The 239,197-nt window shown below is 38.8% G+C and overlaps 8 protein-coding genes across 13 annotated transcripts; 4 read left to right on the top strand and 4 right to left on the bottom strand.

The window, feature by feature from the left end:
• Nucleotides 1-2,152: 2,152 nt before the first annotated feature.
• On the bottom strand, nucleotides 2,153-39,411 carry srek1 (splicing regulatory glutamine/lysine-rich protein 1). Of its 5 annotated transcripts, none has more exons than XM_079870777.1 (12): nucleotides 39,140-39,411; nucleotides 34,368-34,501; nucleotides 27,639-27,754; nucleotides 26,933-27,097; nucleotides 26,058-26,236; nucleotides 25,803-25,933; nucleotides 25,602-25,707; nucleotides 23,217-23,327; nucleotides 22,987-23,118; nucleotides 6,342-6,410; nucleotides 6,141-6,255; nucleotides 2,153-4,190 (listed from the first exon to the last, which is right to left on the bottom strand). In XM_079870777.1, exons 1-12 carry the CDS (start codon nucleotides 39,265-39,267, stop codon nucleotides 4,035-4,037), a joined length of 1,542 nt encoding a protein of 513 aa, XP_079726903.1. In that variant the 5' UTR covers nucleotides 39,268-39,411; the 3' UTR covers nucleotides 2,153-4,034. The 5 variants fall into 5 exon arrangements, with proteins under 5 accessions (XP_079726903.1, XP_079726904.1, XP_079726906.1 ...); XM_079870778.1 differs by having other exon boundaries at nucleotides 6,363-6,410; nucleotides 39,140-39,400; XM_079870780.1 differs by lacking the exons at nucleotides 34,368-34,501; nucleotides 39,140-39,411 and adding exons at nucleotides 28,087-28,217; nucleotides 31,001-31,298.
• A 9,508-nt stretch (nucleotides 39,412-48,919) lies between these two features.
• Nucleotides 48,920-68,197, top strand: tmc2a (transmembrane channel-like 2a). Its single transcript, XM_079870688.1, has 20 exons — nucleotides 48,920-48,979; nucleotides 49,146-49,184; nucleotides 49,495-49,855; nucleotides 53,976-54,125; nucleotides 55,407-55,497; nucleotides 56,058-56,139; nucleotides 56,317-56,423; nucleotides 56,601-56,699; nucleotides 57,202-57,344; nucleotides 59,607-59,754; nucleotides 60,005-60,193; nucleotides 62,416-62,595; nucleotides 62,686-62,844; nucleotides 62,996-63,124; nucleotides 63,208-63,275; nucleotides 64,091-64,330; nucleotides 64,804-64,929; nucleotides 65,006-65,084; nucleotides 65,221-65,335; nucleotides 66,439-68,197. The coding sequence occupies exons 1-20, from the start codon at nucleotides 48,940-48,942 to the stop codon at nucleotides 66,645-66,647; spliced, it is 2,754 nt and encodes a 917-aa protein (XP_079726814.1). The 5' UTR covers nucleotides 48,920-48,939; the 3' UTR covers nucleotides 66,648-68,197.
• An 889-nt stretch (nucleotides 68,198-69,086) lies between these two features.
• LOC307158261 (annexin A1-like) lies at nucleotides 69,087-82,857 on the top strand. Its single transcript, XM_079870687.1, has 13 exons — nucleotides 69,087-69,195; nucleotides 69,337-69,418; nucleotides 69,558-69,663; nucleotides 73,586-73,680; nucleotides 74,301-74,414; nucleotides 74,565-74,655; nucleotides 74,732-74,811; nucleotides 74,903-74,959; nucleotides 80,840-80,933; nucleotides 81,039-81,134; nucleotides 81,497-81,555; nucleotides 82,403-82,525; nucleotides 82,784-82,857. Exons 2-13 carry the CDS (start codon nucleotides 69,365-69,367, stop codon nucleotides 82,838-82,840), a joined length of 1,026 nt encoding a protein of 341 aa, XP_079726813.1. The 5' UTR covers nucleotides 69,087-69,195; nucleotides 69,337-69,364; the 3' UTR covers nucleotides 82,841-82,857.
• A 442-nt stretch (nucleotides 82,858-83,299) lies between these two features.
• On the top strand, nucleotides 83,300-90,022 carry LOC307158260 (annexin A1-like). Its single transcript, XM_079870686.1, has 13 exons — nucleotides 83,300-84,239; nucleotides 84,454-84,517; nucleotides 84,621-84,735; nucleotides 85,158-85,252; nucleotides 85,497-85,610; nucleotides 85,836-85,926; nucleotides 86,000-86,079; nucleotides 87,946-88,002; nucleotides 88,141-88,234; nucleotides 88,346-88,441; nucleotides 88,720-88,778; nucleotides 89,394-89,516; nucleotides 89,645-90,022. Exons 1-13 carry the CDS (start codon nucleotides 84,070-84,072, stop codon nucleotides 89,699-89,701), a joined length of 1,215 nt encoding a protein of 404 aa, XP_079726812.1. The 5' UTR covers nucleotides 83,300-84,069; the 3' UTR covers nucleotides 89,702-90,022.
• Nucleotides 90,023-91,842: 1,820 nt separating this feature from the next.
• Nucleotides 91,843-131,318, top strand: pcsk5a (proprotein convertase subtilisin/kexin type 5a). The gene is made up of 37 exons (XM_079872658.1): nucleotides 91,843-92,192; nucleotides 94,516-94,620; nucleotides 94,874-94,987; nucleotides 97,352-97,486; nucleotides 98,326-98,402; nucleotides 98,523-98,611; nucleotides 98,744-98,916; nucleotides 100,357-100,569; nucleotides 100,654-100,754; nucleotides 101,332-101,435; nucleotides 102,695-102,812; nucleotides 103,621-103,809; nucleotides 104,814-104,950; nucleotides 105,074-105,193; nucleotides 106,675-106,777; nucleotides 106,858-107,048; nucleotides 108,043-108,130; nucleotides 108,240-108,343; nucleotides 109,402-109,540; nucleotides 109,719-109,834; nucleotides 109,946-110,048; nucleotides 110,809-110,945; nucleotides 113,593-113,793; nucleotides 114,744-114,812; nucleotides 115,957-115,999; nucleotides 116,134-116,276; nucleotides 116,396-116,596; nucleotides 119,792-119,875; nucleotides 119,983-120,181; nucleotides 121,288-121,499; nucleotides 123,331-123,573; nucleotides 124,963-125,196; nucleotides 127,706-127,880; nucleotides 128,201-128,418; nucleotides 129,400-129,500; nucleotides 129,593-129,788; nucleotides 130,664-131,318. The coding sequence occupies exons 1-37, from the start codon at nucleotides 92,031-92,033 to the stop codon at nucleotides 131,134-131,136; spliced, it is 5,610 nt and encodes a 1,869-aa protein (XP_079728784.1). The 5' UTR covers nucleotides 91,843-92,030; the 3' UTR covers nucleotides 131,137-131,318.
• A 3,225-nt stretch (nucleotides 131,319-134,543) lies between these two features.
• Nucleotides 134,544-151,923, bottom strand: prune2 (prune homolog 2 with BCH domain). 2 transcript variants are annotated; one of them, XM_079871310.1, is made up of 11 exons: nucleotides 151,797-151,923; nucleotides 150,530-150,606; nucleotides 149,631-149,831; nucleotides 149,383-149,559; nucleotides 146,778-146,880; nucleotides 144,990-145,121; nucleotides 144,766-144,852; nucleotides 141,152-141,250; nucleotides 140,594-140,632; nucleotides 140,450-140,494; nucleotides 134,544-136,348 (listed from the first exon to the last, which is right to left on the bottom strand). In XM_079871310.1, the coding sequence occupies exons 2-11, from the start codon at nucleotides 150,582-150,584 to the stop codon at nucleotides 136,321-136,323; spliced, it is 966 nt and encodes a 321-aa protein (XP_079727436.1). In that variant the 5' UTR covers nucleotides 150,585-150,606; nucleotides 151,797-151,923; the 3' UTR covers nucleotides 134,544-136,320. The 2 variants fall into 2 exon arrangements, with proteins under 2 accessions (XP_079727436.1, XP_079727437.1); XM_079871311.1 differs by lacking the exon at nucleotides 134,544-136,348 and adding an exon at nucleotides 139,405-139,435.
• A 39,588-nt stretch (nucleotides 151,924-191,511) lies between these two features.
• gna14 (guanine nucleotide binding protein (G protein), alpha 14) lies at nucleotides 191,512-198,748 on the bottom strand. Its single transcript, XM_079871147.1, has 7 exons — nucleotides 198,456-198,748; nucleotides 195,877-196,061; nucleotides 195,584-195,738; nucleotides 194,587-194,715; nucleotides 194,381-194,510; nucleotides 194,082-194,235; nucleotides 191,512-193,180 (listed from the first exon to the last, which is right to left on the bottom strand). Exons 1-7 carry the CDS (start codon nucleotides 198,622-198,624, stop codon nucleotides 192,990-192,992), a joined length of 1,113 nt encoding a protein of 370 aa, XP_079727273.1. The 5' UTR covers nucleotides 198,625-198,748; the 3' UTR covers nucleotides 191,512-192,989.
• Nucleotides 198,749-227,843: 29,095 nt separating this feature from the next.
• gnaq (guanine nucleotide binding protein (G protein), q polypeptide) lies at nucleotides 227,844-238,617 on the bottom strand. Its single transcript, XM_079871146.1, has 7 exons — nucleotides 237,875-238,617; nucleotides 235,427-235,611; nucleotides 233,781-233,935; nucleotides 232,451-232,579; nucleotides 232,167-232,296; nucleotides 230,441-230,594; nucleotides 227,844-228,938 (listed from the first exon to the last, which is right to left on the bottom strand). The coding sequence occupies exons 1-7, from the start codon at nucleotides 238,008-238,010 to the stop codon at nucleotides 228,748-228,750; spliced, it is 1,080 nt and encodes a 359-aa protein (XP_079727272.1). The 5' UTR covers nucleotides 238,011-238,617; the 3' UTR covers nucleotides 227,844-228,747.
• Nucleotides 238,618-239,197: the final 580 nt, after the last annotated feature.

Raw genomic sequence — 239,197 nt, 5'->3', positions numbered from 1 at the left:
CCACCCCATCTCCTCACACTTGCCTGGTTATCTTCCTAACCAAGAGATACGGGGGGAGTACTCTGGGTTCGGGCCCAATTTCCGAGCTCGGAGCCCTCCCCCCGAACAGCACGCCAAATACGCATAACTATTTATTCTCTGATCATTTGTAAGTGTAAACTCGTAAAATCAATTCTGTGGTTCCTGACACAGTAGACCCTCTTCAGTTTGCCTACCGCTCGAACAGGTCAGTGGATGAAGCAGTGGCACTGGCACTTCATTATATTTTGCAGCACCTGGACACTCACAACACATATGTACGGCTATTGTTTCGATCCGGCCAATGAAGCTGACTGGTAAGCTGATAGAACTGGGAGTACCAACGACCACTTGTAATTGGATAACAGATTTCCTCACAGATAGGCCACAGGTGGTGAGGATGGGAAAGAAGGTCTCATCTGAGCTTACAGTGAGCACAGGAGCCCCACAGGGCTGCTGTCTCAGCCCTATACTTTTTTCACTGTATACATGACTGTGTCACCAACTCGGACAATAATATCATCATTAAGTACGCAGATCCTTGGCCTCATCAGAGTGGGTAATGAGTCATCATACAGGGACATGGTTCACAAGGTCACTGTCCATGGGGAGGACAATGATCTTGTTCTTAACATTGGCAAAACAAAGGAACTCATTCTGGACTTTAGGAGGAGAGCTCCCATTCTACAGCCTCTTACCATCAATGGGATTGAGGTGGAGCGGACTGACAGCTATAAGTTTTTAGGACTTCACATCTCAGAAAATCTCAGCTGGGCTAAAAACACTGTGGCAACAGTGAAAAGAGCTCAGCAGAGACTGTATTTCATAAGAGTATTGAAGAAGGCCGGACTTCAACGTCAACCCCTAACCCATGTCTACAGAGGCCTTGTTGAGAGTATCCTCACTAGTGGTATCACAGTGTGGTATGGCAACATCACCCTGGCCGAGAGGAAATCACTGCAACGGGTCATAAAAACTGCAGAGAGGGTTATTGGCTCTAACCTCCCCTCCATGGATACTATATACACCCAGCGCTGTAGAAGGAAAGCACAGAGCATCCTTAAGGACAAACACCACCCAGCTCATGCTTTGTTTAAGTGGGTGGACACAGGCTATAACCTGAGACACCGCAGGCCTGTGAGCATTTGTACCCACAAGGCCCGTATGTTTAACAGCTTCTTTCCAGCCACTGTTAGGCTAGTGGCACAGGACATTAAGGAGGGCAAAAAGTACCCTACTCCATGGTTTTAATCATTGATTGATGATAGAGTATTTTATTCTATTTAGAATTTTCTTGTATGTGCAATATTATTATTATTTATTATAATGTGTATTTATTTAAACTAGAAAGGTTATTTATACAGTTTTTGCACTCTTTGCACTTTTAAAATGTTTTGTTGCTCTCTGCTCTACCTTAGGATATGTATTTGTATATATGTGTATGTGTATATGTATATGTGTGTGTGTAGTATATGTATATATGTATGTGTATATGTGTATGTATGTATGTATGTATATGTATGTATGTGTGTGTGTGTGTGTATATATATATATATATATATATATATATGTATATGTATGTATGTATATATATGTGTATGTATGTGTGGGTGTGTATGTATGTATGTGTATATGTATATGTATGTATATGTGTATATATATGAATATATTCTTTTTAATTTAGAACCTGACTCTGAGACACGCACAAGAATTCCAGTGTACCTGTACTGAAACGTACCTGTGCAAATGGCAATAAACTTTAAACTTTAAGCTAAAAAGGCAGTCCGTAATGGAAAAATCTGAGTTAATTTTGAACAACTACATTGGAGAATGGATATAATTATAAAACACTTTCTATTTATATTTTATTAAATAGAGCTTACTGAGTAAAACCATTGCCTGATTAAATTAAAAATCAACAAAATATGGTTAGGAAAATGGAGGTGATGTACGGAGATGGGCGTGGATTAATGGAAAAGGCTGAATGTGTAGGAGTTATGATTGTATGTGTTATTCTGATAAATTTGTTATTCATGGATGAGTACGTACAGAGACTGGTAAAAACTGGAATGTCTGTTCAATTGGTGAAAATGACAGTCTGCAAGCTAAACAAAAAGGAAATTTAGCATACAAGTCGTATGGACCACTTTTATTCTCATTTACTTTCTCTGTATGTATATGTTTATTTCCTGTTCATGTATAATAATCATATTTTTACAATATATCATTCTCTGCATTAGAGTTTTTCATGTTTTATATTTTAAAATCATAAGGACTGTTACACATTAAAACTAGGAACTTGGCATGTCACTCATCCTGTGCCCCCAAAATGCACTTAACTCCAATAACATGCACACGCACCACTCACATTTTGTTCACACAATGTAAAGAGCTGCGCATTCAGAAAAATATTTGTCAGTAATATAGATAAACTGGAAGTATAACCTCTTTAATGTCAATTTCATGTTAGGGAAAATCATTTATACATGTATATCTAAAAAGATGCAGAGAATCACACCGCTCACAAATCAATATAATTGAGAAGTCCCTTCATTCTTATTAGTTCTGCTGCTAACGAGTACTGTATATAATTCTATATACCCACTTACAAAATTAGACTGAACAAAAAATACTTAATATAAAAAATAAATAATATTCAGAAGCTTTAAATTGTAGTAAATGAGATTGTTAATAATTTTACGGTACTCATCAATCAGTAAAGGCTTCTTAGAAAACCCATTAAAACATCTGAATATATGCCACACAATACTTGTATGAAGAGATTAATGTAGGTCTCTGTATAGGCTACACTGGTTCAAACTAAATACTGTTAAAAAATAAAGATAAAACTATGCATTTTACACAAGCTTTGTTATAATGCTAAATAAATAACCCCTTTTGACTTGATTTACAGTTGTTGAATATTCTGTTGCCACGCAGTCTCTGTCTAGGCACTTTCAACACACACTGTGCTGAGAAACAGTTCACTGGGAGTGTTATTCTACACATGTACTAACTGCATTTTTGTTTTTGACTTTAGTAAATAGAACTGATGGAAAAGTCCAAGTAGAAAGGGTGAATCTTCAGGTACCCCAAAATCAACTGCTGCCATTATTTTCATGCCAATTAATGACAAATGCCTTTCCTCTTACATACATACATACAGTACTGGTCGAAAGTTTGGAAACATTACTATTTTTAATGTTTTTGAAAGATGACACTTATGCGTTACTGTTTCCAACACTGATAATAAATCAGCATATTACAATGATTTCTGAAGGATCATGTGACACTGAAGACTGGAGTAATGATGCTGAATATTCAGCTTTGCATCACAGAAATAAATTATATTTTAATATTTCACAATATTACAGTTTTTTCTGTATTTTTGATCAAATAAATGCAGCCTTGATTAGTGTAAGAGACTTCTTTTAAAAATATGTTTCCAAACTTTTGATCAGTACTGTATATATATATATATATACATTTATCACAATGAGAATTGTGGGGAAATTGTGCTTAAATGTCATGAAAATAATCACAAACAAACATCCTAAAGATAGGCTTCATTGTCTTTATGCAAAATATATTATTTTGATATTATTATGACTTTTTTGAGATGCACACTAATAATAATGACTTTGTTTTAGTAAGATGGACCAAAAAAAAAGATAGAAATAAGCATAAAATGTTATCTTTCCACAAGAGTGTAAACACAAAGAGACATGCAAAAGAAAAAAAATCCAAAACGGATTAAAAAAAGTGACCTGAATACAAGCACCTTCGTTCAATATACCGCATCTCTCTGCACATGTAGATCTATGCACAACTTTACATTTTCATCCATATGAATATCATATGACAGGTAGCATATTCACAGCAGTAGAAATGTTTTCAAAAGCCTACAATCACACAGCAATGGACGCAAGAGAAAGCACTTTAAAAACTGAGACAGTTGTTACAGTATGATACATTATGCTGTGCTCTCCAGACTTGGCATTATGGGTATATGTGGATCACTCAGCTGCAGAGAGATCATCCTCCTCAGCGTAAGTGCTCATGTAGCTGCCGTTGAGATGAGCTCGAGGAGATCTGTCATCGCTTCCCAAAGAGCCCGACCCGTCCATGTCACTGTCATACTCCTGGTCCACCTGCTCGTAGCTCCTTTCCATCTGCAAAATCAAACCATGACTCAGAGGAGGGCAAACAACACTTTCCATTCAGTAAATCTAACTGAAACCAGAATAAAGTCAGCATGCCACTGGCTGCAAGCTTCATCTAAATAACCGTTCAAGAATTATAATCTCGTGGGTATTCATAGCCTTATCTTTAATTCCCACATGTAACATTCACAAGTAGTAAAAAGGCACTAAAAATATTTATGATGTTACAAAAGATTTTCGTTTCAATAAATGCTGTTCTTTTGAACTTTCTATTTATCTAAACAATGGATCATGGTTTCTACAAAAATATGAAGCAGCACAAGAAATGAGAAATGTTTCTGAACACCAAATCAGCACATCAGAATGATTTCTTAAAGATCACATGACCTTGAAGGCTAGATTAATGGCTGCTGAAAAATTTTAATTACATTTTCAAAAATATTAGAATAGAAAACTGTTATTTTACATTGCGATAATATTTCACAATATTACTGTATTTATATAAAATATAATATATATTTTGTACTATTCATATTTTACTGTATTTTTAAATAAACTATTAGCCAACACAAATGATTCATGGTTTAAGTCATATTTATAAAAGTCACATAATTCATATAAATCAATGCATCAATAAATGATTATTGAAACACCACACCCGTAGGTATCACAAAACTATTTTTTTTTGGACGAATTGCTCTTTTTGTTTATTACTTTAATAAATAGAAATGATGGAAAAGACCAGGTAGAGAGAGTGAATCTTCGGGTACCCCAAAATCAACTTCTGCCATTATTTTATTATATTATAGCAATGAGAATTGTGAGGAAATTGTACTTAAATGTCATGAAACTAATCACAAATAAACATCCTAAATACAGGCTTCATTGTATTTGAGGTAAAAACATGACTTTTTTAAGATGCACACTAAAAATAATGACTTTGTTTTAGTAAGGTGGACCAGAAAAGATAAGTCACATAATGCATATAAATAAACGCATTAAGAAATGATTATTGAAACACTACAACCCTAAGCATAAAACAATATTTTTTGATGAAAAATGTATGATTTTTGTATTCTGTAATTGATGCATTGAACATTCATTGTCAGACGCTCAGATGCTTTGATGTACCAAGTAATCGCGTCAGAAGTGTTTTCATCACGTCAAAAATGTCAAAAAGATCAATCCTGTGAGAACGGTTCACACTTTATCAAAAAGACGTCACATTTAGAGGAAATATCAAAGCTTTACGATAAAAACAGTCATATTGATAGTTATCAGATGCAGACAGGCGTAAAAAAAAAGGTGTTAAAAAAGTCAATCTTTGAAAGGATCAGCTGTGATCCTATGTTTCTTATCTATTAAAACTAGAGCAGCACGCTGCGTTACAGCTGAGCTACATGCAAATAATTGAATCTGAATGTGCACAGCGAGCTCTTTGAGGTGTGCGGGGAGCAATGAGTCCTTCATTATGAGCTTTAGGTTTAGAGTTTTCAAACATCACTAATATAATTGCAAAAGCATCAATGCAAACCGGTTATTGATCCAGTAAGTTGAATACAGAAGAAATTGACAAACTGGTGTAAAGAAGACATATTAACATTAGGTATTCTCCCACGACCAAACCCACAACTATCTGAATACCACCACACTGTTTCACCGTTAGTTCATATGCCTCCAGAGATTAGTTGTACCTGGTAATGATGTAGTTTCACAATATGAATAAAGAGACTGTCCTTCCATGGTGCTATTAACAATATGTGTCACAAAGACTTTCTAGGAACAGCTGTGTAAAATGTGTTGGTGTTAATTTAACGTTAATACTAAGGGTGTTACTTAACCTCAGACCAAAATTTCGGCATCAATCCACCAATACAAATTTATTCTGTTTGCGTTACATGAATGAAGGTCAATGTGGGTGTAAATGAGCTACGTGTTTAAAATAAAAATCAGACACACCAGTGAGGGTTTAGATTTATGGTCAGAATCCCTGCTTTTCCTCCTGGACGTTGAGCTCTCCATCCTTTCTCTGCTATTGTCCCATCCTTTATCTCTCTTTTTATCTTTCTTGCCTCTGAAAATGGACAGGAGAAATTAAGATTTTAATAATGAACATGCCAATACTATAGTGTCAGACCAAAATTGTCACACGCAGTAAACCTTTTGGATTGTGATGGTGACCTGGCTCTCCGCTTGGGTGACCTGGATCTGCTTCTTTTCTTATGTCCTCTGTGAGATGAAGAAGGAAAAAACAATCTAAACACAAGTCAATCTAAATACACACAAAACAAATATTGTTAAAAAACTTTGTCTTATTTTCCAGTGAAAATATCTAAACATCTTTCCTAAAAATGTATACATTGACTCAAAATTGTATTAAAGTTGCACAGAAGGTTAATAGTGGGAAAGACAACTTGAGGTTTATGACAATTGTTTGTGATAAGTTCAGAAAAATATTTGCATTTTGCGGCCTTTGCAGCTTTCTGAAACAAGTAAATGCAGATGGCACAGCGGTTACACTGGTAACTCATAAACAAAGCAGCTGCACTACTTTCTGTTTCTGAACAGTATTTAAATGTTTTAAACAGCCATTCAGGTTTTTGTATTTGCAATGATGTTCATCACAGAACCAAATTGTTACGTACGCTATGCTACTTAAGTTTGTTTTTGCATATGTTGTCGCACATGTGTGTGTGTTTGTGTGTACCCTGTCTGTTTAAGGTGTGAAATTAGATTGGAGGATCCGCCTGTCAGTCTGCTGACGTCTGTGAACGCGCCACCAATCGCCTGTCACCATGCAGTTTATGAATGGCGCTAACCTTAATGGCGTCAGCCTCCGGGTTGAGAGAGGGCACGCTCTGTGCGGACGGTTCTCTCTAGTCTGAGAGACTGATCGATGTATGGGGGCTTTATTGCTTTACTATCTGGCAGTCGTATTAGTTCTCATTGTTTGTTTGTGCTGGTGTTTATTCTGTGTGCGCTTAATACATGCTTGATGTGAAACGTTAAATGTTTGTGGTTGCTGCTCTTGTGTAACGAATGGACTTAATCCAAAATGCTCTCGGCATCATAAAACCTTCCCCCTCTCCCCTGTTGTCATCGGCCCTCAAGCCAGTTCTCTTCAAAGACCGTTATCACCTCTGCTCTCCTGAACGATCTCAGCAAGAGACTGTCTGCCACCCTCAAAGACAGCACGAGAGTCCAGACGGCACTAGCCATTTGGTTAAAGACAATAGAGATAAACTTCCAATACACAAGGATACTTACTCCCTTCTTACCCACAAACTTTCCCAAATGTTTATAGTATTTCTCCTGTGTTTTATGCAAGTCCCTATGTTTTATTAGTTATGATTCTTTATTTATGTGAGAATAACTTCAAATGTTGATATCCAAAGATGATGTATCACTGCTTTAATGTCTTCAAATCCCCTTTCTTGGTATCAAAAGAATCCTCTTTTGATTTAATAATCAATGGTGTGCAACATGTTATGATAAATTGCATCATAAATATTTGTACCATACTTTTGTGTAAAGACTGCACAAATTCTCCATGCCAGCATGAACATGTAAATGGAGATAAGATGAACAAAGGCTTTCTCCCGGTCATCTTTGATTGGTCACCTCACCAAATGGGAGTGAACTGAGAGGATCTTTAACAGTGTCTGATTAGTTCAGGTCTTTGCTCAATCTCTTTGAGACAACATTTTTAATGTCTCCTTCCAGCAACTTCATCTTCAAGTTAACCCCCTGAGGTCGGCAATCACGCCGGCGTGATCTACTCGTTTTTTTTTTTTTATCAGTGCAAAATACTCTGTTGATTTTGATTTTACATACTTGTGTTGTACATCATTCAAAGCTGTTAAATGTCTTCTTTTATTTGTGTACACTCATAATAAAAACAAAATGTTGTGTTTTCCGTAAAACAAAGAAAATAAACATGATGCGCGTTCTGCCGTCTCTCTCAATGTGAAACTCATTCTGAAACGCGACAGAAAATGACCTGTAACTCAGCGAATGTTTGTCACACAGACTTGAAACGCATGTCTATACAACGCTTGGAATCTCTATTTTTAAAGTATGTAAATAATATAAAAAACAAATATTCTATTTTTAAGTAATCCATACGAAAGCAGCGGCATGTACAGTTTCTCAAACACGTCCTCATTAAATTTAATTTGAACACGCCTACGAGCGCACGAGCGATTGACATGCAAATGATCCATGCGGAGAAACGCAGACCTGTAAACGCCCTCATCACCTCAAAACAAAGAAGCAGAGACTTCGTAACTTACTCCTTACTGTGTTTGAAAGACGCGCCAGAGCTTACATTGGATTTAGGCTACCTCAGAAGAAGAAGAACGCGATTTGAAGACAATAAAGATTTAAGGTAAGACATTTTTACATATTAGTTTGTTATTGTTGCATAAATGTCACATTGCAGTTGAACTGTTGCTAGATATATGGGGAATATTATATTATTTAGACCCGTGTTTACTGTTAAGCCTACTGTGTTTGTGGATATCTGGTCAAACGTAGATATGTATGGTAACCATAATGTTTTATATTTGAGCGCGATCGCGTTTGAATGTATCAGATTTTGCAGCGCGATCGCGTTTGAATTTATCATTTGAACATTTGAAAAGCAAAACGCACCAAACGGCTTCATGTTTTTACTATTATCTCATTTCATATCATCATAACGAATGGAAACATTTGAAGTAACATGATAATCAATATATTTTTCTCTAGCTTGGTTGTTACTGAAATATTTTGGAAGATTTATACTGCTATCTATTGTTATTATTATTTTACCCAGCACTGCGCATAGCTTATGCCTACAAGGCACAACAAACCTTGTGTTCATTATATTATATATTGTTGGAAACATTTGTGTGTGTGTGTGTATGTGTATTTTGTGAACTTTAAAAAGCAATTTTAACCAGAAAAATCTAATATTTATTTCCAAAATCGTGCAGGCCTTTCTCTTGATATCAGTATGTTCACTTTTTTTTCAGGGCCCAGATGCCACTGAGTCCTGCCGACTTCAACATTCACATGAGTCTCTGGAACATGAACATGGTAAAGTGAAAATCAAACACCTTGGAAATTAAAGGTATGTACAATGTTTTTAGGAATGGCACAAAGATCTCTGTCTTTGAAGTGTTTTTTTTGGCATTTGTTGTGTATCTTTGGGTTATGTTGTGTTGTAAATAAATCCAAACAATTTAAAAGCCATTCTTTTTTAAATCTCCTCATTTACAGTATTGTGCAAGGTTGCTCAGAATGACAGGGCTATTAGGAGCTATATTAGGATAGCTCCTAATAGGGCCGTTGGGGAGGTTCTTTGTCTTTCTCAGGTGAGAAAAGCTTACATATTAATGAGCTGCCGCATAAGGCTTTCTAACACAAAACACGTCGTAAAATTTTTAAATCAATATATTGTCTTCTCTGAATGAGCAGTCAGGGTGATTTTCACATTGTTTTGGAGCAAATATTCTAGGCTACGTGATACAATTTTCAAAAGTCTTGTGAAGAAATAATCAGTATGGGTTTCATGGCCTTATTTCAGTGAGAATTTTTTTTTGTATTTTCACAAACCACGCATAAATGTCATTATCTCAAAACTACAAACTTTTACATACATGCTGCAGATATATTGTTGTAGCAGAGTTTGTGCTGAATACAGTGTAATTAGACTTTAGCCATGAAAATGTCACAAGTAACAGAAATAACCAGAAATGTCAGAGCATGTCAGAACACCTCCAGGGCCCAGAAAACAGCTCAGACCTCAGAGGGTTAACTTCTTTGGATTCAACGTGGACCGCACCAAGAACCCAAACGAACGCTTCAGTGCACTCCAGGCGAAATCATCAAGAATCTCCTGCATCTGGACTTGTTATTGTGCCCCTTTAAGGTGACCCTGATTCTCTGATGTTTCTCGTAGGTTGTGGTTAACTGATTGTAATCTTGCCATTATCTTTTCTTCTCTCTCTCTTTCTTCACTTTCTTGATTCTGTATACAATCTTTGCTTAGTTTAGTTGTGTGTGTAGCCTACCCTAGTTTTATTTATTAAACCATTATATCGACGCTTTATTGTCTCTTTGTTTGCCACATATCGAAGTCACTTAAACATCTTGATCTAGCGATACCTATGCTATTACCCTGCTAGTACTTGATTTACTTTAGTTGGAAAAGGTTATTCTTTCTTGGCCAGGAAGATAATATATTTCCTAGAATTGATAACTGATTATGCTTTCTGTTCATTGGATGAACTGATTAAATAATTGTACAATTAATCTGCTCCTCAATTACAAGTGAACACTGTGTAAACTGGCTGGAGAGGTTGTGAGTCAGGTAAGCAGGTCGTGACCTACATTTACAGCACGCAGGTTTCATTATTGTATCAGATGCACTAGGCTTAGGAGGTGGTGCTAATTAGGGCCCAAGCCCTGAAAGGGCGAAGGCCCTATTGTTTTCGTAAGGATTATTTTTTTTTTTATTTTTAGGGCCCAAGCCCTGAAAGGGCGAAGGCCCTATTGTTTCCGTAAGGATTATTTTTTTTTTTTTTCTTCATTATTTTTTTTTTTGCCTTTTTGACACTTTTGGGGCCCTTAACATGCTCAAAAACTCTTGAAATTTTGCACACACGTCAGAACCCGCGGCCATCAGGGCCGGGCTGAAGCTGGTACCGTGGCGTGGCAGGGGGGCTCGACGGCGCCCCCTGGAATGGGGTCCGAAAACTTGGTCCATAAATCAAACACGCTTGCATGTAATAATATGAAACTCAGTACACATATAGATCTCATCGGGCCGAACAACTTTCGTGCTCTAAGTTTTACAAAAGCCCAACAGGAAGTCGGTTATTATACGTTGTTTGGAAAACGCATACAATGGAATGTGAAATACTCCTCCTAGGGATTTCATCCGATCGCCACCAAACTCGGTGAGAATAAAGTCAAGACATTGAGGATGAATTCTTGCGAACAGATTTTTGATATCTCGAACGGTTTGGCCGTGGCGAGGAAACTAATTTATGGCGAATAATGGGACACAGGAAGTGTGTTATAACTTCTGCATACATTGACTGATCTTGATGAAACTTCAGCAGTGTATTCGTTGTAAGAGGCCGATCACATGGATGTGACTATTGTGAGTCAAAGTTATAGCGCCACCAACTGGCAGCAGGAAGTGTGTCACTTTCAAAATGCTTTGAAGTCACCCTCTTACTTTTACCCGATTTGCTTCAAACTTTATGTGTATAATGTAAACACACGGCAGATGTAGACCTGTGAAAGGATTATTGATATCTTAGATACTGTTGCCGTGGCAACGCATCAAATTTTAATATTCTTTTCGGATGCGTTTGAAACTCTTAGCATGCTTGAAATTGGATGAAACTCGACAGACACATAACACTTATTAGCCAGTAGACATGTGAAAAGTTTCAGAAACGGGCGTGGCAGGGGGGCTCAACAGCGCCCTCTTGAACAGGGTCTGAAAACTTGGTCCATATATCAAACACGCTTGCATGAATTAATATGAAACTCGGTACACATATAGATTTCATCGGGCTGAACAACTTTCCCTCTGTCAAGTTTCACGCCAGCCCAACAGGAAGTCGGCTATTATGGGTTGTTTGGAAAACGCTTGCTGTGGAATGTGATGTACTCCTCCTAGAGAATTCATTCAATCACCTCCAAACTCAGTCAGCATGAAGTCAAGACATTGAGAATGCTAAATTGCGGACGGATTTTTGATATCTCGAACGGTTTGGCCGTGGCGAGGAAACAAATTTATGGCGAGAAAAGAGAGGAGACGAAGTGTTATAACTTCTGCATACATTAACTGATCTTGATGAAACTTTAGCAGTGTGTTCGTGGTAAGAGGCAGATCAGATGGATGTAACTATCGTGAGTCAAAGTTATAGCGCCACCAACTGGCAGCAGGAAGTGTGTCACTTTCAACATGCGTTTGACAAAAGTGGGTGGGTTAGTTTTACCAACAGTTACAAAAATCAGTACATATATTGGTCTCACCGAGCCGGACAACTTTCTAATTTACAGTTATTAGCTCAGAGCAAAAGGAAGTCAGATATTTTGGTTTGAATGTGGATTTTTTGGATATTTCAGACTCTGAGTTTTTAGCTACTCTTCCTAACTGGTTTATTTTATTCACACCAAACTTTTTCAAAATGATAAAGATACATTAAAGATGCTAAATTGTGAACGGATATTAAACATCTCAAACGGTTTTGCTATAGTGAGGGACTAAAGTAAAGTAACACTTAAAGCCTCATCTTCTAAAAATGTAATTAAACACCATTTATTTCTATATAAAAGTATAAAAATATCACAACTAAACCCGTTTTATTCTTTTTTTTTCAATTTAATAAATATTTATAAGTTTAAAAATAGTAATTGTACTATTTAGTCCCATAAAAGTCAAGTCATACATAGGGCTATACTGCCCTCTTGTGTTAAAAATCAGGTAGGCCTATTGTATCTACTTAAAAATATACTAGGTATGTGACGGTGAGAATATTTTACCACCGGTTAATCGACGTGTGACACCGCTGGGGGCTTTTGAATCGCCAACTTAAAAACGAAAGTAAAATATGTTCGTCCACACTGACATTGATAGTGGTTGAGCGAGCGTTTCAAATTAATTCCTATGGAAGTAGGAATTAACTGAAAAAGTTCACTCTGTTCTGCTCGTTCCTCGCCGTGGATGTGCACCGTTATGAATGCCCGTGCAGCCATGAGCATTTTAGTTTAATTTTAAAATTAGAGCCTTTCGGGGGTTGATTGCTTGAAATTATTTTACAAAAGCACAATGTTGTGTTTTATTGCGACTGTACACAAATATAAGTTAACACTTTGCAGTTTGAATGTCGTCCTGTATAATGACGGAGTATGTTTTTATGTGTCCACTGTTCAAACGCGCCCACGCCACACACACACACCCACCCACACACACACGGTTTACTATCTTTTTGGGGACTCTCCATAGATTTAATGATTTTTATACTGTACAAACTGTATATTTTATATCCTTACACTAACCCTACCCCTAAACCTACCCATCACTGAAAACTTTCTGCATTTTTACATTTCCAAAAAAACTCATTCTGTATGAAGCTTGTTTACCCATGGGGACCTCTATTTAGGTCCCCACTGTGATACGAGTCCCCATGAGTCTGTGTGCATTCAGGTTAAAGTCCCCACCGGGACAGAAAAACATGAACACACACACACACACACACACACACACACACACACACACACACACACACACACACACACACACACACACACTAGCATTGCAATCTTGACATTGCAGCCTGTTCATTATAGACTTAATAAAATATAATAATAAAATGGTCAACCTAACATATAAAGATTACACTGCTCTAAATAGTCAGTAGTACAATTCGTACAATCACAGTAAGCACCGCTCCACTGTGAATTTTCCAAGGACATTTTTGCGCATGTGAAGAGGATCATTTTTCCCTTCGATATTGGAACGTGAGTGAAGTACAAAGCATATAATAAACAATAGTTTAGCATCCAAAAAAAGGTCATTATATATATATATATTTTTTTTTTTTTTTTTTTTTAAGTGACAAGACAAAGAATATTACTTGTCTGATATATATATATATATATATATATATATATATATATATATATATATATATATATATATATAAATATAGCTGCGAGCAGCGATGGAGGGCCCAAGCCGGTGACACCGCCACCCCGGTGCCTTTAGTGTAACTAAAGGCACCAGGTTGGCGGTGCCACCGGCTTGGGCCCGCAATCGCTGCTCGCAGCTATATTTTTTTTTTTTATTCATTATTTTTTTTTTTGACTTTTTGCCACTTTTGGGGCCCTTAACATGCTCAAAAACTCTTGAAACTTTGCACACAGGTCAGAACCTGCGGCCATCAGGGCCGGACTGAAGCTGGTACCCGGGCGTGGCAGGGGGGCTCGACAGCGCCCCCTGGAATGGGGTCCGAAATCTTGGTCCATATATCAAACACGCTTGCATGTAATAATATGAAACTCAGTACACATATAGATCTCATCGGACCGAACAACTTTCATGCTCTAAGTTTTACACCAGCCCAACAGGAAGCCGTTTATTATACGTTGTTTGGAAAACGCATACAATGGAATGTGAAATACTCCTCCTAGGGAATTCATCCGATCACCACCAAACTCGGTGTGAATGAAGTCAAGACATTGAGGATGAATTCTTGCGAACAGATTTTTGATATCTCGAACGGTTTGGCCGTGGCGAGGAAACGAATTTATGGCGAATAATGGGACACAGGAAGTGTGTTATAACTTCTGCATACATTATCTGATCTTGCTGAAACTTCAGCAGTGTGTTCGTTGTAAGAGGCCGATCACATGGATGTGACCTTTGTGAGTCAAAGTTATAGCGCCACCAACTGGCAACAGGAAGTGTGTCACTTTCAAAATGCTTTGAAATCACTTTCTTATTTTTACCCGATTTGCTTAAAACTTTATGTGTATAATGTAGACACACGGCAGATGTAGACCTGTGAAAGGATTATTGATATCTTAGATACTGTTGCCGTGGCAACGCATCAAACTTTAATATTCTTTTCGGATGCTTTTGAGACTCTTCACATGCTTGAAAATGCATGAAACTCGACAGACACATCACATTTATTATACAGTAGACATGTGCAAAGTTTCAGAAACGGGCGTGGTGGAATGGCTCAGTAGCGCCACCTTTAGTCAAAAATGGGGGCTTAGTTTTTCCTAGAATCACAAAACTTGGTAGGTGTATTGTTCTCATCAAGCAGGACACCTTTCTAATTTACAGTCATAACCTCAGACCCACAGGAAGTCAGATATTTTGGTTTGAATGTGGATTTTCTGGAGAATTTTCTCTCTCTCTCTGTGTCTGTGTGTGTGTGTGTGGGGGGGGGGGGGGTGGGGGGGGGATTTGTCCACTCCATTTAATCTTTGTTTTTCAAGGTTTCAGGGGCTTTTGGGGCCCTTAACGTGCTCAAAAACTCTTGAAACTTTCCACACAGGTCAGAGCCCAGGGTCATCAGAGCCGGGCTGAAGCTGGTACCCGGACGTGGCAGGGGGGCTCAACAGCGCCCCCTTGGACACGGTCTGAAAACTTGGTCCATATATCAAACACGCTTGCATGAATTAATATGAAACTCGGTACACATATAGATCTCATCGGGCTGAACAACTTCCGCACTCTAAGTTATTAGCTCCGCCCAACAGGAAGTCGGCTATTATGGGTTGTTTGAAAAACGCATGCTGTGGAATTTAATGTACTCATCCTAGAGAATTCATCCAATCGCCTCCAAACTCGGTCAGCATGAAGTCAAGACATTGAGGATGATAAATTCCGGACGGATTTTTGATATCTCGAACGGTTTGGCCGTGGCGAGGAAACAATCGCGAGAAAAGAGAAACACGAAGTAATATAACTTCTGCATACGTTAACTGATCTTGATGAAACTTCAGCAGTGTGTTCGTGGTAAGAGGCCGATCAGATGGATGTAACTATTGTGAGTCAAAGTTATAGCGCCACCAACTGGCATATATATATATATATATATATATATATATATATATATTTATGTATGTTTTTTTTAGTTCATTTTTTTTTTTTATTACTTCTTTTTTTAGTTAGTTTATGTTAGGTTAAACCTAGAAGGGTTTTTGTTTGATTCAGTTTTTGATTTAACCACCTCTTTTGCTCCTTCCTCTCCTCCAGATTGTTTGTTGATTTTGCTCCTTTTTGATAAGTTGTACATATTGTAAATATTCACTATTTCATTACTTTATTACTTTATAACTTCACTTTATTGTTTTTAAAGAAAATTAAACCTTGCGACTAAATTGTTAGTTTGTCTTCTCCTTTTCTTTCGCAATCCCCTTACTATCGTGACACACGCATGCAAAATATTTTGTGTCAAATAAAATTCCTACACAAATAGCATCTTATTAACGAGGTACGAACAAATACTTAAAGCTGCAGTTCATAACTTTTTTTTTGTCCTCAAAATGTACAAAATTTATATAATAAGCGAGTACATCATGAATCCATTTTCCAAACCAGGGTTTTGTCTTATCCTGAATCACTACGGTACACCTATAATAAGTGTTTGACTATTTTAGACTGGTACGGGTCGTAACACTGCAGAGTAGCCCAGTACCTGCATGACTCGTCATAGACATAAACACAGAGAAATAGCTAAGGCTACAATGTTCTTCAGCAAGACACATGCAGTTCTGTTTATTAACCGCTAGAGCGGCAAAAGTTACGGACTGTAGCTTTAAATACTTAGACTTAATAGGCTATTTATTTTCAAACTTAAAATTTTTTTCATTTTAATCTGGAGTCTGCACTACAACACAACCTAGATATTGACTGAAAATGTTCAGGGCTGCGTTCTCCGAAACTACCTTAACGCTACGTCGTTCTTAAGTTGTACCTTAAGAAGTACCTTATCGTTAATACGTGGTTTCCGAAACCTTCTTAGTTAAGTATACCTTCTGTAAGTCATACGTTCGTAAGGTTGGTCTGGAGCGCTCTTAGCTATACCTTATCGCTGCTGACGGTTCATACCGCTAGTGGCCACCACTACGCAAAAAGCTTTTTTACATCGCAGTTTAATTACACATAGACAATTTTATATGAACATTTAATATAAAATCTGATTTAGTATTAAAGCTGTAGTCTACGATGTTGAAAATCGGTCGAGAAAGCCTGAGACAGTTGTGAAGTTTTAAAAAACTCATCCCGCCCCTCCACACACACCCCCCTCCCTTCTGTGCTACCTGATCCCTCCCACCGGGAAACGACCTAAACAACGTCACTCAGTCAAGCTGTGATCACCGGTAGTAAACATTGGCGCATCTTGTTCAAATTCCGATCGGCTCGAACAGAAACTGAATATATACTGAAATATATTCAAGCACTTCAAGAAATATAATCACTTTGACCCGTGATAGGCGATGCTAAACGGCTAACATTCCAATGCCGACCGGCAGCATAAGCATGTTGTCAGACTGATAAAAAGCTATTATGTAACACCTCACACCATAAAAGTAAAAAATAAATGCTTACCTGCTCAACAAAAAGTCAGCCGTGTCAGCGTCGTTTTTTTTTGGTTTGTTTTTTCTCCATTGCTGAGCTGATGCTACTTTGCTAGCTACCATAGACTGTCAGCTGCTTGCCCGCGAAATTTCATGACGCAGGAGGGGGGCGGGGTGGGGTGCGGTGGGGTGGAGACGCGAGCGTCAAGAGGAGCGGGGGATTGGATGAGAGCAGTTGACCAATGTAAGCTGTCCGGCCGGACAGCTTACATTGGTCAACTTCTCTGCAGCTGTACACCCAATAGAGTGAATGGATTTTTTTCATTCTTTTTTCTCTTCATATTGTTAGGACTGTACTGTAGAACCATAACCAGCATCTAAACGAGGTTATTAATAATGAACAATCTTTGAAATCGTAGACCATAGCTTTAAAATTACATTTTTACTTTACTTTAAAATTTTACACATAAAATACTTAAGTTGTTATAGCCTACACCCAGTGTATGGAAGTGTTTTCATTAATAAAGTTTCCATACACTAATGGTTGTTAGCTTTTTTAATTACTATCCTAAGGCACATCAGCTGGCGAACCATTTGACAGAAAAGGCTTAGGAGTCTATATAAAGAAAGATGAGTTTACACAAACTTTATAGCTATGGCAGCAAGACAGCGAGTACTTGTTTTAAATCAAAGACGGCGCCGTCCGCGGAGCCAGTTAGTGTATGTCAACTACATGGCTGGTGGATAATCAGCATACGTTGTGGAGAACATTAACACACTTATGGCCGTAAGGGTTTGGGATTGCACACTTGCTAAATTATAAACACATACTCATATTTATTTCTGCATGTACATATTTCAATGAGCCCCGATAAATGCAGTTTGTACTATTTCTAAAACGCTTCTTTATAAAGAACATTGTTTTCTCAATACTTTACCTATACCGCTGTGAAGGAAAGAGCGCACAATCGATCATCGAGGCATCGATATCAACCTATTCAGCGCCTCCACCATGGACAGCGCCTGCTAAGGTCGAACTTAAGAAGGTTTACCTTAAGCAACATCCTAAGGTATAGTTCGGAGAACACACGTAGGAAAGGTATACCTGTAGTTAAGGTGTACCTTTTAAGTCTTCATAGTGCGCTAAGAGACAACGTTATCGGAGAACGCAGCCCAGTTTCTTTAATTGTTTGGTAACATTTTACAATAAGGCTCCATTAGTTAACATTAATTAATTCACTAGTTAACAAACTGACAATGAAAAATACTTCTAAAGCATTTATTAATCTTAGTAAATGTTAGTTTCAACATTTCATAAAACATTAAAATCAAAACATTAACTAATGAGACCTTATTGTAAAGTGTTGCTTATAGTTCTTTGTTTAGTTTATATATATATTTTTGTGTATTGTTTTATTGTATTTTTTAATGTCCAGTTCTTTTTGCTTTAAGAAAAAAGTTATTAATCCTTTTAAACCAAAAATTCAGTTTCGTGATAATACCATATACCGTGATAAAAGAGATAGAGTTTTTTATTAAAATCTACACATTAAAGAGATAATTCACCCAAAAATGAAAATTCGGTCATTAATTACTCAACCATTCCATTCCAAACCCGTAAGACTTTTGTTTATCTTCGGAACACAAATTAAGATCTTTTTGATAAAGTCTGAGAGCTTTTGGCCCTCTCCATTGACAGCTACGTCGCTACCATTTTGACGCTTCAAAAAGTCCATAAAGAGATCGTAAACCTAATCCATATAAATTGAGAGGTTTAGTCCAAATTTTCTGAAGAGACTTGGTAGTTTTATATGAACTGATTTAATTTCGGCTTTTATTCATATTTAAACATTGATTAGCGGAAATAAACAGAAGCTCAACTGCTTGTTCTCCTGCTTGAAGCACGAGAACAAATATCTTGTGGAAGTTAAAATGTTAAAACTGCAATTTCCCAAAGACAGTCTCAAAAACGCGGTTTGTAAATCGCTGATGTTCCTTACGTCACAAACTGCCCTGTAACCAATCACGTCAATGTGCCGGCGGGCTTTAGCATATCAGCATATCATTAACTATGCTCTGAAGCCAGGTTATCCCAGAATAGTGTTCTGTTGATATGAAAAATCAGGTACATTTAGAAATATAACGGGTGAATTATGTATATGCTGTATATGGCAATGCTATGATGAACTATCTGCCTTTCTCCACTGACGTTCAATGACATTCAAAGCGTTTCTTAGGGTACACTGATGTTTAAAAGGCAGACTGAGATGGTGAACGGGAACATAGTTTGTGTAACATTAGCAACACATTATTAGCCGATAACGTGGTCAAGCAAAAGGATATTCATAACAATACCGTTATGTGTCCGACGTTGTAAAGAGCGATACCATTGTGCAGCGTTTACTACAGCAAAGTTGGCGAGTGGATCTCTGGGCTGGTGTAAGTGAGTGGAGGCGGGGCTAATTTGCATATTCATGGTTCCACATATACTAAACACAGCAAGGGTGTAGAGTTACAATAAAGCTATTGAAGTTTTTTTTCACAGGAAAAAACATTTAAAAAGTTGGCCAGCAAGGCCATCAGAATCACTGATATTAATATATTATTAAATGTATTAAATTATTCCCAATAGTGCATTCTCTTAATTCCATATCTTTTCACTTGGTTGCGCTGCTTCCAGTAGTGTATATTTATTTTAGAGCTTTTATCCAATCATATTTCAGCCATCATGTGTTGCCAGGGTCAAAGAAATCTGCCTTGAGGTCTTCAGAATCGATAGTGCGGGTGCCTGTAGCTTAAAATAAATGGCAATGCAACTGTTGCTTTAACCAATCAGATAATCAGTCAGATTTAATCAGCCAATCAGATTTCCATTTGACTGCACCGAGGCCATCTAGCAGGCGTATAATAACGTCGGCATTTTCATGTCCTTTGATTGAATGGTCAGAGCGTGTACTAGTAGTCAGAGTTAGCAAACCGCATCTATAGCGAACTGCATAAACTAAAATATATTCCTGTAGATTTCGTAGTTTTTCAGCCCACAAATTAATATTCCTCTCCCTCCTCGACCCCCAGCAGTTTCAAACCTACCGGAAAAAAGAATCCCTTATTCAGCCTCATCCAGCTTAACGCAGAGTCACGGAACTCTATTCGAACTGTCCCGGGTAAAAACAGAACTGACTATAATGTATGCCATGTCTGATTTTGAAGGCAAAAGTCCCGCTGATCTCATTGATTTCCTTCAAAAATCTGTGTGAGAGCATGGGGCAGCTGTACACGTCCTGTGTCCACTGCTTCTGTCGAGCGGACATTCCCGGCCCTTAAGCGAATTAAAACTTGACAGAAATACGACGGGACAAACTCGACTTATTAGCCTCGATAGAAAAGACTTATTGTAGGAACTGAAACGCACAGATGACCTGTACAACAGAGTAATTTAAGTCTTCTTGAGGAAAGAAATTAGTAGAAAATAATCAATAGTTTTGGTGAGTATAATGCTTATTTTTGTCCCCATTTTTTCCGTGCTGAATATGATTTTCTTCTTAATTTTTCATGTAAATTTATGATCAAAACTTTTTTTCCCCCAAACATTCATACTATTGTAACGTCTGAAGAGCGACAGACAAGGAAGGCTCCGTTTCTGAACTTCTTAATTGGAACGTAAAATAACTGTACACAAACGCACCAGCCTAACTCACTCGCTCATTTCTCTCAGTTTCTCTCTACCCGGCCTTTTCCGAAGTCACCGCATTAACCCTATAACTGCCGGTGCAAAATAAAACTACCCTGGAAATCCAGAGTTCTCGCGAGAGCACAATTTGAATTTGCTCAGCGAGTTATTGGACTGGGTGATTTTCATTACTCGATGCCAGACCCTTAATCTTTCAGATTTGGGTCTGGATTTCCAGGCTAAAATAAAACAGCAATTTCACAACAATTATAAAGAGTCTATGAGCTACATTATTAAAAGCGTATTAAGAGGTGGATTAATTCAGGTAGGACACCACTCAAGGCCTAGGTGTGAAATGCACTGCCCGCTATATATACAGTGAGGAAAATAAGTATTTGAACACCCTGCTATTTTGCCAGTTCTCCCACTTGGAAATCATGGAGGGGTCTGAAATTGTCATCGTAGGTGCATGTCCACTGTGAGAGACATAATCTAAAAAAAAAAATCCAGAAATCACAATATATGATTTTTTAACTATTTATTTGTATGATACAGCTGCAAATAAGTATTTGAACACCTGTCTATCAGCTAGAATTCTGACCCTCAAAGAACCGTTAGTCTGCCTTTAAAATGTCCACCTCCACTCCATTTATTATCCAAAATTAGATGCACCTGTTTGAGGTCGTTAGCTGCATAAAGACACCTGTCCACCCCATACAATCAGTAAGAATCCAACTACTAACATGGCCAAGACCAAAGAGCTGTCCAAAGACACTAGAGACAAAATTGTACACCTCCACAAGGCTGGAAAGGGCTACGGGGAAATTGCCAAGCAGCTTGGTGAAAAAAGGTCCACTGTTGGAGCAATCATTAGAAAATGGAAGAAGCTAAACATGACTGTCAATCTCCCTCGGACTGGGGCTCCATGCAAGATCTCACCTCGTGGGGTCTCAATGATCCTAAGAAAGGTGAGAAATCAGCCCAGAACTACACGGGAGGAGCTGGTCAATGACCTGAAAAGAACTTTCCAAGGTTACTGTTGGTAATACACTAAGACGTCATGGTTTGAAATCATGCATGGCACGGAAGGTTCCCCTGCTTAAACCAGTACATGTCAAGGCCCGTCTTAAGTTTGCCAATGACCATTTGGATGATCCAGAGGAGTCATGGGAGAAAGTCATGTGGTCAGATGAGACCAAAATAGAACTTTTTGGTCATAATTCCACTAAACGTGTTTGGAGGAAGAAGAATGATGAGTACCATCCCAAGAACACCATCCCTACTGTGAAGCATGGGGGTGGTAGCATCATGCTTTGGGGGTGTTTTTCTGCACATGGGACAGGGCGACTGCACTGTATTAAGGAGAGGATGACCGGGGCCATGTATTGCGAGATTTTGGGGAACAACCTCCTTCCCTCAGTTAGAGCATTGAAGACGGGTCGAGGCTGGGTCTTCCAACATGACAATGACCCGAAGCACACAGCCAGGATAACCAAGGAGTGGCTCTGTAACAAGCATATCAAGGTTCTGGCGTGGCCTAGCCAGTCTCCAGACCTAAACCCAATAGAGAATCTTTGGAGGGAGCTCAAACTCCGTGTTTCTCAGCGACAGCCCAGAAACCTGACTGATCTAGAGAAGATCTGTGTGGAGGAGTGGGCCAAAATCCCTCCTGCAGTGTGTGCAAACCTGGTGAAAAACTACAGGAAACGTTTGACCTCTGTAATTGCAAACAAAGGCTACTGTACCAAATATTAACATAGATTTTCTCAGGTGTTCAAATACTTATTTGCAGCTGTATCATACAAATAAATAGTTAAAAAATCATACATAGTGATTTCTGGATTTTTTTTTTAGATTATGTCTCTCACAGTGGACATGCACCTACGATGACAATTTTAGACCCCTCCATGATTTCTAAGTGGGAGAACTGGCAAAATAGCAGGGTGTTCAAATACTTATTTTCCTCACTGTATATATATCTCATTTCATAACAGATTTTTTTTTTTTGCAGGTTTATCAACACTTTCTTCTGACCTGCTTATACTGCGGGAACGCCTGGAGCCAACGTAGCCTTTGGAAGGCATCCTTCCCTTTTTGTCCCGCAGCCTCTTTTCATCCCAGCCATCGCCCTTCCTAACTTTACCGTCCTTGTCCTTCCTTCGGTCCCTGTGTTTAGGAGACAACATCGGTTTGAAATTTTCTCTTTTTTGGGGGACAAAACAAAATCTGAGAATTAAGTGGCCAGTGTGGTGGTGCAGGTTAACCTGGAATGAGATCTACTCCGGCTGTGTTTCCTTTCTCTGGAACGTGAGCGTCTCTTATGGGACCCACGTGAGGCGTTCAACTTCTGCCGTGATCTCTGGGACGGGCGTCCCCTTTAAATCCCATTGATAAAACAAGTTATTTTCCCATTGCTACAACAATACATAAATTATTAACAATAAACAAGTGAAAATGATGTCCAATTATACAAATATAACAGGTAGCCTAAAGCTCAGGTTATTTAATGCAGGGTATCTGCAGTTTTTAAAATCAAATTTAAGGCATTTTTTAAGACCTGAACGAATACAATTAATACTGAATGTCCATACAGAAGAAAGCCATAGAGTCTTAAAACAAATCTATACATATATACATGCACTTAATACATATTGGTAGCAATATATCAGAGATCGATATTAGATTATTGCTTATATGATAAAAATGTGTAAAGAACGACAATAAACAGATTATTGTGCTGATAAGGATAAAATCTAGATAATGAATGAGTTTAATAATGTTCTTAATCTTTCCTTTCTGTGACAGGGCGGCCCAGAGAAAAGCTACAAGAGTGTTCTTCAAATTAAATGCCAGATACCATTACCAATAATAACAGGAAAGACTACATAATGCAGGACTTTTAATAATAAACCAGCTAAAAATACTCTGCGACTCTTTATTTTGAAATTGCTTTGCTTTTCTACGTCCAGCTGCTCATTCATAAAGCTGAGGGAAATAAAATATGCTTACAACATATTACAATATAAAATCATAAAGTAAACAGTCATAATTCATCAACATTAGATCATAAGCAATCGCTTGTCATAAATGTGCAGTATGCTGTGTGTGCCATGTTTTTCTAAGAAAAGTAGAATGCTTACATCTATTTATTTAAATGATTGCGTTTGGAAGTTAAATACTCAAATCAGGCCTCATCATGATTCTTGTTTTTCTGGCTCTAAAATTTAAGAACTCTTAAGACATTTGGTATTCTATGTAAGATATTTAAGCCATTTATGACAGTTAATTTTCATTTTAACTCAATAACATATTTTAAGGCTTTTTAAGGACCTGCTGGGTTCCTGTAATCAAGAATAACATTCAAATGATGATTAACAGTTTTTCGGATTCAATTTGACGAGTTTGTTAGTTTGACTAAGGCTGCATTTACATTGCAAGTCTTCATGCACAGATCGGATCTTTTGATCATATCTGACTTGTCCCGCCTGTTTATATTCACTTTAGAAATGACTGGTATCCGATATCTGTGTTTACATTAATCCCCGCCCAAAATTATTCTGTTGGTGATCGCGATACTAAAATTACTTTAGAATTCACATCGGTTGGCCATGATTATTTGTCACCATGGATAAGTTAAAAGATGTCATGGATGTTTCCAGCACAAAATCTGACTGAATTGATATAGACCGGAAAATAACAGCAATTATAACAAAATAACCCGTTTCTATGCTCCTGAATGTTTCTGTATGCGCAAGTTTTAGTTTGAGTGCATACAGCCACGTCTGCTTCAAAATACGACATTAAAAAGCTATCTTTTGGCCAAATGTGTTAACCCTCGCCTTGTGGTGTCTTGGAATTACAAGGGGAATCAGTTTCAAAGCAGCTTTACACAAAATGCATGTGTCTACATTACAATTTAGAGTGATCTTTTATCAGAGATGACTGTGTCCAAGTTATGCATTTCAGAAGTGTACATATACAAATCATACAGTTAGATAATAAAGGATTAATTTAAGGGAGAAACAATGATCTCATTGAAGTAATGATTACATGTTTGTTAACAAATGGTTAGGATTTATAAAAAAATGTAGCATTGGAACATGTTGATATGTATCAGATTTAAAACCTCATTTGGAAGTGACAAATTCCGATCTGTGTCAGATGTGAGGGAAAAAAAATCAGATATTTTTGTGCCAGTGTAAACTCAGCCTAATAATTTTAAAATAACCCATCAAAAAGACTAATTTAATGATTTACTAATTATCTCAACAGTGTTTGAACAATGTTATTTCATTTTATATATATATATATATATATATATATATATATATATATATATATATATATATATATATATATTTGATGACACTGATAATTACTGCTTTTAAATTATTTTAACTAACTGTTATTTTTAAAATAAATTATATATTATCTAATAGATGTACAATTACAAACAATATTACCCTTACATAGATATATTCCCCATTAAAAAAAAAGTTACATTGTTAGTAACATGTTAGTGTGGCTTATTACTTTTTCAATAGGATTGATTGATCGTACTTTATACTGTGAGTAGCTTGTAGCTTAGCATGCTACTAAGCTTTCATTAGTTAACAAGGCAAGTACGTTTAAAAATGTGTGTAATCTACCTGTGCCTCGACCTGGATCGCTTTTTCCGTGAGTGTGACGGGGAGCGAGAGCGAGTTCTTGACCTTCTGGAATGTCTGGATCTACTGCATGAGCGATTTTTGTCGTCTGAAAGTAACAAATCAAACCCCTCATCAATTAAAAAGAAAAACACTTTGAGAAAGTATTACTGTGTGTGAGAGTCTAGGTTTGAGAGGGCAGACCTGGCTCAATGGCAGCAGCAATGGTTGACTGAGCCTCTCGAACTCTCTTCATGACGTCCTCCAGCTCTTTGGCCGCAGCTTGTGGCGTGAGCTCTGGAGGCTTCACTATGGCATTATTGGAGTGGTTAATTCTGAAAAAGATGACGTTATGTTGATTACTATTTAAATGCATATCACATGGATGAAATGGGATGCAATAAATTTACTGAATTAAACAACGCTGGCGAGTTGTCTTTCTCAATGGAGAACACTCACTTGAGTGGCCTATCCCCAAACATGACTCCATTGAATGTAAGTGCTCGTGACACTGAATCCTGATCAGAAAACTCCACAAAAGCAAAACGTGTAGGTTGTGTTTCATCTCCAGCCATTCTAACAAACTTCACATCCCCCACCTGCTTGAAGAACTCGAGGAGCTGCTCTGCTGTGGTGCTCTACAGGAGAAGGACAAAACAAGTACAGCATGAGCTTGAAAGACAAAAGAGAATATTGTGTTAGTTTCGATATCCAGTTTAAATACATTGGCATATTAGTGAATACAATATAAGCAAATATTCAACAAGTGGAAATAAAGAGCCTAACGAGAGTATCTTATAATGTGAATAAAGTGTTTAACAAGTATTTAACAGGCCAATAATTGCAATTGGATGTGGTGTTCTCGCGTTGATCGGATTGGCTGGCACACCAATTTAGACGCGTGCAGCTCATATTGTTACCATGTAACCATGGCTCCTTTCCTGGATCTTGAAACACACCTTTACTGATCAGCAGGTTGAATATGATTAGGGTTAAGAAACAAGTAAGGACCCAATAATGCAGCATCCATTATAAAAAAATTATTTTGTCAACACTGGATGCAGCGTGACACGAATCCCAAACAGTAAACTAATGTCCTATTCTACTTCTGATGAACTCCAAGCACTTTTGCAATTTCTGACACAGGGAACAAATAGATATGCAACAATTGCTTTATCGCATCCAGTGTAGACAGCCTCTATCTGTTGCGGCTTAGACACTATGCAAGTATAAATAGCATCTAACACTATTTACACTACTTTCTTTTTTGCTATTTGCACTTGGGGTAAAGAGATATTTGCCTCTGCCATAAATTCTAATTCATTATCACATACCTGTGAATTCAAATTGCCGACATACACCGTCCTCCTGATCTCGTCAATTTTAGAGGGATCAACATTACCCATGAGCGGAGGTTGCGAAGCGATTGCACTCAGAGCCGCCACAGACGTGTCCAAACTAGACTTCAGGACCCCCAGATTAGCTAAAGGAAGACCTCGCTGCCCCCAAATACGACACACATTAGTGTCTTGACAATTGAATATTTGGGATTTAAATAGTAAATCTGTGGCATGCAGTTGATGAGAATGTAGGTGACATTTTTTCATCATTCAGTAAAGGCCGGAATACACTTCACGGTTTTTAAAATCTGAACGGATTTTAAAACACTAGGCATCATACACTTGTTGACTTTGTAAATGGTTACAGAGAAAAACTGGGCTTCATACACTAAACGACTTTCAAAGTCATTCCAAAAACAACAAACTCATGCAGAAACATGCGTCTCGTTGGTAGGAGACGCATGACAAATTAAAACTATATGTCTCCTAAAATCAGCTCAAAATATCAAACATGTTTGAAATCCTCCGACTGGATGGAATCACAGTTGGAAGGAAAAAAAAGAAGTCAAATCTATCAACTCCAACTGCCCAAAATATGGAGACTAAGCAAACTAGTGTCAACTCCTCCAAAAATGCAAATCAGACATAAAAAAAGTTGTGTAGTGTATTCCAGCCTTAGTTTGTGAGAGTGTGTTTTTACGTTCTGTAGCGCAGTGGGGCTGGGAATGGGCAGAAGTCCTCCTCCACTCATCAGGCTGGCTACGGGTGCTGCGGGGGCCAAAAGCGAGAGAGCCTTTGCCTCTTCAGGGATTTTTCCTGAAGAACAAGAACACTGGCATTAGGGGGGCCAATGGAGACGTCTCCAGCTGCTTCTTCTACGACCCAAGATTCAGAGGAGAGTCCTCCAACAAGCCTAGTGCTCTAACACCCACCCTGAGCATCTCCAACCCCGACCATGAACAATCAAACAAACTGAACTAGCATAGCTACTCTCCTTTTACTATCAACACAAGACATACTGTAAACAGGATGACTGTTGCACAAAAAAACAGAGAAAAGAACATTGTGATTTGTCCTTTTCTCTCTTTTAAAAAAAGATCAGAACAGAACATGTAGAGAATGAGTTAACACTTTATGGTATGGGTCACCTGTACTGGAAACATATTGGTCATGAACCATACGATATCAAGCATGGGCGCTTTTCTCCCTGGGGCGATCGTGTCGCAGTGTTGGAAAGGGTGTGCAACACAAGACAACCGTTCATGTTGGCTGCATCACACTAATAGCACATAGAACATCAGATACAGAAAAGAAGAACATTTTAAGTGTCTTAGAGAAATCCCCCCTCAAACTGTCACCACTGAAAAGTGTTGCCTTCACAATAAAGTTAACAACAAATGTAATTTTTCCAAATACGTGCCAGTGTTGGTAAAATATACGCATGCTCTGTGCTCACAGTGATTATAGTACTCATGGGTAAACTGACTATTTGTATATCTGTGCTTTTAAATGAGTGAAGAGCTAAATTAAAACCTCAAATATGACGTTCAGCTACTTCAGAATTACTCTAAAGACAATGTTCCCCAAAACCATGCTAAAGGTAAAGGGTTAGTTCACCCAAAAATGAAAATTCTGTCATTAATTACTCACCCTCATGTCGTTCCAAACCCGTAAGACCTTCGTTCATCTTCGGAAAACAAATAAAGATATTTTTTGATGAAATCCGAGAGCTTTCTGATCCCCCATAGACAGAAACGCAATTACAACTTTTTGAAGGCACAGAAAGGTAGTAAAGACATCCTTAAAATAGTGCATGAGACTACAGTGATTCAACCTTAATTTAATGAAGCGACGAAAATAATTTGTGCGCAAAAAAAAGACAAGCAAATCTAACAATTTAAAGGCCTGTTCACACCGGGACGAATTTTGCGTGCGATATTCGCCGACGTTTAACGCCTCGGAACTAAATAAAGGGCGCCAATGTGAGTGTGCACACCAACGCGGAAAACACCACACGTAAAAGCGTAATTTTTAAAAAAACGCCTCGGGTTCGTTTTTTTGGTTTGACGCGCCGCATCAAAAACTATCCGACCAATGAGATTGCCGCTTTTGCTCACGTGTCTGGAGCTTCTGAAGTTACAGTAAAACACAACTTGGGGGCGCTCAAACACAAAACGGTTTTGCTGAGCACACATACGTAACGGCGAAGAAGATATACGGCAAGTAGCGTCTATACACTGCCGGGAAGAAATAAGACGAGGAAGATGCAAGGCAAGATGAATGTAGAGCTGCTGGTCTCGTTGCTGTCGGAACATAAAGAACTATATGACAAACGCGACAGCGACTACAAAAATCTTGATAAAAGAGAACTGTTATGGAGTGGTATTAATCGCCATCTAATGTCAGGGAATGAATTTGCATGTTCACTCGGCTCATCGTCAGCGAAAATCGCTTGGGTGTGAACACAAAAAACGCGTTGAAAAACGCTGGCGAATAATGCGTGCCGATATTCGTCCCGGTGTGTACGGCCCTTAATTCAACAATTTCTTCTCTTCCGTGTCAGTCTCCGACACTGTTCACGTGAGCACCACGACGCATGCCCCAGAAGCCCTGCGCTGTGTTGACTACGTCAACAGCATAGGAGTCTGACACAGACGAGAAGAAATTGTTGTATAAAGTTGTTAGTTTTGCTTCTTTTCTTCTTTTTTTTTTGCACACAAAAAGTATTCTCGTCGCTTCATAAATTAGGATTGAACCACTGTAGTCTCATGCACTATTTTAAGGATGTCTTCACTACCTTTCTGGGCCTTGAAAGTGGTAATTGCGTTTCCGTCTATAGGGGACCAGAATGCTCTCGGATTTTATCAAAAATATCTTAATTTGTGTTCCGAAGATGAACAAAGTTCTTACAGCTTTGGAACGATATGAGGGTGAGTAATTAATGACAGAATTTTCATTTTTGGTTGAACTAACCCTTTAAACATGTACAATGGTATGAGCTTTTTACTAAAGAAAATTCTATTCCTTGTCATTACAGTGAACTGAAAAACAGTGCCTTGCAAAAATAAGGAATTCTAAACACTCTCTAGCAGCAGTTCCGTCACTTTACTGAATTACAGACTCTTAAGAAAATACTAGGGCTCCACAATATTGGAAAAAAAAAACGGACATTGCGATATTTAGTTTTTTTTTATATGTATTATGAAATTAAGATTATGAAAAATACAGAAATTGATGACTTGAATATCTCAATTTAAAAATAATATAATAATTTACATAAGTTTAAAAAAAATTCTCGAGTTTTCACAGGCCATATTCCTGCTTTTATTGATCCATTAAATTTGACTATAATATAAAACATATTAATTATTGAATTTAGTGATGATTAAAAATATGAAGCAAAGTAAGAAACATATTGCAATAATGCTATTATACTGTCAAATAAAAAATCGAGTAATTTTCATAAAAATTAAAGTACATCTGTAAAATTACAATACAAATTTTTAAGTCTTGATTTCATTTTCAAATGTTAAGCCATCAGGCTTCGATGTAAAATCGACGAACCATTGTGTAAATAAACACAATCTGTCAAGCTTTACTCTGAAACCTATAGGCCTAGAACATTATCTGATTTTATTCAATCGCAAACCTTTGTTATTTGATATTCGCACTAAGCCATATCGTGATGTCAATTTTATTTCAATATATCATGCAGCCCTAGAAAATATGCATTGAAAACTTGCTTTTCTTTTGGCAGGACAGCAATGCCAAAAACGAGGTCAAATTAGCATTTTAGTGGCTGAAGAACAGTTAAAGTCCTGATCTCAATAAAACATTGAAAATTTGACGGAATTTAATGGTGTTTTATATTGCTGTCTAATGCTGAAAAATTTGTATTTCAGTACCTATAATTCAGTAAAAACAGAAAATTGATGTCTGAATACTTTTGTGAAGATTATTTTCCAAAGTAGAACCCTGAGCAGATCAGTGGAGAGGAGCGAGAGAAAGAGAGAGAGGAGGAGATCTGAATGCATTAGAAATCAGTAACAGCTGCCCTTGTACCGTTCAAACTTCCCTCCAATACTGGGCGTCAAGTCAACCTGGACAGCTTTCAAAGACAGGCAAAGGGGTGCAACTGTGGGATTGGGGACGAGGGACAAGGGGACAGGGGGAAAAAAAAAAAGAAAAAAAAAAAAGAAAAACAACACAATGAATATGCAACTCTTCTAAGAGGCAAAAAGAGACAACATGAGAGAGAAATAAAAAAAAGAAATTAAAATAAAAAAATATATAAAAAAAAAAGAGACAAGGTGTCCATCTCGGAAGGTTCAGCGGCTATGCTCCTGGTCACATTCCCCCCTTGAAGGCAGCGTGGGCCCCGGCGGGTATAGTGTCTTGGAAAACAAAGCCTTGAGTCAGGCTAGTGTAGTAGTGTAGCCTGGGTCACTCTAGTCATCTGATATGCACACATAATCAACACAGAAAAAACATACAGAAACCAAATTAATCAACGTTGTAAGCCATCCAGAACCAAGTCACGAGGACAAGCATTTCAGGCAAGAGGGAAGCTCTCTTAGATACCATGTTTTTCATGAATACGGATGTTTACAGTGAAAGTGGTTAGCCAGTGGTTGCACATTAGACTTGAGAAGACCTCACCCTTTCACCTCTGTAGCCTACTCTGCTTATGAACGCTTGTTTCATAGTCTACACTTTGCATGAAAAGGGAACAAAAATGGAACTTGAAACCACTTAAAATGAAGTGATTGAAACTAGGCACTTAACCTTCAGAAAACGGTCTACTTCCGGAGGGGAAACTAAATGTTTATTTTCTATATTTATACACAGTTGTGGCACATGTCTGAATACAGTTTAAAACTTTGATTAGTGTTATTTTATGTTTGCCAATGAACATTAGCCAAACAAATGAAGCAAATAAAATGTATCCACTTTATTCCTGATGACCTTACTGCGTTTTGAATTATGGGTGCCACTTCCGGTTTAGGAAACTTCCATTCAAAAAGGCTGAAACTAATCATTTCAAATCATAAGGTTGCCCTACAAATAAAGCTGACCTGTCAGTTTGACTGGATGAGCTTTCAATTTTCCTTCAAGATTTATTTTCAGACATCATGAGAATAACGTTATACTTGGTATTTTCACATGACTTGTTATAACAAGAATATCAATGGCAAGAGCTCTTTTCAGTCACTGCATTTTTTTCCTCGTGATTATTTTCTTTTTTCCCTTTGCAATCCGCTGTAAAAATATGAAAAAGGACAACATATACTGCACATTTGTGGTCTGTTCTCCGGGATTTAATTTACGATATATTCCATTAAGAATTTACTGGAATGCACGAAGAATCTCTCGCTATTCTCCTCAAATCCTCACGTCTCTTTCCAGGTTTGTTTTCACAGGTAAATGCAATTTATTATCAGTCAAAATGAAGGAAATCACTTTGAAATAGTATCACGTAATGCTGAAGTTAATGAACATTTTTGATTAAGGCAACATAAGTTACATAATACAGATATATATTACTACAGTGATATTTAACCAAAGACTCAAGCTTTTGGGGTTATTTGATCTGTTAAAAGTACCTTGTTGATGCTTTTACACTTTTAAATTTCCTTTTAAATGTTTGATGGTTCAAGGGTGAGTAGAATAATGTCATCTCATTGTGACACTTTTTTAACGTATTGCGTTCATAGAGCGAGCATTTCACTGATTGTTTACAGCTTAACGGAAGTTACACCCATAATGTGCGCAAAGCGTCATGGGGCGCAGGAATAAGGTGGATACAATCTTTAAAAAAAACTGAATAAGCCAGAATAAGTCACTCAGTTGTGGCCAGCTAGTTTTGATTTGTAGTTATAATATAAATTAATATTATTAATATAAATACATATATAACATACTTCCCATAAATTAAATGTGTTTTATTGTTTTTATTACATTAACATTAGTAACAAGACTGAGCTTAACTAATGAGGGCATCAATTTAAATAAAAACCTGTGTACAGACATTTGATGTGCTGAACACTATCTACATTTTATGCCAATTTTTATGTGAGATAACATCCCAATATATCTCACTCAACAGAATAAATGATTTGTGCCATTATAGTGATAAACAATTCAAGGGACACTAATCTGTACCCTATTAACTAAACGTGACATAGTTCCTGTGAGGTTAATCACAACCCAGAATGCTTTAAATGTCTTCAACACACTAAGATGCTGAATCTGAATCAGGTTTTAATTAGAGAGACATCTAAAACATTCTGGTAGGTGGGTCACTAGTACTGGAGTTAAGAAACATTGAGCTAAAGCATCAGTTTTAGCAAACAAAACCTCTCACAATTCACATAATATAGCAAGCAACTCAAATTAAAAATGTAAAGCTATATTCACCAGGCAAGCAAGTCTGGACAATTAATAATATTAGAATCACAGGATTACACAGTTACCTACCATTATATTTCTGAACGCATACTGCTAAACCAAGGGCCACTAAAAGGATGTGGTGTAACAATTCACTCTTAACAGAACCTGAAATCTTTAAGTTGATCATTGTTTTGTTTTTTTTATAAATATAACAAACAAAATCATGGCAATCAAAAAATCTTTGTCAAAAAGTTCTGCTAGAATGCAATGAATTATTGGTCACATGCAAAAAATAAGAGTGTTACTTATATAAATAATTAAATATGTTAATTTAAAATGTAAATATATATTTTTTTATCTGCTAAATAAATACACATATTTTAAACAGTTTGTTCTTTTAATCATGGTGTGTCTTAATTTCAATTGATTGGATTTATAAGTTGATATATTGTAGCATTTTACATTCAAATGTTTGTGGTCTGTAAGGGGTTTTTTTTCATCCGAAAGAAAATATTTTATTCATCAAAAATGCATTAAATTTATCAAAAGTAACAGTCAAGATTTTACACAGTGTGTGTATATATATATGTATATATATATATTCTCTTGAACTTTCTAATCCAAAAAAAAAAGTATCTCTGCGTATTTAATTTTCTAGCGATGCATTTCCTTCGCAATGAAAAAAAAAAGTTTTAGCAAAACAGAAGCGTGTTCACAAAGTCCTGACGCTGTTACATAAAGTATGATCTTAATCACCTCCATCATTTCCACATCCTTCAGCTCAACTGATAAACAAGAGAGCTGGTGTCACTCCACCCACCTCCACTCAACTCACAAAATAAAAACAGAGCAGATAACAGTGATACCTCAGCACACAGAACTCATGGTTATCATACACATCTGGGACACAAAAACACACAAAATAATGCCAGGAAGCCAATTATAGTTTGTTCTTCTCAAAGGTTTGATTTACAGTCAGATACCCAGTGTCATTCTATAATCAGGCACACGAATGTAACACGCATGCAAACATACTAACCTTCAGCGCAGGGCACAACAATCAAAGCTCTGTCAATAAAAACTGTGTTGGTTAAATGTTGTGCCACGCCAACACTGGAAGGGTCTCGATACTTTATGTAACAAACTTTGGATGAAAAGGAAAGAGGTGCATTGCTGAAAGAGAAGAAAAACAAGTGATTTAATTGCCTTTTGTGTTGTTGAATAATTTGTTGCATGTGATTGTTGTTTTTTTCTGGTCAGTTATGAAAAGGAAGATACAGCTAATCAGTGTGTGCTATGTTCAGGGGGGAAAGGACCACTGTCAAAAAAAGAAAAAAGAAAATAAGAACAAATAATCTAACTACAAGCAACAGCACAAATAAATACAACAGAGCAAAGATGCAAATAAAATAAACATTGCTTTTCAGGTTTTTCCAGGTAGGTCTTTTCAGGTACAGAAATCGAATAAAGTAATCAAATGTAAAATAACATTGCATATTTGACTGTGTAAATTAAATATTAATCCTTATTGAAGTTACAAAAGCTATCCAATCAAGAGCAGTGAGTGATGTCCATGTCTTTTGTTTGATTAACATTAAAAACACAGACAGCAGGAATATTAGGCTGCTGTCACTTTAAGACAATGCAAGGACACAAAATACTGATACTGTTACATCTTTCTCGACTGTATAACTTGCTCTTGAATGTTTAAATTGGCAAGGCTCAAATGAGTTTAGTTTTAACACAGATAGCAACATGTGCTGTCTCGACTGTGCTTGGACGCTATCAACACCTGGGTGATGGCGGCGGCGTAAATGACGGTCAAGTTCGAGCATGCGGCAATATATGAATAAAATAAAATAAAATATCCTAAATATTTTATATTCTGTGAAGAGCCAAAACTTCTTCATTCAGAGGGTAGTATTACTTTTGGTTTGCGCAGTGTAATTCACAGAATTCCTAAAAAATATGTTGCCACCTATAGGCATATGTTTTATAAAACAAAGATTTTTTTTGTCACGTCCATACCATTAACGCCATTACCATTACCATTTACCATATAAAACGCGTGTGTAGACTGATATTTTTCGAATGTCTGCACTCCTTTATTAAAGGTGCTCTAAGCGATGTTGGGTGACGTCACTTGTTGACGTTCGAAGTATTGTCAAACAAAACGGAGGTTAGCTCCTCATCCCGTCCCCTCCCCCTCCCTTCTGTGCTTCCTGAAACAGTCATGAACCATTTAGAAAAAACGAACTGGATTTACCCACCTGTCCAAAACAGAGCCACCTGAATGTCGGATTGGAATCTCTTCTGCCGGCGGAGTTCTCGCCACCTTTTGAACGCTTTTCCGATGTAAATTCGGGACTTTGCGTTCCTTCTCCTTTTCCCTATTCTTTGTTATTTGTTCATCAGAACGTCGTCTCTTTGGCCGTGTGTCGGTGTCGGCCATATCAACATTCTCAAGAATATACAATTTTAACGTAACTCGTTGTTAGGACATCTCTCCTCTAGCTAACTTCCCTCCTCATGCTTCTCTCTCCTCCACTCCCCACTAGAGGTCTTCACGGGTCCAAAAATTCATGCCCGAACCCTAAAGAGGCCCGTAATGTGCTACAACGGACCGACCCGGACCCGTCTATTATTTCAAAAGCTGGACCCGGACCCGTGCAGATCCGAGAAATGCCTAACCGGACCCGACCTGGACCCGTCTATTATTTGAAAGCTGGAGCCGAAACCGCCGGGAAGACACAGACCCGACCTGGACCCGATTGTCACATATTCCACCTTAAACTGCTATTACTGTCAATAAACCTGTTGCGAAAAATACAACTTTTTGTCTTACCTAATTTAAAGGGATACTTCACCTCTGGGAAGATGAATGTGTATTTAAAATAGGTCATTTAAGTAGAAGAAATGTGAAGAAATTTTTTGAATTTGGAGCTTTCTAGACTGAGAAAAGCCAGAAAATGTATTTTTGGCTTATGTGGATGAAAGACAACAACTCCCAGAATGCACTTGCTTCGCTGCCTTAGGAGGCAGAGTGCGTAGGCTAGCAACAACAATAGCTAGCCTACGTGATGAGTTTGCGAGGGATTAGAGATCGTCCAAAATGTCCGGGATTCGGCTTTTGCGTTCTACAGTCGCCATTCATTCATGTTTACAGTGGCGAGCAGGACGAGGCTGACGGCCGCGGGAGAACGGCGCGAGGCCGGTGCAATGATTTCTGAGACGCGCCGGGTCTCGCATCTCTCACGGAGGAGCGGGAATTTTTCTTAACAATGGTAAAACGCACATCAACCGATCACTTGTTTAGCGTTCATGTAAACACTACATTCAAATTCACCAATCGGAATGAATTCAGTTAGATTGAAAGGTGTGCATGTAACGTTAAACAATGAATGGCGACCGCAGAAAGCAAAAGCTGAATCCCGTACATTTTGAACGATCTCGCCCGCCGGACAAGTCCGGGGAAAGGAGGATGGTTACTTACTCAGCTTTCTCCTACTATTCAGCTTTCTCCACAGAACAAGAGCCTGCTAGCTTAGCTTCCAAAGAAAGACGGCTGACACTGTGTACATTCTGTGAGTGAGATCCCACCCTGTATGGGCGGGCTGAAAACATGCGGAACAACGCCATCTACTGGCTGTAGTCTTTAGCCTCTGTCCAGAAAATCCTCCGATGACGCAAAATGACGATATTTGCGTCATCGGAGGATTTTTTCCAGACAAAAAATACATAAATCTCTTGTCTAAGGGGGATATGAGGATGGAAAGCATGGTAATTCGAAAATACTACAGGTTTTCTACTAATACAAAGCTTAATGCTAAATCCTGAAGTAACCCTTTAAGGAGCCGTAGTAGCGTAGTAGTCTCCTCTCCCTTCCTTGTAACGTTACCTGACTGGCTGTGATCATGCATTACAATCCTCCGACAAGAAAGTTATCCATGTCATTCCTCTCGTTATTCCAAGTCCAAGATTAACCCACTCATTATTTCAGCTTCAAAAGTCCACTTGATGTCACGGTGACGGATGACAAATGCAACTTTGCACATGTAACTTACATTCTGACTCGAGTTAACTCGCATAATAACTTTGACTGTTTGCCCTTTTTAACTATAATAACGATTGCTCGTTCAGTGCCATGGCCGCTGACGTTACTTATTTGCTATCATTTCCGTGCTCTCTGCTCTGCATCGAGTCTGAATCTGACCACTAAAACTTTAAGATTAAACAAGACGGTTAATTTATATTGTAAAATCTAAAGCGCGGTTTGGCGGTCCCTCACTGAAGCTCTGGTAACTGGTTGCCATAGAAACATGACACACGCTTGAGACTGCACATGCACGCTAGCTGGATCAACCTAAAATATGCTTTTTAACGCAATTTATTTTGAGTGTCCTAATTTTACAAGTTGCAAGTTACAAAAAAACACAAGCAGTGTCTAATCACGGCCGGGTTTTCTCCGAGTCTGATCTGATGACTCCGATCGCACGGGTATTATACACAATGTTAAACAGACCCGGGACCCGAAGTAATAGATTCGGACCAGACCCCGACGATCATTTAAAATATAGACCCGAACCCGTACGGGTCACGGGCCGGGTCTCGGGTTCACTGTGAAGACCTCTACTCCCCACACCCCCCCCCCCCCCCCCCCCCACACCCCCCCCACACCCCACCCCCCCCTAGATTGCTAGATGTGACAAAAAAAAATTGGCCTAAAAAACGCGTGACATCGCTTAGAGCACCTTTAAGGGATATAAATAGACATTTCAATATATTTGTACTAAATGTATTTTCTGAGAATTTATATTTCAAGTTTTGACTGCAAATGTCACGTTCATAACGCTGGAATTGCCCTAAATGGCAATTGATGCTGAACATGATTTACAAAATTAAGGATCTATAGCACTTTCAAAGCATGGATCCTCATGGAACCTTATAAAATGGGTTCTGCAATTGTTACAAGCAGGGGAACCCTAATCTGGCACTGTAACCATTTTACTTAAGAGTGTAGATTTTCACCATGATTTCCACTGTTGAACACGATTATTAAAAAAAAAAACTTAGTTGAAATAATGTGGGCTGATGGCTTCAACAAAACCATACACCATATACCAAGTTAACATTCAAAATCAATTCCCCTATTTATGGAGAAAATTAATGGGATTTTTACTTTCGGAAACAGACTGTTGAACTCTATTATTATAAAGATAAAAATAATGAAATCACTATGTCTCTGTGTCACAAAATTGTGCGTCTGCAAATATTTAAATCGATCGATGTATGCAAGCGTAAGTGTAACTTAGTTGAGTAAGAGAGCAATGTGTATAATGGTTTATGGTAGTGCACATAACACACAGTCATTGTTATTGCCATGTGAGTTGTTGGTATTTGTGACGTTTGTATGATGTCATAATTGTCTTTTCGATAGTGTGAGGATGCATGGTCTTTGATGTGCATGTACACAGTGTGTGTGTGTGTTATTGGCTGTGTAGGCCTATGTATAAAGTGTTTATGGTAATGATACTGGTTGTGCAGGTGATTTTAAAATGTATGATGTCGTGTGAACGAATGTGATGTGATGTGATATTATATGTATGTATGCAGTATGTGTTTAATGTGTGCGTGTGTTATTATCATCACTATGAAGTGATCTGATATGTTCATGATAAGCTCGGGATGTGTAACTTATGTCAGAAATGTATGACGAGTAACGTTACGTCTGCCTATTACGTGTTGTTTTGACTCTGTCAGGCGTGTGTGTGTCTGTCTGTGTGTGTGTGTGTTGTTGTTGTTGTGACTCACTCAGGCGGGTAGAGTCGCAGCTCCTCGATGTCCCCCAGGAAGCCGAACAGAGTTCTCATCTGATCACTGCTCACCGCCGACGACAGATTAGTGATTTGAATCACGTTCGTTCCAGGCATCCCGTTCATTTCGCAATAGATTGAGGTTCAATACTCTGAAATTCAATGATGCATCAGAGTGGTCAGCTCTCGAATAGGCGCTGACCTGCGGGGAAACTCGTTAGCAGGGAGCGCTGCTGCGTACAGCAGCCAGGGAATGAACTCTGCTTACACAACAGCGCCGCCCGCTGGTCTGGAGGATCAGACGACATGACAAAATACAGTAGGCTCAGAGCAGGCTAATGTAACCAGTGAACAAGTAAAAGGGATAACTGGAATAAACAATCTCGTTTACTTAACAGTTCCGATAAAGATGTCAAAATTATGACATAATTTCGTTGATAACATTTTTTAAAACAATTATTGCAAAGTATGTAGGCTAATAGGCCTAACCTTTATTTTTAGCTACAGTATATTTAGAGGAACAACAATAGGGGAGAGCAGGGCACAAAGTAACGCTTTTTGACTTTCTCAGTTTGTGTAAATCTACTTATGGTTCAGAGTATTTATTTTTTTCCCACATTAATTTCACACGTCTATTACAATTATGTGATTTTGTTTTATTAATACAGTATATACTTTTTTCTTGATATACCCCAAAAGAATGGAAGTAAAATGTGACAACATGCCCCATAGGTTACATTGTAACATGTGAGGGGTACATTGTAACATGACCATATGACAGCTTAAAATGTTATCTGATCTCATAAAAAAATATATACAAGACAAACTAAAATATTTTCTCAATAAAATACAATTATTAACTTTTTCATATAAAATAATGGCATTTTTTAATAATTAAATATAAACTCATTTTTGAATTTTGACTACGAACACAGGAAAACACAGCTATACAACATAGTTCAAAACAAATGAATAATTAGTAATTTCTGAACATTGACTTTCAGTCTGTATTCACCTTTTTCTCATGTTTTCTCAATAGAATTAATAAAAGTATAGAACATAATAGCATATTTCTAACAGGGGCATATTGTAACGCAGTGTGACAACATGCCCCGCCTGCACAACTGGGATTTAAACCCGGCTAGTGTCTTCTGCTAGTTAGCGAAGCATTAAAGAACTATCTCAACTGTTAAATAACATATTGGAGATTCAAATAATATCAGATTTGTCTAATTTTAAATAAACACAAAAAAATAGAGATGAAAAATTAACTTAAGTAAGAAACTTACTTTTGCTATGTTTTAATAAATGTCTATGTATATCTTCCAAAAAAAATAATTTTGGCGCAATTTTTTCTCTATATAGTGTTGATATGGCAACTAGTATATACACTAAGTTTCATCATGCTAGCATGTGTGGAAGTATTTAAAACAAGTGTGTTACAACTAGCCCCGTGTTACGTTGTGCCCCGCGCTCCCCTACTTAACATATTTAATAGATTGATTGATTCATTTATTTTTATACAATACTACGACGAAACTCATAATGTATGAAACATTATGAGTTTCGTGTCTCATAATGTCATAAACTCATTATTCTTTCTAGCCTACTAGTTCACCCAAAAGTGAAAATTCTGTCATTAACCGGAAAGTTTTCTTAAGCTCTATGTTCAGTAAATGTTTCTTTAAATTATTGCAACCAATTAGAATGTTTGAAAAAGTATGTGTGTGTGTGTGTGTGTGTGTGTGTGTGTGTGTGTGTGTGTGTGTGTGTGTGTGTGTGTGTGTGTGTGTGTGTGTGTGTGTGTGTGTGTGTGTGTGTGTGTGTGTGTGTGTTGAAGGTGTAGAGAAGCCTTTTGGCAGGTTTAAGGTTAAAGTTTTGTTTGAATTTGCATGTTCACAAATTCAGTTTTTCTTTTTGTTGCATCAGGACAACGTTGTGCGATCAGGGGTACTTTTCAAGGATGTCTTGGACAATACCTCACAATGCCTAATAATGTGTTACAAGAGGGGAAGATGCAGGGTGCCTGGGTACACAGGAACACCCGTGATGTGCAAAAAGTGTAATGTACACCTCTGTTTTTTCAGCAGAGAAGAACCGCTTTTTGGCGTTTCACACACAGTGAAATCTCATTACATAATTATAGTAATAATTTGTTACATTTATTTGTTATGCTTTAGAAGGGGGGGGGGGGGTCTCATCAACCACCACCAATGTGCAGCATCCACCTGGATGATGTAACGGCAGCCATATTACGCCAGAACGCCAACTACACACCAGCTTATTGATGGAGAGGAGACAGAGTAATAGACGGCTCACAGTCTCCGCTAATTCATCCTAAAGGTGTTCTATCGCAGTGGTTCCCAAACCTGTCCTGGAGGACCACCAACACTGCACGTTTTCTTTTTCTCCCTAGTCAAACACACCTGATGCAACTCATCAGCTCATTATCACATGGGTTAATGAGCTGATGAGTTGAATCAGGTGTGTTTGACTAGGGAGAAAAAGAAAACGTGCAGTGTTGGTGGTCCTCCAGGACAGGTTTGGGAACCACTGTTCTATCGGGTAGAGGTCAGGACTGGTGCGCAGTCATGTTGGAACAGAAAGGGGCCATCTACAAACTGTTCCCACAAAGGAAGCATGAAATTGTCCAAAATGTCGCTGAAGCATTAAGAGTTCCTTTCACTGGAACTAAGGGGCCAAGCCCAGCCCCTGAAAAACAACCTCACCCATAATCCCCCATGCACCAAACTTTACACTTGGCACAATGCAGTCAGGCAAGTACCGTTCTCCTGGTAACCGCCAAACCCAGACTCGTTCATCGGATTGCCAGACAGAGAAGTGTGATTCGTCACTCCAGAGAATACGTCTCCACTTCTCTAGAGTCCAGTGGTGGCGTGCTTTACACCACTACATCCAAAGCTTTCCATTGCACTTGGGGATGTAAGGCTTGGATGCAGGGATGCAGCTGCTCAGCCATGGAAACCCATTCCATGAAGCTCTCTACACACTGTTCTTGAGCTAAAAGTTTGGAGGTCTGTAGCTATTTACTCTGCAGAAAGTTGGCGACTTCTGGCCTCGGCATGCGCTGACCCCGCTCTGTGATTTTACATGGAGTTGCTGTTGTTCCCAATTGCTTCCACTTTGTTATAAACCTATGTCTGTATCAAATCAAATATATCAATGTGTTTCAAGTGTTTTTCCCTTTTTACGTAATGATTTTGTGACATATTTGGATTAATAATATATATATATATTTTTTTTTTTGTACTGCTCTCTGAGCATTGTATCATGATAATTTTCTCTATGATTTAGGGCAACGAGAAAATATTTTGGGGTGGGGGGGGGGGGGTGGGGGGGGGGGGTCGGAGGAGGTGGAATTATCAATAAATCAACAAAATGTTCCCAAATGAGCCAAGAAATGATGTGGAATCATTTTTATCAGGTTTATCAGGAGCTCCTCGATATGTCCCCGCCCTGTATTCGTCTCGCTGTTTCAGTGGAAATTACGTCAACTCATGGGGTGCTTCTCAATACTCAAATTGATGCTTCCTCGATTCCTCCGCCATCCTCCAACCAGTGACCCAGAAACCGATCAAAGTTAGCCATCTTGAAGGACATCTCAATTCTCTAATTGCACTGTGAGGAGGCGAGGAACAAGGAAGCTTCCAGAGGAACTATGAGTGAGGGTGCACAAAAAAAAGAAATGAGAAGTACTTATTGAATAACTCTGCGTTTCAAGGCACTTCAGTGGGCTTTTAAACTAATAGTAATAGTGGATCATCAAAGACAGCTGGTTGATCAGCATGTCGGAGTGGCTATGACTAGCCTCTTAGTACAAAGCATAGCAACAAAAAATTACTACGTACAGACAGCCGTGTAGCACTCTCTGCTTTTGTTGATGTCCGGTATCTTGTCTAATATACAATTTGTCACGAGTTGGTTATTTTACTTGGAATTAAGGTAGGCCTACAGATTTATTTGCATAAGGTCTAGACATGATGAAAATGCTCATTTGGCTCTTTCTGCTTTTATAGTGTGAAACAACGTTTAGCTAGGTTTGCAGAACGTGATACCAAGAGGCCATGAGCTGAAGGAAGGATATTTTTGACCTGAACCTATAGGCTATAAATATTTGCAGAGTTCTTATATCACTCTATATGGCTCTTGCATCTCGCTTAGGCCCTTCTTCTCCTCTTTTACTCTCCTGCAACTTAATATTACTCAGAGATATTTGGTAAAGGATTGATTTATTGGTACTTTGTTACTTAATATTAAAAGCTCTCTGTCAACTTGTTGAACTTTAAATTTGACTCCTGGTCTTCACTGAAACATAGGCTGCGTTTCCCAAAAGCATTGTATGCCTTAGTTGATCTAAGAACCATTGCCACTAATGGTCTCTACTTTCTACGATCAACTTATCTGAGGAAGCTTTTGGGAAAAGCAGCCATGGTCTCTTTGGTCTCTATAACTGTAATTCCCCAAGTAATACTGAAGACATTAGCTGTATTTGAAATTGTCCCCTATACCCTCATTCCTACTCCACTAATATAGCAGTTTGGAAAATGGATGGATTTATTATTCAGAAGCGGGCGTCATCTTCAGGCTATTTATTCAGCACGATCCTCACATTGCATTATGGGTATTTTCTAGCCATTGAGTGTACATCAGTTTCGGAAAACCACTACAAATGGCTGTCCCTTCAAATTGTGGCCTATTTAATCCTGCTAAAAAAAATAAAGGACTTTATATTTTATATATATTTAAGGCTAAAATCCTTTCCGAAAATTAGTTTTCTACATCTGACCTTTGACCTTTTTTTATGTGCCATCATTTATAACTGACTTTGTCATATTAGGGTAAATGATTTTTTTTCCAAATTGTCTGAAACTTTATACTCCATTCAAGTGTATTTTCACTATCTGAAAAGTAGTGAAAAGGTATTTCAAAAAACATTAAAAAGCTTTATTAAAGGGGTCATATAATGGTACATGCACTTTTACAAGTTGATAGTACTGAAATGTGTGTTGGCAGTGCCTGTACACAACCATCATAAAATGATAAAAATCCATCCAGTGTTTTTTTTTTTTTAATCTTCTTATATGTTTTCCCCCATCTCAAATCAAGCCGTTCGATTTTGTGACATCACAAAATTGACGCCCCTCCCACGATTGTTGATTGACAGCAGCGTTTCAACACAGACCCGGCCTCGCTCGTGAGCGAGCTGTCAATCATAGTCCGCACGGTCACTGTTGATACGCTGGAGCACTGTCTATGAGCAGAATGGCGTCTAAGCGATTGTGGTGTTCTGTTCTTGGGTGTAATAACGAACAGCCGTCATTTTGATGTTCCTAAATTCGAACCTCTGAAGACGCAGTGGCTGAGTTTTGTTTTCGAAGGGAATATTCCCCACGATCAACGTCAATGCTTTCATGTTTGCGCGAATCATTTCACACACCAGACTGCTTTATAAACGAGGGTCAGTATAAAGCTGGTTTTGCTAAGAAGCTACTCCTGAAAAAAGGATCGGTACCTTAATATTTATATTAATCTTTGCAAATCGCTAGCACACTTTACGATGAATGCAGCTAAGGTTTACACTCAGGGTACATTACGGCATGTTTTCTATGTATGACGTTCTCAATATAATTCATAATCACACGTTTATAATGAACAACGCATTATGGTTATTGTGTTATTGTGTTACAAACGGTGTACGCACAGAACAGAGGGGCGGGGTGAGCAAAGCTCATTATCATTTAAAGACACATGCACTTAAACGGCGTGCTGAAAACAGAGCTGTTTTTGACCAGGTAAAATGACTGTTTTCTTACAATACTAATGAGAATTTTTAATTAAAGTATATTACAAACTTTTAATTTAGACCCTAAAGAATCATATTAGCTTGTACAAAAATTGCATTATATGACCCCTTTAATATTCCATTTCATCTTGTGCTACTTTATTTCATTTGGTACTCAAATGTGAAAATGTCAAAAACTTGACACAAATTCAGATGCAACTTCACTGCCTGGAAAGTAGTGAAACCATGTCTTAGAGTTTCAAACAATGAATCTTGAGAATTGTTTCTTTGGAATTCCAAATCAATGAACGTAGCACAAGTGAAAATCAACAAGACTCTTCTTTTTCAGTGTAGCCCACACTCTGGCCGGAATTTATAGATTATTTTAAATCGTAAAGTGAGCAGGATATTAAAATTTAGCTCGTGGTTTCGGCAGGCGTGCATCGATCATGCCTGACTCCTGAGCTGTCCCTCTCCAACTCTGCGGCGCCCCACAAATGTCCGATGCAAATCTGTGGTTAAAATGAAACTGCAGCGCGCTCTAATGGAGAATTGGAGATTCTTTGGGGCATATTTCAAACTTCCCCGCTTATGTTCACGTCACCTCACGTAAACTTCGCTCCAGACCAAGACAATATCAGTCTGCTTCAGCCATGTGTCTGCATTCAGGTCAGTAACTAGATTGCAAGTCTGTTCTTCCGTGGAGTGTATCAAATGAATGAAAGTATAAATCTTTATTAGGTTAAACGTGCTCATGCTTTATACAATCGTTATGTTGTGTTTATTTTATATTTGTTTTATTTGTTAGACATTTCACTGGAATTCCTACAAAACTTGCAACATTCTAAAACAACAATGGGAAGCAATAAATACATTACACAATTCTTAAGATGACATTCTATACGTTTGTCGTGTGTACTAAAGTATGTCAATCATAGCCTAATTAGAGTGCCACCTTCAGGCTGAATAACGCAAAGGACACTAGAATTCTGCCACACAAATAAATAAATAAAATAAATATGTGTCTGATGTGTTCAGCTTACAAAATGTTTATCATAAACCAGCGCTAAGTCCCAGAATCTTCCCTTCCTAAATTTACAGCCAGGTTTGTCATTGATATCAAAGTTATTCTAAAGTGTTATCTGTATATCTTAATGAAGAGCACTTCACTGGAAAAAAATGTTTAGTCAGTTCAACTTAGAAAATGTACTTCATGTGGTAACAATTTCACTGGTTTTGTTTAGATTTACTGATTGTACCTGAATTCAACCAACCTGGAAAAAAAAAACCAAAAAAAAAAAAAAAAAAGGTTTTTACTGTCAGTAGATATAACCTGATTTCTCCTGCTAGGTACTGGATACATAAGTTTAAAATAATCTTTTTTGTTTTATATGATGCAAGTCCTTTTCCACCTTGATGTAAATACACTCAAAAAATTCATTACGGTTAATTTACTTAAGTCAAGACATTTTTACACACATTTAATTTAGTTTATTCACAATAAATCAGTTTAGTTGGATCAACATTGTTCATCATTATGTATGAACCACTAAGTTAAGGCAGGTGTCAGTACTGAGCATAAAAGTGCCCACAGCCTAAGCACATGCGCTACTCTTCAGCACAGTGGTAACCGCAAAAAAAGACTGATCATAGTGGCCACAGCTATTTTGTGTGTGTGGGCAGCACACACATCGGCTCCAGCACGTGAGTCCTGAGTCATGTCCCAAGATGGCCGCGCTGTTCCAGAGTCACGTCTCCCAAGATGGCCGCCGCCGTTTCAGAGTCACGTCCCAATATGGCCGCCGCCATGCCAGAGCCCTCTGCCAAGATGGCCGCCGCCACGCCAGAGCCCTTAGCCCCTGACCAGTGTCCAGAGAGAATTCCAGCTCCAGAAAATTTTTGGGGGGGAGGCAATAGGTCGATTGTTAGGGCCACTGAGGCCACGCCTCTCTGGCCAGCTCCGCCCTGGCTTCCTGCACTGCCGGCGTCACCCACGCTCCACGGCCCAGGTCCTCCCACGCTCCATGGCCCAGGTCCGCCCACGCTCCACGGCCAAGGTCCTCCCAAGCTACACGGCTCAGGCCCGCCATGCCATAGTCTTAGTCCTGTTCCCCTGCACGGGCCTGGCCCGCCATCCCTCACTCAAGACCCCCTCCGCTGAACTTTCAATGTCTTGTTTTGGTTTTATGTTGGGCGTCGGGAGACACCCTTGTGTGTGTGTGTGTGGGGGGGGGGGATGTCACGTTTTGTTTTGGTTCATGTTTCATGTCTTGTCATGTGATTCCCTGTGTTAGTCGTGTGATCCTGCCGTGTGTTCCTTTGTCTTATGTGTCGTGTTGTCATTGGTTCATTGTTTCATTGTTCACAAGTGTCCCTTGTCTTGTCATTAGTCTTGTATGCATTTAAGCCCTCATGTTTGCCACGTGTCCTTTTCAAGTATGATTACCCTGTAACCACTGTGGTAAGCGTCATGTCCATGTTTATGTTTTAAATTCATGCAATGTCATGCCTTTGTTTTATGTTTGATCACGTTTTGTAAATAAACTGCACTTGGGTTCTCTACAAACTTGCTTTCAGTGGACAATTGTTACAGTAACTCAAATAAGTTAAAACAGTATTCCCTTGTTTTATGTTACATAAAACTGACTGAAGTAGGTTACAACAACAAAATTTGAATTTATGGGTAGAATCAGGTAGAAATACCTCCTTAAAGCAACATCTGCACATGTTCAGTTTTTACAGTAACCTGTATGTAACCTCATATGTAACCTATAACTTGGTGTGTTGTAAGTCGGCATCAAGCAGCCGCTTATTTGCTTAAGGCAATGGCTTGGCTCATCAATATTAATTATTATAATCTGTTAATTATGTATAGGATTTATATGTGTATTTTTGGCAACAAAACCATTTATTCATATTTGATACATGATTTGAATATGATTATCAAATGATTTTATTGCTCAGGTAGGGTTTTCCCCCTTACCATAACCTAGATAGATAGATAGATAGATAGATAGATAGATAGATAGATAGATAGATAGATAGATAGATAGATAGATAGATAGATAGATAGATAGATAGATAGATAGATGTGCACACATTGTATGTTTTTGCAGCTTCACACTAATGAACATGTAATGACTTGCACGTGAAAACTGAGATGCAGTGTCATCTACCAGGTTTCATATGTGCAGACGAGACAGGAGATCACATATATCTGTTTATCTGCTTAGAGTTTCACTGTGTGCTTGAGTGTCTGTATATTTAAGTGTGTTTACTATATGTCAGTACACACTGGTCAAGATACATTCTGCTATCAAAATCTTTGCAGGCTGAAACTCTCTGTATGTGACAACTGCTGACAGTTAATAATAATAATAATTCTTGTTGCAGATTCTCAGATAAGTCACAGCAATTTTAAAGAATGTGCATGCTAAAACGAAAGTGCAAAACTTAACATAGTGTGAAATGTGTTTAATTGTCTTTGAAGGAAAACCTAAACCTTCATTAAATCTTTAAGGAAGCTCTTCTTGTGACAGCAGCGTTAGGTGTCATGTGTCTCAATGAGTGAGAGTGCATCAAACAGTTTAAATGGATGTGGCGCACCGTCCTGCGGGTCATCCAGAATACTTTTTGATTGTTCCTTTAAACATTGATGGAATTTAAACGCTTCTGAAAGGCTAGATTTGTTTTACTTCATGTAAGTTCTCAGATCATTTTAATATTGAGCTGTGTTTGTGCTTTGTATAAATTCCTTTGTCTTAAATATATATTTTTTTCTCTCTAAAAGATTTAATCTGAACTCAAATCGACCAGACAACTGTTCCAGCTCATTTAACATACTAATATCAATCGCACAGGTGAGGTCACGTGGCGTTGCTATGGCAATAGGAGTCAGTTACTCGAGAGCAGCTGCACACCTGTGCGGTAATTTGTTAGACCACAGATGCAAGGGAAATAATTCAGAGGCTAATAGAGATTAGAAGAGCAGTAAAATGCCAAAGAAAAGTGATACAGCAAGAAAACTGGAAGATGGTGAGTTGTACCTTTTATTTCCAATGTATAATAGTTTAGTAGTTACATTAAACCCTAATGACCATTATTTTAGTAATAGGTTTTTTTTTTTTTTTTTTCAAATCCTGTCATCTGTTGATATTCTGCACTTAGGGAGCTACTCATATTTATTTTATTTTTTTGGTAGTGGGAATAGATATTGATGGAGAAGTGGAGAGTGCTGAAGGTAAGAAAAAATATTACACAGATTTTTCTTTTCCTTATTTTCGCCTTCCTTTTTCTTTTTTAAGAATGTTGGTGTATAAGGCTAACATAATCAACATTTCTGTTGCTCATAACCTAGAAACTACTCAGCAACTAGTACAATTTCTACCTATAGTGACAAGTGACTAGTGACAGCAAGTTTTGAAGGGGCAAACCTCACTATTTTTCTGTCAGAATTTGTAACAATCTGTGTTTATCTTTTGTTACTCAGCAAGAATTTTTTTTTTTTAATGCAGTTTCATGACAATCCAATTGTGTTCTCTTTTTCTCAGAGGACAAAAAAGCAAAAGGCAAAGGTGCTAAAAAAAACGCAGCCGGTAAACGGGGCAAAGCAGTCACCAGTGAGGATGGTGAGGATGAAGATGAGGATGATGAACCCCCCAGAGGTCGTCGAGCAGCCAAGAAAAAGAAAGCTGCACAGGCAGATGTGGAAGACAGCGATGATGATATTCCACAGAGGAGATGTGCTGGGAACAGGAGAAGAGGAAAAGTGCGAGAAAGTGGAGGAGATGGGGAAAACAAGAAGTCCGGCAGAAAAAGCAAGAAAGGTGGAAACAAAAAACAGGGGAAAGGAAAAGACAAGGACAATGACAAAGACAGTGACAAAGATGAAAAGAAGAAAAAGAACAGTAGGTATGCTGACACAAGTGGTAATGCGATAGAACTGGATAATTAAATGATAATTAATTGACTTCATTAACTGCTCATGAGTCACAACACCTACACCAAGAGATCACTGAATATAAGACAAAACTCTTTAATTCCAGTAATAGATAGGCCAACTTAAACTTTCTCTATTACAGTCCATCCCCAAAGTTCTAGTGAAATGTTGCTATTTTTAAGGTATAATTTACATGCCATATTTCCGTATTATTTATAAAAGTGGTAAGTGTTGTTAGAAAACATATGGTCAACTATCCGAGCCTCTCCCTATAACCGCGACAGTATCATTTTAACTATTTAAAGCCATTGCATTTTTAATACTATGTCTCCCCATACACTCTAGACACACACGTGTACTAGTTAGAGCTCATGCCATTAATCTCCATTATCGACTTCTAACCACATACGCCCGATATTTTGGTTTGTCTTGTGGGTGTAGTAACATTTACAAAGTGTGTGTGTGTGTGTTTGTGTATGGTGGGGTGGTGGTGGTGGTGGTGGTGGGGGGGGGGGGGGTTAGATTTTAACTAATCTAAATTTTTGTCTTGTTTTTTCTAAAAAATATATTTAGCAATTTATGATTTCATATGTCCTTGTTACAGAGTAATTACACAAATAAGTACTAAAAGATTTCTTTATGGTTACACTTTATTTGAAGGTGCCCTTGTTACAGTGTAATTATACAGGTAAGTATGCAGTAATATTAATTAACAACATGTACTTACTATACAGTGCGTGCAGAATTATTAGGCACATTGATTTTCTGATCATATTTTTTTTCCAGGCACATTTGACCAATTCCAAACCACATTAATCATAATAACTACTATTCATTTTATATTTAATCATTTATAAGTGATATATAATTGTTCATGAAGGCTGGAAATGAAAAACGCCTTAAATTCAGGTGTGCATAATTATTAGGCACGTTTTCTTTTACAACTAAAATAAGCCAAAAAAGAGATTTAACTCAGACCTAAAAATCAAAAATTATTACATCCCCATGAGAAGGATGCAATACTAATGCTATATTAGAAATTGCAGTTAAGGCATAACAGAACGGGGAACAGGAACAGGTATTGGCGTGGCGGTGGTCATCCTGGCTGAGGGCTCAGGCGGTGAGGCGGCGGCCATCTTGGCTGAGGGCTCATGCTGCGTTCACACCAAACGCGAATAGAGCATCTGGAGCGAGTGATGTTAAGTCAATGTAAAGACGCGTTTACGTGCGTCTGGAGGTCCTGCAGCGCGATGGACGCAAGTTCGCCTCATTCACGCGCCCAGTTTGTGTGAAAAAGGCGAATTGAGCGTCTGGCGCGATACGCGCGAGTCATTTTATTTGGTGCTTTATTTGGTGCGAATTCGCGTCTGATGCCCGAGTTGAAAAATCGGAACTTTGGCGAACTTTCGGGACAACAGGTCATCAAACTGGGTGCGGGACAGGCGGAAGTACCGCTGAAAGCGGCCGTCATCCAGGCGCAGCTCCTGGAGCAAGTGGTGAAACTCACCAAACTGGGTACGCCTCCGGAGGGTCTGGTGGACCCAAGTACGGAGACGATGACCCCTACGCCGCTGTTCTGCTCTCCAGAGCAAATACGAGCGGTGACTCTCTCACTGAATGCTCGATCAACATCAGCCATCTTGCAAACAGACAACCGCCTAGCACTTGCCCCTCCCTCAGGCGGCGAGGCAGCGGTCATCTTGGCTGAGGACTCAAACGGTGAGGCAGCGGCCATTTTGGCTGAGGGCTCAGGCGGTGTGGCATTGGCGGCCATCTTGGCTAAAGACGAGGACTCAGGCTCTCATCGTCAAGGGCGCTGGTGACAGCAAGGCAGCAAAAGTCCTTGGTAAATGAAAAAAAGTTTTGGCTCTCCTGAGCCATGACAATAATTCTAACCCTATCATCCATTTTGGGCGGTCCGATCTTCTGTCACGGTGTGGTGAGAAGGCAGAAGAAGATGAAGAAGAATCAAAAGTTCCAATGCAAACTTTTACTCACAATATAAATCATACAGGTACATCAAAGACAGGCAGAAGGTTCACATACAGTTAATACAACATAGATCAGACAATGAACAAGGCAACACACAGGGTTTAAATACATAGGGAAACAGAACTAATGAAGGTTACCATGGAAACAAATGAGTGGCGGGAAATTAGAACAAAAGAAGACGTGACTAATGAAAACAAGACTCAGACAGAAACACAACTGTGACATATAGTAAAAACAAAAATTAAAGCTGCAAGCAGCATTTATCAGGGTTCAAGCAGTTAAGGCCTTTAAGCACAAAAGCATTGTAAGTTATTACGTTTTATTTAGCAAGCATGTAACCACTGACATAATAGATGGAAAAGACCATTTACAACCAATACAGGCAATGTACCATAGGAAATATATGGTTTTAAATCTTTTTAACAGTTATAGCGCCACCTATGGTCCGATCTCCATAAAATTTTGCATGCTTGTTAATGATGTTATGTCACATATGCTCACCAATTTTTGTGAAGTTTTCATTTATGATTTATAGGCTTTTTAGTGTATTTTGCCACACCCATTTTATAAATGACCCTATTACAGCCATCCAAATGCAAAAGTTCAACTTTTTTTTTTGATAATTATTGATCTAGAGAGTCCAGAGAATTGTCCTAGACTGGTCTGGTTCCGATCGGGTGAAAAACCTAGGACTAGTTCTCAAAAGCAGGTTTTTAACATGTTCGCGAATATTTAATGAACGGTTTGATTGACAGCAATGGTTCTTGAGGCAGAGTTGTTCAGGATGAGGAGATCTATCAAATGATATGCATATTGTGTGGATGAGTGTAACACCACGTGATTACAGAGCCATAAAACTCGTTAGTGCCAACTAGTGGCCGATTTCTTTCAAAATTCTTACAGGCCTCTAGGGCCATGAGTTGAACATGCCCATTGAGTTTCGTTCCGATCGGCCTCCGTTAACCTTGTCTAATAGGTGCTCAACTTCATTGGCCAATGGCGGACATGTTTTTCAAGATACGCCAATGTCCTCATAGATATACATGGCACCTTGGACCAAGACACTGCATACCAATTTTCAAGTCAATCGGACTAACGGTCAGGTGGTTATAGTCTGTTTTATGTTTTTTTCATGTTATAGCGCCACCATGTGGTCAATCACCGCGGTTTTTACTGTGACCTCAGATTGACCTCATACACATGTGTACCAAGTTTGGTGAAGATACCTTATTTACTTCCCGAGTTATAGCAATTTTAGTAAAATAGGCTCCTCCCACAAAGTTCATTTTGCGCCCCCTAGCGACCATGAATCGAAATTTCAACTTTTTTTCGATAATTACTGATAATCAGACTCCAGAGAACATTTCTGCACTGGTTTGGTTCCGATCGAACGAAAACCCTAGGACTAGTTTGCAAAAGTAGTTTTTTGACAAAATTCAGAATGGCAGAAAAACTATCATGGCGGAAATGTTCGTCAGGAGTACAGCTTTCCAATGATATAAGACACTTGAGTCTACGACATACGGTCTAGGAGTTATGAGCAGTTTCGCGCTTTTGGTCGTTATAGCGCCACATATGGGCCAATTGGGGTCATACTCTCTGAACCTCTCCTCGATTTTTGTACTATTTGGCCAAGATTCAAGACTCCAGCATTTATGGTTTGGGCTGCACGATGCGTTTTACGGCAGAAGAAAAATAATAAAAATCCTTACAATTACAATAGGGTTTCAGCACTTCAGGGTTACCAATCTATACTATCTTTATAATTCTTATCCTTATAAAATCTATCTTTAAAATTGTATTTTGTTGTTTTAAGCCTTTACAGGCTGGAATACACTACACAACTTTTAAAAACACTATCATACACTTGCAGATTTTGTAATGGTTATACACTAAACAGCTGAGGCATCACACACTACCAGACTTTCAGCACAACAAGCAACTAGTGTTGAATCATCCAGACTGAAAATGTGGCCAAAAATCTGTACACAATTCATGTTGTGTATTCCAGCCTTAAACAACACTTTTGAAGTTCATGCAAGACAAAACAACTATTTTTTATTAATGAAGCACTTGATCAAGTCATGTTCTATGTCTTAGTGGTGATGATTCCAAATCAGATGAAGAGGAGGAGTCCATGTCTGAAGGAGAAATGGCCAAACTGATGGAGGAGGTGGAGGAGAAGAAGAAGCTGATAGCAAACATCAGGAACAAACCCTGGCGAATGAAAAGACGACTTAAAGTCCTCAAGTACTGAGAAATCTTAAATGTAATGCAAAAAAATGTTATAATGAATCAATAAGCTTCAAGACACCCCATTAAGACGTGACTAAATTCATGATACAGAAAGGCCTTATTGTTTTTATAAAACAATTAATATATTTAGGGGATTTTATGGTACTAACTTATATTAATGGAATAGTTATGATCCATTTATTACATGTTAACCACTTTTTGAGCATGGACCTGAAAAATATATATTTTCCAAAACATGTTTTGCTATAAAACTATGAGAAAATCAAAGCCATAAATCTAAACAAGTTGTGCTCCAAGAAATGAGCATTCAGTAAGATTTTGTTTGGGAGCAGTACCAAACGTTTCCACTAGATTAAATTTGTCTCCCATTCATTTGCAATGCGATAATTTTTTACCCCGAGAAGTACATGTGTGACTTTTGTTTTATTTTTTTTAGGACCATTTAACTTTTTTGAATAATGTCCATGATTTGTGTCTGGGTCTGTGTGTTCAAATAGCAAGAGCCAAAACCTTTACCAAGTTTCATACCATTCCAATAAAGTAAAAAAAAAAAAAAAAAATGACCAGAGTTTGGGTTTGTTAAGTTAATTCTTCCACTAAAAGATATAATTACTGATGTAACCTAAAGGGATACTCCCCGAAATGAAAAATAAATAAATAAACAAACTCCAAAGAATGAAAATTCTGTCAGCATTTACTAACTTATGTTCCCCAGAAGAAAGAAAGTCACACATTTTTAAAATAACATGAAGGTAAATGATGATGGAATTTTCAATTTGGGGTGGAGTATCCCTTTAAGTTTAGTAGTTTAAGTGGCTTTATTTCTTTATTAGGCCTTGACATCCACATCCATTTCTGTCTCTATTGTGCATTTTAGCTTAAATATAGTTTTAAAAATAGATAGTTATAGTCCTTGAAGCTTATTGATCAATACAGTGATCTACAGTAGTTAAGTGTCAATGTTATGTTATGTTTCATTATGTTTTTGTTAATGTTGCTTTGTTTCCTGTGCAGTATTAGTTTCTATTGTTACTAAGTTCTCCTTGTTTGTCGCCTTCATTACTGATTTCGTTCACCTGTGTTCCCTTGTTAATCCTGTAAGTACTCCCTGTTTTGTTCATTCTTTTTCATTTCAGTTTATGTGGTTTGCATTTTCTCCTACAAATTCTGAGATTCCTTCATTGTGTGATTTCTGTGAACCACCGTTCCGTTACAGTAAAGTAAAGTTTTTAATCTCCTCCTTTTAACAATCCCGTGTTCTCCTTGTGTTTGTAGAGAGGCTCAGCAGTTTGTGGATAAATTTGAAGGTGCATTGGGCAAAGGAAAAGGCAGGAAGCTGTATGCCTACAAAGTGATGATGATGAAGGTAGGAATATGAACATCTTCACTTTATGCATCACTATGACTGTTGCTGAAAATAAAACATTCCTATTTTAAGAGAGATCAGACCAGAATATCAGATAGAGATTTTGGAGTGGACTTTTTACTCTAGAGCCAGTAAGAAAACACCTAGAAATGCCCTAGTAATCACCCAGAACTCCCTAGCAACAACAAAGCAAGGGGTTAAAACAAAACCTGAATACCTTAGCAACCACATTGCAAAACTCACGATGGCAACGTGTATACTGTAGGCCAGGGTTCACCAATCTCGGTCCTGGAGGGCCACTGTCCTGCAGAGTTTAGCTCCAACCCCAATTAAACACACCTGAACCAGCTAATCAAGGTCTCACTAGGCATACTAGAAACTTTCAAACAGGTGTGTTAGAGCTGGCTGGAGCTAAACTCTGCAGGACAGCGGCCCTCCAGGACCGAGATTGGTGAACCCTGCTGTAGGCAAACGCCAATAACATTTTCTTGAAAAACATAAATATCTAGTTACCTGCAGCCTCCTAACATTCCCTGTTTGCTTTGTGCCTCATCATACAGAAATGGATAAAGTTTCAAAGAGATTTTGAAAATTTTAGGACATCGTGCATCCCATGGGAGCGGAAAATAAAGGAAGTTGAGAGTAAGTACTAATGATCCCCTCCCATTCACTTTACATACAGGAATGGTGCGTATCATTTCAGCTGTCTTACTGATGATAGAAAATTATTTCTTTGACCGAATTAGAAATTGAGCCATATTCATTTATTTGAATTTTTCTTGCAAGTAAAAAAAATGGCAATGTTTCATCCATTTGCAGGTCACTTTGGCTCCTCAGTTGCTTCATACTTTATTTTCCTCCGTTGGATGTACGGTATGAACTTGGTCCTCTTTGGCTTGACTTTTGGCCTGGTTGTGATACCAGAGGTCAGTGTTTTATCAATTATGTTGTGTTTTACCTACATACTGTAAGTATACAATGATGCTCTTTCGCTTTAAATTTGGCTTACCGAAGATCAATAAAGTATCTTTCTAATATTTCTATCTACAAAAAATGGCCGCTGTCCTTCACAAATGATTTAAACATATGGAATTATCCGCAAGGTTCTCATGGGACTTCCATATGGGTCCATTCCTCGGAAAACTGTGCCGAGACCAGAGCAAGCCACTGCTATGGACTATGCTGTTCTCACGGATTTCAATGTAAGATCATGATACATGTATACAATGGGGTCTGAAAGTTTGAGACCACTAGTGAAAAGGTCTTTTTTGCATTTTAAATACAATTTTCAGAAAACATTTAGAGTGAAAGTTGAAAATAAACATGAATTTCAGAACGGCTTAGTATTTTATGTCACCCTTTTTATATAGCAGCAACAAGAACTCCACAAGGTCATGTAAAACCTAATGATCATGTTCTCCAGCATGATTTGAGAATTAATATCTTGTGCTACAATGGAATCTAAAAAAATTCATTAATTTTGCATAATTTTAATTTTTCTGTTTATTTACAGGTTTAAATTAGATTTAAAAACCCCAGATTATTAGAACAGTCTCAGATTTTTGACCCCCCCCCCCTGTACATATTTTCTTTGAAAATTGTGTCATGGAATTAGACAGTTACGCAGTGTTTGTCACATTTCTTATTACCATAATATAAATGTATGGTTATCAATAACACTTTTTGATGCCTTCTCTTTGACAGGGTTACTGCAAGTACTCAGTACTTTTCTATGGCTACTATAATAACCAGAGAACCATTGGCTTCCTGAAGTTTCGTCTCCCTCTGTCCTACCTCTTGGTGGGCATTGGGTCCTTCGGGTATAGTCTCATGGTTGTGATCCGAACGTGAGTCCCTCTTTCATTCATTGCTAGATGTTGTAGCAATGACATGAAATGTTCATGACAAGTACATATGACTGTGAATGTGTATGCCTATACCCCCAAAAAATTCTTTAAAAAGTATTATTGTTCTTTGTAGATGGTACAGGTACAGATGACAACAAGGTTGTACAGAATCTAGTGAATTGTCTTTAATTGTACATCTAAAATGGTTAAAAAAGATTGTGTTGTCAGATTAGACAGCAAATGCTGAAAAAAAAACCCTCCAATTTAAAGGTAAAGTGTTTAATTTTAGCACTAGTGACACTGTAAAAGAAACAGTCTGTTATGGTGCTTAAAACAACAAACTGGTGTTTGTTATCATATTTATTATGGTAATCATAATCACACTGTTTTGTAGCAGAGATAGTTTTACTGTTTACTGCACTTTGTCACTCTTCTAGTTATTTACCTGTTAAAGGGGGGGTGAAATGCTCATTTTCACTCAATCTCCTGTTAATCTTATAGAGTAGTATTGCATCCTTCATATCTCCAAAAAGTCTTTAGTTTTATTATATTTATAAAAGAAAGATAGGCTGTACCGAGTCTTTCCGGAAAAAACCGAGCGGCTGGAGGCGTGCCGTGCGGGCGGTGCTAAAGCTGTGTGCTTACGCGCCGAGCTAACAACACACAGAGACATTTGAAGCAGTTTTACTCACCGTCCGGTTCCAACGCACGACCGCGAACCTTTATCATTGTGACTGCTCGATCCTTAAGCATTAGACGATCTGCAAATCCGTCGATCTGGGCTTTGTTTATAAAACAATCATCGTCGAAATGCAGGGAACAAACAGTCTTGCACAACTTCGTTGATGCTCTGGAAAAACAAACTCCATCCACTGGTCCCTTAATGCTGGGTTCTTTGGGAATCTGTGCAGGGTTGTCTTGCCCTGGCAACCAAAAACCCACTTCTTTGGTGACATTGACTTCCCTAAAGCCGAGCACAGCGCTTAGATGAGGTACTGCTTTCACTCTCTTCTCTCTCTGGTCTACGAGTGCGCGCGCGCGCGCGACCTTCCGGGAGAAGTGCCCTTAGGACCCATATAAGAAAATTATGCCCCAGCTGATGTCACACAGGCCCATACTCGAAAAAAACTTTCCGAAACTTGTGACAAACCGGAAGGACAATTTTTGGCACAGAAATACTCCTTCAAACGTACAATTTAATTTTTGAAACTTTGTCCATGTTTAGCATGGGAATCCAACTCTTTAACAGTGTAAAAAACTCAGTATGCATGAAATAGCATTTCACCCCCCCTTTAATGAATCTGTGGTCTTGATCAAAAGTCACAAAGTCAAAATCTTTCAAAGTCCCTTTCAAAGTCACAGAAAATGGCTGCAAAACATTTAAATTTTTATTGAATAATTGTAGTTTCTGAATTTTCTGAATGTTTATCTGTATATCTACAATCTGCTTTATATGTGCATTTTACACATGCATTCAAAACAAAATTTCTGCAGATGCAAAGATCGACATTTAGCATTACTATAACAGGGAGAAGCCTGAGTCTTGTCAAAGAAATATGCAAGAATGTTTCCCACGTCAGAAACAAAAAATAAGGCAATTGTGAGATAAAAAAGATGCAATTATGAATAGTAGCAATTTTGAGATATAAAGTTGCAATTACGAGAAATATTCAAAATTGTGTGATATAAATGTTTGAACTATAGTCAGTATTGTTAGCAGTAAAGTCACAATCATGACATATGCTTTGTGAGATATAAAATAAATACAGATGTAGTTGTGAGATATAAATTTAGCTGCACAAAGTAATGGTGCAAATATAAGAAAAAAGTTATGACAAAAAGTTGCAATTGAGGAACTACAATTTTTTTTTTTTTTTACATTTCCTCACCCTCATGTCATGGTTGCTTTCTATGAACTTACTGAAATTAATGATAATCTTCCCTTCCACCGCTTCAAATTAAGAAACGGCACCATTTTTTATTGATCCTTTCATGTATTGTAATATTTTTAGTGAACATGGGCAGTCAACCCTCTGGGGAATGGAAGACATATTTATCATTAAAAAAAGAACCACTTCACCTAAATACGAAACATTTTCTCCAGATAGCCTAAAAGAAAGTTCACCACACTACACAGTATCATTCTATGAGTATTACCAACATGATTGTTGTTTGACTGCAATTGGAAATTGCGCTTCTGTTATCCTGCCGGCGAGATTGGATTCTTTACAAGTGTTGAACAAAGTCCACTCTCGCTGTTAGGATGGCTAAAAACGCAGATGTGGGGGGAGGGGATGGAGAAGACAGTGAGTTCACCTTTGCCTGGAAGATGTTCACCAGCTGGGATTATCTTATTGGGAACGCGGAGACAGCCGACAATAAATTCGCCTCCATCACCACCAGCTTCAAAGTATGTGCTTTTGTGTATATGTGGAAGTTCTGGGTAGGTGTTGATGTGTGTGTGTGCTGACCACTGCATTTTTTTGTTTCATGGTCTGGTTGTCTTTTCAGAGATCTGAGGTGGTCAACTCTCTGTAAGACCAAATAATCTGGCCAGATCAAGTGATATGGTTTAAATAAATGTTCATTTATCACTCTGTAGCTTCAAAATGGTCTTGCATGAGATTTTCTCAGTTTGGAACCTCTAATGTGTTCTGCAGGAGTCTATTGTGGATGAGCAGGAGAACCAAAAGGATGAGAACATTCATCTGAGGAGATTCTTACGTGTCTTAGCCAACTTTCTCATCACCTGTACACTTGGTGGAAGTGGCTATCTCATCTACTTTGTGGTCAAACGAGCCCAAGAGTTTGCGAACATGGACAACCTCTCATGGTACGAGAAGAATGAGGTAAATATAAGCACAAAATCACATTCAATATCTTGTCTTAAGTACACTAACAAGATACAGGGGTTGGTCAATGAAACTGAAACACTGACCAATGTTGTGTTTCCCGCCTGTATATGTGAGACTTGGTGGCCAATCTTTACTGATATTACATTCTATCAGTATGAGCACAATGTGAAGCTTGAATTAACAAAGCAATAGCACATCTGGACATAAAAAAAATGTCAATCCACAACATAATGGGAGACAATGGGCCCTATTTTAACAATCTGAAACGCAAGTATCAAGCGCGAAACGCAAGTAACTTTGCGGGCGGGTCTTGGGCGCTGTTGCTATTATACCGGCGGGATAAATGACTCTTGCGCCCGACGCAAATCTAAAATGGGTTGGTCTGAAGTAGCTTCATTATTCATAGGTGTGGTTTGGGCGTAACGTAAAATAAACCAATCAGAGCGACATCTCACATTCCCTTTAAGAGCAGGCGCGCTTGTTCCATGGCAGATTGCTATTATAACGGCGGATTTGCCAGGCGCACGCCAGGAGCGGTTCACAGCCGAGGAGACCGACGTTCTCTTCAGGGACGTAAAAGACAGAGAAGTGACATTGTATGGGGATGGGAGAAACCCACCCAAATTAGCTTCGGTTAAACAGGCGTATAAATATTTGTGTAAATGTAGCTAGATTTATGCCTATTTTTTCACATCTTCATGGACACAACAATGATTTCCCTCGTGTGTTAATATTTTTCCTTGTAATAATGTATGGTTTTCTAAAAACGAGAACTGCTGCGTCTGTGTGTAGATGAGATAAGCAAAGTGCATGCACGTTGTGCACACGCTACGTTGATTATGGCCAAGCATGCACCCTGAAAATAGCCTATGAATAACATGCGCAACGCGCCACTGACTTTAGACTAGGTTTTTCCTGGTCAGTGGTGGAATTGTTTTCTAAACCTGCAAAATAGCATCAGGGAACGTTTGCACCGGAACACTCCTCCTCTTTGTGCTGAACCGCCCCCGGGAGCGCAAATGCATTTCCTAGTTTACCGACGTGCGTCTGTGGAGGGGAAAGTCCGCTGTGCACGGGTGCAAAATAGGAATGATACATGCGTCAGTGTACAAGCCAATTGCGCTGGGTGCAAGATAGGGCCCATAGAGCTCAAAAGAGGACAAATTGTTTGGCGTGCGTCTCACTGGCTCATCTGTGACCAGGAAAGCAAGTCTTTGTGGTGTATGGAGAGCTATGGTATCCAGTGTAATGTCGGCATACCACCACGTAGGACGAACCACATCCAACAGGAGTAACTGTCGAAGCAAGAAGAAGCTGTCTGAAAGGGATGTCCAGATACTAACACGGAATGTATCCAAAAAACATAAAACCACAGCTGCCCAACTCACTGCCAAATTAAATGTGCACCTCGACTCTCCAGTTTCCACCAAAACTGTTTGACGGGAGCTCCACAGAGTCAATATTCATGGTCGGGCTACTATAGCCAAACCTTTGGTCACTCGTGCCAATTCCAAATGTCAGTTTTAATGGTGCCAACAGTGCAAATCTTGGGCTGTGGACAATGTGAAACATGTATTGGTCTCTGATGAGTCCGTGAGAGTTACGGTGTGGAGAAGCCCTAAAGAGGCTTAACACCCGGACTGTTGCTGCCCATAGTGAAGCACGGTGGTGGATTATTGATGGTTTGGGCTGCAGTATCATGGCATTCTCTACTGTGCTTGATAGGTGCGTCACTGCCAAGGACAACCGAACCATTCTGGAGGACCATGTGCACCTAATGGTTCAAACATTGTACCCTGAAGTTGGTGCCATGCATCAGCAGAATAATGCACCAAGCAAGACTTGTGATACACACAAAAAGACTTGTGACAATAATTTGATGAACATTAAAGTGAAGTTGAACATCTCCCATGGACTGCACAACCACCAGATCTAAATATTTTTGAGCCACTTTGGGGTATTTTGGAGGAGCAAGTCAGAAAACGTTTTTCTCCACCAGCATCACATCGTGACATGGCCACTGTTCCGGAAGAGGAATGGATCAAAATCCCTCTGACCACTGCAGGATTTGTATCTGTCATTCCAAAGATGAACTGATGGTGTATTGGCTACAAAAGGAGGCCCTACATGATACCAATAAATTATTAAAACCAGGTGTTTAAGTTTCATTGCCAACCCCTGTAGATGATGTAATAACAACAACATTTGAATCTCAGATGGAGATCATCATGTCTCTGCTGGGGCTGGTGGGTCCGATGCTCTTTGAGACTATCGCAGAGCTGGAAGAATACCATCCACGTATCGCTCTCAAGTGGCAGCTGGGACGTATATTTGCACTCTTCCTTGGCAACCTCTACACATTTTTGCTTGCTCTGTTCGATGAGGTCAATTCAAAAGTAAGTTTTCTGATGATAACCCTTTTTATTTCCAGTTTTTAGCTGGGAATCAGTGATTTTTAAGTGAACAAAACCTTTTCTTTCTTCAAGCTTGCAGAAGAGGATTCTATAAAAAATGCCAGCATTTGGTTCGTTAAGGACTATTATGCCAACTTCTCGGCCAACAACCCAAATTACACAGGCACCCCACCTCCTCTTGATCCTTCTGATGGCATCAGAGGCCCTTGCTGGGAAACTGCAGTGGGATTAGTAAAGTGTCCATCTAATTCCTCCAGCAGAAATCATATATAAATTACTGTATATTGTGATTAATTGATGAAATATTCTGATCTAAACATTTGTTTGCACATTTCTTGTGGCTTTATATTTGTACATCAAACCATTCCCACCCCACCATTAGGAGTTTGTGAAGCTGACCGTATCAGATATACAGGTGACTTATCTGACCATCTTCATTGGTGACTTCCTGAGAGCGCTGATTGTACGTTTCCTGAACTACTGCTGGTGCTGGGATCTGGAGGCTGGCTGGGTGAGTCCGTTATATAGGTTCATGACCAGCAACCTAAACTGCCATTTTAGGTTTTGATAACTAACAGCCTTTTTCATTTTCAGCCTTCCTATGGTGAATTTGATATAAGCGGCAATGTGCTGGGATTGGTATTTAACCAAGGAATGATCTGGTAGGACCAAATGCACAAACAGCACAATAACAACATAAAAAAATATAAGCAATGGCCCAAATAAAAAAATTAAAAAAAAAACTTCTGGATTAGTGCACAGCTAGCCTTGTGTAGTTATACCGTTATTGAGGCTGACTGATATTACAATGCATAAAAAGTTGGTTACACTTTATGGTTTCCTTGTTACAGTGTAACTATACATTCAAGTACTGAGTAATATTACCGGTAATTAACAACATGTACTTACCATATAATTAGGGTTAGTGTTTGGTTTACGGTTAGTTGCATGTAATTATGCATAATTTACTCTTATTACTACAGTAAGTACATGTAACATTTTTAACAAGGACACTGTAAAATAAAGTGTTACCAAAAAGGTTTCCTGAGAAATCACACCTGTTTCTTTGATATCTAGTCCCTGTAAACAGCTAAATGAATCAGGTGTGTATAATAAACCAGGGGTGTTCAATCCTGCTCCTGGAGGGCCATTGTCCTGCAGAGTTCAGCTTCCGCTCCAAATGAAACACCTGAACCAGCTAATCAAGGTCTTACTAGGCATACTAAATTTACAGGCAGGTATGTTGAGGCAAGTTTGAGCTAATCTCTGCAGGACAGTGGCCCTCCAGGAGCAGGATTGAACACCCCTGATGTAGACTGTAGGCTGCACACTAGGTTCTAAAATGCTTTGAAGCTTTTCATCTTTTTGAGACAATTTAGACATTTCAATTACTACATTGGACATATTCCAAAACAATATTTAGCCACAAACTCTTTTGTACCTGTAGATATCAATTTATTTGTCTGTTGTTTGTCAGGATGGGGGCGTTCTATGCTCCTGGTCTGGTGGGCATCAATGTTCTGCGGCTCCTGAGCTCCATGTACTACCAGTGCTGGGCTGTAATGGCCTGTAACGCCCCACACGAGAGGGTCTTTAAAGCTTCTAAATCCAATAACTTCTACATGGGCCTGTTACTGCTCATTCTCTTTCTGAGTCTCCTGCCTGTGGTTTACACCATCATGACTTTGCCTCCCTCCTTTGACTGTGGACCCTTCAGGTATGCACACACACACATACACATGCACTCACACACATGTACTCACACACACACACACACAAACGCACACACACACACACACACACACACACACACACACGTTTGGTTTCTATGTTTTATGGGGACATTCCATAAGTCAATGATTTTCATACTGTAAAAAACCATATTTTATCCCCTAATCCTAAACCTACCCATCTCAGAAAACTTTCTGCATTTTTACATTTTCAAAAAACATCATTCTGTATGATATATCAGCTGTTTTCCTCATGGGGACTATAAAATGTCCTTCGGATAAAAAGGACTTCGGATATTGCAGTCTTTGTGGGGACATTTTGTTTGAAATTTTTACCAGGACACCCACCACACACAAACATAAGCTCATATGCACACAAACACATAAATGCATAATACCCCAAATTCATTTTTATTATCAAATTTGCTCATGCTCATTGTTTCATTTCCTGTTACCACAGTGGGAAGGCAAAAATGATTGACGTCGTTATGGAGACCATTGATATGGATCTACCTGCGTTTATGGGGACGATCTTAGGCTACCTAGCAAACCCTGGACTCATTATAGCAGCAATACTTCTCATGGTGTAAGGAAATTATTAAAAACCATGATCACATAAAACAATAAAAAATCCTTATATTTGTATTTTTTATTTCTTACAGTCTGGCCATTTACTATCTGAATTCAGTGTCACAGGCCTACCAGAATGCCAACAATGAGCTAAAAAAGAAAATGCAGATGGTTAGTAGTGTTTATGTTCAGAGATACACAACAATCCATGCTAAGATTTGTTAGATGGCACCAGTTTGTAAAAAAAAAAAAAATTAAAGTGTGCTTTAAAACTTAACCAGTGGGCATTTCTAACGTTCATTTTTAGGCAAGAGATGAGGATAAGAACAGACGGAACAACAAAGACAGCACTAACCAGGTGATGAAGGACCTGGAGGATCTACTTCCCAAAAGCTCTCCTGCCCATCCGGACAAAAATGCAGGTGTGCATTGCATAGAATGTTATGTTACTGACAATCATACAAAAGCAATTGGTGCTCTTTAAAAAAAGGCTCAAAGCAATTGGTGCTCTTTAAAAAAAGGCTCAAAGCAATTGGTTCTCTTTAAAAAAAGGCTCAAAGCAATTGGTGCTCTTTAAAAAAAGGCTCAAAGCAATTGGTGCTCTTTAAAAAAAGGCTCAAAGCAATTGGTGCTCTTTAAAAAAAAAAGGTTCCAAAAGGGAGGTTTTCACAGTGATGCCATAGAAAGAAAAATATAACATTCTGGTTCCCCAAAGAACCTTTCAGTGAATGGTTCATAAAGATATATTCATATTTAATTATTTTTTTAACAGCCCATGCATACATGTAGGCCTATAGAATGGTGCATAGAACACCAGGGGGGGAGGGGTGATGGGGGGTGACTGTAAATAATAAATCAGCTCCATAGCAGATTGGGTGATCAAGGGCTTAGGGCATTCAATTTAAACATGTCAAACATGGGCACTGCAACGTAAGCATAGTGTACATTCAAGTGAATTAGACGGAGGGAAGTTAGCGAGGGAAGGGCATAAAAAAATTGGACTTAAGCGCAGCCAAGGAACAGGTGAGCACAATCAGGTAAGCGAGGACTAGACAGGAGCTAAACAAAGGGTGTGGTAACAGAAACAAAGAGGCAGGACCAGGGGAGAACATGAGCAACATAAACAAAGGCACAGCCATATGTTCAAGCATAAGATTAACATAGAGACATTGAACAAAGACAAGACAGACAGAACTTACAGGGCAGAACCTTGACACTGTTTTCTACTGTAATAAAGAACCTTTTGTTTTGTGCAATGGAAAGGTTCTATGAATGTTAAAGGTTCTTCATGGAACCATCAATGCCAATAAATAACCTTTATTTTTAAAAAAGTGTACCATATTATCAGATAACATTTGCTGTAAAATCTTACAGACACCAAACTTTTTAACGGTAGCGTAATTCTATGTAAGTCATATGTATTTGAATAGTTTTAAACAGAATTACAGACTTTATCCAAAAATACGGTAAAACCTTTCAGTGAAACGATGTCACCCTTCATTCCATTTGTTTCTTTCTGCCGTAGAAAAAAAGCATGACCAGGGTGGAAAATCTCCAAAAGTGAAACCAGGCTCAGCAGGAAATGACGTGCGTCTGCAGAAAGATGTGTCACTCGCGTCAGCCAATCCTAATGCCCGGGGGCCTGTGACTCGAGCACCAGGCCCCAGGGGACCTGGACCTCTACCTGGCCAACCAGGGGCAGGCAGGGGTCAAGGGCCACCCCCTAGACGCTAATGTGTGATCTATTCATTATTGTGTGGCCTCCCTGTCTACACATTCTAAAATTAATGTAAGCATTGGTTGTTTTCTCCAGAGAAAGAATATTTAAAAATTATTACATTATTTGGACACGTCTGCAGAAATGTTTCAATGGTTAATATCTTTGTAAATTGCACGCATCATATACATACAGTGGCCCCAAAAGGAATTTGGACACTCAGTCACATCTAAAAATGTTAGAATGCAATTAGCATCTTCAAACTGATCCCAGAACTTTTCTTAAAACTAACTTCTTCCCTACGTTTACTGACCTTTTTTTTTTTTGCAGTGACTATTAAACAACAGTGATTTTAAAGATAAAGTCAGTTTATCGGTAGCCTGGGAGAACCCAGACAACTTCCGGCAAATTCAGATTTGCTCGAGAAGTAGTCTGGCAAAGAGCTCATTCAAGCCCATTTCCATGGCCTAGAAATCACGGCACCAATCAGAAACGTTGAGGCGGGCTTTACACAATGACGATCGCTCTGATTGGTTTAGGTCTATCCAATTGCACCCAGAGGCATTTGAGCGACGTCCGTTCAACTTTTAAATGCATTATTATATTCAAATTGCAAACACATGAGTACAGTCTCCATGAAAGACCCACTGGCAGATGAACGTGCTACTACATTTCTCTCCGAAACGGTAGGAAATTAAATTAGATTTAATAGAGGATTTTAACTGTGACAAGATGATTGACAGGGCAGTTTAAGTGACAAGATGCACGCGACAGATCCGTCCGATAAAGATGACGAAGTAGTATGTCCCAAAGCTTGCCTACTTTTTTGCTACACATTCAAAAGTAAATACCTTTTCTTCACAAAAATAGTACATACTTTTATGGCGTAGTGTAACTTGGGACACAGCATATGGCTTTACGCGATGCCGATCGCTCTGATTGGTTTTAGGTCTATCAAACTGCGCCCAGAGGCATTTGAGCGACGTCCGTTGGTGACGCCCCATTGGAAATGATTTGTCTATGGAGCTTTGCCAGACCAGAACTCAGTTACTACTGAGAATGGTCTGGTTTTAACCAGGCTAGTTTATTGGGTGTTGTTCATCATATTAACTTTAAGCATATTCCACTCACATTGAACATCCAAAAGTGTCCTAATACTTTTGTCTTCATTTTGAACAGGATATCGGTTGTTTTTTTCATCAAAAAAGAATTGTGAAAGGTTTTGCTTGTAAAGTGTGTTCTAATATTTTTATTTTCAAATATAGCTTGCTTTGATGTTTTGTTGTCTAATGCTTTGCATCCATGCATTTTTAATTGTGTTTTAAGTGTGTAAATACTCTTTGGAGCTGCTGTATGTGAGATGTTATAAATCATACCACTATATACCTGTTGAAAAACTGAACTACAGTTACAATGCATTTGTTATCTGTTCTGTTTTGTGTTTTATAATAATTCCAAGATCTGTGAAGATTTCAATCATTTCTTTACTTTAGTGACAGAACTTCATGAAGATTGGGTTATGATCACTGAGATAAATAAATGACTAATAATGAATTAAAGCGCTTAAACTGGTTCTGAACGTTTCTGTATTTTTTTATTTTGTGTGAATGTATGATACAAACCCAGAACCCAGTTATACAACTTTTCTTTTTCAAACCTCATGAGCTCTTTATGTCACCTAAAACGACTCTGTAGTCTGACAGAACTCAGGTCAGGAGTTGTAGCTTGATCTTAAAGAGATCACCCAAAAATGAAACTTCTGTCAGACGTTTGGTCACTCATGCCTATCAGCTCATAAACTGGCTAAATGAGTAGTGTTTTCTGGCAAACTTTATCTCTCTTAACAGTACACATAATGCGTACAAACTACATTGTACTGTCAGCATTCAGAAATACATTTATCATGACTGAAATCTATTTGCTTGCGCGATTGCTTCCCATTCCCATAATTACGACTTTGTGGTGGCGTCTCACATTTTATGATGAATATATTATCAGGGTGCAGGATATATTATTTTATGATGGATATATTACCACACCCAAGCTCCCAAAAAATTGCGTGAAAGATTTGTTTCCCCAAAAAATAAAAAGTCATGCCATAGAGGGTTTGTGCAACCAAAATTTTGAAGAATATTCACTGTGCTCTTTCCCATTTGCCTTCCACATAAGTTATGGGAGTTTTGAACAACATTAAATGTTGACAGAATTTTCATTTTTGGATGAACTATCACTTATGCTCATATAATTGTGCACAATAATATGATTAAAATAGAAGAAAATGAAAACTAATAGAAGTATGTGCACAGTCTTGTGCAAAATCTAGTGAACAATGTTTCATGTACATGTTTTATGTTTAGGCTTTGTATTGCATGTCAGTTTATCTTACACAATCCACAAATCGTACAGTTTGAGGCGAGTGCAGCAAATATATTAAATGACTACAGACAGGTACAACCAGAACAACCTGGTCTAACTCCTCCACACAGCCAAAAGAATAAAAGGCGCAATTATGTTCCTGAGATAACCCATTTCAGTCAGTCCAGCTCTCACTTCACAGTGGAACAGGTGAGATATCATTGTAAATGTGTTTTACAGTCCTCTTGAATAACTTATCTTAACAAAGCTCTTTGAAGACATTTGACAGTGAATGAATGATTTAAAAATATTATAGCTGTTCATAAGTGCAACCTTGCATTTCTTTTTTAGCTTGTTATAGATACAAAGGTTTAAAAGGATGGCATTTTTCAAAACATTTCTCCAGAAAATTAGTAATGATGACAGTAGCAAGGTAAGTTCAGAATATATACATAATCAATGTTTTGTATGCCAACACACATTAAATACACCTCAACTTCATTACTTAATGACTTACTTAATAATTAGTCCATGATCTGATATTTTAGCACTTGCTATATGTTTTATCACAGGGTTCTAAAGGAGCTGAGACAGCATACTTTGGAACAGTCAAGGCTGATCCAAACTTTAATGCTGAAAATGATGCTGAAAAATTGAAGAAAGCCATTGAGACCAAAGGTAAATACACTCAAAGTTGGTAAAAAAAAAAAAAAAAAAAAAAAAAAAAAAAAAAAGGCCCCAATGTACTATGGTAATATGAAGGAATTTTCTGAAGGAAGTTTACTTAAAGCTGCAGTCCGTAGTTTTTCCTCTTTGTTGCCATCTCTGTTCGAAATCTGGAATTGCAGTTATTCGCGGAATTATCAACTTTACATGGGTTGTGCCTCGGCACGGCACAGCGCGGATAAATCCAAATCCATAAATCCAATGTTTTGAAGAGAATGTGCGGCTGTCAGTCACCACGCCAGTGTGGATACTGTCATTCGCAATCACAGATTCTACTTTTTGGAAGTATGACCAACATAAGAATTTTCACCGGAAAATGTCATCGGAACAAGTAAGTAATATTCACTTTTGTTCTGACCAATAGCGTGAAAAAAGCTTTGCAGTAAATCGCGTTGATTAAATCTAACGATCTAACTATCATATCACGTCAAACCATGCAAATTATACTTTGTTCTCAAATTGTTATTGTTAACAACATCAGCATTGCGTGACTACATTTAATGCCCTTCCGATATTTATCCTTGTTTTCGCATGGGCCCGGTTGCAGTCTCTTTTTTTCTGTAGCCACTCCGAAGTCCAAAGTCTTTTGCATTTTACAACGGGTGAATCTCCAGTTGTCACTGGTGATTGTTGTTTGAACCTTTCTGGATCCGCCATCAAATTGATAAGTTTAATTACATCAAGTGCTGTGAGAAAAGGCTATTAATCTCCACCTCCAACATCCTCACACGCAACATAGCCTACTAGCGGGACAACTTCTTAATGTGTACATGTGATGTAATGACGCAAAGACATGCTCGAATTTCCCACGGAAATCCACCAGTACCTCTGGAATTAAAAACATTATTAAAAGCTTACCATTTTGAATTGAGGCAAGCAGACAGTTTTGAACACTGCCTGGTTATGTATTTGCTCAAATTTATTTTGTTTCGGACTGCAGATTTAAAGGCTAACAATCACATTAGTTACTAGCACAGCCTATGCTAATTCTGCAGCCAATGAGCTTGTCTGCTCAACATTTAAATAGTCTGGTTCAGTTTTTGCTGTAAGCTGGTCCTGAAACATGCTATCAGAGTTCCAATGAAACCCCCCACTTTCCTCAGCTCCACCTGTCTAGATTTAAAGGTTTGATTTTTCTCAGGTGTTTTATGTGTATTTTGAATTACACATTGCATTGTGTTTTAGGGTTAAAGGTCCATGAACTTAATGGATAATGTCCTGGCAGAAAATTACCTTTTCTGGTTTTCTACAGAATTTTTTTTTTTTTTTCACAGTGTAGATACATTGTAAACATCATGTCCCTGATACCAGAATGTGTGTTTCGACAAAGGAATGAAAAACATTGTTCATTTTCAGCTAGATATATGTTATGTATGTGTATTCAAGGGTTATGTTGTTTATTTTAGAAAAGGTGTGGAGGACACACCCCTGCAATACCTGAAAAACGTTCTTAGAATGCATTCATATAAATAAATAGTTGAAAAGCAAAGAGGCACTGGCTACATGACACTAATTCATGTGCACTGGGACAAAACAGGCTGCATGACAAAAATAAATGTTTATGTACCAAGGAATTATTTTGTATGAATCTGTATTAATCTATAATTAATCAGAATGTTCATATGCTCTTGGTGTTTCTTCCGCTTTCATTTTCACAAAATATGTTTTTCTCTATTTTTTTGTTTACTTAGTGTATATCAACACAATCAGATACAAAAATAGCCTGTACAGTCAAGTGAAGTATCACTTATATTATACGAAAAATGTCAAAATCAACTCAAAATCAAATTAAATTACACATTTGTTTTAAGAACATTTAGTGACCATGTCCAATTAATTGAAATGTTTGTTTTGTTTTGTTTTGTTTTGTTTTTTAATAGAAACAACAACACCAAATATCGAATTCAGTCTTGAAACTCTTAATGGAGCAGGCTAATGCAATCTGCTAACAATCACATCATTTACTAGCACAGCCTATTCTAATTCTGCAGCCAATGAGCTTGTCTGCTCAACATTTAAATAGTCTGGTTCAGTTTTTGCTGTAAGCTGGTCCTGGAACATACTATCAGAGTTCCAATGAAACCCTCCACTTCCCTCAGCTCCACCTGTCTAGATCTGCTACTGGATTTATGTATGCCTATAGAGTGGTGCTGGGATGATTTCAAAAGGAAGACTAATTCGCCACTGGTTCCCTAGAGATTTTCCTATTTATTTATTTTTTTCTTTAAATAAAAAACGTAAAATAAGGTCTGTGGTAAACATACTTGAACATTTGTTCTACATCGAAAACTAGACACACTCACAGTCCAAAATGTTCTTGTCTTTTTTTAATTCTTTTTTTTAAATAAAAATAATATAATATTTGCTTGTGGGTGTTCTCCGGGTTTCAATCCTAAGAAAACTGTAGGAATATTGAAATAAAACCCTCCGACACAGACAACTTCTTTATTCTTTTTTTTTTCACCTTTAGCAAGCTGCCATGGTAACCAGCAATTTAACTGTTGAGCAAGCAAGCTGATTGGCTGAAGATGCGACATGAACCAATCAGTTTGTGTCAAGTAGTTAAAGGGATAGTTCACTTTGAAATTAAATTTTGGTATGTTTTAGCTTAACTCAAGGGCATCCAAGATGTAGGTGTCTTTTTTTCCGCAGTAGTTTCAATTTTGATATTTTTAGGTCAAACCGTTCTTGTCTGTCAGTCATTTAATGCAGGTCTGTGGTCACTGTCTCAAAGAGCATGCACAGAGTCCAAATTAAAACAATTCCCCATCGTCCAAATTAAACAATTCCCCATCGTAAGTACACATTGATGGCCTAAGACACGAAACGAGCGGTTTGTGTGAGAAAACGAACAGTATTTATATAGTTTTTTAACTCTTGTACACAGCCACGTCCAAGTGATCTGAGGGCACTCGCGCATCCTGGTGTGTGACGTGTACGCAGACTGGTGCATAGACATATATACACTAGAATAGATGCCGCCTTGCCTACGGCATTCGTTCCAATGAACTGCCGTAGCCAAGGCGACATCTAGTGTATATATCTATGCACCAGTCTGCGTACACGTCACACACCAGGATGCGCGCGCGCCCTCAGATCACTTGGACGTGGCTGTGTACAAGAGTTAAAAAACTATATAAATACTGTTCGTTTTCTCACACAAACCGCTCGTTTCGTGTCTTAGGCCATCAATGTGTACTTACGATGGGGAATTGTTTAATTTGGACGATGGGGAATTGTTTAATTTGGACGATGGGGAATTGTTTTAATTTGGACTTTGAGACAGTGACCACAGACCTGCATTAAATGACTGACAGACAAGAACGGTTTGACCTAAAAATATCAAAATTGAAACTACTGCGGAAAAAAAGACACCTACATCTTGGATGCCCTTGAGGTAAGCTAAAACATACCAAAATTTTATTTCAAAGTGAACTATCCCTTTTACACTGTAAATATCATCAGCACCCATCATCTAGAGTTTCATGACAGAAATAGGCATATATTCAAATATAACAGCAGCATTAATCATTCAACAATATGCCAAACTCTTGACTATTAACAATAACAGCTTCAAAAGTTACGTTTTCGATAAGGGGTGTCTAATTTACATAAAGTTTTGTTTACCACTGACCTTAAACTCACAAACTCATAAAAAATAAAATAAAATAAAAATCACTATTTATAAATCCCCATTTCAAGGGAACCAGTGGTGAATTAGTCTTCTGGGTTTTGATGTCATCTCTGCACGTCTCTATTCATGCAACAGCAGCAGCAATAATCAACAGCCCAACAGTGTGCAGATCTAGTCCACCAAGATCAAATGCATTGAAAAAGCTGCTCATTTTTGATTTTGGTTTGTCCTCTCATGAAGGTGTGGATGAAGCCACCATTGTGGAGGTTCTAGCAAAGAGGAGCAATGCACAAAGACAACAGGTCAAAGCAGCTTATCAGCAGAGTACAGGAAAAGTAAGCATTTTCACATCCTCCAATTACATTTGTCTTTGGCCTATTTTTATGTGTAAAGATGGTCTGCCATGTAAATGTGAGATTGGAGGAATGGATGGAGGCATATGTAACATGCTGAGGTTGTCCTTTCATAGTTCTCAGTTATTTTTAATTGAAATATGAACTTTAATTTAGCACATCAACGATGTTGTGTAAACTGCATTAAACACGATTCATGTTCTGTGCCAGTTTTTTATGATATATGATTGTGCCAGAACAGTTGTTTAAAATTTAATAAGCCAATTTAGATAAAATGTACAACATTTTACCAGCAGGTGGCACTTTCACCAACCTTTTATGGTAATCTTAGGTCTTTTTTTTTTCTGTGCATGAAATACAGCATTTTACAAATAAATAAATAAATAAATAAATAGGCTGGCAGGCAGTATGTCTGACCTTGGAACACTGAGTATTGTATTCTGTATGACCCAAGGAATCTAAAGAGACCAGGCCTAGGATACAATTTAACATTCAAAATATCATTTGTGTGCCTTGATCTTAACCTTGGTCTAGACTGTAAAAGAAAATTGTAATGTATTATGTAAATAACTTTATATATATATATTTTTTTTATGATTCAGCCTCTGGCAGATGCACTGAAAAAAGCTCTAAAGTCAGATTTTGAGGAGGTGGTCCTTGCTTTGCTGATGACACCGCCTGAGTATGATGCTTTTGAAATTAAAAGAGCCATGAAGGTACAATGTTATATATTTTTTCTTCAATAATTCTTATTCTGTAAAAAAAAAAAAAAAAAAAAATGTAAAACTATTTAAAAATGTTGTCTATTAATATATCCATATGTTTTAAAAAGCATATGTTTCTATTAAAATGTAACTGATAATCAGGGTCTTGGGACAAACGAGGCTGTCTTAAGTGAAATTCTAGGGACAAGATCAAACAAGGAGATTACAGCAATGAAAAATACTTTCAAAGAAGGTGACAACACAGATCCAAATACATGCAAGTACTTTATGAATGCAGATGTAGCTTTGAACCTCTTTCTATTGTATAGTCTATGGAAAGACGCTGGAGGAAGATGTTAAAAGTGAATTTAGTGGACATCTCGAAGCTACCCTGCTTGCTCTTTGCAAGGTACAAAAATAACAGTGTTTAATGTATTTATGTTACACGATAAGAAAGCTAAATCTGTTATGTGTGCTAAATTAATATCTCATAACTTCAGGCTACCAGGAGTGAAGACTATAAAATTGATGATGGGCTTGCAAAGAGTGATGCAAAGGTACTGTGGCTGATTCCACTGCAACATTGTAACAACTCTGATCACATGAACTGATTTATTTGTATATGCTGATTTGTCTGGGTATAAATCATTTCCATGTAACCTGTTCTGAATTTGGATTGGTTGGTAGGCATCTGGAAGTATCTCATTCATTGTTGCCATACACTATAGTGTATTCCTCTTAAGAGGCTACAAGTCAGTGTCATTTGAATTAGGCAACATCAAACAACACAACACAGTTATGAGTGATATTACTTAGTAGGGTTTTTTTTTTTTTTACTTTACTTTTATACAAGAAGTTAATATTGAAACTTAGATTTCAAAAAGTGCACTACGGAACTTTGGCCTCTCTATTGCCATCTGTGATTAAAACATAAAATTGCAAGTTACAGGTACTAGCAAATGTGTTGCTTTCACATCATATGTGATTCGGCAATTGTATTCTACATGATTGAAACATTGTGGCATAATTGCATTGTCTCCTTATAATCAATCCTAAATTTTACACAGTGCACAATATGTACAATATGTTTTGTGTTTTTTACTGATATTTTTTTTTGCTTCATATCAAATGTTGTGTTGTGATTCATTTTGAAGCTGGTTGGTTCAGTTTAAGGCTTTTCATTTTGAAGCTGGTTGGTTCAGTTTAAGGCTTTTCATTTTGAAGCTGGTTGGTTCAGTTTAAGGCTATGAACTCTACAGATTTTTTTATTGCCAATCAAGATTAATGTGAAAAAGCATCTGGAACTACTTAAAAAGAGGGTGATTATTGGTGTATTTAGATTTATTCATTTAGCACGTATTCAAAGCATCTCTTGATAACAAAAGCAATGGATACAGAGGAGACAACTATTTTAGCAGTGTTATAATACTGAATTTCGATAGTAAACCAGAATAGTTATTTATTACTGTTATTTTAGCCTTTATTAAGCCTTAAGTAGAGTTAATGGATAAGTGAAGTGCATTTGGACAAGAAGGGGTGTAAACTACTTAAGTAATTTTTCTTGTTTACTGTACTTAAGTATTTTGAGGTATTTGCACTATACTCAACTGAATACTTTACATTACATTTTGGAAGGGGAAAAAAGTACTTTATACAATTTTATTTTGCTTGAAAAGTTTGTTTTGTTTTTGAAGACTATTTTCTTATGCACATCAAATATGGTAAACAGAGGCTCATACATGCGTGGTTGACACTATGATCGAGTTAGAGGGGTGTCGGGTGGCCTTTACCTCGGGTACAGCCCTAAAATTTAATTCTACTAGCAGTTTGATGCTGATTGATGCTGATTGTTCATGTAACCATCAATGCTAATACAAAATGGGAATCTTCATGACCTGGCAGTTGTTGAGATGTGGGCAGTGAGGTTTAACTGATTTAATTGTTTCATATGCGACCAGTCATTTCTTGGCCGACTTAGCTGCCATTACCATTGTTGAACCCTGCTGTACCTGTGCTGAGTGGAGGGTGAGATACAAGCTGAACAATGCTGTTACAAGACAAACAAGGAAACATTAAACAAAGACAAAACAGACAAGATTGTCAGGTCAGGTCAGGTCAGGGCAGGTCAGGGCAGGGCAGGGCAGGGCAGGAGGGTCTGATGACTCAAAGGGCAGCAGACAGGTCTAAAAAGAGAAACAGTGACATATTCAGGAGAGGAGGACAACAATGTCAGGGTCCTCCTCTCCTGAAGATGTCACTGTTTCTCTTTTTAGACCTGTCTGCTGCCTTTTGAGTCATCAGACCCCCCTGCCCTGCCCTGCCCTGGCCTGACCTGACCTGACCTGCCCTGACCTGCCCTGACAATCTTGTCTGTTTTGTCCAGGGGGGCAGGGATTTGTATTATTTTGAAGGTACCCCCGGGCGCCGCCATTGGCTAGCGGAACCCCACCTGCTGTTAGCATCCCATTGACTCCCATTCATTTTGGCGTCACTTTGACAGCGAATAACTTTACATCTGAGGCGTTTAAAGACTCCATTTGTCCATTATTTATTTCTAAAGAAACACGAAAATGTATAAAACGCTCCATTACCTTGTAGCTTACGTTATGGCCCTGTAGAAGCAGTTTTTGTAAAAGTAGGCTAACGATTGCGTCACAGCCACGCGACTCTCTGTCGCGCAGTAGGAAATTACCGTATGGACAGGAGGAGAAGCTCGCGGGCAATCGGGAGGACGTCGAGGCAAAATGACAAAATAATTAATCAGAACACCTACAAAAAGTTTCTCCTGCTCCAAGATCATGGACAGCTCCTACTCACGCTCTCCGTCTCTGCGAGTTTCGGAAAGTAATGATTCAGATTGATCTTGGCACAGCTACTAGAAGACAGACGGTTTGCTCACGTCACATCTACGTCGTCGAGCTCAGTTTGAGTCTGCGCAGTACGCTGGACCCCCAGGAAGTAAGAGTTTCTAATTGGCTTCACTCTCTGGTCGTTGGCCTAATTGTGTTCACCTGTTCCTCATGTGCTCTGCAAAGTTTTTTTCTTTGTTCCTGATTTTAAGTCTAGTCAAGTTCTGGGGTCTCATTTATAAAACTGTGCGTAGGAACCTTACTAAAAGTGTACGTGCGCCCGAAAGCCAAAAATGGCGTACGCAAAAAAATATTCAGATTTATAAAACCGTTCGTACGCCAGAACCTGCGCAGAATTCACTTTATAAATCCCAGTCAGCGGAAGATTGTGTGCACATGTGTCTCCTCCCCGAATTAACCATATATGGAGCTTACAACGCCTAGTTTTACTATGCAGATCATCATTTGCATATGATTATTCATCCACGTGATAACGTTTAACGGTACAAGACACATTCCATTAATAAAAATCAAGTAGTTGCCTATCCTTGCCTTGTTTAATCAAATAGTGTAAAATACATTTCAGAGAAAGTTTTTCTCAATCTTTTCCACTGGCCGAATTGTATTTTTAATTGATTTATATTTTTAATGGAAACAGATAGGCCTTGGGCATTATTTGCACGAAACTATTTTCTCAGACAATCGGGTATTATCATGATAAGCAATTATCTCTGTGGTTAAAACATTAAAACACAGCATGCCAGAGGAAAAATGTTCAAAAACATCGCATCCACAACAAATATTTCTATTGACTGAATTTGAATATAAAAATGTTGTAACTTCTCAGTAATGATTTCATGTTTAAGTGCTTAACTCCATTAATTTGAATGGCATATTTAATCTAAATGTTTATATCAGAAGTAAAACATAGTTTAAATCATTATTTGATTTATTTAAACTGTTATTTGCGTCAGTTTCACTAAACGGCCCAACGCGCTCGCTGGCGCGGACATTTAAGAAGGGATGGATATTTGCTTCAAGTGACAGGCTTGGTGAGTGAAATTATATTTGTATTTGTATTATCTTTCTGTATATGTTTAATTTTCTTTAGATTTTCTGTCTAAAAGTGACCAAAAAGACACTTAACTCCAGCTCACCATCGGTGTCGCCAATTCCCTTTGTCTCCAGAATGTGCGTACGCACGGCTCAAAGTTTGCTTAAAGGTGCGCACATTCTCCCGTCAAGTTTGTTTTTTATAGATCACAACCTTTGCGTGGGAACTGGCGTACGTACGTTTCCAGCCCCGTTTTGTGCGTACGCACGCTTTATAAATGAGACCCCTGGGGCCTCATTTATAAACGTTGCGTACGCACAAAAGAAGGCGTACTCCGCTCTCTACGCAATAATTGGTATTTATAAAAAGCAAACTTGACGGGAAAATGTGCGGTCTTTCACGCACACTCTGACCCAGGCGTACGCACAAAAACGGGTGAAATGAGAAATGGCGACACCGTCGGCAGTTGGAAGAAACACGTGAAAGTGTGTGAAACTGTAGACTGTTGTGTAAAATAAACGGCAATACTGCCTCTCATAAATAACATGAAGACTTCACAAAGCAAGTCTTAGCCTACAATTAACAGCCTACACGAACACCCGTTTGATCGATCTGCAGTGTAAAACAAACAAAATCAAACGAAGATTAGAACAGAAATGCAAATTAACACATATTTGCTAAAAGAAAAGTGAAATATGTTCTGCAATAATATTGGCATGTTATGCAATTCATACTCATAACACATCTGTAACTTGTCAGATGCAATCAAATGGATGGTAATAAAATGCCATGATGCCGTCACAATGCGTAATGACGTGAGTGAAGTTACGTTTCTTGGTTTTCCTCTCTGTGTTTGCCATGATTTCGCAATCGATGAATATTAACTTGTGGGCGTTTCACGGACTATTTATGGGCAACTATGGGCGTGACATGAAGCCGCAAAAGCTGCGCTACATTTAGAATTGATTGTGATTTATTAAGGGAAAACTGCGTAGGATGTGCGTGCGCACGGTTTTATAAATCCGAATATTTCTGTGCGTACGCACGTCCTATGTTTCATCCGTACGCCACTTATGACGCAAATCATACGCAAAGTTTTATAAATGAGGCCCCTGGTCTTTATCTTGATCAAGTTCTTCCAAGTATTATTTTGGGTTTCTCTTATTTTTGATTTGATTATTAAGGGGAAAAACTACAGGCAAAAACAGTGTTTTTTTTTTGTTTTTTTGTTTTTTCATGCATCTGTCAATTTTGAGATTTTGGGCTTCTCATAAGGTGTTTTTTCAGACTAGTGGACAAAAAACATCCAAAATACACTTTTAACTGTACATTTTAGAGCACTTTATCTATTTGCATCTGTAGATTTCAATTAAAGTATATATCTTTAAAGGACGTTTTCTCTAAATGAGTTTTTCCTCCTACATTGAGCCATAAATCTACACTTCAGTAACACTTACATACACCAAACTTTACCGTTTTATTCTTATCTATATTATGAAGGTTTTTACATAGGGGTTTGTTCATATATAATTTTACTGATTTTGTACAACATTTTATTCCTAAAAAAATGGTGAAAATTTTATTATTTTTGTCTGTTGACTGTATTTTCTGATTTGTGGAGTGATAAATAGAGATATCCAAAATCCCCTCTGTAATAACCTTTGGCTCTAATATATCAAATAAATGAAACAATATTTTTTAACCTGACTTCATCCATTGTTCAGATTTTTGTTCTAGAAATGTATGCAAATTAGTGCATATTTAATTAGACAATGCCTCATTAGCATATTTAAACACAATTAACATTCTTTTAGCAAGTTTCAGTTATTTATATCTAGCCTAGATCTTTTGTTTATTTATTTTGACAGATCCTATTATTACAGTATTTATTTTCTTTATTTTTCTCTAGTCTCATTATCAGTTTTATTTTGCTTTTATTACTTGTTGTCTTGGCCTGTTCAGTCTTGTCTTGTCTTGCGTTGGTTCCTGCCCCGCATCCTGTTGCACCCTGGTCGTTGACTCTCCTGGTCTGGCAGCTAGTCTGGTGCTACATCCAGTCTCATTACCAACTGTTGAGCCTCTGATTTCCTGAGCCGCTGCCTTGTCTCCATCTTTAGCCGTCACGTCTTTGCTGTCTCATCTTGGACCTACCTGTTCTCCAGTTGTGTGCCCTGCCCTATTTGGACTGTATTCCTACCTCACCTATCTTGTGCAGTTAATTGCTGTCAATAAATTACACCCCTTGCTTATTCTGCATCTGGGTCCTCCTTCTCAGAATTCCTGACGGTCAAGCTCTTTGCTGAAGTTTCTTAGTTGACCTAGATAACCTTTTCTGTTGGTTTTCTTGTTCAGTGGACAGGAAAACATAAGTTGTTCACACAAGCAGGCTTTACAACAAGGTTAACACATATTGTAAAATAGGACGTAGATGTATGCATTATAGGTTTTAATATACTGACAGTGTGTAAGGACATGTAAGTGCCAGTATATTGGTGTGCATGTGCTCTACCCAGTTCACTTCATTGTTTTCTCAGGCTCTGTTTGATGCAGGAGAGAATCGGGTTGGCACTGTTTGCTCCGTCCTGATTGATGTCCTTACATCCAGGAGTGAATCTCAGCTGTGCAAAAGTAAGTTGAAGACCACTTATAAAAAAGAATATAGATGATACACTTATGATAGCTGACTTTACTTATTTTTAGGCACTATTAGTGTTATTCAAAATGTTTTTACAGTTTTCCAGTATTATGGCCAATACAGCAAGAAGGGTTTAGCCAAAGTTCTGGAGAGTGAGCTGCATGGAAACCTTGAAGAATGTCTGATGACACTGGGTAAGGAAACAAGTGCTCATTTTAGGTTGTGTGTATTTATGTGTGGGTGTTTGCAAGAGATTCTAGACATGTTAAATGCTCCAGTGGCGAAAGACTATTTAGGAAGCTTGTTTTTCCAGCTCTGCATGTTGTGGGTGGATCCAGACAGTAGTTTCACACAAAACTTTATCACACAAAGATAGGTAGAAAGATACAATAGAAACTAAATCAAGCAGTACAATGTCACATACAGTATTCGGTTTGTGCACACACAACAGCCTATTACAAACATACAAACCTCACAACATTCTTATTTTTCATGTTTAGAAAAAGGTTCTTGCAAAAGCTGTTCTCACTGTCTTTTTTTTTTCTTCATGTTATAGTGAAGTCTGCTTGGAACAAACCTGCCTTGTTTGCAGAAAAGCTCCACCTGGCTATGAAGGTAAAGTTGCAAAGGAATGTATGGAACGTATTCCAGCACGTCCATTACTAGCACATGCTACACATGTTTTTGATATCCTCAGACCTCAGCCATTCTTTATTTAGATATTTTCACATGAATTTAAAGGGGGCAAAAAAATGCATTTCAGATCTTTATATAATGTTTCTTTAGGTTAGCCTATGATGTTAGCAAAGTTTTTTTGTGCCAAAAAAGTTCAAATATTTGTAAAGAAATTTATTTTCCATCCTCATTTTCATTCTCTGTTAAAAACAGTAAGTTTCAAAGGGCGTTACATCTCAAACGCAAGTAAATGCCCACTGCCTTGACTTATACTTATGGGTGCTCCGCTTGTGACACCATGGACTGTTGTCAGCCAATAAATTGGTGTGTTCTTCACACGTGCTTCATATACTGATGGCGCTCCCAAAAGCGTAAACTCCATGATGCGGCATCAGAGTTTGACTACGAAAGGGAACTTTGTTGTTTAATCGCTTTGGCACTTTGTTGAAAATAAACTTCATCCATGCATTTATAATACTTTGTTCTTTTGGAAGAGTAGCTATGTCCAGTTTTTGGAAGTGCAGTTTGTCCACAACCAAGGACAGAACAACTTTCTTGACATTTCACAGCTGTATCACTCTTGTAATTGATGGACAGAGATGAGCACACCTCCTTGATTTACAGACGCATGTTAATGCATCTGTATGGCATCTAGAGGAAAACCGTAATGTCATGATTGTACCGATTTCAAATCCTGGTGTTTCAGAAGGGTGGAAAACAAAAAATTAATATTAAGGACATTTTGATTTTCCATTTCATGACCTTTTAACTAATTATGGATTTCTAGGGTTTAGGAACCAACACTGACACACTGACTAGAATCATTGTGAGCCGTTCAGAAATTGACCTGCTGAAAATCATTCAAGAATACAAGAGGATGTATGGCAAAACTCTTCAGGAGGACATTCTGGTAAGTCTCCATAATTTTAAAAAGCTCTAACCAACTAGCTTAAAGTCAACATGAAATAAAAAAAAAAATAAGACCAAATTTTTTCTTAATCACATCTGTTCTGGAATGAAACGGACACTTTTCAGAATCTATTCCCAATTAATTCAATCAACCCCCTTTCTACATTTATTTTTTCATTGTATATTACTGCCTGTTTCATCATGCTGTCCTATTAAATACAATAACTGTCCTATTTAAATCCTTTTTCTGGTTTTACAGAAGGAAACAAGAGGAGATCATGAGAAGATTCTGCTGACTCTCTGTGGAACTCAATAATCATCTCTTACATGTCTGGATTATGTGAACATTCATTAAATGGTCCATGTCAGCACCAGTTAATCTCCCCATAGTTGGCTCATGAAAAGTGTTACATTTAAATATGGAATAAATGTCAATTGTGCACACTGTAAATGTTAGTGTGAATTTACAATATAATATTCCTAGGTACAACTTGGCCTATTTTCTCAGTATAATCCAACAGTTTATCACAATTAAACTCTATATTAATATTTTATTGTAATAAATCACTTTGTAAATCCTGGCAATATTTTACACTGGGATGAACATATTGGTTTCTTTACCATGTGAGAACTCAGGGCTGGAGCACTTACTTGACCTTATCTGTGTGTCTATTGTCATAATTAAAGAGACAAATTTCCACAAGTTGATACAACTAATAAACTAGCATCATCTAATGAACAACATCATTTCCTATGTGTTTTGGATTAGGTTTAGGGATAGACAAACTCGGTCCAGTGCTGCGTTCCAGTCCAAAATTGTCATGCCCTTCACTCGCAAACTTCCCTCCGTCTCGTTCACTCGGATGTACGTCATTGCGAGTGCCCACTACTGGCGGAAACTGCAATGGTCTGAACTGGAACGCCCTAAGCCCTTGATCACTTGGAATCAGCTGTGGAGTTGATTTATTATTTACATTTTGTTCCCTTTAAGAATTTGTTTAATGCAGCATCCAAATGTTTATAGGTGTGTTTGGGTTGTTTTAAATTTAAAAAAATTATAATTAATATATCATAGAGTTGTCTGTTGTGGTGGTGATTAGATGAGATATGTGGTGACGTCACAGTCGTACTGCATTTTGGGACATATAGGTGCCTGAAGTGTACATTTGAAGTAGACTCGCTCCCTCGGTCAAAATCGAGGGAACGAGGGTCTGTCCATATAAACTTCCCTCGTCCACTTCACGAAGTGGAACGCACTTCAAAATGGCGGCAGGGATTCCCCCAAGGGGAAGTGCTTAAGGAAGTTCGCAAGTGCGTGTCTAAAAGTGGACTGGAACGCAGCACTGGAGGGCCAGTGTCCCTGCAGAGTTTAGCTTCAACCCTAATCAAAAACACCTGAACCAGCTAATCAATGTCTTCAGGATTACAGGCAGGTGAGTTTTATCAGGGGATGGAGCCAAACTCTGCAGGACAGTGGCCATCCTTGACCGAGTTTGCCCATCCCTGGTTTAGACTACAACTGGAAAAGTACAGCAAACCCATTAAATGATAGATTATCACAAGTCTTACAGTCAGGTACAACCTGAACAACCTGGTCTAACAACTCTACCCAGCCCAAAGTTTTTCAGTGGGTGTGTACAAGGAATAAAAATACAGGTTCTGTTCTCAAAATTACCCATTTCAGATCAGCTCTCACAGACTTCACAGATCAACAAGTGAGTTGTCTTTGTAAATGCTTTTAACTGCATGTCCTCTACTAAAGATTATTATTATTAATGTGCAACATGTCTTAATTATGCAGTGTTTATAATTAAGCAATTGATGATTGATGTAATTTATATGAGAATTTTGATTTACCTATATCTGGGGAATGTTTGCGATGTCTGGTCATAAGCTCATCCTTATGCATTTGCTTTGTTCTTTAAATAGCTTCTTCAAAGCTCTCAAGATGGCCCTTTTCCAGAAATTCTTCCAGCAAATTAATGATGACACGGTAAGTAAAAGCATTTCCTGTAGGTGATGACTAACCTAGATCTGCCTAAAAAGAAACCCATCATTACTTATTTGTACTTGCATGTTGCTATGTTTTATCGCAGGGTTTTAAAGGTGCTCCTGCTGTTGAGACAGCATACCTTGGAACAGTCAAGGCTGATCCAAACTTTAATGCCCAGAATGATGTTGCAAAATTAAAGAAAGCCATTGAGACCAAAGGTAAAGTAGAGATATCCTGCTAAATACAAAGTATTTGACTGCATAATGCAAATTTAACATGTTCTCATGTTCCTGATGCAGGTATTGAGAAAAATCAAGTAAAAAATTCAAATGAATGAGACCCTACATATTTTTTGCTTTGTTGCATGAATGGAGGACACACCCCACCAATTATGTCATACCAGGAAGAATGCTAATATACTTTTACACAATATACAGCTCTCTTGGGACTTGTATTATTATGCATCTGGCTTTATGGTTCTTCTGTATCTGTGATTTATAGACTTGGTATCAAGTGCAATTATTATACCTATTACTATATGTGCATTATATCAAGATCCACCAGTACTCTTTAGTATGATCATAAACAGCTTCTAATGTGATAAACTGATGTGATTTTGGCCTTTTTCCCTCTCATGAAGGTGTGGATGAAGCCACCATTGTGGAGGTTCTAGCAAAGAGGAGCAATGCACAAAGACAACAGATCAAAGCAGCTTATCAGCAGAGTACAGGAAAAGTAAGCATATTCACATCCTTCAACATCTTTTAGATAAAAATACAATTCAACTAAATTCAATATTCAGAAATTGTTTGAATCCAGTTACTTTGTTTTTCATCAACCCTTTAACTTGACTTATGAAACAATGCAGATGAATGAGCCAAGTCATTTATCTGTATGTCCAAGTCAAATCCATGCTAGAGGAACACCGATACAATTTTTGTTCTGTGCTTATAGCTTTTGTTTTATCATTAATCCTCAGCCTCTGGCAGATGCACTGAAAAAAGCTCTGAAGTCAGATTTTGAGGAGGTGGTCCTTGCTTTGCTGATGACACCACCTGAGTATGATGCTTTTGAAATGAAAAGAGCCATAAAGGTACAATTTACTAGTCTTATTGTTATATATATATATATATATATATATATATAAGTATTGGTATATAGTACATTAAGTCTTTGAATAAAATCTAATTTTTTTTTTTTTAATATATATTAGTATATCTATATCTATATATATATATCCATCCTAATATATAAAAATTAGATTTTATTCAAAGACTTAATACTTAAATCTAAATACTAAAATTGTATTGATAATCAGGGTCTCGGGACAAATGAGGCTGTCTTAAATGAAATTCTGGGGACCAGATCAAACAAGGAGATCACAGCATTGAAGAATACATTCAAAGAAGGTAACAAGAAAGGTAAAACATGTTTTTCCTCAAGCAGATGTATGTTTATGCTGCTAACCTCTTTCTGTTGTAGTCTATGGTGAGATGCTGGAGGAAGATATTAAATGTGAAGTTAAAGGAGATCTTGAGACTACCCTAGTTGCCCTTTGCAAGGTACAAAACATAGTTCATTGTAATTGTTGTAACAGCACAAGAAAATAATGTTATGTGTATTAATAATGATATATGACCAGGGCTTGACATTAACTTTTTTGCTCACTAGCCAATGTGGCTAGTGGTTTTCCAAAGTTACTAGCCACACAGCATTTTTATTAGCCACATTTTTGTTGTTGTGAAATTACCTGATAAAAGTTGACTATGGCGTGCTAAAATTTACTTGAACTAGATTTACAACCCTTTTAAATGTAAAACCACTGTACACACCCAAATCAAGACTACATAAATATATAACAATACAGGTCATTATCATTAGCTCTGATAAGGTTGTGTGTAAAGCTCCTTTTTTTAAATAAAACCATGTATTATGTATTATATGAAGACTTCAGATGCAAAAGCCTCTAAGTGCCATCTGAAATTTTCTTCTAGAATGATAATTTTTATCAAGCTTGTATGTTTATGTTCAGTTATTTCACTTTAATGGCAATGAAAATTACCTATTAATTGTCATTAAAGTTAAATTACTGAACCTAAATATATGAGCTTGATAAAAATGCTAATATTAGAAGAAAATTTCAGATGGCACTTAGAGGCTTTTGCATCTGAAGTCTTCATATGTCGCCACATAGCTCCACCGGCATAGCCTACGACTAACTCCAGCAGGGCAGCTAGCTGTCTCTTCGTTTCTGTGTTGTCGGTCACTAGCGCGCAAGGCAACACTGTGTGCATGTAATACTCATTAGGGCTGTCAAAATTGCTCAAAAATGACGTTCGAATATTCCCTCTAAAAAAAAAAAAACACATTAGTGGGCAATCTAAACACATAGCCTATTGCCTATTCGAACTATTCGAACATCTGGTTGCGCATTTTGTCAATGACGCGCGCTTACGTCAATAACAGGACAAATTAATAGAAAGAGACATAACTACTTGTATAGGTAGTTTATTTAAGTTTAAACATATTTGACAACGTATTACCTACACAAAAAAAAGTAAATCAACTTTCTCTCGCTCGCCCTCACCCTGCTGCGTTCACGCCGGACACGAATAGCGCGTCAGGCGCGAGTGATTTCAATGTAAAGACGCGTTTCTGCGCGTCTGGAGGTCTTGCGGCGCGAATGAGGCGTCACGCTCTCTGCACATAACGGTTTAAAGGAACAACAACAATAAGCAAATGTTGAGTGCTGATCAAGAGTTTTGTGCAAGCAATTTAAGGTCGCGACTCTTATATAGCAGGCTTCATTCAGTGATTGAAACAAATATTATTAACATTAATTGAAGTTTTACTGTATATAGAACCTACATTGATCGCTCCGAGCGAGCTGTGCTGTGGTAAACGGAACTTTTCCTTGACATGAAACGGTAAATAATCAAACCAGTGGAAGCCTGCAGTGCATGAAACTGCTGTATCTAACCTACCTTATTCGTGCAATATCTATTCAGTCAGTACAGTAGCCTACACTTTAGTAATGTTTCTGTTTAATGTGTCAACGCTTCTTCCTGTTACCTGTCCCTGATCCCTCAGGCAACGCGCCCACTCGCAAAGCAGACAGCTGCGCCTCTGCTACCACGGGCGTTTTTCTACATTCGAATATTCATTTTCACCTTCGAAATTCTGTTTTTTAAAACTATTCGAATTTAGAATATTCGTTGACAGCCCTAATGCTCACGGGAGTTGTAGTGTCGTAGTGTCACACTTATTTCAGATGCCTTTTGAAAAGACTACAAATATTCAACCCGCCAAAGTGGCTAGTTGGAGTGACTATGTTACCCGCCACGAGCAAAATCCACCCGCATTTGGCGGGTTGGCGGGTGTTAATGTCAAGCCCTGTATATGACTATATCAATATCTTATAACTTCAGGCTACCAGGAGTGAAGACCGTAACATTGATGATGGAATGGCTAAAAGTGATGCAAAGGTAAAGATTCTTTACTTACACTATGTAAATATCTGACAAATGCTAGACCAATTGGACCAAGCAGACAGCCATGGAATAAGCATTATAAATTGAAACAGTGTAGGTACTGTCTCTGACTTTGCTATGTTGTTGTTTTAGGCTCTGTTTGAGGCAGGAGAGAATAGGATTGGCACTGTTTGCTCTGTTCTGATTGACATCCTCACAAACAGGAGTGAAGCTCAGTTGGGCAAAAGTAAGTCAAGCAATATAACTCTTCTTCAGTGATAGTTGACTTTTAATGCCATTCTGGTGTACTCCAGCCCATGTTTTCTGAGGCACTAACAGTGTTATTTAAAATTTACAGTTTTACAATATTATGGCCAGTTGAGCAAAGACGGTTTGGCCAAAGATTTGGAGGGTGAGCTGCATGGAAGCTTTGAAGACTGCTTGATGACCTTGGGTAAATATACAGTAGCCTTCATTTTAGTCTGTGTATATGGCTGTGTGAAAGAGTAGTTTCTCTTTAAATGTTAAATGCTTCAGTGGCCATCTGTATGAAGGCAGCGCCATAACCTGTTCGAAAGCAGGTTTTTTTTCAGCTATGTGTGTTAAGGGTGGTTCCTATCTCACACTCAAACTTCGCACTCAGATTAGATACAAATATCCAAGAGATATACTAAATTGAAAAAGGTTCTTGCAAAAGCTGTTCTCACTGTCTTTTTTTTTTTCATGTTATAGTGAAGTCTGCTTGGAACAAACCTGCCTACTTCGCAGAAAAGCTTCAACTGGCTATGAAGGTAAAGCTGCAGAGGAATTCATGGAACTTAAATTTGATTCATTTTGTTTCTTTCAGAATCTGTTTATTATCTGGTCCAAGGACCAAAGGTGCTGGAAACCTTTTGTATTTCTGGAGATTTTCAAATGAGTCTCTTTCTGGTCTAAAGTGTGTCCATCAGGGCTTCAGACTCTTGGTGGGAAAATTAATTAGTTTGTCCAACTCTAGATATCACTATAATAAACAAATGTATGCTTTCACAAATTGGTCAGAGCAAGTTTAAAATTAGAATATTTTTTTAATTCTAAGATTGCAAATGGACAGACCATGAGCAAGGATTCTACAATAGGCTGTAGGCTAAATGTTAGAATTGACAATAAGGGGGACAATACATTTACGTTTACTTATATTTCCGGAGCTGTATGGACTAGAGACTAATTTCAAACCAAACCAATCTCTGAATCCCATGGCTTTACATTTTTTCCAATAAATAAATTAAATTAAATTAAAATCTGCCATTTTGAATTTCCTTATCTTTCAAACTCCTCCTAAGATGTTTGTCTAATAATTTAACTCAGATTATTACTACTTTATGAATAATTGACAAATGTATCTGTAATCTGATCTTGCCTTGTAGGGACTGGGAACCAACACTGACACGCTGACTAGAATCATTGTGAGCCGGTCAGAAATTGACCTGCTGAAAATCATTCAAGAATACAAGAGGATGTATGGCAAAACCCTTCAGGAGGACATTCTGGTGAGTCTCTGCAATTCATAATGGGTGATCTGAAAAACTTCTGAATTAAATTTCACATTCTTAGATCCATCATATTTAAAACCAGCATGTCTGAATGAAAAGTGGCTTCTGTGTTTGGTTTTTTACAGAAGGAAACGAGTGGAGATACTGAAAAGATCCTGCTGGCTCTCTGTGGCACTCAATAAATACATCTGATAGCTCATTACATGGGTGTATGCATGACTCGTGTAAACACTTAATCTCCTCAGGTGTGGCTCTTCAGGAGTATTTCATTAAAACTCTTTTTGCAACTCATTGTGTAATAGATTTATTTGACCAATACATTCAGTTGAACATTCAAAAAGTCTGTGGTTTAAGTGTTTCAGGACACTTTATAGTAGCTTTCATGATTAGTTAAGAACAAAATGGATATAATGTATCCACATCATTAAATGATTCTTAAAGTAGTTCATGTACATTCAAATATGATTTTAAAAGTTTTGTGACATTTGACTGTCACATTTGGTTTTGGATTTTGGTGCACCTTTGTCTCATGTCTTTCATTTTGAAATTAGCAGTCATGCTTGTCATGTGACTTCCTTGCCCTCAAGTGATCATGCCTTGTGCTTCTCTTGTCTTATGTGTAATGTTGTGATTGGTTGATCATCTTTATTGTTCACAGGTGTTTTTATAAAACAAGACTAATGACTAGCAAGAAACACCAGTGAACTAGTAGAGGGAAGTTCGGATCATTTTACTGACTCAGATCTTTGAATCTCGTTCAGCAAAATGAACTAATCTTTTTTTTTTGAGTCATTTCGTTCGAAAAAATTGATTACATTTGAAAAAATAAAAATAAACTATAGGGTAATGCAGCCAAATCCAAATTATAAGAAATGAAATGTTTCATTAATTGATTAGTTGGGTCTTAAGTTCAGGCTATTGCAGTCTGTTTGTTCACCTCACCTCCTGATTCAAGACGTTCTTTCTTTTGCAACTTCAGATTTATTACGTCTGTTCCCCACCTCGTGTTTTCGGGTTCGAACTTCGACATTACGTTAGTTCAGTCGACCCGTCAGAGTCTGATCTGGGCCGTGACAGCCCATATGCATTTGAATGCACTGCACTGCAGTACCGGTTCATTTTGTGATATAAACTCGCAATTATGTTATAAAGTCAGAATTGCGTGATATAAAGTAGCAATTGCAAGAAAAAAAGTCAGAATTCTGACTTTATAACACGCAATTCTGACTTTATATCTCACAATTCTGACTTTATAACACGCAATTGCGACTTTATTTCACACAATTCTGACTTTATATCTCGCAAATTCTGACTTTATAACACGCAATTGCAACTTTATTTCACGCAATTCTGACTTTATATCTCACAATTGTGAGAAATAAAGTCAGAATTGCGAGATGTAAACTCGCAATTGTGAGATAAAAAGTCACAATTATCTTTTAAAATGTTTTATTTTGTGGCGGAAACAAGGTTCCATACCCCCGGTTTCAAAATTCAAAAATAATAATTTTCTGCTCGTCCGGCACTTTGCAACAACACAGCCTTATATAAACTACGCAAAATCCGATCAGAGCCAGATTTCAATCGGATATACAAAAATTGGATTTGGACTGACAGTCTATGTCGGGATAAGAAATAGAAGGAAGAATTGTCGGGTCGTCAGTCCATGACTAAGAAGCTTGTTTGGATCTTTACCACATATTAACGTTAATTTGTCAATTTCGCGCTCTTTCCTGCTTACTAAATCCTTCTCTATATGATTTAGCAGCTTCCACATGTTTTTTCCATGGTTTAGATATCATAAATTAGTGTAACAATGTGTTCAGTAGTGCATAAACAGTGCAATCCATGCTGTTGTTTACATCCGAGTATCTCCAATATGGCCGTGCATCCGTGTAACTGACCAAACTGTGATGTAGGTGCAAACACTATTGTATACTTTATGCTTCAGCTGAATTTGAATTTGTCTAATTTTTTTATGAAGTTTGCATCACTGATTCTGTTATTTTCCTGTTTATTTATGTGAAGCATGACTTTTGATCAATTTAAAATATGTAAGATTTTAAATGAATGTCGAATGATTGAAAAATAATGAAAAACAACTACAAATAAGTATGCAGCTCAATGTACAGCAAGCAGATGTTTTCAGAAAGCACACTAATTATGATCTACCCATCACTGTTTAATATAATAATGCCATGACTGTAAGTTAGGCCTGTTATCCAGCGTTCCCAGTGTTTCTTGTTTGCTCTAGGAGCACACAGTGCACCTGTAGAAACTGATAGTACTGTAATTGGAGATGATGTGCCTCAGGCAACAGATGCAGTGGAGCCATCGCAGTGGAATAGCGCTCACACAGTCAAACTAGGTCCTTTAGGAAATTTTTACAATCATTTTGACAATCCAGTCTGTTGTAGACAATTTCAAATAGCTTTTTAATGAGAACCTTTCAATGAGGAGTGTGATCAGACCAATACTTCTGCATGAAGCAGAGATCATAACCATCTGAAGATGACACCAACAGCACTTTTTCTATATGCAATTTTTCTTGGGATTGGACTCCAATGTGTCCAGACGAGATTATTCACAAACCGTTGGGCGGTTAAAATGACTGGTGGTCCTGATGCTGCTGATCTTATTGCAGACAAATATGGATTTGTGAATATGGGCCAGGTAAGTACACTGTAAAATGTTTTGCCAGTTAAATGGGTTACACTTTATTTTAATTGTCCACGTTATACATTCTACTAACTATAAGTAACTTTGCAACTACATGTCAACTAACTCTCATTTGCGTATTAGAAGACTGTACTCAGAAAATAAAGTACATAATTATACCTTTAGGGGTACAATGGCTTGTCACTGGGGCTGTACCCTCAAGGGTACAATATTGTACCTTAACCTTTAAAAGAAAATGGTACATATATGTATGCTTTTATGTATATGTACATATAACATATATGTACCTTGAGGTCCAATAATAAGCCCTATGGGGTACGTTAATGTAGATTGTACCTTGGGGGACAGAAATGGACTCCTACTGTACCCCTATTTCTGAGAGTGGTAAACTGTTTGGTTAGGGTTCAGGTCAGTAGAATAAGTCGACATGTATTTGCAAAGTATAGTCAGTAGAATGTATGTTGGGTAACTTTCAAAATAAAGTGTTATCATTAAATGTTTCATGTGGCAGCATCTTGTAACAATTGAGATGTTTCACTTCTATATAAGTGGGTGTTATCACATTTATTATAACTTTGTATGTATTGTGTCCTGCTTTAAATTCTTATTATACGTCTGAATGGCCTAAATATTGTGCGATTTATCAACCAAGACAGTATGCTATTATGTCTTCATGTTTTCTGTAAAATCCCAGAATTGCAACTGCAGCTTTTCATCACAAAAGTACAGTGGTGATACTATGATACAGTGATGGTCACATATGGTAATAACATGGTACTTTGTTATATATTATGGAATTCTCATGCTATTCAAGTCAAGTCAAGTCAAGACTTATTGTCATTGAAATTGGAAGATGTTGTTCCACCAGGTGCAGTTTTTGCCAGGACAAAACTTCATAGACAAACTAATATTTTTATTGCACCAACTATGTAAACAAACTGTGGTTCCTTTTTACTTTTTTCTTTCAAACTAGTCTTTCATTATAACCAGACCCATATCTCTGGGTCACTGGCTCTTGTATAATAAATGTGTTTAACCATGCAAGACGAGCTCCTAACCTTGATGGCATCTTATACCCTACTTCAGTTAGTTAACCAACTGGCACACTTTCTTTGTCCCCTTACTGCACAAATAAGTATAGCAGCGGTACATTTAAGAGAGAATTAAATGTAACTGGATGCTCATGGAGATGTAAATAAATGTAATTTTCAAAAAAAAAAAAAAAGAGAGAGAAAAGAAAAAGGTGTGCATAAATGCACTTGAAATGGACAATCAAAGTCTATAGGGCATCTACTGTACACTTGCCCCACAGACCACTGTAAGTGTAATTCAAACACTGCTATTCAAAAACTGTATTTTGAAAGAAATTAATACTTTAATTCAGCAGGGATTCATTAAAATGATCAAAAGTGACAGTAAAGTAAATTTTAATGTTACAAAAGATTTCTATTTCTTTTGAACTTTCTTTTCATCAAAGAATCCAATAAGAAAAATGTATCATGGTTTATACAAAAATATTAAGTAGCACAACTGTTTTCAACTCTGATAATAACAAGTAACGTTTCTTAAGCATTAGAATGATTTCTGAAGGATCATGTGCCACTGGATTAATGGCTGCTGGAAATTCAGCTTTGCCATCAAAGAAATAAATTAGAAATCAGAAAATATATTAAAACAGAAAACATTTATTTTATATTGTAATAATATTTGACTATATTATTGTGTTTACTGTATTTTTGATCAAATAAATGCAGCCTTGATTTCTTTCAAAATCATTACAAAAAAAATATTTAAAAAGATGCTGTCAGTATAGGGCTAAACTTGGAATATTCCTTTAATATTACTTTTAGGTCATTTTGAATCCCAATGGTTTGTTGTGCAATGCATCATGGGATTTATTTGGCCCACAGTCTCTATTTGGGTTTTTTGCTCTGTGTGATTAGTTTATGTCGCTTTGTGTCATTGAGCACATTTTCAGTGTTAACAAGGAAACTGACTTCCCACTCTCAGTCAATGAAATGTGTAACTGCCGTCACCTGTGGAGCTTTTTAGTTCCTGGTAAATCTGGTATGTCTTCAGCCAACATCATAACGTCAAGGCACAGGGTGTCAAAGAGATATCAGCAGCCAAAGTTTAAGCTCAGCTGAATCGTGCAGTGCTAGCTCAGGTTGCCTCTGATGGTAAGTCTATCAGCGGTGTAGAATAACCCTTTTGTTGTTTCGTAGGCATACGTCAGGGATGGATACATAATTTATATCTCTGTCAGTCACACCTGAGCAGCGGCTAAAACAATCTTCTTCCCCTTGTGCCTCTGCAGATAGGTGGGCTAGTGGACCATTACCAGTTTCAGCACAGAGGAACCATCAAAAGGTCCACTATTAAAAGCAGAGGGAACCACAGTCTCATCACCACGGAGACCAAGGTACAAGGATCATATACCTTCAGTCACAGAGACACCACTGAATAGTTAATAAGTTAGACTACACCACCCTATAAACACCACACACACTTACCAAAACAGATTAAGACAGCGGTACGCCAAACCACACGGATGCATTCTTAAACTTGCCAAAAACGAAAAATTATTCTTAATGAATATTTCATTTAATTGACTGTGGTTTGTGAAGCATGTTATGTATGATGTAGAACATCATAAATATGTTCTGATGCTGAAGGTGGAGTGGATCCAGCAACAGATGGTTCAGAAGAGGGTAAAAAGAACTGACACAATGGACCAAACCCACGCCACCACCTTCAATGATGCCAAGTGGGACAGCATGTGGTACATTGTTAGTATGCAATGCATTACAATCAGCAATTTTATATTCAGATAAAACGCATTATTTAACTGAACCGAACTGCTATGTAAAGCCAATTAATATGTGAAAATATGTACATTTCATTGTATCCTTTAGTTTTAGCATTTATGGTTAACTAAAATATACTTCTAATGAAACTTGAGTCACACTTTAGATTCAAGTCCAATTCTCACTTGTTGTTAAGTTTAGATACTGAGTAGGAATGTGGTAGGATTAAGGGTTGTAAAATACAGTATCATGCAGAATAAAGCATGAATATGTGCTTTATACTAATAAACAGCCAATATCCTAATATGCAATAATAAGCAACTAGTTAATAGTGAGAATTGGACCCTAAACTAAAGTATTACCAAAACTTGTATTAAACATATTTTTAATTACATATTTGTTTTGATTAATTTGCAATTTACATTTAAAATGAATAAATGTGCATAAATGAATAAATGTAAAATACATGACAAGTACATTTAAAATATATTAACTTTAAATGTAATATCAAATAACACTTTACAGTTGAAATCACAGTCAAGTACTTTAGATGTGCTTTAGTATGTTAGTAAACACATCAAAATAAGTGTTCTTCTTTAAGACATGACAAAAGATTATTGAAACATATAACTTAAAATGTACTTTAAAGGTCCCATTCCATGGATTATTTTTATTATTTTATAATGTTTCCAGGGGTGCCCTTATAATGTTAGTATGTTTTTTAGATCAAAAATTGTTATAATTTAAAAATAAAAGGCATATTTCCTAGCCTGATTTCATTCCCTGGTTTGAACACTCTGTTTGAAGGGGCGTGTCTGCTGTGAGACTTCAGTGTAAACGCCCTCTGCTGTGATTGGCTGACATGCTTGCATATGAAATATCTGGCATTACATGTGGAACTATCTGGAAAACTTTTACTATACAGCTATTATACGTTTTTACTATTACAGCTATCTGGATTAGCACTTGATCCAGTAATACTAACACTTTCTCTCTACTACTCTATTCTGTTCTATTAAAAAAAAAAAAAAAAAAAAAAAAAAAATGCGTTTATTTAAACTGAGAAGGGTCATAGCACTTGCATTTTGTTGTCCTACTGCTAGTTTAACTGCTTCTATTGTTCTCATTTGTAAGTCGCTTTGGATAAAAGCGTCTGCTAAATGAATAAATGTAAATGTAAATGTAAATTAACGAATCGTGAGAAGTTTTTTAAGTATTTAGATCTATTCCCATCACATAAAAGGTTGCAGTGATGATGAGCATTAAGCAGATAACGTTAACAGTCTGTTGATCAGACTGAAAAGTCTGATAAGTGATAAGAAAGTGTGATAGTGATAAGAAAGATCTTATCATTGCAACGCAGTTTCTGCACTCTCACTAATGATTTCACTAATGCAAACATGAGGTATATAAATACAGTAAGAGCTTCGTTGTGCAGTGTAACAGCGTCATTGATTTCATAACGAGTTTTGGCAAGAGTCCAGATAAACTCGCGCTGTGTGATTGATAGCTTGGGCGATTGGAAAGGGATTGTTCTTTGATCGCTTTCTGTATATTAATCACAGTTTAAGTAAGATTATTTTCATCCTACTAAGAGAAACGAACGATGTGAAGAGTGATCGCTACTTCCATATTAAATCACTACTTACCGCTTGCTGGAATATAGTTGAAATTGCCCCCTTCGTCAGTATGAAACGCTGAGAGAAGTCTGCTTGATATTATTCCAGGTTAGAAAAACAGTCCGTGGTGAAATGGACAGAGCAAACTAACAACTTCGAATTAAACTTTTGCGGTATCCGATTATAGATAAACATCAACCACGTCTGTTGACATTTCGCCATCAATACGCCTGTGTTCCTGTGGGCGGAGGTTACGGTTCTAGTGACATCATTAAAGAAGGAAGTAGAGGGATGTAGTCCAATCCAGCCGTTTTTTGTAGTCAACTTCTGTTAAATAAAATATCTCGCTTGGCATTGAACTTTGAGCTTTATAATTTTACAGATATTATTTATACTCTAACAACAACATTACACACTAACTAAAGTTTGAAACATGGGATCACATAGAACGGGACCTTTAAAGTAAAACGTTTAAATGGGCATTATTAGAAAGTGTACTTTCTAAAAGTGTGTGTTAAGAAAGATGTCATAAAAGTGTACTCTATATAATTTTTATCTGCAACGACAGTTTTTTTTTTTTTTAAGTAGGCCTATACTTTTAAGATTTGAAGTACAATACAAGTGCACATTCAGTACAATTAAGCACACTTCTTTTTTACAATTTAAGGGACTATAGTGATAACCTGATACATACTAAAACGAGTTATATTTTCCTACTGTTCTATAGCACTGTGATCACAACTGCTTGACTGACATGAACATCCAGGCCGCCTGGCGCAGGGGCTACACTGGGAAAGGGGTTGTTGTCTCCATACTGGATGATGGTATAGAAAGACAGCATCCAGATCTTAAACAAAACTATGTAAGTGCTTTGACATCTTAAGATTATCTGAATCAAATAAATTGGTCACACTTGATATTAGGTGCCTTTAATTACAACGTACTTACGTATGTAAAAAAAAGAAAAAAGAAAGAAAAGTTAGCAACAATGTATTGTGTTAATTCTGTATTGCAAAACACTTTTGCTGCTATTGAGGTAGGATACGGTTAAGGTTAGAGACAGGTTTCTTGGTTTAGGTTTAAGAGTAGGTTAAGGTGTAAGGAAATGGTCAAAAGTGTAATTATAGAGATGGCTGATACAATTCTGATATACTGTATTATATGTTAATAATTATATTAAATATATATTAAAAATAAATGGAAAACAGAAAATGTACACTATCCATTGACAAACCTGGTGGTTTATTTTCTAGTAATCAGTCAAGTGGGAGTTGTTCACTGGTCAATATCAATAATCTCAAATACTGACTGCTTAATTGTCAAGACCAATATATTGGTCTATCAGTAATTTTGATGGTTAAAAATTGTGAGTGAGATATGCAAAGCCCTCATATGTTGTCAGTATGCTGTTTTTGTTTCTGTTACTCTTATTTCCTTTTTGTTTCTGTTTCCTTTGTTACCTTGGTTCTCATTTGCTAGTTCATTTCTATGATTACAGATTACGTTCACCTGTGCCTTGTTTATTTTTTCATTTACCATTGTATTTAATGCTTTTTTTCCTTCTTCTCCTGTGTGCCTATTTTCTAGTGATCATCTTTGTTAGTTTGGGTAAATAAAAAGAAGGCTGCATTTAGATCCTTTTTTTCTCTTCTTTGCCTGACCCGCCATGATGTTATTAATGTGTTATTATATATGTATAAGGATGCACGAGCCAGCTATGATGTTAACGGCAATGATCCTGATCCAACACCACGTTATGATGCCACCAATGAAAACAAGTCAGTCCATTTCCACTGTGACCCAGTGCAGTCTCCATATATGCTGATTTTAAATACATTTTAAAATACAATGCTCCATACAAATACAGGGTTTTCCTTTTCTTTGTGATTTCACTAAAGACATGGAACAAGATGTGCTGGTGTGGTGGCTGCCTCTGCAAACAATTCTCTCTGCATTGTCGGAGTTGCCTACAATGCAAAAATTGGTGGTGAGTTATCAGAAATGTATTTTTATGTTTGCATGTATTATACAACAATAAACATTTACAGAATGAAGTGTGGTGTTCAAAACATAGCCTATGTTCTTGATATCTATGGAGCTGTCCAATCTCCTCCTGTAGGTGTGCGTATGTTGGATGGCGATATGACTGATATGGTGGAAGCCCAATCACTGAGTCTGAGGCAGCAGTATATTGATATCTACAGCTCCAGCTGGGGTCCAGATGATGATGGCAGAACAGTAGATGGCCCTGGCCCTCTTGCCCGGCTCGCTCTGGAGAGTGGCATACGCAAAGTTAGTATGTAGTTTACGGATGGACGGGACTTACCAGCTCTATAGCGACAGTAACTAAGGGGGCGGGTCTTTGCGAACGGTCAAAGTGACCTCTGATTAATACAACCTGAAAAAGTGAAACGACCATGCCATTCAAAATTAACAAAATTTCAATAATTCATCAACCCTTTTATCCAAAACGTGTTTTTGTCTTAACCCTTATTCAGTATGTTAAGCCTTTTCTAAGTATAAAATATTTTAGACCTAGCTGGATGATTTTCCCGGGAAATTGCATACATATGTCACTGTGCGTGTCTCGTCATATCCGTAAATAGAGTGTAGTGTGGGAGTAGCATAGGCAAAGAAGAATATGGATGCATCTAATATCGCATACTGTCTTGAGTAGGTACTTATTTTGAAAAAGTAATTATTTCACAACCACTAAAAAAGTATGTTCTAGTATTAATGTGTGTGTAGTATGAATGTTATCCGGATGTGCTATTCGGCATGTCATTATCATGTTACCTACCAGCTTCAGTAACTTCACTTCACTGCCATTCACAAATCCTCTCCTGTGTCCTCATGGGATAGTAAAGTGTCCATCCAATGCACACTTCAGAATCTCGCCAGAAGAAGTAGGTCATCTGGGTACTTTTTATATTTACATTTACATGCTTTTATCCAAAGCGACTTACAAATGAAGAGAGCAATAGAAGCAGTCAAAAATGATGCTTTATAGCCAAACTGAACTTATTTCCTAAGTGATGAACTTTACATTAAGATCTTTCGAAATTGTTTTTGTTTATAGTAAAAAAAAGGGTTGACACCCAGCATTCAAAAGAAGGTCTACTCTCCTGTTATTATTTTTCATCATGTCCTTTTATTCTTTTAGGTGAATAATTCATTTAAATGTTGCAAGCAAAATAACTGAAAAAATAAATAAATAAAAAATAAGCAGTAAAAATCCATACAGTAAAAATCCATTAACAAATTTACTGATATATCGCTTGAGACTTACTAATAAAAATATTAAGATTAAACTTTATTTGGAGTACTTCTTTATTGCAAAAAAAAAAAAAGCCTAAAATGTGTTTCAATATCACTAATAGTAAGGACAGTATGATCACTAAAAAAATCATTCTTTAAATGCAAGATATTTAAAGTGTACCTAAAGTATACTTGCAATAGTTCCATTTTAGCACAATCAAATATACTTAAGTATATCTTTAGTTGGACCTCGGCACTATTTCTGGATAACTAAAGTGCATTAAGTACAAAATTAGTCGTTCCAATTTAGCAGACTTTATGTAAATCAATTTAGTATACCGAAAGTACAATTGCAGGCTATTTAAATTAAGTACATACATATGTAAATGTATTACAGTATACTTAGCATAAAATAATTGTATTTCAAATACATTTTAGTACATTTATTTTTCACGATTCCTTTTTGCTTCTCAGGGCAGAAAGGGCCGTGGCTCCATTTTTGTGTGGGCATCAGGAAATGGTGGGCAGAGTCAAGACCACTGCTCATGTGACGGTTACACCAACAGCATTTACACCATCTCAGTAGGCAGCACCACTCAGAATGGACAAAAGCCATGGTACCTGGAGGAGTGCTCGTCTACTCTGTCCACCACCTACAGCAGTGGAGACAGCCACAGCCTGGGAGTTGTGAGTTACTCAATCAGTGTTTGTTTGCTATGTGGGAAATTGGTCGTTTTTCCTCACTGGACCCGTACATATGTGTGATTTCAGGTGACAACAGATCTGAGGCAGCGTTGCACTGATGAGCACTCTGGCACTTCAGCATCAGCCCCCATGGCTGCAGGAATCATCGCCCTCACGTTGGAGGCAAAGTAAGCAGTCAAGTCTAGTTTATTTGTGCTCTGTCTGTTAGATGTATCATCTTTCTGTTAGATCTGGAAAGCACTTTGTGGTCAAATCAAGTGTAGCGTTTTCAAACCTGAGGTTCTATCAAATGGCGAGGGTAAAACACTTATCTTGGATCACCACATTTCAGACACTTTCCCCTGGTTTCACAGACAGGGCTTAAGACTAGTCCTAGACTAAAATGTAAGTCTGAGCTGTTTCCACTGAAATAAACTTGCACTGACTGATCTTAAAAATATATCAGTGCCTTTTTTGTTTTAAGATGCACATCGGTAATGTTTTTTTCTAAGCATGTTTATAAAAATTACTTAAATGTCCTAATTGATCTATGGTCTATCCTGGCTTAGTCTAAGCCCTGTCTGTGAAACCGGGCCTTAGATTCTTTCAATTGGTTCAGAGCTGAATTCTGTCATTGCTGCTCATGGGCCTTCAGTTCCACATACAGGTTTTATTGAGCCAATCATGTCTGTAGGACAAATTATTTACTACCATCCCTTTTAAGCATGTGATGAATAAACTCATTTCTTTGTTCTTCGTCCTCAGTCCAGCTCTGACCTGGAGGGATGTTCAGCACATCATAGTGAAAACTTCACGTCGTGGTCACCTGAGCGCCTCAGACTGGCAGAGCAATGGAGCTGGATATGATGGTAGACTAAAATAAGCTTGTATATTAAAAATCACTTATTCAACATCTATTCAGTTTAGCTTAAAAACCAATTTAAATAGTGTACCAGCACAATTTTACTGTTAAGTGGATTTACGGAAACCCACACATAACAAAAACAAGACATCATGCCCACAAATAGTGATTGAACGATATAGATTTTTTTATGGCCGACCATTATTAAGTATGTTCAAGTACTGGTTCAATTAAATGATTTTACTGCATACTCAGAACCAAAAATAACTTCATGACAACAATGATAGACTGATGACAGTCCCAAACCCTAACCTGAGCTATGACATGAAATATCACAGTATAAGTTGCTTGCAAAGATGTGTATTTAATGGCCTTCAATGAAGACAGATACTTTTAGATCTGTATGGTGTAGTTACAGCATCTATCAGCAGAGACTCCACAGCATACATTAAGTATGCCCACATACTTTTAGTAGTGAGTAATAAAGGGTTAATTCATCCAAAAATGACTCATCAATTACTCACCCTCATATCGTTTCAAACCCATAACACTTTCGTTCATCTTTGAAATGAAGATATTTTGAAGAGCTTTCTGTCCCTCCATTGACAGTCCACGCAACTACCACTTTGTCGATTCAAAAAGTTCATAAAGAGATTGAAAACGAATCCACATGAATTGAGTGGTTTACAGTAGTCCAAATTTTCTGAAGAGACACGATCGCTTTATACGATGAACAGTTTGAATTTACGCTTTTATTCACATATAAACATTGATCACCGAACATAAATAAAAGTTCAACCGCACATGCTTGATGCACAAGAACAAACCTCATTGTTTCTTGCGGAAGCTCAAACGTGCTGCGTAACACAAGAGAATGAACTCTATTGGTTCTCGCACGTCAAACAATCATGCTTGAGCTTCTGTATCTGATGTGTGCGTTGATGAATAAAAGCCTAAATTCAATCTGTTCATCATATAAAGTGATTGTGTCTCTTCAGAAAATTGGGAATAAACCTCTCAATTCATATGGATTAGTTTAATGATCTCTTGATTCATTTTTTTAATCGTCTAATTGGTAGTTGCGTGGACTGTCAATGGAGGGACAGAAATCTCTCAATTGTGTTTCGAAGATGAACGAAAAACATGAGGATGAGTAAATGATGACAGAATTTTGTCTGAACTAACCTTTTAATAGTTGCAAAGGAAATGAAGTGTGCTCTCAATAGCAGTATGTAATAAACTGTACCATCACTGGCTCTTGTGCAGTTAGTCACCTTTATGGGTTTGGCTTGATGGATGCTGAAGCCATGGTGAAGGAAGCAGAGACCTGGAAGCAGGTGCCCCCTCAACACATATGTGAGCAAAACATAGTCCAGAATGGAAGGTAACTGTTTGATCGAAATCCTTGTACTTTCTCACTGATGATTCCAAACTGCTGTAGCGTTCCTGTATTCATACTAACGTACTTTCTTTACAAAACTGTCTTTACTACAACTGTAGTGGTACCATGCTGCAGTGACAGTGGCCGAAATTATTAGAACACGTGACAGAACATTTGTTTGCCTCCAAAACATGATTTAATTTCATAATGTTCATGAAACTTGCAGATGGTTACTCTGAACACAACAAATATCAGATGAAGTGAGTCGTACTGTTTTTATCCACTTTTAACTTTAGTATTTTGTATGTTCACCTTTTGCAGCAATTACAGCAGCAGATCTCTCTGGCATAGTGTCAATATATTTCCTGAGAACTTCAACACTAATGTTATCCCATGCCTTCTGCAACTGAAGCCAGAGGCTTTCCTTTGAAAGTACAATAGATCTGTCCAGTTTATTTTCCAACTCATCCCAAATTTTCTCAATGGGGTTTAGGTCCAGACTTTGACGGGTCCAGTCCATAATTTTCACTGTTCCAGCAGATTCCTTCCGTTGCAGGTAGTTCCGGCAATAGTTAGAAGAATGTTTAGGGTCATTGTCCTCTTGGAAAATAACAGCTGAAACCTCTTAAATATGCCAAGTGTTCTAATAAGTTTGGCCATCACTGTATATATTGGCACGGTATTAAATGATTACCATATTCTTCTACCAATGGTATTTACATTGTATTCCTAGATACTTTATAGAATATATATTTATTTTTGTTAGTCTTATTGACTGAAGATTCACTCAGATTCCCTGTATTTATCTCAGGATCATAAGTCCAGAGAGGGTGTTGAGGTCAGTGTTCAAGTCCTCAGGCTGCTCTGCTCAGCGTCTGCAGCGGGTGGTCTATCTGGAGCACGTTATTGTACGTGTCACAATCACACATCCTCACCGGGGAGAACTGTCAATCACACTGACATCACCCTCTGGAACCAGATCTCAGCTTCTCTCTAACAGGTACAAATATACTGAGCCAGCTCAGATGGACAGAAATGATCGTAATAACTGTATGATTTATTGAAATACATGATTAATCCTATAAAACCTAATTTAATCATATTTGACGCATACGTTTCTGAGGCTTCTAAATGATCAGTATTATTAAAACCTGTTATACACAATCTTCTACATGGCTTCTGTTGTCTGATTGATAGTTTATACTTTTTAGCAAAGGCTTTTAAGTGTAATTCTATGCCATTATTCAATACGCTCTAAAATCATTACTGATGTTTATAATGTAAACATAAAAATAAATGTTAAATTGTTAGCAATATTTCAACATGAAGACTTACTGGACTAAAGCAACATAGGTTTACTTGATTATCCCATCCCTATGCATCTATTTTAGAAAAATCATGTTAAATTTGAGTTTCAAATATGAAACATCAGGCTTTTGAGGAACGTTTATTTTACATCTCTCAATTATCATTATATTGAATTGAATTATATGCCCTAGATATTGTCTAGCCTAAATATTTAAATATTGTCTAGACATATCATTGGGAGATATAGAGTGAAAACTGACATTTATATGCAGTTTATGTAAGTAGTCTTCTTTATAAATATCAGCAACTGCACCAAATTCCACATTTTTGCTCAGTTTGGTCCTCTGAATAAAACTGTTTTTTCCCTCTTGTATGATCTACATAATGTCATACATCTTATTATATGATTGTGACCCATAAAAGCCTGATGTATCGATTCTCAAAAAAAAAAAAAAAAAAACAAATCATATATGCAAACTTTTTTTATTATTTTGTTTAAAGAATTAATAAACTGTTCCATTTAAAGAAAATCAGACTATTATTTCATGTCTGGCTTAGCGTGTGTTTTATTTTAACTTAATGAATCTGCTTATAAAATACTATCTACAATAGCTAATAAGTTTTTACCTTTTCCCACTAATTCTTTAGGATTATCTGAGTGATTGTTTTAATCATTCTATGGTTATTTCCTGTCAGACCAAATGACCACTCCAGTGAGGGCTTCCTTAAGTGGGAATTCATGACGACTCACTGCTGGGGCGAAAAACCAGCAGGAGACTGGATCCTGGACATCAGAGACACCCCATCTCCACGCAGAAACAGCCGACTCCAAGGTGCCATACCACCTTAACATACTTTAAACTTAACTGTGGTAGAATCCATGGTATATGTACAAAATGTAAACTACAACTATAATAGAATGTAAATTATTTTTCCTTCTCTATTGTTTATATTAGGGAAACTGGTAGAATGGTCCCTGGTGCTTTATGGAACATCCACACACCCATACATGAGACATGAACAGCCCCGCTCTGCCCAGCTGCCTTCTGAAGATGACACCACAGAGGAGTACAATGGTGATTTACCCAATTCTTTAAAAGCATGCTGGCCAAACGACTTTGTATATTATAAATAAAAAATACATTATATGAAGTTTATTTTAAGAAAGTTCGGTAGCATGAGAGGAAGGCTGTATATATAGCTGTCTCTCACCTTCCTAGTTTTCCAGCATCACCTCCACCATCTCTCGGCTGGTATATCCCAACCAGGGATATTGGGGGGAGTACTCTGGCTTTGTGCCAAACTCCAAATTCCAAACCCTCCCCTCGAACAGCACGGCAAATATGCATACTCTTACTCTTTACTTTTAATCTGATCATATGTAAGCCTGAATCTGTGAAAGTGCACTCACAAAATACGTAGACACTTAAGTCACAATTAAAATGCATGTACTGCATTAGATAACAAAATAAATACCAATTAGCATCTGCAGAGATTTGATCAGAATTACAGAATTTAATTTTAATAATATAGTTATTTTTAAATTACTTTTAACCAACTAGGGTCACAATGATTTTTAACGTATGCACGTATATCAGGTGATGTACAAGTCAGTTCTCCGTAAAGTTCATTACACATGGACATGTTACACTAACATTTGACAAAAAGTGTCCAAGTAAGTGTCCAAACGAGTATATTGTTATATTATTTCAAACCTAGCAAACTTTTTGGGTTTGTTTGAAAAGTGATTTTGCTGTTTTTCTTTAAAATAAATGTAACTTGGTTTGATGTTTTATTATCTAATGCTGGAATTCCCAAACCTTTTTGTCAGCTGAACCCCTTAAATGTAAAATATTTACTTAAATTACCCCCTTAAATTTAACAATTCATTCACATGTTCACAGTTTTCTGTGCTACTTCTACTTCTACTTCTGTCTCAACAGTAGCAATATTTCTACTGCTGTGCTGAGACATCCAGACACAAAAAATGCTTTACTGCTGATGGAAAAAAAAGTTACTTTTAAGGGTGTTCACACATGGGTTCACTTTTTACAACCAACTAATGCTACAAGTTACAACTTTTGTTTAGGTGGAATATTGGTGAAAAGCTGTAAATTTATGTCTCCATGAAATCATGTGAATGTATTGTAAAAAAGTAAACCTAGCGCTCATTGCATTCCCAAATGTACACTAAATTCACAACACTTGCAGAGATGGAGTACGTGAGAAGCAGCAATTACTGTGGACCAAGCTGCTCTGAAAACATGCTATTATAATCTGCAAGTGTAAATGAACACAGTGTCACACTTCACTTTGAAACACAAAGCGCAACTGACTGTGGTCTATGCTTAATCAAATCACACCATTTATTTGAATGTTACATTCAATTGAATTAATTATTAGCTTTTCATCAACTCACGAACCCCCATCAGTTCCCTCTTTAACCCATTTTAAGAGCATTTATGTATTTTTAAGTGGGCTTAACTGCCCACTTTTGGGGCCATTGTAAATATAATTCTTTGTGAATACTTTGCTTTATCCCTCTACTCTATATAAGGCTCTTGTGACCCAGAATGTAGTGAGGATGGCTGTGAAGGACCTGGATCCCACCAATGTGTTTCCTGCTTGCACTTTTTCCTAAAGTTCAAAAATAACACACGGTCAGGAATTTTTACTTTTCTCTTCGGTCCTTTCCTTCTTCATAAAAAGTTTACTGATACTACACTAACTCATTTTTCAGGATCTGTGTGTCTGAGTGTCCAGGCGGGTACTGGGGGGATAAGAACAGGTGTAAGAAGTGTTACTCCTTCTGTAAGTCGTGTTTAGGCAGCCGCAGTGATCAGTGCACAGCCTGTAGGTCTGGATACTATCTGAACGAGGAAAAGAACAACTGTGTGACCAGCTGTGAGGATGGCTACTATCTTCACCACGGTAAGAGTGATGCCACCATGCCAATAAGACTGAAAAGCAAGTGGGTTACTTGTTTAAAAAAAGAAACCAAGTACATTACACATTACTCTTAAAGTCCCCCTGTAGTCAATAATTGTATACCTTAAAACTCATCTTTGCTCACCAAAATTACATATTTAAACTTTTTTCCTTGAAAAAAAAAAAAAAAAAAAAAACCTTCATGCCTTAAAATAGCTTGAATGTAACTCTACACCCTTGCCTCATATAGTATACATGGTTCTATAAATATGCAAATTAGCCCCACCTCCACTCAGTCACACCAGAGATCCACTTGAGATTGACGATCACACGTTGACATGTTTGCTTACAAGGTAACCTTGTTACCAAACAAGGTGACGTCAGAAACACCAGCGATTTCAAACCGCAATTTTAAAGAGAAATGACTCAGCAATGGTGTTGACTTATGAATTTGCACATGGTTTGTCTTAAACTAAACTATTAAAAACACCACATAGACATATAATCAACATTAATAGCTTGATTTGCACCACAGGGGGACTTTAAGTAAAAAATAAAGGTTCTTTCTGCTGAAAAATCCAGCATTGCTGGTCAATGCGTCCATGGGAAGACCAGCTGGTGGTGGACCAGCAACACCAGCTCAGTTTTGATTGAGAACAGCATGACTGCTGGTCCACCAACTAGACAGCACTATGCTAACTCTAACCAGCATTAACCAGCCTGGACCAACATGGACTTCGTCCTATAGCTGGATTTTTCAGTGTGGCTTATTGGCATCTATGGTTCCATGAAGAACCTTTAACATCCATGGAAACTTTAGAGGTTCTTTAGATTATAAAAATTTTCTTTTAAGAACTGCTGACTGAAATGTTTTTTTGTGGTACCCAAAATTGTTGTTCTGTGGCAGGGATATATATATAGATTTTCTGTGATGTGCCTGGTTAGGACACACCTTTTGATTTATTCTGTGTTAATGAATGTTTTTTTTTTGATGCAGAGGAAAACGTGTGTAGGAAGTGTAATATTGAGAACTGTATGAAATGCACCTCAGCCTCCATTTGCACAGAGTGCTCTGAGGGCACAAGGTAATATATTTTTATTAAATGTTTGAACCCACTGATATTTCATGAGGCAATGTAGCCATGTCAGTTCGCTGTAATGAAAGTTGACTGTTTCTCTCTTCGGCCCTTTCAGTCTTGTGGGCAACAGATGCCAGAAGAGTTGTGAGGTGGGCCATTACTACAGTAAGCTGGAGGACTCATGTGAGCCTTGCCACCCAGCCTGTGCTACATGCAGAGGTGGTCAAAGTACACAACTTCCTTACTTGTGTGAAAGTACAGATACTACTGGTCAAATATTACTCCATTACAAGTAAAAGTTGTAGAGACCGATTTTTACTTGAATAAAAGGACAGAAGTACTTGTTTTTAAAAGTTCTTGAGTATCAAAAGTAAAAAGTAAATGTCAATGCATTGTTTTATTATTGTTGCATTGTTATAGTACCTCATGCCTCTGAAGCAACCTAGTGAATACACTGACCAGTTTTTAGTATGTATGGAATTAAGAGCTTTTAGAATGTTACAAAACCTATAGAAATTAAACAACTGAATTGATTAAAAAGGCTGCCATAATCATCTTAATTTTATCTATTTAACACTCCTACCAACCCCACAAAAAAGTTAACATCTACACTATGTGTATCCATTCATGCACATTTGAAACAAGTGGTCTGTAAATACAGACTGATCAGAAAAAAAGAAGAAAAAAAAAACTGTTTTAGCCAACTGAGATTTCAGGAGATTAAGGTTAGAATCATTTTCCGGTAGTACTACAACACACCGTGAGTGCACTGTATATTAGCACCGTTTGTTCTTTGCGATCTGATTGTTTGGAACAGTAGCATGTGATGAAACAACTGAATTCTGTCATAATCTGAAACCAGTGGGATCAAACAAGAATCCTTAAAAAATCAAATAAAAGTTCAATCCAAATAATTTTTAAACTGAATTTCAGTTTATAGTATGTTCATGGTTTCTTAAAGGATTCTCATTCAGGATTAGTTCCAAATCATGATATACTGTAAATTCTATTAGCAATCAGCATTCCTTTAGCATCTTGTAATTGTGGAATTGTAGGGCATCATAAGATTTCTTTCCTTGAAATGATTTATTTTAACTATTACACTCTAATACTCTTATCAAACAAGGGTAAAAACAAATCTGTGGAAATTCTTGTGTTCACTATTTATAATATCCAAGAATGTGATCAAATTCCAACAGCAATCCTGTACAGGAACTTTTGACATGGACATTTTGTGTTTTTAACTGATGTGAGTTTGTTTTCATGTCTTTGTACAGCTGCAGGTCTAGAGTTATGTAATCGCTGTGCTGAAGGCTACCTGATGGAGAACTGGAGATGTGTGTCCTCCTGCAGTCAAGGTTTCTACGCTGTACAACCGAACTCTGACAGCACAGACACTCAGAGCACCTGTGAGAGGTGTGTGTGTGTGTGTGTGTGTGTGTGTGTGTGTGTGTGTGTGTGTGTGTGTGTGTGTGTGTGTGTGTGTGTGTGTGTGTGTGTGTGTGTGTGTGTGTGTGTGTGCTACAACCTCTCATCTCTTCAACATGTATCAACTTCTCTTACCACTAGTTTGATTCTGTGTGTATATGTGCAGGTGTGATGTGAGTTGTCTGGCCTGTGTCGGTCCGGGTAAAGGAAACTGCAGTGAGTGTGTAGATGGACACGCACTTCAGGATGGCATGTGTGTTCTCAGCCACAACTGTGGTGATGGTAAGTTCTGGTTCTTTCAACCAGAGTATGCAACCTGTTGATGCAAAGTACTGTAAAGTTGTTGTAACACTATCAGATATAATTGCAATGAATTTATTTTTGTGTTTAAAGGGGAATATCAGGATGAGAGTGGAGAGTGTCAGTCATGTGATGTGTCCTGTCATAAATGTAAAGGTCCAAAGAGTGAGGACTGTCTCAGCTGCTCCAACACACAGTAAGACACCGTTTTTCAACAGTTATTTACCTGCTGAAAAGACTCCATTGCTTGTCCCAAGCATGGGATGCTGTTGGCCAGGCTTTTTAAAATCGGCATATCAGAATATTTTTTTCAAGGATCTTGTGACTGTCAGGGTTATGTTCAGTTTCTGTTTGGCTGACCCAGTTTTCCAATGTGTTACATTGATTGTTAAGTGGTTGTACATTCTCCTAGATTTTCTCCTGTTTGGTGTGTTGAGTATTATATTAAAAGTCTGCTTGAGTATCTCGTACATCGTGTGCTTAATTACAGCCACCTGCCAGAGACAGTGACATTGAAGACTGGATTAATGGCTGCTGAAAATCTAGCTTTTTCCACCACAGGAAAAAATGACATTTTAAAATGTATTCAAATATAAAATAGTTATATTAAATTGCAACAATATTTTACAATATTTCAGTTTTACTGTATTTTTCATCAAATAAATGCGCCATTGGTGAGCATAAGAGACTTCTTCAAAAACATTAAAAATAATGTAATTGTTACAAACATTTAGTTATTTATTGGAGAAGTTTTTAATATCTTGGCAAAGTAAAGAAGGAATATATGTTGTTATTGTTACTTTTACAGGAGATATTCACAATATGAATTGTGAAAAGTGATTTGCTGGGTCACAGGAGACGAGAATAGAGAGAAACGTTTGGTCATTCAGTCAGTTACCAGTACAAACAAAAGTCATTTTCTAATAATGTACATTTCCTCTGTACTGCTCTTGTAGATGGCTGGATGAGGGACGTTGTGTGGTCAGCTGCTCAAATGGGAAATACCCATCCAATGGACAGTGCCACCTCTGTGACCACACCTGTGCCCAGTGCCTTGATGCTGGCCCTGCTAACTGTACCAGCTGTGATACAGGTCAAGATTCATTTCTCATCCTTAGTCCAAATTGCTGCTGTTCCAATAACTCAACCAAATTGTGCAACTTTATCCACTTGTTAGTCGTGACATATGAAAAAGCCGTTTATGAGCACTATATTTTAAGCACATATTTTAACACTTTAAGTATTAAAAAAACATGGTTTAACATGGATAAACCAATTAATCTTATTTCTAAGAGCTCCAAAATGAAAACTTGCCAAGCACCAAGTGTGAGTAAAAAATGGGCTTCATAATACAGTCTGACATTTGCTGTTCAGACTTAAAGGGGACCTATTATGCCCCTTTTCACAAGATGTAAAATAATTCTCTGATGTCCCCAGAGTGTGTATGTGAAGTTTTAGCTCAAAATACCCAACAGAATTTTATTTACAGCACGTTTAAATCATCATTTTTTGAGTCTGTGAAAAACGCACTGTTTTAGTGCTTCTCCTTTAAATGCTAATGAGCTGCTGGTTCACGGGACAGGGGGCGGAGCCTAAGCAGCCGCGATCAGAGCCAGAGAACAGTAAAGATGATAATAATAAAACAGACAGTCACAGTAATGGTGTTCATTTCGACCATAAAAATGCCTACAGAGTCAGAGAATATATGCTGTACGGAGTTGGAAAAGGTATAGTTTAGTTTAATTACGATTATAACCTATTTGGCATTGCTTGTATACACTTTTAATGCAAGCCTGCTGTAGGACTCCGTCTGACGATCTAATTGTCTGAATGATGACACAAAATATACTGATGAGTTTAATAAAGTTTACTGTATGTCACACAAAAGATGAAGCATCAGTTTTTCTTCAGAAAATCACTGTTAGAGCTGAGTAAACAGTATACGAAGTGCATAAGTAACTTACATAAATTTCTGTAGAGTTGAGGGAGGATTTTCTTTGAAAACAAAATGAATCCACCTCGTCTTCAGTGGCTGGCAGATTTCAAGAGTAAATAAAGAGAGCTATGTGAATGAATGCATTCAGCTACAACGCCTTCAACGCTTGGGAGATGCTTCGACGCTTCTCGTGAGTGCATTGCTGCAGCAATGGCTGATGTGTACAACTCGCAGTGAACTCGATCAGGGCGGGTCTAAGTTATAACGGCAGTGTCAGTCAACACTCGGGGGCGGGGCCTGTGGCTTTAGTGATGTCACTAAAGCCACATTCTGAAAACGGGTCGTTTGGAGAGACTGCTTTTGATTTATGGAGATTAAAAAAAAAGGAGTGAGTGGATTTTTATCACTGTAGGGTGGTTGTGTACACACACTGCCAACACACATTTATGTCCAAACACCATACAAAAGTGAATTTTGCATAATAGGTCCCCTTTAAGCAAATTAAATCAAAGAGATACAATTGGTTTAATGGTCCAGTGTGACCAGTGTTTCAAATCTTATAGAAAATTTTACCTTAGCTGATAATTTACCTTTAGCTTGGAAGGAAAAAAAAGAATTTTCGGTAACACTTTATAATAACTCCACGCTAATCATTAGTTAAGCATTAGTAAACAGTAAATTCATCATTTATAAATAATTAAAAGACATTAATAAGCAGTATATAAATATAGATATAAATGCTTTATTCTTGTTTTAAACACATATCTATGATGTGTTTAATAATTGTATTTTCATACTTTATTAATGATCAATTTATCATTTCTAAATGAAGTATAGCATTATTTACAAACCAGTTATTTAGGAGTTGTCAGTGGTTCATAAGATCACTTAGAAAGTGTAAGTAAATGATTAATAAACTATTTCAATGTACATTCATTGGATTAATTTGAGTAGTTATAAAGAATTTAGTAGTGGTCAGTTAACTATTTTTGTGAGCTCATCTAAATTGAGGACAAGTTATGCCTTGTAAAGCATTTATAAAGGAGATTTAAAGGCTCAGTTTAATATTTCTATGTTCTGTATCACTGTTGTGTTTGTTTCCTTTTTCTGTTTAGAAGATTACTGACTCTTTAAATCTCCTTTATAAATGCTTTACAAGGCATAACTAGTCCTCACTTTAGAAGAGCTCACAAAAATAGTTAACTGACCACTACTAACTGCTTTATAACTACCTGCATTTACTACATTTACTTACACTTAAGTGATCTTATGAATCACTGACAACTCCCAAATAACTGGTTTGTAAATAATGCTATACTTCATTTAGAAATTATAAATTGATAATTAATAAAGTATGAAAATACAATTATTAGACACATTATATATATGCTTCTAAATCAATAATAAAGCATTTATAGCTGTATTTATAAATTGCTTATTAATGTCTGCTTTATAAATGATGAATTAACTGTTTACTAATGCTTAACTAATGATTAATAGCGTGCAGTTATTATAAAGTGTTACCGAATTTTCTATCATGATCGAATCTCCTCAATTTCATTCCTGGCTTTAAGCCACCAAAATGAAAATAGGAGAAACAGCATTCTCACTGTTTTTTGACAGGTGGTGAGAGACTGGCAAGTTTATGATGTTTTAAGTGACACAATGACCTGCAGTATTTGCTGCAAATGCACAAACGTGAAAATATTTATGACCAATACTTTTTTTTTTATCTGTCTCCATTTACAGTATGTGTCCCTGTGTATATAAATTTGTGTATGTGCTTGTATTATGTGTGCTGTAGATAAGTTTGGGATGGACCGGCACCTGTATAATGGCGAGTGTTTGGATGCGTGTCCTCAGGCTCATTTCCACACAAAGTTGAAGGCATGTGAGCCTTGTCCTTCACACTGCAAACTCTGCTCCTCAGCCACACACTGCATCAGGTGTGACGACTCCTTCTACCTCAATGATGGTCTCTGTAATAAACCGGGGTGTGGTGAAGGTATGGCTTATTGTTCAGTTTTGTTAAAATGTATTTATTTATTTTTTTTGTTAGAACACACACAAAAAAAGAGAAATATCAAGCGTAGCATCAGTTCTGGCAGGACACGTTAGTCAAGCTCGCATCAGCTGACTCTCAGCTGATCCACATCTATCTATAGAACTTATGTAGCCCCGCCCCTTTTCAGTGCTGCGTTGTTGTCTTTTGACTTCCGGTCTGTATTTTCACAGCGATTTTGCGTGTTTATTAATGAATGGCTCGTTTGAAAATCTTCCCGGTCGACTGACATTTGTTAAGTCATCTGCTTTAAACATTACAGTCCTCATGATAACTTACGTTATCTTTACATAAAGTAAATCCTCTTCAAAAGCGAATTACTCCTGGACAACAATGCCATAGAAATATACAGAGCGACCGCAAAAACGGAAGATAAAAGACAATATTCTAAAGATGGTGGCGACGTCGTTTCTCTGGCGCATAAGGTCTATAGGAATACGATATCTATCACTGTATACATATATAAGCTCCTTCAGTATTATCAGCAGCTATCGCGTTTCTCAGGAGCTAATTACCCTAATTACCCAAATTTTTAATTATGTTACTTTACAATCTTGAATTAATGATATCTGCAATACATGCATGTTGGTTCTGTTCTGTTTACCTGCTCTTATCCATGATAGGCTGCATGGATGCAGGGAGTTCTTGCCCAAGAACAGAACCATACCGCCAATCCTAACTGTATACTAATTGTCAATCGTATTTGACGATAGTGGTCCTGACAGAATTAGCACAATGTCCAAGCTGCTCTTTTTTTATACAATGAAAATTACATTTTCATTTTGGGGTGAAATATTCCTTAAAATATTATTAGTGCTAGGCTTTGGGCTTATTTTTCACTTTCAGGACAGGCCTCAATCAATGCAGTTAATTAGTTTGTGTGTGTGTTTTAGGGGAGGTGGAAGACCCAGAATATGATGACTGCATGTCATGTGAAGAGGGATGTAATAAGTGTGTTCTCTGTAAGTTCGGCAGTTTTTTTTTTAGCATTTAGTAATCACTATGATATTATACAATGTAAACCCGAATGCTCACAATAATTGTTTGGTTTGACTAAAGCAAACTTAAATTAAACAAATTAGTTCAATCAAATTAACTTTTATGAGTATTTAGAACTTTCCTTTGATTTCACAAAACTGACACATTTTAAGCAAACTGAATTGTTTTATTGTTTTGAGTTTTGTGAACATGTTTCTTTTAAATTAGACAAACTTAAATTGAACTGGGCTTGGATTTCTGTTTCCCAGCACGCGAAAGGGGTAAATTCTAAAAGAGTAAATGCTAAAATTAAGTGTTGTATAATGTTTTTGTGCAAGATTAATGTTAAGTGAGAGATTTAGTGTGCACAGTTCTGCTATGCTAATTTATAATTTAGAAGAGTTTCTGTTATGTGTTTTTTTTTTTGCATAAGTGGAGCATAAGCTTGGGTTGAGAACAGATATGTTTACTGTTCTATATTGCCATACTCATTCAGCAATTGCTATGCCATGTTGATTCTATCAAAGCATTGTGTTACCAATTAGCAAGGTAGCATTTACTGAATTAGCTAATTAGCTTAATCAAATATTTCTAGTTAAGAGCAATTAAAATACATGAGTACAAAACAAAAATCTGCCAGTTCTGCTCACTGAAACTTTGCATTTCTTAACTTAAAATGATTTATGTAACTAATAACCTCAACTTTTTTGAGTTATGCCAACTTATTTGGGTTTACAGTGAGTGTTTTAGAATTTAGTAATCACTACGAAGTATTATATTAGTATGATCATTCTTGGGATTAGTTTTCTGTTGGAGCACATGGCTGACATTAGTGTTTGTTTGTCATGTGCTTTTCGGAATTTCAACATGTCTAAAGTAAAAAAGTACAAAAAAGTAGTTTTAGAACATAATTGACAGATGCAACAAATTGTTTTGACTTCACATTCCACCGTGAACTACAGTTGTCAACATTTGAAGTGGATCAAAAAAGACAAGAACGGGTATTGTTCAAAATTCATGTATAACTTTGACGAAAGGTTTTGATCCACTTCAAATGTTGACTACTGTATATTCAGTTGACCAGACAGATGTTTCTGAATAATTTACAGTTCCTTCTACACTTTGCAGATAATCCCAAACACTGTCTGTCCTGCATTGATGGATATTACAAGTAAGAAACATGATGTAACAGAACTATCTGCTGGCTTGTTTGTGTATGTTCTTGTGAAAGAAAGAATGGAAGGTTCTTTTACAGATGTGTGCTGCTCTGAAATGTGACTGAAATGCTCTGTGTGTGTTGCACAGGTTTGAGGAGGGCTGCTATAAGAACTGTCCTGCTAAGACATACACAGTGGAGGAGACCATGAGCTGTGTGTCCTGTGAGCATGACTGTGTCAGCTGTGATGAAGATGAGTGCCACTGGTGTGAAGCTGACCTCTTCCTGTCAGGTTAGGCTTAAAACGATTTGCATCGATGGTATACATTTTATCAGTTCATGCATTTCCTTGGAATCAAACGTCTTCAAGGTCAAATCAAAGGTTATTCACAAGTTTAATGTACCCTACAGATGGGAAGTGTGTGCAGGAATGTCCCGATGGTTTCTATGGTGATGAAGATTCTCAGGAGTGTGAGGAATGTCACTCAGACTGCAGTTTATGTAGTGGGCCGGAGGACAGTGACTGTGACAGCTGCATTGATGGACTGACAATTGATAATGGAGTTTGTGTGTCTGAACAGGATGTCTGCCCTGCACAGACGTACCTCACTGGTGAGAGCAACACTCCAGAGAGGAAAAATGTATTATTTAGAGACTTCTCGTTCATAACTCCAGAGTTTAATTTAATTTAGTCTCATGGCATAGTCCAGATAATTTGGTCTTGGAAGAATTTGATTTCATACAAGTTCATATTGAATTCCATCTATCTATCCATCCAATTTCCAAACCGCTTGTCCTATATAGGGTTGCAGTCATATTGGAATATTTCTTTTGGAATAAATCCACTGTCAAAAGGAAGACTTTGGTATATTTGAGCTCAGGCATTGAAACTTAAGGGCAGAGGTCTTGGAGACCAGTAAAAAAGAATGTTCTATTTAGTAGGAATATGGGTTGTATGTCTAGAAAAGATGTCTAGGAAAAATGTTTTTTAATAATGATATTAAAGAAATATCATTTGTGACCTATACTTCATTAGAAAACGTCTCGGTTACGTATGGTAACCCACGTTCCCTGAAAGAGGGAACGGAGATGTTCGTCGGAGGGATCCGACAGAAATGGGATCTTCGCAGAGAGACCAATCTACTAGAGAAACTAAACGAGCCAATGCATATTGGCATGCGATAATTGCGCCAGCTGCTTCTATCACGCAGTGCGGGCATATAATGAGCAGAAGGTGCAAGGCACCCTTGGTTTTCGTTGAGGAGCTTAGCCAGGGACCCAGCCGTCTGCAGCGATGGTACAACAACATGGCGATGGGACGAATGTTGTGTATGACGAGACGTTCCCTTTCATGTCGGTCACTCCAATGTTCGTCTGAGGGATCCGACAGAAATGGGATCCCTACCAACACGCCATGTTGTGTTGTTGGCCCTTTCAGTGCCCTGCATAAGCCTCACTTCTTTCCCTTTATTAGGGACAGAAGCTTATGCAGGGAGACCTGGCCACTGATGCTCCGCAAGACCCACTCAGTGAGCACATTGGATAACACTGGGAAAGCATGCCCTTCCTAGGGGAAGGAGAACGCTGCGGAAGCCACGACCTGCCTGGAGGGAGGTAACGTGGAGAATACATACCTGCATACTGTATGGACTAGCCTAGCAGGGTAGTGCAACACATGGAAGTCTCTGGGGTGGTTCCAACCTAATCCTAGGGGGGGAAGCGCACTGGCAGAGAAAGACACTGGATAGCCGACAGGGTAGCCATACCATTTACACATATGGGGTCGCTGCAGGGACCACTACATATGGACACCCAGCCTAGCACAGGTTCCTCAATGCATACGAGTGTTAGGCCTGGTGTCAGACGCTCCGCAACGTCTGACTGCCGTAGGGGTGACGGAGGAACTCAACTGGGTTAGTCATCTCTGGGGAACACACTGGAGCAAATAGACGCACGTATCTGGCCGACCAGGCGAGAATGGCTTAGCAAGCCGACACTTGAGCGGGTTCCTCGCACTACTGGCCACTTGGGGCGAGTATACGGGAGGATACCGGCTCTACACGAAGGCTATAAAATCTAGCAAACGTGTTGGGTGTCGCCCAGCCCGCAGCTCTACATATATCTGTCAGCGAGGTGCCTTGAGCCAACGCACAGGAGGAAGCAACACTTCTAGTTGAGTGCGCTCGCAACCCGAATGGGCAAGGCACGTCTTGGGATTGATACGCCAAGACAATAGCATCCACTATCCAGTGGGCTAACCTCTGGCTGGAGACAGCCTATCCCTTCTGCTGGCCTCCGTAACAGACGAAGAGCTGGTCCGAGGTCCTAAAGCTTTTCGTTCTGTCCATGCAACAGGGGGAAATAGTGTAATCCGCTGAGGCACTCAACCGAACCGCCATGCTCAGAGCTGTGAAAACAGCAGATTTTTTTTCTGAGGTGTTCCTGCTGTAGCGCGACACGCAACACGCAACGCAACACGTGACACGCAACACGAAGGTGAGGGCTTCTTCCAAAAAGAACACTCGAAATGTTGTCACTTCTTTAGAACTAAGACTGGAACAGAACATGAATCAGCTCGGTTCTGAAGTGAAATGCAGGGATGCGTTGCACCTGCTGCTCATTATATACCCGTACTGCGTGATAGAAGCAGCTGGCGCAATTATCGCATGTTGTTTAGGCTCATTTAGTTTCTCTCGAAGTAGATTGGTCTCTCTGCAAAGATCCCGTTTCTGTCGGATCGCTCTGACGAACGTTGGAGTGACCGACATGAAAGGGAACAAAAGATACAATGGGACACTGCCCTCAAAGGGTATCTTTGCACCTTGTTTACCGTAAAAGATTTATAGTAGTACCTTTACTGCATATTACCACTCTAAGGTAATAAAATACACATTTTAAGGGTTGATAAGGTACAAAGTTGACATTTTAAGGGTACTGCCCAAGTGATAAGCTGTTGTACCCCTAAAGGTACAGTTTTTGCTAAACTTTTCTGACTTTGTTAAACTCGTTCTTGATTTTACATTATTGGTTTATTGGATCAATGTAGGCTATTGGTTGGAAGTTGGTTAAGTTGGTTTAGAATTAGAGAATAAAATCTTATTTGTAAAACATAACAACCCTTGTGAAAAAAAGTACACTTTAGCATACTTTTAGAATAATACATTTAATTGTATATTACATGCCATTAGTTGAACTTGAGAGTGATTTTGACCCACTTAAATAAGACTTAAGTATATTTATATGTAATTTAATTTTCATTTATTTTGTCTTTGAAATATAAAGTGTACAGTCAAATGTACTGACAAGCATATACTTTCATGTAATTTCTAGTTAAACTTGTAAATCATGTGTTTTAAATATATTTGTAAGTAGACATTTGTTATGATTAAGTTGCAATTTAGTACATTTAAAATATATTACCTTTAATTGTAGTATCAAATAACACCCTATAGTTCAAATTATAATCAAATGCTTTATATGTGCTTTAGTATGTTTGTCAACACCTTCTTTAAAGCATGGCAAAAGTTTATTGAAAAAATTTGAATGTATTTTTTGAATGTAGTAATTTTTAATTTGACATATTTAAAAGTGTACTTATGTGTGTAAAGAAACATAAAGGTCATAAACGTGTTCTCTCTTAAAGTACACTTAAGTGGTCTTTATTCAATTCACATTTTTATGTGCAAGTACAGTTTTTTTAACTTAAAGTACACTATGCACATTTAAAACAATTAAGCACATTTCTTTTTCACAAGGGACGGTTCAGTTTTTCAATTTCTGCTGGTTATAACTGCTCTCATCTTTCAGATGATGGGGAATGTGAGGCCTGTCACTTTTCATGCGAATCCTGTTCGGGGAGAATGAAGACTCAATGCAACACATGTGTTAAAGGTACAACATGTGCAACTCAATGAAAAATATGATGGATGGAATAATCTTTGGTTGGATGCATGAAGGCTTGGGTGAATGTGAATAGACGTTATGTATGTGTGTTCCAGATCGATATATGACTGCAGATCAGATGTGTGTGACACGATGCCCGACGGGCAGATTTGGCAGCAAGGAAAGTGGGAACTGCGAGAATTGCCGACAAGGTTGTGCCCAGTGCCAGGACGAGCAGCTCTGCACACGCTGCCAGTCAGCACGTAAAAGCCTTCTTTATTTGCAGGCTGGCCAATGTGTGCGCAAGTGCACTAGGTTAGAACCATTTACAGACACTTACAGAATGTAATGCAGATGTGAAAAGAATACCTGAAAACCATATAAGTAAAGTATACAATTATTGTACTTAAGTATTGTATTCGTACTGAATGTAGGCTCAAAGTCCTCAACAGCCAAGAGACATGCCAATGAAAAACAAGGGTTTCACTTTATTTTGATGGTCCCTTTAACACATTCTGTTGACTATAAATAATGTTGCAGCTACATATCTACTAACCCTCATTAGAGTGTTAGTAGAGTATCAGTAGACTGTTAGAATAAGTTGACATGTAGTTGCAAAGTTACTTGTTGTCAGTAGAATGTCTGTTGGAGGACCATCACAATAAAGAGTTTGCAGATATTATAGTCTACTAATACTGTAATTAGTTGACATGTAGTTACTTATAGTTAACAGAATGTTCAAAAGGGACCATCAAAATAAAGTGTTACCAAAATTGCAATAAATCGAGTTTGTGTAACACATTAGTGTTACATCAAATTAATTACATTATTTACAACAATTAATTAAAGTCTCCCTGTAGTCAATAATTTTTTATTCTTTGATCACCAAAATTACATATTTAAAAATTTTTCCTTGTAAAAAAAATTATTCATGCCTTAAAATAGTTTGAATGTAAATTTACACCCTTGCCTCATATAGTATACGCGGTTCTATGCATATGCAAATTACCCCCACCTCTACTCACTCACACCAGCTCAGAGATCCACTCGTTGACGATCACACATTGACCTGATTGGTTTCAAGGTAGTTTGTGACATCGAGACTGTCTTTGGTTCACTGCAGTTTTAAAGAGAAAATACTCAGCAATGGTGTTGACTTACACATTTGCACATGGATTGTCTTAAAGCACATTAAAAACACCACATAGACATATAAACAACATTGAAGGCTTGATTTTCACCACAAGGGTACTTTAAAACTTTAAAACAAATTTACTTTTATATAAGAATGTCACATTTCCAATTTTTGATAGTTGTTGACAGACTGCTGTTACGGTATGTAGTAGGCTAGCCTAGCTATATTGTATTTTTATTTATTTTTATCAAATGATGTGTGTGCATGTCTGTAATTATGTGTTTAGAGGCTACCCTGTGGGTCAGGTGTGTAAGAGCTGTGCATCTGGTTGTACGTCCTGTGAGAAGAATGCAACACATTGTCTGAGCTGTGAGGAGAAGCTGCTGCTACACAAACATGAGTGTGTGGCGAGCTGTCCGTCTGGACACACGGTGAGGAACGGGGAGTGTGTGCAGTGTCCAGAGAGCTGTGTTATTTGCTCTGAGGACAGCTGTACAGGTAAGATTGAAATTTTTCACAGATGTTGCATGTTTTCGTGAACTAATCCTAAAATTATAGTAACAAATATGTGTTATTGATGTGCCAACAGTCTTCTACACTTCAACAACTTCTAAAGGGTGCAAATTAATTTATCACCTATAGTACATATATTATTATTTACTTGTAAATAATAATATTGTACACTTTATTTCTGAGAATGTAGTAGCTTTCTTCTCAGTAGCATTAATACCACAGACAGTGTTTTTGCTTATATTTCATAGTTGTTAAGCTTGGATGATAATAGACTACTGCAGTAATTACATATTTTTGAAAGCCAATCCAGAAGTTAGCATCACCCTGGTTCCTTTGACAAAAACGCAATAGGATTTTTATATTGGATTTTGGAATTTATTCTTTTTTGTTGTTGTTTGTTTGTTTGTTTGTTCTTTTTGTGCAAAATAAGCTATGTGACCAACAAAAGATTATAATTCTTACACATTTTGTTCATCATGATAAACAAACTTTTATTAATTTTAAAGCCTAATATACAATCAGCAGAAGTAAAAACCTAAATGTCACCGTCACTAAGCTTTTGACAAAACGTTCAGACTTTATTTAAAAAAAGAACATTTCCTTGAAAGTCTGAGTTAGAATAGTTTGCAAGAGTCTGGTTATAAACACAATGATACTGTAAAAGCCGACTAGTGAGTAGATGAGACCATATGACAGCTTAAAATGTAATTTTATTTAATACAAAAATATATACAAGACAAACTAAAATATTTTTTCAATAAAATACAATTATTCACTTTTTCATATAGCCCATAAACATTTTTTAATAATAAACTAATATTAGAGTTTGATGTACACACTGCAAAACACAGCTATACAGCATAGTTCAGAACAATGTGGGCAAACGGATGCTCAAAAAAAACATCCAAATAGCCTATTCAGAAAAACACAGAGTTAAACCCCTCCCCTCCCTCCACACACAGCTCTCTCAGAACAGGAGACAAATATATGAGCCAGAATGCTTTACATTTCTTGAAATAATAATTTCTTAACATTGACTCTCAGTCTTTATTCACCTGTTTCTCATGGTTTCTCAATAAAATGAATAAAAGTAACTAATGCGAATTTACGGTTAATGTCATATAATAGCGTAGTTCTAATAGCGGGGCGGGTGGCACAGTGTCTCAGTGGGTAGCACTGTCACCTCACAGTTAGGAGGTCCCTGGTTTGAGTCCTGGTTGAGCCAAGAGGTCCCCTATCAAAAAGCATGCAGTATAGGTGAATTGGAGACGCTAAATTGCCTGTAGGTGTGTGAATCCCAAAGACCTAGCGACCTACCCCGAAAAATTCATGGACAGTCTCTCGCTTATGGCGAGATAGTAAGAGATGGCCCATAGAATCAGTCGGATATGACTAAAAATGTTAAATGAATGAGTAGTGGAGCACATTTTAACCTCTGCCACCTGCGCAACCAGATTTAAACCTGGCTATATAGTGCCTTCTGCTTGTTAGCAAAGCATTATCTGAAATTCTAAATAACAGATTAAAATAATTGTAGATTTGTGTCCTTTTAAATAAACACTAAAAACTGAGATGAAAAATTCACTTAAGTAAAAAATGTACTTTTGCTATGGTTAAAAAAAATATTCAGCGATATTTTCCCAAGATTTTTTCATTTTGGCACAATTTTTGTCTCTATATATAGTGTTGATATGGCGACTAGTAAATGCACTTGTCAAGTTTCAAGTTTGGAAATGTTTATACCGTTACAAGTAGCCCTGTTCACCCCTATACAGTATCTCACTTTATCTTTTATTTTTCTGTCCTCTAACTCTAGAGTGTAAGGAAGACTTCTTCCTGCATCAGGGTCAGTGTATAGTGGTGTGTCCTGATGGATTTTTCGAGGACATGGATCAAGGCGTTTGTAAACGTTGCCACACGGATTGTTTGTTATGTGATGGACCTGAATCGACCAACTGTGATGCATGTTTTGAACGTGACAGCACACTGCACAACGGAGCATGTCTTGCCCCCTGTCCCTCACATACTTACAGAGAAAGCAGGTCCAAAGAGTGCATGGGTGAGACTACATTACTTTCCTTACTGTTGGAACACTGTAAAAAATGAATGTAATATAAACCATAAAAGACTAAATATATACGGTAAAAACCTCTTAATTGGTTACCAGTAAGTTCCTGTACCAAATGCGGTGGAAAAACTGTAATATAGCTACTGGGACATTTCATGTACTTTTACAGTGAAGAATGAACAAGAAGGGTGGCTGACTGCACACTGATCCACTCAAGACTGGAAAAGTCTACAAAAACATTTTTTATTTTATACATTTTCAGATATGTTTCAGATATACAGCTTCAAAGGATGATGCAGCATTACAGACACAGCAAATATAAAAAATAAAATAAAAAAATAAAAAGTTGTAATAATAATTATTATTTTACAAAAAACAAGATGTATATCTGAAACATTCTGCTACTGTATATGTGTGCAAGATGGAACTTGCTTGGAATTCTACTTGTGATAATTGAGGTTTATCTGAGACAATTGTATTCAGCTGATTGTCCTTAATTGCTGTCCTGCTTAAAAAGGGTGAATGTTGTTTGCTAAGTGAGCACTGAAGATAGCAATATGCTGAAAAGTTTGCTTGCTGGTGTCTATTTGTTTTTAACTCACATGCACTTTGCACTTTTTGCACGATGCAATTTATAAAATAAAAAATGTTTTTGTAGACTTTTCCAGTCTTGAGTGGATCAGTGTGCGGTCAGCCACCCTTCTTGTTCATTCTTCAATATACCATTGGCTCTACGCACCTGTAGTACAAGGACCTGCAGTACAAGGACTTTTTCCCTGTTTGGAGCGCTACATTTTTTTTAGTTTTATATGTACTTTTACAGTAAAATATATTTTTTACTGTAAATCTTAGTTAAATCCATAAAATCTAAAATTTTGCTATAGATATTACAGAAAATTCACAAAATAAATAGCACTTTCAACTAATATGTTTAAAATGATGGTAACACTTTACAATAAGGTTTCATTTGTTAACATTAGTTAAAAGTATTAACTAACATTGAGCAATACATTTGTTACAGTATTTATTCATCTTTGTTAAAATTGGTTAATAAAAAATTGTTCATTGTTTGTTCAAGTAAGTTCACAGTGCATTAACTTATGTTAACAAATACAACTTTTGATTTTATTAATGTATTAGTAAATATTGAAATTAACATTATCTAAGATTAATAAATGCTGTAGAAGTATTGTTCTTTCTTAGTCCATGTTAACAAATGAAAACTTATTGTGAAGTGTTACCAAAATGGGAACCACAAACAATTCAATTGAATTAAAATTAAATTACAATTAAGTTGATTGTTCTATAAATGATGACATTTTTAATGACCATAACTAGGTCACATGATGTTGATGAAAGGTCTTTGTCTCTGTTCTGTAGCCTGTGATAGTTCCTGTCTAACCTGTTCTGGTCCTCACGACACATCCTGCACTAGCTGCCCTGAGGGCCTGACGATGGATGCCCACGGGCGCTGCGCCACACCCACCACCTGCCCCTCACACCACTACAGCAACCAGGATGGAGAATGTCACTTGTGTCACAAATATTGCCATGAGTGCTCCGGCCCACATCAGGACAGTTGCCTCAGCTGCAACCAGAACCATTATCTACTCAGTGAGTTCATGCAATTGAGGCTTGACATGGTACTCTCTTGATTTGCAAGTGGATTCGCAAAGACTTCAGTGCAAAGAAATCGGAGAAATGGAGAAAGTTGTATCAGAGGGGCAATGAGTAGTCCCTTATATTTGAAATCAAATGCATTTTCTAGATCTTCTGGGTCAGTTTCATTCTTGAGACAGCCATTAAAGGGATAGTTCACCCAAAAATTTAAATGTTGTCATCATGTACTCACCCTCAAGTTGTTCCAAACCTTCTGCTGAACACAAAAGAATATATTTAGAAGAATATGGGTAACCAACCAGTCGATGGAAATAATACTATGGAAATCAATGGAGCCCATTGCATTTGATTGCTTTTTTTTTTTTTTTTAATTAGATAATATAAGTTGTTCAAAAACATTCCGTAATACAGTTTTAATGTCAGCAGTCCGTGGAAAAATAGACATCTGCAGACAAACTTCTGGGGCCCTATTTTAACAATCTAAGCACTTGATCTAAAGCGCAAGTTCACTTAGGGCGTGTCCGAATACACTTTTGCTAATTTAACGACGGTAAAAATGGTCGGCGCACCCGCCGCATGGCCTGAAAGGGTTGTCCCTATTCTCTTAATGAGTAATGGGTGTGTTTTAGGCGTAACATGAAATAAACCAATCAGAGTCTCATCTCCCATTCCCTTTAAATAACAAAAAAAAAGGTTTCTTTCAATTTCAGTTGCCTCAAAATAGCAACTTGCCAACAATGCGCCTGAACACACCTCGTTTTCAGACCAGCAGCACATGGGCGCACAAATGGGCGCAAATGCATTTGCTATTTAAACAACGTGGTTCAGGACATGAAAATGATAACTGCATCAGGCTGAAACTAGCATTGCGCCAGGTGTATCCTCCTGGGACCCAGAAATAGAATCTGCTGTAGTGGACATTATTTTTTAGTGAATTTCTCTGACATCATACATGTCACATGTCACAACCTGGGTGTCCTGTAAAGAGCACAATCAGGGCTTTACAGAGATACCAAATGTTTGGAGGTCTCACCATGAAAACAACTTCTCCTTGGTCTTTTAAAATGTCTGACATTTATTTAGTGATCAAATGTAGCACATGTATATACAGTGCTATGCATAAGTTTAGGCAACCATGCTAAAGTTGACTAAAAAGAGGAATAAAAAATCATATTTTGCAAATTTAACTTAATGCCTTATTTTAAAAAATTAGGAAAAATCCAACCTTTAAGGACACCAATTTTCTTTGTGAATGAATAATGTATCGTAAATAAATAAATGTTCTTCCTTAAAAAACAGGGTGCATAAGTTTGGGCACCACTATGTTAAATTCCCATAGAGGCAGGCAGATTTTTATTTTTAAGTATTTAAAAAAAAAATTTTTTAGGATACTATGCATCCTGATAAAGTTCCCTTGGCCTTTGGAATTAAAATAGCCCCACATCATCACATAGCATTCACCATACCTAGAGATTGGCATGGTTTTATTTCAGTTAGCCTAAAAGCTAGTTTGATTTGCATTGCTCTTATGGGGTTTCAAATCAAAAAATGACTTTCTGTTACAGAACAGGGCATTGATTTCATACATGTCCACTGTAGAGGACATCAGGACTTAAATCATGTTTATCAGGCATTTTGTGAGACACAACAAGTGAATATGGAAATAAATTATACATCAATATTCCTGTGAAATATTAGATATTATTATTAAAATGTTGCTAATTATTACTCCAATTATTACACTTCTTTTTTTTATTAAATGTTGCTCCAAGAACACATTAATGTGCAAATTAGATACAGTGTATAGATACATTGCATTGAATGGGAATATTAATTTCTGGCCATTTTACTCACATATTGCATAAAGTAAAATGGTGTATCAATTCATTCCGTTATATCTTTCATAACATAGTTGAGAATTATCTTTATACAAATTCTGGTTAAAAAAAATCCTGAAACCCCAAAATGTATTGATGATTGAAAAAAAAAAAAATTCATGTCATTTTATTTTTTTTTAACTACTGAGTCCTGGTGTCCACTACAGAGAACATAGCATAACATATGAATAAAATATCATTTTTCAAAAATGTTTTTTTTTACCATTTGTTTCTTATGCTTTAAACAATGTGATGACATGAAAAAACTTTTTTTTTTTTTTTCTGGGTCTCAGGAGGGTATGATAGGGCCCTCTGAGTTTATTGACAGTTATTATTTCACATTATTATTTCATTCACATTCATTATTTCATTATTTTTAATAATACACAAAGAAAACACAATTTATTGTTGACATGCTGTATTTTGATATTTATAAATGAATATATTACAGAATTCCTGTTGTCCAAATATTCTGCATCTTGAAAATACAGTTGTGCTAAAATATCAAATGTAGACATTTTTAACTTCATGTTTGTTAGTATAGAATCAGCTGAATGTGTGCAGTAAATCCACAGGTTCAAATAATATTTCATAAGTAGTAAACAAATATTCCACTTCATCCACAGATGGCAGCTGTGTGAATGTGTGTCCGGATGAATTCTTCAGAGGGGAAACACAGCGCTGTGAACCCTGTCATCCTAACTGCCTCGACTGCATGGGGCGGCACAGTCACGAGTGCCTGAGCTGCAGAGATCACCTCTACAGAGACGTCAAAGAATGTGTGGACACATGTCGCTCTGGGTAACTACAACACTGAATACCTATGTTGGTTTATAAATAGTAGTGAATAAAAAATGACTGATAGATTATCTGGTGATTTTTTTTAATGTAGTTTCTTGTTGTGTTTTATAAGCCTGGTTTCGCAGACGGGGATTAGATTAAGCCAGAAGTAGGCCTTAGTTTAATTAGGACAACTAAGTAGTTTTTATAAATGTGCCTTTAAAAAAAAAACCTTACTGGTGTGCATCTTTAGACAAAACAATGGCACTGACATATTTTAATAGGTAGCCCATTTCATTACAGTTTTCTGTTTTCTAATATTTCTGACTGAATCTTTCCAGTTACTATGCCTCAGCTGGCTCTAGGACATGTGAGCGGTGTGATGAGAGCTGTGGGGAGTGTCTTCAGGCCGGAGCCGAGGGGTGTGTGAGCTGCAAAGAAGGGATGCTGTTTATCAGGAAACAGGGGCGCTGTGTGTCCTCCTGTCCTGATGCATACTACCACGACACTCACCACAAAACATGCGAGGCATGCCACCCCACCTGCAGAACATGCACAGGTATTGAACAGTTTACAGATGTGACTAAATATTTCAGACAAACTAGTCAATTCCACAGGCCCTTTGAAAAATAAATGCACTTAATTATACTGAAAGTACACCTGTAGTGTGCGGCAAAGATCTGTACTATTAATCAAATAAAAGGCCACTTAAGTGTACTTAAGTGAGTACACTTTCATGACCTTCTTAACACACTGAAGTACAGTTTTCTAAAATGCACTTGAAATAATGTCTTATTAAAAGTTTTACTTCAAAAAGTAAGTTTTAAATCATTGTGTTTTAATACTTTTTTTAACATTCTTTAAAGAAGTACACATATTTTGGTGTGCTGACTAACATACTAAAGCACTTTTTAAGTTTAACTGTGTTATTCAATATTACATTTCTTAAATGTATCGTAAATATATTCTAAATGCACTAAATTCCAACTTCATCATTACAAATGTGTAATTTCAAATATATTTTGACATACAATATTAGAAACAACATCAAATTTTAGTTTAGCATAAATGCTTGTCAGTACATTCAGCTGTACACTTTAGCCAAATTAAATTGACGTAATTATGAAATTGCCTATAAATAAATATGTACTTAAGTCCTACGTATGTCAAAAATCACTGTTAACTCTTAAATTTCAACTTATTGTCTTTAATATAAATTTATATATAACAGTTTCATTTCATTGCGATTAACGTGTATTTTTAACAATAATAGAATATACTTGAATGCAAACTGAATATTATTTCCATAATAAAAGTGTGCCTCACACCAACTCAAAGCAAAAAGAGCAATGTTTTGAAATCAACACAGAGCCACAATGTTTCTTTCTTCAACTTGTGAGTGGCATATGCGTATGCACCTGGAATATGAGAAAGCATTTTAACAAACAAAAAAAGGACATTTCACATTAAATTCTATATTTAACCGTGAATTATTCAATAATTCAAACCTAAAATACTGGGATGTCCTTTCGATTGACAGGCAAGAGTGTTGAGGATTGTGAGTCATGTCACCCAGGTTATACACTCACAGAGGGTGCTTGCGAGTCGCCCTGCATCACAGGAGAATACGTTAAGTCTGAGGTAAACTTCTGTTCTAGTGCAGTCTAACACGCATTCTACTTTAATATTTTTATGAATGTGGTCACCTGATAGCTCTTGTGATCTCTCTACAGGATCAGGGCTATAACTGTGAATCATGTGATGAATCCTGTTTGGAATGTAAAGGTCCTGGGCATTATAACTGCACCATCTGTCCGGCACAGTTCATCCTGACAGCAGGGGGGCGCTGTCTGCCCTGCTGCACCAACACAGAACAGGAAGACACAGTCCCAGTTCAGCAAGAGTGCTGTAACTGTACTGAAACTAGAGGTATTTGGACTTAAAAGTGACATTTCAAAATATTACCAGTAGGCTACTAACAATGATCATTGACATAAAAAAACAACAACAAAGGCTTGTAGGAAAATGTGCCTCTACCTACATTTTTGCAAAACTTCATAAGCTTACCTATTCATATACTTCAATGCAGTTTGCAGCTAAAAGGAACACTAGTGGCAAAACACCAACAACTTTTATTCCTTTTCATACCAGTTATGATTACAGGGGCAGATTATTTATTAATAAAAACCTCTTTTGATTTTCAGTTCCTTGCACAATTACCACAAAGCATTTTTACCATAGTCCATCATTTGTAATACATTTTGATATTTGCATAACTTGACCCAGCTCCATATGCATGGCTTTTCTGATATAGTAAACTAGCTCACCTGGCACACCACTATACACAAATACGAGTTCTGTGAAATACGAAAAACAGACTTATGATAAAAAAAATTTAAAAAGTCACAAGAAAAGAGCTCAGAGTCTTATAGATACAAGCTAATGGTATCGTTGCTTCAGCGATCATGTTTTTTTTTTTTTTTCATGCTTGGTTAGGTTTAGGATACGTAACAGTAAATGTAATAAAACCCTGCCAGATTTACATTGATCAAACATAACTGATCGTGCTTTTAGGGCCTTCACTGAACATTTCACTTTGAAAGTGCTGCAAAACATGCATGAAGTAACATAATATTTAGCAGAAATGTCATTAAAGTTATGTTTTTACAATGAGCCGGGGATGGAATTTTCATTTGAGGGTGAAATGTTCCTTTAATACTAAAATAGTAACTTATAAATAGTTGTCCTGTCTTGGTTTATTTGTTGTGTCAGACATTAAAACCAATATTTTATCTCTGTTTAAGGTGAGTGTGTCCTCAGCACTAACTTTGCCTTTCGAAACCATGAGGAAGAAGAGTACACAGGAAACCTGCCACTCTTTATCACCACCTCCATCCTGCTTGTCTTTGCCTCAATCTCCGTAATCATCCTCATTAAGCGTTCTCTTTCCAAACGACCCATGCCAGAGACCGCTATCCCACGTGGTTATGAAAAACTGGGCCATGGTGGCGGCAAAGACGGCTACTTCACATCATCATCCACCTCTGCCTTCGGTGGTCAAGCAAGCTCTAGTTCTGGACTTTTCCGTGAGTCACAGCTAGTGGACCTTGGTGATCAGAAGGGGACTCAGGATGATGACGATGAAGATGATGAAGATGAAGATATTGTGTACATGGGGCAGGACGGCACTGTTTATCGTAAATTCAGATATGGGCAACTGGGAGACGAGCAGGAAGATGAGTTAGAATATGACGATGAGAGCTACAACTACCGATAACACCTTCATCTGTTTAAACAAAAAATGATTCTGCAGGGTTACTGAAAATTGTCACTTAGCATTCAATAGCAACATTGTGTTTGAAAATTATATTTAAAAAGTTCTGTAGAGTTCAGCAAAGTTCTGAACTCATATGTGAAAAGTAATATATTGTGTAGGATGATACAATGGCAATCACAAATTGTAGTTTAATGTCCCCCTGTAATCAATAATTGTATCCCTTGAAACTCATTTTTGCTCACCAAAATTACATATTTAAAGGTTTTTTTTTTTCTTAAAAAAATGTCTTCATCCCTTAAAATAGATTGAATGTAACTTTACACCCTTTCCTCATTAAGTATACATGGTTCTATGAATATGCAAATTAGCCCCGCTTCCAGAGATCCACTCATTGACGATCACACGTTGACGTGATTGGTTACAAGGTAGTTTGTGACGTCAGAAACACCATGATTTTGAGACTGTCTTTGGTTCACTGCAGTTTTAAAGTGCAAATACTCAGCAATGGTGTTGACTTACGCATTTGCACATGGATTGTCTTAAAGCACATTGAAAACATCACATATAAACAACATTAAAAACTTGGTTTTCACCACAGGGGGACTTTAAGATTTTATGTGGTAGTTGGTCCTTTTAGCTTCTTGTCTTTTTTTACATACATTTTTCATCTTTTATGAAGATAGCTGAGGTTTGTCTCTTTTTTTTTTTTCGTTCTACATGTGTGAGTGATTTATTTATTTATTTTTTGGAACATGTGCATTAAGTCAACAGATCCTATGCAGTACTTTTGCTAGTAGCAGAAGTACAAATGAAAGTCTTCTGGTAATTTTTTGTTGTGAAAGTGTGTCAACTGGAAATTGTAATAAAAGTATAACAATGGTATGTGTTAATTTACTATTCCAAGTACAGTCAATAATTTTTGACCTACTGCATTTCAATTATCCAAATTAGAATCTACTTCTGCCCCAAGATGTTTTATTGTCTCTCTGGTTACATTTGTATTTTCATCAAAATTATGATCATAACGAACTACTCAAAAAGTATTAAGCCAAATTGTATTATGCTTTGCACAAATTACTAATCAAGTAATATAAGAGGAAATATTTATATTTGTATGTGATTGACAAATTGCACTGTAAGAAAAAATATCCATAGAAAAAAAAAAAAAGAAAGTCCTGGTAATTTTCTGCCAGGACATTATTGTCACACAATCCAGGATGAGGAAGAAGACAATAAGCCTGGCGAATCTAATTGCTGTGATACTTAAACAATACAAAAGGCAACAATCCACAAACAAAATAAAGGCAACGTATAACTGTGCAAAGTACAGTAAACACCAGACAATGAATATCTGACACTGAGGACTAAATATACTGAGAAAACTAATGATCTAATAAGAAACAGGTGAAAATCAATGAAAAAATAAATAACCACGACAACCAATGAAAACATATTTAGTAACCAAGGAAATCAGGAAATACTGAGAAACAAACTAAAAGTCAACGAAAACTAATTTTAACACCGTAACACTGTCGTCATCGTAGTTTAAGAGGACCAGATCTGAAAAAAAAACCTCTTTGTGTGCTTCTCAAGGGAGCGATACCAATGGGAGAGGAGGAGGATCCAACCCGATCTCATGGCAATTCTTTTGACAAATTTTATGAGGTGGCTAATTCGTACGAATTCATACGACCTCACTCGTACGAATTCTTATGATTTTTGCTAAATCGTACATATTTTACGAGTTGCCCAATTCGTATGAATTTGTATGAATGAGCTCCCCCTGACCCCGCCCCTAAACCTACCCATCACTGGGGTTTAGAAAATTCGTACGAAGCCACCTCGTACTCACTCTTACGAATTCGTACGAATTGGTCCTGAGATAGCGTTGGAGGATCTGTACTGAAAAACAACTCAACGTGACAATTATAAGTTTACACACATTTCCTTTAACCCTAAAACACAATACAATGCGAAGCATAATTCAAAATATGGTTAAAAAAATCTTCGTATTAACACTATTTTTACTAAATTTTCTTAGGGTGCGGGCATCTGAAAATGTAATTTTGTTTCATTCAGAATAATCAAGTCAAAATTCAAGTCACTTTTTCATCCAGATTTCAACAGATACATTATTTGCCAATGTGGTAAGGATGGTTGCCGAGATTAAAATTAAATTAGGGTCAGGTTAACTGTGAACATTAAATGTTCCAAGACAAATGTGTGTGGCAATCATGGCTATCACAAAAGTACGATAAAAATAGTCCATGACTTGTGCACTTTCTAAGACTCCAAATCTTCTGAAGCCATTTGATAGATTTGTGAGAGAAACAGATCAGATTTTATTTGTTATTCATTGAACATACTGATTTTGTGTGTGTGTGCATTATTCCTTGAGCATAAAACTTTAACAAAATAGTACATAAAATAGTACCACACAACTGTTCAGATATTAATTAAATTTATTGATATAACTCTGCAATATGACATACATCTCAATCTCAATATGCTCTGCTGGAGAAGGCCTCTGGATCAAAGTTAATATTCATATTCTTAGATAGAATTTCAGTCTAAAAGGATCACATATCAACAACCAGGGACACATGCAGTGATACAATCACACACATAATGTCTCTCAAATATTCACATACACACACTTGCACACTTCATTTAAATACTGTGCTTGACAGCAATCTTTTTAAGTCCCTTTATTTTAGATTCCAAATCTGTTAGCAGGAAGAACTTGGTACCTAACAGCATATAAACACATTCACAAACAATCACACACCAAAATACAAACCTATACACATACACTCTTACACACTGACACAAGAGGTGTTCGAAAGTAGACAGAGCAGTCACAATGAAAGTGAAAACCTCTGAAACAGCATGCTCTTAGGATTTGACAGACCTTTGATTGTGGCAACTATTTTTACCTTTATACATGGCAAACACTCAATAAGACATCAAAGTTCTGAAACATCTAGGACTGATTTTAGTGCTTTGAGCACAAGAACGATTAATGCATTACTACATGACTTATGATTCTAAAAGGTGAAGTGTGTCATTACGGCACCCCTAGTGGCAACCAACAGAATAGCAAAAATAACTTGATTTAAAATGTTAAAGACAGACCTATGTGTGTGTGTGTGTGTGTGTGTGTGTGTGTGTGTGTGTGTGTGTGTGTGTGTGTGTGTGTGTGTGTGTGTGTGTATTTGATTTGATTATTTCATTCACATTGCTTTGTGAGAATGTAGTTCTCTCTCATTAAAGCCGTAAAAGACACACAGTCTTGTAAATGTGTCTTTTTGAAGAAATTTCAAATACTTTTTTGCTTCAAATCAAAGTCTGTAATGTTATGATTCACCTCTTAGTTTGGTTTGTGGCTTATAACTTTTTTTTTAATCCCTATAGGAAAAATGATTGGGAAAAATACTTCTGGACCCAAGGCCACTGAAAAAGTGAGCACTGTTGAACTCTATCATGTTCATATTAGCAAACACCGGGTTTCGCAAACGTTCTGAGGCCACCTCTTGGCAATATCCACTATTGTTCAAAGAAATTTACGTAATTGGTTGAGCCAGACATGTTTGACAGCAAAAACTATTATGAAACAATTTTGTGAAAGAGCCACAAAAGTCTTTCTGCTACATTGTTCACAGAGTCAACCTATGAAGGGCTTAAAGGGTTAGTTCACCACCCCCCCAAAAAAATTTTTTTTTCATTAATTACTCACTCTCATGTCGTTCCAAACCTGTAATACTTTCGTTCATCTTCAAATTACAAATGAAGATATTATAAATGAAATTGAGATATTTCTGTCCCTCCATAGACAGTTCACGCAACCATCACTTTGATGCTTCAAAAAGTTCATAAAGAGCTCTTAAAACGAATCCATATAAATTGAGTGATTTAGTCCAAATTTTCTGAAGAGATACGATCACTTTATATTAAGAACAGTTTTAATGTCGGCTTTTATTCACATATAAACATTAATCTACGCGCACATCCGATATGGTAAACAGAAGCTCAAGCATGCTTGACGTGATAACCAAAAGGTTCATTCCTGTGTGTCACGCAGCACGTTTGAGCTTCCATATGAACCAATGTTTTTACACATCAAGCTTGTACGGTTGAGCTTCTGTTTATTTGTGAATAAAAGCCTAAATTCAATTTGTTCATCGTATAAATCGACCGTGTCTCTTCAGAAAATTTGGACTAAACTGCTCGATTCATATGGATTAGTTTTACAATCTCTTTATGAACTTTTTGCAGCTTCAAAGTGGTAGTTGTGTAGCTGTCAATGGAGGGACAGAAAGCTCTCAAATTCCATTTAAATGATCTTCATTTGTGTTTCGAAGATGAGCGAAAGTCTTGCGGGTTTGGAATGACATGAGGGTGAGTAATTGATGACAAGTTTTAATTTTTGGGTGAACTAACCCTTTAATGTAATAGAGAAAGCATTTCAACATAATACACTTCACATTTAAGAACTACAAATGATTTATCTCTGCTGGTTTTGAACTGATACATAAATTGATATGAGGCTAAGTTTAGAATCAAACCTGACTGGTACTGTTTCTGACCATGGAAATAAGTAACTCTAGTCTCTTCTATCTTCTATGTCCCCAAGTCATCAATTTAGCATGAGAGGGTAAAGAGTTAGCATTGGTGCTAACATGATGCTACGCATTGTCTTTGTGTTTAGAATAATCTTGCATGCATTAATATTGATACACAGCAACTGAAGTGACATGATTCTTTGCCTATTTTGCCTTTTATACATGCTCCAATTAGAAAAATAACTGACTGTGAAAATTATGAGCCTAAAAGGGAAAAGTACAACATGATATTATTGCTAAAATGCCTCTCATGCATAATTCAAGTAACAAGAGAAACTTTTTCAAGACGATAGGAGACAAAGAATGTTTAAAGCATTGAGCTGGTTTAAGCTACTGTTCTGTGGTGCAAATTCAAATTTGTGAAGAATTATTATATATGAGGTGATTTGTTTTTAAGAATATGTCGTGCTGCTTTAATCATCCCAGCACTGCGAGCTAACAAAAATACCCTTTTCTCTTATTATAAGTGATTATTGCATCCATATTAGCGTGCAATCATTACAATTTGAAATACTCAAAACCTTTACAGACATATTGTTCTTGCACCCACAGCCAATGACTCTTATGAATTGCTCACATTGGGTTGAGCTCTGCAACAGATATAAAAAAAGTTATATCATTATTATTATTTATATCATTATTTAGTATTATTTTAAAAAATTAATATAATTTAAAGTTTACATGAAACAGCATTCATATAACATTTTACTTATGTAATATGACATTTCCAAGTAAAAAAAATTTAGATGAATGTGGGGTTATACAAAAAAATTCAAATTCTGTCATCAATTACTCACCCTCGTTCCAAACCTGTAAGAATTTTGTTCATCTTCAGAACAGAACTGAAGATATTTTTAATGAAATCTGAGGAATTTTTGTACCTCCATTGACAGTCTACACAACTACCACAAGAGATCGTAAAACTAATCCATATGAATAGAGAGGTTTAGTCCAAATTTTGACACGATCGTTTCATATGATGAACAGATTGAATTTAGGCTTTGAATGACATAAACATTGATCAGTGAAAATAAACAGAAGTACAACCGAACAAGCAAGAACAAACCTCAATGGTTCTTGCAGAAGCTCAAACGTGCTGTGTAACACTAGAATGAACCTCATTAGTTCTCTCACGTCAAGCAAGCATGCTTGAACTTCCATTTACCACACCTGATGTGTGCTTTGATGAACGTTTATAAATGAATAAAATCCTAAATTAAATCTGTTCATCATATAAAGTGATTGTGTCTCAGATTTCATTAAAAAATATCTTAATCTGACTTCAGATGAACGAATGTCTTAAAGATTTGGAATGACATGAGGGTGAGTAAAACATGGAGAACTAAACCTTTAAAGGCACAATATGTAAGACTTTTAGATACAAAAAATTTCCACAAAAACAATGTTATATATTTTGTTGACTCTTGTACTTAATATTTAAATCAATGTTTAAAATCAAGGGAAATCAGCAATTTCAACCAGTGTGTAACGGCCCGCGTTATTGTGACGTCATATCCGTGCTATCCTTGATATCTGTAAAAACCACTGAAACACCAAAGACACTTTAACATACTGTATTGTGTTTTATTAGACAGGTGAGCTGTTTGGATACCTTTATCGACAGAAAACTAATCATAGTTGTATAGCTTGACATGGTTAGTCTTATTGTTTGAATCTTGTTTTCTTGATTTACCGTGAGAACCGTGTTTGCACCATGCCTCAAAGACAATAGGTCACACTTGTTGGCCGCATACATCATGAAGAACGTCTTATTTCATAACAGTAACCATTATAAAATGTACTGTTATTCCTAGTGAAGCGTAAATTGCTGTAATTTCATAATGACTTTGGAATGTAGTGGTCAGTTTACTGAAATGAAGCAGCCTCAATGACGTATACAGCCGACAAATGCAACCTCTGCAGCTTTCGAAATCAGACAGAGCTAATGCTATTTTGTCAACTGGCTAACATAGCATAATCAGAAAGAGCTTTATTTTAGTAACAGTAATACAGATGTTTTTCCACCATACAATATATTTTAAAATTAATTGCACGCCATTTAGCAACAAAAGACATCCAGCTTTTATTCATATAGATATTCTAATATCGTTCTAGCTCACTGCAATGTGCTTTAACTGTCTCATACCAACCATCGAGCTAACGCAACTTTCAACACACTCAAATGTATTTTTAGTATGATTGTTTTAACACGTAAAAAAATCCCGCAAATAACTTGAATTGAATTGATCAAATGTAACTGTAACAAAGTACAAGTTCAGGGAAGGAGGCGGACTTTAAACATAACTTTAATCGTAAAATAAGCATAAGACGAAAAGAGTGGCAGTGGCCGACTGCGGCATATAAGCATAATAAAAACAGTAACGTAAAGTGTCTCATGCTTTCTGCCCTGCCCTGCTTCATACTACAGTAATGTTATACATTAGCTCACCCCTGAACATAATTTCTGCCTGATTCCCGTTGGATTGCTTTCCATCGGCTGTGATGGTGAAGACAACAACTCCTATGATTCTACGCTCATTCATAGTCTCATCAAGCTAAGCCTTTGTAAAGGCTCTCACATTACACATTACCACCTGTGCTGTCAACCTTTTTTTTATATATTTATTGCCATAATCTTCACTATATTAATGTTAAACCGCAGTAAATTATTGTGTTAATTATTGGCAAGGTTTAAAAAATGGCTGCATAGCAATTAAGTTATTAACGTGAACCAATAGCCTGCATAATGTTGGTGATGTCAGCAGAAAATGAGAGTTCCCTTACAAAGGTGAACTCAACACTTCGCCTGAATCAACGCAATGGGGATATTCTATCAGCGTGATCGGTGTCTGAAGTACGTTTGCCAACACAAAAAATGTATTGGCCAACAACAGTCCATGAATTCACTACCTGAGCGCCCGTGAAGTGTGTGCCTCTGTGTCTCAAGTTTTTCAAACCTGAAGACAAACACAACTTGTGTGTTGTGTGTTTAGGTGAGGATAATGTGCGTTAAGATCTCGGGGAAGCTGAATGCGCTCATCATGAGAGATTTAAAATGAGGAAGCTCAAGCTGTCCGAGGAATTTGAGAATGGTATGTCCCTCTCATGTTCCTCGGTCACTGATGTCTCTTGAGTCTTCAGATCCAGCAGACAGCATGTTGCTGGCACAATCCAGCCAGGATGAGGTGGATGTGGTTGAAGAAGGAGAATATATCACTTTTAGTGAGCCCTCTCAGCCTATCAGCCCAGCATACGAGGAGTTTCTGGAGGTAATGGTCCACACCACAACTAGATTGGGTCGGTAGTTTTCAGGAAGTACTTCCCTTCCCAATCTAAATCTTCGCCTAGGACCTCTGGGGGTCCTGGTCCATCACAGTCTAAGGACTGGAGGCAGGGCCAGAGGGAGAGTGTGGCCACTCGTGCTCCTCCTCCTTTGAGGAGTAGAGCACAGAGGAGGCGGGATGCTAGGAGGAAGAGACAAGATCTCAGGGAAATGATTGAAAGAAAGCGATTTGGTAAACAGGTCAGAATCACTGAGGAAAAGTCAAATCCCTTCTCCTTCTCTTCCTTCCTCCATTAATATATATTATAATTGTTCTTGTCACTATGGCTAGTGCTGACTGAATCAAGTACGAGCTATAGCAGGCCCTAGAGGAGTGTGTTAGGAGGGTTGAGCTGCCTAATAGGATAGGATAGGAAGTAGGATATAGTATCTGGTGGCTTCCTTCTAGAAGGGCAGCAGTAACGATGGTTGTATCAAGCGCTTAGCAGGCTCCCTTTGGGTGGCTGCTCTTCGGGGTTAAGTGTTGAGTAGAACCCTCCGCTGCTGTTAGGGTTTTAAAATAGGGTTCTCCACTCCCTGTTGGAGCCCTAACCGATCCCTTAGAACTTAACAAGTAGAGTTAAATTGCCTTCTAGCATCCCTTCTTGTTCTTGTTATCAGGCATCTTTGCAATAGCCCCATTTTCTTTGCAAATTCCCCCAATTGTGCGGTGAAGGTAGAGCTGAAGCTCCCCTGTGGCTCCCTATGGGTTGGAGTACTATGTTATGAAGATGATGAATAATTATTCTAGGTGTGACCCCCATATGTGCTCTCCCTGAGGTAGTGGTAGGCCAATGTCACATTTTAAAATGTTCTCCCTGGGCCAGTATTTCCTAGAATCGGTGTCATGCAAGAGAAATTGACTTAGCTAAACCTAGAGCTCTGCTCTTGAGCCCCATGTGGCTACGCCTGGCCCACAAGGAAGGGAGGAAGGCTGTAGAGGCTGGGACTTTCCTTGTCGAAGCATAAGAGCTTGAGTGTTGGCCGAGGGAATATTACAACTTAACAGCTATGAGGCATCGGAAGCGCTTTGAATGATTGACGCATCTGACTCCGGCTAAGTACATGTCTCCGTAGAGTAAAGTGATGTCATTGACTGTCGTCAGCCAATTAAATTGTTGTGTTTTGCTTCAGAAAACGGTCATGCTGATGGCGTTACCCATAGCGTCAATCCAAACGTCGAGTCTCGTTCCCCTTTTCAAGAAACCATGGTTACAGTCATAACCTGAGATGTTTTTTTAAATGTCTTTTTTATTTTTTTGCACAGTAGGACCAGGAACATGTAAAATGTTTGTTGCTATTTCATGTTGACTTTAAAAAACACAATATGCTAATATGACTGTTTACTAAAATAATATAGAAATCTTACATAGATCCTTGTGGAATCTCACTTCCTTGGAGAAAGCTGCTGATTCTGAAATTAAAAAGATATATTTCATTATATAGCTAGTGCACTGTATGATATTTCGACGAAAATTATCAAAGACCTCTAAAAAAATTCTCTAATACTTACGTAGAGCTCTCTGATGCTTCCCGTAACTCCTCATCCAGTCTAGAGATGCAGAAATTAATTAATCTATATAGCTCAGTTATTTTTTTTTACTTTCTTTAAATGTAAAAGAAAAAAAGTAGAATATATAATATATAAAATATATTTTAAATAAATATATAAAATATATATAAAAAATGGACAATCATTTCATACAGTATTTATTACATTATTAGATTGTTAGATTATACGGGTTTGGCAGAAAAAAGGTTGGTAACTCCTAGTAAAACAGATAAATCTTATAATGTTACTCTTTACCCCAGCGTTTGAAATGTCTGTTCCCATAGAAACGTGTCTTCACAGGTTTTAAATTATAGAATCACAACTCTTGTGCAGATTCTCATAAACATACTCAACACCTTTTCAGCAGCTACATCTGTCAGCGACTGTCTCACTCTCACAATCTATGTGTGCTGCTGATCAGTGCCATGATGATCCCTCCGTTTACTTTCTTCCATATAATAAATTGGCATACATTTAATGAAAGACAGTTAAACATGTCGCTCACTGATACTTGCTCACCTGATGATGCACTCGGGTATGTGGACGTACTCCATTGGGATGAGCTCCTCCAGTTCAGCTAAGCTGTTCACATACTTTATCTTACTGCTGAACTTTGAGCTGGAAAACATTTATGAATCCATTTTATTTTGTTTGTTTTTGTCTCCAAAGCCAATATTTTGTACACTGCTACTATGTTCAGACTGCAGGCAAATCAGATTTTTTTCTAAAATCAGATCTTCTCAGGCAGACTGTCCACACTTTTAATTGCAAGTGATCAAATAAGATTTTTGTGTTCAGGCATAAACAACCCATCTGCATGGGTTGCTTCGGTAACAATAAGGCGTACTCATGTACAGTTGTGGTCAGAATTAATGGCACCCCTGGTAAATATGATCAAAAATGGTTGTAAAAAATAAACCTTTCATTGATGTAAAAGAATTGAAAGTGGGGGGGGGAAATCACATTATGAAATAAATGTTTTTCTCCTAAACACATTGGCCACAAATATTGGCACCCTTTTATTAAATACTTTTTGCAATCTCCTTTTTAGATCAGAGATCAGAGACCATTCCTTCATATCTCCAGATCCTTCAGATTCCCAGCTCCATGTTGGTGCTTCTTCTCTTCAGTTCACTCCACTCATCAGGTCGGGGAACTGGGACGGTCATGGCAGAAGCTTCATTTTGTGCTCCGTAACACATTTTTGTGTTGATTTTGATGTTTGTTTTGGATCGTTGTCCTGATCGTTGGATCGTTGTCCTGACCGTTGCCCATTTAGCCCATAAGATTTCTAGCAGAGGCCGTCAGGTTTTGATTTTTTTATCTGTTGGTATTTGCAAGAATCCATGATACCATGTACAGTGAGGAAAATAAGTATTTGAACACCCTGCTATTTTGCAAGTTCTCCCACTTGGAAATCATGGAGGGGTCTGAAATTGTCATCGTAGGTGCATGTCCACTGTGAGAGACATAATCTAAAAAAAAAAATCCAGAAATCACAATATATGATTTTTTAACTATTTATTTGTATGATACAGCTGCAAATAAGTATTTGAACACCTGTCTATCAGCTAGAATTCTGACCCTCAAAGACCCGTTAGTCTGCCTTTAAAATGTCCACCTCCACTCCATTTATTATCCTAAATTAGATGCACCTGTTTGAGGTCGTTAGCTGCATAAAGACACCTGTCCACCCCATACAATCAGTAAATGTCATGTGGTCAGATGAGACCAAAATAGAACTTTTTGGTCATAATTCCACTAAACGTGTTTGGAGGAAGAAGAATGATGAGTACCATCCCAAGAACACCATCCCTACTGTGAAGCATGGGGGTGGTAGCATCATGCTTTGGGGGTGTTTTTCTGCATATGGGACAGGGCGACTGCACTGTATTAAGGAGAGGATGACCGGGGTCATGTATTGCGAGATTTTGGGGAACAACCTCCTTCCCTCAGTTAGAGCATTGAAGATGGGTCGAGGCTGGGTCTTCCAACATGACAATGACCCGAAGCACACAGCCAGGATAACCAAGGAGTGGCTCTGTAAGAAGCATATCAAGGTTCTGGCGTGGCCTAGCCAGTCTCCAGACCTAAACCCAATAGAGAATCTTTGGAGGGAGCTCAAACTCCGTGTTTCTCAGCGACAGCCCAGAAACCTGACTGATCTAGAGAAGATCTGTGTGGAGGAGTGGGCCAAAATCCCTCCTGCAGTGTGTGCAAACCTGGTGAAAAACTACAGGAAACGTTTGACCTCTGTAATTGCAAACAAAGGCTACTGTACCAAATATTAACATTGATTTTCTCAGGTGTTCAAATACTTATTTGCAGCTGTATCATACAAATAAATAGTTAAAAAATCATACATTGTGATTTCTGGATTTTTTTTTTAGATTATGTCTCTCACAGTGGACATGCACCTACGATGACAATTTCAGACCCCTCCATGATTTCTAAGTGGGAGAACTTGCAAAATAGCAGGGTGTTCAAATACTTATTTTCCTCACTGTATCTGAACAAGAAGTCCAGGACCTCCAGCAAAAAAAATGGCCCACAACATTAAAGATCCAGCTGTATATTTAACCGTGGGTATGGGGTACTTTTTATCCATGTTTTCACCAAACCCATCTGGTGGCTTTGCTGCCAAAAAGCTCTTTTTTTAAGTTTCATCTGATTATAGAATCCGGTCCCTTTTGAAGATCCAGTCGTGTCTGACAACTGAATATGCTGGAAGATCCAACATTAAGTGTTTGCTCATTCTACAAGTGTAAACATTGTAAAATGTTTGAAAAGTAACTGACACTACTGGATCTTCAAACGGGACGGGTTCTATGGTTAGATGAGCTTTTTTGGCAGCAAACACTTAATAATGGGTTTGGTTCATACAGGGATAAAAAGTACCCCATGTGTAAAATGAAATACTCTGCTGTATCTTCAATGCTGTGGGTCTAATTTTCTGCCAGAGGTCCTGGACATCTTGTTCAGATACATGGCATTATGGATTCGATCAAATACCAACAGATATTAAAAATCAAAACCTGACAACCTCTGCTAGAAATCTAATAACGGACCATGTTTGGATCTTCCGACAGGACAGTGATCCAAAAACAAACATCAAAATCAAAACAAAAATGGGTCACTGAGCACAAAACCAAGCATCTGCAATGGCCATCCCAGTCCCCAGACCTGAACCCTAAAGAAAATGAGTGAGCTGAACTGAAGAGAAGAAGGGAATCTGAAGGATCTGGAGAGATTCTGTATGGAGGAATGGTCTCTGATCTCTTGTCAGGTGTTCTCCAAACTCATCAGGCATTATAGGAGAAGACTCAGAGGTGTTATCTTGGAAAAGGGAGGGTGCAAAAATGTATGTATTTAATAAAAGGGGGCAAATTATTGTTCCCAACGTGTTTTGAAGAAAAACATTTATTTCATAATGTGATTTTCCCCCCACTTTCAATTCTTTTATTTCAATGAAAGGTTAGATTTTTTCTTTTTTTTTTCTTCTTCTTTTTTTTTCTTTTTTTTTTTATAAAATATCAAAATTATTAACAATGCAGATATTTTTTATAGCCATCTTTGATCATATTTGCCAAGGGGGCAAATAATTCTGACCAGCACTGTATTATGATTTAAAATAACTATTTTCTATTTTAAAATGTAATTTATTTCTACGATAGCAAAGCTGAATTTTCAGCAGTCATTACTCCAGTCTCCAGTGTCATGTGAATCATGATCCTTCAGAAATCATTCTAATGTGTTGATTGGTGCACAATAAACATTTCTTATTATCAAGTTATTTTGCTCAGTATTTTTGTGGAAACCATTATAAACATTTTTCCAGGATTCTTTGATGAATAGAAAGTACAGAAGAACAGCATTTATTTGAAATAAATATTTTAACATTGTAAATGTCTTTGCTATCATATTTGATCAATGCAATGCATCCATGCTATTAATCTGCTTTTTTAAATCTTAAGGTAGTTTTTATTTGTCTACAAAACTACTTTCAAGCATTTAAGCATTAACCTTTAGATAAGGTTTTTAAGATAATGAGAAACGTATTCTGTCGCGTGTATCTAAACTATTGACCAATACTAAAAAACTAAAACTAAAACAAAAATTGCCAGTCAACATACCTGATAAATGGCTTTGTGATGGCTAGAATTGTCCTAATGAACCATGATGGGTGAACAATAATGAAAGATTTTAAGTTCTTTCTAAGCCTGAAAAAGTGTAAAAAAAACCAAACAAAAATAAGTCATTATTTTTAATATACTGTATATTGTGCATTGCACATTTTAATATATTTAACATACCGTAAATAGGCAGAATATTGATTAGTAAGGCATATTATATATACCTCCTGTCAATCATCTGGTAACATCTCTTAAGCCAGTTGAGACCAGGCATCCTCCGGTGTGGAGTGGCTCCATTCAGATAGATGATCATGTAGTCCTCTGCTACCATGAGCTCTAGTGTACTGATAACATACCTGAAGAGTAATTCACATTCATTTAGTGATTTGTTCTCAAAACATGTAATATTATTATATTCTAGGATTATTCTATGGAGGGTATGCACATGATGTCACAGTAGGTGGGAGTCACACCCTGAGTGGCAAAAAAAAGTGGCAGCATTGTGTTCAGCTTGAATGCCACAAAAAACATACAAAACACTTTTAAAATGGGAAAGAGCTTTGCGGTTGACTGTACAAATAGATTTAACAAGAAATCGGAGCTATCTCTTTACATACTGCCGAAAAAGAGAAGCAAATAGATTACTGCAATTCGGAAAAATTATACCCTAGCTTAAACATTGTTTTGACAACTCATCAATTAAATATTTACCATTTACATTCTGCATAGCTGTAAAAATTTTGTCAGCGTTTATTAAAAAACACCCATTATGATGAGCATTGTGTTCTACAAATAGGGATGGTTGGATGTTAGTTGGATGTTAGTTGGTTGTAACCTCGGTTCCCTGAAATGAGGGAACGAGACATTGCGTCATTGATGATGATATGGGGAAAAACCTTTCTCCTAGAATACTGCTTTCAAGCATGCGAATCAGGGGCGGATATGCATATAAACAGAGGGCAGCCCAAAACACTGAAGGTGCTTGATGAGCATTCTTTTTTGATTGCTCAGCCAGCGCACTCTCCGAGAGAGCCATGAGCAGCCAATCGTTCAAATAATTCAGAATGCACACTCAGCTCAGACACAGAGTGGAGAGAACAGCATTCGTGCACTTTGTGAATGTGCGGGGGGGCCAAAGATAGGCCGAAAGGAAGGACTGTAAACTGATAAGCAACTCCTTTGAATTCATCCTAGAAAGCACCTGTGACAAGGTGCTATCTGGATATGGAAATCTGCATCTTTTAGATCTACCAATACAAACCAATCCCTTGCCATACGAGAAAAGGGATTTATTTTACAGTTATCATTCTAAATGATCGCTTCATAAGTTTCAGCGAGGCGTGATTTTCAAGAAACAGCTGTGCTAGACTAACTGGGACTAGTCACAGCACTTACATATTGTTGCTCTATTGTTGGTTTCTCAACATTTGCAATTCACTTAGGATAAAAGCGTCTGCTAAATGATTAAATGCTAAATGTAAATGCAAATGCTAATATACAGTATTCTTGGAGAAAGTTGTTTCACCATAGCGTCATACTTGACGCAATGTTGAGAGGCCGATATTACAAGGATAGATAGATAGATAGATAGATAGATAGATAGATAGATAGATAGATAGATAGATAGATAGATAGATAGATAGATAGATAGATAGATAGATAGATAGATAGATAGATAGATAGATAGATAGATAGATAGATAGATAGATGGTCATGCGGATTTAGATCTACCTAATAAATAACGTATTTATAGTGTTGTCTAACAGAGAAAGCATTCACAAGCTTTGCTTTAGTCCAACTGCCTTTAATTTAAGAAGATAATCAATTGTTTTACTCCCGTTTTTGCAGTTTCCTCTATGAAATCCAGTCATGTTGCAGGATGTTTTGCCACTTAGTACGGCTGAGGGAAAGTGACGTCAATGCATACCCTATATTATATTATAGGATTAACAAGCCTTGTAAGATATTTTGACATCAGGGCAACTGATTGGCTCATATCAGACTGAACTCACAGAAAGAGGTTTTCCATGATCTCGTGATAGTCTTCTCTGTCACTGTCAGGGAGGAAGCATGCAGCAAACACAATGATGGCATTTGCACCATTGCTATAGTAGCCTGTGGGTAAATATTAAATATATTTAATAATATTAATTGCTCAACACAATTTAAAGGCATATTACAGGTTACCCAAAGTGTGCTAAATTGTAATAAATGTGCACTAAGTAGTGTATTTCAAATAATTAAAAACTGTACTTGCAGGTGATATAATATTGACGAAATAAAAGCATACTTAAAGCTACACTGTGTAAGATTTTCTCCCATCTATCGGTGAAATTGTATATGACCACCAACTGAATATTACTTTCTAGCCCCTCCCATTTCGAGGGCGTTTTAACTCCTACTGTGGCCATATTATTCCAAGATTAACAATCTAACAATCTAATGTATTTTCAAGATGGAGGCGCAACATGGCTGCCGCCATTCGAGCGACTCGCTCATATGTATTCTGAATGGCAGATTCTACGTTTACGAGAATACTTGATTAGTTGGTGGAAGTAATTACACATGAATGAGCACATATACTTTTGAAAGAACATATTTTTTTGCTAAGAATCAACTTAAAAAATTACGCAGTGTAGCTTTAAAGAGAGTGCACTTTCATGACTATGTTTCTTAACACACTTAAGTACACTTTTAAAAAGTGCACATTTAAAAGTCTTGTCATGCTTTAAAGAAGTACACTTATTTTGAAATGTTGACTCAAATACTAAAGCACATGTGAAGTATCTGATTGATGTAACTGTTAATATATTTTAAATGTACTAAACTACAACTTCATTATTGCAAATGTGTAATTACAAATATATTTAAATACATGACATGTTTCAATAGAAATTATCTTTCTATTAATACACAATAAATGCTTGTCAATACATTCGACAATATGCTTTTACCATTTCAAAGACAACAGAATTATGAAATTACATATAAACATGCTGAAGTCCTTTAGTGGGTCAAAAATCACTGATATGTTTAACTAATTGAATGTAATTGTCAATAACATCTAACTAGATGGTTCTAGATGGTTAGTATCCAACTTAACTAAGAGTGCAAAAACATTACATTTAATTTGCACTTAAGTATATTATTTTAAAGTATATTGTTTCCGTATAATAATAGCCTACTCTTTTTAAAAGTATGCTAAGTGTACTTCTTTTTCACAAGTGTCTGTCTGCTGTTATAATTATATAGATTACATATATTTACATATATCGGGTAAGCATACATGACCACAAATCAATTCAAATGCTTAAAGCTACACTGTGTAATATTTTAAGTTGATTTTTAGCAAAAAACACTTTGTTCTTTCAAAATTATACGTTCTCATTAATGAGTAATCACTTCAACCAACTAATTAAGTATTCTCGTAAGTGTATAATCTGCCATTTAGAATACATACGAGCGAGGCGCTCGAATGGTGGCAGCCATGTTGCGCCTCCATCTTGAAAATACATTAGACAAAGAGGGACATACCTGGAAATTCAAGCTTCGCCTTTCGCATTTTTACACTCAGTGGTACCATGACGAAAGCGAGGGGGAGATTACTCGCGACTGCCGGCAGATTTGAAATAATACCGCCACCATAGGAGTTAAAACGCCCTCGGAATGGGAGGGGCTATAAAGTAATATTCAGTTGGTAGTCATAAACAATTTCACCGCTAGATGGGAGTAAATCCTACACAGTGTAGCTTTAAAAATATAACCACTTAACCATAACTTTCAAACATTACTCATGATTTGATAGAATCTCTTTACCATCATTTCTGACCAAATTTAATCCTTAATTGGAAGATTTAGGCATTACAGCTCAAATATCAAATATCAAACATTATATTCCATGTCCATGGAAGTCGGGGTGTCCAAACTCGGTCCTGGAGGGCAGCTGTCCTGCACAGTTTAGCTCCAACTTGCCTTAACACACCTGCCTGGAAGTTTCTAGTATGCCTATTAAGAGCTTGATTAGCTGTTTCAGGTGTGTTTAATTGGGGTTGGAGCTAAACTCTGCAGGACAGTGGCCCTCCAGGAGCAGGATTGGACACACCCTGATGAAAAATAGGAGCTTCACATTTTTACTTTTAATACTCCATTGACTTCCATTGTAAGGCTATACTGTAAATGCATTCTCTTTTGTTTTTGAACACTGAGAAAAAGTCACTGAGAAGAAAGTATTCTCAGTGCTAATCACTGTCTCCTTGCTTTATATTTAACACCTGGTCATAAACAGATAGACATTGTCAGCAACAATACTCAGGTGGGCTGTGGCATTAAACAATGCTCAATAGGGAAGAAAAGGCTATCGCAACTTCCGTTTCATGCTGACAAATCGGAATTGTTGGGTCGAGGTTATTGGCCCACCCTCATGCTGGTGAACACTTCATCAGATAAATAAAAATATGTCATTGCAAAATGGCGGACATGTTTTTTGATTAAAGAATATGAGGGCACATTAATTAAAAAAAAATATGTGCACAGATTAATCATTTATAATAAATACTGCAAAAAAAATTCAGACAGAAAACTCCTTTAAATTTTCCTGGAAATATTCCTTTAACATACCTCCATGGGATATGACTTTTTGGTAGGGTTCAATGCTCTTCATGTTGATGCGGTGCTCTTGCTCTCCAATGATGACAGTTCTCCAGAGTTTGGAATCCTGCCGCTCTTCTTCAGCACTGTATGTGGGAATGGGCTCAGCTGTTTCTTTTACTGAATCTCTCTGGGATGCTTGAGGCTCTGAAAAAATACTGTGTATTAGTAATCTCTTTTTAATAATAAACAATTATTTAAAAGTGTTTATGTCCAACCTTCCCAGTCTATTTCATGGTCAGTATAATCTGCTTCATCAGGTGTGTCCAGATCATCAACATTGATGTCGAGGTCATCTGGTGTGTCAAACAGGTCATCCTCACTTTGGTCCAATGATAGACTAATACGAGGAGCGGACAGCTTTTTCCTCTGAGAGGCCACACCCCCTTGGCCCTGTAGGGGCAGGGAGGTGGGCGGAGCTAGTGGAAATTAACAGACAATCAATTAACATTTATAAAATGATCCAGCATTACACATGGTTCTGTACACTGTTTCAGATTGGGTTATTTGAATAGTGTCCCAGGGCCTACAATGATTCAGAACATGTACTTGAGTAAATATCTATTTCAGTTATGAAACTCTAGAGGGCGCATGCTGATAGGTCCACATATCATTACCGCATGGCACAAGCTGATTGGCCTCTACTGATCCTGCAGCCCATAACATTTCTTGCTCGGCATTTAAATATTCTGCTTCATTGTTTGCTGTTAGCTAGTCTTGTATTGCGCTATCAGAGTTCCTCTGAAACCCTACACCTCCCCCAGCTCCACCTGCCTATATCTGCTAGCTACAGCATTTATCTTACATGCTCACAGCAGCGCATCTGTGTATCTATTGGCAGTAGCAAGTCCATACTTGCTCTGCAGCAGCAATAATCAACAGCAGCAGCAGCATAGCAGATCGTCCGCCAAGACCAAATACATTAACATTGCCAAATTCAATAACAGAGAGTTGCTATGATTGAAATCATGTTAAGCCTAACAAGATGAACAGAAGAAGAGAATGTTACTTTACACCTTTACACTGTTCTGTGAATCTGAAGCAGTCTTTTTAAATGTATTCACTCTACTTATATCTTCGGGCAGATTCTATAAGTGTCAGTATTTAGCAGTCTTACCTGGTCTACTCTCTGCACCTTCAAAGCTCATCTTTCGTTCATGAGTCAGGTCCATCCCCACATCGCCAGAAAGGGAACTACGAGAAACACACACATAACAACGAGAGATCATTATCACTTATCAATGCATGAAACAATAATAATAATAATAATAATAATAATAATAAATAGATACATTAATAAATAAATAGACCTTTATTTAAAGTTAAAATTTAAAAAACAACAGCAACAACAACAACAACAACTCAATAATAATAATAATAAACTATCCTGTACTTAAATTTTACAGTTTTAACACACCCTTGTTAAAATTGGAGCTACAAACAAGTTTCAAATGAGTCTCCAGCAAAGTAGATGACTTAATACTGTAAATCCGGAAATGCTGTCGCTCTTCAATATGTTGTAATAGCAGTCTTGCATTTGCTGCAGCTGCAATGCACAGCAAACAAACTCACTTAACAGAACTAGTCTCTATAAATGTATCTGCTCTAAAAAACTCTCCATACCATCCTTTTACCATTCCTATTTGGAATTTAGAAGCAGTGTGAATTCATGTGTAAATGTATGCATGGACACACAGCCACATGAGAAGAGAAGCCTATCTCGCGGGAGTGTCTACAATAAGCTACCAGATGGTTTCCAGTTCTCAGACAGAGAATGTGTGTTGAGAGAGACGAGGATGAATGTGGAAAGGTCTGTTGCTCTCTCCTTCCATCAAGACTTTGGCTTAATCCATCCATTTTTCCATCCTCCACAGCAGGAAACAGGAAAAGTGGGCGGGCGTTATGTCATCATCATCATCATCACCATCACCAACAACCCTTTCTACCCTGCTCTCTCTCCCCTCTTCTTTGTGAATCACTCTTCCGCGTCAGTGTACACACACATTTACATTTACAAACACGCAATCACACACACACACACACACACACACACACACACACACAGGCAAATAAATGAGCCATACATGCAGAGCCATGAATTTGAATGATGGCAAAAGCAGGTCAACTGTGCTTATAAGCTGAAACCTCATTACAACAAAACGTGTTTGTATTAAACATGACAAACATTCATTTATGATCCATGCACAAACAAAAGCAGCTGCCCATGTCTTGCATCATAAAGGATGCTGATGCTAAGCCTCTTCCGTCACCAAACACTGATGCATCACAAACAAATGCCCGTCCCTCCCTCTTTCCCTTCCCATCTCAACACTTAAGGTTTCAAATAACAACATGCCTGATATAATCACCCACAATACACTCACCACTACAGCTGAGGCACAGTTTTTTCTCCTGCCCTGCGTTTCAGATCATGGATGTGTGCCTGTATCTCTCTCACTGTCAGGGATGCTCTGTTCACCCACTGCTGAGAGCCTCCACCATTTTGTGGTCATGTGACCCTCTCAAGCACCAAACAAGAGCGTGAGGCTGTTCTCTCCGCCCTGAGCTTGAGATACAAATGAGTGAGACTCAGCACAGCAGTACACTGCTGTGAGGCGAAATTAAGCTGATGGGCTCTGACTGTACATGTGAATTGTGAGTGAGTCTGACTGTGCAGATGAGTAAAGAGAGGTGTGTCTGAGGATGAATGAACATTAATGAGTCTGTCTGTGAGAGATGGAGTTTTTCACAAAGCCCATTAGAGCAGCTGTTAAGTCACATGTGAGTGGGATCAGATTCATAAAATAAACTGAATCTACTCAGAGATTTTGGTTTATATTGACATGACAGCATTGCACAGTTGCAGCAGATTTGACTGCACATCTATGATGTGAATCTCCCGTTCCACCACAACACAAAGGCTTGAGATCTGTGACTGTGGAGGCCATTTGAGTAAAGTGAACTAATTGTCATGTTCAAGAAACCAGTTTGAGATTATTTGACCTGTGTGACATGCCGTGTTTTCCAGCTGGAAGTAGCCATTAGAAGATTGGTGCTCGGTGGTCATAAAGGGATAGACATTGTCAGGCAGCATGCTGCATACTCAGGTGGGCTGTGGCATTTAAACGATGCTCAATAAGGAAGACGTCCAATCAATCGCAACGTCCGTTTCATGCTGACAAATCGGAATTGTTGGGTCTAGGTTATTGGCCCACCCTCATGTTGGTGAACACTTCATCAGATAAATAAAAATATGTCATTGCAAAAGGGAGGAAGTTTTTCTTGATTAAAGAATATGAGGGCAAAAAAAAAAAGTGCACAGATTAATTATTTAAAATAAATACTGCAAAATAAGAATTGTCTATTTTGATTTCATGATGACTAAGTAAAATTAATGGCCTTTTATTTAATTAACATTATTTAAAAATATACTTTAAAGATTTGAAGTACACTTTAAGTCTACAGTGACAGTCAGTACAATTAAGCATGCTTCTTTTTCACAAGGGATGTTTCACAAAATAATATTTTTTAATATGTAATATTATACCTACTACAGTGGTATACTACATTAATATTTTTTGTTGTGGATCTCACAAACCCTGCCAAGAACATGTCAGTTTTATATTTCACCCCAAATTTATAAAGACATTGACACTTTGCATAAAGAAAATGAAGCATATGTTACATTATATAATTTTTACATTTTCCCCCAAATTCACGTTCACATAATGTAAGAAAATGTAATTCTCATTAGTGTAATGGGAAAGAAAATAATGATATATTATTTATATTAGAAATAATTTTTTACATAGTGGTAGTATTGGTTGTAAATTGCACTGCTCAACATCAGGAAGATCAGGCCTTTCCTAACTGAGCATGCAACACAACTTCTCGTACAGGCCCTGGTCATTTCTAGGCTTGACTACTGCAATGCTCTTCTGGCTGGACTTCCATCATGTGCAACTAAACCTCTACAAATTATTCAGAACGCTGCAACTCGTCTTGTCTTCAACGAGCCCAAAAGGGCCCACGTCACTCCTCTGTTCATCTCTCTGCACTGGCTACCACTCGCTGCTCGCATCAAGTTCAAGGCATTGACGCTTGCTTACAGATCTATCACAGGCTCAGATCCCTCCTACTTTCACTCACTTCTACGAGTCTACATCCCTACCAGAAGCCTACGATCGGTCAACGAGCGACGTCTCGTGGTTCCATCACAGAAAGCCACAAAATCACTTTCCAGAACATTCTCATTCACAGTTCCATGCTGGTGCAATGCTCTCCCCGCCCTCATCCGGAATGCAGAATCCCTGGCAACATTCAAAAGTCAGCTGAAAACCCATCTTTTCTGTGAGCACTTAACCTTTTTTTTTTCTCACAAAGAAAATTCCTTTTCCCTTAAACCCTCGCTTATCGGGCTTATGCTACTCTAAACAATACCTGAACTTCGTATTTTGAGCACTTCTTGCGTTGTTTTTTACCTCTTCACGATGACTCGCTTAATTTAGTCCTAATTTTTAAGTCGCTTTGGATAAAAGCGTCTGCTAAATGACAATGTAAATGTAAATGTAAATTTATGCTAATAAAAAATAACAAAACTAGGTCTGGCTGGGATAATTCAAACAGAATGAGTTTGTATGTTAAAGGGTTAGTTAAAATTAAAATTCTGTCATTATTTACTCACCCTAATGTTGTTCCAATCCCGTAAGACATTAGTCCATCTTCGGAACTGTTATAAATGAGGCTGGCACCCATTCATCCAACTGCCAGAGGGAGCTCTCTCCTGAATACTAACATGGACTAATTGCTTTGTTGGTTAATTCCTTCCTCACAGCAGTATAAATAGCCATGCATTTCCACTGCTTCCTTGTGAAGTATTGCCAGTCTATCACTGCTTTACCGAGCGTTATTCATTGCTTATTCTTTGCCTTCTTGTTATGACCATTGCACTTGCCTTATTGGATTACTGCCTTTTGGATTACCGTTTTTGCCCTGTTTGCCTGTTTGGACTGATTGCTTGTCTCTGATTACCCTGCCTGCCTTATCGACAATGTCTCTATCTAGTGTATTGGATTTGTTTGCTGAGATTAAACAAACTTCCAGTAGGCTATTTGGATTCTATTTTGCCTCCATGTCTAGTCCCTCACATAATACCTTGCTACAATGGATCCAGAGGAGGTTTCTCAGCTCCAGGCAGCTTTTGCTTACCAGAGTGAAATTCTTAAGGGCTACCAGGATTAGATGACTAAACTGAGTGCTGTCAATGAGAGTTTGAACCAGTATTTCCGCTCTATTTCATCCCCTCAACTTCCCCGGTAAGATTTGCTCTTCCTGACAAATTTGATTGCTCACCTGAGAAATGTAGAGGATTTTTAAGACAATGCAGAATCTACTTTTCAAGTCAACTTGAGTCATTCCACCAAGACTCGAAGAAGTGTGCATTCATGATTACGTTGTTAACTAGGAAAGCTTTAGACTGGGCATAAGTGGTTTGGGAGAGGGACATGCAACTTCAAACGTCATTTGACAACTTCGTATCAGATCTACATGAGGTATTTGAATATACTGAGGGAGGTAAGGATATTTCTGTCCAACAGCTCCATTTGCACCAGGGTTCACGCTCAGCAGCTGACTATGCTATAGAATTCAGAACGCTAGCCGCTCAAAGTGGATGGAATGATGTAGCACTCAAGACAGTATTTAGAGAAGGACTCAATCACAACCTGCAGGCAGAACTGGCATGTAAAGGTGATGAATGAATCTAACCTCACCAATTTCATTTCTTTGGCTATAACAATTGATAACTTACTACGGATCTCACCATGTTTTAGAATCAAGCCCAAGTTACCAAAATCCACTCATGGACAAGTCCTGACCTGCCCTGACATGCCAGAACCAATGCAGATTGCATACACTCGGATTTCTACTGAGGAATGGGAACATTGCAAAAAGGAAGGACTGTGTTACTACTGTGGAGGGAAGGATCATCAAAACTCTGCTTGCCCTCACAAAGGGAGGAAACATCCAGTCTCCAAGACAAGTGTGAGTACCAAGAACATTTCTTTTTCCTGTTCACACAGTTTTTCACTTCTAATTGAACTCTCTTCTGATGATAAAGCAAAATACGTTTCAACGCTAGTTGACTAAGGAGCCACACTTAACTTGATCCACCAAGATCTTGTGCAAGAACTACAGATACCTACAGTACCTGGTCTCCCGGCAATCAATATTACTGCTGTAAATAATGCACCCATCTGCACATGCATCACTCTCCAAACCGTTCCAGTAACACTCCGATTTGGCCTATTCCACATAGAAACAACTACCTTGAATGTCATCAACTCCTCCAAGCACACTCATCTTGGGCATGGCTGGCTGTCCATGAACCCATCATTTCCTGGAACCAGGTGGAGCTCAAACAATGGTCAAATGTCTCATGTCTCACCACAAGTATTGAAAGTCAAGTCACCTTCATTTATATAGTGCTTTTAACAATATGGACTGTTTCAAAGCAGCTTTACAGTGATTATAGGAAATTAAAGTAACAGAGATTGTTTTGGCTTTACAGCAACAAGTTATTTTCCAGCTAAAGTTAGTTTTGATCGATTCACTTCCATTGCAAAGATCATTCGTTATTAACTTAAGGGCCGCTTACACTACACCGTTCTAACAGAAAACCCTTAACATGCTCCGGCCCGCTCATTCGCACAACAACAGTGCCTGGTGGCTCGAGAACGCAAACCTTGAAATAGGTTCCAAGGTGCAAGCCTTGAAAAAAAATAATAAAAATAAATAAATAAATAAAGTCAAAGCAGCTCAGCTACCTCCTCACTGTCCTTGGGATTGTGCAATTGAATTATTACCCAACATGGCACCACCCAAGAACAAAGCCTACCCATTAACCCAGACCTGAAACCATGTCAATGGAGAAATATATTGAAGAAGCACTTGAATCCGGGTTCATCTGTCCTTCTACTTCCCCCACTGCGACTGGTTTCTTCTTTGTTGAGAAGAAAGATGGAGGTCTCCTGCCATGCATTGATTACTGGCGTCTCATTACACTCACTGTCAAATACAGGTACCCACTACCTTGAGTCCCATCTGCTCTTGAACAGCTTTGCGAAGCCCATATTTATACCAAGCTGGACCTGAGATGTGCCTATAACCTAATTCGCATTAGAGAGGGTGATGAGTGGAAAATTGCATTCATTACCATTAGGGGGCACTATGAATATCAGGTTGTGCCCTATGGCCTGGCTAACTCACCAGCAGTGTTCCATTCCTTCATCAACAAATTTTTCAGAGACCTCCTTAACAAGTGTGTCATCGTCTACATTGACGATATGCTCTTTTACTCTTATGACAAGAACCAGCATATCAAGGACGTCAAGATGGTCCTCTCACGTCTACAAGAGTACCAGCTCTATGTAAAGTCAGAGAAATGTCAGTTCCACACAACCAAAACCACATTCTTGGGTTATATTGTCAGTCAACAAGGTGTTGAAATGGACAACTCAAAGATCCATGCAGTCACAGAATTGCCAAGACCCTACACCACAGGTGTCAAACTCAGTTCCTGGAGGGCCACAGCCCTACACAGTTTTGTTCCAACCCTGCTTCAACACACACACACCTGCAGTTTTCAAATAAGCCTGAAGGACTTGATTAGCTGATCAGGTGTGTTTAATTAGGGTTGAAGCTAAACTCTGCAGGGCTGTGGCCCTCCAGGAACTGAGTTTGACACCCCTGCCCTACACAATTAAGGAGTTGCAATGTTTTCTAGGCTTTGAAAACTTTTATAGACGATTTATCCGCAATTACAGCCTAATCTCTGCTCCTTTAACTTCTCTGTTAAAGGGCAAACCCTCTAAATTGATTTGGAGTAACACTGCTCAGGAGGCCTTTAAAACAAGCTTTACTACAGCCCCCATACTAAAACACCCCGACCCCAATCTATCTTTCATAGTGGAAGTTGATGCATCCGACTGTGGCATTGGTGCAGTCCTTTCCCAACGTCATAGTAATCCCAGCAAGCTGTATCCATGTGCATTCTTCTCACGTGAGTTGAACTCTGCAGAAAGGAACTATGATGTAGGCCAGGGGTTCCCAACCTTTTTTGTGCCAGGGACCAGCATATTCATAAAAAAAATTCCAGGGACCAGTTGTCAATTTTAAGATGCATCGTTTGGAACATATCACTGTGTAAAACAGTAACAGCCTATCATTTATTTGCATAATGAACTAGATGGCAACAAAGGCTACTTGTATGAATATACCAATCTTTTTAAACTTTCAGACCGGTTCACAAAATATTTCCCTTTACTGCCATACAATTAGGTCTACTTCAAAAGCAACTCACACAGCACTCACTCACTAGCAGGTGGCAGTAATGGCAAATTGTATGAAAATACCAGTCCATTTCACCTGTCAAATCTCTCCAGAACCACTAAAGACAATCACTTCAACAGCAACTTAGTGTTTTCACACACCAACAGGTGACAACAAAGGCTAATTGTATGAAAATAAGTGCCAGTTTCAACAATCAGACAGTTTCAGAATACAATAGCAAACACATAACTTAGTGATTTCAGCCAATCATTTTTAAAAGTATAAAATTAGAGATTAAACTTTAACCTTTAACAAAAAATACCAAATCAGACCAATGAGAACAAAACTATTTTAATGTGAGCATGAACTGCTTATTGATATTACTATATTTGTAGCTGTGCACAAGACCAGCTGTTCTTCCTGAGCATCCATAAAAAACATATGCATCCAAAACAATGCACAAAAATTCCAGGATACAATAAAACGAAATTTAAAAAGGTCTGCTTTACAAATATGAACGAAAACCAGCTTATAGTTTTTCACCACAAATAATACACAACGGATTTGGCGCCACGGAATCGCCTGTTGTCATCCATACCTAATGTATGAGGCATCGTATTTATGAAGCGTGACTTTTTCTCTCTCGCTATTTTCGAGTTGGTCATCGCCTTTCCTTTTACCAGAACTGTCCGCAATGAAATTAGCCATTGAAAAAAATATTGCGGCCCGCTCATCTCTCCACTTCCCTATCACTTCAGGTGCAGCGCGCTTTTTTGCAGTCCGTTCAGATATGACGCGTTGCTAAGCAATCGCAAGGCGCTCAAATAAACACATTTTAATCTATTTATTGTTTAGGTTTTGGATTAAATAACCTGACGTCATAGCACTTAAAAAAGCATATAAAAAAGAAAATTATTATTATTATAAAAAAAGAAAAAAAGAAACATTATTCTGGGAATATTTCAAGGCCCGGTACTAACGGGTCCACGGACCGGCACCGGTCCGGGGACCGGGGGTTGGGAATCACTGATGTAGGCAACAAAAAGTTACTCTCCATGAAGGCTGCACTGGAAGAGTGGCGCCACTGGCTTGAGGGGTCAATCCATCTGTTCCAAGTAATACCGACCATAAGAACCTTGAATACATGAAGGGGGCCAAACGACTGAATCCAAGATAAGCCCGCTAGTCACTCTTCTTCACAAGATTTCAATTCACAGTCACTTATCATCCAGGCAGTAAAAACAGCAAAGCAAATTCCCTTTCCCGCCATCATGATCCTCCTCACTTTACACCACAAGATGAACCCATACTACCACCATCCGTTATCATTGCACCTATAAGCTGGAACATCATGGAAGAGATCCAAAGAGCACAACAAGCAGACTCAGTACCACCTGAATGCCCGCCAACCAAGCAGTATGTACCTTGTACACCACATCAAAGAATGATACAGTGGGTCCATACCTCCCCTAGTACTGGACATCCTGGCATCCACAGAACCATTAGCTTTGTGCGTAACTCATTCTGGTGGCCCTCTCTCACTAATGATGTCACTGTTTTTGTTAAAGCTTGTCCAGTATGTGCACTAGGGATGTTGCGGTGACGGATTTTTTCCACCGGTTAATCGACGTGTAAAAAAACCGGTAATCCCGGTGTCACCGGGGTTGCGTGTCAGGGATTTCGGGTGGCCGAAAATGCGGACGTGCACACGTCTCAATTTTACTTTCACTTTAATTAGCGGCAATTCAGTAGCATTTGTTTGAATTTATCATGGGTTAATTTATTTTATTCTTAATAAAAATACACAAAACAATAAGACACTCGCTTGTATTACACACATCTTTACTGCAAAATGAATAATAACTTAACACACCATGTAAAAACTAAACAAAAGCACTTATGAAACACCTTTAAAGTGTATTTATTAAAACGAACCACTGCACACATCGTGCAAGTATCAAACAAGAAATTATATAAAAAAAATCACTATTCGTTAAATAAAGTGCCTGCCTTTTTCAGCAAAAAAAACAAACAAAAAAAACACCGCACAACCATTGAATATGAAACGAACAAACATCAAAAACTTCGTTAAATAAGGTAGCCTACCCGAATAATCACTGGACACTTAAGTGCAAAAAAAAAAAAAACGAATATAAAAATTAAACTCACGTTTGCATTTCTCTTTGAAACCAGATCTTCCGCCATCCTTTGCCAGTTAGCTCGCCTCACTCTCCTCAAATGATAAATGAAATCGGACACCTGCTGCTTAAAGGCCTGATCACATATCGCGTCTTTTGCGCGCGCAAGTTCGTTATTTCAAATGTAGCCTATAGGCGCTCGGTATGCGCGCTCATAATGGAAGCTCGTTTTTTCCAAGCGCGTCCGCGCCGCATCGAGATAAAAACATCTCAACTTTTCAGAATGCCGCAAGCTCACCGCAGGTCGCGTGACAAGAACCAAGCTTAGCAACGACAGATGCCTCCGGAGCGCAACCACCCGAGCGCTTTGGAAAAAGGAGAACGCGGCGCGCCTAGCGTTTTCTATGCGTTTTTAGGCGCGATATGTGAACGTTCCGCTTACGCTAAATTACGAAGGCACGTAGTCACTAACTGAATTAAGTGCTTTATTACTATAGGCTAAAACTTCAACACGATGGTGACGGTGCCGGTGGTCAAGTGCTATGACCGGTAGGTGGGTTAAACACCGTGTATCACCGGTAACACCGACTATCGCAACAAGCCTAATGTGCACAGTCCAAAACCCCCAGAGATCTCCCAGCTGGCCTGCTTCAACCGCTGCCTATCCCTCAGAGACCCTGGTCCCACCTGTCCGTTGACTTCATCACGGATCTGCCTAACTCCAACAGGTATACCACTATCTTTGTTATCATTGACAGATTTTCAAAGTCATGCAGATTAAATCCCCATGAAAGGTTTACCCACTGCTATGGGAACTACTGATGTTCTATTCCAACAAGTCTTTAGGATTTATGGCCTGCCAGAAGACATTGTGTCCAATCGAGGACTCCAGTTCACCTCCAGAGTCTGGCAGGCCTTCTGCAAACAACTAGACATCAACATCAGCCTCACATCAGGATATCACCCAGAGTCAAACGGACAGGTGGAAAGGCTCAACCAGGAGATAGGAAGATACCTCAGGTCCCACTGCAGCCGTGAACAACAAAGATGGAGCGATTTTCTTCCTTGGGCAGAATACGCTCAGAACTCCCTCACTCACTCCTCAACCGGATTCACTCCCTTCCAATGTGTGCTAGGCTACCAGCCTCCATTGTTCCCTTGGACAGGCGAACCCTCTACAGTGCCTGCGGTGAATGATTTGATCAGATCCTGCGAACGGGTGTGAATTGTTCAGAATTGTTAAACAGATCAATCCTGTGACATACCATTTGGAGCTTCCTGCTAACTACAGTATTTCTCCCTCCTTTCATGTGTCCTTGCTGAAACTGGTCCACCCGGCATATGGCCCCGGAACCACAGATCAGGCTTAGTAGAGGGAGGGGTTCTGTAATGAATGAGTCTGGCACCCATTCATCCAACCGCCAGAGGAAGCCCTCTCCTGAATACTAACATGGACTTTTGCTTCACTGGTTACTTCCTGCCTCACACCAGTATAAGGCTGGATCCCAAATGGCACACTCCGGCCTAGTGAACATCCGAGTCCACAAGAGAGTGTATTTTGGGACAGGCTTGATGACATCTGAGTGATGAAATGCCAAATGGGACACCCTTCGGACTTGTACACTTGGCGAGCAGGCGCAATTTAAGGCCACGAGACTGCAAGTCCACATGAAGTGTGCCATTTGGGATCCAGTCTCAATAGCTATGCATTTCCACTACTTCCTTGCAGAGCCGCAGGAACATATTTTATCAGGGGGGTGCTGGGGGCGGGGCTTAATGGGCGGGGCTTGATATTGAGGGGCGGTGCTATGGTAGAGTTTTTTTTAAACAAAATCCTAATATTAAACAGCCCAAACAAAAAGATGAACATACAAATGAATGAGTACAGAGTTGTGAGAACGCTCAGAATTCATGATGCATTTTAAAAAGCACAGCACACAAATCTGCATATTATCTTATGATACTGTAAGGACATTAGCTCTAAGGGGAAATATTAATAATAATCCATAATTACCAATTATGATTAATTATTAATATTTGGGTCAGTTAGTCAGATTAACTTTGAGGTAAGCCAAAGTAATATTACAATCAATTAATCAGTTCCAAAGAACTCTTTGATTATTCATTTATTCTAAGGAAAATGTATTGTTCATGGTCGCTGAAAAATAATTATTCCTTATGTACAGCAATTAGCATGTAGCAAGATCAAAATCGTAAAAGGGACTTTGTATGCAAACAGAGGATCAGAAACCAAATTCATAATCGTGCACAAATTTTATTAACTAAATCACAAACATAACTAACACTAAACAAACATAAATACATTCATACATCCATACATACATGCATAGGAAAAGGGGTGAGTGGTGTGGAACAGGAAATAGAACTATGGAATAAGATCTCAGTATGAGAAGAAGAACCATCAGCTTATTTCATAGCAATCTCATCAAAGAATACTTGCATGGCAGTTGCAATCGTGGAAAATTCTTGGATTGGATTGGATTCGTTGATTGGGTCTATGGCCTTGAAGAAAAGCATGGTGGCTTCGAGCACATGGCTGTTGTGAGTCGAAGCCTGCTGTCCTGGCTTGAAGACCAGGAGTGGATCGTTGAGTCAGTGATGGTAAAGTTGCAGTTGTTTTCTAGATTGAAGAAAAGTCTGACTCCCTTTTTGGAGTATGAAAGCATGGCAGGCATTGCTCAGGCCTGTTTGGGCCCAGGGAGCTGGGCCCAAGTGGGGGGGGAAGGGGTCCAGCCCCTCCCCCAGTAACAGCAGAAGCTGCCTTGTTGTCGGATGAGAAGCGTTGAGAAGAGAGCACGGTCACTGTGGTCAGTCTCTAATAAAGCCTGAGAATGGCCACCCCTCTCTGGGTTTGCTGTACCAATGAGAAGGGTGGACTGTCTGGCGGGAGTTTCTTCTGTCACCAGGATTTACAAGCCTTTGTCTTAAGCGTGCTCACTCGGACTGGCATGCTGGATTGGTGTTTAATGACACTACTAAGGAAGATTCTTAGTAATTCTAATGTGTTGCACAGCTATTGGCATATCATGTACACAATCATTTCGATCTTCAAAGCACCAATTTATCGAGACTAAACATGGTTACATAGACAGTTGGTCTTGTAATAACTACATAGTATCAAAGAGATCATAGTATCAACAGAATTATTAAAAGACAAAACACACAACAGTAAATCATTCTCAAAATGTTCTGGAATGCCTGTTCATTTCATGTCAGTCAGTTCATCAATAAATGAATGCAGGAGAGTTTGTTCTGATGTCTGTGGCAGAGTTAGTTACTTGTTAGCATTCCTGAGAGTCATAAAACATCCTATCTGATCGCGGCCATGGCAACCAGGCCCCTTTCGCCCCGCCTGGGGGTTGGGACCCTGCTCTCGGATGGAAGTTTTAAAGATTGGTGTGTGCATATGGCAAATAATTGTGTCTGATTTGTCTCAGTCGCTACAGATTCCCCCCCTTTCGGTCGTTGTTGTCCCTCTCAAGGACAACCACGAACGATGTTGAAAGTGCAGAAAGATCAGACACTGTCATACAAGGCTGGAAGGCCATGGTGGCCTCTGGTTGCTGGTGTTTCCTGGAGCGGTGGTCGTTCCACCAGGTGTTGTAGACAGTAGCCAAGTACAGGTCTTTGAGTTGGTGCAGCAGGTGCCGAGGCAGCAGGTGCCTTGACAGGGTGTCACCGGTCATTCTTAAGTTAATTAGTTTCGGGGCAGGTGTTTGCCTGTGGTTGCAGGAAGGGGTTAGGGCTCTATGTAGCATAGAGAGGTTTTCAGGCCGACCTAGTGCTGGTGGCAGGAGGTCAGAAGGTAGTCTGAAGAATTGAAGTGTTGCTCCGTCCTTATGACGGTGCTGATGTGAGCTTGCCTAAGCTGGGGTAGGCAAGGAGTCAGATGCTTGTATTTTACAGGACTCCTCGGGTGAGTCCTGTTCAGGGAGCTGGTTTGCGTGTGTCAGCAGCTCCTGTAGCTCTGAGTCAGGTGTATCCAGCTGTCCTTGTGGAGCCTCCGATTGACACCTGTGTGAATGGTGTGGAGGAGGATGTTGTCGTTGACAGCCTATGGTCATTTTGTGGTGTTTGCAGGTGGAGGGTGCTGTCCTCCATGGCTTCTCCAAGAGCTTGACTGTTACCTGGGTTACCTGGACAGTTCTGCGCTGGTGCTGGGCATGCTCAGTCCAGCTGCGTTGAATCTGGTTTGAAACTCAGTCTCTAGCTGGTGTGTGAGGCTTTAAGCACAGGTCCGCTCCTTGTGGGACGCTGTGATCTTTATAGAAGGTTGTGTACCTTCGGTTTCCCACCCAAAAGGTGGGGTAAGGAGATGATACTCTTGATCAGCCTGGTGAGGCTATAACTCTGGCTTGGGTCATGGGTCGTTGGTCCTCTTCTCTCAAGGTTCAGTAACGTTTGGCTCTGGTGCTGTAGGATGTCAGCAGCCTTGGTGGAACAGTGTTCCTTGTGAGGGCTTGTCAGTTCTTTCGGTCTCCTGTCTGGTTAGGGTCAGATTGAACAGAGGATCTGCGACATTTTTGACACCCTAGGGGTGAGAGGCTAATGCATGACCCTAAAGAGTTCAGAGCTAAGGTTTGATAGGTTAGCTAGGTATGTAGCATAAAGCTAGGTGTTTATGTGTAGCTTGTCAAGTGTGTCTTGTATCCTTATCATCTTAGCTGTGGGTGTTAGTGTTAGTAGACCTTTTTTTTGAAAAGGGCATAAGCCAAGAGGAAATAAATGACTTAAGATGGTTCTTATGGCTAAATTATTTCTCTGGACTTAACTGGTTGTTCACAACGGGCTTGGCGAAGTGAATGATAGTAGGAAAAGGACAGTTTTCCTATTCAGATTATGCTTATTATCAATCCTCAGGACTATAGTTATGCCCTAGTAATCGTTGAGATTACTTGTTTTGCAGGGTCATAAAAATGAGTGCACTTGTTGAAAATAAACAAAATCACAAATAAAGGTGTCTCTGGTTCCTTTCTGGGCCCATGGGGACTGGAACCACATTAGAACAAGAGGGGAAATGTAAATAAATCAAATAAATGAAAGAATAGACAAGTGAATAGCTGACGGCTATTATCAAAGTAAAATAATAAATAAAAAGGACTTAAATAAGTGATAAAAACAGCAGGAATCATCTGAAATTGGGAATAATCAATAGCACGAGTGGCTAAACTTTGCACTGTGCACAGCACAAGCTGTAGAAAAAGGCTTCAAGTAAATGATGCTAACCGCTAACTGTAGCAGTTATTATTTAGCTTGGTCTAAGCTGAACGGACGCTAGGTTAGGTTGGCTTAGCTCTCTAGGCTGATTTGTTTACAATATGACGTTATGCGTTTGCACTTCCTGTGACAAGTCGTTGTCAAGGGAACCATGTCAGAGCAATTCAACAGTCTATGACGAATGTCTGTACATTTGAAATGAGTCATACATGTTTAAACAAGTTAAAATGTGGCGCCTATACTTTGAGTCTTTCCAAAACTTGATGTTACATTCAGTAAAATGCAAATGTGGTTTGGCATTTGAAACTTTTACTCATGTAATGCTTCTCTTTACTTTAAACAACTTCTTCTAATTGTTTAAAAGTGAGGAAATGGATTTGCTGTAAGTTAAAGCTTGTCTAAGCATACAAGGTTACGTCCATCTCATGCATAAATATTGACTTTCAGCGAGTGAAACAATCTTGATCACTAAGTAGCTCTGCTTGTAGATGCAGCCCAAAATCTAGATGAATTACATCAATCTAACAATAATTTGTAAGGCCTTTACATTGTAGAAAGGAGGGGACATCACCCAAGTCTACGTGTATATAACACTGTACTGAGATTTCTTCGTCCGAACAGATTAAACAATGCTGCACTTTGGATTTCTCCAGTCAAGGCAGAATAATAAATACCGGCACAGCATGCCGCTGAGTTGAGCTTCCTTTGTCAAACAGACTTAAGCTTTAATGCTGAAATTGCCGATACTAGTTAAAAATCTATGACCTTTTATTCTTAGTAGAGATGTCGATTACAGCTATCGTTTTATCTGCACTTAAACAAGCCAGTAACTAGTGATCAAAGTGCGTATCGCAGGTTGTATCCTATTTGGATTGCAATGATCAAATGTCTGTATGGTTCGAAAGCAGTGCATAGTCTGTTGGCGCGTTGGGCTTACGTATGCATTCAAGATTTTCTTTAAGTCAGTAAAATTCTAATTTTACTAATGCCGCTTCCTGCTTCTTTTGAGCACACATTTTCATCTACTTTAAAAGTCCTATGTCCTATGCTGACTATGAACTTTGTAGCAGCGGTTTGCATTATGGTCGGGCTGTGTGTCTTCTGATCTTTGCAGTTCAGAGTCAGTGGGGTTTATGAACCCTTTCTGATGAGGCCTCGTGTGTTAAAGGCATTCTGCGTCAGGTCACACATTGTTGAGTGGGCATTGCATGGAGCTGCCAGGAATGGTGACTAACTGGTTTTGGAGAAAAAGGTTCTTGGAGCATCGCTTCATGTGTCGTTTCAGGGTTTGTCTGAATTAAACCTTTTCCTCTGCGCCTGCAGAGCCTCTCAGGACACTGGCGGGTGACTGTCGAGCCAAGGGTTTGACTCCCCCCCCCCCCCCCCTTTGTACAGGGCTGGGGGAGCTTATGCGGCTGATGTGAAGTTTAGCTTTAGCAAACTTTAGAAGTTTATGTGAAGTCCATTTGCAGGTGGTTGGACTGTTTCAGTTCTGTTCAGGGTCGCATTCTGTTTGTCTATAATGTTGCAGCATTGTTGAGTCAGTGTTTGGACTTCAGCTCTGACTGGACACTGATGGCTTTAGTGTCTCTCTTTGAGCTCAACCAGTTTTTTAAGTTCATTTACCTCCTGTTTAAGGCCTGAGGGAGCGTGGCTAAGGAGAAGATGATGCTGGTCAGCTCTTGGTGACTCAGGCTGGGTGTCAGACGTCCGCTTTCGTTGTCGTCTAACGGTTCCCTTCTCTGCCTCGGCAGGTCGTTGTCTGCTTCAGGCTGGAGGATGTCGAGGACGTGGCTCTGCCGGTCTCCAGGTGGTTCTGGTGGGTGGCAGGGCTGGATGTCTGAGGCCTACTGGCATACTTTGTGGGAACACAAGAGAGGAGTGACAAAGGCCAATGCAAGTTTCTACAGAGGTGGCTCTGTGGGCCATTAAATTTAGTGTTGGTGAGCACACAACAAAAGGGTTTTGAGTATTCAAGTTGATGTGCTTTAAGCAGCATCGACTGATGACTGGCCTCTTACATGTCCTAAAACTATTACTCAAAACTGATGGTTCTTTTCACGTTTTACTACGAGAGTAGCAAATAGAGAAAAACAAAATAGAAACAATAGAAATCCGAAAGGGAAGGGAAGGTGTGTTCTACCTATTTAAGTTTAGCTAGGAGACATAGGTAAACAGGTGTCACGTATGGGTTAAGCTGCTGTAAGACGAAGCTAGCAGGGACACATCAAACATCAGACAAAAAGGTCAAAAGAAGAAGAAACAGCGGGAAGTGTCTCCCGTTCTGTCTTTTGCCTACTGTGCGTTTACGTTAACCGTACTTCATGTACTTAACTTGGTGCTAAGGAGTAAGGAGGGTTAAAGCACAGACAGGGGTTAGGATTCTAATGACCTGGGTCGTTACAGAAACAACAGTTGCTATAATTACTGTAATCCTATAGAGAGAGGGAAGATGTCGATAGGAAGTACCTAAGATAAGGTATAAGTAAAGGTAGAATGTCCTTATAGCTCAAAACCAAAGGAAAGGGAAACAATTGATTTAGTTAAATCTCAAATTTAGTTAAACTTTATTTAGCTGAATATGGAAATTCAGGCTAAAATAAAGTAAGTAAATAAATTGAATAAAATCAAAATCAAAGTAAACAGGGATTGTCCTCATAGCCCTGGTAACTAAAAGGGAAATTGAATAAGCAAATTGATTTAATTAAATCTCAAATTTAATTAAATTCAACTTAACTGAATAGGAATATTCAGGCTCATCAGGTGTAAATACACAAAATAAAATAGGGGTAGACTTAAGTCGAAATAAATGAAACACAAATAAAACCAAGGTATCTGGGTTTCAACTAAAGTGAAACCAAAAAGGGGGGGTCGAGAGAGGGAGAGAGAGAGAGAGAGAGAGAGACAGAAATAGAGAGAGGGCGGAGTAGTTTAAACCGCCTATGATACGTGCTTCGTGAAGCTCGGAAACCGGTGTGAATCATTTGTCTCAAATCAGTGATTCTGAGCATGTATCAGACTGTTAAAGTCACAGGATTTCAGGAAACGGGCTTTGTTGCGCGTCATAGATATTTAGAAATTATTCTAAATTTCAACGGTTCGTGAAACAATGTGTATTTGATTTCTATGTGATCTTGTATCACTTTATAGATTCGTACACATTTAATGACACATTTGATAAAAGGAAGAGGCGAATTTAATAGTCTCTTTCATAAACGAGCCCTACAGTTTATTAAATTATTGTGCCTTGAAAGACACCTCATAGTATTAGATAGTTTGTGCGTTGCTATAACATGCTTACACCTTTGATCAAACCTTTGCGATTGGTTTGTTAAAGGTGTTTCATTACGCTGAGTTCTCTACACTTACACTGTTCTGACCAGCAGGGGTCGCCAAAGAGGGCGCTTCAAAACAAAGAATCATTTGTGATGCAATTGACTCCTTTGATTCAAAGCCTCGAGAAGCTTTGACTCTTGTGTTCAAAACACTACCCCTTTGTTTCAAGGGCCACGGTCCAAAGTCTGTAGTCTTTGGTTTAAAGGTTACACTTTACGCTCGCACGTGTCTAAGTTTTAGTCAGTGCTAAAAGCTATCACTCGAGGTAAAGGGGCTTGTATGCGCGTAGGGTTGCTAGCGAGCTGGCTTTGGCTACACGCATTCACTTGTTTACACAAGGGGTCTGTGAGATTGGTGCTGTTCTTCACGTAAACAGAAGTGCCTGCTCGCACTTCAGACACACTGCCAACCAGCAACACAAGTCGAACGGAGCAGCGTTCGCATTGTGCTGAAGGTTTGCACTGAGTCAGAGATTGTCTAGTTTAGACACATGACGTTGCATGTAAGTGATTCTTTCACAAATCAAACAGCACCGTTCTTTCACAGACAATGGCAAATTCCTAGTTAGCTAGGCTAGAATTTATACCACTAAATCGACGCGATTGTTTCATATGTGCGGTTTAGCAGTTTACTATGAATACAATGACGTGACGAATAATAATAAGGCCTTAAATCGGTGAGGAGGAACATCGCTCAAACACCTTAAAAATTGCTGAAAATGGGGATTTCTTCACCCATCTCAGACTAATTTGTTCTGGTACCATCTATACGTGCGGCTAATCTGAGATTTCTTCGTCAGAGAAGGCTTACGATCACTTTAGAACTGAAATTAGGGTTGCTTCGCTAATATCAGGAACCATTTATACGCGCGGCTAATCTGAGATTTCTTCGTCAGAGAAGGCGTACGCACGATTTATATCTGAAGTTAGGATTTCTTCGCTAAAATCAGAAGTTTCTTATTGTACGATTTAAACATGCATAGTAGCATTGAGAAACTTTCTGCCATTCGTAGGAAGGCATATTCAAGCAATAGTTTTGCTGATTTTATCAGAAACTTGTACGTGCATGTATGAGATGTTAATAAAAACTTATGGGACAACATATGATTGATTAATGTCTGCTTGCATACAATGTTTAATACAATGCCCGCATTCTCCACCATATGTAAGGACATTAGCTCTAAGGGGAAATATTAATAATAATCCATAATTACCAATTATGATTAATTATTAATATTTGGGTCAGTTAATCAGATTAACTTTGAGGTAAGCCAAAGTAATATTACAATCAATTAATCAGTTCCAAAGAACTCTTTGATTATTCATTTATTCTAAGGAAAATGTATTGTTCATGGTCGCTGAAAAATAATTATTCCTTATGTACAGCAATTAGCATGTAGCAAGATCAAAATCGTAAAAGGGACTTTGTATGCAAACAGAGGATCAGAAACCAAATTCATAATCGTGCACAAATTTTATTAACTAAATCACAAACATAACTAACACTAAACAAACATAAATACATTCATACATCCATACATACATGCATAGGAAAAGGGGTGAGTGGTGTGGAACAGGAAATAGAACTATGGAATAAGATCTCAGTATGAGAAGAAGAACCATCAGCTTATTTCATAGCAATCTCATCAAAGAATACTTGCATGGCAGTTGCAATCGTGGAAAATTCTTGGATTGGATTGGATTCGTTGATTGGGTCTATGGCCTTGAAGAAAAGCATGGTGGCTTCGAGCACATGGCTGTTGTGAGTCGAAGCCTGCTGTCCTGGCTTGAAGACCAGGAGTGGATCGTTGAGTCAGTGATGGTAAAGTTGCAGTTGTTTTCTAGATTGAAGAAAAGTCTGACTCCCTTTTTGGAGTATGAAAGCATGGCAGGCATTGCTCAGGCCTGTTTGGGCCCAGGGAGCTGGGCCCAAGTGGGGGGGGAAGGGGTCCAGCCCCTCCCCCAGTAACAGCAGAAGCTGCCTTGTTGTCGGATGAGAAGCGTTGAGAAGAGAGCACGGTCACTGTGGTCAGTCTCTAATAAAGCCTGAGAATGGCCACCCCTCTCTGGGTTTGCTGTACCAATGAGAAGGGTGGACTGTCTGGCGGGAGTTTCTTCTGTCACCAGGATTTACAAGCCTTTGTCTTAAGCGTGCTCACTCGGACTGGCATGCTGGATTGGTGTTTAATGACACTACTAAGGAAGATTCTTAGTAATTCTAATGTGTTGCACAGCTATTGGCATATCATGTACACAATCATTTCGATCTTCAAAGCACCAATTTATCGAGACTAAACATGGTTACATAGACAGTTGGTCTTGTAATAACTACATAGTATCAAAGAGATCATAGTATCAACAGAATTATTAAAAGACAAAACACACAACAGTAAATCATTCTCAAAATGTTCTGGAATGCCTGTTCATTTCATGTCAGTCAGTTCATCAATAAATGAATGCAGGAGAGTTTGTTCTGATGTCTGTGGCAGAGTTAGTTACTTGTTAGCATTCCTGAGAGTCATAAAACATCCTATCTGATCGCGGCCATGGCAACCAGGCCCCTTTCGCCCCGCCTGGGGGTTGGGACCCTGCTCTCGGATGGAAGTTTTAAAGATTGGTGTGTGCATATGGCAAATAATTGTGTCTGATTTGTCTCAGTCGCTACAATACTCACTCAGGAGTGCCGGTTCACACAGAGAGCATAATCTTTCAAAGCGAAAACGCAAGACGCCAAACACGGGCAGTGGAACGGGGGGAAAACGCAAGGTCTCGAGGCGAGTTTTAGTTGAACTTATTTAAACTTGAGTGCTGCGTTTTGAGAATGCTGTGTCATGCGCGAGATGCGAGCACAATTAAACACGAGTAGTGCGTTCACACTGAAAAACAATGGAAAAGTAGCAGAGTGGAATGGTTGATGTTCTGTGTGAACAGCCCCTAATGCTGATGAATGCTTTAATCAATACATCTATATTTAGTTTTTTCACATGCATTAAATTAGTGTCACGTCACTAACTCCTATCGAGATCGGCTTATTGCCTTATGATATATTATTTTCTTTTAGTCATAAAACCCTATTCGACAACATATAAAACAGGTTGAAAAACAAAAAGTTATTTAAAAGTCATGTCATCTTAAATTCCAATGTAGTGAAACAGCTGTCGTCAGGGGATGCTGCAGCACCCTCAGCACCCCTAGTTCCCGCGGCCAAGCTTCCTTGCGAAGTATTGCCAGTCTATCACTGCCTTACTGAGTGTTTTTCATTGCATATTCTTCTTGTTATCTCCTTCTTGTTATGACCATTGTGCTTGCCTTATTGGATTACTGCCTTTTGGATTACCGTTTTTGCCCTGTTTGCCTGTTTGGACTGATTACTTGTCTCTGATTACCCTGCCTGCCTTATCGACCACGTCTCTGTCTAGTGTATTGTTTGCTAAGAAGATTAAATAAACTTCCAGCATTTGGATTTTGTTTTGCCATAGTCCCTCACAGGAACACAAACGGAGATCTTTTTGATGAAATCTGAGAGCTTTCTGTCACTCCATTGACATCATACGCAACTACCACTTTCAAGCCCCAGAAAGGTAATGCTATGGTTGGGAATCAAAAGGACACTTGTTATAAAATTTAAAATTTAGATCCTCTTATTGATTCCTTTGTGTGCATTTTAATATGAATTTAAAGTTTTCAAGCACAAGAAGACGCTGTTTAATGTGCTGCGCACACATCCAAACCATGCGCCTCTCATACTGTATAGTGCACGATACTGAACTGAGTTCTATTCCGCGTTACAAATACACAAATACACACAAAAATTTCAAAATATCCTAGTAAAAATAGTCGGTTATGTCTTAAGTGAACGTAAACAGTTGTCAAAGAAAACACACGTGTAACAGTATATATGCAGAATTTTAAAGTGACAGCAGCCTAATATTCCTGGGATATATGTAATTCCTTAGCGTTAATCAGACAACAAAAGTTCTCACTGTTCTTGACTGAATAACTTTGTAATGTATATTTTATTTATAAAGTGCAGTGTTATTTAACTTTTTTTTTTTTGTAAAAAATTGATTTGTTTCTGTACCTGAATACCTGAAAATTTTAAAACATTGTTAATTTCAAACGTTGTTTTTGCTATGGTATTTTTAAACCATAGGCAAAAGTTCCATGTGTAAGTGTTCTTTAGCCTGTTAATTTTTGTTCATGGTATTCAGGTTCAATGAAATGTTTTGCAATACGACTTAAAATAAATGTGAATGATATCTTTGTCAATACATCAATACAGTGGTAGTTCCTTAGGCTGTCAATGGAGGGACAGAAAGCTCTCAGATTTCATTAAAAAAGATGTGTGTTCAAAGATTAACGAAAGTCTTACGGGTCTGGAGCGCCATGAGATTTTTGGGTGAACTAAGCCTTTATGGTTAATGTTTCTCAAAATATACAAGGGAAAGTGCATATTTTTATGCTTTCCATTACATGTTTCCCACTATGTACTTTTTTCATTTAAATATTACTACAGTGTAACTAATCGTACAAGAAAATATTCAACAGTCTCTAAATTAAAATGAGGTTTATGACTTGTTTATTGACCTCCTTTTAATTTAGAGACTATATGTTGAATATTTTCTGATATGATTACAACCATCATAGTTACAACCAAACTGTACATACTCAAATCATATACACTATTGTGGTTACTATGTTATATACTGTAAATAGAGCCTTGTGTTCTCAGTTGATCATTCTCGTGATCACCCATAAAGATTCACTGTCTTGAATCTGCCCTGTGAAAGTGTCCATAAAAGAACTTACACCTTAAACCACAAAAGGTAAAATAAAAAAAAAATCCTGCTATCCTATGATTTATAATGTTCTGTGATTTAAGATCCCCACAGTGTTGAGAGAACCGTGTTGTGTGTTCAGTTACTCACCAGCTTTTGCAAGTCTCTTTCTGTTGCAAGTCTCTCGTAAGTGTTAAAGGAAGCAATGGGAGGTGCTCTATGACCTCTTACTCAGAAAGTGTTTGGTCCAATGTTCATCGCTATGGCAACTGTGCCACACCTGACATAACTAAGTGTAAAGTTATAAATCTCTGCTGGAGTTATTTTATTGCTCAGAAACACATTTCTCTCTCTCTCTCTCTCTCTCTCTCTCTCTCTCTCTCTCTCTCTCTCTCTCTCTCTCTCTCTCTCTCTCTCTCTCTCTCTCTCTCTCTCTCTCTCTCTCTCTCTCTCTCTCTCTCTCTCTCTCTCTCTCTCACACACACAGACTTTCCATAGATATAATGATTTGTATACTGTACAAACTGTATATTTTATCCCCTAAACCTACTTTTAACTCTAAACCTAAACTTTCTGCATTTATATTTTCAAAAAAACATCACTTAGTATGATTGGTAACAATTTACATCAAGGTTCTATTTGTTAACATGTTAATGCATTAAGTAAACTAACAATGAGCAATTTATTTTTACAGCATTTAACCTTTGTTAATGTTAGCAAAGCCTGTCTACGGAAAGCCTGTTCACTCCAACGCCCTATTAAGTCCTATTGGTTGTAGTTCCAATCAGAGTTCCACTGGGGGCGCCCGCCATGAGTGCAAAATGAATGGGAGTCAATGGGGCTAGACGGCTAAATTTGTCTCCCTCACCCGATTGCCATTGAGAAATCTCAGATTTGATTGTAGGTTTTGCAAGTTCAACATGGGTTATAGATCGAAAGTTGAATGAACGAGTACTTATTTCTTTTCGATTTCTTACAGGTTGAGTTGTTGTTGCCCATAACACGCTAGCATTCTGCTAATGACGTCAGCATTCTGACATTTTGAAAGACTTTTTAAAGCAAATAAGTGACTCTAAAAATCTAACACCAAGCAATGTGTAATTTCTTTGCATCCCCTTTCGAAAACAACATTCAAATTACTAGACAAAAAATTATATCCTAAGAAAAGTGGATTTTGAGCGGTATAGCTCCATAGAGCTAGTAAGTCCCGCCCCTCCCGCTAACCCCACTGGACCTCTAGGTTGAAAAATCGTCAATGCAAGTGAATGGGAGAAAATAATTATTTTCTGGTCCCGTTTGAATTGTGCCATGAATGTGAACATATGTTGTCTGTGAATTTTTTATATAATTTTTTGTGTAAAGAATGCTACAATTTAGCGTGTAGAAGTTTGATATGGGTAGACTTTGTGTGAGAGCACTTTGTGGACTACAACTCTTCGCTGCCAACCTTACAAAACTGTTTGAAATTGTACCTATCTAAGAGGAGATATTATTGTAACTCCCCTAATGCCAAACTTGACTCTTTTTTTTAAAGGGTTACTTCAGGATTTAGCATTAAGCTTTGTATTAGTAGAAAACCTGTAGTATTTTCGAATTACCGTACTTTCCACCCTCATATCCCCCTGAGAGGAGAGATTTATGTATTTTTTGTCTGGAAAAAATCCTCCGATGACGCAAAAATCGTCATTTTGCGTCATCGGAGGATTTTCTGGCCAGAGGCTAAAGACTACAGCCAGTAGATGGCGTTGTTCCGCATGTTTTCAGCCCGCCCATAGGAGGTGGGATCTCACTCACAGAATGTACACAGTGTCAGCCGTCTTTCTTTGGAAGCTAAGCTTGCAGGCTCTTGTTCTGTGGAGAAAGCTGAATAGTAGGAGAAAGCTGAGTAAGTAGGGAAAACCATCCTCCTTTTCCCGGACTTGTCCGGCGGGCGAGATCGTTCAAAATGTCCGGGATTCGGCTTTTGCTTTCTGCAGTCGCCATTCATTGTTTACATGCAGCTCACCTTTTGTTTCAATCTAACTGAATTCATTCCGATTGGTGAATCTGAATGTAGTGTTTACATGAACGCTAAACAAGTGATCGTTTGATGTGCGTTTTACCCTTGCTAAGAAAATTCCCGCTCCTCCGTGAGAGATGCGAGACCCGGCGCGTCACAGTAATGACACAACCGGCCTCGCGCCGTTCTCCCGCGGCCGTCAGCCTCGTCCTGCTCGCCACAGTAAACATGATGAATGGCGACTGTAGAACGCAAAAGCCGAATCCCGGACATTTTGGGCGATCTCTAGAGATCCCTGGCAAACTCATCACGTAGGCTAAGCCTTGTTGTTTTCAACTGCGCACTCTTACCGGTAGGCGTGGCCTCCTAAGGCAGCGAAGCAAGTGCATTCTGGGAGTTGTTGTCTTTCATCCACATAAGCCAAAAATACATTTTCTGGCTTTTCTCAGTCTAGAAAGCTCCAAATTCAAAAATTTCTTCACATTTCTTCTACTTAAATGACCTATTTTAAATACACATTCATCTTCCCAGAGGTGAAGTATCCCTTTAAAGATATTTTAAAATAAGTATATGTTTCTGTTGTTTTATGTTTGTCACACTATAGGACAAAACGTCACACCAAATGACAAAGATAGTCATTGCATAAAAAGAGTCAGAATATATAGTGTTTATTGTAACAATAATAAAGGAGGACATTTTTTTTTTTTTTTACTTTATATATTCGTTTTAAAAGCTTCTTAAGGAGGTCTTGTCCTATTGTGTGATATCTGTGTCCTATGGTATGACAGGCCAAAGTGTCACACCAAAGGACATTTCCTGTGACATTTCCTGTCACACCAAAGGACATTTGAGCTTTTGTGGCAGTTAATAACCATGCTAATACTAGCTGAACTGTCATTAGCAATTGACATGATGCATTTGCATAATATTACATAGTCCTGCTGTTAAAAATACAAATTTGAATTAAAAAATGAAATTTAGGGGTGTCACACCAAAGGACAAAAAAACTTAACAACTTCAGTGGTCTGAAAACATAGTTAAATATTTGAACAATTCTGAGAGAAATACTCATCATGTGCACTGCTCATGGGCTTCACAGGGGTCTTCAGTCACATGACCTTGAATGGGGTCTTTCAACTAAATTTAGTTGTCCATGATATTGCCCAACTTAATATCAGGTTATTGCATAACACCAAAGGACATTTTTTTCTGTGACAAACTTTATGAAATTCCTACACTTTTAGAAATGTATGTATAGGAAAAGTGATGGCCACTTATGGCGCTTTTCCATTACCAGTACCAGCTCAACTCGACTCGACTCGCCTCGACTCAGCTCGGCTCGGCTCGCTTTTCGCTCCGTTTTCCATTGCAGATAGTACCTCCACAATAGTACCTGGTCGTCATAGCGACGCCGCAGGAAACTGCCGTGACTTAATCTTTTACGCGAGACGCGCGAGACACACTCTCTACCCACACACACAGGACAATGGAGGAAATCGAGTGTATGCAGTTTTTGGATGTTTTTGTTTTGGCTGTTTTTTATTCAGGATACTCCGTCTGGCGCGTGCAGTGATGACGCAGTGAATAGTGACGATTCTCTCTGACCAATCAGCAGTCTGCCGTGTTTTCACGTCACATTTTAGTATCGCCTCAGCTCGCTTAGAACCACGCCGGAGGTGGTACGAAAAAAAGTACCTGGAAGCAGGTACAGGTACAACTTTTACACAGTGGAAAACCAAACAGAGCCGAGTCGAGTCGAGTCGAGCCGAGCCGAGGCAAGATGGTACTGTGTAGTGTCTTTTTTCTCACTTTTTGGTTGGTCTGATCGCTCGATCACTGATCAATTGCTCCTGTCTGCCTCGCTGCCTGCTGTGAGTGTGTTTGTTTGCTTCGGTGCTGTAAGCTCCGTCTTAGCCTTGTATTTCTTTGTTTTGAACCATCATTTACTACCATTTCTAGTTGTTTATACTACTACATTTTACCCAACATCTCAGATTAACCTGACATCGCTAGCTTCTGTTATTAGTACTACTAGCACAAAACGCTAGTAATTCGCTAGCCTGTTAACGCGGCACCCGTGCGCTCAGCTATTTTTATTTATTTATTTTTCTCTCGCGCGTCCGTGCCTTTGAGTTCATAAAAGCTCAGGTGAGTAAGAATCAGTCAATAAACACGGTGAGTAATGTCTTGTCCTGTTATTGTCACCTGCACTTCATGTCACATGTTTAGCATAGCCTTCTCTGTCGGCAATATAGGATTTATATGTGATAAATGTAAGGAGACAGTTAGGTTGACAGAGAAGATTTCAGAATTAGAAACACGCATCCAAACTTTAATTGAGGATAGTAAGAGTGCTAGAGCTTCAGATGTTTTGGATGCGCATAGCATAGTGAACACTTTACATGAGTCGGTTCCGGCTGAAGTAGAGCCTGCGCAGCCGGGCAAATGGGTGACAGTGAGGGATCGCTCTAGTCGCGGATCTAAAAAACACTCTTCCGTTCCGATTACCATAACAAATCGATTTGCCCCGCTCAGTGAAACACCCACTGAGAATGATTGTGCCCTAGTTATTGGCGATTCTATTACACGGAACGTGAAAATAGAGACACCAACCACCATAGTCACATGTTTGCCGGGAGCCAGAGCGCCTGACATCAAAGCAAATTTAAAAGTGCTGGCTAATGCTAATCGTAAATTCTCTAAGATCATTATTCATGTCGGCACTAATGATGTTCGACTCCGCCAGTCGGAGATCACCAAAATTAATATTAAAGAGGTGTGTGAACTTGCAAGTACGATGTCAAGGACTGTAATTTGCTCTGGCCCCCTTCCTGTTCGCAGGAGTGATGAGATAGTTAGTAGATTGTGTTCGCTTAACGGTTGGCTGTCTAAGTGGTGTCCGCTTAATAATATAGAATTCATAGACAATTGGAAAAGTTTTTGGGGCAAACCTGACCTGTTGAAAAGAGATGGTATTCATCCCTCCTGGGATGGTGCTGCTCTTCTCTCTAGTAATATGGCTCATAGTCTTAGAGCTCAAACATGACAATCTGGGGCTCAGGTCAGGAAGCAGACAGACTGGCTTAACCGACCGTCTGCTAGCGGCCTCGCATCACCAAGGTCAGATAAATCCCATCACATAGAGCCTCTTTCACCTAGCTATCATCATATAGAGACTGTGTCTGTTCCCCGAATTTGGAAATCCAAAAAAACGTTTTAACCCATCTAAGGTTAAAAATTTAATTGATGTTCAACAAATAAAAAACAGCTATAATACAGATGAGCAAATGCTAAAGCTTGGGTTGCTGAATATTCGATCGCTTACTTCAAAAGCATAAGTTAATGATATAAGCAAGTTAATGATATGATTTCAGATAATAACCTAGATGTGCTGTGTTTGACAGAAACCTGGCTAAAACCAAACGATTACATTACTTTAAATGAATCAACCCCGCAAGATTACTGTTATAAACATGAGCCTCGTCTGAAACGCAAAGGGGGTGGTGTTGCTGTAATTTATAGTAATAGTTTCAAAACCACTAAGAAATCAAGTTTTAAATATAATTCTTTTGAAGCATTGGTGCTTAATGTAAAAATATATAGTGTAAACGATAAATCACGTTTGAGATTTGTGCTGGCTACTGTATACAGGCCACCAGGGCACCATACAGACTTTATCAAAGAATTTGCGGACTTTCTATCAGAATTAATATTGACTGCAGATAAAGTACTAATTGTTGGTGATTTTAATATACACATCGATAATGAAAAAGATGCATTGGGATTGGCATTTAAAGACATTGTAAATTCAATTGGAGTTAGACAACACGTGTCAGGACCTACTCATCGTCGTAATCATACTCTAGATCTAATATTATCACATGGAATAGATGTTGATGCCGTTGAAATTCTGCAGCAGAGCGATGACATCTCAGATCATTATCTAGTCTCGTGTAATTTGCATTTAGCCAAGGCTGCAAAGCCAACTCCGTGTTTCAAATATGTGAGACCTATCACTTCTGCCACTAAAGATTGCTTTATTAATAATCTTCCTGATCAGTTTCATCATCTCAGCATCCCAGATAGCTTAGAAGAACTAGATATTACAACAGAAACGTTTAACTCTCTCTTTTCCAGCAATTTAGACACAGTTGCTCCGTTGCGCTTAAAGAAGATTAAAGAAAATAGTCCAACGCCGTGGTACAACGAGCACACTCGGGCCCTTAAGAGAGCAGCCAGAAAAATGGAGCGCAACTGGAAGAAAACAAAACTAGAGGTATTTCGCATTTCATGGAAGGAGAGCTCGATTGCTTACAGAGAGGCCTTAAAAGCTGCTAGATCTGCTTATTTTTCAACCCTATTAGAAGAAAATAAACATAATCCTAGGTATTTATTTGAAACGGTGGCTAAACTAACGAAAAATAAAGCTTCAAGCCCAGAAGTTTCCAAGCAACACAGCAGTAATGATTTTATGAACTTCTTCACTTATAAGATTGATAATATCAGGGACAAAATTATAACTATGCAACCGTCTACTACAGTATTGCATCAGGCAGTGCATTGTAGTCTCCCTGAGGAAAAATTTGATTCATTCGTTGCTATAGGAGAGGAAGAATTTACTAAACTCATTAAATCATCTAAATCGACAACATGTATGTTAGACCCTATACCGACTAAGCTACTGAAAGAGATGCTTCCAGAGGTCCTAGATCCTCTTCTTAATATCATTAATTCATCTTTGTCTCTAGGATACGTACCAAAAACCTTTAAGCTGGCTATGATTAAACCGCTTGTTAAAAAAACGCAACTTGATCCTACAGAATTAGTCAATTACAGGCCGATCTCGAATCTACCTTTTCTGTCAAAGATATTAGAAAAGGCAGTATCTTCACAACTGTGTTCCTTTCTAGAAAGAAATGATATCTGCGAGGTTTTCCAGTCTGGATTTAGACCGTACCATAGTACCGAGACAGCTCTCGTTAGAGTCACAAATGATTTGCTCTTATCATCCGATCGTGGTTGTATCTCGCTATTAGTGTTACTCGATCTTAGTGCTGCATTTGACACCATTGACCACAACGTTCTTTTAAATAGATTAGAACATTATGTTGGCATTACGGGAAATGCACTAGCATGGTTTAAATCATACTTATCTGACCGTTATCAGTTTGTAGCAGTAAATGATGAGATGTCTCATCGATCACAAGTTCAGTATGGCGTACCACAAGGCTCAGTACTAGGACCGCTGCTGTTCACTCTGTACATGCTACCATTAGGAGATATCATTAGGAAACATGGAATTAGCTTTCACTGTTATGCTGACGATACTCAGCTGTATATTTCTTCAAAACCTAACGAAACTTATCAATTCACTAAATTAACGGAATGCATAGCGGATATAAAAAATTGGATGACTCGTAATTTCCTACTTCTAAATTCTGAAAAAACAGAGTTTCTAATTATTGGACAAAAAACTTCCTCACGTAATAACCTAGAATACTGTCTAACACTCGATGGCTGCTCTGTTAAGTCTTCGTCGTCGGTTACGAACCTGGGTGTGCTCTTTGATACCAATCTTTCATTTGAAAGTCACGTGTCTAGTATCTGTAAAACTGCATTTTTCCATCTTAAAAATATATCTAAATTACGCCATATGCTCTCATTGACAAATGAGGAACAATTAGTTCATGCGTTCATGACCTCAAGGCTAGATTATTGTAATGCTCTACTGGGTGGTTGCCCTGCACGCTTAATAAACAAACTACAGCTGGTTCAAAACGCAGCAGCTCGAGTTCTTACCAGAACCAGGAAGTATGACCATATTAGCCCAGTTCTGTCAAAACTGCATTGGCTCCCTATTAAACATCGCATCAATTTTAAAATATTGCTGATTACTTACAAAGCACTAAATGGTTTAGCTCCGCAGTACTTGAGCGAGCTCTTAACGCATTATAGTCCGTCACGTCTATTGCGATCTCAAAATTCCGCCCAGTTACTAATACCTAGAATATCAAAATCAACTGCTGGCGGTAGATCCTTTTCCTATTTAGCACCAAAACTCTGGAACAGTCTTCCTACCATTGTCCGGGAAGCAGACACACTCTGTCAGTTCAAAGCCAGATTAAAGACACATCTCTTTGACCTAGCATTCACATAATACATTATAGACTTCTATAATTTAATGTTAGGCTGCATAGATTAGGTCAGCCGGAACCGGGAACACTTCCCATAAATCCTGATGTACTCGTTACATCATGAGAAGAATGGCATCTACGCTAATTTTAGTGTCTGTGTTTATCCCGAGGTTTTCCTGCAGCCTGCCGGATCCAGGCCGTATCCAGATCTGACGAAGGACCTTCGCCTGGACCGATGACAACGCAGTGCTGAAGTGCCAACTAGTCTCTCCCTATGGAGGATCCCTCTACCACTATACAGATAAGGCGTTGTCGGGAAAATTCGTTTCGCGTTCCTACCCCAAAGCAACAAAATAAAATAAAATTCTTTATCAAAATTTATAAGGAAAGACAAGTACTTTGTTTAGGCTTGGCTTGTAGGGAATTTCAAACCTGCGTACTTTCAAATGCACATAACTATAGAGCCCATTCTAAATGCGCATGTGAACGCCATCAGCGTTTCTCACAGGTTCGCGTTTAAAGTCTGTGTAGAGGGAATGGTGTCATCTTAGCGGCCCCTAATTTAATAACAAATGATCGTTGCGACGGAAGCAAATCAATCAAAACTAACTTTAGATGGAAAATAACTTAACTCTGCTATAAAGCCAAAACAATCTCTGTTACCTTAAATTATACGCTTATCTCTGTGAAGCTGCTTTGAAACAATCTACGTTGTTAAAAGCGCTATATAAATGAAGATGACTTGACTTGACTTGACTAGTGGAAAAGCGCCATTAGTGAAATAGACACTTGCACAATTATGCCAGGAGTGTTCATTAAGATTTTTAAACATTATTTTTTTTATTTATAAAAGTTAATATTTATGAAATAATGTTGTCTACCGTCACACCATAGGACGATTTTGAGATTTGGCTCAAAGTTGTAAAAAAATAAAAAATAACTTGGGTATTAAAACAACAAATTCATGTAAAACAAGAAAATGTTTAATAGTAAAAGCTCATTTTTACTAAAAAACATTTATAGTATTCTAAACGATGAAAATGTGAAATAAATTATTTTTTATCTTCTGTGACGGTGAAAAAGCCACGTCACGTCAACTACCCACGTGTATGTTGTTGTCATGGCCGAAGCAGCTACGAAACCGAAGAAGGCAAAGGTTTTGTCGGAGGAAACTAGGAAGAGAAAAAGGGAGAGTGACAAAATCAAAGGCCGGTGAAGCAGTCGATTTTGTTTCCTACCGGAATTCCTGTTCCCCCTCAACGAGCCGTGTCTGCTGACAGCGCATGCGTCAAAGCCTTTTTTTAGATTTAGATTTAGAAATTTAGAAATTTAGATTTGCTCTGCAAGTAGTCTGGCAAAGAGCCCATTCAAGCCGATTTCTAATCCGTCCAAATAGAGGCACCAATCAGAAACGTTGAGGTGGGCTTTACACAATGACGATATGAAATAAATATTCTTTTAAAAATTGTATGTGTTTTAAATATGTAAAATAGGGTTAGGCATCAAACCCCTTTGTAAGGAGTGAATGTGTGAGCTAAATCTAATTTCCAAAACATTGATCCTCATTACCGAAATGGCATTTTCATTACCGCAACATGTATCTTTTTCACAAATTAAGTAATAATTAGATAATCATATTTTGTTTTAAAATGTATATACATATTATACAACACTACTTATTTAAGGTCTGCTACATAACAAATGTGTATGTTATCTTTTAGTAAAACAATTAAATAAAAGAAATTGTAAATCATCACGTAAGTTTCGGTAATGAGAGAAAATAAGGAAATTACAAAAAATATGAAAAAGTAATCTCTCTAGTTTTACATAGCTTTGAGCATGAGTAATATGAGTCTACTTTAACATTAGCCAAAAATACACATTTTTAACCATATATTTAATGTAATGTCATGTTGCGGTAATGATCATTTTTTATGGACTTTTATGGATAAATATTTATATAGGAAATATTTTTTAAAATCTTCTAAAATAATGGTTATAGTAAGTTCAGACCTTAATCTTATATGTGCAAAAAGAAAATTGGCTTCAAGGATATATTAAAAATTCTGATGCTGGACACCTTCTAAATCTGGATTTCGTGAGAATCACCCTAAAGCAAAGATCTTCTCTCCGCCATCTGAGGTTAAGAACTTTATTGATTCACAAAGCAAGGACACAGAAGCTTACTCCTGAATGATGAATGATAATTGATATACTATTCTCTAATGGCCTTCATATAAAAATCACATGTGAGTTAAGAGTAGACTTTAATTTTCTTCTTTTATTTCATCGACCAAAGGCAATAAGTAATAACATCACTCAATGTTGCTATCACAATTTACCGCTGTTGTGTTGACTGTTCCTCTAGTCTAGTTTGTAATATAGCCTAATACTTGAATTTAAGTTTGTTAATTGTCTGCAATTCAATAAGTATAATGATAATATGACCGAAATTAACTTTTATTTTATTCATTTATTTTTGGAGGGGGAGTACATGCCATATAGGTGAAGATATAGCTCGTCACTGCTACAACTTCAGTAGCAAAGGGTTTTAATAAGGCTATCTAATTTGCCTTTTCTTCTTCTTCTTCTTCTTCTTCTTCTTCTTCTTCTTTCTTTCTTTCTTTCTTTCTTTGAAGTAAAATTTTTGCTCGGGTGACTTTTGTTTTTGTTTTTTATTCTTCACGCAGCAAGATGTACCTTTCACATCATGTAATAGGACAACATTATGTTAATGGAGACCTAGGCCCTGTCCCAAATGGCACACTTCTTATTCACTTTCGGTCTTGTGGACTTACAATGGCTGCCGCGTGCGCGTGTCCGTTAAGTCTGTGAGACCGGTAGGTGTCCCATTTGTCATTTTAAGCCTCAGAAGGGTGCTCGCGAGCGCCCCCTTTTGCACTGATGCGGGCTCCGCAGCAGACTTCTTCCCAACAGTCAAAGCGGCATTACGTCACGAAAGTGCGGACTCGTAGAAAGCCCACGAGTGCTTAGGGTGCCATTGGGGACAGGGCCCTAGACGGTTACTTTAAAGCTCACGTCGAATGGCTAGTACTTTAAATTGTGTATCATGGAATGTTAGGGGTTTAAATAATCCAGTTAAAAGAAAGACGGTGCTTTCATATATGAAAAGGGTTAACACTGATATTGCTTTTATTCAGGAGACTCATCTTACAGATCTGGGGCCGTATTCACAAAGTATTTTATCTTACCACTAGGAGTACTCCTAAATCGCACTAAAAGATTTTAGCTAGGAGTTTTAAAGTTATTCACAACGCCTTTCAGACCTACTCTTAGTAAAGAAAAATGACAACTCCTAAACTAAGAGTGAGTCTTCGTTGCTATGGATGACGTCATTACTCATGCACGAGCTTGACTGAAGTGACCACCTTGATTGGCTGATGATTGTAACGCGGGAATGATTCCAGATCCCTACTATGATGAGTGACAGGTGACAGGTCTGAGAATGCGTGCGATACACAAGTAGTGCGAAGGACGGAAGATGATGAATAACTGAATAAATAGCCTAAATGAATAAAGATTAAGGCAAAACAAATAGCCTATAGCCTAATGAAACATATGGATTGATGCAATATCTTTGCAACATTATTGAATTAATCTGTCACTATATGCCTCTGCGGCCTATACGTTTGCAAAGAGAAGAACATTTTAATTTGATTCACAATGAAACGTTACAATTAGTTTACATGCAATGAGTAGCCTAGTTTTGGTTGTTGTTGGTGGCGTTATTGCATCCCTAGTTATCCCTACAATGCAAAATTGTTCCCTCGCGATTGGAAGCTCCTGTAGGCTAATAACAAATGCATACGCATTTCAAAACATCGCAACGTGAAATGCCACAAAAAGCGGTTTGTGAATAGGTCTTAGTGAGTTAGGAGTCCTCTCGACTTCTTTTAAGTTGTCCCAGGCTTAGGTGCTACTTTTAGGGCTAAAATGCTTCGTGAATTACTCTTAGTCAAAACAATTAGGAGTCCTAAAGTTACGAGTGACACGCCCATTATTTTTAGGAGTTGCTCCTAAATTCGCCAGTTAGAAGCTACTTTTAGCCTTAAAATTCTTTGTGAATACGGCCCCAGATAAGTATGATTTAAACCATGCTAGTGCAATTCCACTAATGCCAACATAATTTTCGAGTCTATTAAAAAGAATGTTGTGGTCGATAGTGTCAAATGCAGCAATAAGATCGAGTAACACTAATAGAGAGATACAACCACGATCGGATGATAAGAGCAAATCATTTGTGACTCTAACGAGAGCTGTCTCGGTACTATGGTACGGTCTAAATCCTGACTGGAAATCTTCGCAGATATCATTTCTTTCAAGAAAGGAACACAGTTGTGAAGACACTGCTTTTTCTAATATCTTTGACAGAAAAGGTAGATTCGAGATCGGCCTGTAATTGACTAATTCTGTAGGATCAAGTTGCGTTTTTTAACAAGCGGTTTAATCATAGCCAGCTTAAAGGTTTTTGGTACGTATCCTAGAGACAAAGATGAATTAATGATATTAAGAAGAGGATCTAGGACCTCTGGAAGTATTTCTTTCAGTAGCTTAGTCGGTATAGGGTCTAACATACATGTTGTAGATTTAGATGATTTAACGAGTTTTGTAAATTCTTCCTCCTCTATAACAACGAATGAATCAAATTTTTCCTCAGGGAGACTACAATGCACTGCCTGATTGCGATACTGTAGTAGACGGTTGCATAGTTATAATTTTCTTCCTGATATTATCAATCTTATAAGTGAAGAAGTTCATAAAATCATTACTGCTGTGTTGCTTGGAAACTTCTGGGCTTGAAGCTTTCTTTTTCGTTAGTTTAGCCACCGTTTCAAATAAATACCTAGGATTATGTTTATTTTCTTCTAATAGGTTTGAAAAATAAGCAGATCTAGCAGCTTTTAAAGCCTCTCTGTAAGCAATCGAGCTCTCTTTCCATGAAATGCGAAATACCTCTAGTTTTGTTTTCTTCCAGTTGCGCTTCATTTTTTTGGCTGCTCTCTTAAGGGCCCGAGTGTGCTCGTTGTACCACGGCGTTGGACTATTTTCTTTAATCTTCTTTAAGCGCAACGGAGCAACTGTGTCTAAAGTGCTGGAAAAGAGAGAGTTAAAAGTTTCTGTTGCAATATCGAGTTCTTCTAAGCTATCTGGGATGCTGAGATGATGAAACTAAACAGGAAGATTATTGATAAAGCAATCTTTAGTGGCAGAAGTGATAGGTCTAACATATTTGAAACACGGAATCGGCTTTGCAGCCTTGGCTAAATGAAGTTTACACAAGACTAGATAATGATCTGAGATGTCATCGCTCTGCTGCAGAATTTCAACGGCATCAACATCCATTCCATGTGATAATATTAGATATAGAGTATGATTACGACAATGAGTAGGTCCTGACACGTGTTGTCTAACTCCAATAGAGTTTACAATGTCTTTAAATGCCAATCCCAATGCATCTTTTTCATTATCGATGTGTATATTAAAATCACCAACAATTAGTACTTTATCTGCAGTCAATATTAATTCTGATAGAAAGTCCGCAAATTCTTTGATAAAATCTTTATGGTGCCCTGGTGGCCTGTATACAGTAGCCAACACAAATCTCAAACGTGATTTATCATTTATACTATATATTTTTACATTAAGTACTAACACTTCAAAAGAATTATATTTAAAACTTGATTTCTTAGTGGTTTTGAAAATATTACTATAAATTACAGCAACTCCTCCCCCTTTGCGTTTCAGACGAGGCTCATGTTTATAACAGTAATCTTGCGGGGTGGACTCATTTAAAGTAATGTAATCGTTTGGTTTTAGCCAGGTTTCTGTCAAACACAGCACATCTAGGTTATTATCTGAAATCATATCATTAACAATGAGTGCTTTTGAAGTAAGCGATCGAATATTCAGCAACCTAAGCTTTAGCATTTGCTCATCTGCATTATAGCCGTTTTTTATTTGTTGAACATCAATTAAATTTTTAACCTTAGATGGGTTAAAACATTTTTTGGATTTCCAAATTCGGGGAACAGACACAGTCTCTATATGATGACAGCTAGGTGAAAGAGGCTTTATGTGATGGGATTTATCTGACCTTGGTGACGCGAGGCCGCTAGCAGACAGTCGGTTTAGCCAGTCTGTCTGCTTCCTGACCTGAGCCCCAGATTGTCATGTTTGAGCTCAAAGACTATGTGCCATATTACTAGAGAGAAGAGCAGCACCATCCCAGGAGGGATGAATACCATCTCTTTTCAACAGGTCAGGTTTGCCCCAAAAACTTTTCCAATTGTCTATAAATTCTATATTATTTTGCGGACACCACTTAGACAGCCAACCGTTAAGAGAACACAATCTACTAACTATCTCATCACTCCTGCGAACAGGAAGGGGGCCAGAGCAAATTACAGTGCCTGACATCGTACTTGCGAGTTCACACACCTCTTTAATATTAATTTTGGTGATCTCCGACTTAGTGCCGACGTGAATAATGATCTTAGAGAATTTACGATTAGCATTAGCCAGCACTTTTAAATTTGCTTTGATGTCAGGCGCTCTGGCTCCTGGCAAACATGTGACTATGGTGGCTGGTGTCTCTATTTTCACGTTCCGTGTAATAGAATCGCCAATTACTAGGGCACAATCAACAGAACTCTCAGTGGGTGTTTCACTCAGAGAGTGTTTTTTTGATCCGCGACTAGAGCGATCCCTCACTGTCACCCATTTGCCCTGCTGCATGGGCTCTACTTCAGCTGGAACCGAATCATGTAAAGAGTTCACTATGCTAGGCGCATCCAAAATAGTATCTAAAGCTCTAGCACTCTTACTATCCTCAATTAAAGTTTGGATGCGTGTTTCTAGTTCTGAAATCTTCTCTGTCAGCCTAACTGTCTCCTTGCATTTATCACATATAAATCCTATATTGCCAACAGAGAAGGCTATGCTAAACATGTGACATGAAGTGCAGGTGACAATAACAGGACCAATAACAGGACAAGACATTACTCACCGTGTTTGTTGAGTGATTCTTACTCACCTGAGCTTTTTATGAACTCAAAGGCACGGGCGTGCGAGAGAAAAATAAATAAATAAAAATAGCTGAGCGCACGGGCGCGTTAACAGGCTAGCGAATTACTAGCGTGTTGTGCTAGTAGTAACGGAAGCTAGCGATGTCAAGTTAATCTGAGATGTTGGGTAAGCTGTATTTAGTAGTAGTATAAACAACTAGAAATTGTAGTAAATGATGGTTCAAAACAAGGAAATACGAGGCTAAGACGGAGCTTACAGCACCGAGGCAAACACACTCACAGCAGGCAGCGAGGCAGACAGGAGCAATCGATCAGCGATCAGCAGGGGCGGCTTGCCCGCAAGCTTTGTAGGCTCTGACCGTCAAACCTGACGCAATCTCACAGGCCTGCGAGGGGAGACAAGGATCCCCCAGATGCAGCGGCCATTGGACACAGGTGTGTCGCAACAGACTGCTCCACTGGAGGGATAGCCTCATAACCCTTCGGGCAACGTTACGCTCCCAGGGGGAGATAACGCAGTCGAGTCATCATCTCCAGAGGCCAGCTCACCCTCCGATGCTGCAATCGGCATCCTGTCCTCTGGGGGAGCCCCAGGTGAAACGGCCAGTCCACCCATTACAGATGGACCAGCATGCTCCACGGGTGACTCCACCGGCAGTGGTGGAAGGGAGGAGTGAGGAGCCCACAGGGAATGGTTACTGGGCGAGACATCCAACACTATCCTCCTATCACCCACCCCACGCGGCACCCGAAGGCGGGGCGTGGTAATGGGAACTCGCGCTTCGCAGACGAAGGCGAGTCTCGACCTTAACACCGCAACAGTCATATTCCCGTAATGGGAACATGAACTGTCCACAAAACCTGCTTCAGCGTGCTGTAAGCCCAAACACGTGATGCAACAATTGTGACCGAATCAGCGAACTGAAACAGTGAAGCACTCACTTCTCGCCCTCTAACCAACCGTCAAACACACAAACAAATAGAAATTTGATGCTGTTAAAACAGCAGTTGAGAGCTTGAGAAGCTTGTGATCACCGCTGCACTCACGCTGTAGAAACACCAACACTGGTCTTCCTGAAAGAACACCGACACACTCGCTTGTTGTGTAAACAATAGTACTCTTCAGAGACATCCGATCGGCTCCGAAGCGAAAGGCAACTAGTGCGTGCGTGTAATCACGCACGACAATGTTGAATTGGCTTGATTAAATAGTAGTACGAAGAAGACAGGCTCCCTAAGCGTGATCCCCATTCAGTCGACGTCAACTACGCTGCAGATACACACACCATAAACAAAGCAGTGTGTGCTTACCGTTTTGAATATCAATCCTTTTAAACACTTTCTTTATTCCACTCCGCTCATGTTAATATTGAAATATTTGCCAAGGAACACTCAGGTAAGATGACGTAACATTAGAACAGCCTTCTATCTGTACCGTTTTGACTTCTTTTTGCTGTTTTGCTATTATTCTTGTGCAGTGACTTGTTCACTAACCTGAACATACAATTAGAGTTCTCTCTCTCACCGATGGCCCGATGCCGATTAAACATGTCGAATTGGCCGGAAAAAAAACAGACGAGGACCAATTTCAGCCAACGGTGCGGAACACACTGAGAAAACTTAGTCAGCCGACGCACAAAACTGCCCGACGGCTGACCATCGGCTTGATGTATCCAGGGCCTTATAGGCAGTAAAGTTTTGACCAAATTGCTTGCCCTAAAACTAGAAACTGTTATAACAAAAATAATACATCCAGATCAGACAGGATTCGTTAAGAATAGACAAGGCTCCGATAATATTAGTAGGCTGTCTAGTAGTAATGTCTAAAATTGGGAAGGTTTAGCCCGCCTTTCTTATATGGTGCTTGAAGTTTAAGAAGTTGATATTGTAGAAATACAAATAATTGAAATTGCTCAAAAGTAGAAATTATCAATGTTCATTCTGTCTATGGATGCCGAAAAGGCTTTTGACAGAATTGAGCCTACTTTTCTTTTTGCAACCCTAAGAAACCATGGGCTTTGGTTCTAAATTCATTGGATATTAAAAACTATTTTTAATAGCACAAATATACACCAATGGTATTATGTCAAGCACCTTTACATTGTCTAGAGGTTGTAGGCAAGGCTGCCCTATATCTCCCTTATTATCTGCCCTGGCTGTCGAACCTCTCGCTATTACACAACGACGTACAACACAGATGCGCTGCGCAGTTATACTACGTGAAAAGACTCGAGGCCCAGAGAGAAGGAAATGAATTTGAAATGAAATGAAACTTAAGATTGAGCCACTGTAGTCACTTGGACTATATTAACGATGTCTTTAATACATTTTCTGGGCCAGCAAGTTATAATGCCTTAGAAGCCTATGGAGGAGTGAGCCAGCTCTCAGATTTAACCAAAAATATCTTAATTTGTGTTCCGAAGATGAACGAAGGTCTTACGGGGGTTGGAACAACATGAGGGTGAGTAATTACTGACAGAATTTTAATTTTTGGGTGAACTAAGTTACTAACCCTTTAAAAGCACTATATTAATGAAGGTGACTTGACTTTACCTGTTCGTTATGTTGTCATTATCACTGTGTATTTAAGCTCTTCTTTGTGTTCCTTTCAGTGGTCCGTTATTGTGTGTTGTGTGCTACAAGCTGTCTCGTTGCAGTTCCAACCCATTGGATTACCTGAGTTTACTTTATTTAAATAAAAGGTCTTATATTTGATCTTCTCTGCCTCTTCTCTTCATCATCGGACTTACAACGTTACATCCTGAGTCCCTTTCCTAAATTATTTATTTTGTCAATTTTTGTTGTTAAAGGGACTATATGTAGTTTTTAGTGGCCTCTAGCGGTGATGTTTCAGATTGCAACCAATACAAAGCAGAGGTTTCTCCATGATTCAAAAGCCCTGCCGATGTTGATCCGTGTTTTCGTCCGAAGTTGATATCTGATTATGTTTATGTTGTATTCATGCAATACAATTTTAAATAGTAAAATTGCATTTCAGATTCATTTCAAACGATTTTCAGTTGCACCCTTCTGAAAAAAAAAAAAAGTGGGATGGCATGTTTTGGCACCTAAATGCAAAAATAAATAGTTACTTGATGGAATTAAGTATTAAAATGCATTTGATATGCAATCAATTTTATTTTGTCACACTAAAATACAACTGCATTGCATCTGTTGTAAAAAAAAAAAGTAAATACAATTTAATGTCATACTAAAGTTTTACACACATTAATTTAGATTCTACCTAAAGAAATGATCACATTAGAAATTGTGATTGTATATACAGTAAATATTTACAAACGTGATACTTAGAGTCGTTCCATACAGGGTAAGTAAATTAACACATTATTATTGTCAACTTTAAGAAAGAACAGAAATCAGTACACATGATTTCTTTTAGATGATCTCATGTTTCTTCAATCGCTTCAAACATGATCTCATGTTTCTTCAATCTCATGATCTTCAATTGCTGCCCGGGTGCTACAGAAAATGGCTGCCCACTGCTCTGGGTGTGTGTGTCCGGTTTACAATGCTTGTGTTCACTTCTCACTAAACCTAATGTGTGCACTAACTTGGATGGGTTAAATGCAGAGGACAAATTCCGAGTATGGGTTGGTTACCATACTTGACCTTCACTGTCACTGACACTGTTTGGTTCTCACTGCAAAAAGGACTTTACATCACTAAATGTAGAAAGATTAAATGATATCTAAATAAAGTAAAACTATATTTAGTCAATGCACATGCAAAAGTTGGACTAATTATTTTAGAGCAACATGATTTATTAAACACTACAGTATTTTAACTACAGTTTTTCCTCTTGTAAACTAAGTAAGGACCACCCAAATAATCTGTGATCAGATGCATCATTGTCACAGTGAACATGCCACGATATGTACTGAGGTATCATTCTGGTATCCATGTCAGTGTTGGAGAGACTATTTGAATAGCAAAGTCGTTGTCTACACATGATTTGCATGGATTCAAATTTTTAATGCCACATGTCTTAATTCATATTTCATTTAAATTTTGTGTGGAATGGCAGATACTCACTGAGACGGCCACATGAAGTGTTAATGAAAATATAGCACTCATTTACCTGATACCACACATTTAGGGTTTGTCTCTGGAGTAGACTTAGTATACTGGGAAGTTTTTGGATAGGTTGATGGCAAGTTGGCAGGGTCAGAAATCACTGATATTACTGAAAAATAATTAATTGAATTGCTGGTTGTGTTTTTAAATAACATTTAATCAATTTTTCACATTTATTCTGCATGGGCCTATCAAGCATAATATGGGTTTTAATATAATTAGAAAAATGCTGTCATGAAGGAAAGAAAAAAAAAGTCCCCGGAAATCCAGAGGGTAAATACTAAGAACAAAACTAAAGAGAAAATTCACCCAAATATTTATTTGTTTGAGTAGACTTTCTCTTTAATTTCCGCCAATGCAATAAGAATTCACACAGTGCGCTTTTGCCATGATCTCAACACTCACACACAGATCACATTCACATTTTCACTGACTCAGAGGTAAAAAAACAAACAATCTAGCCATATATAAAAGCACTTTTATCACCTAACTCAAGTTAAATGTGGACAGGATGTTCCGCAGAATGGTGTCCTTCACAGCGTTAAAAACAAAGCGGATATTTTCAGTGTCGGTTGCACATGTGAAATGTGCATAGATGCGTTTATTTGTGTCCCTGTTCTGTTCCTCATACATACTCAAGATGAACTTCATTGCGGCATCTGCATTATTTTGAGGGCCTGTTGAGTAAGCAGATAACACAGATTTCATTATGTCTGTGGAGTTCAGTGGCACTGCAGTGTTGGGGAGTAACTAACAAAAACATTTTCAGTATTATGATAGTAGTTCAAACCAGAGTAATGTAGCTTTTATTTTTATATATATCATCATTTCATTGCTTTTAAAATAGCTTTCCCCACACTGCACTCTAGAATATTTACCACAATAAATGACATCTTAATTTATTTTTATTTAGTAAACACTGCATAAAATAAGACTTGTCAGAGAATGTGTCTTTTAAGTCAGTATGAAACGGAAGTTGCGATAGTTTTTCTTCATTATATGACGTATATCCAAGTAAAACGGCTTCTTGAACTATAAATTTGTTTGGAAGGGACTTGATTTTGTCCATTAGGAATTGATTAGATCATTGGATTGTTGTTGTTTGCTAATTGCTGCGATCTCACGTAAGTGACAGGTTGCTGAACGGGAGGTTTTGGTCCTGTCCTCACGCCAGTGAAACCATCATAAGAGAATAGAAGAGATGACGTTGTCAGGGGCAGGGGAAATTATTTTTATTAAAGATTACAAGGGCACATGAATTAAAAAATAATAATAATAATGTGCACAGATAAATCATTTAAAATAAATACTGCAATATTCCATAGAAACATTTTGTTCCAGTGTACTGTCAGATTTTTTTCTCTTCACTTAAATTGTTTTTAACATGTTTATACCTAAAACAAGTGAAAAATCTGCCAGTTTGGAAAGACAAATTATTCTTTGAAAACAAGTCTTATGCAGTGTTGCTTCTCAAGTAAATCGACCTTGTTTAAATAATTTTTAGATATTTTAACTGAAAAATAAGACAAAAATGCTTGTTAAGAATAGGAATTTAAGCCATGTTGTTGGCAATCCAACCTGTGTACTGTGGAAAATACGTTTTAAGGTCTGACTTTAAGATCTTCTCCTTCAGGATATCTGTCTTATTGAGGAAGAGGATGATAGATGACTCCTGGAACCAGGGGTAAGAGATGATTGTCTTAAAAAGTGCCTTACTCTCCTCCATGCGGTTCTGTGGTGGTAGAACATCATACCAACAAAATAAACCACCATGAATCCAGAGTTTATCTGTCAAATGAACCACCTATGATCATGTAATGATGGCAAATCTTAATAAACCATAAGAGCTATTCGAGAATGCAAGGAAGTGGGCTAACCTCATTCGCACACTCATATAAGACCTGATCGTACTCGCTCAGAGCCACCAGGTAGATGATGGAAGTAACGTTTTCAAAACAATGGATCCACTTCCGTCTTTCTGACTTTTGGCCTCCGACGTCAACCATTCTGCAGCAACAGCAGGGATTTTAAAATTTACAAAATGGGTTACAGTCATATTCACACCACCAATAAATTAAGTTACCTGAAAATGACAGTCTGAAGGTCAAAGATGTACTCAATGATGCCTGTGGTTGGAACTCGGACTCGAAGAATATCCTGCAGAGTCGGCAAGTAAAAAGCTGCAGATATTCTGTCAATGTCATCAAGGTAACTAGTAAAGAGAGAGAGAGGAAAAAAAACATTAAAATATCTTTAAAATGATTTGTCTTGAACCCAATGAACACCAAAGCTCACCAAACACAGAATTAAGCATATTTCAGATTTGCTTGATAAAGAGATACAAAACATTTGTCCTTATATTACCAAGCATATGCCATATACATTTTTTGTATTCATAGATCTGTACTAAAAAATTCGCTCATTCAAGGCATACATTTTATCAGTTCATGAATTCCCTAGGAATCAAACCTTGCCGGTGCTAGTGTCATGCTGTACAGTCTGAACTATACAGGTATTAAAAATAGCAAAGAGCAGTTTTCTTCTAAATTGTAAGTAGCTCTTGCAAAAAGCACTATAACACAGTGATAGTATCAGGTGGTAAATAGCAGGTTTTTTGATATATACCAAGTCAAGTCAAGTTTAATAGGGTTTAATACAATAGTAATTGTTTCAATACAGCTTCACAATAATAAACAGGAAATGTCATTTTAGCTCGCCAGATGTAGGACAGTTCTGCTTCATTTGTTTTGTTTATGGCTGACATGCGGCATTGCTATGGCTTAATTGTGGCCCAAATCTGGCAAACAGGAGCGGGCCGCCAAAGTGCCATCATTCCACGCGGTATGTGGGCCAGATGAAAGTGTCAAGTGTGGGCCGGATCTGGGCCACAGCAATTTTGCTATCTGGGATTCATTTCAATAACTGTAAAGTTCATTCATTGTGAAACAAGTTCAAATCAAAACAAAAAACAAAACAAAAAACACTGCATTACCATGGTGCACATCTACAATATGGTAGCCTATATAATACAATGGTTATTTTTGTTATAGTGTCAGAAATGAAATATTCACTGCACTTACTATTTGGTAGAGTCTGACAGCTGGAACTCTCTCCTGCGTTCGAAGCATTTCTGCAGGCCTTGGTCTTTCCACATACTCTTGATGGCTTCAGCATATTTAGCCTCCAGTGACAGTACTGTTTCGGGGATCACATTTTTAAGCATTGCAGCATATGTCTACAACACACAGATAGATTTCAGTCTTCTCTCTTTCTTTTTTTTTTTTTTGAGGGGAGAGATAATACATGTTTAGTTAGATATATATAAATTTGTTGAATAAAACATATGCTTTGTCTTAGAATTCCTGGTGCATACTGTGTTTTTTCCATCAGCAAAGGGGATGTTCAGGTTCTCCATTGCTTGAAGCATGCTGTGGATGGAAACAATGATATTTTGGAACACCAGCTTGGCAAAGGCCCTCCTGTCTTCCTCACTGTAGCCGCTGCCATGTATAATTCTCATCTGCTTGATGAAAGTGCTCTTCCCGCTCTCCCCTGTGCCTGTCGAGGAACATGGAAAGTTTTATCTGTGAGACATAATGCATTAGATTTTTGTGTCGCTACTTGAAAAGTTTCTTGTGGGGGAAAGCTGTTCCATTAGCATTAAAAGGATAGTTTAACCAAAAATTTAAGTTCTGTCATCCTGTCACTTAAACCTTCTTATTTTGCAGCTTTATCTGGTCACCATATAGTTTCATTTTATGGAAAATAATAGCTTTTGGACTAAGTGTCTCTATTTGTGTTCCATGAGGAAACATACTTTACATATATTATGGTGAGTAAATAATGACAGAGATGAGGGTTAGGTTTTTTTTGGGGGGTAATTATTCACTTAAATATAAATGGCATAGCTTCAAAGACCTCTAGTGGACTACTGCAGTGTGCTCACGACTCACTGCTCCTAATGTGTGTGCACTAACTTGGATGGGTTAAATGCAGAGGACAAATTCCCAGTATGGGTCTCCAAACTTGACATTCACATCACTTCACTTTATTGCTGCTCCCTTTTTTTCATCTCAGTTTTGAATTCCACTTTGCTCTGATGTTTTTTATTTTAAAAAGTATGTAATTCATACAGAAAATATTCCTGTTCTTGAGGAACCTGATGGTGCTGTATGTTGAGGATAAGACTGCAGGGCTAATAGTTATCATACTCATCTTTTCTTTACCCACATATAATTTGAAACCAGTTTTATTTTATTTCCGTGGAACACAAAAGCATTTTGACATGTACACAATCAATAAAGCATACAGAACAAAAAAAAAAAAAAACTTTTATTTATTTCCAGAATATTCCAAAGGTCAGGCAAAGCAATCAAATATTCCAAAGCAGTTTGAGAACTTTTTGTTATAAACAGATCATAATCCATTCATCCATTTTCCAAATCACTTGCTGGATGCTGGAGCCTTTCCCAGCATCTCAGGTCATGGACCTGGACAGATCATAAACACCCTGGACAGATGGCCAATCAATCACAGGGCTAAACAGACTGAAATATTTCTTCATTGTTCACTAATAATTGTCCAAAGTTGTCTTCTAAATTTGGTGTGTAGCGAAAACTCAACTTGGCCAATCTTCAAAATATCTCCCTTTTTTCACGAGTTCACACTTACATACAATTAGAGGGGGTAAAGTTTAATGCGTATTTGATAAATAAATGAATGACAGATTTGTGTGTGTTGGGGGAGGGGAGGCTAGGTGAACAATCTGTTTATAATATTACTGTTCTAACTGTTATTTTGCAGGCAGCCAACTTTACCAACAATTCTCTCACACAAAAGGATCTATTCACTCATGTTCATTTTTAGAAACACATAAAGACCAGACAAAGACTTCTAGTATGGATTTACTAGTTTGCATATTTGCCGGATATAAACATTGTGTCATCAAAATGGTCTACCAGTAAGGTGTGAATGATTTGTATATGATTTGTATTAATATGAAACCATAGTTAAACTATATTTAGACACAACTTTTCAATATAATAATCTATAGACTGCAATACATCAACTGAAATCATTTTTATTGTGATTGTTATTTTTGTGTCTCTGTTTGAGGCCGTCAAAAGCATATTTTACTTGACTACTAAATAGTATGGACAAAACCACGTAACCACGTAATAGTAACACAAAACCACGTATGACGTCACCCACAAATAAATCATTCCAACATCGCAGCTCTGCATACTGATCTTTTACATGTCAAACAGGTCTGACAAATGGGAATTTTGTTGAAAGGGTGTAGATTACTATCACAATTATAACAAGGAAACACTGGATAAGCTCATTCATCTGTTCTTTTATTAAACTAGTATCAACTTGACTGATCAGAAACAGACTGAAACTAAAATATAACATAAAAAATATGTACACACCAAGGATAACATAAAAGAATCTGAATCTAAATGCTTGATTAAAAATTGTTGACATGCTGGAGCTGATCCTATCACTATCCTATGCGTGAGGAATTCACAGAATGTTCTTGTTTGCATGCTTACCCTGACATGCTTACTTGCATTTCAGATTCATTAAGAATAGAAAAAAATAACGCCATACTGTATGAGATGTGTATGAATGACTTTCCATTGACATCTTTTTGCATGTTTTTGCATGTGACCACTAACAGTTAGAGGAAATATGTCATCTAAAGATCTGAATTTAAAGAGTGAATTTCATAAGCTGTAAAAAATATTGTATAAAAGTTGTAGCACATATCATCTGACATTGTGTAATTGTGTAAACATTTAGTAAATAAATGATTGTTTAAAGGTTATTCAATTAGGATGCTGAACAACTGGAATGATTGATATTTACCATTACAAATTGTTGGGTGTCAATAAAAATAAATCTACATACATAAACAAACAAACAAACAAAAAACAAGAAAGTACATACCTAAAAGCAAAAGTTTCAGTTGTCGGGCTGCATCCTTTTTGTCCATTCTAAGCTGTCTCTCAATTTCATGGTGAATCCTGGCACATTCTCTGTCTTCACCTGACATGCAGCAGTCCCCCATCCTGGACAGCTTGAACCTCCTCCAGTACTTTGCAGTTAATGCATTCATCACCTCACTCAGCAGTGTTAAAAGAGCTGTCTTCAAGAAACTCTATAGGAACACGCCTACCTCAGGAGAGGCTTGATGCACTGTAATTTACAGGTGAAGTTTCTTCCTCATTCAATGGGTGGGTAGTGTCACGTAAGGCATTTGTTTCCTTTTTCCTCTGAACTAATGTCAGTTGCTCTCTGCTTGTTAAATAATTATTAACAAAAAGTATGACTTTCTTCACTGTAAAAGAAAATTCAACTTCCATTTTGTCAGACAAACTCTGTTTGATTGAACTATCGAATGTGGAAAAAGTTGGTATTACATAAAGTATTAAAGTCGATTTTTGACCATTTACTTTGACCAACTTAAAATATTAAACGGCAAGAGTTTAAGTTTGGTGTTATATACAAATTGCTGTGGTAGAAGTAATTTGAAATAACCATTTCAGTTTTATACAAGTTAAACAAACTAAGAATGTTCTATAGCACTATTATATCAATGCTCATCCCAGCAAACACAGAGCGTTGGCACAACGTACCGAACCTTCTAACAACGTTTTAACAACATGGCCAAAAGGTTGCCATAACTACGTTGTGTGGTGAAGGTTGTTATAGAATGGGTTCCTCCGCCCAGCAGGGAGTCCGGGTTTTACAGCCGGTACTCCATGTTCCCAAGAAAGGATGGGATGGCTTCGTCCGATTTTAGATCTGTGCTGTAGGGAAGCTCAATAAAAAATCAAGATGCTTACTCTTAAGCAAGTCATATCACAATTCAGGTCGAGGACTGATTTGTCACATTAGATCTAAAGGACGCATACTTCCAGATATCCATCCTTCCACAATACAGGAAGTTCCTGAGGTTCGCTTTCGTTGGCCAGCCACTGTAAAGCAGTTTCAAAAACTTTTAGGTCTGATGGCAGCAGCGTCCAACGTTATACCTTGTGGCCTGTTGTACACGAGACTGTTGCAGTGGTGGCTCAGGACCAAGGGGTTCTCCCCGAGGGGAAACCCACTCCGCATGATCAAGGTCACGCAGCGATTCCTTTGTACCTTAGTTATGTGGAAAGAACCTTGGTTCCTGTCCCAAGGGCCCGTGCTGGGAGCTCCTTGTCGTCGCGTCATGCTAACGACGGATGCTTCCCCCACAGGTTGGGGGGCGATCATGAGTGGCTGCCCATCCCAAGGTCTGTGGCAGGACCATCATCTCTTGTGGTATATCAACTGTCTAGAAATGTTGGCGGTGTTCCAGGCTCTCAGGGGGGTCTGTGATCGTGCCCCTTATACAAGCTGGCTCACCAGATCCTCCTGTGGGCCCAGGGGAAGCTACTTTCTTTGAGAGCGATATATATCCCAGGGTACTTAAATCAGGGGGCAGACATCCTGTCGAGGCAGGGGCTGAGGCACGGGGAGTAGAGACTCCACCCCAAGGTGGTGGAGCTCCTTTGGGAGAACTTCGGGCGAGCCGAGGCCAACCTATTCGCAACCCAAGAGACCACACATTGTCCACTGTGGTTCTTACTCAGCCATCCAGCCCCTCTGAGGTGGGATGCTATGGTGCAGACATGGCCGAGGTCACATCTGTACGCATTTCCCCGATTGCTCTTGTGATGGATTTTTTAATTAATAAAATAGTAAACTGCATCAAACTAATCATAACTCTAACATCTAACATTCTAACACTTTGAAACACAATGCACTAAGACATTCTGTTCTTTGGCTAAATGTACTGTATGTGTGCCCTTTCAGAAAACTTGTGACTTTGAGTGTGTGTGTGTATAATAACAAATAGGGGAAATTAAACTAGACAGATGACTAGGTTTGATTATGAAGGTATCAGGCTTGTATATGAAAACCAATCAAATTGTGGGGAAATTATGTAAAGTTTCATGTAATTTTGCCATACCCCTTATTCTACAAAAACTGTTGTATTTGTGTTTTCAGTGGGATTCTCAATGGAATTTGTCTCAGATCCTCCGGCCTTGCTTCTTCTTGGGAGATTCTCTGGAGAACTGCTCTGAGATCTCCCGGCTGTGATTAGAGTAGTAGAGACCTTATTCCCAAGTGATAGTGTTCGATAGGGGGCGAGACGTCGTTCGACACTTTGAGACTCTTAGGTGGGGTTAGATTGCGGCTTAGGCGTCAACTCGCACGTTCAGATGTCACTCAACTGAGTATAATATTTTCAGGTGTCAAGGACACCAGGTTCAACCTAAGTCGGGTGCGTCGAGGAAAAATCTACCACACTCTGCTCCCAGGAGTTCTGGAAATGGTTCACCAGCATCTCGCTCCCTCATCAGGGAACCAGGGTTACATACGTAACCGAGACGATTTCTATTGTTACCTTTGTTCCCTGATGGAGGGAACGAGACATGATGTTGATGACTGACACTAGGGGGTAGCACTTGGGAGCCCCAAACACCTCTGATACTTTGAGAAAAGGCTGATGAGAATTGGCGAGAGGAATTTGCATGCTACTCCCCCGGACATAAGGACGTGCATCACTCATTCAGGTTTGTGCTGAGGGGCCGAGACAGTGTCCCAGCTATTTCAGCATGCACTTCAGCGTTTTGGCAGTAGGGTTTTGGCAGTTTGACACCACGTCTCGTTCCCTCCATCAGGAAAGAAAGGTCAGAATAGTAACCAAGACATTCCCAATCTGTCGGTCACTTACACGTAGTGTTGATGACTGACACTAGGAGTCCCCCAGGGAAAACGCCACAACAGCTGAACCATGTTACTAGGTTTTGGTGGTGCATATGTCGGCAAGCCCCGCATGCCGGGTAACAAAGGCACTCGCAACATCGTAACCTACTCAACACCACACAGAGCAGAGTGTCTCGGGCGAGTAAGCGGGTGCATATCAGCGCGAGATGGATCTGGAAGCACTAGCCAATTGTGTAACAGAGAGACTGTGGCTGTGTAGCTCGACCAAGTGAAGGAGGTATGTGATTGTAACAAAATCCCTATCAAAAATGTCCCTACTAAGCGCACACTTATCAAGATGGTTACATTGATGGTTATATTGAGTCGATTGATGCTGTAATTGAAAGCGAGGACGAAGATGTAGCGAAGCACTATTTGTATTCAAAGTTTTTGTTCATGGAGGCGCAGGGAGAGAGAGAGGCCGAAATAAACAAAATGAATGAAGCAGCTGGTGATGAGACAGAGAGACTAAATAAACAAAATAAGAACACAGGAAGTAAAGTGGCAAAAGTACACAAACTGTTTCCAGAAATGCATGCTCATCCATGCAGTCATAATGAAATGGCCGCCAAAGTATTGGTTCAGAACAGTCAAATGATGTTGTCAGGCAGAAATGCAGAGAGACACCAGCAGCAGAGGGGCGGAGAGAATCAGAGATATATGAGATGGTTAAACTCCAGAGAGGGTCAGAAAAGGTAAAAACAACCCTCCTGAGCTTACGGCCAATGGAAGATTCAGCTACAGAAAGGAATGCAGAACTTGTCAGGAGAAAGGTGCACAAGATTGGAAAAACTCATTGGTCCTAGATGTATAGTTGACTGCTTCAACTTCAGATGTAAGGTGTGCCTGTGCAGGTGCTCAGGGACACAGTCCCAGCTCATCATCAATGAGGAATGGAAGAATATTTACTTTCCCCACATTGTGACAGGCAGCCAGAGTGAGCTGCTGGACGAAGGGGAAAACCTCTTTGGCCAAGTGGCAAACCAAACCGATATACCCTTCTCTGAATGGGTAGAGTTGAAATTCCAATTAGGGTTGAAAAGAGGGGCCCAGGCAAAACTCCTGGTGCCTGTGCTTCTCTCAAGTGAGCAAGGCGTAGAGCAGCCTCCAATCATAGGCTATAATGTTTTTCAGCAGCTGGTGACAAAGGGAATGGAGCAGCCTCCTGATATCATTCCAGAAGTGGTAAAGGAAGCTTTCTCATGTGATTGCAAAAAAGCAGTTGTATTGATTAGAATGATGCAGAACGGGGACCAAGTTGAAAAAGGAGTAGTGAAAGTTGGACGGATCACTACAGTAGTTACCGAAGGACAGACAAAAACTGTGAAATGTAGTGTGAGGGCTGGTCCTCTTGTTTTAAAGGAGGAAGTCCTGTTTGAACCAGAAGCTATTCCACAGTGGCCGGAGTGACTTGATGTCACTGAAATGGTAATCAGTCTTCAGAAGGGAAAATAGACAAAAGTTCAAATCCCAGTTACCAAAATCAGCAATGAGGACATTATGCTTGCTCCCCGTACTATACTAGGATGAGTACAGCAATTCAGGTCCATTTATCCAGCAGACACGAAACCTGCTACTTTGAAGTCAGACAGGAATAACAGTGGTGATGGTGTGGTGGCTGGAGTAGTGGTCACTGAAAGTAAGGACATGACCTGTAGGGATGTGAAAAGTCTGAAAGAGATCTGTAGGAACCACACTGTGGGACCCACCAGTGTCAATCAATCATCTCACCCTGGAGAAACAGAGAAAAGTTAAGCAGCTGCTGGGGGATGAGCGTGCAGCATTCTCGAATGATGAGAGCGATGCGGGGTGCATCCCGTGTCATTCCAAAGACACCAGTTAAGCGTACTTATGTCTCCATATCAAAACCACTACACAAAGAGGTAAAAGAATATGTGGAAGAATATGTGAAAGACCTTTTGAATAAAGGATGGATTCAGAAGTCTTGCTCTTCTTATGCATCTCCGATTGTCTGTGTATGGAAGAAAGATGGTAGCTTAAGCCTCTGTATAGAGTCCCGTGGGCTCAAGTGCAAATCTATCCCAGACAGTCACCCTATCCCATGGGTACAGGACATGCTAAACAGTTTAAGTGGAAGTGCATGGTTCTCGCTCCTGGATCAGGGGAAGGCGTATCATCAAGGGTTTGTGGAGGAGGGCTGCTGCCTCTTTAGACCTAGGCAACACCGTAGGCCTATATGCTTATTATAATTAATTTCATGAAAACACACAAACATTTTCAATAATTAGGCAGACTATGAGGCAAACTGAAATGATGGTAACACTTTACAATAAGGGTACATGAATAATCATGTACTAATGCCTGAATTAATAGTTACTTTAACATGAACTCATGATTAGTGAAGATATGAACTAATCATGAACAAATGAAGAGCTAACCTTAACTACGACAGGAGTCATAAGAATTCATACATGAATAACAGCAGCCTTAACTACAGGTTAGTACATGTGTTTGATAGTTAATGCATTAATTAACACTTAGGGGTAAACAAAATCAATCAGGCTCCGTAAGATGGAATAAGAAATATTTTGACTTTGAAATACATTTAAACTATTTATTACTGTCATAATTTAAACTATTGTCACCAGGAGCTTCATCATAAACATTACTGAGAGGCACGGGATTAGTTTGTCATCAATTTCACTGATCCTCCTTATAAACATAAAATACTAAATACACTAATAATTCATCTTAAAAGGCCTTAATCTGTTTTGTGAAATTCTTTTTCCCATCAAGCTAAACTATGACTTACAACAGTTCCTGAGGAATCGGTTCCCCAAAAAATAACCAAACAGGAAACATGAACACAGTCAGGGGAACGTTTATTGGGATAAGTAGTTCACTCTCCATCCAGACAGAAGCTGTGATGATACTGTACCTCCATTCTCTGACTTTTTGAAAAGCCACACAGCATCACTTATCTGGGCTGAATACTAGTTGAAGTACATGTGTATTGGATAGTACGTTTATGATAAATTATGAGCTTTTATGACAATTAATTAATTATGATGTGCCCCCTCACGTAAAGTCATGACATTATGATGCATTAACAAGCCATTAATTGATGTTAGTGTATGGTTAGTTAATAATTAGTAAATTATAATGTGCCCCTTCAAGTAAAGTCATGACACAGACATGCATTAACAAGCCATGAGTTGATGTTAGTGTATGGTTAGTTAATCATGAGTTAGTAATGATGTGCCCCCTCAAGTAAAGTCATGACACAATGATGCATTTACAAATCATTAACTAAAATATGAATAAACATTTACAATAAGAGTGCCATCCTTATTCCTTTACACCCATGGTACAAAAAAACGTCTCGGTTACTGATGTAACCCTCGTTCCCTGAAGGAGGGAACGGGAGACGTAACGTCGACGTGACGACGTAATTGGGATCACTTCAGGGAGCCCTATCAACTTCGAGTGTCTACAGAACGAGCCAATGAACGGAACAGGGAACGAGGGTTACATCAGTAACCGAGACGTTCCCTTTCAGTCGCTCACGTTCAACGTAACGTCGACGTGACGACGTAATTGGGATCCCATGGAAAACGCCACGGTTGCTGCCACATCCAGCGCCCTACGCAAGACTCTCAGACCCCCAACTGCTGGGGCGGAAGACCTGCGTAGAGGGAGTTCAACTGCTGTTCCATTATACCCCACACAGTGAACGCTGCGGAGCCACATCCTGCCCGAAGGGAGGTAACATGTGGAGAATACACATATGGACTGGCCGAAGGGGCAGTGCAACATATGGAATGTCACTGGGGTGGCTCCACCCGAAGGGGGAGACACACCGGACAGTGACGGCAGAGCAGACTCTGCCAAGGGAAGACACGGGCTCACCGCAGGGAGCTGGTCGTGGAAGAATACACATATGGGATCGCCGCAGGGATCGCACATATGGAACCCAGCCTAGCACAAGTTACACAAGCATACGAGCACTAGGCCTGGCGTCGGACGCTCCGCAACGTCCGACTGCCGAAGGGGTGCGGAGGAACTCACAGGGTTCACCAATGGGGAACTCGACTGGAGTAAAAAGCGCACGTATCCGTTCCTAGGAAGGGAGTGGCGCAGCAAGCCGACACTAGAGCGGGAACTTCGGTGTTACCGGCTAGTAGAAGCGAGCACACAGGAAGAAACCGGCTCAACACGTAAGCTATAAAACCTAGCGAACGTGTTAGGTGTCGCCCAGCCCGCAGCTCTACAGATGTCTGTCAGCGAGGCGCCGTGTGCCAGCGCCCAGGAAGAAGCGACACTCCTAGTGGAGTGGGCTTTCAACCCAGGCGGGCAGGGCACGCCTTGGACTTCGTAAGCCAAAGCGATGGCATCCACTATCCAGTGGGCCATCCTCTGCTTGGAGGCAGCCTTCCCTTTCTGCTGGCCTCCGTAACAGACGAAGAGCTGATCTGAGGTCCTGAGGCTTTGCGTTCTGTCCACGTACAGACGCAGAGCGCGAACGGGACAGAGAAAAGCCAGGGCTGGGTCTGCCTCCTCCGAAGGCAGCGCTTGCAGGTTCACTACCTGGTCCCGGAAGGGAGTGGTAGGAACCTTGGGCACGTATCCGGGCCGGGGTCTCAGGATGACGTGAGAGTTATCCGGGCCGAATTCTAGGCACGATTCGTTGACCGAAAATGCATGCAGGTCCCCTAACCTCTTGATAGAGGCCAATGCAACCAGGAGTACTGTCTTACAGGACAGGATTTTTAACTCAGCTGATTGCAGAGGCTCAAAGGGTGGTCTCTGAAGTGCCGAAAGGACCAGAGACAAATCCCAAGAGGGTATAGAGAGTGGGCGAGGAGGATTCAGTCTCCTCGCTCCCCTCAGGAACCTGACGATCAGGTCATGCTTCCCCAAAGACTTACCATCAACAGCATCGTGATGTGCAGCAATAGCGGCAACATACACTTTAAGGGTGGAGGGAGACAGCCTTCGCTCCAGCCCTTCTTGCAGGAAGGAAAGCATGGCTCTGATCGAGCAAGATCGGGGGTTCTCCTCGTGAGAGGAGCACCAGTCAACGAACAGGTTCCACTTCAACGCATAGAGGCGCCTCGTAGAGGGGGCTCTAGCGGAAGTGATGGTGTCAACTACCGCAGGGGGTAGGTCACCTAGAACCTCCGCGTCCCGTCCAGGGACCAGACATGGAGTTTCCAGAGGTCTGGACGCGGGTGCCATAAGGTGCCCCGTCTCTGAGAGAGCAGGTCTTCTCTCAGAGGAATGGGCCAGGGAGGGGCTGTCGCGAGGAGCACTAGTTCCGGGAACCAGGTCCGGTTGGGCCAATACGGCGCAACTAACAAGACCTGCTCCTCGTCCTCCCTGACTTTGCACAAGGTCTGTGCAAGAAGGCTCACTGGGGGAAACGCATACTTGCGAAGGCCCCGGGGCCAGCTGTGTGCCAGAGCATCCGTGCCGAGGGTCCCCCCGGTCAGGGAATAGAACAACTGGCAGTGAGACGTGTCCGGGGCGGCAAACAGATCTACCTGTGTGGTCCCGAAGCGGCTGAAAATCAGCTGGACCACCTGGGGACGGAGTCGCCATTCTCCCGGTAGCACCTGCTGCCGTGAAAGCTCGTCGGCTGCACGGTTGAGCAGGCCCGGAATGTACACGGCACGAAGCGACCTCAGATGCTTCTGACTCCAGAGGAGGAGATGGCGGGCGAGTTGTGACATGCGGCGGAAGCGTAGACCACCCTGACGGTTGATGTACGCAACGGTCGCAGTGCTGTCCGTACGGACCAGTACGTGCTTGCCTAGTAGCAGCGTTTTGAAACGGCTCAGTGCAAGACGTACTGCTAACAACTCGAGGCAGTTGATGTGCCAATGCAGTTGAGGCCCCATCCACAGACCTGAAGCTGCATGCCCGTTGTACGTGGCCCCCCAGCCGGTGGTAGAGGCATCCGTGGAGACCACAGAGTGCCTGGACACTTGTTCCAGGGGAACACCTGCCCGCAGGAACGAAGGGTCCGACCACAAGCTGAGAGTTTGGCGACAGTGCGGAGTCACTTGGACCCGGCACGAGCCGCTCTGCCACGCCCATCTCAGGACTCGATCGTGGAGCCAGTGTTGGAGCGGCCTCATATGAAGCAATCCGAGCGGTGTAACCACGGCTGCAGATGCCATATGCCCCAGGAGCCTCTGAAACAGTTTCAGTGGTGCCGCTGTTCTGCGTCTGAGCGTGCTCACGCAGTTCAACACTGACTGGACACGGGCCTCGGTGAGGCGCGCTGTCATGCTGATCGAGTCCAACTCCATACCGAGAAAAGAGATCCTCTGCCCGGGGGTGAGTTTGCTCTTTTCCCAGTTGACCCGAAGCCCTAGGTGGCTGAGGTGACTGAGCACCATGTCCCTGTGTTCGCACAACTGCTCTCTCGACTGGGCCAGAATAAGCCAGTCGTCGAGGTAGTTGAGGATGCGAACACCACGCTCGCACATGGGAGCAATGGCCGCCTCCGCGACTTTCGTGAAGACGCGGGGCGACAGGGCCAGCCCGAAGGGTAAGATCTTGTACTGATATGCCCGTCCCTCGAACGCAAAGGTCTGTGTCGAGGGAGAATCGAGACATGAAAGTACGCGTCCTTCAGGTCGATCGCTGCAAACCAATCTTGGGGACGGATGCATTTGAAAATGCGTTTCTGCGTAAGCATCTTGAACGGTAGCCTGTGAAGGGACCGGTTCAGGACGCGCAGGTCCAAGATTGGTCGTAACCCACCACCTTTCTTGGGTACAATGAAGTACGGGCTGTAGAAGCCGGTCTTCATATCGGCTGGAGGGACCGGCTCGATCGCGTCCTTCGCCAGTAGGACTGCGATCTCCGCCCTGAGCACAGGGGCATTGTCCGCCAGAACACGGGTGAACAGAATGCCCCTGAAAGCAGGGGGACGCCGGGCGAACTGAATCGCAAAGCTAAGTCTGATGGTACGGATGAGATTAACCAGGCTCCCAGAGACCGAGCAAGCGGGACCAACGGCACCACAGACGTACCCGGGGTGGGGCAGCGCGGCGGAATGCAGGGACCCGACTCGGACGGCACAGCGGCCCGAAGTGGGGTCTGAGTGTGTGGTGCAACACATACCTGCTTCCGTCGAAGGGCAGAGTGAGTGTGCGGAGGCGTCAGTGCGTCCAGGACACAGCCACTGCTGCCTGCTGGCGATGAAAGAGGGGCTTGAGAGTGACAAGGCATGGCGGCGTCGTCGACTGCCAAGCGCGCCCTCTTGGGGCCCAGAGGTTTAAGAAATTGCTCTTTTTTTGAGAATGTGGGTACAGTGGGTCAGTGGCGGAACAAAAAGAAAAGGAAACAAAAGATTCTCCGCCCGGCCCTCCACCGGGGGAAGGAGTGGCGCCTTCGCCATCTCCTGAAGAGCAACTTGATCCACCTCCGGGCCGCCCGTCTCAGGGTCGTTTGCACCGTCGCTTGCCTCCTGGTTTGGCAGCGGCCTGGACGAGCGGGGTCGGCTTCCTACGGCTTGCTCCGCGCTGAGGCCTGGATGGTTGCTGCTGCTGCTGGGGCTTAGCGGGAGCGGAGGACGCCGCAGAAGGCCAACCTCGGCGACGAGTAGACGGAGGGTCTGCGGCCGGCGAACGGGTGGGAGCAGCAGCGGTCCGCCGGGGCAGGATGTGTCGGATGGCCTCCGTCTGCTTCTGTGCGGCCGAGAACTGTTGGGCAAAGCTCTCGACCGCGTCGCTGAACAACCCAACCTGGGAAAGAGGGGCATCCAGGAACCGATATTTATCGGTGTCCCTCATATCCGCCAGGTTGAGCCAAAGGTGGCGCTCCTGGACCACCAAGGTGGACATCGCCTGACCGACTGAACGCGCGGTTTCCTTCGTCGCCCGGAGGGCGAGGTCGGTTGCCACACGGAGCTCCCGGAGGAGCTCTGGGTCAGAACCACCCTCGTTCATGTCCATGAGCGCCTGGGCCTGGTGGACCTGCAAGAGCGCCATGGCATGGAGGGCGGAAGCAGCCTGTCCACAGGCCTTGTAAGCCTTCGCCGTTAGACCGGACGAAAACTTACAGGCCTTGGACGGGAGCCGTGGATTACCCCACCAAGAGGAAGCGGACGCCGGACACAGCTGCATCGCGACGGCCCGCTCCACTGGGGGGATATCCACATACCCCTTAGCTGCCCCGCCGTCGAGGGTGGCGAGGGGGGAGGAGCCACTAGAACGGCTTCGGGCACTATACGGTGCCTTCCACGTCCTAGACAGCTCCTCATGCACTTCCGGAAAGAAAGGTACCGGGGCGGCGCACTGAGAACCAGCACGGCCCGCCCCGAGAAACCAATCGTCCAACCGAGAAGGTTCGGGACGTGGTGGAGGGTTCCACGCAAGCCCAACCTTCTCGGCGGCCCGGGAAAGCATAGCCGCCCATTCTGGATCCGTTTCGGACAACGCTACACGCCCCGAGGGGGGCAACGCAGCCGAGTCTTCATCTCCAGAGGACTGAAGCTCCCCCTCCGATGCTGCGATCAACATCTGATCGTCAGCTGGAGCCCCAAAGGAAACGGTTGGTCGTTCCGGAGAAGGAACAAGACTTTCACTAAGGAGCCCCAATGGCGACAGCGCTTGTGAGGCGTGAGGGGCCCGCAGAGGATGACTCGACGGGGAAGCCCTCACGGTAATCCTCAGATCACCCTGGTCATGCACCGAAGTAGGCCCCGCAGAATAGACACTAGATCGGGGCATAGGCGAGGGGACTGCACCTCCCTTGAGGTAAGCGAGTCTCGATCTAAGCGCTGCGATAGTCATATTCCCGCAATGGGAACATGAACTATCCACAAAAGCTGCCTCAGCTTGTTGAATGCCCAAACACGAGAGGCAACTGCTGTGGCCATCTGCTGGCGCCAAGGAACGACGGCATCCAGAAACGCACAAGCGGAATGACATCTTGAAAAAGACGCAGGGTCACGCTTGTGTTGCTCTTTTAGTAAAAACAAAAAAGGTTAAAAAATACTCTCTCAGTGCTGAGGCACCCAGGGGTAGCCGCGGTGTGAATAAACACACAAGGAAACGCCCACGGAAGCGACACACACACACGCAAACACAAAACAATAGTGCTGTGAAAACAGCAGTTGTGAGCTGCAATGCTCGCGGCCACCGCTGATCGCGCCGTCACACCTACACTGTAGGCAGAGAGTAGATCTCTTTGAAGTCTTCAAGGGTTGAATCTCTTTGTAGACAGAAGTCTCACGAAAGCTTGGCTCCGAAGTGGAAGACAATGTGTGCGTGCGCCCGCTTCCTGTTTATACCCGCGCTGCGGGGCGGGGGCGCGTGACACGATTCACGCACGCCAACGTTCATTGGCTCGTTCTGTAGACACTCGAAGTTGATAGGGCTCCCTGAAGTGATCCCAATTACGTCGTCACGTCGACGTTACGTCGAACGCATAGACTGTAAAAAAATATGGACGTAGTATCCGTGACGTCACCCGTAGGTTTCTGAAGACCGTTTTTGAAGCCTAAAGTGGGCGGAGCCGGCCGTCGCCATCTTGGCCTCGCGTCACCTCGCGTCACTCCCGGATAACAGAAAATGTGCAAAGAGGCGGGGCGTGAGTGGAGCTGAGGAGCCTGTCTATCTGAAATCACCACCTAGCTCGACGTGATCGAGTTTAGCTCATATACTGTCTATGGTTAGCTCAGGCTGGGGAGGTAATGCTATAACGTTATGCTGCTTACAGTACCAAGTCGCGACTGCACAGGGCCTCGCGCTATAGTGACAGTTGATGATGTAAACCCAATTAAAAGTTCCTATTTTTGCCCTTCGAAATATTATAATAATAATAGTTAAAAGACATGGCTACAAGTGAGACTGTGTATCGTGATTCTGTACTATTCTGCTAGTTGAAAATGTATTATGCAGTAACTTAAGTTAATATTACTCTTGAGTGTGTGTGTGTGTGTGTGTGACAGTGATTTGTGCATACATGTCAGTCACTTTTTTATAGTCTTTGGTCCGTCAGCGCGGCATCGCTCGTCAAGTTCGTAGAGAGCTTATTCAGTACATTTTAAATTCTGATTTTGGCCGCCTCTCAAATGGGTTAAATCATAGTTATACTGCCTATGAAGATCAAGTAAATGAGCTAGAAAATCCGCGCTCATTCAAGGATGTGCATTTTTTGCATGGACGGAGAAAGCGCCGACGCCTGCATGATTTCATCTGACGGTACATAAGCATATTATAATCTATCTGTTCCGGCAGGGCAGAACGAACGAGCCTTTATTGACGTTTTTAAATCTGAAAACCCCAAAAACCAACGAAATTGTCAGACATCCATTAGTGCATGTTCACAGAGGAAAACAACTGAAATACGCGCTGGTTGTTCTCTCGAACGAACGATACTCGACGACAACGATGGAATCCTAAGCCGTGGGCGAAGTAATGGGTGTATTAAATTGTATGAAATAATCCCGAAAAAAAGGACAAACACTGCAGAGAAGGCAAGTTCAGCAGCTAAAATTTGCTGAGGTGAAGTGACGGCTAACAGCAGACAAACGGCTAGCATTGACATCAGCGGCAATCCACCTGTCACTCAAGTGGCCACGCCACACCCTTAATTATGCAGAACTTTAAATATTAATCAACTAAACGGATGAGTTATAAAAAAATTCACCCCCCTCACAGTTGTCATGAAGGGCAAACTTAGCTGTATAGACCAAAAAAACATACAGACACCAGGCTGTAAACACGTTTTTTTCTGCTGTAAAATTTGGCATTTTAACATGGGGGAGATACAGATTTGACTCCCTTTTGACAACAGCCTCAAGCGGCTAGTCAATGAATTGCAGTTTAACTCACTTCCGTGTTGGTTTCAAGAGAGAGACGGGGAGGTTGGTCGAACGTGAGCGACTGAAAGGGAACAAAACAAAGATAAAAATTATTTGTGGTTATTTTATTTTTATTTATATAATTAAACATATATGGACTTAAAAGAAAGCCCAAACATACCTGTAAAGACACACATAAGGTACGTTTACAAGTGAAATATGGCACGTCCATAAGCTAATGCTAATCAAACCATATACATTAAACGACAAATAATACAGTTAATTACTGTGCATAACTTCTTGAAAACTCCTAATACAACATACAAACATGTCTTTAATTATTAATTCTGTTTACCAAAGCAGTCAACATTTATTAGATTAAAATGCCAGCATTACCGTAGCGAACACAACTAACGTGCTGAGAAAGCACTGAGTGGGCCGCTATTGAGTGTCCCACCAGAAACAAATCCCACATACTGTAGTTCCGGGAAACGTATCTATTACTAAACATAGTCATAAATGAAGTATAAAAAAAAATCAAATCAAATCAAATGTATTAGTGGTAGTTATTTTAGTCTATTTTCAACGTTTGGTTTGATGGATCTGTGTAATTAATGGCTAAATAATCACATACCATACCAATTATTTGTCACAAAGCTGCAGATGGCAGATTATGATATTAGTTTTAACTATGGCACTATTAAATCATTTGTTTAATTCAAATTCAGATTACTTATTTATTCTTATGAAGCCAAATTAATTTTGTTTACTCCTAAATGTTAATTAATGCATTAACTATCAAACATGTACTAACATTTAATTAAGGCTGCTGTTATACATGCATGAATCCTAATCCTGTCTTAGTTAAGGTTAGCTCTTCATTTGTTCATGATTTGTTCATATCTTCACTCAGGGACGTCACTAGGATTGGAAGAAAGGGGGGGCTTAGCCCCCAGGGTACACTTTACAGGGTTTTTCCTGGTTCAAAACGAGGCGGACATGGTAAAATCCTAATAATGTATTTTAATAATAAGGTAATTAAATTTGTATTTTTTTGTATATCATCATATAGCCTGGTGTGTTTCTCACACTATTTTTGTTGGTGTAGTTTGGTACCTCTAGGGGGGTCCGGGGGCATGCCCCCCCGGAAGAAAATTTTGTACATTTTAAAGATAAATTCATTAATCTGGTGCACTTTGAGTCACCCGAATCCACTATTAAAAATAAATAATCCACCCGCAAACCACCCATATTCTCTGATTTAGATATCTGCATCTGATCATCACATTACAATTATTCAAATTCTCAGTGTTAAGCATGATAATATGGTAACATATCACACTGAAGTAGGCTGATTTAAAATGAACATTTATTTAAAATAAAAGTTCTTCTTTTGGCAAAATTACATTTCCTTAATAGCCTAAACAGAGGCTTTACTCCCTTCAAACTTAAATTGTCAATGTTTCATTACATCACTGTTTGAAAACACTCCTTTATAAAGGGCATTTTTCCTTAATTTTATTAAATGTTTGCTCCATCTTTCATTTCAAATTCTTAAATTTGATCAATATATTCAATTAAAATAATAAGACACTAGGCTGTTAGTTATTATACCAATCAAATTAAATAATTTACATTGAAAAATTATAACTGTATTAAATGAGATTATTTTAAATATTTTTGAATATACACATAAGGAATGTTGAAAAGAATGATACTTTATGAAACTAAACCGCCAGTAGGAGGCGGCAGGCGACAGTCTTAATGAGCGAGTCATTGAGTCATTCATTCAAACGATTCGTTCAAAAGGCTGATTTATTCAGAATGAGGCAGTTTATGAATGGATAATTGAATCTTTGACTCAATAGATTCGTTCAAAACGCTGAATCATTCATTAATGAAACACGGCTGAGTTTGCTGTGAGATGCGCTATGGTTCTGTTGTTTGGAACTATTTTCGCTGATGCTGAAACAGAACAAAAACAGTCATTGCATGTAAGTGACTTAATTTTAATTATTTGTTTATTGAACTGTTATGAAATCAGTCTCGGTTTCAATCTTGATGGCATTCAGGAAAACAGCTCTCTGGTCGTGTGTAGCCTAGGCTATATATTGTTTCTTAACTATAATAGCCTATGTTATAAGTAACAGCGCGAGCCTCAACAGCGCAACTTTGTTACCGTGGGCATAGGCTATCTATGACCGTCAGTAGCCTACATTATAGGGCTATCAATCGCCACTTACATTAAATTAAATAAAACAGAATCTTCCTCACGTTTTCGGTGATTCCCTAGTTTTTTTTATTTTTATATTAAAAATTGTTTTAATCAGGGCATTTGTCCGGATGGGCTACAATTCTCTCTCACTTTTCCCTTCAAAAAAGAAAAAAAAAGCGGTATTGTCGAGTCCTTGTTTTCGATATGTTCGATGTTTGCCTTGATTGGTTTTCCCTGAAGAGAATTACGTTATTGAAAACGAAAGTAGAGTGATGCACGTTTCATTGTGTTTTACCGTGATGAGGGGGGGAGGGGTGCATAGCAAGTTCAACTTCAGACTAGAGTAACGACGAGACGAGATGAATCCTCCAGTTTCTTGCAGCGCTCCGGTCTGCAACGCTCTGAAAGCTGCCACAGTTCACACCAAATGCAACGAGACGGTACGGTGCATCATCTTGATAGCACAACGACTCTTTGTACTTCAGTCCAACTTCCGACTTTTCGGCTATTTTTTGTAGCTGTATATATCATTTGTTCCGTCTAAATATGAATGAGGATACGGTTATTGATAAATCGAATTGTTATTGTTGTTCTTATTTTCATTTAGGGGGGCTTAGGAACATTTTGGGGTAGCTTCAGCCCCCCTAAAATAGGCCTAACGACGTCCCTGTCTTCACTAATCATGAGTTCATGTTAAAGTAACTATTAATTTAGGCATTAGTACATGATTATTCATGTACCCTTATTGTAAAGTGTTACCGAAATGATTATATCCAGACGTGGTGGAATTTGGGAAAGTGCGACTCATAGAATAGTGCCGCACACAAACTAGCATTGTCAGCCTATTCCTGCTTTTTATTTTTGTTGCAGTCACTGTTGAAAATCGGAATAGATTTTTTGACATGCGCACACTGCATGAATATACAGAGTTTCCTGCGCATACTAAATATTCTCTTACATTGGTTCTTTATTGTTTTAAACAGCAGACTTAATTTAACTCTGATCATAATTTAGAGACAATGAGCATATGAACCTTTGTGCTATGCTGCTTATATTTATCACGCATTAAAAATCCCCTTCCCGTGCCTAAAAGCAGTCGTCTGTGGATGAGAGTCTGAAACAAGGATTGGTGGGACGTTGTCCTGCTCCACTTCACAGACGCGGAGTGAAAAGAGAATTTTAGGATGACGGGACACTCATTTAAAATGACACTTTATTCAACAGGAAGAACATCAGCGCGTCATATATCATTGCACACGCACAGTCCTTCAGTTTCGGTTTTCAATCCGATCAAGTGTTTACATGTCCTCTCAATCGGATTAGTTAAGGAATAAACCACCCCTTTCAATCCAATCGAAATTTAATTTGGGTCGAGCTCAATCGGATCGATTAAGGTGTTTACATGAAGGCTTTTCAGCCTGATTGAGCCATCAATACGATTATTAACAAATTATTTGGTTGCATGTAAACGTAGTCTGTTGCAATGAGCCTTTTGTGAAGCTCACTTATTGGCTGTGCTGGTGTAACATCGAGAACACAGAGAAAGTCTCGCGACCCCCTATAGAATGATCTGGGACCTACTAGTGGGTCGCGACCCACTGGTTGAGAAACACTGATTTAGACGAAAAAAGTACATTTCTCAAAATATTTTATGTTCCACAAAAGAAAGTCAGTCAATATGAGGGTGAGCAAATTTACTTTTAACCTTTTTTTCTTCTCCCGTGCACCTTGACTAACACTGAGATCATGTTACATGCTGTACAAGGAACTTGTAGCATTACACATCATGCTCAAAATGCCAATTATCAAAACTTGTTGGCTGACTGGTTTTAGAGAGATTTTAGGCACTTTTCAGATTGCCAGATTAGGAGCCAATAAGATAAACCATCTATGATCAGGTCAAACCAACTAAGACCAGCAACCCTGCTTAGACTGTTTTGAGAGCAGTTTTTGTTTGTTTGTTTGTTTGTTTGTTTGGTTGGTTGGTTGGTTAATTGGGTGTTTTTTTTTTTTTTTTTTTTTTGATGACCTGATATGGTGCAAAATTAACATTTTAAGAAGAAGATGACTATGCTAATACTAGTTTTATAACATTTGAAAGGCAAAGTCAGAGAAAATGCTAGTAGCATAACCATAGATGGTTGACATCTATGGTTACAAAATGCAAATACAAAATGTCCTCATTCAAGTGTCACCGGGTGACGAATAGGAACTATGATGAATGGAACGAGTTCCCTTGGGGAAACATTTCCGGTGTAACACCAGGCCGGTTCCGGCGGCCTGTCATGGCTGCCCATATTGATGAGCAACAGCTGCGGTGGATAATAGGCCTATGTCACACTTCCTGCTTCCGGAACGCGTAGTAGGGATTCAGAACTTCCGGTCAACAGTATTTCTCCATAAGGATTTATATTATCAGCCATAATGTCTAAACCATCCGAGGTAGATTGACCAGGAGCTATGAGGTTGTGAAACGAAGGTTTTTGCTCCTGTAGAAGCTATAAGTTCGTATGAAATCAACCTTGTTTTAAGAAAAACATGTTTTATCCGCGATCTTATGAAAAAAAAACTACACTACCCACAATCCTAAGCGTAGCAGCAACGTCTGCTGATTGGTCCAACTCGCTGTTACCACAGAAACGTTTACCTAACTGGCGAACGGCCCGCCGCTGTTGTTGTAGTGCACCGGGTTGCTCTGCGTCAGGACGTAGATAGCCATAACTCAGCTTTCACGCTTTTCCACTTGAGAGTTTTCATTTACCATCCGAACCACATCGTCATATGTGACTTCAGGCAGGTTGCGGAGAGATTTGGTCCAGCGGTATCTATCGGACTCCGCCATTGTAAAGAGCTAACCGGAAGAGCTGTATCCCTACTAAAAGACGTACTTCCGGTCTTCAATTTGTTCGTGATATAGGCCTATCAAGTGGCTATTTGAGCGTGTGTTGGGAACGAGTGAGCGTGCGTGGTGGTTTGAAGAGAGAGAAGCGGCAGGTCGAAGGGAGGAGTGCGCAGGCAAGCAGAGCGGTTGTGATCAAAGTCGAGGTTACGAGAAGACGAGAGGCAGAGGCGGCAGGACGGCAGCGGAAGTAAAGACGGTTGGCGTGGCGAGGGAAATGAGTGGGGTCTGAATTGCAGATTGTTGGTCGAACTCGGTGTCTCCCTTTTGAAAGTATCCTAATAGTGGATCGGCCGGCCCCGACGAGCTGAAGTGAGGGTACACTTTTCACTGTTAAACGGTGTGTCATTGCAGTGTCTGACGATTGAAGTGAGCACGTTGAATATTTAAAGTGGTTTGATACATGCACGAGTGTTTGAACGTTTGATGTTACCAGCACTTTGAAAACTTAGTCGGAGACCATCTAGTCTGGTGGAGTACCAAGAATTAATGTGAACATAGAGGACCTGATATCCGCCACCACATGCTGCCATCGTTGTCCTGTGGTAAGAAGACTCAGTTGTTAACTGCTGGATTCTGTACTCACCACTGCTGTTCTGTGAACATAGAGAAACTGCTATCCGCCGCTGCATGCTGCCATCGCTGTCCTGTGGTAAGAAGACTCAGTTGTTAACTGCTGGATTCTGTACTCACCACTGCTGTTCTGTGAACATAGAGAAACTGCTATCCGCCGCTGCGTGCTGCCATCGCTGTCCTGTGGTAAGAAGACTCAGTTGTTAACTGCTGGATTCTGTACTCACCACTGCTGTTCTGTGAACATAGAGAAACTGCTATCCGCCGCTGCATGCTGCCATCGCTGTCCTGTGGTAAGAAGACTCAGTTGTTAACTGCTGGATTCTGTACTCACCCCTGTTGTTCTGTGAACATAGAGAACCTGTTATCCGTCACTGCATGCTGCCATCGCTGTCCTGTGGTAAGAAGACTCAGTTGTTAACTGCTGGATTCTGTACTCACCACTGCTGTTCTGTGAACATAGAGAAACTGCTATCCGCCGCTGCGTGCTGCCATCGCTGTCCTGTGGTAAGAAGACTCAGTTGTTAACTGCTGGATTCTGTACTCACCACTGCTGTTCTGTGAACATAGAGAAACTGCTATCCGCCGCTGCATGCTGCCATCGCTGTCCTGTGGTAAGAAGACTCAGTTGTTAACTGCTGGATTCTGTACTCACCCCTGTTGTTCTGTGAACATAGAGAACCTGTTATCCGTCACTGCATGCTGCCATCGCTGTCCTGTGGTAAGAAGACTCAGTTGTTAACTGCTGGATTCTGTACTCACCACTGCTGTTCTGTGAACCGCATTCTGCCATCGCTGCCCTGTGAGGGATCCTATTATCCGTCGCTGCACTCCAACTGCCACTGGCCTGTGAAAGAAAGGTGACACCCAGTTAGCTGACGCTGTCCTGTGAAAAGAGAAAGCCCACTGTCTGTTGCCACCCACCTGTAGTCCCTTTCTGTAGTTATTGCCTTCCGCCTACCATATACTGCTCGTTGCTCCCCACCAAAAAGGTCCTGGTCCTCCGTCCAATCCCCGTCGTCCTGTGGAAGAGAGGTGACACTCAGTTATCTGATGCTTTCCTGTGAGAAGAGAAAACCCACCGTCTGTCGATCCTTACCTGTAGCCTCCTGTGTCCTACTCATTACTTGCGTTGGCCTGCTGTCTGCCATCTGAAGGGCCTGGCCTTTGGACCAATCCGTCTCTCGTCCCTTTTTCCCCTCCCCCCTTCTATTGTGGTCCTGTGAGCAGAGTTTCCCAGTCCTTGCTGTTGCTTAACCGAAGGCATCCGTCCCTTGCCCCTTCCCCTCCCCCCTGTACCAATCCGTGCAAGGAGGTGATCAACTGGAGGTGATCAACTGACCTGAGCCTTCCTCCACTGAAGCCCCGTTCTGATGAGTGACCCTTATGAAGAGTTCTGGGGCAGTGACGTTCCTTTAAAGTGTTTTTATATTCAATAAAAAGAATCAAGTTTTTACATCACGTCGTTGTCTGGCTTTTGGTGTGTCTTGGTGTAGCTCCTCTGGAGTGGTGGTTGTCCTCGGCACTAGCGGTGACATCAAGCGTTTTGCAAATGTAAATATACAATAAGTTCTTATTTGAGCGCTTCACACAATGAGCTTAAACCAATGTGCAAATGTCACCCAGATCATCAGCTTGCACATCCAAGAGATTTTTTTAAATGAAGGGTGTAAAATGCATCAATGTGATAATAAAATTTTAAAGATTGATTATGAATTTTTATAATCAATTAAAGCTGCAAGCAGCGATGAAAGGGCCCTCGCACCCGTGCCATCAACACTCGGTGGCTTTAGGAAGGCAGAGCATGGTTGGGAAATGTACATTTAAGGAGGTATATATAGTAAGAGTATGTCAAAGTCAGTTACAAAATGTTTTGTATAATGGTGATAATAGCATGCTTCATGACTCAGCTAAGTGTTGCTAGCATGTTCAGTCTGTTTCTAGCATGCTTAGTACACAATAATTATGTGGTTAGTACTGCATTACTGTGTTAACCATGTCAGTTTCTGTTGCCAGTAGGTGGCGTTATGACTATAACTGAATATGAGCATGGATGTGTGTTCAGGACAGAACTCTTATCAAACATGTGAAGTTTGGTGCAAATTGGACATTGCCTTCTTGAGTAACAACAAAGTCATGTTTCATTGAATTAGCATTCTTTAGAACTTAGCTAAGCATTGTTAGCATGTTTTAACATGTTGCTAGAACGGCATCAACGTGTTAAACATGTCACTTCCTGTTGCCAGTTGGTGGCGCTATTACTATAACTGAACATTCTCATGTAGATGTGTTCAGGCCATGACTCTTATCAAAAGTGTGAAGTTTGGGGCAGATTGGACATTCCATGCCTGAGTTACAGCAAATTCCTATTTAATTGCAATAATAGCATGCTTTAGCACTTGGCTAAGAGTTTGCTAGCATGTTTTAGCATGTTTCTAGTATGTTGTTAGCATGTTTAACACTTGCTGGCACTTTTTTATATGTTATTAGGAGTCCACAACAGTGTTAAACATGTCACTTCCTGTTGCCAGCAGGTGGCGCTATGACTGTAACTGAATATAAGCATGGTCATGTGTTCAGGACAGAACGCTTATCAAAAGTGTGAAGTTTGGGGCAGATTGGACATTCCATGCCTGAGTTACAGCAAATTCATATTTAATTGCAGTAATATCATTCTTTAGCACTTAGCTAAGTGTTTGCTATTATGTTTTAGCATGTCTCTAGTATGTTGGTAGGATGTTTAGCACCTACTGGCATTTTTTTATATGTTATTAGGAGTCAAGAACAGTGTTAAACGTCACTTCCTGTTGCCAGCAGGTGGCGCTATGACTATAACTAAATATGAGCATGGACATGTGTTCAAGAGATAACTCTTATCAAACGTGTGACGTTTGGGGTAGATTGTACATTGCCTTCTTGAGTAACAACAAAGTCCTGTTTCATTGAATTAGCATGCTTTAGCACTTAGCTAAGTATTGCTAGCATGTTTTAATATGTTTCTAGCATGTTTAGAACTCAATGGCATTTTTAACATGTTGCTAGAACGGCATCAACGTGTTAAACATGTCACTTCCTGTTGCCAGTAGGTGGCGCTATTACTATAACTGAATTTGAGCATAGGCATGCGTTCAGGCCATGATTCTTATCAAACATGTGAAGTTTGGGGCAGATTGGACGTTCCATGCCTGAGTTACAGCAAATTCCTATTTAATTGCAGTAATAGCATGCTTTATCACTTAGCTAAGTGTTTGCTAGCATGTTTCTAGTATGTTGCTAACCTGTTTAGCACTTGCTGGCTCTTTTATATATGTTATTAGGAGACCACAACAGTGTTAAACATGTCACTTCCTGTTGACAGCAGGTGGCGCTATTACTATAACTGAATATTCTCATGTAGATGTGTTCAGGCCATGACTCTTATCAAACGTGTGAAGTTTGGGGCAGATTGGACATTCCATGCCTGTGTTACAGCAAATTCCTATTTAATTGCAGCAATAGCATGCTTTAGCACTTAGCTAAGTGTTTGCTAGCATGTTTTAGCATGTTTCTAGTATGTTGTTAGCATGTTTAGCACTTGCTGGCACTTTTTTTATATGTTTTTATATGTCCACAACAGTGTTTAACATGTCACTTCCTGTTGCCAGCAGGTGGCACTATGACTGTAACTGAATATGAGCATGGTCATGTGTTCAGGACAGAACGTTTATTAAAAGTGTGAAGTTTGGCGCATATTGGACATTGCCTTCTTGAGTAACAACAACATCCTGTTTCATTGAATTAGCATGCTTTAGCACTTAGCTAAGTATTGCTAGCATGTTTTAACATGTTTCTAGCATGTTTAGACCTCAATGGCATTTTTAACATGTTGCTAGAATGGCATCAACGTGTTAAACATGACACTTCCTGTTGCCAGTAGGTGGCGCTATTACTATAACTGAATATTATCATGTAGATGTGTTCAGGACAGAACGCTTATCAAAAGTGTGAAGTTTGGGGCAGATTGGACATTCCATGCCTGAGTTACAGCAAATTCCTATTTAATTGCAATAATAGCATGCTTTAGCACTTAGCTAAGAGTTTGCTAGCATGTTTTAGCATGCTTCTAGTATGTTGTTAGCATGTTTCGCACTTGCTGGCACTTTTTTATATGTTATTAGGAGTCCATAACAGTGTTAAACATGTCACTTCCTGTTGCCAGCAGGTGGCGCTATGACTATAACTGAATATGAGCATGGCCATGTGTTCAGGACAGAACTCTTATCAAACGTGTGAAGTTTGGGGGAGATTGGACATTCCATGCCTGAGTTACAGCAACTTCCTGTTTCATGGCGAAACATCGAAATTTGTAAGGCCGCCGAGGACCCGCCCTTCGACGAAAACTCAAGATCTTCGCAATTTAACGTCGCAAAGGCCTTAAGATTACACTCACCAAATTTGAAGATGATCAGATTAAAACTGTAGGAGGAGTTCGTTAAAGTACGAGGCCTGAAAATGGCAAAAACTGCACAAAAATCTGAGAGGAAGTTCAAAATGGCTGACTTCCTGTTGTGTTTAGGGCTATGCTCCAAGAGACTTTTTTGTAGGTATTAGGTCATTACACGTATGTACCGAATTTCGTGCACGTACGTGGAACGTTGCAGGAGGCGCACTCCGTTGAACTTTTATAGGTGGCGCTATCGAGCCATTTTGCCCCGTCCAATTCTGAAACCTATATCAGATGTAAATTTTCGCCAGTTCTGACGCGTGTGCAAAGTTTCGTGAGTTTTCGCGCATGTTTAGGCCCTCAAAAATGCAATTCAATGCGGAGAAGAATAATAATAATAATAATAAACAGAGCAATTCCAAGAGGGTCCTCACACCATCGGTGCTCGGGCCCTAATTATAATGACTAATTATGCCCAGTGTTAGAAAGAAGGTTTGAATGCACTCTAGCAACAGACTGAGAACTGAGGAAACAAGCATGCTCTTTATTAAGAAAGTTTACAGATATTAGCTTTCTGCATTATTTATAATTGTGTGCATCCAAGTGAGCAGAATACATGCTTTTATTTTGGCAGTTAACAGTTGTTATATTAACACATTTTTATTTGTCAATTATTATGAAGAGTAACTGAGATTTTTATGACAACCCAAATAAACAAAAAATAAATAAAAATATTTAAATAAATAATAATAGTAATATTCTTCTTGTTGGAATTTGAGTAGCCGAAAGCACGCTTGCATGCCTTTCCTCCGGTGGCCCTGCTCCCGCAGGTCATTAGCCAGATCAGGGAAGACAGATGGTTGGTCCTCCATTTGGCCCCGCTCTAGCAGAGACAGTCGTGATTCCCCGGCATGGTGCAGCTGCTGACGGCAATTCCTTGGCCTATTCTGCTGCGGAGGGATCTCCTCTCCCAAACGGGTGGCTCAATCTGGCACCCTCAGCCGGAACTATGGAGCCTTCATTTGTGGCTCCTTGATGGGGACCTTCGCACCAATCTCGAAGTGTGATGAAAGGAACCTAAGATGTAGGAGCCCAATCACCCCAAGGTGTCTCTACACCCTTAAGAGATCTGTCTTTTCCAAATGGTGCGCAGTCCGAATTCATGACCCTGTAACTTGTGACGTGGCATCAATTCTTGCCTTTCAGCAAGAGCAGCTGGGCGTCGGGCGGACTCCATCCAGGCTCAATATGTGTCGGCCCAGACAGCAACATTGTGTCGGCCCAGATCCGGCCCACATCTGGTATACATGTATTCCACACGTACCAGATGTGTACCGGATCTGGGCGGACACTATGTTGCTGTCTGGGGGCTATTGAGGTATATCACGCCCCCATTGCTGGCCAGTCAGTGAGTAGGAATGAGCTGGTTGCTAAGTTCCTTAGGGGAGCCCGAAGGCTGAACCCACCTGGCCCCCATATATATATATATATATATATATATATATATATATATATATATATATATATATATATATATATGGTTCCAACTTGGGACTTGTCCACCGTCCCGAGGGCCCTTCGAGGCCCTCTGTTCGAGCCACTACAGTCAGCCGACTTGCAGGTGTTCTCACTTAAAACCGGTTTATTGCTGGCACTAGCTTCGGTAATGCGAGTTGGAGATCTGCAGGAACTTTTCGTTAGTGCATCCTGCCTTCAGTTTGGACCGAGTGACTGTAAGGTCATCCTTAAGCCAAGGCACGGTAATGTGCTTAAGGTGTTATCACTCCATTTAGAGAACAGGTCACAAATTTGACAGTTCTACCTGACTCGGCGGATTAGCAGTTGTTACATTTGCTGTACCTGGTTTCTCACTGAGTGTACATCGAGCGCTCCAGCCATAAAAGCTCTTAATAAAATAAAAGCATAAAAAGCAGCTTTTTGTGAGCTTTGGAGTCTGCACCAAAAGGGTGCCGTTAATGAAGCAAAGAGTGTCCTGTTGGATAGTGGATGTGATTGTACGGGCCTGCGTATCACTAAGTCTGCAATGCCTTATTGGAGTGAAGGGCCACTCCACCAGGGGAATGGGCTCCTCCTGGGCTTGGTCGAGATTGTCTGTTTGTGACATCTGTGCAGCAGCCGGTTGGTCATCATTCTCTACGTTTGCCAGATTCTATAATCTGGACATCCCCGCTCTGCAGGCGCAGGTCCTGTCTGCTTGAGGGTTAGACCATGGTTCAGCTTCAGTGCTGAAGTGCCAACTAGTCTCTCCCTATGGAGGATCCCTTTACCACTCTACAGATAAAGCGTCGTCTGGAAACTTAATTCGCGTATCTACCCCGAATTGATCAAATAAAATAAAATTCTGTATCAAAAAAAGGAAACACCAGTACTTTGTTTAGGCTTGGTTTGTAGGGAATTCCAAACCTGCGCACATATATTCAAATGCACATAACTGTAGAACCAATTCTTAATGCGCATGTGACCGCCATCAGCGTTTCTCACTGGTTCGCGTTTAAAGTCTGTGAAGAGAGAATGGTGTCGTCTTAGCGGCCCCTAATTTAATAACAAATGATCGTTGCGACGGTGACCGCACAATCTCAGTGACCGCACACCAATGGTTCAAGTCTTACCTCTCAGGTGGGTCCTTTAGGGTGAGGTGTCTAAGTCACAATATCTAGCTACATGGGTGCCTTTGTCTGTGCTTGGACCACTTCTCTTATTCATCTACAAGTCATAACTATGATTCGTCATTCAGAAACATGGTTTCTCCCATCACTGTTATGCTGACGACACGCAACTCCACCTCTCATTCCAACCAGAGAATCCGACGGTTGCTGCTCGCATCTCAGCCTGCCTGACAGACATTTCTTGCTGGTTGAAGGAACACCACCTTTAACTAAACCTTGCGAAGACAGAGCTGCTTGTGGTCCCGGCAACCCAACACTACACCACAACTTCTCCATTCAGCTAGTTTCGTCATCCATAACTCCATCAAAGTCAGCCAGGAACCTTGGAGTTGTGATTGATGATCAGTTAAGCTTCACAGACCACATTGCTAGAACTGCCCAGTCCTGCAGATTCGCCTTATACAACATTAGGAGGATCAGGCCCTTCCTATTAGAGCATGCTACACAACTCCTTGTCCAAGCACTTGTTCAATCCAGACTGGACTATTGTAATGCTCTCTTGGCAGGTCTTCCAGCTTGCACTGTCAAACCTCTGCAACTGATCCAGAATGCTGCAGCTAGAGTGGTCTTTAACGAGCCAGAGAGAGAACAAGTCACTCCTCTCCTCACAAAATTGCACTGGTTGCCAGTTGCTGCTCGCATCAAATTAAAGGCACTGATGCTTGCCTACAGAACAACCACTGGTTCTGCTCCCTTTACCTAAACTCGTTACTTCAGACTTATGTGCCATCCAGAAACTTGCGTTCTGCAAGTGAACGTCACCTCGTGGTGCCATCTCAAATAGGCACAAAATCGCTTTCACTGACCTTTACCTTGACTGTTCCATGCTGGTGGAATGACCTGCCCATCTTGAGCTCAACCTGAGCTGCTGAGTCCGTAGCCATTTTCAAGAAATGGCTGAAGACGCATCTTTTTCGGCAACACTTGATCCATTAATACTAACACTTTCTTTTCTCTTCTACTCTATATCTAGTTTTGTTTTATTACAGATACTGCTTTAGACTAAACTGGGAAGTTCACAGCACTTACATATTGTTGTCCTATTGTTAGTTTAACTCTGTGGCTCTCAAGTGCACAGATACTGCAGCGGTTGAGATCAACAGAATAAAAAAAAAAAAACACAGCCGTTTCAACAGCGTCAAGTGCGTGAATAGCAGTTAGCGCTCTGCCTTTATAAAGCGGCATTGAATGGCTGTTACACTGAATCGTTCTTCTTCAGACTGTTGACTTGTCATCGTTGGAACAAGCCTAACATAGAAGTTGCTTGCCATAGAAAAGCACCTCTTCAGCGGACAGAATCAAAAGCTGCTATTGTGAACACGCCACTCCGCTGCTGTGCGTGTTCCAGTGAGAAGACGAACAAGAAGCTGAGCTTGTGAGGCGCTGTCAAAAGCAGTTATTTAGACGCTTTTATAGATTGTTTATATTGTGTATATATTTTATATATTTATATATTGTACTGATTTTTTTAAAGGTTTAAAGGGGGGCGCGACCAAAAAAATTGTAAGTTGCTTTGGATAAAAGCATCTGCTAAATTATTCAATGTAGGCCTAAATGTAATGTAAATGCACTGAGGTTATATTAGTAACACAAACGTTACTGTCCACAACCAATGGGGGAATCCATACCGTTTATTTCCTATATGAAGTAAAACTATGGAATATTCCACTCATTACATCACCCAAATGAAAATATGAGAAACAAAATCACGTCATGATAGAAACAGGCTGGCTCATCTATGATGCTACGAGAGTGAGCCAATCACCTGTGCTGTTTGCCACAAATATGCAGAGAAAAACTTTATTGTCATAAAGACAAAAATCTATTTTAATAAAAACAATATGCAACATACAACTTAAGAAATATGTGTGGCTGTTAAAGCCTTCCTTGTCTAACTCCTGCACTACATGTTCTTCAGATCATCATGGTATTTAAGCAGCAGAAGCTGGTTTTGTAAAGAACTAGAAAATAATACATTCTTTGTGAAATGTAAACTTCTGCTGTGGGAACAGGCTGTATACTTAAGAGTGTAAGGTGTCTTGTGTTACAGCACATTTATGCAACGTTTTGGGATGGAATGAGGAAGTATGGACAAAAACATGCTATTAAATAGGCTTAGTAGGTCCAGTCTAGAACTTATTAAACTGTTAAACTTATGTTTAAGTACAAAATATGTACTTGATTCAGTCCAATGTCTCCTGAAATTTCCATCAGAAGCCTTAAGATATTGCAATAATCTGAGCAGAGAACAGCCATGTCTCATTCTAGCAAACCTGTTCTGTAACCTGTTTTAACACTGTGCAGTAAAATCATCAGGAGCATTTATTACTGACAGATAAGTGTGGAATGAAGGTAAAGAGTTTGACTTCCACATTCCACACCAGATATGTTTTCATGCTTTTTGTGAAATGATTGAAGTGTGGTTCTGCTAATGTTCTTTAAAATAAATGCTGCTTGGCTTGATATTTTGTTTAATGCAATGACATTCAAGCAATTTTAAGTGGCTTAAGTGTCTATGGGGTTTTATACTTTTTGATACATTTTAGCAAACATTATACAGTTCTCTCTAAAATAGCAGCCTTTTATTGCAAAAAATGTTTTAAAGCAGAAAATTGTCCAGTGATAAACCCAAATTCAGCATTGTTCATACTATGCAAACCACACAATTGTCAGCTTCACTCAAAAAAAAAAAGTTTCAGAGGATCACAACAGCAATTTGGTCCTTTACTCATGGCTGAACACAAAACATTAATTTGTTTGACAAGCATCTAATCACATGATACTCTTTACAAATCCGCATCATCTTTAAAAACAACTGCACATATTGACCAAATCTTAATTACACCACACTAACCACACTGTAAAGTCAATACAATACCAGTAAGAGCATCATTGGCTCACTGAGAACACTTGTTGGGTAATTTGTCACACACACACACACACACACACACAAAATTCAAAATGTATGCAAGTGCTACAGAAAATCTGAATGGCACATTTGTAGTTTAAGATAAGGATGATTGCACAGGAATAGTCTCTCTTAGCACATCGTTCAAGCTTTGTTATGGAACACTGATGAACTTAATGGAAGAGATCATGAACAGTATGTCATCATCTTTTCTGAAAAGCGCAATGAGAAAATACAAAGAGCTGGTATGGTATAAAAATAAATGATACTGGCAAGTCCAACTTATTGCCTGTGGTATGATTATTAGTTTGGCAATAAATAAAACTACCACATTAGAGGAACTTTGGCACTTTTAATGTAAATGTTAATGTAATCTATCCGTTGTCTATTCTTTACCAATGCGTGTGCCGTGAAAGGTAGAACAGACCCTTATCTACTAAGCTTGCTCTAACTCTTAAAAAGAAACTACGGTGTCACAAAACCAAATAAGTACTTTTCATTGCCTTCTAATGACCACTTGCCCCACATAATACTTAATATGTCCAAGACGGAGAAATCTACATCACATTTACAGCAAATTGCTCAACGGGTACAACTTAAACCAAAAAGAACCTGCTACAGAATAAACCTTAAACAAGAGGAAATCATTTCATCTGTAATAAAAAGTTCAATAACATAACATTTTTCATTAAAATGGAATAATAACATTCAAGTTGAATCCTGTGAAGTAGCTGCGAGGTGCAAATAAATAATGACAAAGTCGTGAGCAGCTTGTTTTACAGTTCTTAGATAGAAATAACTTGTATGTCCAATTTCATGGAGCAGAAACGGGGACAACCGACTGCTCATACAATTAAAGCAGACTTAATTGGCTCACAGCAGGGTCTAGCGGCAGACTGATGAGTCCTTTAACCAGGCCAGAAAAATGACAAAACCGTAGCTGGCCGTTGTTCAGACTAGATTGTATTCCTTCAGTGTGAGCTGCAAGATGGTGTCCTTGACAGCAGCAAACACGAATCTGATGTTTTCTGTGTCAGTGGCGCAGGTGAAATGAGAATAAATGATTTTTTCGCAGTCTGGATTCAGGTCGACAAACATCTTCAGGATGAATTCCCGTGCGGCTTGAGCATCTCTCTGGGCTCCTTGCAGAGGAAAACAGATCTTGGTTAATCATCTGAGATTTTACTTAAAATAACCTCCAACTTGGACTACGTTCACACTGTCAGTCCTAATCTGATCATTTGTGTATCCGATTGGATTCGGACTGTGTATCGTAGTGATGGGCGCTTTCGAAACGCTGCTTCATGAAGCCTTTACGAATCTTTTGCTTCAGAGCGTGTATCAAACTGCCAAAGTCATGTGATTTCAGTAAACGAGGCTTCGTTACGTCATAACTGTTTCATAACGTTTTGAAATTTCAATGGTTAACCAGTGGATTTTAACCGATCTCTGATACATTTTATACATGTGTAGACATTTTAATGAGATATTAGTATAATCAAAATGAATAATAGTGTCTTATTGGCCTGTTTATCCATGGAACAAACAAAAAAAAAGCCCTAAAAATGTATAAAACAACACATATTATACAGACACTTGATATTTAATCTTAAATGTTTAGTTAATTCCATTTGATAGATTTCACTTTCAATAAAACATTAATCAGTTATGATTAATGTTTGGCCTGAGTTTTTGTTGTATTTACATTTTTGACCAGCAGGCGTCACCAGTGAATCATTGTGATAAGCACTTGATTCAATTGATTTGCAGCTTTGAAAGGCTTTGTTTCTCCCATTACTAGTGTATCGTAACTGTTCAGGGCTGCGTTTCCCAAAAGCATCATAAGCCTAAGTTGTTCATAGAGACCATTGGTGGCAATTGTTCTACGATTAACTTAGGCTTATGATGCTTTTTGGAAATGCAGCCCTGATCTGATTTGTGTGTCCCATTGCTCTCTCTCTCTTCCATGGCAATGACGTTGTGTTGGTAGGACTATGCCAAAAACATTTGCAAAGTTGTATTAGAATATGACAATGTGTAGCTGCAGTGCTGGACTACTAATGAAGCAACGACAGAAATGGAAGTGGCTTTATTCCATGCTGTCATCTCTGCCGCACAGTTAAAGAAGTGAAGACATCCCATTACTGGACCACAGAGATGCCTCCATTATATTATGGTTTTCTGCGTGACCTGCACATTGACAACACCAACACTTTCTGCAACAACGTCTGCCGTGTCTTTGTTTTACGTGGCGTGAGAAAGTGACGTATAGGTAGAAAAGAAGAGAAGAGCAATGGATTTCCAGATATGAGATTTTAATAGGATTTCAACCCACATATGAATGTAGCTTGAAACAGATTTGTAAAAATTGGATTTCTTGTGATTTTTTTTGCCGTTCCCACTTGCTAAACATGATCGGATTTCAATTGGATATGCACAAACATGTGGACTGACAGTCTGAACAAGGCTTTATAAAGTATGAGCAATAGTATTAGCAATGCTTTAACAAGCACCACAGAAAGACTCATGAAAAGCTACATAATGGATCATGAACTTACAACGGTAAATAAACTGATTATTAAGACCATTAGTTAGTTTCTAAGAAAATAGATTAAACAAAACAACAAAGTATTTTTAGACTTACCATCATATTCAGGAAAGTAATCTACAAGATGTGAAAACATTATTTTCTCTTCCAAAATGTCTTTCTTGTTCAGAAAGAGAATAACTGATGAATTCTGGAACCAGGGGTATGTTATTATCGTCCTAAACAATGCTTTGCTTTCCTCCATTCGATTCTGTGGGGAGAAATAACATAACGGGGCCATTTAAGTGGTTATTTTAGTCCTACTTTAGTCCAGCAATCAACACTAACATTCAGTTCACTGCTTCTGACAATTTCAGAAAAAAAAAAAAAAATCAAAGTACTTTCATTCAAGCATTGCTAAAGTTTGCCAGCTTGCCATTTAAAGTAAAAAAAAAAAAAAAAAAAAAAATAGTTCAGTCTCTACTGGTTACATGATCACATCATTCAACCAGAGCACGGAGAAAGCCAAAGTCAGTTTTTATACAGTCAGTATAGGTACAAATTTGATTAAAACGTTTAAAAAAAAATGTAGTGGTGTAATTATGTAAAAAAAAAAAAAAAAAAAGAAAGAAAGAAAGAAAAAAAGTTCATCATCACACATCAACAAATGTCCTCCTGCACGTTGGTAACTGCAATAACTTTTGAGGGTATTGATTTCACAGATTGAATTCAGAACAGTAAGTAATATTTCAAAACAGCTTTACTACTTTTTATTCTTTAAGAAATAAGAATAAATAATCTTGCAAAATATAATTTTATATCCATATCTATATTCTAGGGGCTCTATATTTTTATTCAAAATATTCACAAACTTGTTAACTATATCATGACCTATATGATATATTCCGACGGTCAAATATGTGGAAGTGAATGTGTTTTGTCATTTAAACATCTTTATAATGATCATGCTAGTTGATCTATACCACGTGATGGCCACCATGTTAGTTTGCACCACAATTCAGAGAATCGGATTTAGCCTACATCATGTAAATTCATCCATTTCTCCCGAAATGCACCAAAAGTGGATGGTGAACTGGGAGAAGAATAGAGTAAACTTTATAGTTTCCTACACAATGTGTAGGCCTATCTGAAATGAACAAATCAAATTATAATTGAAAGGATTATTATTGCAGATTATCAACACATCACATTAGTGTTGATGAACTGAAACTGAGAGGTCACATATCAGATATGAGGGGACAATGCCCCCTTTTGCCCCATCGTGGTGCCGGCCCTGTCCCGAAAATACTGCCATTTTTACAGTGTAAATAAAATCTATCACTATTTTCACTGTGTAAATAGCAGATTACTAAGAAATGCTGTTTTTTCACTTAGTGTAAATAGAATCTATTGCTATTTAAACAAAGTGAAAATAACAGCATTTCTTAGTAATTGCTATTTACACTAAGTGAAAATAGCAATAGATTCTATTTACACTGTGTAAACAGCAGCTATCGCTATTTGTACTTATTTTCTTTGCGATAGCTGCTATTTACACTATGCTGTTTTAACATAGTGTAGTATTTACACAGTGTAAATAGCATCTATTGCCACTGCCAAAAAAAAAAAGACATCTATGAATGTATAAAAACACTGTAGTGATTTGTTTAATATAAAAGTTAAAGATGCAAAAAAGATGACATTAGATTATGTCACTGAACCTTATATTATCAATGAAACATCTGCGCTGAAAAAAAAAATCCATCACACAAACTAGTGTGTTCTGCCAGCTTTTTAAGTGGCGACTAACAGCTTTGACTCCCTCTGCTGGTACTTCATTTACCTCATTGTCAGACTCTACCAGAACTTGGTCATATTCACTGAGTGCTACCAGGAACATGATGGAGGTGACGTTTTCAAAGCAGTGGATCCACTTCCGTCTTTCTGACCGCTGTCCCCCTACATCCACCATCCTGATGAGAAGGAGGGGTCATGAGGTTAAAAGATCACACGCTTTGGGAGCAGTTTGGGAACATGCACGCATCTGAGCACTGGGCTGTATTTTTATATCAGTGTAGTACTAGATGAACACCTGACTAGAAGAGTAACTGTAAAGAGAAGACTTACCTGAATATGACACTGTGTAGGTCGAAGGGATATTCAATGATGCCTGTTGTGGGCACTCTCACCCTGAGCACATCTTGCTGGGTGGGAACGTAGGAAGGGTTGGCGATGCGATCTAGTGAATTTAGGTAACTGTAGACAAACAGCAAACATTTTACAGTTCTGAGACATCTCTACTGTTTTCTACTGCAATATAAGAATATGTCCAAGTTGCATTTTACCTCAAACAATAACAACAAAAAGTATAATATGTAATTTATTCTGGATAAAGGAAGCATATCTTGTTGGCATTTTTTTGCACTGTGAAAATATTTAAGCTAATTAAGCACATTCCCCATTCTCAGTAGCGTATTTTAATTTTTTTCCATTTATTTTTAAGAACATTTTAAAAAATGAAATTAGAAAATTATACATTTATTTAAAAAAATATATTTTCTTTTTTCACTACAGTGATAAAACCGATTTTTTAAAACAACTGTTTTGTGTAGATTGGAATATAAAACGTGCAGAGCAATTTAGATAGTATAGCTGTCAGAATTACATGATGGTTTAGCATATTAGTTACATCTTCTGCAAAAACTCATTTTACTCACTGTTTGTCAGACTACAGTTCAGATGATAAATCTTTCTCAGAGAGATTTCAGAGAGTCCCCCTGTAGCCAATAATTTTATCCCTTAAAACTTTTAAACGTTTTTTCCTAGAAAAAAAAAAAATTTCAAAATGCCTTAAAATACTTTGAATGTAACTCTACACCCTTGTCTCATTTAGTATACGCAGTTCTATAAATATATGCAAACTAGCCCAACCTCCACTCACTCGCACCAGCTCAGAGATCCACACGTTGACTTTATTATTTACAAGGTAGTTTGTGGCATCAGAAACACCAGCCATTTCAAACCGCGTTTTTGAGACTGTCTTTGGTTCACTGCAGTTTTAAGAAGAAAATACTCAGCAATAGTGCTGACTTAATTTGTACATGGTTTTTCTTAAAGCATATTAAAAACATCACATAGACATATAAACAACATTAAAAGCTTGATTTTCACCACAGGGGGACTTTAAGTATCAATTTGGTAACAAATGTTGAAAGTAACAGTAAAGAGCTCAGATCATTCGGTCTTGGGAGAATTTGATGAGAAATGTTTGGATGAGAACTTTGAGTGCAGACTTTGGTGCCCGTTTCCTAACAAGGATACTCAGAGAAGCAGAAGACTTCATTTAAAGCCCCATGTGTTCCCCATTTAATCTCATTGGCGTGTAGGAGAAACAACTGAGACATTAGAGAGGTCTCATTGTGATTCCTCTTTCCTATGGAAGGTAAAAAGCACTCACTATTTTGTGGAATCCGAGAGCTGGTATTCTCTCCTCCGGTCATAGCACTCCTGAATTCCTGGGTCATTCCATAAACTCTTGATGGCATCTACATAGGGGTTGACCAACATGAAGACCTTCTCTACATCTACTTCTCTGACAATGTTTGCATTGGCCTGTGAAGAAAGCATTTAAAAACAAAGCAATGCATTTAAACAAGTGATAAGAAGCTGATGCTTCAGCCAATGGGACACAATCAACACTAAACGTCATGCTCTAACCCACTTATACGTAACCTGGTTACAACTTTATTGACCCGTTTTACTTGAGACTCAAATTTGTTAAAGTACTATTTGTCTAAAGTTCTCACTTCACCTGACCCAATAAGATGGAACTTGATTGAGGCTGTGTTCCATAATATTTCAGCTACGCACAATGGAAAATGGGTTTGCCTTTGGGGGTATCTACAAATGGAAAAAAGCAAGACGGCACATTTCTGCAAGGCAGTAAAATGGTATAATTAATTTCATAGCTTGGAGGGGTAATTGTGTTAAGCCTGGGCAACATGATTAGCCAAAGTGATTGTATCTCTCTCAGGGTATTTGACTCAGTGTTTGACCTACTTCATGGCAAAGTTATTTGAGTGGCACCTAATCAATTTGAACTTCAGTGTGTAGTTTTATACACATAAATGCATTTGGAGCAGTGGCAAGCAGCACAATTAATCTGACACATTAAGCCATGACTCTCAAGCAGGCAAAGCAATTTGAGTCCAACTCGCAACATTTTCCCCAATTCACTACAATATTTCCATATCCAGGGCTTGACATTAACTTTTTTGCTCACCAGTCACTGTGGCTAGTGGTTTTCCATAGTTACTAGCCACTCAGCATTTTCACTGGCCACAATTTTGACATTGATACCATAGGGAAAAACTGCCATATAGATATTTTTAATATTATCTCATAATTTGGCGGCCGGTATATTAGGCTGCAGTCACTTTAAGACCTGACTCAGGAACCCATTATACTGTTTTATATAGCCAATATACTTGTCTTGTGTGCGCGCACTTTGGGTGTGAGCACAAAAGGGAATGAGTAAAATTATGCTTAATATGAGCAATCCCATGGTAAAATTCAAGCCCTGTAACACCAACAATATTCATCCGGAGCAAATGAAATGCATGACTAAAGGGTTTGTGTGTAACTCGCTGTTGGAGAGATGAGATCTATCCTGCGGAAGAGTTTCAGATATTTCAGTATTGATATGTATCGAAAAATCTATATTTTTGACAACACTAGATTGCACTTAGTTTATTTCAGATGCCTTTTTAAAAAGACTACGATTGAAAAATGTATATTATATAAAATTCAACCCGCCAAAGTGGCTAGTAGGAGTGACTGTTTACACGCCACAGCTGAAATACACACTCATTTGGCGGGTTGGCAGGTGTTAATGTCAAGCCCGGGTCATATCTATAGAAGACGCAAAAAAAAAAAAAAAAAGCCAATCTGTAACATTCACAGCACTATACATTCCTTCACTTTGAAAGCCTGGGCTCACCCTTTAAAAGTTTTACCTGTGACCATGTCAAAGTAACGAATGCATAACAAATCCACAGACACATCACAAAAGAAAGAGTGAATGAGTACGACAAATTATTGTACCTTATTATGTTCATATTTGTAAAGGATCTGGAGAGTTTCCATTGCTCGTATCATGGACTGCAAAGATGTGAAGATGTTTTGGTAGACCAGCTTGGTAAAGCTTCTCCTGTCCTCTTCTGAATAGCCTGAGCCATGAATGATTCTCATCTGTTTAATAAAGGTGCTTTTCCCACTCTCTCCAGTTCCTGAAAGTTGTAACATGTGAAAAGTAAAGTGTTAGCAGTGGAAAAATCCAGTAAATTCAACAAACTGGTTTGTTTGAATGGTTCTTTCCCATAAATCAAAGCAATACACAGATTTTCTTGAATCATCACTCCAAATATGTTCTGATGAAGTCTATGTCAAGTCAAGTAAAGTCACCTTCATTTATATCAGAGCCTTTTACAATACAGATTGATTCAAAGCAGCTTTACAATGATAACAGGAAATTAATGCCACAAAGGTTGTTTTGGCTATACAGCAGCTGTACAAGAAAGTCATTGTCTAGCTTAAGTAAGTTTTTAATTGATTAATTTCCATTGTAAAAATCATTAGTTATTAACTTAGGGGCCATTACACAACACCGTTTTCAACTGAAAACAGAAAATTTAATGCGTTCTGGCTGTTCATTTACAAGACAACAGTGTTTTGGTGGCCTGGGAATGCAAACTTTGAAGTAGGTTTCAAAGTGCAAGTTTTTGAAACGGGTTTTAAAATCGGTACTGTTAACTTTAGGGGCTTTTGCACCGGATAGTTCTAGGAACTAACCACCAGGATGGTTCCATTCACATGACCTTTATTTTGACGGCGCTGTGAAACGCCAGAGCCTGAGCAAACAAACAATTCTCGCATTCTCCGTGTTCATTAGTTTACGATCTGTCTAACAGTCCTGTCTAATATGTTATTAGATAGAACTATTATACATAGAAAGTAGACTGTAATGAAAAGTTATTAGCGTATGCCATGTGGAGATGCTATGGCAGAAACACATAATCATGTTTCGCCTGGTCCCCTCAAAGTTGCGTTGGATTTTCTCCTCCGCGTAAAGGTTAAGAGGCCTATCTATCACCGTTTTCCATGTTCGTAGAGTTAGTTTGTGGAGTAAATATATAGGCTATAATCTGTGTGTGTACTGGTGTTTCGCGTGCGTTCGCCAATCAGTGTACACTAAGGTAAAGTAGGAGCTAAATTAGTTCCTCCAAAATAGTTCCTAGTTCCTGCAGTGTGAACGCGCCAAAATCCGGGTACTTCCACCAATAGTTCTAGGAACTATGAAAAGGTTTGGTGCGAGCCTTTGTGTAAACTTCAAAAACGTGAATCTGTGAAAACGGTGACGGCGCATAGTATATTGGCATGTGCGTTTGAATGCGTATGTGCGCAGTCATGTGCAGAATTTTGTGTTTGTATAGTTAAATAATCAGTTACATCATTAAGTAATCAATTAAGGTATGTAAATGAGCCTGTTTTCAATAAGGTTAAAGATTGTAGCTATGTTTTGGAACATGGTAGCTTGTTTCTAGCTGTATGACCATCAATCACGTTCCCAAAACCAGCTTGACCACTTAAGGATAGTTCACACAAAAATTAAAATGTTGTCATTACTCAATTACTCACCCTCCAAAAGCTTATCCAAACCTGTAAAAAATATATATTATGGAATTCAATGGGTGGCGCCAACTCTCTGGTTACCAACATTCTTTAAAATATCTTCTTTTGTGGTCAACAGAACAAAGAATCATACAGATTTGGAACAACATGAGGGTGAGTAAATGATGACAAATATTTATATCCTTTTAAGATGATAACTGGTAGATGGTATCTTTCCGGTCCAAGACAGCGAACTTACACCAACTAAAGACCAGCTAATGTCCAGTTTAGACAAGTAAAAAAAAAAAAAAAAACGCTGTTAAATTGAATTCCAGCATAGAGAAAAATAGAAGGACAAAATATCTCTCTCGCTCTCTCTCTCTTTATATATATATATATATATATATATAATAAAATTATTCAGGAATTAATCTTAAAGGACCTTTAAAATAATGATGATAATAGGCTTTGTTATAGGATATAGCATATAGCTATTATAAATGTTTTGCGAATCGACTCGAGTGACTAAAAAAGGAATCGAAACAAAAGAACAATTAGCCGATGCATCGATTTCACATTTTGTTTACAAGCACTAAAGCACGAGTATGCTAAGAGATCCCACCGCACCTGCAACAGTTGTCCCACCTGTCGAGTTTATAAGATTGTAAATATAGCGGATATTTACCTTCCTCTAAAAAAAAAAAAAAAAAAAACACGACGTGCAGTGGTCGAAGACACTGAATCCGTTACCTAAGAAACGTATTTGAATGAATGTTTTTTTATTTTCAGATGCCAGTTTAAAAATAAAACTATTTGCAGTTGTTACGCCTTGACACATGCACGCAAGTTTTGGTAGAGTCGCACGAAAGCACCGGCTCGTACCCAGCAGGAGCAGTTTGAGCTCGCGCCGAGCGTCTTTCTTGTCACGGCGGAGCTGTCGCTCGATCTCATCGTTGATCCGCCGCGCTTCTTTCGCCTCCTCGCTGAGGCAGCACGCCATGATGGAGTCCAGCGTCATGATTCTTTTTACGAGCTTTTCAGCAGTTCCATTGAAAGAACATCAGTCCCAACTCAAATGCAATCATCCAGACGAGGCAAGAGAAAGAGTCCCCCTGTAGCGCGTTGAGGAGAGAATCCAAACCACATTCAAAATGTGTCAGTGACTGAAATCCTGATGCGGTGTGAGCTGTTTTGTATCATTCACAAAAGCAACAGATCCTTTGGAATTAATAACTCCATTGCACGTTGTTTTTATATTTGGTGTTCAGTATTGAATGTCTTTCTTCAATACAGTGATAGTTCCTCTTTAGACTGAGTTAAAAGCTGTCCATGAACTTGTGGTGGGGATTATTTGCATGAATGGTGTTGCACCCGTGTAAAAGTCGATCTCCACACCGGGCGTGGTATCGCTGAATATGGCCGACAATTCCCTGGAATGACGTTTCCAAACGTTGTGAACGCGACAACACTCTCGCTCATCGTACAGGATCCGCGCGTTTGAAGCGATTGTGTAATTTAGTCCATTAGGTTCTTCACGCCTGTTGATTTAAATGCCTGTTTGAATAGGCTCGATTTTGACTCTCGACTCTTCCATATCATGCAATAGGGATGTATGATTCTCGAACGAATCATTATTTTGAACAGACTCTTCTTAATGTTTCGAACGAACCGATTAGCACGCATTTGTGGAAAAAGGTATACCGTAAAGAACTTTGTTTAATAAACCGTACGACGGGTGATAATTTGTTTTGTTTTTTTTAACATGTAAATGAACAAGCACAAACGGCAATATTTAGCCTACCTTAACATTTATTTTGCTACAAAAGTAACGAGTAAAATGATCAGAGGGACTATTCTGGTTTGACTCAAATGAATCAATGTTTGAAATCGACTCATTAAAATGAACTGTCCGAACCAACCGAATCGCTAAAATGATTCGGACTTGTCTTCTAATAGCCTATGTTCATTAAGGCATCAGCATCATCCACTCCCTTTTCAGGGTTCCTACGCAGTTTGGAAAAGTATGGATGGAAAAGAATGTAATTTGATTTAAGTAATTTCCAGGTCTGGAAAAGTATGACAAAAAAATAAAGAAAACAGCGCATGGGAAAATATTTGTTTTCATACTCTATATAAAATTAGGAATTTCTAAAATAAAATAAATGTATTATAGCCTACAAGCAGAGTGTTTCATGGCAAATGTTT

Source organism: Squalius cephalus, assembly GCF_949319135.1.
Source record: "Squalius cephalus genome assembly, chromosome: 5".
NCBI classification, from domain to species: Eukaryota; Metazoa; Chordata; class Actinopteri; order Cypriniformes; family Leuciscidae; genus Squalius; species Squalius cephalus.
This window is presented reverse-complemented; position numbering and strand designations above follow the sequence as displayed.

Excerpts from the sequence above, each read along its gene's own strand:
- LOC307158260 (XM_079870686.1), top strand. The coding sequence starts at position 84,070 with ATGATAGATTATCACAAGTCTTACAGTCAGGTACAACCTGAACAACCT. Across the intron at positions 88,235-88,345 it reads TGAAGCTCAGTTGGGCAAAA|TTTTACAATATTATGGCCAG; the intron begins GTAAGTCAAGCA and ends TAAAATTTACAG. Across the intron at positions 88,442-88,719 it reads AGACTGCTTGATGACCTTGG|TGAAGTCTGCTTGGAACAAA; the intron begins GTAAATATACAG and ends TTCATGTTATAG.
- gnaq (XM_079871146.1), bottom strand. The coding sequence starts at position 238,010 with ATGACGCTGGACTCCATCATGGCGTGCTGCCTCAGCGAGGAGGCGAAA. Across the intron at positions 232,580-233,780 it reads CTCTCGGATTCCACAAAATA|TTACCTAAATTCACTAGATC; the intron begins GTGAGTGCTTTT and ends GTTTGTCTACAG. Across the intron at positions 230,595-232,166 it reads TGGTAGAGTCTGACAATGAG|AATCGAATGGAGGAAAGCAA; the intron begins GTAAATGAAGTA and ends TTCTCCCCACAG.
- prune2 (XM_079871310.1), bottom strand. The coding sequence starts at position 150,584 with ATGGACCTGACTCATGAACGAAAGATGAGCTTTGAAGGTGCAGAGAGT. Across the intron at positions 149,560-149,630 it reads CCATGAAATAGACTGGGAAG|AGCCTCAAGCATCCCAGAGA; the intron begins GTTGGACATAAA and ends GTATTTTTTCAG. Across the intron at positions 141,251-144,765 it reads ATCACAAAGCCATTTATCAG|CTCAAAGTTCAGCAGTAAGA; the intron begins GTATGTTGACTG and ends AATGTTTTCCAG.
- tmc2a (XM_079870688.1), top strand. The coding sequence starts at position 48,940 with ATGCCAAAGAAAAGTGATACAGCAAGAAAACTGGAAGATG. Across the intron at positions 49,185-49,494 it reads AGAAGTGGAGAGTGCTGAAG|AGGACAAAAAAGCAAAAGGC; the intron begins GTAAGAAAAAAT and ends TCTTTTTCTCAG. Across the intron at positions 56,140-56,316 it reads GAAAATAAAGGAAGTTGAGA|GTCACTTTGGCTCCTCAGTT; the intron begins GTAAGTACTAAT and ends ATCCATTTGCAG.
- LOC307158261 (XM_079870687.1), top strand. The coding sequence starts at position 69,365 with ATGGCATTTTTCAAAACATTTCTCCAGAAAATTAGTAATGATGACAGT. Across the intron at positions 74,656-74,731 it reads GAAAAATACTTTCAAAGAAG|TCTATGGAAAGACGCTGGAG; the intron begins GTGACAACACAG and ends TCTATTGTATAG. Across the intron at positions 80,934-81,038 it reads TGAATCTCAGCTGTGCAAAA|TTTTCCAGTATTATGGCCAA; the intron begins GTAAGTTGAAGA and ends ATGTTTTTACAG.
- gna14 (XM_079871147.1), bottom strand. The coding sequence starts at position 198,624 with ATGAATGCATTAACTGCAAAGTACTGGAGGAGGTTCAAGCTGTCCAGG. Across the intron at positions 196,062-198,455 it reads ACTGAAACTTTTGCTTTTAG|GCACAGGGGAGAGCGGGAAG; the intron begins GTATGTACTTTC and ends GTTCCTCGACAG. Across the intron at positions 193,181-194,081 it reads GTATTTTCCACAGTACACAG|GCCCTCAAAATAATGCAGAT; the intron begins GTTGGATTGCCA and ends CTTACTCAACAG.
- pcsk5a (XM_079872658.1), top strand. The coding sequence starts at position 92,031 with ATGACACCAACAGCACTTTTTCTATATGCAATTTTTCTTGGGATTGGA. Across the intron at positions 104,951-105,073 it reads CAGAAACAGCCGACTCCAAG|GGAAACTGGTAGAATGGTCC; the intron begins GTGCCATACCAC and ends TGTTTATATTAG. Across the intron at positions 116,277-116,395 it reads AGCTGACCTCTTCCTGTCAG|ATGGGAAGTGTGTGCAGGAA; the intron begins GTTAGGCTTAAA and ends TGTACCCTACAG.
- srek1 (XM_079870777.1), bottom strand. The coding sequence starts at position 39,267 with ATGAACGGGATGCCTGGAACGAACGTGATTCAAATCACTAATCTGTCG. Across the intron at positions 27,098-27,638 it reads GCCCCACTGCGCTACAGAAC|CGAGGTCTTCCTTTAGCTAA; the intron begins GTAAAAACACAC and ends ATTTGGGGGCAG. Across the intron at positions 6,256-6,341 it reads TCACCATCACAATCCAAAAG|AGGCAAGAAAGATAAAAAGA; the intron begins GTTTACTGCGTG and ends GTCCATTTTCAG.